This window comes from Rhea pennata, chromosome 6, assembly GCF_028389875.1.
Source record: "Rhea pennata isolate bPtePen1 chromosome 6, bPtePen1.pri, whole genome shotgun sequence".
NCBI classification, from domain to species: Eukaryota; Metazoa; Chordata; class Aves; order Rheiformes; family Rheidae; genus Rhea; species Rhea pennata.
In genome coordinates, this window is record NC_084668.1 from 36,341,687 (window position 1) to 36,572,776 (window position 231,090).

The following is a 231,090-nucleotide window of genomic DNA, read 5'->3' on the forward strand; positions in this document are numbered from 1 at the left end:
TATCCTGCTCCTAGTCCCAGACAGAACATGAAAGCAAGGCAATGCTTGTTCATATCTACTGCATCCTTGAGTAGATAGGAAGCTGCAAAATTTAGCTGTCTACCCGTGCTAAAGTTTGCAGGTGCTCAGGCTTTGTGTGAGACATGTAAGTTATGAGCTGTGGTATGCTTATGTGGTTACATCACATTTTAGGAAATGATGCTGGAAGGATGTAGATTAGCTTGTTGATTTGTTATTTCACTTGTAGTTGTTCCATTGGCACCAGTATTGTTCAAGTAAAGTGAACGCGGGCTGAACGCTAATAGTTTCCAGGGGTATCATCTCCCATGTCAAAGGCTTGAGCAGTTTCTAATCCAGACATTTTAGAACCTGAAAAATGTTTAGGTTTGGCTCTTGAAACCAAAAAGGCCATATGCCTTCTAAGTGGGCTCTCTCGCCAGAGAAGCTTACACACAGGCCTTCTCTAGTTTGTCATGTACATTTTCAAAGACATCTTTGCTATTAGGTGGTAGATGTGTTCAAATGGAATATAATTCAGAAGGATACAGTTGTGCTTACTGCATTGTGGGCAGTTGGCATTTGTGATTCATACCTGGGTAAATGCACTTTAATGGGTGGATGAAAATCCAGAGAGACAGTAGTATGTTTCCCAGCAAGATCAACTACATCATTATCTGTCTCTGTAGCATTTATGAAAACCCTGATTCTCCTGATGGGACTAGAAGCGCAGGAGACTTTAGCAGCTGGAGACGCTGCCAATTTTTGAAAACTTTCAAGAAGCACTCTGTGCACCTTGCATCAGATACCACACACAGATAAGGAAGCCTGAGAGGCATCTGCACTCTAATGCAGTCTGGCAGAAAACGTCTGTACAGTATTGCTCAAGAAAAGGGAGGCCTGGAACTCCCCTTGCTGTGCAGGTAAAATGCTAATCTTGTGATTAAAACCATTTAAAAAAATGCGATTAGGGTCTGATTTTTCAGAGGGGCAACTGCTTCCCAGCTTACGTGGCCTCCCATTGAAAACTGAACACTCAGGAGCTTCAGACGTCACAGTGAATATCACCTGATTTCTTTTTCCTGCTTTCCTCTCATCTTCTGATCAGCAAGTGAAGAAGGGCTGATTTCTATCCTTTCTATGATAAGTTAAAAGCAGGAGCATGAGTTTTGGTTGTAGACCATTTGGACGAAGTAGAAACCTCTGACTGGGGTCTTCATGGCTTTCGAGCATCAGGCACCTCATGATCACTTCAGTCAGCTGTGGGGAGCTATACAACTGGCCTGGGACTGTTTTGGTTTGCTTTCAAGGCAGCAAACCCCTAAAGTTCATGGTCTCAGATTCTGGTGGTGGACTGACAGAGAGCTAGTTTGGTGCTGAATCTGGCTAGTCTTTCTCTAACACGTCAGCTGTAAGAGAAGTCATCCTTTCTCAGGCATTTGTATAAACACCAATGCAATGTATAAACACCAATCGCACATCCCAGCATATGTTGCTTATTGGGGTGCCTGCTCTGATGACAAAGAGTGTATTTCACTGATCAAAACATGACTCACTGTCAGGTGAAGGTATTTTTCTACTGTAGAGCCTTCTATACTCTTACAGTCTGTTTTTCTTCTGTCGTAGTGATCTTCTGTGTACAACAGGTTATAGGCTGATTTTCGGGTTAGAGGTTGGTAGGGAGGAAACAAGAATATAGATAGAAGTTGCCATGCATTGATTGAGTTTACAGTCATTAATGGGAGGAGAGGGGGAACAGACCTCAAGAAGACGTATTTCAAAGCATTCAGAGAATTGGTAGGAAAGATCCCATTCTGCACACATGTAAGGGAAGTGCTGTTATGAAGGAGAAGAAATGTATTAAGAAACTAGAAGATTACTGAGGATGAACATACAACCACGGCACTAGCATGTAGGATTGAAGCACAAAAGCAAGGGCAAAAAAATGAGGTAACGTAAGCAAAGTCCCTAAAGGGTAAGAAGAAGTATTTCTGTGGGTACACTCAGGGTGAAGCAAATCCCAGGGAAAGTGCTAATTACTGAACAAGGAGCGGAAATGTTTCTGAGACAGTGGTACGCCTGTCTTGGCTCGGAGGGGCTTCAGGGGTCAGCTGCAGGCAAGCAGCCAGCCCAAGTGCCAACTGCAGCAAGGCGGTAGGATCTGCACCTAGAACCAGGATAGAACGGGTCAGAAAGGGCATAAAGAAGCCAAGTGTTTTCGGGTCAGCTTGATGAATTGATAGTTAATTGGACTATTAGCTGATGTAATTTCAGAACCAGTTGTAGTTTTATTAAGGAGAAGGCATGAGATACCAAAAAAAGGAGGAGGGCAAATGTGATATGTGTCTTTAAAAGGGGGAGAAAGAGGGCTCAAGGTGTTATAGAGAGATCGGCTTAATTTCAGTTCCCAGAAAAATGTAGAAAAAGTATTCAAAATATTATTAATAAGCACCTAGAAGAAAACAACATGTCTTTGTGAAGAATAGGCCATGTCAAACCATCTAATTTCATAATATGATGAGGCAATACTTATCATGTTGGCAGGGAGAAGCAGTAAATGCCATATATCTTGATTTTCTTAAGGCTTTTGGCAGAGTTTTGTGTAAGCAAGCAAGAGAAATATGGGCCAGGTGAAACTACTAAAAAGTGGGTATCAAACTGATCGGAAGCCGTGCTCAGTAGTTCACTGCCACAACAGAGAGACAAACCGAGTTCCTGAGGGTCTGGCCTGGCCCGGCACTCTGCGTTATTTTCATTAGGCATGGGGATGCTGTGGAGACCCTGCTTTTTAAACCTCCGCACAGCCCGGGGTGGGAGGGACTGCAAGCGTGTTGGAGAATATGGTTAGTATTGTGAAAACTGAACAAACTGTAGAACTGGTCTTATACAAAAATGTGAGGTGCAAGGTTCAGCAGTTATGCAGGAGCAATCTGCAGCACAAGCGTGCAGTGAGGATCGGTGCGTTAGACAGTGGCTCTGTGAGGGGGAAGAAAACTGGTCTGGGACAGTTTCATGGATCATAGGCTAAACATGAGTCACTGATGTCCTGCAAAAGGCAAACGCCACATTGCACAAACTCGGGGGATGGACTGAAAGTTAAATGAAATCGTCCTTCCTCTTGGTTCTGCGCTGGTAGTGCCTGAGCTAGAGCAGCAAGTGGTGGTCGGGGCACTGTGTAGCCAAAGAGCAGCGCCCAGTTGGAAGGAGGTGAGAGGAGAGCAATAAGGACGGCTGGAAGCCTAGAAAAGACAGCTACAGTGTGCTGAGGAAGGTTGATGGTGGCCCTGCACTGAAATCATACACGTCTTTACCACCAAGTCACGCACTGGTTTTGAGTTACTCTGGTATTCAGTGAGTTATTACGTATTTATTATAATGAAATGGCAAGGGGCAGACATCAAAAAGAAAAGCTTACTAGCCAAACATTCCTTGTTCACACACACTCAGGCTCATGCATCTGGAAGTTTCTCCTATGGGAAAAAGCCTTATTTGAAAATTTCCAGTACTCTTGGGTAGCAGTGCCATAAAATCCAGCAAAACAGCTGTTGCCGTGGTATTTTGGCTTGTTTCTGCTTGCAGCCCCAGCTGAGGCTGGGAGATACGCACAACAGCGCAAGATGGGAGCAGGCGGATGAAAGGCGTTCTGGCAGCGCGTTAGCCTCGCTCCGCTGCGGCCAGCCCTGTTACCCGAGAGAGCGGGCTGGCCAGCTGCTCCTCCGCTGCGGCGAGCCCCAGTGCTCCTTCCCACCAGCGCTTTACGCTGAAAAGGGGGCGCTCCCTGAGCTGTTTATGTCTTATTAGATGTAGTGCTTAGTCAGAAAAAAAGTCTGTCTCAACCTATGAGGCTGGTTTAAACTCTCATGTAATGCGTGATAGGAAGCTTTAGGAAGACAGATCAGAGTAGCCTTGGGAAAGCCTGCTAATTCCAGCTATTTATGATTTAATGTTCTAGCGGGGTTCATGCTGCTTCTTTCTACTCTCAGAGGCCTCCTAAATGGACTCCTAAATTTTGCCCAGACTGGAGATTGCTAGTGTATTCAGATTGCTGCCGGGAGGTCCCTGTTCCTGTGGGAGCTGATAATATCTTTTGGGAGAACCTAATCTTCTGCAAGACCGTAGGCACAGAGTTAGCAAGTGCTCTAGAGAGTGGAGATGCCCTCCAAGAGGCCCACTGGGAAGATGCCCAAGATTGCATGATCACACATGATACATAGGGTACTGCAGTTGTCTTCTATGATATATTATACATCCTGATCTCCTTGAAAGAGGAGTTCTCCTTTGTGGTGTAGAGAGCACCTCTCTCTCTCTGATCTCCTCCATTCATCTCTCCCTTTCTTAATTCCTTCTACCTTTCTGTACTGTACAAAATACCCTCCCATGAGACGCTTTCTTCAGCCCTCCCCTCCCCTCTCTCCTGTTCTTGATGTAGATCTCACTCACCTCACATCCTTTCCTCTAGACTTAGCATATGCTACTAGAAGAGGGGTGCGTCTCTCCTAATTTTTGTGTCTTCTTTTGCAAAGGAGTGCTAAAACAAGGACAGCCTGTACACAATTCCATCCAGATCCCTGCAGATGTTTATCCAAACCACCAAACTTCAAGAGATTTATCCACTTAATTTCTAGCTAGTGTTTTGGAGTCATTTCCAGAATGCCATGGTAACAGAGGAAAACACTGCTGTGTCGCTTGGTTGTAAGTGACTGTCAGGCAGCCGCAGCATCGGGTTGGGCTTGTGGCAGCAGACAGGGAATCGGGCCTGGCTCATGGCTCTGGTGCTTTCTCTGTCTTCCAGAAAGGTGAAGCCCAGGCAGGTGCCATCTGCCTCGGCTTCCCCTCCAGCAGCTCTCTAGGCATGGCTGCAGTGGTCTTTTTCACTCTGTTTTCTTGAATTTTTTGAAGCTCTTCAGGGCAAGGATGTTTCTAAATCTAGAGCTGGCCAAGCCAGAGGACCACGATGTGTGCCTCCTCACCTAGGCATCATTACAGTACAAGTAATAGGATGCACCAAGGTAATTGTAGGTAGTAGATGTAGTGTAGCTATTCTGCAGCTTCTGGAAACAATTATTCTGTGGGTCCGATATTCAGGGAGAGCTTTTTCTGGGTGACTAGTGCAATGAAAATGATTGCTGGATGTGTGACACACAATGAAATGTCATTTGCTGGCCTTTACCTTCTAAGTTAATTAATCATATCTCTCTCAAAAGAATGGGATTGTGTTGCTAAAGCAAAAGATAAGGATCCCACATGAAGTGGTCACTCTGCTCTCTGTGTTTTTTGGACGACACCAGGCAGCAGCAATACTTCACAGAGGAATTAATGGCTGACTGAATTCTGTTGTCTTCCACTTACTTGCTCGGCTCTCTTCTGCTGGGTGCAGCGGGGATCTTCAGGGTACTGCTTTCTACCCGTTTTGAATCAGATACGGTGTGACCTTTTCTCGCCATTGGATGCTAGCTCTGAGTATATCGATGTGTCACCCTCTGATACTGTCGTTCACCTGGTGTGAGTGCAGACCTGTGCAGCAAGAGAGTCTCTTTGGGTGTTCGGCACTTCGGGTACGTGGGTCACAGCCCCACAACAGAAAAGTGCACACCCTTCAACGCCGTGGGTGCAGGCCACTGCTTGTAGGCCTTTAGTTTCTCTTACTATCAGTTCAGGTTTGTAAAACCCTGATCCACTATAGTGGAGCCATATAATTTTATCTGTGAGGCAGAGGTAAATACACACTGCTTAGAAAAGCTGCACTGTACTTTATTTCCCCTAATTAAGAACAGATAACGTGACAAAAAGTTTGTCTCGGGTTTGTGTTGAGTTTTGTACAAAGATTCAACTCAACATTTATTTTATCTGGGCAGGTGACATCTCTCTATGAATAACTTTTATCAGTTTCCTGTAAGACCTTAGTAGTAAATCCAGTAATTTGTGTTGCCGTTAAACTGCAAGGGTCCAAGCGTACGTGTTTGTCTGCTTGCTGAACTAAAGCATCAAGCCTGAAGGTATGAACTACGAGTAGCAACAGGCATTACTTTCTGACCCATAGCCCACAGAGTAAGCACAACTTGGGTACGCCCCTCAAATCACACACACTGTGGTCTCAGAACTGGGTTTTGGGAAAAGGCCAAAATTTCAGAAGTCAGTAATGTCTGAGTCTTAAGTCTGTTGGCTGCTATCTGAATATAGCTGGCTGTGCATTTTCCTTTTTATATAAATTACCCTCAGTAGCCTGTCTGCCTAGCATAAATTAGTTCTGATTTGGAAATGAATCTAACCCAGCCCCCAGCAAATCCTTAGCCACCACTGCGTTCCTGTCCAACTGGAAAACCCCAGTGAAGCAAAATAAACGCAGTAGTAATAAGAAGAAATGGCTTAATGAAGGGTGCTAATGCAGCCCTGGGAAGATGGGTCATGGCCGTGGCTGTTCTGGGAGCTGGTCTCGTGCCGATTCTCCTCCCTTCACCTCTGTGGGTCCATCCCTTGTCACCTGGACACACAGGCAAAGGCAGGGACTGCTTCCCTGGCGTCCTGGGGAAGGAGAAGGCTGTCGTCCAGATTGTACGCCCGGCGTGGACCCTCACGCCTGTCCTTGCCCTTGGGGTGAGGCAAAACACGGGTCTGTCCGCACCCCAGCACGGGAAGCAGCTCTCCCCGCTCCAGGGACCTGCCAGACAGGAGCTGCTTTCTGCAGCTCTCCAAGTTCGAGCACCGCTTACGACATGACGTTGTCTCGTGTAATTTGCTGCTTCAGTTAGTGGGTGCGAAAGGCTGCCCACCAAGGGAGCGGGGCAGTTTGAAGGAATCTGTTATGTGTATTTTAAAGTAACACTGTGAGGCTACAAGTCAGGACCCAGAACACATACGCATCCAAACAAACAGAGGCTTTAAATACTAGAACTAAAAACTAACAAAAACAAATGAAAAGCAAAGAGGTCTCTCCTTTTTCTCCTTCTTTTAGTTTACTGTTACTAATCCTCACCCAAGACTGACCACTTAGGAGAGGCAAATGTCTTCTGTCTTTCCCTGTTTCTGAGACTAATGCTTTCAGACCAGACCAGCTGTGCTGGAGATGCATCTGTGTGTAGCAATTCAAAGGTACCTCAGAGCAGAGGACATACCGGTCTCTGCACCGGGACTCATTTCAGACCCAGAGTAAATAGCCAGTGTCACACAAACCTGCACAGGGATTGAACACTGGAAAACGAGTGGATTTTTTTTTCCTTAGTCAAGAAAGAAGGTTAGACCCATCTAAAACTGCCTTCTTTGTATGATTTTCTAAGTTGGTGGGTTCAACCCAGAAGAGAGATTTTAAGCATTAACCAGTGAAAACGGAAACAATTTTTCTTCTGATTTTAGGAATTTGTGTCTCTTTTCAGTAGTCTTTGCTATTCAACACTGCAGAATTATATTTCAAAGATGATCTGTGCTGCCCTGCCTTCCTTCAAACACACTAATCAACAAAAATCTTCCCAGGCTTATTTGTAGTTGCTTTCTGTAATAATTCAGCAGCATTTTCTAAACCCTGGAGAGCCTTTTTCTAGGGATAAAAAAGCTCATCTCTAGTTCCAGTATTCTCCTTGTAGCCTCATCTTCATCCAAGAGCAGAGCACTCGCATATTTATTGTTCCTCCTGTAAATGTCTCACGGACTGAAGCAAGGAAGGTGCAGGTCGAGAAACATGTACTAGCAGTGTCCTCTCCCCACTCCGTTTCCTAAAATCCTTTCACAGTAGAGAACAGAATGAACTCAGGGAGTCCTATTCCAGCAGCACTTCAAGGAGGAAAATTTTGCCATTTATACTACACTTACCGTGTAACGCGTCAGGTAATTGTCTTTTCCTGTCTATGTGTGTACTATTTTAGGTGCATACTTATAAAATCTAGGGTAAGCATCGCTCAGGTCTTTGACTTGTTGATGCTGTGTGGCTTTCAAGTTCTTGAATATTTAAGGGAAGAAGGATGAGCTTGTGGTTAAAACACAAAGCTGGGAGTCAAGAGGTCTGGAGTCTATTTCTGTGCAGTGCCACAGACTTCCTGTACACCCTTGAACCACTCACGTGACCTCTTTGCATTTCTGTCCCCCAGCTACTAAATGGGGAATAATCATTGCTTCATGCATGCTGCTACTGTGAGGCTTAATTCATGCTTCTCTGAGAGTGGCTCAGGTTCCTCAGAAGCGGAGCACTTCAGAAATAAAGCCTCATCTCAGTTTTAATGTTGTCTGAGCTGACTAGCCTAAATGTAACCTCACCCAAAGGGAATGGTATTTGCAAATGTCATCCTTATAATGAAAAATCTGTTCTCTTTTTTCCATCCCCCATGTCTTCTCCAATTCCTCCGCTTCTTTCTCTCCCAACAAACTGCAGCATTGTTAAAATATCTCCTAATCCCCTGGGATACCCAACTGATCGCTGACCTGGGTGGGGGGGTGTTTCACGTGGCGATGTGCATATGCTTATGTTGCAGTGTGCCTTCCCCTGTCTCTGAGCAGGCGCGTGGCTGTGCAGAAAGAATAGAGCATATCTGTATTTGATTTAAACAGGCGTTCAGAACGAGCTGAGCGTTTCCCTGAAATGCTCACTCCTTGGTTTCATTTAAAACAAAGGGATTCCCGGACTCCGACATTGCTCAGGGTTTGGGTTTTTTTAATCATGTCTTCAGAGTTTCTGAAGGTGCAGGGCTGAGATGCTGTGCTGCTGTTAGACATGTTTCAGTTAATGAATGATTACTGAATGATCCATTACTGAAACTACACAGTACAAGAATTATGGTATTTTCATGTATGGAGGAGAAGAGAGTGCTGTGTGGAACCTGCCTGTGTTACCTAGGCCTGATAACTAACCAACAGTTTTTGTTATTCATGTAACTGTTTACTCAGTGCCAGCTTTGTGCTAAGTCCAGTGCAGTCAAAGCGTGACTCTGCCCAAAAGCACCTTCAGTTTTAAGCTGGGCAAGGACTGCAGACTCGTGTGTGCTCTGAGATCTGGCCCCGGACTGCAAGTGCTGTGGCAGGGTGTGCTGCGCGCCCCAAAGACAAGGGTCTCCCAACCTTGCAGAAACAACCCTGGCTGCCCCCAGGCAGGTGGAGGCTGTGGTGAGCAGGAGGATCCTACTTCGTACCCGCTGCACAAGGTACCGTGGTTACTCTGGACTTGCCGAGTGGCCCAAAGGACCTGTAGGAGTCAGGTCCAGGGGCCAGCATGGAGTAGTCGCTCGCTCGTTCCCCTCACGCTCTGCTGTACGCGGCGCGGAAGGTGGCTCCTTGCATTTGGCCTGCATGTATATAACGATCGTTGCTTTAAAGAGCTGATCAGCTTCCTGAGCTATGTGATTTTTTAAATGCTAAGAGCCTTCCACAAAATAACAGAGTGGGGGCAGAGATGTACAGTGTGTATATATATATATGTGTGTGTATATATATATATGCAGAGCAGTAAATGCTTTGCGGCAGAGAGCTGCTCATGCAGAATAAGCATAAAGAAGAGGTACAAGTTTGGTGCGTGAAGAAGAGAGAAGGAGCAAGTGGCTACCTGGAGGTGTAAACAGGGGCGCTGAGAAAGACTGAGCGTGTTGTTTGGAGGACCTGAAGGGGAGCCTTCACCGGTAATGAGAAATGAGAACACGGGAGCAAGGCCTGAAACACTCAGAGCCACGAAAACACGGACGGCAAGTTGGAGCTGCTGTAGAAGAGAGAGGAGGCAGGAAGCCAGGATTAAGAGAGGACACAGACTTACTGGGGGTGGCGTGTGGCACGGTAGGACAGGTTCAGGGTCTCCCGCCTCCCCCCCCCCCTCCCCGCATTGGGTGACAGGTACCAGCTGTCACTGGTTTAAGTGGGGTAGGCCAGTTACCGGGGAGAGGAGCCTTTACATACCGCACGTGTCCCCCTCGCTGTGAACGAGCAGCCGGCGGCGGCAGCGCGCCGCTCCGGTGCCCGCTGCGGGGACTGGCACTCCGCGCTGTCCCCTCGGGTCGTTCAGTGTCTCGGGGAGCACGGGGCTCTTTATCAGTAACTTTAGGAAGTTGCGTTAAGCGGGGGGGATTTATTGCAGGACCAAATGGTACATTCACGGTATTCGGCCTGCCGTAAATTATCTCGCACAGAACCTTTTCGGTTTCCGGCTCGTGTTCTCCTGAGGGTTGAAACACGTAGCTCTCAAAATGACAGACTCGGGCGAGCCTGGGAAAACAGTGATACTGTGAGAACTCTGTGTCCCTCCTACACCTTCAGTGCCTTCTCCTCATTACCACAAGCTGTCCCCAGGAACGCTTGATCTGAGTTCACTGCAAACTCTGCAATATTTTGTAGATCTCTGTAGGCCATTTCCTGCCCTCCCTGCTCCATTACTTGGACAGATATCCCAGGGAAGGTCCATGGGAGTTTTAGTCAAGATATCTGATATAATTTCTGTTTCTGCTTTCTTCTTGTCATCCCATGCTTTGCTCCTTTGCTCTGCCTTCGTGTTATTTTCCCTTTGGTGCTTAGCGCAAAGTGAGGAGAGGAAATGACTATGTAATATGAAAGAGAGGAGAAAAAAAAAGAAACCTGACAGATGAGCAATAAGGGCCAAGAATAACGGGAAAGACTGAAAACCTAGTCATAAATTTTTCACTGATACCTCCCAGCAATGCTGGATGCACACATTTTGGTGGCTACGCTGCGCCATAACTAGTGTTCAACTATTTAACTTTTGTCCTTCAAAACATATCCCTTTCGCTAGTGGATGTAATTACCAGGTCAAAGCTAGCTTATTTAAGTGTGATGGAAAAGGCAATCAAAGATTGCCTTTGGCAGCTGCCCCTCGTATTACTGCAGGTCTGAGAAAGTTTAGGATTAAAGCAACGCTAGCTAGGAGTCAGATTTCTGTAGGTCTGAGCTAGCTTTCAGTGTACGCTCACAAGGTGCCCGTGCCGTTATATGCCCCCGAGTCCCTGCAGCAGCGCAGCGCGTTGGGCTGTCACTCGAAAGGAAACGGAGGACCGAACAAAAACGTGCTTCAGTCTTCGTTCATGGTGGTTTGAAGTGTCTCGAGAAACCTGCTTTCCTCCTCGGAAAAGATGCACAGCAGCACTTTGGCGGGGAGCAGGTGAGAGTCACCGGGGTAGCTGTGCTTGCGGCTCTCCGTGTGATGAGTTGGCACGTCCTTGCCGTGGGCAGGAACGTGGCTGTGCGCCTTCTCCTCTCCTTTCAACGCACCTAGCAGCCACTGGCTTCTGTTTCCTGAGGAACCTCCGGTTTGTTTTCCTGTTAAATTTCAACATGACAAATTCCAATTTAGCTTCCTAGGTTGAATATTCTACTTAATGTTTGTCCTGCAGAGTAACAGTTGATTAAATATTTTAGGGATCCAATCACTCCACTGGAGGGTTTCTGTCTCCATGGCAACCCGTTTTGTGCTTTGTGATACCTCCGCTGAACGCCGTGGAACTGGCTGCTGTTTGTTCCAGACTGGGTAACATTTAGCCATGGAGACCCACAGGGAAATGGAATCAAAAGAAAAATATCAAAAGAACTAATTTGTACCATTTCCTTCAAAAATAATTTTCAAACAACCATAAAATTCCCCGTATGGGAAGCCTGGTCATGTTGAGACTGCCTCACTCACTTCTCCTGGCCTCATTCCTTGCCTCACCACTGTGCCCAGCTGCAGGCAGGCAGCAGATCTGGGCCTTCAACATCATCTCCATGAGCATTACCCTTCTGGGAGAGAAAGGTGACTTCATGTCAAAATACTTCCCCAAGCATTGGGTACTTTTTTCCAGGCATCCAAGCCACCTGCTCCCACACTGCAAAAAAGCAGAAGTCTGTTCTTGCCTGAGCCGATCACCAGATGTCACACAGTTTCTCTGAACCTTAAAAGTAATCCTATATTTCTGTTGTCTGAAAACTTAAATTAGGCAAGTAATATTTTGTATGTAGGATTTCAGTTCTGTGTTCTATAGCTGTGCTGGCTTTCTAAGCAAAAATGCCACTTAAAATAATTTGGTAGCTATTTTCTCCTCCACCCTCAAGCACTCTCCTACGTTTATGCCTTTCTACTTCTTCTGGGCACTGCCCTACATCTGCCTCGGTTTTCTAGTTTGAGTTGTATTTTCTTCATGTAGGGACCGGCTGATCTGCACATCAGTTTGCTGCTGTGGTGCTCTTCCAGGTGTCAGACTTCCGATGGTCGGGCACGGCAGGAGACCTACATGAATAAAGCTCCTGGCAAGGGTCTTTCTCAGTAGTGGCTTGATCTCTAGATGCCTAAGTAGACAGGTCAAAGCAAGGCCTATTTTCTCATAATGTTAAATGCAGAATGTTTAAATCAGATCATGCAGAAGTGTTTCAAGTTGGCCATGCCATATCACCCATCACTTCTGAGGGGTTTCATGTGCTATATAACATATTAGTGCTTCCATACCTCTGAAGAGTAGCAATAGCAAGCAAAGACAGTGTCTTTTCTGTTCCTGTTTCATGCTGGAACTTTCCCAAAGAAATGAGGAGCCAAGAACTAAGTGTGGCCCTGGCAATTTGATAAGGTATCCATTTAGTAGTGTTGTTTGGTATTAAAAGTATCAGGTATCCTGGAAACCTTTCCTTTTTTTCTCTCTCTCTCTCTGTTTTGAAAATGAAAGCACTTTTAGAGCCTAAAACTTTATGCTGAGTCCATCAAACATAAACACCATCTGTGCTGATACTTGTTGTTGCCTAAGCCATCCTCTTCCTATTAATGTCTAATGTTCTTTCGTAAAACCCTTTGAGGTGCAGCTCCAGACCTCTGCTGAATTTGTTTCTAAACCCACTCAGCTTTGCCTCCTCCTATTCATCACAGGCTGTGGTGCTCTTCCATGAGAGACCTCCTATAATTTATAATGTTGATGTCTCCAGGTGCATTACCTTGAATATAAAAGCAAGCTAATTAGGCCACCTTCTGGCTGATTCTGATTTAGTCTTTGACTCAGAAGAGACGGGGAGTGAGTGTGTGTGCATGCAGCAGTGGCTGCCGTAAAGAGCAGATGTGCCAAACACATTTTTTAAAGTTCTGCTGCCTCCTTTCTCTTTTGTTTTTGTTGTTTTCCTTGTGGTGCTTAGAGTGGCTACAGAAAGCATTGATGTAAGATGATATAGTACTCAGGAAGAACCAGATAATTGTAAATGGCCCTTGCCTCACTTCTGGATCCTACAGATGTTGCAACGTGAGGTTGGTTCTTCCTGATACTGTAATTTGATTTTAATGGCATCGGAGTATGCAAGTCCTACAGGCAATTGTCCTTTTACATTCAGAAACATCTTTTGGCTAGCTGCTGCTCTACAGCCTCAACTTTAAATGAGCAGAACTGTGTTTGAACACCAACATTTTATACCAACCTGGTAGATAGCATTATTGGGAGGAGCAAAGTGTATTATACTCTTTCGCATTTGTTAGAGCACTTTTCTTTCTTTCCCCACTATTTCATGTTTCTCTTTATTTCATCTATTGCTTTTAGGGATATGAAATGTCTTTTTGACAGCCTTTTCCAAGAGTTTCATGCAGCCTGGGGACCACATGTGTAATTCCAAATAATGGTGCTTTGCTGTTCCCCCAAAGCATCGGTTAGAATTGGTGCCTCTCAGAGTAGTATTTTGGACTGTCACTATTTGATCAAAGAACTTGCACTGGATCTGCCAGCATTAATGCTTTTAGGATGGATGACTCCGTTGCCTTAGAAGAGGTTTCCGGTAACTGAGGGCAACAAGTAACATCTCTGAAATTTCTGTATTTACATAGTAGTGAACTCTCCATGGTAGTATGCTTCAGACACCCTCCAGTAAAGAAACAGGCTGCAGAGCTTATTGGCACATCCCTCATTTCCCTCCTCTTCTAATTTGTGCTTCTTCCAGTTTGGTCTTGTTTCTGTAGCTTTCTACAGCACTCAGCTTTGGGAACAAGCCTGAACTCAAGCCCAGCTAACACAGACAGTTTACTCATAGCCTTCGGCTGTAAGGACTAAGTTTTAAAGGTGGCTGAGTTCTTCGGGGTTGGAACCATAGCGCTGTTGTGTCAGCTAAGTACCTTAAGCACCGTACAATAAACAGTCTTTATAATACAGCATATCACATGTACTATTAATGCCTGCAGATTAAAACAGCTGCCAGACAGCAAAACCCATGCACACAGAAAAAAAAATCACTTGGACACTCAAATTTGGAGCATTAATTAACTCTGTCAAGGAGCTGCAAATCTTAAGGCTACTTCAAACAAAGAACCTTACAGAGGCTTGGAAATTAAATTCCCAGCAGTTGTTCTCAACCTGTGTTTAGCTTTGAGGAGAGCTGCTTCTACTGCAGACTTGAAGAAAACTTGCCTGTTTTTCAAATATATTACTTTCATAAAAGTCATTACCTCTGCTTAAAAACACTGCCTGGTATGTTGTGTAGTGAGATGGTAGCAAAGCCACCACCTCGTGTGCCTGGAACACGGCCACTTGTGCTCGGAGTATCTCGCTGCAGAACAGCAACAGTTTCAGCTTTTAGAGGAAGTTAGCATGTACCAGCCAAGGTTTCTGAAGAACTCAGCCAGCTGCCCAATTACTTTCCAAGTAAACCACCACTTTCGGTTAGCAGATTTTAAGCCTGTTTAGAATACTTATAAACAGAAGTATTGGAATTATTGACTTTGCTGTTTCTCTTTTTAACCAATTAATTATTGTAAATTGAGCCAACTGAAATTTAAGTTCCAATGAGAAGTATATTACCATTGACACAGAAAATATTCACTGGAGCTAACTCTGAAAGCCATACATGTGAGATGGTGTAAAGGTTCAAAAAACTTAGCTTCCTTGCTAACACACTCAGACTCCTGTCTTAGCATCACCTGCTGCTGTACTGGGGAAAAAAATGCTTGTCACTAGGCAAAAAAAATGAACATTTGGCAACCAAAACACTCTATGAGCTTTCGGCTTTAGGTGGTATAAAACAGAAAGGGAGAGTGGGATTCTCCGAAAGGCAAGTTCTCTTTTTGCAAAACCTCATTTCCATTTATGTCGTGTGAGAATATAAGCAGAGCTCTGTGCATGTCCTCACTATACATTGCTTTGCCTCTGACCTCACTCCATGGACAGTTCACAAAGTATCTATATTCTGTATTTCTTCCTTGCTTCTGAACAGATGAAATCCATCTGTTCCCACCCGCCTTCGTGAGACAGAAGTTATTTCGTCCGTGGCTGCCATACGTGTCCCAGATGACATTCTAATGTAGACCCCAGTCACGACTTTCAGAGACTTGATTTACCGTCTGGTTTATTGACCGCACTTTGCATGGTTTTGCCCCTTTCCTAACAGCTGTGAACATGTTGCCGTAACAAGAGTTTTGTATTCTGTAGACCAGCAATTTGCCCTTTTGTGCTCTGATATCTCCAGGGAAACCCCAGTGGTGTTAGTCTTTAATTCCTGGGGCCTTATGTCATACTCAAGACATTCTGGGCATCTTAATGAAAATGTAACTAAGGAATTAATTTGGAGTAATTGAGCAATGTAAATGAGTAAATGAGCTCTAAACCACCAAGACTACAAAGGATATCTTCCAGGCAAATTGTTTATTGAGAACAATGTCCTTGGCCTCCAAATGAGCAGAGATCTGAAACAGATGTGAGGTCGTACGTGGGGACAGAGAGGGCATGCCCAGTGTCACCTCCGACTAGCTTGCTCATGTCAGTCTAGACTATTTTCCTGTGTCAACAGGTTTCTATTGCACTTCCGTGCAGGAGCAGTGAGAGGCTGAGATCTCTGCAGCTGACTGCAGAGCTGGCTGCGTCAATGTGCATTTTGGTATTCCCTCTCTGTATATGAGGAAAGGGCAGTAGGATCTTACTGCATACGCAGGGTATGGACAGCTGGCAGGTAGGGAAGCAAGGGCAACAGAATTGCAGCGGGCAGGAGGAAATCGCCAAGAGGGGTAGCGGAGGTGAGATCGTGCTCGTACACAGGCTGGACGGTGGGAGCACCAAAGGCAAGTGCCGAGGAGCAGAGCATGTGGGAAGACAAGAAGTTTAAAGGATGTACGGAGGCAGAAGACAGAGAAAATACTTGCAGCTTAAATGGCTTTTTGTTATTGAGAAGCACTTCTGCCTGTTGAAAGTTTTAGGCAAAGAAAGCTGAGGCAAAAATACGAACATACTTAGTCAAGGAAGAAAAATGGACAGGAAGTAGTCACTTGTGCCAACAGACTGTGCCATTAATTACCTGCGGTACAGTTTTAAAAGGAAGATGAAAATTAAGAGATTAGGCATGAATCCTGCCTCCGGAAGTGTCCCTGGCAGACATCACCCTTTCTGGCCATGATTTCATCCCAGACGACCAAAACGAATCAAAACAAGGAAGAAACCAGGCGTTTGTGTTCTGTGGGGTTCGACAGGAAGCGCCTTGCGCACTGCTAGGGGTTAGTGCCGGCGCCGGGGCAGAGGGGTTGGGTGCCGCGGGGAGGGCGAGGGGCAGGCGGCACCGAGGCAGCAGCATCGCTCGCTGCCCGGGCTCGTGCCTCGGGCTCCCTCCGCTCCCCTCTGCTCCGGGAAGCCTCTCAGTGGGTGCTCCCAGCTGGCGTTCTTGTTGCTCCTTTATCAGTGTTTTGATAAGCCGCCTTGCTGGCACTCCTGAACTGAGGGGTGTTGCCATGAAGTGCCTCTTTCTGTGCTGCTAAAAGCTGCGGCCTTCCTCTAACGTAGACTTGGGGGATGAGCTTTCACGGGCCAATTTTAAGAAATATCTCGGAAGAGTATGAGAGCCACTTCTTCTTATCCAAGCTCTCAGCCCTGCCCTGCTGTCCTGTCCCGTGCGTGCAGTGGGAGCACTTGCGCAAAGTGGGATGTCTCCTGATTTGGGTTGCAGAGTAATATGTTCTGGGATGATGGGATTGACCAGGTCGTGGCAAGAGTTCAGTGGCTGAAAAAATAATTCTAAATTATTAATAGTCTCTCAGAAAAAAAGCCATATAGTATTGAATTATGCATATTTTATCATCAGGTCGTGTAAGTGAGCTATTAAACCGCATACAATTCTTTCAAGTCCTTGTTTTATAGATCAGTTTTACAAAGCATTTTGTGTTCCTGCTGTACATAAACAGCCTCTCATATCTCCACCTACTGCACCAAGTATTCTCCTGATTAATTCATGAAGTCTGTAGTATTCAAAAGGGAGAAGAAATACATTTCTAAGCCCTCTTCTAGCCTTGGCAGAGCAGACTACCTCTGTGTTCAAGTCAGCAAAAGCAAATTCCATGACAGTTTTCCTTCAACATAGAGCAGATCATTCTTTCATTAGCACCGTGCATGATCCTCTGTGAGGATGGTGGTGGCTCTCAGCAGGTCTCATCATCAAGGCTCATGCTAGAAATGGAGGAAGCATCAAAATAAAATCTGCTCACTTGAAGCTTCCTCCACACCTAGATCAAATCCTAGGCTATGGCTCTTCCCAGTTGTGGGGACCCTCAGTACACAGATTCCCAAGAGCCCCCCGGGGCACTGCACAGAGGCAAACTCCGCGCTCCTGAACACTACTTCAGTCCTCTGCGGCCACGCTGCAGCTGGGGCTGGGGGCAGACAGATTTAACAGGGACACTGATGGCTTCCCTCGGGCAGGGGGGCAGAGCAACGCTGCAGACTCTCTCTCCGCGTGCTCAGTGCTCTGGCCCCACACTCCCTCCACCTCCGAGCACGGTGAGTGGCTGCAGCCCAGGGCCCCAGGCGTAGAGAAGGGCCAGGAGACTTGGAGGATGGCTAGCAGAAACGGGAACCTTCCCCGAGAGCAAGGCCAGCCGCTTTGTGACCAGGTACGACACCATCTCAAATAGATGCTCACTTGTCCACGGGTGTCTTCCAGGGCCCAGGGAAGGGGATGCTCGGTGTGCAGCACGTTATTCTCACTTTCACAGCACAAACCCTCACGGGCTCAGCCGTGCTGGCCACAGGCACGCGACACAGCCAGAACAGTAATCCCCGTGTTTCTGACTGGCCCACTGAAGGGAAGGACCAGCAGAAACGAAGGGAAAGCCCAGTCTCCCGAGGCTTTGCACACTCCAGATCGCTGGCTAGCTCGCAAAAGACTGAGTCTTGCACTCGCCAAACAAACACTCTTTGGAATTTCATTGCTTAATAGTTGACAGCTCTGGGAAAGCCTCCATCTGAAGAAGAGGAAGAAGGAAAAACAGTGCCCAAAGCGGATTTTTGCCTGTATCCCCCTCTGTGTGTTTGCTTTCCGTACAGGCGGTTCGCATGCTCCAGCAGCAGGGCATTGGAGTGAGCAGTCTTGCTTTGGGAAGCGCCTGGGCACAAGCTGCTTTGGTGCATTCCTGTTATCTGCAGTCTAGCAGGAACGGGGGGGAGACCTGGGCAGGCTGGCTCCGGGTGCTGGCTGCTGTGCGCTTGCCCGCACACCGGCTTCTGTAGGGAACCAGGAGCCTTCCCGCGCTGACGGTGAGCTAGTCTCACTGCGTGTTCTGCGAGCTCAGTTTAAAGCGGATGTCTTTCTTCTAAATTAAGCAGGCGTTTAAAAAGAAATGGCATGATGGTGTTATTATTGGTATTGTTATTCTTTTCCCCCAGAGGCTCCAGGAACACATAGTTCTCACTGGACTGCTAAATGCTCCATTCCTTCGGAAAAATTTAACAAGTAAAGCATAAGAAAGGTTAAGTATGTTCAGCTCATCCTTTTTGGCAGTGTCCCTTTAACTCAGGTGTCAGCTGGAGGGGTTCTTGCCACTGCTGCTTCTGCTGTTCCCTTACAACCCCACTAGATACCATAGCAACAGCTGGACCACGTGGCCGCGGCTGCGCTACCTATGCGCAGATGTGGACAATGCTGGCTAATAACCTAACACCCAGCAAGCGCTGGGCAGGAAAAGCACTGAATGCAGCCGCCGCCTTTCGGGGAATAAGTCCCAGTAAATGCCTTCCGTCATTTCTTGTGACATAGGTAAATCCAGATCTGCAGGCAAAACAGATTCAGGTTACTTCCTGGCTTAATAAAAAGACCAGCAAAGTAGCTGACGTTCTGCAGTCATTTTCTTCGCCTCTTATGTAAGCTTTTATTGGAAGCCTGAGGCTGAAACATATTGCCATATTCAAATATGCACTTGCAGCACTTGAATTAATACCATCTCTGGTTTATTGACAGGTTGGTCCTGCTGTTAAATTGATTATAGTGCTTGGTATTTTTTTGAAACTTAATTCCTAAGAAGGAATTCAGAACCATTCACCTTTACAATGAGTGCTCCGTGTTCATTGTTGTGCTCTAATCATTTTCTGTGCATTTTCCGTGCATGTGGCAAACATTTAAAATAATGCGGGTCTGTTTGGCCTAATAACTGTGGCATTGGTTTTTTAAACTACAGAGCAAAGCTTTTCACGTGTCAGGTGAGTATTTAATAATACTAACACTTAGTGGAAGTGTTCAAAATCTTTTCCCTCAACTAATACAGAAAATTTATGTACAGCCTTATTTATGTTCGTATTTAGGCAAGCAAAAAATAAGAATTCTCTCTCTTGATCTGATTTCTGCTTCTAAGTATCTCTCATAAATTCCTCACGTATGACACTAAACCATATGCAGTTTCAGCTGTGTCATGCCCTAGGTTCAAAATCGACGTGCAATGCACAGAATCTGCAGCTCTGTCAAACATTATGTAATCAATCAGTATTTTAATTATGAGTTCTTACAGGGGCAAATAAATTGCTGCACCATGCAGCATGATGGAAGGACTAAAACACAAAACAAGGAAATAGAATATGCAGTTTATTTCCTTATGCAACTGGATAACTTTAGTAAGAAATCAGCGTTAAAATACTTCCACTAAAAAATCCAGAATAAATTCTATGCTTTTGCAAAACCTGAAGGGAATCTGAAATTGCAGATACCAGTGGAGTTTTCAGATTAATACTTGCTTGTAGTGTCTACATCAATTAGTTGCAAAAAATTCAGGAATCTAATTATTTTCCTTCTGGTTTACAGTCTTTTTTCATTATCTATCATCAAGTTACAAACCCAAGGATGAAATCTGTTTAAGTACTGATGTCTGCTGCTGATTTTAGGTCTCTTTTCTTTCTGAAGACTATAGTGAACATGTATGTGTGTGCTCTTCACAAAGGGTCTGCTTCAGCCACCCTCCCAGTAGTGCTACAAGGAATTTTTGGAGGTTGGAGGATATGCTTACTAGTAAGGCTAGAGTGAGAGAAAATAGAAAGGTAGCCCCTGCCCCGAACAGTGTGGGAAGGCCTCAGATCGCTGCGTAGCAAGCTGCCTGGAGAGACGCTTGCACACGTGGTTTCCGTGGGTCTGGGGCAGCCCCTGCTCTGTGTCCAAAGGCTTCGGTGCTCAACAGCGTGGGCAGGAAGGGCAGAGGGAACACAGGGGCTTAGCAGCATCCTGCGAATTTAGTTGGCGAGGCACGTGAAGGTTTGGATGGGGCAGTATCTGGCCTTTGCTGGGTCTCTGACCACCCTGTCTGAGTGGGGTGGGGGATGCACGTGAGGGAGCATCTTGGATGGTGAAGAGGAGATATGAGAGCAGCCCAGGTCTTCTCCAGGACTGCATATCTCCACCAGGGGCTTTGCATAGCTCCTCGTGAGCAGGCGGAGGCGGAGGCCCAACCTGGCCAAGGCGTTTGTCCCGCACAAGCCTGCGCTCCCCGGCTGGCGGTCCAGCGCTTCTCACTGGAGTGAAGCAGTGATGCTGCTCTGTGCCAAACTAGACCCGCCGGTGCCAGGCGGCCGAGCCGCTCTGTGCCCACGGGAATGGCTGCTCACCCCTGCCCTCGCCCGCTGGGGACGGCTCTTCTCCTGCTGAATCGTCCAGCTCCAGGAACGATGCAGCCACAACCCTGTGGGCCAATGTTGCACCTACGCGAGGAGTCTCTTCGACTTCAGTCTGACTGCAGCTGGACCTGAGAAAAAATAAATCCAGAAATCTAGTTCTTTCTGTCTTAAGGAGTGCTGAAAAGTTGGGCTAATTAAACAAGGCTAAATTAGAAATTACCAGGCACTGTGCAGGGGATGGTTTTGTAAGACACATTAAATACAAATGAAAGAAATAGCCAAATAACAGTGACTTCAGCATCAGCTCCTAAGAGGATGAATTGCATATAGATAGACAGATTTAAAGTCAGAAATAACAACTGTGCTTGAAAGTGGAAACAATTTGCTTTGTTGTTTTATTTGTAGTCATTGTGCACCAGCATTTTTGCTCAGAACTCCCAGGCAGATCATGTACGTTGTGTTTGTGGAAGGACAAAACCACTCCGAAAGCATAGCCGTAATCAACAAGAGCCTGTGTCATCTCAGATCTGTTTACTGACCTTTCACCACCAGAAAATGTTTTTCTTTTGCTGTCTGTGGTAAGAGAAATTCAGAAAATTGCAATGTGTGCAATTAGCACGGGGCCACCATTACAGCTAGCGTAAATCAGAGTAGCTACAACTTGGAGATACACTTATTGACATCAACTGTGTGGCTGGCCCCAGGAATGTAAAATAAGATCTGCTCTGCAGAATGAGGCTACTGTTCTCAAGAATCCCATGACCAGTCTTTGTACGGTGAGAAAACGCTGAGTTAATAGGATTTTGTTATTAGTGAATTCGATCTGGTACTGTACTCTATTTTTATGTCAGAGCCCAGCAGATACTTAGGAGCTACAAAGTAAAAACTGTAAGAGCACTTCTTATTTATTTTTAAAATTTTCCTAAGCACACTGCTGTTCTTGCAGTGCGTGGAGCACGCTACTTGGAGCAGCCTGCCACGGACACACCGGGGCAGTGCCGCAGGGAATTGGGCTGTGGGTACCCAGGCTGAGCCGGCCTCTCCTCCAGAAGGGTGCCCGAGAGTTGAGCCTTCCAGAATAAGACGGAGCTGCATCAGCAGGAAGGTATCACGGAGCTTTTGGAGGTAGCATGCGGCTTGCATCTCTTCAGGCTCAAAGCACGTCAGCTTCCACCCCATCGCTGTGACACCCTTCACAAACATCAAAATGCAAATCAGAGAAAACAAGCAACACCTCTTTATTTCTTAACAAATACCTAAAATAGAAGTATTCTGACCTATTTTTTTTAGCTGCATTTGTCTGGATATTCCTATATAGAAAAAAGCAGTGTGTCACTCTTCACAAGAGCCCTGCTCACAAGACTTAGGGCTGCATTCAGCCCAGCAGCCCTATACCATGGAATACTGCCCAGCCTCACTGAAAGCAGGGGTCATTTAACAGTGGCTCAGAGAGATCTTTTTCAAGCCCTGAACAGCAGAACCGCTCAAATAATAGTCATTGCCTGCTTTGCTCTTTTCATGCTCTCGCCTAGCTTGGCATTGCAATAATAAAAAGCCTCTTTAGCAAGATAATGCGCACTCTGCCGCTCACCCTTCCTGTAATTTACAGGAGCTAAGGACACTGCTGCCGTCCAAGAATAACAGGCATTTCTGCTGCCTTCGAAGATGCCTTGGCAAAGTCTTCTGATAGAGGAGCAGGAAAAGTAAACAGTTTAATGCAGTCCCCAGGCAGCATCGCCCACGTCTGGCCTTGAATGTAGATGAGGCCACTCTACAAGTTGGCTTTGCCTGTGCAGGGGCCAGTGTCCCTGTGCCTCGGGCGGCAGAGCTGACCGGGGAAACCCCGAGTGAGCGAGTGCCCTGGCCGCGTGGCGGGTCAGTGCTCAGCAGGACAAGAGCCCGTCTGCGGAGCATCCCAGCTACTGGGTGTGGGTGGCCACGGCTCCCTCCTGATGGGCCACTGCAGGCTGGGCGCTGCCTCCAGCAGCGCTTCCCCCCTGCTTGCCAGCACCTCCGGGGCTGCTGCCACCGGCTGCCGCAGCCGCGTGCACCCAGTGCTCTCTCCCTGTGTCTCTGGAGCAAGGACAAGCCTTTCCTGCCGCCATCTCCTCTCAGGAACAGTGGCAAATTCACAGGCCCACCTTGCAACACCTTGATGAGAACTTTTCTCCTGACCGAACTTCTTTACTTCTGTCCTTCAGGTCTTCAGAGATTCCCAGGAGGAAAGCTGCCTTTTCCTACTAGCTTGGCTGATGGTGTGACAACCTGAGCTGTCAGCACAGGGCAAATGTTTTCTGCAGCAGCTGGGGGAAAATGGTTAGCACAGCAGAGGTATGAGCAGTCCTGCTCTGTCCGTTCCTCAGTAATGGAGGCCTCAGGCTCTGGCTGCCCCTGCGGCAACATGAGGAAGTGTCAGAGTCCAAGGGAGCTGTTAGACCAACCTGAACTCGGTTGCAGCACAGCCGCGTCGTCCGGCTCGTTCAGAACCCAAAGATGGGTATCTTTGACCTCACTTGCTTCTCAGTTACTGACTTGTGCTCCTCCTTGGTACCAGTGCGTGTAAACCAGAGGCCTTCTGGGGAGGAAAACAGAGGTTATCGATCTGCTGTGAGCGCTCTAGCGTCTGGACCCTGAGGGGCAGCCTGTTGCCAGAGCAGATTTGGCTTTTCTCTTCATGGGTTACAGCTGTTCTTGAGCAAACTTTTCGCTCCTTCTCTTGTTTGTCTAGCTGACGGCAAACTTTTCAGACTGTCTCAAATGGCAGTCTGGTTGGACAAGAAATCCTTCCCACCAAGAGGTCTGTCATTTGGCAGATAAATAACATCATTGCTAAAGTATTAAAAGAAAAAATAAATCTTCCACCCTCCATGTCATACAGCTATCCTTGGTTTGTGGAGCTCACAGCTGTTTTTCAGGAGAGAGACAGATTTATGTAGAGAACTAATATGCCTGTAAATCTCTTCCCCGTGATGCTGCCATCTCCTGGGTTGGGTCTTAGCCCTGGTAAGAGCTGTCGTAACATCCAGAGCTTATTAGCATTAATAGAAGAGACTACCCACTCTCCACTCCTCAGTTAGGTCTCTCTGAATTAGGGAAGTGATCAAAAGTAAAGTGGTGCTAGCATTAGAAACCGCAACATATTCATATTGATCAGATTCAGAAACATGTGTACTGAAGGCCTGCAGTATGTTCCTCTGTCTGTGAAGCTCTTGTTAAATGTATTGACAGAAGAGAAGCATTTCAACATGTGTGGGATTTTCCAAACAGGGTTCATTATAATTCTGCCAGGCTTTCAACTCATTTGAATTTTGCCCTTTGTCCTGAGTAGAAGCATAAATCTGATGCTGTTATAAAGACTTATTTCAACCCCTTGGACAATTTTCATTATATGTAGTACAAATGCAGCTCTAAATTTATGCTGAGAGTTCCAGGTTTCAGAACAGACTGTAAGTGCAAAGAGGAGCACGTTCATGATAGCATACAGCTCTAGCAAGAAATAGAAGTTTACTGAGTCATATGTGAGTATAAATGCAGAGACTAGCTGGCAAGCTGTCTTAATCTGCATTGTAAAGGTTGTAATGGTGTGAGCTTCAGCCTGGATATGGTCCTGGATGGTTTTACCATGACCATCAGCTGTGTCTCAGAGGGTGCATCTGTGAAGGCAGAGAGACTGGGTCCATGTCTCCTACTGTGCACGCAGCACCAAACTTCTCAAACCAAGGGCTGCTGCCACTGCAGCAGAGCTCACGAGCAGAAGCCCAGTATACACAGGCCATGAAAGAGGGTGCATCTTTGCATCCTCTTTGAAGATCATTGAAATCCGGGACCTGCTCCCTGACTCTTGTCGTGGGTGTTCAGGAAGGAAGATAAAAGGTGAGGGATGTAGCGCGTTGTGGCTGCCATTCCTTTAACTCCAGCGAGGCAGGAATTGTCCATTCATAGAAGGCAGCGTTCCTCCCTCAGGCCAATTCAGGGAACAAAGTTTCGTTCAATACAGGCGCCAGGAGCTGTTACCTAATAACTGTTTTGCCAGAAAGGTTCATTCTGTTCTTACCCAAAATGTCAAACCAGCCTAGACTAAGACCTTGAGTGCAAGCTTCCTTCCATTTTCAAGAAATGCACCGAGTTGAATACTCGATCTACTAGCTTGTGAGCCATCACCATGGGCAGCCTCTTTTCCACAACTGACACATCCTAAGAATGGCAAAAGCCTGCAGCTGGCTCAATAGCCTCTAGGACTGCCAAATCAGAAACGATGCCCAGCTTTAAGTGCACCCCGAGTTAGTCTGGATTTGAGTCCAAACAGTGTACCCTGTCTCAAACACCAAAGCAAGAGAGCAGCTCCAGCCTTCAGACGCAAGTCAGCCCAGTATGACCTGCATACTGAAAAGCATCCGCTAGCATTAATGTGCTGATTTGAACACAGCTAGGCAAAGAAGCTGGCAACTAAAAGTAAGATGCAGAGGGCGCAGAAGAGTCCTGTTCAGCTTCCATCTCATATTGCGCCATATAAAGAGAGGGAGAAAAGATGCCTTTTGTCTTTTTTTTCAACACAACATTATGCAGAAAAAACTAATCCCTTTCATTTAGCAAATCCATTATGTTTCTTGGAGGGTTAAATCCTGCTTGCCTCAAACAAGTGAGTAATCCAATTGGCTTCAATGTGACAACTCCCAAAAGGCAAACAGGATTTGACTTTCTCCAGAATGTAGTACACAGATCTTGTGAATGAGCTATTTGAAACGCTGGATACTTTGTGTGCTAGCTATGGTGCTGCTTTATAAACCCATAATGATTGTGTCAGCCAGTTGTTCTGGTGCTGAAGGTTTAAATGGCTTCCTATGGCTCCTGGGTCCTCTCAGTACAAATTGTGAATTTGGCCATGTTGGTTTTGTAAGTTGGAGAGAAAAGCGAGGAGGGGGAAGCACTCTCTGTGAAAGCAGTAGTTAGGGCCAATTTACTTTTATCTAGAGAAGCACGTAATCTCCTAGGACACTTGCAGAACTGCAAGCTCGGTGTCTATAATATGAGAGAGAGAGAGCAACTGAGACACATTTTATAAACTTTCCTGGTTTCCTGGCACCAGGAGCTTTCTCATCTGCTGCCTGACTACATCACTATGTTCTTACTAAGCCCTCTCACAAGAAAGCAGCCATTTGACCCTGCAGTTTGTCTCACATTTGCTACTGACAGTGCAGGCTGCTTTCAAAGCAGCCAGAATTTCTTTTCTTCAACACCTCCACTTACTTAATGGAAGATGCTTAGACACCCCCCAGCACCGCCTCCAACACTTTTTCCAGTACCGGAGGGAGCTCGCTGCACAGAAATGCTCACGCTGGCAGGAAACCAGATCAAGAAGGTAGTCCATTTGGATGAAACCCATCCAAAGAAAATAGTTGAGAACAGAAAAATGTGGAAGATCACCCACTGACTGCTTAAAACCGTCAGATCCACAGAGGCACTGAGTCCAAATAGCAAGAAAGAGCAGGAAAAACTGCAACAAATAATGTGCCAAACACACTGTGTATTCAGCTGTGCCCAAAGTTAGGCCTAGAGCTATCAGACAGAACTTACTTAGACGTCTTTGGGTTCTTCTTTGCTTGCCATCATTGCTAGATTGTAGCCTCCCACTGCCCATATTCCCTAACACGGAGTAAGTCACAGATGACTTGCATTTTTAGAAGAATATTTGCATCCTGCTATTTTTTTTTTTTTTTTTTTTTTTTGCAAACATAAAACCTACAGAAGGAGAGGGGGAGTGGAGAAAGTAGTTACATAAGCAGTGAGGACAGAGGGTTCTGATTAGGGCTCGGACTGCAAAAGAGATAATCAAAGCAAATGAAGATGCAGCTGCTTCCGGGGCACTTCTTCACTAATAAAACAGAAGATGTCATAGGACTGTGCTATCGTAACCAACTATATAACACTGCCACGTAAGGTGCATCCCACCAGGAGGGAGTATGTTGGAAACTGGCCTAGTAATTTTTAACATGTGCTGTTCATTAGTAAGTGCAAGCATCATACTTTAAAAAAAGAAGTCTTTGCGTTCAGAATGGACTCCAAACCCAAATGCTGGATGTGAACACCTCCTGTCTGCGGTACGAGGCTCGGTGTCAGATCGCTGTGGAGCAGGGAGTCTGTAGCCCCGTGCCTCCCCCAGATGGCAACTGACCTTTAGGGCAGGTTTGCAGGATGCCCTGTTCTCTCCATAGAAATTTCACAGGCAGGCCCACATAATCCATGAGTATCTAAGAAAAAAAAAAAAAAAAAAAAAAAAAAGAAAGAAAAAAGTGGCACAGCTTCTTAAATTACTTACAAGGACTTTGATTCCAGCAGTATCAAAGCTTTTGTTCTGGTAAACATGAAAAGGACTCCCAAGCTGTGAGAGAAGCAGCAGCATTGTAAAAGGAGACAGAAGTCACCCATGAGCTAGTCTGCTCTTTTGCCTATGAGATAACATGGGGTAATTGCCTGGAGTCTGTTCTCTTATGTTTTTCTTTTTTCCCCCCTTAGTTTAGTCAAATGCCTTAATTAATAGATCTCAGCAGAAAAAATGCGAAACTAAATCGAGCCATGCCGCCTCTCCAGCGCCCCCAGGCAGCAGGGTTCCCCAGGCATTTCAAGTCACCTCCTGGGAAACCCCCCTAAAAGGTATTCCAAATCCCCCAGCTAGTTCTGCTGATCTTTTTCTTATATTTAAAATCTTCTTTAATTTTAGAAAAACATTTAAAATCTTCATGTTAAAGGTCCTGAAAGATAAAACGCTGCTCAGCCTCCCTATGCTGAAAACCCGTTGATACAAATCTCAGCGAGATGCTGTGCTGGCGAGGCTGTGCCGTGGCAGGAAGTGAGGCAGAATTTTTACAGTAACAACTGTGGATTAAGACTGTTCAAAGGTTAGGTGCTTTTGCTTTCGGGACGTGCAGTCCTATGCAGGAAAAGTGAAACGGAGATGTGACCCTGAAGCGGGCTACTCAGCCAATAGGTTGAGCTTACAGAGGCTTCAATCCAGTACAAAATTGTTCATTTCTTTTCTGGGAAAACAAAGGCATGTATTTCAGGAGAAACTTCCCCCTCTTTGACAAATATGAGTCTAGTAAGCGTCTTCTTATTCCAGTATCAACCATCAGTTTTAGTAAACACCTACATGAATAAATACATCTAGAGGGACAAATAACAAGCTCTTTGCTGGAAGATACCATCAGATGAGCCCCGATGCCTGAGCACATTTGGTGGCCAGGAAAGGATTTGTAATCCCGTCCTGATAACTCTTTAAAGAATGAAAGCTTAACCTCATGCAACCAGCACCTACTCAGGCTGGCTCTTAGTTCTGCTTCAGCAGCTTGAACCACCTACAAAAGGCTTTGCATTTGCAAGTGTTTTGATAGATTTTCGGAGAAATAAATGTGCCTTGTTCTGAGGGAGGGTTGCTGCAGTTGGTGCCTCTGCAAGTAGACTTGCAGTTCATTAACCCGAGCAGCAGCGGTTGATGCCCTTCATGTTGAAGTAATAAAACGCAGCCCTGATTTCCTTTCTCCGGGTCAAGACTTGAGAGGCAGCGACCATGCTCGGCTCTAGGAGCAGCCGGGGTCACGGGCTCTGAGAGAATTAGGCTCTCTGTCTCCTATGGAAAGTCTCTGGGCCCTTGTGGCTGCTGGTTTGATTTTCTAGTGATGTGTATTTTTATACATGTCTATAAAAACAAACACAGTTTACCGTACTGCCACACAGATGAGTTATCCCATGTCAACAATGTAAAGTCAACATTACGCTCAAGCCCAGGAATGACTCATTTTCTTATAACTGTAGTCTTCTGAGAACATTACAATGGCTGCAGCGGAAGTGGTTTAATTCAGCAGTATTTCCTGCATCACCATCAGTGGCTTATTTTTCCTGGGTCTCCGTTTCCTTTCCTTTTCCAGTGGTTTGGGTGTTCTCTATCTGGCTGGCTCCCTGAAGCACGCTCTAAGTGGAGAACTGACCTAAGTGCTTACACGAAAGCTTTCCCCCTGACTTTCCGCCTTCATAGCAGAACCCCCTGTAATTTGACTGTCGTGTTACTCCCACTCATGCCTGCTGAAGCCAACTGCTGTACAAGGCTCTCGCGGCACATATTGCATCTTTAATTTGCTGTGCGCCTCTCCCTTAAACGAGAAGCAGATGACATCTGCTGCCAGCGTGACTCAGCACGCGGAGAACTGCAGTCGCAGCCCAGTGGCCTGTGCTGAGTAACTTGACCCATTTACTTTGAAAGTCAGCCCAATCTAAATACCGGATTTCAGGGTAAGGAATGGGTGGCTGGGGGTTGGAATGAGCCTAGAAGAGGTGAGGGAAGGGATGGCCGGTGCCCCCACATCGTACAGACAAGCAACTGGGCAGCGGGGGACACGGCGCTGGTGCCTGGACCCCGAACCCACAGCCCAGGGCAGGGTCCAGGCCTGTCGGTGGCCCACCCAGAGGAAAATACCAGCCGAAGGTACTATAGCAGTCTAAGGGGGAGAGGGAGATATGCAGGGGCAGACCGGGGGAGCTTGCATCAACCTGCCTTCTGCTGCAGGGTGAGAAAAGGTAAAATGACTGGTTTTACAGGCGGCGCAGACAGAGGATGGCCTGCGGGCAGCAAAAGCTCTCAGAAAGGAGTTCCTGGCTTTATCACCAGCGGTGTTTGGGGAGGGAGAAGAGAGGGCACTATCCTGCACGTACGTCGGCATGTGAGCCAAAGACATGAGGTAGGCGCCAGTCAATCCAGTGAGAAGGTGGATTCACTGCCTTTGTAACAACAGATTTTTATTTCCAAGTGGAAGAGATCTTTGAAAGGATGAGAGGTTAACGAACTAATACTTCGCAGTCTGCCTGATCGAGCGTAATTTTCCAGCAGAGCTTATCAGTGCCCAAACTTGTTTTTCTTAGGAATGTAATCTTTTGCAAGGTCATGTTTGGTGGCTGAGCCTCAAAAGGGCCTTCCTGTATTTGTGAAGATTTTGAATCTTAGTATTTTCACTGAAAGCTACTGATTATTTACAAGGCTGTAGCAGGGAAGCTGGGCTTAGTGCTGCTTTCTGCACGTGCATGACAACACTGTAACGTGCTTGTCATATTTTCCACCAGAGCAGAAAGAGCTTTTCGTCTGTCTTTAAGCTAAGCCTCTCCCTGTGAGAAGTTTTCCTTCTGCAGAGATGAGGCAACTGAAACAAGAAATGATTCAGTGATTTTCCCAAGTTCACACAATGATTTGAACCTATTAATGTCTCTGATGGAGGAAGGCAGGTTTTGTGGCTGAAACTAGCAGTAGGAGTCATTAGGTCTGAGTCCTTACCTTTTCAGTGACCTAGAAGAAGTTAAGCTACAGTTATGTGCTTCTATTTGCCCATCTTTTAGTTTAAAGCAATCTGGGTGTGTTTTGAATTTACAGTGCTGATGTTTGGAAGAGTTAATGGCTGAGGTGACGTGCTTGGGAGTTCCCAGAGGAAAGTAACCAGAATTTACAGGTTCAGATCCTCAGTCAGAAGGCTCTTTCCACTTCTAGTAATGTGACTACCGTTTCAGGGGGTCTCCTTTTTTAGGAGCAAAAGGTCCTAGATTGCTTTCCCCTGAGATCATTTGCGGAGCTCATCTGCGAGTCCCGGTGGCTGTGACTGTTAGAGCGTTGCAGTGTGCTAGCGAGAAGAGGTGGAGGCAGCTGGCGGTCGTTCCAGAAATACATGGGCACTGGCCTCTGCCAGGGCCACGCCTGGGAATGTCTCAGCTCTTCCGCTGCAGGGGTGCAGAAACACAGACTGCTGCTTCTACAGGGCGGGTTAGCTTAGTCTGGCAAAGTCACCGAGCTTTCTTCCTGGGAGGCAGTTTTGCGCATTTCTGGCGCTTGCCCTCCAAAGGTGTCCGAGCTTTTGTGAGGACTCGGTGCGAGTCCTCTGGAGCTCTGGAGAAGGTGGGCTGTTGGCCATGATGTACATGACGGAAAGCCACAAGGAGGGTTTTAATTTCCAAGTGCCACATCACAAGCATTACGAAATGGTATAAAAAGCTACAGCTGCTCTACTAATAATTCTCTACATGCCTTAAAATGAAATGCTTTATGAACTTGCTGTCTTCCTTACAAATCCTTTATCACTGTCCTCTAGCACCCTCAAACTAGCTGCTTAACCGTAACAATAAACCAAGTGTCCTTCTTGCGGTCTCATTCAAACAGATATCCTTTATGAACACTAGCAGCCTCTCCGAAGTCAACTAAGCCACTTGCATGCATAAGAAACCTTTGTCAGCAGCTGAAATTTCAACAGTCAGTCCCAGCTTGCATTTTGTGTGATCATGTTTCACAGATAGGTGCATTCAGCCGTTTTCCCAGTCCGTATCTAGAAAGCATCCACCCCTCTAGTCACACAGGGAGGAGTGGAGAAAAGAGCAAACTGCAACGTGCAGGCACTGTGAAGGCAAGGAACAGTGATATCTGCAGAGAAACACATACACACAGCATGCTGCCCATAAGGAGCTGGAAGAAAAGACTGAACAGCACAGGGGAAAAAAGAACACAGGGAAGGCCGGCTGTGCCTTGACACACAGCTTCAGTTGTGTCCCCTGCAGTACGGAAGAGACACCTTATTTTCATTAGTCATGCTGAGGGTGAAGTGAAGCTGAGCTGCCAGGCAGTGCCTTTAGACCCTGAGTGCGCTCTTCGAACATGACACGTACGAACACATTGAACAGTCCTGCTTGAACGGTGCGGCCCCCCAAAGTGTGCAGTGCGCGTACGCTGTCGGTTCATTGCCTGCTCCGAAGCAGCTCTGATGTCTGAGCCTGTGTCGTTAGGGAGCAGAAGGGATGTTAGCTACCTCTCAGCCTTTCCCCACAGCCTGTAAGGAAAACTGAGGAGGAGAAGTGGGTCCTAGCTCTGAGCTGCTCTTCACTTCGCTGAAACTTGAGGCCTTTAAGGAAGAGTGGAGTAGAAATACAAACTGCATTAATTCACTAGTGCACCACAAAAACATTTTGAATGTGCACTGTGTTGTAAGTAATCAATACTTAATGTTACAGTGAGCACCTCCGTTTCAGAAACACCATCTTAAAGGTATAAAGCACTCAGAGGATTAAAAATAATCTCTGGATGTCCTGCTAAGATATTCGGGGCTTGTTTGCACTGAGTTGATCCTGTGCTGTTGCTCTCAGGCCATGGCACACCAGACAGTCTTGCACCTCAAAAAGCACCTTCTCCCCCAACAGAACAGGAACAATTCTCATTGGGAATGAACAACCCCATCATCAGTTCAACGTGAAAAGCAAGCGGCTCTGCTCGCAGCTTCCTTTTTTCCTCGGTTGCCAAGTTCCTCTATTCACCGCTGCAAGGTAATAAGCTGTACAGCAGCACTAGGGAGCCAGTCATTAGACACGTATGAGCTGATCACATTAACGCATAATTAGTGCCGAATTTTCTGGAGATCCTGTATGGCTGCAGTCGTAGCATTACTAGCAGCAGCATGTCATACCATCCCACAACAGCAGGTCAAGTCCTGACCTTTGCCCGGCGTACGTGGCCTGAGAGTGATAGGTATTACTTTTGGCTAGAAATTGATGTCTAATTTATGACCTAGCTTATTCTTCTTCTCTCTTAAGTGTGAATGCTCTTTTTGATGGTCTTGGTGGTGGTGTCCACTCTGTCGCCGCTGTGGCTGACAGTAGCGTAGCAAAGCCGACTAGAGCACCAGCCCAGTCTTCGAACTGAGTAAGAGCCTGGCATCCGGCCAGCTCCGAGTGGTGCACTGGCTGCAGGGCTCCGGGGAAAAAATGCAAATATTTCAGCTGTGTAGACGGCTATCCAAATAGCAGAGCAGACGAGGCAGCCTCACCTGGGGAGACAAAGATGTGTGCGACGACCTCCTTCCTTCAAGGGAAACAACTAGAAGCTGACACCCGCTGGTTGTCACGAGATCCCCTCCTCCGTAAACGCGCGCTTTAGGCAGCGCGTCGCACCTCGCGCGGGGCAGCGTGCCGAGCGCCCGGCGGCGCGGTCTGCGCCCGAGCCTCGCTGCAGCCCGTCTGGGTGCGTGCTCTCTGTGGTCGAGGGGCCGGAGGCTGACGGAGCACACCAGGCAGCAAGTGCCAGGTCAAGCTGCCACATTTTCTGCCCTCCGGTCTCTGCGCCTACACCGGCATCTTTGGTGTCGTTATTCCGTGGGTTTGCCCTCTCCCCGTGGTCCCCTACTTTTCTTGCGCTCCCATTTTTTGCTGGGGGAGCACAGAAGTTCTCAGGAAAGGTGGCGGTGACCTTATGCTTTGTTGAACATCGAACATCTTGGTCAGTCAGCGTCCATTTTCAGCATGGTAGGCTTGGATGTTGGAGTATAATGCAAGCTTCTTTGCTCTTTTCCATCTATCAAATCTGGCACACTGAGCAATCCCAGCCGAGCTGTTTTCAGCAGACAGTGTCCCAATGTGTCACGTGTTGTGCAATTTACTTGGCTTTGGTTCTGCCCGCAGAAATTAACAGTGTCCATACCATCGCGTACGGCCTGCCAGGAGGCTGCACTCGGCAGCAGCCTCTCCTCTAGGAGACAGGCTATGTGACGGGGATGATTAATCCTAACCACAGATAAAACTTCCTGTCTTTAAATAGCTTCAGAAGATAAATAACTCCTATAATGAAACACTATCCCGCAATGGGTTTTTGGTCTATGCCAGGAACTTTTGAGTTTTAAGTTCTTGAATCTGGCTTTCAGATAGAGGCCCTGTGTGGATATTAGTAAGTAGAAGCCTGATTTTTTCGCAGAAGAGATACACCCTTCGCTTTTCTCACAGTCCACGGGAGTTCCAGTTACTCAGCACCTGCAAATGCAACCCTGCTTCTCTGACCGCTTCTTTAGCTGTAAACTAGGTATAGAATTTTCGCTGCAGATACAGTGAAAGCAAGGATAAACTACTCAAAGTCAGAAAGATTTCTGAAGGTGCAGATCGTGGCTCAAAGCAGAGAATGCAGCATGCCCAGCGCCTGGCTCTAAGGAGCCCACATTCTCATCATGGTTCCCACCAGCCTTCATCTGGAAAATGTACCCAGCAGACCTCATTCTTGAATCTGGGTCACATACACATTTACAGCTGCTCACTTGTAAGATCTGGTTCGAAGCCCATTAAGCCAGACTCTTTCCTAACTTAAGAGGGCGGGAGTCAGGGCTTTGCAGGATGCATGCTCCCCAGCCTTCCCCACTTGTGGCGAGCACAGTGGTGATCTAAAACACAGCTGCCTTCTGAGAGAGTGTTTACACAACTGGGGAAGTCTTGGTCTCTGGAAGATAAAGGACTTTCCACCATGGGCACTGTCCAAGAAGTATTTAAAAAATAACGTTCAGACCCCTGCAAATCTCTGCAGTCCTTGCCGTTTAAATTCTGTTTAAAACCACACAGAAATAAAGAGAGTGTTCATTGTATTGATTTTCTTCGGTTCCTTTCCAGAGGGCAAATTAGGGAGAGGGCACTGTGACCACCAAGTCTTGGGCCTGGGGAGAAATAAATGGAAGTGGAAAGTGCTGCTTGTAGGAATCTTATGCTTGCCAGGGCATTTAGAAATAGAGGGTGGTGGAGAGAAAAATTCTCTGAAAGGAAGAGCTTGAATTTGTTTAAAGGATTTTTCTAACATGCAAAATAAATGGGCTACATGCTAGGAATTCATGCTAAAGATAGCTGTGCAAATGCAGGAGCATCCCTGAGCCTCCAGAAACACTTTGACTACAGCTTTAGCTTTACACTAGCTACTGAGAACAACCTCCACATCCACACAGCTGCACTGCTGCTGCTGCTGCTGCTGCTGCTGCTGCTGCTGCTAGGCCTAAGCCACATAGTGCTGTAGAGACGCACCCTCGGTTTTTCCAGTACTCACAGTACTTTAACACAGACCAAATACTACACAAAAACTGGGATTTTGCATCCGTAAAGCTTGGCATCTGTAAGCAGAGCTGGCTATGATGCTCTCATTAACATTTGAAGTAATAACCCATTATTTCTCCCTAATGATGAGAGGACGGACTCTGACATATGGTGGTGATTGGCAAAGTAGCGCTGTGGCTACGAGCACTCCCTTTTAGTGCACCGTGTGATAGACACAAAGATGAGGACAGATTCCACCCTGTCGCAGAATGGTCTTTCCTGCTACAGCTGCAGGCACAAGTATCTCAAGGCCTGGAGAGAACTGATCCTTGTCCCTTTTCCAGAGTGAAATGGGACTGCAGACCGAGCACCTCTCCCTCTGTTCCCTAAGCAGGAGCCAGTCAGTATTGTAGTGGTTAATTGGAAAAGCAGCTCAGCTCAGCTGTTTGGTGTCCCACGTTGAGGGACCAAGCAGTGAGAAGCAAATAAAGTTTCTATTTATTTTGTGAATTAGAAGCAGGGAAACTGTTTTTACCCTTGTCTACTTTTGACTAGGCATTGACTGGGAAAGGACTTGGGCAGTGAGATCAAATGTCCGTGACAATTCAGCACTGACTATAAGAGGTGTTTTCTCCCGAAACCTCCGCCTTCCCTGGCTTGGAAGTCTAGACAACAGGGCACCAGAGCGCCGAGGCTCCAGGTGCCCAGCTCTTCTCAGAGGGCAATGGTACGTCTGCCCAGGTTGGCCTTGCACAGCTGCTTTTTCTGCTGCAATTTAAAAGCAAATGGACCAGGTAGCAAAGTCCTTATTTTGATAACATTTGCCTTTAAATCTGATTTTGTTTCCCAAAAGGTTGGCTACTTGGGTCTCATACCCATGAAGAACATTGCTGTCAGAAGGTCTCCAAGAAGATTTCTCAAAACAATTTTTTCCTCTAGAAGCTACACCAGGCTACAGACAAGATATCTCAGTGCGTAGGTAATATTTTCTGCTCTTTTTTCAATATGAGAATCATTTATCTCAGTTAACTGTAACATCCACCATTAGATGAGACATCCTACCTCAAAACAGGCTTTAAAATGGGCTTAATATTTCAACTCTAGGAGATGAAATTTAAACTCCAAATGTCATATTTAAACTCCTAAATATAAGTGGCCTGATTTTCCAGGGTGCTAAGCATATGCAGTGCCTGTTGATTTTGAGATATGTGGGTGCCTGCCAACCATTTTGGAAAACCAGGCCGTTTCATTTAGACAATTACACATAGATACCTAACTTCACCCAGCCTGGTTTGAGACCCTTCCTAGCTTTACTCAGTTCTGCTTCAGCTTTATCAAAAAGTCACTTCCATTTAGAAGCACTTGGGGCCTACTCCCTTCCAGCCCTCTTTTATATGCTGCAGTAAGTATTCATTTAAGACTGATTTTGCAGAAACAGTTTAAACCATCCCTCTCTATTTTTCATGCAAAATAAATTATTTCTTAAACGTTTTTTTAAAATGTTCCTTACAGAGAGAGTGACCTCATTTTTATACAGCAATTACTACTTAGACAGAAGGGAATTTGTGCTGCAGAACTGTTCTCCTTGGTACAGAGGACACATTTCACTGGGAAAGACAAAGTTAAATACATAGCAAAGTTAAATACACGGAATGGGTTCCAGCCGTATTTGGACTGTATCACAAACTAAATAATACTAGAAAATTAAAAATGAGCACTGCCTCTCTACTATAAATGTATTGTGCTCATCCCATGTGATGCTTGATCATAAAGGAACAGAAGCCCAAGTAGCATGAAACTATGTGCCTGAAACCAGGTCTACGCTAGATGCATTTGCCAACTTGTTCAGACACTTCCTCCTAATGGTGGGGCAAGTAATACAGAGTAAAACAAATGTGCTTTAATCCACAGAGCTTACTATACTAGCTCAGCATCGGTTACAGTGTCCTAAACACTTTCCTCTTAAAAAACTCTCATATATGTTACAGTTATAAAGGCTGCAAAATCTGTTTTCTGTGATTGATAGTCATATACTGGCACAGGCTTTTAGGGGCCTACCCTCAGTCTTAGACGTTCAGAGAGAGTTAGCAGCATATGTTGCTTGCACAAGTCTCCTTGCCATCCCTGGAGTCTTCAGTTTCAAAAGAGGCAATGCATATGTCAACACTGAGAATGCAATTTTGACATCTTAAAGTGGAAAGCATTTATGGGAGGTTACAGAGAGTCTGGAACCTCACATTAGAGTGCATGTTGCAGATTAAGGGGTCTCAATACAGGATCGTCAGTAACAGAAAATTAATTAGAAATACCTTTCAGAAAAGAAGGGTAGGATGGTGAGGGAACAGGCCGGGGTATGGGAAGATATTGGAGACTTTGGGATGTAGCATAGGGAGAAATCATCTCTTTGAAAACATATGCAAGATTTTGAAAAAGGGAGGACATTTTTCCAGGAGATAGGTCTGAGCTTCAATACATCTTAGTTACAACATCCTGTACACAACATTCTGACCAACTCTTAATTTTGGCTCGAGTAGCATTTTCTTCTGGAGGAGGATTTTTGCTCCTTCCCTCCACATGCTCCCTGGTTCGTGCGAGTCCACTGCAACATGATTAAAGCTGGATCTGCACAGGGGGAGTCAGATGAGCACAAAGCAGTAACGACGGTCCTGCTATCATCTGCTTAACACTAGGCGCTGCCAGGTTACTCAGGAACAGGGAAATCTGGAACAGTAGTGATGTGGTGATCTTGGTGTGTTGGGGATCTGCTTGCAACTTAACAGTTGTATTTAGTGGCAGGATTTCCACTTACTTAGTTGCATTTGTTTACAGTGGTGTAAGAATAGTTCAGAGCAAATCATACTCCGATTTTGTTGACTTTCCAGACGCAATCATGTTTTAAACACAGGTGTCAGGCTCTCACGTCTGCTGTCTTTGTGTACACAACAAAGCCAAGATGTAGTCATGCTTGGGTCCTAAATAAGTGCATATACTACACACAGCCAAGTAAACAAAAGGCTAAGAACGTGAGGGGTGCTGCTGGGTTTCTGGATGAAACAAAAAAAAAAAGTGAGCACCACTCATAAAATACTTAAAGGGGGCACAGCTGTAATGTCCACTACTCTCCCACTGTGGCCCAGCTGCACAGGCTCTACCTACCACCTTATTTCCAGCCGAGGCAGGGGAGAGCTGCTCAGGAAGCAGCTGCTGCACTAGGAGCCCGCCACCTCCGCCTGCATCCGCAAAGGGCCCGGTGCTCCAGGCCTGGTGCCTCCCTCCTGGTGCAGGCAGGGCAGCAGGCAGCGCCGGACACCTGCCTCCTGCGGCACGGTGTCAACCTGCCTGGGGGAGACCCCCAGCTGCAGCCCAGCCCCGTTTCCTGGTGGGACTGGAGCACTGCCAGTCAGTTTGAATGTTCTCCAGCACTTCTGTGCTGCCTGGAAAGACCAAGCTTCTTTTATATCATTTCTTGTTTGTATTGTAACGGAAGGCAGGCTCCTGTGCAGAAATTTTGTCCTAGTGGAAGAAGATGAACAGGCTGAGGCAGCCTGCGGGAACTTCAGCTCTGGCCAAGCAGCCCAATAGCTGGATGTCCCCAGTATAGGGCCACGCTAACCAGACCAGCTGCCCCCTGGGTCTGACTGCATCAGGTTTGGGGGCTGGCCATTGGGACAGCACGTACACAGTGCAGCTGATGCAGCCTGAATACGTGGGATTTGCTGCCTGCTCCATGAGTCAGTATTGCTGTCCCAGGCAGCAGTATGGGTGTAGTAACCCAGATCCTGCCTACTACTGGCACAAACTTCCAGTGCTTCTTTGTGCCAGATATTCATATATACATTACAGGGGACCTATGTCTTACTAAAGAGCTGTCAGTCAGTTGTTCCACTTCCAAGAAGTGGAAGAATATCCAGGGGAGGAAATGGGAAAGGAAGGACACAAATAGCAAAGGTAAAAACAAGTAGTTGCATGCACTGATTTTGCGCAATGTAAGCGTTGCCAGACTGCTATTTTGAGACACCAGTATTCTTACTTGTTACTGTGGTGGTCGTTATCAGCTTTGCAGACAGCAAAATGGAGTGTATATGCAAAAGGCTTCTAAGGGACTGTGCAGTGGCTTCTTATATTTGTTCAGAGAGTTTATTTTAAGACACAGAGAAGAAAACAGATTGTGCTTATGGGAGAAGACAACAAATGGTCAGTTCAACAGGAAGAGATGGTTAGACTTTAAAGAGTTTTATAAGCAAGAATTCAAACTGTATGGGAAGAAGTTTCAAGGGCAAATATGTTAACATGAATGGGTCTTTGGGAGGATCCAGAGGAAGAAGCAAGACTTCAGAATAACCTAATATAAAGCTCTAAGAAAAGAAGCAGCATTAAGATAACTTCCAAATTACAGTCTGGAGGAGCTCACTGAGGTTGCTAAACATGGACTGGCTACACTAGCTAAATGCAAGGTGTACAGCTGATTGTAGTGCACGTGAACAGTGGGTATCTTCTCCAAAGATATTCTCATGCTGTCATCTCCAGTTTGCTATTGGTCTGTTTATAAAATGGATGCTGCAGTGATTTTATGCATCTGCTTTAAGTATGGTTTTCAGGTAAATAATCAGGAAAACAGTTGTGTTAAAATCTAATATCATACATTACTTTTTGAAACAAATTTATAGATTTTTATGGATCAAAAATTGTCAATTTAATATAGGCTTACAAGTTTCCTAGTCATTATTTAATACATGTTTATATAAAGGCATATAATAAGACAGTGTCCAATTATAACTGTAGTCTGACTTACTTACATAAAAGCAAAAAGCTACCTGCCACAATATGATGATGAGTCAAAAGGAACTACTAGGTCCTGTCTTACACCTCTGTTTGACTATATGTACGTATTGATACAGTACACAGGAAATATTAGCTTTAAGATTCTAACAGAAACCAAAGTACCCTTCACCTAGACAATCTCACTTTGCAGGATTTCCCTCAAAACTAGTACCAATCTGTGAACCTTCCTGCCCATCGGCTCCCTTCTCAGAAAGCTTGTCCACACTGACTCAGAAGTAATCCTCTAATAAGGAATGCAAGTGTGACAGAGTTAAGATTGAGGGGGATTTTATTTCCAGTTTTCTTAACACCATATGTTCATTTAATCCCACTCTTCATTTAGTCAGAGGTAATCCCTTAGTACTTCAGTACATATTACATGCATATCTGAATGTGTCTACCTGTATACAACATTACACATATGTATAGTCTTAGACTAGTAGAGAAATCACACTGATATTTAAAGCAGTTGAATTTTCTTGAAACAAATGTTCCCAAATAGTCTACCTCAAAAGTACACATTAAGATTGAAGAAGGAAATTTTCCCTGAAAGAATTATTGATGAAGATTACTTTGATTTTTGCCTATTAAATCTTGAATTAAAATCTTGGAAGTTATTCAGAAGTCCCATTTAATTCTTCCCACCTCATCACTAAAAGTATTCCAAAAATCATGAAGGACCTCTTGTTTAAGTCCAGAAACATCAGACAGGTCATGTTAAATATGCTCAAATATTTATTAAATTTTGAACTTCCAAATAAACTGTAGAAGTTTCAAAATACAACACAAATAAAGCTGAAGTTTACTGTCCAAAAATCTACTTACCATTCATATACAGCTGTTCAAAAGAGAATCTGAAACTTTTTGCAACTATTTTCAGTCATTCTCTAAAGAACAACTGCACCAGTTTAAAGTACTTGTTTAAAAAATGTGACAAGTCCAGCCAATGTCACTTCAAGTGGTCAAGACAAAAATTCCAGTAAATCCTGATATCTGATTTACAAGACATATGTCAAATAATTCACATACGCACAAAAATGACATGAAAAAAATAGTTCTCCTATGTAAGCATTTGATACAGTTAAATAACACAGAACTTTTGGAGAAAGCTGAACTCTCTCTCCTGTCTTGCAACTTGATTAGTGCCAGCTGGCTCCTGAAAGAAAGAAAAAAAAAAAGTCCACTTGAGTGAATCTCGGTCAAGGACAAGATCCAGGGACAAGACATGGCTGAAGATAGCTGGGAAAGCATAGTTACTTGCAACTAGAAAAACAAGTAGTAGTGCCAGCATTGTACCAGAGATGTGTTTTCTCTATCCCCACAGCTCCAGAAACTGTTCTACATTGCTGTACCACATACACACAAAGCTTCTTCCTGCAGTTATAGCCAGTATATAACTGGGTTTGATTGATTTTAAAATACATCATTCTGTAAAGACAGTGAAAAGCTAGCTGTACCATAATGGATATTCACACTGCATCAATAGAAGCTCCAAAATTCTGCTCCATCTCAGACAGTAACCTGACTGAAAATTCTAGTGCCTTATTTTATTCACAAAATCACTTACACTTTAGTTATTATTAAATCAGGTTTAGCAAGTAATTATTCCTTTATGAGGATTAACTACATATAAGGCATTTGGTCTTGAAGGAAAGGTACTTGTTGTTTTTCTCTAACTCAAAAATGACCAATAGACTTCCCTTTTGAAGTGAGATTAATAGAACCATTTCAGCCTAAAATGAAAAAATGACAGCATGGAGGAAGTAGAAACTGAAGGTTAAAACTGATCTGAAAGGCGAATGACCACTTGTTGCTTCTTTTATGCCTTACCCTGTAATGGTAATACTAATAGCCTGATCTGCCAAGCCCTTCTCAGACATGCACTGACACAGAGAAATGCCTAAGCCAGACAGACCCTGGATTAGCCTGGGTCTTCTCATTTCACATCAGCCAGTGCCATGGTGTCTTAAGAATGAGTAAGGCCATAGCAAAAAGGTCATTGCAAGAAGAGAGCAATTTTTCATCAGAACCTCAGGACTAATTCTGAGCTGCAAAATAGAAAAATAAGCAGGGAACAGACATAAAACTAGTTCTTTTTCATGCCCCACTCTGCTGTTCACCTCACTTAGTATTTTAAACACATTGTGGACTAGTTTTGCTATATACAGCAATGACTTTCCACAAAACTTCTGGTATGTCTTTTCACCGTAACACTATGGAACAAACCTCTACCATGACACAACAAGAGATGGGATGATTTAATGCCTTTGAAAGTACATGAAATACTGAAAATTCGACTAATGCGTGGAAAAGAACCACTAAGATCTCGTGCCTTGCGTCTTAAGTGAAACATGGACCCTGATAATTCTTGGGCGTGTGTAACCTCATCATTTTCAGTGGCATCCATCAGAAGAAACCCAAAGATACTCCAGGGCATATTTGCTTGCAGATTTGTTTGCAAAGCCACTGCCATAGCTTTTGCCTTCTTTATAGAAGGCCCACCCTGCCGTAGTGACTTTTCTGAAAGATGACCATGCCAGAGTCAATGTCCTCTGTATTAGCATTTGTTTACATCATCCTCCTTGCTGTTGTTGGCACTATGCTAGTGGACCTTTTCCCATTCATCATCTCCACTGTGATCTTTTTTTCCTGGTTTTATAGGTACTGTAAGATAGAAAAGTACTGGCTCCTCCTCCCATCTCCAAGGAGATGATAAAAATCCATATTATATGAGTGACCAGTGGAACTACTGTAGATGGGACTGACAGCCACATTATTTTCCCTTGTAATCATATTAAGTTGGACAGAGGAAAAAGAAAGGGAGAAGACAGGGAGCTAGAGAATATTAATAGATCTCAAGGGCATGATAGATCTTAAGGCCTGTAAATGAGCTGCAGAAAGCCACATTTTTCTATCTCTCAGTAAGAAATTCTAAAAATAAAGATATTTTTACACTAAATTTTTCCTGAAGATATAAAATATGTACATTTTAATTACACTTTGGAGAAAGAAAGTTAATAATGACAATTGCACCATTCCTTATTAGCACAAATGCCCCACAGTTAACCTGCCTCAAGCACTTTTGATATCACCAAATCCCTTGGGTGGGATTTTCTAAAGTGCCAGCATTAGCTCAGCCCTGCTCCTGTTAAAATCAATCACTAACTTCAACATGGGAGCAGAACCACTGCAGTGCCTTACCTAGCAGAAGATCCCAGCCTTCATGTTTGCTGTGGCTTGCCTGTGTTTATATGCATTCTGCACAGGTGCTGCTCAGATATGTTGATGAGAACCAGGATTTTCCTCAGAGGACTTAAAAGGGAGCCAGACACTCAGCTGTGCAGAATAAAGAGAACGAGAAAAAGAGTAACAGGGAGGGTAATATGCCTTGTGGTGAAAAGGGAATTTTAAGGGGAAATGAAGGAAGATTAAACTATGATGTACCTAACTGAAGTGCTGAGCACCTTCATCTTCCACAGAAAGATCTGACTGACATTGTGAGTAAATGATAGTTGTGATAGGCATATATCATCATATAGACAATATAACATCATGATAGAATGATGTAGCTGAGAATTTGTTGAGGGTAGAGCAAATGCTCAGCTGGCTAGTGCAATTGTAGCTACTATACTCATAGAGTGAAATCTTCTAGAATGCATTTGCAATATTATTTCACGCAGTGTAATTTCTCTTATGGAATCCAATTGCCATAGGCAGTCATCAAGGCAAAGACTTTACTAGAATTAAAAAAGAGATTTAGGGAGCTTTGTGAGCAAAGACGACGTTTGTAGCTGCGTGTGCTAGATTAAAACAAAGCAAGGGACAAACAAGCTTTCTGCTTCAGCAGTATAAGCTGATTGCTCTGGGGGTCAAGAAGATATGGGGGTTTTTTGTTTATTTGGTTGGTTTTTTTGCCTTGTATTAGCCCTGCTGATTTGCTGAGATATATGATAGATGACTTAACTTTTCTCTAAAAGGAGAGGCCTACAGTGCGATAATGAATGATATAGATAGATTATTTGCTATCTTGCATTATGACAACCCTGGTACTTCCATACAAAGAATCTCAGTTAACGAGTCTGTGATGAAGAAAGATCTCCAAGCAAGAGACTGTCATGGGACTGATGAGAGCAGGATTCAGACCTTAACTCTGAAAGAAACTTCCTCTCTGACTTTAGCTTAATCATTCTGTGCTATAAATCATCATAAATCCTTAAAGAGGAGGGTGCTCATATTTTCAATAACAGCACGTTCTGTGCCATGGATTTGGAGTTGTCATCCCACTGAAAATCAGAAGCATTTCAGCTGGATTTAGTCAAGATGTTCCTGATTTGCACTGATGAAATGACGTCAGAAAATGGTGTTTTGATTCCTGTGTGTTTGTGGTGCTCCTCTGTTTGAACTTGTTCCCACAGGCAAATAGTACAGCTGAGAAGAATAATTTCTAAAAATAGTGGCCCTGAGAAAGCTTAGCAACCTTAATCTTCAACATGACCAGTTTCTGAAAGGGATAAACGTGGTGCACGTTCAAGGCAGCAGAAGGATGCCTTGAAGCCGCAGTAGCTCCCATTCAAGTCTGTATTCTTACTAAGGACTATGCTTGTTTTTCATTATGCTTGTTGCTTCAAGATCAGATTCACTTCAAGATATTCTTGTTTACTTGGAACAGTAGATAAAAGTTGAGAAAAGGAAAACTTTAAATTATAGACTGTAAGAGCTGAATTATTTATATTAATGGCTGTAGTGCTGTACCTGTTTTAAAGAATGACTGCAATACTTTGTCATAACTCCCATTTGGAAATTGCATTATAGCTGACTTGAACAGCAAAATATATATATAAATCTCTCTCTATGTGTGTGTGTATATGTGTGTGTGTATATATATATATATATATATATATATATACATGCATGTACACAGTCTGGGCTGAGGAAGTTACTGATGCACAGAAGAGACTTTTTTGATGATTATGTACCTTGAATACTTTAGCCAAAAATTTATTTAATGAAGAAGCAGGTGGAAACAGTCAGACTGCACTTTCTCCCATTAGCACTGGCAGGAGTCATGGGCATTTGAGCTTCTGTCATAGGATAGTGGGATTTCTGCTGTGCATTTCTGAGCTTTCTTGGGTAACAAAGCAATCAAGATGAGTCTTGCATCCTTTGTGGAAATTCCCCTGACTGTCTAATAAACCAAAAGCCTAGATAACCTTTGTTTATTTATATTTTCTTTTTCAGAATGATTCAAATACATAAAAGAGCCTTTTGAAGGTTTCAAAGTTAACCTCAGCTGCCAATATTGTTTAGCAATACTTAAAATTGAGATTGGTAGACAACATTTAGGAAGAAGGAAGGGTCAATAGCCATGGAATTATTGCCCTGATTTAAAAACAATGATTTATTTTGTCCTTTCCCATTTGGAAGCAGATACACATTTAAACTGATCTTTTAACCTATTCACAGAGCTAAACTATTTTTATTATTTTATTAGCTGTTAATTTTGTCAGAAGATATGAAACTAAATCCCCTGTGCTACTTCAAAAACCTTATCTGAAGTCTGCTGCAGGTATGTGCTATTTTCCTGGCCTGGGGGATGATTTTATATTAGTAGCTGATGTATGTAATTGGGTAGTGGTTCTGTAGGATGGACATAGATCCAGTCTAGTCCTCCAGCTTAATGTGATCTGGCTCTGCTTTCTACATTGCATTAGATCTAGCTGTGTTGTCTGGTTAGACTCAAGGCACCTTAACAAGTTTGACTTAAAGGAGTAACATTTCTGCACGTCAAATGCCGACTTTGCATTAGTTAGCCACAGACTATTTTTTTACTATAATTTCATACTTGAGCATATGAAGTTTGACACCCTTTCTGGCTGTGTGGTTACCAAACCTTTACGGCTGGGAGCATGACTGGCTGCTGCTCCAGCGCAGGGTTAGGAGCAGGTGTAGCTGGAACCGTGCTGCGGGGTGAGCCCAATGGCACACACCAGTTGCTGTTTATACTGATAACGCACATGCTGTGCTTAATTTCTTTCTTTTTTTTTTTTTTTTTTTGGGGGGGGGGGTATTCTAATCCATTTGGGGGCACTGCAGATCATTAGGAGAGCATGGTGAGATTAGTATAACCTGGAGGCTCAGGATAAACCTGTTGATAGCATCAGTTTCATCATCACTGCTAGCACTCTCGCTGCTGATACTCAGCAGGTACAGAACGGCTGTGAAAATTAAAGCACTTATCACTTTCAATAAATAATATGTGCCCAACATTTATTAATGGTGGAACACTTCTACAGACCATGAAACAGTGTAGCTGTAGCAGCGTGTTACTTGAAATGGCTAGATGAGATTTTATTATTATTATTATTATTTGCAGTTCTAGAAAGCTACTGTATGAACTCAGTATTGTTATTCCAGACCACTATTTTGTAAGAGAAATTCCGTCTTGCAGCTGAAACACTGACATTTCTGCTTCCGTAACTTTGACCTTAACTTGTCCAGGATTTTTTTAACAGTTAGTATGTCGTTTTATTGTCTCATATTTGTAAGGAAATATGTGCTAAGGCTAATTTATATAGCAAGGCACTTTTGTCTCTTTTTCATTATTTAATATTCTGTGTGTGAACTTTGTCTTTCAAATGACGCGATTGTATGTACGTGTACAAATACTTTCTCCATGTATTCACTTGTATTTTAAAAGCCGCTTCGCTGTGTTGCTTTTGACCCAGCTCACAACCTTGTGGGTAAATTAGTATTTACAGAAGTAAATATTTTGCGTAATCGTCTCCCTTCTGCGAGAGCGGCATGCTCCAGGTGCCTGAAGCCGGCCGAGGCGGCGTGCGAGGCACGCCCGCGCCCCGCCGGGGCCACGCCTGCCCGCCTCGCGCTATTTGCGGTGCCTCGTGCCCCTTCCGAAAAGATTTACAATTTTTTTTTTTTCCCCGCTTAAGGGCGAAGCTGCACGGGAGGAGCGCCCGCGCGGAGGCTGCTGCCCATCCCGATGTGGGGCGCGCGGGAGCGCGCCGGCCGTTAACGGCTGCCGCGTGGAGCCCCTCCCCCTCCCCCCCGCCGCGAGGCAGCGCCCGCGCGCCAACGGCCCACCGGCCGGCGGCAGCCGTTAACGGCCGGCGCGCGGCGGGCCCTGGGCGCCCCCCGGGCGCTGGCCGCGGGCCCGGCGGGGCGGGGCGCGGCGAGGCGCGGCCTGCGCGCCGGAAGTGAGCGGCGGGGGCTGAGGCGGGAGCGGCGGCGGCGGCTCCGCTGCCGGGCAGGGACGTGCCCCGGCTGCCGGGCGGCGGCTTCGCGCTCGGCGGAAACAAGAAGGGGGAAAGGAAGGGAGCGGCAGTGGGAGCCGGCACCGGCGGCCACCGTTAGCGGCGGCGAGGGGAGGAGGAGCCGCCGCCGCGGAGGTCCGCAGGCGGAGCGGGAGCAGCGGAGCGGGAGCGGAGCCCGGGCGCCGGCGCCGCGGCGAGGGAGCGAGCGGGAGCGTGCCCGCCGCCGCGCCCCTCCATTTTGCGGGAGCCGGGGCGAGGTGAGTGGGGAGCCGCCTTGTGTCGGGAGGGGGCGGCGGCGGCGGAGCCAGGCGGGGAGTGGCGCTTCCCGCCGCTTCCCCTCGGGCTGCCGGCCGGGCGGGGGACGCTGCGGGACCGCTGCGGCCGGCGCCGGGCGTGAGGGGCGCGGGTCTGAAGGTCCGCAGTGTGTGTGCCCCCCACCCTCTGCTCCGCCATCGGGGCTGGTGCCGCAAGACGAGCGTTTAAATGTTGGTGGCTGGCGGCGTTTTGAGGGGCTGTGGGGGCGTTTTTTTTTTTTTTCCCTCCCTCCTTTCTTCCTTCCCGCTGCTCTCCGTGGCGTGGCATGCCTCCGAAGAGGCTGGGAAGTAAGCCGGGGATGCGCGAGGGATGTGGTCTGTGGCATCCAGACAATGTCAGCTTGGCCGAGTCTCCACCCTGTGGAGCTGCAGGCACCGGGTCCCCTGCATGGGCATCGCCAAGTCGCTGTGCTGCGACCCGGAGAACAAAACACGCGCAAATCCTCTTTCCCTGGTGCAAAAGGGGAAAGAACGGTTTGAATTGTTCATAACAATCTTCTGTTAACCCCTCCCCCCCCCCCAAAAAAAAGAAAAATCCAAAATCTTTTAAGCTTTTTAGCCATCCATATTGCTGAGCGCAGGCAGGTTTGTGAAGAGCCTCCCAGACAAGGCTGACATCTGCATTGGTTTTCATGAAGATGGAGAGAGTGGTATATTGTCATTTTTTTTTCCATGGGGGAAAATCACTGGTAGTGGGAGGGGAAGAAGGAGTGCCTGTATCCATGAGTATCATATGACCTGTATAAAATTGAGATAGGTATAATCATTTATCTCCTACATTAATGCTACTTGTTTTAAGAAGCAAATAACTTGCCTATTAATTTCAGAAGATTTTGTTCCTGTTGGTTTTGTTGTCTTGTGTGGCAGAAAATACTCACCTGTGTATTTGTGCCCTATATCTGCTTTTTTTTTTTTTTTTTTTAACAGTATTTCAAGGCTTTTTATGTTTTTACCTCATTATAAGTATTCAGAGGTGGATGAACAAGTGAAGTCGTTTCTCTTCTACTGGAAAGGTGCAGGTCCACTCCCTTTGGTACAAGTACAGTATCTCATACAGAAATACTTTTAGGTTGCAATTATGCGATGGAGAAATGAGGAACTACTCTTTGTAGAACTGTAGAATCATACCCACACACAGATCTGTTTTACACGTAGTCTCTGCCTCTTTCCCTCTTACACCCTTCACTGTCTTGTCCTCAAGACATGGACACATCAGCTTTTAAAACACCTTTGCACAGAAACATGAATTTACATGGTTACTGATAGACTTAATATGGCTAAAACAACAAATCTTCCTATTTAGCTTTTTGCTTAGTCAGCTTTTCTCTACTGAACAGTTTCTTATAAAAATAGGGGAACGGCAAAATCACTTGCTGAGTCTTGAAGAACAGAAGTGTAGCTTAAATTTGAATTTTAGAGAGATATTTTAAACTAAGTTATATAAAAGCATAGACAATGTCTATGCTTTAATATGCTGATATCTGTCTTTGATGGGTGTGATGGTTAATGGAATATAGAATTAACTGATTTTTTGCACATAAATTGGCATGTGGCATTTCATATCAGTGGATGACACTCGAAAAACCTTACAGAAATGCACATTCTTGAGTCTCTATTTATAGAACAAAGAGGTAAGGGGCACTATGAATTATTTGTTGCCATCCCGGAAATTTCATTTTCCGATAGGTGGTTCCTTAAAACGACTTGTCTTTTGGAATAGCATGACACGCTATGAAGAATTCTTCTATCAGTGTTTCTCTGTCTTAATAAAGGGTGACTTAGAGAAAAGTATTGCTGAGACAAGCCATCGTCCAGGAAAGGAGTGTGGTTTACCAGCCGTTAATCTCTTAAAAATGATGTAAAAATTAAAATCTGTCAGTGTTCCTTTTTGCATTATGTAATATTAAATCTGCAGTCTTTGCATAATATCTTGAGACCATTACCTTTAATTTTGAATTTAAAATAGTTTTTGTTTGTTTGTTTGTTTGTTTTCTTCCTCCAAAGGAGTAGTGCACTGAGATAAATTCTCTTTAACTTCCTGTATATTGCAGCCTGCTTGTTTTAAAGAAGGTACACCACCGTACTGGTAACACCTGTTGACTGAAAGAGGGAGCTGTAATGGTTCAATCTGACTGATTTTAAGAGGCTTTTTTTTCCCCGCAAGAAGGTGTCTCAAACAGTCTTTTGAATATCTGAATGTGTAGTGTATCTTTTCCCCCTCTTCTCCAAACCACTTTTTTTCAACTATAAAGCTTCTGTGTTGTTTAGTTTGTCTTTCCCTCTGAATTTTGTCAGAGTATGAACATGAGCTCCTTTAATTCTTCCTTCAGCACCAAGATTTTAAATAAAATCAGTTAACTTTTCTTGCTAAGAAAAGCTATTTATTTTTGCTTTTAATTGAACATCTTTATGTGGTATTAATCCATTTTTAGTGATGGTAAACTTTCCGTCATTCGTAAGATACGTTTCAGTCACTGGAGGAGGAAAAAAAAATCTATCAACCTGGGACAGAGTTAAATCTGAGTTACTAATCCATTTTGGTGAATACTGAGAATAATAATGTGGAAAATCCTGGTCATTAGACAACTTAGATGATGTTATTAATAGCAGAAAAATCTAAACATCTTGTGTGATAGGATGTAAAATAATCATACTGTTTTTCTGGTATGTTCAACAGTAGGTTTATTTATGAATTTACAATTTTATGTAGAGGAGATAACTGAAATAATGTGCTTCACAGCTCTCCGTTAATATCTGCTCAATTTGAAGACTTTGATGATTAAATTCAGAGCCAGTTACAGGTAGTTAGCAAAGCAAAAACTTCCTAACTTACATTTCCTCCCTCAGCATGAAATAAAAAGTAGTATGAACTTGTTTCTTGATGTTTCATGTTCTTTCTCTGCAATTACCTGGAGAAAATATACTTTGGTTTTACAGCTGAATCAGGCAATGTCAGATGAACAAATCATATTTAAAAAGGAAAAAGTGAGGGGAATACGCATCTATTTTACTGCTCTCTAAGGTTTAATAATATATAGGAATGTCAGTAGATTGGTGTGTAATCATATTTAATATACATAATGAAAATGTTAATTTTGTTTGATAAAGGAAATTAACTGTTGCAAAAATAATGTTATAGTACTGAGTGAGGCATTCAAAATATAGTTCAATCATAACTGACAGTCTCAGTATTTTGACTGAGTACACACTTTGAATGCTTTTCACCTTTAAGAATGTCCCCAAGGCTAGGGAATACCAGTGGAAAAACTTGCACTGTAATTCCCTCAGTTGTAATTGTTGTTCAGATTAGCAATGGATTTAAATTTCTACTTGTTAATCTGCAAGCATTATAGTTGCTTGAAAACTCTGTCCATTGGAAAGGGCGTATTATTTTTGTAAGGTTAATCCTAGAAACTAGTAATAAATATCCACTTAGGCATATTGGTCCCTATGGGAAAGACATGTAAAATTCCATAATGATTCAAGTTGCTAATCATTCTCATCGTTGAAAATCTTGTAAAGAATGAAAGAAGCATCTGAAGCGTGCTTTATGTGACTTGATGCGTATATGTTGATTGATATTTTTCCACTTTTCAAGGGGTTAAAGTTGCTTCTGTGTTTTGCCTGAAGTAGTAATTATTTGCTGGGGCAGACTGTAGTTAAAATATTCAATGTAAAATGTTACATAGAATGATATTTTTTGTTTAATTTGCTCTTCTTTTCATGGGTCTGGTAATGAAGAACACTTGAAATGTCTCATTCTGTGTGTTACCACTTTGTTAAGAATAGTATGGAGAAAGACCACCTGCACGAGAATTTGAAAGTAGTTGTAAGAGAAATATTAGGAAAAACTCTCCCTTTCTGTCATTATTCAGTAGTGAGTTAGTTGACCCCTGTAGAGAGGACAATGTGAAAAGAAAGCAGGAGCTGCTAAAAAAAATATTTTTAGTCAGGGAACGTTACTCTTACCTGTTATTTATTGTAGTGCTAATCTCACTAGATACGTTTAAATTGATATAGTCAGATCTTTGAATCTTTGTTGCCTCTGGCCTTTCCTGTTAAGAGAGTGAAATATAAGATGAAAGATTTTATATAAGGGTATTACAGTAAATCTGGTGAGGGAATGTTTATACATACCAGCAAAACTGTTAACTTTTCCGAGTAAATATTTTAAAGTTTTGAAGAACTCAAGTTGTTGATGATAAAAATGCATCAATACTGAAGAGAGTAAATTATAAACTGAATAAGAATTGTTCTTGTCTTGCGTGAAATTTGTCTTAATTGTCTTAATTACAATCCTTATAGAAACATCAGTGTTATCTTGTTCAAATTCTTGTCTTTAGCATATGCTGAAATGCAGATGTGTAAGAACCGGTACTCTGCCAATATAAGTGTTTAGAATAGCAGATGTATTCGTATATTAAAACATGGAATGCTATTTTGCTTAAGCTATATTAAGCACAGATCCAAATCACCGTACACGTGTTTTGTTACAACATTGTAGCTGATTTTTAGCAGAAAAGAATTAGAAAGAGAAAGGCAGAGTGACATCATTCTCTAGGTCTGTGGCTCTAATTAGTTTATTACTTGTGTCAGTATTGCACTCTGTTTTTTTAAAATGTCTCTGAGAAGTTAAATAGAGAACTTGACCATTTCTTTCAAATGCACATATGAAGTGGGGGAAAATATGCTAAATCAAACATCTGTTCTGAAGCATGGAAGGGAGCTGGGGGAACTAACTGGCATCTTTCATCCTCTCTGAAAGCTTTCCCCTCCAGAAAGCTTCAGGAGTGGTTGCACAGGACTGGCAGAAACTTCTGTCCATGGGCTAGCAGGAGGTGAAGGCAGTGGCTGACATAAAGCTCTTTTCCTGACAGTGCCGTAGTTCCATCTCATCTTGTCCTTCCCTCTTCCCAAAGACTTACTGATTTCCTGTATTTATAGGACCTGTAATATTCCTGGCATATCTTTTTGTCCCTAATACTCGCTTAAACAAAAGTGTAATTGCTCTGTGTCTAGAGTAACGATAGAACTGCTTTTGGCAGTGTGGGTTTTTTTTTTTTTTTCCTTTAGCTATACCTTTGTGACATTTCCTTTTAGGAAGGACCAGTTTTGTTCTTTTCCTCCCTAAAGAGAAGTTCCAAGTAGAGCATGTCCCTTTTCAGTGATAAGCAGACTTAATCTTGGTGCTAATTCTCTTGGGCAAGAACTGTAGTCTGTTCTTTCAAATATGATATTTCTAAGGCTTTGGAGCTAATTTGTTGCTACCAATCTGCTCTAAGAACAGCCATCTTCAGCACAGAAGAGGTGGTTCATTCTGTGGGATCACAATCTTAATGTCTGAACTGGGTTACAGAGTGCTGGTGAAAGTGCTTCCCCAACCTAGAATCTCTATTGTCAAGCAACTAGTTTCTGCTTCTGATATCCTAACGGCATGTCCCAGTGACTGGTCAAAAACTGCAGATGTTTCTAGAAAATACTGCAAACTCTTTGATGATTACTCTCTCAAAATTATTCTTTTTTTCCTGAAATTTACGTACTAGTCATGAGATCAAAAATGTTTTCAGCAGTGTCCTAAAGACTTAATTACTAGCCTTACTGAAGCTGTAAGTGGTAAATTTGCATTGTCTGCTTGTAAAATTGGATTTTGAAGGCTATTTCATTAAATAGCATTAGAATTGCAATAGTACGTATCAAGTGTTGATGACAGAATAATCCCATTTCAAACAGTTGAATTCTTACACTGATAACACCTTTGCACTTGCATTTCTTCAGTGCATGTTATGAAATTGCCTGCTGAGTTTAAGTGCAACGTTAAAAATTGAGTGGGTTATTGCATACTGTGCAAATGCTACGTTTACAAAGTATAAATCAAAAAGATGTGGTTTTCTTGACTAGAATTTTGTGTTTTTGGAATAAACAGATGATGGTGAGACTGTTTTGCCTCAATGCTGCTGTTCTAATTGTGATTAAAAAGGTGCTTCCATTATTTATTTACTTATTTTTAATAATGGTAGGTTTGTAGTCTTATGTTTAACTCTGGGAAGTTTGCTTGACAAATTGATCCTTACAATATACCATCAGTGAAAAGAGAAATAGTTAGAAGCAAACAATTTGAATACATGCTTGCTGGTTTTCCAGCTCTCCTGTTTACATCTCCTCAAGATGAGGTGTTGCTGATAGGCTTGACCGTAGGAGCTGCAGAAGGTAGCATGAACAAAGTAAATCTACAGCTTCTTTGGATGAAGTTGCTCCCTATGTTGTAAAAACTATTTTCGGTCATTAATCCATACACTGATGCATTTGCTATGCCTGTGTTACTGTGGCTCAGCTATTAAGCTTGCTTCCCTCTCTGATGGTGCTAGCCCAGTCCTGAGAACTGCATGTTCCGATAAGTGTTTTCCTAGCAGATCCCTTAGTGAAATGATATAGCAAGAGCAAAAGAGAAGCCCTTAATTAGAGGTAACTTTTTTACTCTTTCTAGTTGAAATATCTTTAGCTCTTATTTGACTTTAATGATTCCTGAAGTGTTTGGCTTAAGAATACTTTCCCAAAAAAGAGATGAGGAGTTTTAATCTGTATAATTTCTATGATCCAATTTACAGCATGATCCACAACATGCCAAACTGGTAAAACTGAAGGTGTGGTGAGTTGCAGTGAAAGGCAGAAACTAATTGGGCTGTTGAGGGGAAAAGAGAAACTATGCCCTTGTGTATGTCTTCTAGACCCTGATTATATGCCTCAGCAAAATGAAACTGAATGGTTCTTTTATCTCTGTGATGTAAAAGCATTTTTAAAAATCAAGACAAACTCCTTTTCAGGCTGTTGTTTACATTCAGATAGGAGTTATCTATATGTGTTTTATGCAGGCTGGTTTGCGAAACTGAAATGGGTTTTAACTAGTTATAGAAAACTGGTAGTTTTCAAAATGTTTTTAACCATTTCATGAATTATGCTCCCTTTTGCAGTTTACCAAAAGTGGTGTTGACATCTGAAGCATGTTCATTTTACGGAATTACTCTACTTTCAGGTTAATTGCCTTAATTTAAATTCTGTATTTTTTTTCTCTTTTGTGTCTGTGCTCATTGCTTGCTACTCCAAATCTTTATAGTTTAGAATAAGAATTACTGAATTGTCTCATTCTCTAAAATACCTAATATTTGTCCACATTCTTCAAGTTCATAATAAAAATTAGGAATATTTCTCTTCTTATTTAGTAAATGTGCAACCATTTAATTGTGGCTATGACTGTTCCCTCCGGTTTTCTTTTATTACTGGCTTGGAATACACTGAGTTCAGCAATGGTAACTTAAAATCAGAAGTTCTTAAATTTTTATTAGCTTTGGAACATTTACTGTAAAATTGTGAGCTTTGTTATATAGTGTTAGAAAACAGAAAGACAAAATATGCTTTCTAAAGTGATGTTCATCAGGACATCCGTGAAGTCAGTATGTGTGTGTCAATAGCTAGGTTTAAAATAATACCCAGTTTGAGTCCAGATGCTGAAGAGTGACTGCGTGAGTGGTTCTGTGAAATCTCCTTTTGTGAATAGTTCTTAATGGAGAACTGTTACTGATAAAGAATGTAAGCAGAAAGTTAAATGCAGATTCATCTGCATGTAGTTTCTATAATGTAGACTGGGGCTATCCTTCAGTACAGTTTCAGAAATGTGCAGTAAAAATTTACTTGAAGTGGCTTTTATTTCAGTTATTTGAAATAGTGCTAAGGACTGGGTTGTTCTGAACTATGATTGCAAATGCCTCAAAAGTCATTTTTTATATGCAGAGTTGGTATCTGCATAAGTTTATCCACTTGTCATGCATGATTATTATCTTTTATTCTTGAATATGTTTGAGATGAATGCAGGTGGCACTGCGTTAAAAAGTTAGCATTTAGATGTTTCTATTACTATGTTGATAATGGTAATTATACTGTTTTTCTTCATCCAGTGTAATACCTGTGTGCATTCCATTTTTTCCTGAGCCGAAGACTCAAGTCATTTTTTGCAGTGGCACAGCCCTGACAGCAGGAAGAAGAGTCCCTTATTCCAGACCAGCCTGGTAGTCGTTGGAATAGGCTTGAATCACCTCTGTTGAGAGGAGATAACTGACTCAAGTTTCTTACAGCCTGTGTAGAAGGACTAACTAGTTAACTGCATGAAGGGTGCTACTTCTTCTTCTAGCTGTGTCTTAAAGGACAGCACAGCCTATGTGAAATAAATGCCATGTCTACTCTAGTTGCTTTCAGAAGTGAGGACAGGTTTCACAGGCTATGGATGTGCCTCCCAGTTGCTTTAGGTAAGGTAAATTACTGATAGATTGGAGCTGGATTTAGAATAAAGCCTCAGTCTTTTGTATTACACTGTTGGCTATTCCTAGGCAGTTTCTTGTTCATGCGTGGTTGTTTCGGATTTCATTCTGACTTGCCTAGTTCGTGCCTGTATAGTGATGAGGCATCTTACATAGGATTTTTGATTCCATGCCAGAAGCCAAGCATTCCTTTTTTTATTTATCCTTTAGCCATTTTGCTTCCTGCTGTTCTCCTTACTAGTAGGAGGATCACAGTGATCTTGTTGCACCATTTAACGCTGGGTTAATCATTGTTGAAATCTGTTTTTGTTTAATATAGCAATAAAAATGTCTGTCTTGGACTTCCCAGGCATCTGCAGCCATTCTTCTTTGCAGGTGACTAAAGACCTTTTATACAAAAAGGCATGTGATACTGCATTGTTTAGGAACTAAATTTCCATAGTGGAAAAACTCCTTAAGCTATTCTGAGTCTTTAAAGAAAAATGAACTGCAGACCTCTTTTTCTCCAAGTAATTTTTTGCTTATCTGTCACTTTAATGCACAACTTAAGAAAATGACCTTTTAGTTGGATGTGTGGTTCTGAGTGGCTTGTATAGAAACATGAATGACTGCATACTGTTCCCAAAAGAACGCATTTTGTGAGTTTGTGGTCTGTATCAATGAACAACACTCTTAGTTATTTGGATTTTAGTTAATGATAGTTGTGTGTGAGGGCTTAAGAAAAGCACTCCTATCTGTTAAGCAGTGGGGATTTATTTAGGCAACAGCAGAATGAAAGGCCATCAGTTTTCACTCACTAGTAACTTTGTGAAGCAATGATACCAGCTAAAACTTGTCAATTCCTTTGGCCATCTTTGAGCATGTCACATGTCAGGAGAGCAGTTCTCCCTAAAGCAGGGGAACAGAAGGTGGCTTTTTTTCACCTCTGCTCAGGTATGTCCATCAAAAAGTAACTCAGTACTTGGCAGCAATGGTATCTTAAGATCAGTCTTGTGAAAGTTGAAAGGCTATTTGTCAGGTTGATTTGAGTATCAACAATAAATTCCTACCCAGCAAGGAAGGAAAGGAATTACTTTCCTAAAGAAATGTCCGATTGCTCTAGGCTGGGGACTTCACAGACTATTTGTAAAATGCATAGAAGATGTGAGGAGTCTCATTTTCAGCAGTTACATGGAGTGCTCCCTTCAAGGAGAAGGAAGGGCGCACAGAAAAGCATGGATGTTGTCTTCCCTTCTAGCAGCTGGCAGAGTGAAAAATAGAAGCAATAGGAAAACAAGTGAAATTTTTAGGAGGAACCACGTATTCATCACAATTCTGAAAATGAAACATAATGTGTCCTTACAAAGATTTTTCTGTTACCTAATTTCCAGTTGATAAGGCAGCATACTGCTTGAGCTTTTGTGCTTGTTATCCTTCTTAGTGAAAATCAGATACTTTGTTAAGAGTGAAAGGCAAAAGAAAACACTGAGTGCTTCCGATTAGCTTAAATGAAACATTCTACTGTGATATCACTTATTCCTGTTTAGTTACAATCTGCGCATAAACTTCAAAAACACCCCTCAGACTTGGAATAGTTTATTACTACTTTGTATTGACCAATCCTCAATTATCTTTTATGAGCTAGCATAGAATGTTGCTGGAATGACTAGAGTGCATTGTAGGGTTGAAAGTCTACTGTAGAGCAAACAAAGTATTTTCAGACTGTGCACCTTCAACCTCAGTGCTGTTCCACTTCTGAAATGAGATCACTTGGATTTTTCTCTTTTTGAAAAGACAAGTCACTTTCATCCTCCTGTAGTACCAGGTAATTAATATATTTACAGATGTCATATAGGAAGTTAGTTTGGATAGACTGTTACCCCATAAGTTTGGGGATGATTTTACTCAAGTCTTTTTATATGATTTTTTTGGGGCCTCGATCATTCCAAAATATATTAATTGGTGTTTCCTTAAATTTAAAATATACCTGATCTAGGAAAAAAAAAAGCATCATCACTTTATACATCAAAATAATTTACAGGCTGTTTGCTGTAGTTGTCATGGAAGGGGTTTAAATTTAACTTCCACTGCTCACTTCCTGGCCTAAAGCCTGATCTGAGTACAGTGTATATGTATAATTTATGCAGGTTATTGCATTGTATCTTTCTAACTATTCCTCTTATCTACATACCTTCTGATGCTAAGTTTTACAGTCATTCCTGTGGAGTGTATACTTTCTCATTTTGAAGATAGCAATGTGAATTGTCATGTCCCTATAAAGTGTGACTATGGGCCAGTTTCATGTCTTTGTATGTTGTGAAGTAGAATATGCATTTCTGGGCTTTGTCTTCAGTGAGCTACTAGAATGGCGGCATATTTTTGTGCTGGATGATTCTACAATCTCAGATATGCAATATGAACTCTGGCTTAGAGTGCTATACCATCTGCTTCTAGAAATGCTGCAGCTTACATAATAATCACTGAAATGTGGATTTCCTGGTAACAGATCATTTTCCTACAATTATTTACCTTAAGACAGGCTGTATACCATTAGTAAGCTTCAATATTTAAAAGGTAAGTTGGACTGCAAAGTTCTGCCTACAAGCTTTTTAGAGTATTTCTTTTATAGTTGTAGTACAAATCACAGCTGAACCTTAAGTTAGTGTTTCTTTGAATAGAGCCAACAAAGTATTTATGAGACTAGTATATATACAGATGTGCTGTACACTGTTTCAGAGTCTCATAATGTGGATGTTCGATAGTTAATTTCAGTTGAACAAAACTTGCAGTTTCAATGAATGATCTTTGGTTTTACTAGGTCTTTTAATGTAGATGGATCTTCTTGGCTGAGTATAATCCAGAATTGTTTAAAGGTAACTGAACTGCAGACATGAAAGAGACCCATATTGCAGTACAAGTAAGGTCTAAACCTTCTTCAGAATGGAAGGGGTAGCTAGAGAGAATTTGTGGAAACTTTGTCTTTAATTCTATTTATAGAGCTGCATAGGTGGTACATGAAATGAAATTACATGCTTGAAATTTCTCACAGTGAAATGAAAAGTAAGGTACTTTGTCTTTGCATTATCAATTGAGAAGTAAGAAGTGAACCCCAAAACAATAATCTAAAGTGTTTGTAAAATTCTTTAGAACAGCATCTTTCCCAGATTTTCTTTAGTCTTTAGATTTTGCAGAGCATAATAAACCGCTTACCTTCTAAGCCTCGACTTCATCTGATAGCTTTTTATTTATTTATTTGTTTAATCCTTGAAGGTGTAATGAACAATCTTCTTATTGTATAAAACCTATCTTGCCTGAACAAGAAAGCCAAAACCTTTATTTTTCTCCTCCTAAACAAATTTGCTATATCTGTGCTCATTATTAACTGTCTGAGATGGGCTTAGTCTGTTATCCTCTTCAGTGCAGGCATTGACACGCTGGGAACACTTGAGGACAGCATTTGTATATGTGTGATTTGGTTAAACATGATAAAGATGATGTAAGATCTTGGTGTTTGTCTTCTGTAGTTCATCATTCCGGTTAAAGCTGCCTAATTCTTTATTTCTGTTATTTCAGAGTGAATTGAAAAGAAGGATCAAAGACCAGTTGTGTTCTTATGAAAATATTAAACATTTCAGCTGACCTTATGTTGTCTGCATTCTTTTTGCCTTCCAGTATGGATTTAAATATTTGGTTTTACAACTGAGCATGCTTTCACTGTGTTATGACATGCCACAGGAGTTGAGAAGGCCTGGGCTACTGACAACTTCAGCAGCTGCTTATTCATTCCTCAAATGACTTCTGCTGTGTATGTGTGGGGTTTTTTTTCCCTTTTTTTTTCTTTTCCCTCTCCTTAAAATGTCGATATTTTAGCAGGGTTCAAGCAGTATTTTTGACAGGAATACAGAACGAGCATGCATTTAAAAATAGTTTCCCCCCCCCCCTTTTTTTTTTTTACAGTTGGATGTATTGTTTTGTATGTGGATGCTTTGTGATGCACATATCTTAAAACATTGCTCTTTGTCATACCTATTTATGTCAAGACAGTCAAACTAAAACATTAAACTTCTAGTGACAGCCATTATTCCAAACATTGGTATGTGGGATATGAAGGCTTTTTGTTGTAGAACTTGAGTTTAAGAGTTATATTTCATTACTAATAAATGATGATGATCTTCCTATTGTGAGGTGTGCGTGTAGTCGCCTGATATTTAGAGTAGTTTGAGAAATAGTTAGTTGTTATATTTTTTTTTGCTGTTGTGCTTAATATTTTGTACAGAGTGTTTAGAAAATCTGCCTGTAGCTGACTCTCTGATCTTTTTCTTTCCAAAGATGAGCAGATTTACACTCAAATGATACTCATGACTCTGCATTCTGTAATAATTGATTTATGTCCTCTGTGTATTGTTAATGCTTCTATAGTGTCTTGAGGAATAGGGCATTATTTAAAAAGAGGAAGTTAGGTCTGCCACAGAGGAAGCAGTGTATTATGAATTAAATGCTGTCCTTGTCATCTTTGGACCACATTTTTCTGCTCTCTCTCCCTCCCTCCCCCCCCCACCCCATTACATGCATATGTCGTTCTTTATATGGTTTCCCAGTTCTATTTGAGCTGCAGACAACACGTACTTTTGAATGTTGTGTGTATAGATCTTTTGTCCTTTTTTGAGTATTTGCCTTGGAATGTTTGCTCCTGAAACGCTGTTTGATTTGAAACTGGAAAAGTGAGAAAATGATTTTCTCTGCACACAGTTTCTTCCTATACTCAGGCTTACCTTTGAGTGCCCTAAAATTCTGTTGGCTAAAACCATGCCACAGGTGATACTACATCCACTGGGAACTGGACAAAATATTAGCCTTGGTGTTGCCCATCTCAAAGTGAACAGAGAGGAGGTTGGATAGTATGATTAGCTGTGTTAGTTCTATGTTGCATGCATATTCCCCTCAAGTGAGAGAAATTCTTTTGATGATGCACAAGGCTTGGAAGTGGGGCTAAGAATTTGCTTTCTGTGACTTGCCTGCGTTTTTCTAAAATATCAGCTTGTCAGGAATAATGGAGCTTGAAAGAGGCACTATCAGACTTGACCTTATTACTTTGCATGGAAGGCTCTGAATTCCACAAATTTATTGTTCTTTTAATTAATATTGTCTGAAAGGAAAGGTGAAAGATGAAAAGTAGAGACTAGGAATAAATAAACTCTTAAGAAACATTCTGTTTCATCACGGGTATTTTTTTAGAAATGGTAAAACTTCTGATAACTTTTTTAAGATGTTTTACATTAAGATTCTTATGAAGCATTCTAGCTCTGAAAGGTTAAGGTTGTACTTTGCTATTTAGGTTGAAAACCTTCCTTCTGTGGAAGGCTGAAAACATTCCTATCCTTATTTGATCAGACTATTGCCTGAAATACATTTATTTTCCTTGTTGTGACATATGTAAAGCTTATTGCTTGGCTGACTATCCTTTGCTGTTTTACCTAGTGTTATCCTTCTAAGGAGTTGCTGACATGAAGTTCGATGATGAGTTTGATTGGTAGCATCCCAGGGAATATGGGAATATGAAACTAGACTTTGAAATGATCTGTTGTCTTGCTTAGTGGAAACTTCACCTGTGAAAGGGGAAAGTTATCTCCTGTATTAAGTTTTGGATTGTGTGATGAGCATTCGCTACTAGCAGCATAAAGCTGGAAATGTGCTGATAAATGTTTTGTCTAATCCTCTTCCTTGGAGATGCAGCAGGTGATGGCATTCCAAAGAATTCTGGTTAAGACCTGTTAGCTACTCAATAAAAGCATTTTCTTAGAGTTTGAATCTTGCAGACTTGAGCTGCAGAATGGTGGAGCTAGTTGATGTTCTGTTATAGACTTGAGCTAAAGATCTTAATTTTACAAACATTTCAAATATCTGTGGTTCCCAACTGCAGCTGCTATGTCCTGCATGCTGGCTTTCCCCTTGCTCCCTGCTCCCCCTCCAATTACAGCTGGTACAACTCTGTAGAGCGCTCTCTGCCTTGTGATTGAGTTGTTTCATGTCGACATCCCATAAATTGTTGTAGTGAAGGTGCTGAGACTGTAACATAGGAACAGTACTAATAGCTGGAGTTGTGGATTCCTGGTCACTTGTCTCAGCAGTATTGCCATGAGATCACAGCCTGAAACTTGCCAGTTGGTTCCCTTAGTTCATGAGGATGTTTGCTGGCAGCTTTGATCAAACGACTGTAACTAATATTATAGCATATATTATAGTAGCACTCACATGTTAAGTCATTCACTGCTGATAGTTCTAGCTATTGTCCAGTAAGTCATGATTTTTATCCAGCCTCTTGACTATGATTTCATGTACACTTTGACCATTCATTCAAACGGCGCTTATTACACTGACTTTGCCCTGATTATAATTTTGTAAAACTTTTGCAAGCTTTCAGTGTACTGCTGTATGTTCAAGCAATAGCAGGGTGTGAGGTTAGGATTTTACAATCCTATTGAACAATGAAAAGAGAGCAAAGTAACATAACCCATAGCCTCAGCTTTCTGTAATTTGAGTAAAACTGAATTTATTGTAAGGCTACTTTAATGTGATGGGGAAAAATGTCTAGGTAATTGCTTCCTTATTTATTTTATTTGTATGTGTCAGCCATTTGGCAGAAATGCTGAAACATACTTTAAAAGGAAGAGAATGCTTTCAACAGAATGCTAAATTCAGCTGTATGAGAACAGAAGTAGCTTCTTTTTTTCACCACCGGCACAATTAAAACCTGTCTTGTGTATGACAAATCAGTTTAATAAAAAAGGTTAAAAAAAGAAGTTTTAAAACTTACTTATCAAGACTAAAGTATTGGAGGTCTCCTAGAAATGGTGTATGTTGATAATACCAGCTACTTCTTGTCTAATGCTTTTTACGAGCAGATGTGCAAAAAGTATACTGCTTTAAATACAGCCCTCTATGATTTGTAGGGAAGCAGTAGTTTTCTCCTCTTCTAACTTCTAATGAACTTCTAACCTCTCTAACACAGATATAGCTAAAAAGTAGTAGTACTGAATACTAGGAATCTATCCTTGGTCCATGTGATTGGCTTTGTCCAGTGTTGCAACAGGAGCAATGTGTGGAAATCTTTCTGAACTTACTTCCACTGACTTCTGGGCTTGTTTTTCCTTTTTCATACAGAGATGGGGTTTTCTTGTTCTTTGTTTATTTTTACTTGAAGGAGGAGGCAGTCTCATGTAGAACAAACTGAGTTTTCCATCTAATCTTTGACATGTAAAATTAAATCTTTAAATAACACACTGTCCTTTATGTGTGTAACATTGTCAAGCCTAGAATGTGCTATTGTAAGTCTAATATTTCCTGACTTTTGAGTGCACTGGTGTTTGCTTGTGTGTTTCCCCCCCCCCTTCTGCTTTCTCCTCTTCTTGACAGAAGACAACCTAATCTGCATTAGCTGAATCAGGAGAGTTTTATACAGAGAGACTTGGATTTCTGACTTTGCATGCACAAATGGCTTGGTTCATCTGCTGCAGACAGTGTAGTCCTAACCTTTTCCTTATGATGGGAAGGAGAGGTATTTTGGCTCCTTTCAGTATGTGATTAGGAGAGGAAGTTGATGATGCATTTATACTTACGCGGGAGCTTTGCATTAGAAGTCTCCGGTGCCATAATGAGGTGGTTATAATTAGTCGCTTCAATTTTTAAAGGCTTTTGCAGAACTGAAAGTGGGAAAATCCTAGTTTATGAAAAGAAATCTTTCACAACTAATAAAAGCTAGTAGAAATTGTCAGCTAAGTTTTTTGTGTGTTTATCTTTCATCTAATTCTTACACAGCATGACCTTGCCAATAGCTGAACTTGCCAATAGCTTCTGTGTTTAGGCATGACATTGTTAACAAGAATATTTTTATTTATATCATAGAAGTTATTTTGGATTTGGCATCTGAAACATTTTATATGGTGGTATCACTAGGCATAGGGGATTTTTTTTGGGGGGGGGGGAGGCCTCTTCATTTGTACTTTATTAAAATTTTGGATTGTTGACCTGATTGTAAGAGCCTGATATTTTTTGTGCTACCCTTACCTGCAAAATTAATTTGGTGATCAACTTCTTGATGTTCTACTTCATACAAAACTATAGGGAGATGAGAAACCATGGAAATATTTAAGATCATTAAGCCTAGATATGTAGCTCAAAGGTAGTTTGGATATTTAAAGCTTTTTTTATAATGGTAGGTTATCACTTGACTTGTTTAAAACCTATGGCCTTAAATGATATTCAAATCCTTTCAGCCATTGGGTGACAAATAGTTTAAATTAATCTCTCATTCCTCTCCTGATACAGCTAATGTTCTATGAAAATTCGAATGCTTTGTCTGTCTTACAACGGACTCCATTATTGCCTCTATTACTTTAAAATAAAATCCCAGAGTTGCTTGCTTGCTTACGCTTAGAACCAACCAGTCAGTCTGCAATGTGAAAACCCATTTTCCTTACAGAACATTTTCTTAAAAGGTTAACCCTAGAACAGTGGAAAAAAAATTCAAATATTTTTCAAGTACTTGAAAAAATTAATGAAAATGTTCTTAGATATTAGATGTTAGGCTAAAGAAAGCATTGATCATGTTTTGAAAACATCTTTTTGAAATTACGGTATTCTATTTTAAAATTAGAATTCATCGTGTTCGTTAGTTTCACTGATGTGCTGTACTAGTTGGAAAGCAGGAGTTTTACGTTGTCCTAATTTTCCTGCTTTTAGGAAGTTCTTTGTTTGAAGATCAGGAACCAAATGGTCTCTTGACAGTTTTTAGTACGATTTTTCTATTGAGTAGGGCAAGAGAGGAGACTGATTAATGCAAAGGGATACCTGAAGAAGAGAGCTGCTTTTCTAGATGCAGAACTACACGTTCTAGCCATCCCTCTGCACACTTTGGAGTTAGTCAAGTGAACTACCTGCTGTGATGTAAATGAGTGAGATAAAGTGCCCAGACCTTGACAACAATACTTTAACTTGCTTTTTGGGAATGAAAAACGACTAAGGTGATAATTGATAGCAAGAGCTGTAGCACCTTTTCGCTGAGTTGAAATGACATGTTAATACAGAAGAGTGAAGCTTAAATGCATCACCTGTATAAGTTTCAGAACTTTGAAAAAACACCCTTGCTCTGCTTTACCTTCGTGTCCAGTGTTCTCCTTCTACAGGTAGGAAAAGATACATAGCACAAACAATTGCATTCTTTTACAGTCTGAACATGGACCCTGACAACAAGTTATCCATAAATAAGTATACAAAAGGAGTTGATTTGCGTATTTTAGTAATTTTTTGTTGGCTTTACTGCAGAGATGTGTTGAGATGCATGGAAAATGCACAGAAAACTGCCTGCAGAATGGAATTTAGCTCTACAAAAATTATTTCCTTCTCTGGCTTGTAAATCTCTTCTGATTTACCAGGGAGGAGTCACAAAATGGCCCTTAAAGGTATGCTAGGCTGTAACTCCTATCAGCAAAGCTTCATAAATTCTTTGGAAAGATGATAAGGAGAACTTGCCAGCAACTTCTTGAATGGGAGTTTAGAGATGCAGAGGCAAACAGAAAAACAGTAGAACCAAAGAAAATACTTCTTTGATTTCTGTTTAAGCATCATTATCTGTCCTTTGCTGGTGTTGCTTTTTTGTTAGTTCTGCTTGAGGCAGACAGCTAAAATTCAAGAGTACTAACTTACTTTACAAAGAATGCTGAAAATTAGAACTATTTTGGCCAATTCCTATCTTGCTGTTAGTAATCCAAGGAAATAAGACTATAGGTGTTGGAAAGGTCCACAAATCTGTGTCTGCATAAGCTTTTTCACTAACACAGAATGCAGGGTGAGGGGTAAACACAGTTTGGAAATTGTTTTGCTTTTAGATATTAAGGTGCTGATGAATAAAAATGCATATTTTAATGTTGCTTTTCAACTAGCCCGCCATTTACGTTTTAAATAGCTACTTTTGTTGCTTTGTGTCTCTCCAGCGATAGCAAATTATTGCAGATCAGTTTGCTCTTGCCAACCCTTGTCCTTAACGAGATGTGAATGTGCGCCAAGTAATTACCATTTCTGGTGTCACAAATGACATTCTTACACAGTGTGGTCAACTTACTACAGCTGCTTTCAGCAGTAGAAAAAATCAACTGTGGTACACATTCTGCATCTACTGTGTTATTCTGTAGTTTATTCATCTGGCTCAGTCCTTAGAGAGGTCTTTATTCCAAAGAAGATATTTTTGAGGAAACAAAAATAATTGTTCTTTTGGGATGTTCAGAAAAAAAACCTCTACAGTCTGAGGCCTGCCAAATTGTTACACAGCTGTTAAGATGATATAATGGTTTTTTGTTTGACTAAGGACATAAATACAAACTTCCTTCCTCCTGCATTTATATTTATTCTAGAATGTAGAGTTTGTGATAAATCTCTTCCGATTTTCTGTTGAGGGAGAGTCCCTATAAAGTGCATATAAACTTACACACATAGTTGATATTTGCTTATGAAATGGGTGACCTAATTCCTATGAACTGGATATAACTTCTTCCCTCACTTCTGGAAAAACAAACAAAAACCCCAGCATGTCCAGAATAAGAGTTTGTCCTGATTTTATATTGCATAAAAATATTCAACTTAGAATTACTGACTGGAATACCCTTAATCTTGGGAGGCGTTCACGATGGTTAAGTTAAAATAGAGCTCTTTTAGCCCCACTTCTAAAATGAACTCATAGTGGCTAGTAGATTCTGTCTTGTTTATGTGTGTAAGGTATTCCTGCATTTGTTGAGAGCAATGTTTCCTGCTGCTCTCCAAACTATACTGAAGGAAATGACTGCACTGGTGATCAGCTCCATGGGCACAGGCTCAAGTATTTTAAAAAGGAACTGAGACTGGCCGTAGCAATTCTCTAAACAGAGACAGTATTTTACCTTAGGAAGGGCATGGTTCTTTGAGCAAGATGTGAATTCAGTAACTGTTACGGTATAATCCCATTCTAAGCCTTGCTTTTTCTAATAAACTTTTAAATGCTTAGAAATTGCATATAGTTCTCCTTGTAGGAAGGACAGCAATTTTTATGTTCTGTGGGAAAAACAGGTAGCTTATGTTAATATAGACATACATATATTTTCTAATAATATTCTTGTAATACCATTTCTCTTGCAGCCAGGAAAGGAAACATAAAGGAATTATTTTAAAAAAATCTGACTAGTTGATAGTAGTCATATGTGGAGTTAATCTGTTTGCACTATTTTCCACTTTCAATTGAATTCAGGTGAGGATGAAGCTGGGTGGTTTCTGATATTACCGTGCAATGGCAAAAAGATAGGAAGATTTGTTTCTTGACGAACTGTTGCTTGCTTGAAATTTTCTAAAGGTTGTAGTTTTAATAGTTATGTAAAAAATTCATTATATATACTTGTCATGGTAGATTCTTTTTGTGAGATGATCTTTAGAGCCAGATGTGGAAATATTCCATTTCTAAAAGCTGTTGAAAACGTTCCTACCACTGGTAAGATACTGAAAAAGTTAATGTCTTGGACTCCTTTTTTTCTGGTCTTCTCAGTATCCTGATATGTCAAATCTTGCTTTGAGACTGAGACTTCTTTCAAGAAGGATTTCGTTGTAAAAGCAGAAAATATCAGTGATACTGGATGATGATTAGAGAAGCCTTCAGAACACAAGGACTAAAAAAAATTACGTATTTTATCAGCAATATAAATGTATTTTCACAAAAATGAGATTAGTTTTTTTTCTTTAGCAAATATCTTGAAATTTAAGACAGCAATTAAGGATACCAGGCAAATTGAGATGTTACGAAAACATACTAAGAGGAAGTTTGCTGCAGCAGTGTGCCGCCTTGCGAATGGTTTTGTATTTTAATTCAAGGATTGACTTAGGGTTTCATACTTGAGATTACACTTATTACGGGGTTACTGATATTTCCTGGAGTAGTAGTGCAATAGAAGGAAAGTTGCTGCTGATTTCTAGCTAGCTAAGAAATTATGCAGGTTGTTTCACTTTTATTAGGCATTTGGATGAGATCTCCAGCTTCCAAAGGGAAGGCTGTAGTTAGGGCTACTTTGAGGTACAAGGAGCCACTACTGGGCAGCCCACAAAGTGAAATGGGAGGTCTCATGATTGAGTGGAGAAAAGACAAGGCACTGCTATGGAATTGCTGCTTAAGGGACAGGAAAACAGCCTGTACGTTGTTTTCAAAATACCCATGATTTAATACTTTGTTCAAATGTGCTGCCTGAAGGTTTTTCTGCTATATTGGTGCATAGCTACAAATACGCTGGATTAAGTATAAGATTAGAATTAATTTAGAATTAAATTTAAGATAAGAAGTGGTAGCTAGGGGAGACCAAACCCATGCCTTGAATGGAAATAAGCCTTTCTCAGTGTATCTTGTGAAATGACATGCACAGTTGAGAGCATAGTTGGCTGATACCCTTGCAGTGCTAAGCTCTGTACACCTGCTTTCAGCATGTTAGAACCTGAAACTTCAGTGCTGTTTTTTGAGTCAAGGAAGCCTCAAAAGTGGTAGTAAGACCTTCTGTATTACCTGGGCTTTCATGGTGCCTGCCAAGGAGAAGAGAAGTGGCGGTCCTTCCTTCTCAGGAAGTGGAACTCAGGACACCTCTTTATGTTTCCATGGGGGACCTTTTGCAGAAAGTAAGGAAAAGATCATGGCAAACACTGGAAAAAATAGTCAGTCTTTAGTTCTGATTAAGGTTCTATTTAAAATCTTAGAGTTAGGTCAGGGGTCTATAACACAGTATTTCTTTTAAGCCCTCTTGACACTAAGTAAAGGTCTAGCAGAAGATAATTTTGAAAGCCTCGTGCCAAAGGAATTTTACAGTCTTGACTGGCTTTCTGGAGAAAAAGTTAAAAGTTCTTTCTTGCCTGACTTAGCTTGGCACTGTTTATATCTGCTCATTCTATGTAATGAATGCTTTAGATAATGAAAAATTGTGATGACTTCTAACTTTATAGAATTGGTTGTAAACTGCTCCAAGAATGTCTCATTTGGGAACAGCTGTAAATGGTATGAAGGAGCAGCTACGTATGAGGACAGAATGTCCTGTCTCTTTCTAGTAATTTGGGTAAACTGTGCTACAAACACAGGCCAAAAAGTTTTCCTGTTAATCTTAAGTGTGAACTGTTTTCAAACTGCCTTTTCTACTGGAATTTGTGTTGCAGCAAGTATTCGTTTGTAGCTTCTGTGTCATCAGTTCTGTGAGGCATTGTAACAGAGCTATGCCTTTGCTCATGCACAGAATGTTTCCGTGTTATAAATTCTGCAAACTAATCTAGTGAATAAATAACTTATATTGGCAGGAAAGTTTGCTGGTTGCACTTGCTTCATTCAGGAAACTGATTTAAACTTTCAGTAGTCAGAAGGCTTGCTGCCGCTGTTTTGACTGTGCAAGGGGTCTTTGATCATATAAGGTCTTATTTGATCCTTTCCCTCCCTTCCCTCCTCTCCCCATCTTAATCAAATCTTCTTAGCACAGTTGTACTGGCAGGAGAGTTGGATGAAGTAGGTTCCCTTGTCAGATGATCTGCTGTGCTTTACTCTTTTGTGTGTGCTTTCTTTATCTCTTCCATGTTTGTATGCCATTTGCTTATTTCTGCTGAGTGTTCTGAGGCAAGAAGAATGAACAAAGAACGATGTTTGCATGTGTTGAGTTTGGGCTGGTTCTGATGCAACTGATTCCACAGATTTCTGTAAGGTGCTAGGCTTGTGAAATAAATTTCCAGTTCCAAGAAATGTCCAACCAATGCTTGTAAGCATTAAATAAAACAGTGCAATAGGGAAACCACTTTTTTTTTGTGTTTAACCTATAATTTGAAAGCTCTGTGTGATTATTGGCATGGGGCATGCTATGTATGGTATGTCCTCATATTTTGTGCCTCTATGCTAAAGAGTTCACACTGGAAGTTTTCTGAATTGAGACTAATTGTTTAAGGATTGGACCAACATCATGCTCTAGACTTACTGCAAGATGTTCCAGCCTCTATTTAAAAGTAGCCCTTTCCAGGGGTTAGCTTGATATCTGGAAAGTACTAAAGCCTTAAATGTTTATAATGAAAAGTCTAAGCATTAAGTGTGCTTTCACCTAGTCAGGTACTTCTTCCTATTCTTAATATAAATAAATGTAAATGCAATAAACTGTGGGAAGCAGGTGTTTCATGGTCATGTACACATGACTACATATTCTCTATAGGAGGTAGCATTTGAAGTTTTCTCTGTGCTAATTGATGCTGTGTGCTAAAAGATGTTCTTTTCCTACTTATGAACTTAATTTAAGCCTAGTGTTTGATTTTTTTTTTTAAGTAAGTTTTGGGAGCTAGCAGTGATTTCAAGTTGCAGGTAAGCCAGTCTAAGAGGTTGGTGCTGCCAAAAGTGAGAAGTCCAACTTGTTTCCTTCTCCCAGCTGAGAGTGAATCAACCCAAAAAGAGTATGTTGGCTCTAATATTTATCCAGTCATGGGGTAATCCATTTTTACTTACTGATGCAATAGAAAGCTCTTGTGGGTGTTGGAGTATCGAATGAGTATTCTGGTGGTTTAAAAGACTGAGCAGGCTCAGTGTTGTCTCTGAGCAAAGTTGCTGGTGGGATGGGGAGAAAGGTGATCCTTCCTTTTCCAGACAGCAATGAGGCATAATAGGTTGGCTCAGCCTATAATGTGTAAGTTGTTGCTTTTAGCTGTAGGAGTTGATTGGAGAGTTTTCTGTGTACTGTTTTTTGTTAAAGGCTGTGAGGAGACTGTGTGGAAATATTTTTCCAAAAACTAACTGGAAAGGACTGTAGACAGTTCTCCTCTGGAAGATAGAGAAGAATAATTTTACAACATTATTGCCTCTGAGCCAGCTGTTGTTATAATTTTTTTTAATACAAAGAACACATCTATCTGAGTTATGTTGGGTTTTTTTTTGAAATATCCTACAACTCTTAAATGCTGAGAACAGTAATAAACTGCCTGGATTTCTCAAATACTTTGCTAAAAATAAACATTTGTAGATTTCCCCAGCTGATACAGCTGAAGATTCATGTGATGAATGAATTGATCTTGCAGAGTAATTCAGGCTAGCAGTAGGCTGTCACTTTTACAGTGGCACATGCTCCTGTGGATAGGTTAAATGAAGGATTTGATATTAGAAATATCTTAACATCTTGATGCTCAGCCTGCACATCTGTTTATCCTAGAAGCAGGAGAAGGAAGCAAATGCTGCTACTCTGCCCATCCAACATGAGTGGCGCTGTTGGGTAGGCACTGCTCAGTGTATGCTTGTAAGTGAATTCACCTCTGAAGGGGCAAGTACAAATGGTCTACCACCTCCAGCCTATTCTGTAGCCTTCTCCAGCTTTGTTTTTCCTGGGCAACTTTACTGGAATTGTTTTGAAAGTAGTCTATCTTGAGAAATAGAGAGCTTGGACTCACCGGTGGCTTTTTCCTAGTTAATGTGTTCCCAGTAAATGCAGCATGACAGAGGAGAGGCTCTGTGTCTGCCAGAAAGGGTGGCAGTCAAAAAGTTGTTACTATTAAAAGAATTAATCCAGGCTGCAGTTCACTGCTGAGAGCTTTTTAGGTAAGTGCTGCTTAGTGAAGCCCCTGGGCCATTCTGTGGAGTACAACTCTTTTTAACTACTTGAAAGCTGCAAGGATGCTTAGTGATCTAATTTTGTTGTGATAGGAGGGTGTGTGTCCCAAAAATTGGTGAATGCCATGAAGTATCTTTTTCTTGTTCCTGTGAACTTGTGTCTCTTGGCATGGAAATGAGACTGCTGCACACATTTTTCCATCAGAGTGACCCTTGCTAGGAAGCTACGATATTTGAAAAGACTCATTCACTTTTTATATTAAATAAAGGATTCTGCATGGAAAACACCTCGTTACCTTGTTGTTTTCAGATGACTTCAGAAATAGCCATAAATTACATCAGTCTGTGATTAAAAATGAGTTGTTCTTGTTTTATTTCGGGGTGTTTTTTAGTAAACCTTTTATTTATTTTAGTTAAACTTTGGCATTAGTTTTCTCATTGACATCTAAATCTGTCCGACCTTGGTTTATCACTTTAATACTGCATAAAACTTGGATGAGAGATGAGAATAACTGAATATTGAGTGATAAAATTTATAAGTATGCTTATATGTAAAATATGAAATGGCATATATTTAAGTTTGTATGTATATAGTTGCAGTTAGCCACCTGCTTAGGGTTTGCTCTGTGTTCCTTCACCAAGAAAAAAAAATTTTTTTTTTACTAGTTAAGATACTTTTTGCAAACGATCTTCAACTTTCTTGTAGTCAGGGGTGGTAGTACTGAGTCTATCAGCTCACTGTTTTTCCCGGTTGCAGTAGCAAGGCACTCTATGGTCTTTGTTTTTATATGCTAGAAGAGTTTCATTCACAAAACTGATTGTGGTGGCAGCAGACTTTACAGCCAGTAGTTGTTAATGTGGCTCAGATGCTGAGCTGTGTGGACAAGGTCTCTGCAGCTTAGAGTCTGAACAGTGTTTCTTAGGAGTGCTGACCTAATCCTGCAAATTTGAATCCTATTGTTTAAATTCCTTCTTTAATAAGACCTAGCTGCCAGTCCCTGCTTCGATGGATGGGAAAAGGTAGGCTGTGCTACTGCATAGAAATTTCTTGGTCATTTTCATAGTGGCATGACTTCTACTTTTTTTTTTCCTCCTTTTTGTGAGGGAAGCTGATTTTCTTACCTTGTCAGGAGTGTGTGCTCTGAAACACTGATTCTGTGTTAAATATTTACATAATCTCTCAGTTAAATTCTAGATAAAGTCCTGTTGACATGGATCAGTTGGTGCTTAACTGGCTTTTAAACTTCTCTAGCCTTTGACATAACAAAAACCTGCTTATGCTGAGGCTACTTTCTTGGTTTAAGTGCTTTTTTTTTCAGGGAATAGCATCCCAGAAGTCGTGGGTATTTTTCCCCTTTCCATCCCTCACTCCATGCTGCCAAGATTTATTTAGAAACAGAAGTCATGCAGCTTTTCAATACAAACATATATCTTTAGAGCCTGTCTTAAGTATACTAAGATAAATTTCCTTAAATATTTCAGATGATTTTTGAGTGTCACAAGGCTTATTTAATTGGAGATTAAGGGCAGTGTTCAGTAGGTGGCACTTCTAGCTTCCTGTTAGCTATCTGTGAGAGATTTCATAGCTTTAAACCTCAAAATGCTAATACTGGTTTGAGTTATGTGGACTTTTTAGGTTAAGATAATTAATCCATTCTCCAGAGGAAGGATGTGTAATTGACAATAGGAACAAAATCCCATGTGGAATATGTCAAAACGGGAGTGGCGTTTGCAAACGGAAATATTCTGTCAGCTTTGTCCATTTTGAGAAAGTTAGGAGAGAGCCTATCAGTGACATTCTGCCAAAATGGTAAACAAGAATTAAATTATATTTTCAGTCTTTATCAGTGGTAAACATGGCATTCTCTGAATGTGCTCACAGACTTCCTCCTCTTTGGCAATTTGTACAGGCTTTGATAGATAATAGTGGTGGTGGAATTGTTACAGGCTCTGGCACCCTGCTCGACCAGATGTCTCTCAGAAATTGCTTTGTGGATTGAGATCACTTCTGGAATAGCTTCCTTTATGCTTCCTGAGAAGAAAAAGAGCAAATGTTAGAGGAGGAGCTGTGCCAGTATAGGACTCTCTTCAAGAGAAAATTTTTTCATGGCTGGTGGGGTTGTTAGAAAACAATGTAGATTCTTCCAGTATTAGCAAGTAGAAAGGTGAGTTGCAGCTAATGTGTAAGGAAGTTGGCCTTCACTCCTATGCTGTGTGAGAGGTAATTGTGCCTGATCCCCTGCAAGACTAAAGAGACGATGCTAATAAAGTACTCCCTTGGAGCAGTGGATCTTCTGCTGTTGTGAGATTGAGGAATGTATTCCACCCTGCTCACAGATCCTGCAGATTTCTTTGTTATCCCTCCTTTTCGTACCACATAGTTGCTCCCAAATTTTACTGATTTGCAAAGGCTCCTGCAATCCATGTGCCTTTCATCACCCAAAGACCAGTGCCGGCTTACTGCCAAATGATTCGCTGACTTTTCAGGTCATATGGCACTGCCTTGTTTTGACTAACTTTCAGCCTTTCTTCCTAGTCTCCTAGGACTCATCACTGTCCAGTGCCCCACATCAGTGTTTTCCCCTAGATTCACAGGGCTCCATCTGTGCAGACCTTTGAAGCCTCCCATCGGACGTAGTTTTTCCACAGAAAACCTCTTCCTACCTCTAGTATTTCTTCCATATATTGTCATGATGCAATACTTTACATCCAGTTTTTCCTCCACCAGAGTGGTGTCCCTTATCTGTCTTGCCCCTACATAGATACAGCTTCTGCATAGACATATGCAATGGGGGGGGGGGGGGAGCGGAGAATGTGCTGGAGATAGAGCAGCTTTATGTCCCTGCTGGCATTTTGGAATGAAGTTGAAGGGTGAAGGCTGACTGCCAATTTAAACTTATTTCAGGTCTTACTAGTGGTTTAAAATGCAAAATTAATTGAACTGCTGCAACTTGCTTATTGTTTTGATCTGTTTTTTTGTTTTGAGAATTTTTTTTGTTGTTCTTTTGCTCAGGTTGTTGGGAGCAGGTTTAAACTAAATCAAGTGTCTTCTAAATTAAGTTTATTTCTTTCTCTTTTAAATGGTTTTATCCAAAAAAAATTCTCTTTAAATAAAACATTTTATTCAAATGATACTTCAGTAATGTTTGTAATAGCTAGTGATTAACTATCATCAAGATGTGATGACTCAAGAATGCTAAGAATGAAGCGTAAATGTAATTAGGTATATCAAGCTTTTTTTTTTTAATATGCTATTTTCTTTTCTGGAGGTGTGTTAAACACAGCTGTGTTAAAGGGCACCTGTTCCTCATGTAATCTTAATTCTTACCAGAAATCCTAAATCAACTTCTAGTACATTGCAGTTGAGGGTAGTATAAAGAATACGTACCCTGATACAAAACTCTAAAAAAAGTGACCTGTTAAGCATGTTGATTATTCATCATAGCCAAAATTCCCCTATTTCATTTCTGAGCTGTGGCTCATGAGCTGTCACTATTTCTTTGTTGAATGGAATTTGGCAACTTCTTCTGAGTCTTGCTAGATAGTATCTGCATTGTACAAATTGACAGTGTCTGGCATGGTATCTTAAGTGGGCATTGGCAAAATGATTATTTTTAACCTTTGAGAGGATCTCTTGGGGAAAAAAAAGTATTAGTTTTTAACGTTACAGAGTCCAAGTATTGTCTTATTCTCCAAATAGTCCATTAGCTCAAAGTCTTATGAGGAAATATGCTCACCTGCTTTATGATATGACCTATGACATAAGTGTTTTTCTCACACCTTCCTCTTCCTAGTTAGTTAAATTTTTCATGTATGCCATCTTCTATAAGCACTGTAAGATATCTAGCTTTGAACAAGTAGTTTGCAGTTAATAGCTTAATTTGGGTTTGTTATAATTGAAAGACAGCTAGCGTATGTTTGAAAATGACCTCCTTTGTGCATTTATTCCTGGTGGTAGAAGACCCTGTGCTGGTGTAGTAGACTGGCCTGTGGAGAAGTTCACATTTTATAGTGACTGGGTAAGTGCTTCTTCTTAAGTGCAGGGTGAACTGAAAAGTGCTGCCATTAGCGTGATGATTGTTAGCGGGCACAGCTACAAGAATATGTAGGTGCCCGAACCTTCCTGGGATCTGCAAGTAAAGTCAAATATTATAACAAAATTCATTGCTATTTTTAATTTTCTGATGTAGGGGTGGAGGGTCTTGGGTTTTTTGGTTTTGTTTTATTTTTCCTCTGGGAATAGGTGCAGCTGCAGGTGGCAGCTGAACTATGATTTGAACTATGCCTCACAGTGTGAGTTGCTGACTATGCTTCAGTGGATCAAAGAGAAGATGAGCAATGCAGTGCAGGAGACCGCATAACTGGGGCTGTCATTCGGGGGTGGGCAGAATGCCCTGAAGGTACAGCACTTGTGCACAGGCTAATCACTCCTGCTTCTGCTGCATCATTAAACTAGTGCTTAGTTCAGTGTTGGTAGTGAAGTGATTTCCTTTAAATGCAGCTGACAAGTGTTTTTCAGTGCCCATTAAGTTTGTCTGTAGATGCATACAAAGCTATTTTTACATGCTGTATGTCTTTAAAATGTATTCTTTGAGAAGTCTCCTACAGAGCATATGTCCCTTCATGCAGTTTCATGCAGCTTCTATGGTTGTACAGTGCTCTTGAATTAAGAGGTTTCTCTTCCTCTTTCACTAGGTTTCCTCACTAAACACACCACATAGCAGTAGCTCTTTTTGCACTGCCTGAAAATAGAATAGACAGTACAACATGCATTTTGAACAGCATGGACAAAGGTGAGCCTCTTGCATCATGTCTGTGAATGAGAAAGAGAAAAGTAGGTCTGCACCACAGAAAAAGTGTGTTACTCGCATCTCAGTTGAATTTTTCTTTTGAAGGCTGTTGTGTCCCACATAGAGAAGAAGTTAGCCTTAGTTTTGTTGCATTTTATTGCTTGCTCTTTTTGCTTCCATTGTAATTCCCTCCAAACATCGGTAGCAATGGGGGAAGAGAAGGCCAAATGAGGCAGAGCAGAATTAGCTGCAGTTTGCTTTGAAAAATTTGTCGGGTGCTTCAGATCATCATTTGGACTGGTGTGAGCAGTATAAACATTATTCTTACTGCAGAATGAGAACAAGTTGATTGTGTAAAATACAATACTTACTCCTGTGTGTTCTGTTGAATGCAAAATGCTGCTAAAGATAACAGTTACAATGGTAGGCAGCTTTCCTTGTTCTGTCTTAGCAAACCTTGAGCAATTTGTTTTGTTTTCCTTGCCTTGGCCCTCATCTAAAAAAAATGGAAGTGGTAGTTCTCATATGTTCCTCTTTTTTTCATTTTTCCTTTAGAAATCCAAACGAACAAGTTTTCAAAGGAAAGGCTGTGTATTCCTATGTATTACAATATTTTTTTTAAAGGAGGTTTCTTAAAAAAAAAAAATGAAGCTAGAGCAGTAGTAGTTGGTCTCTCAAAAATGCAAAGGGTTTAAAGAGCATAAAGAGAAATTGATATGTAACTTAATTCGTTGAGCAAAACCAAACTACCTGTGCTGTAGGTTGGCAAAGTAAGCAGCCTTGTGAAGAAATGGAGGAGGTGCTGATATTCACTATAGCTGGAAATTATAAAGCTTTGTTCAAATGCATTGTGGAAGTCTTCCTTCCTCCTCTCAACATCTGATGTACATCTGCAGATAAATGTACCCAGTGATGTTTTTTTTTAAAAAAAAAAAGAAAAAAAAAAAGGCTGGGATTTTTAACTGAAACATTAAGTCTTTGGGAATCCTTCAATAGATATTCTTTTTTTTCCTGAATGTTTAATACAAGCTTTAGTGGAGCTTCAGGCTGGTTGTTCGTAGTGAGGCTTTTCTCCCCCCTCCTCCTCTCTCCCTCCCTCCCCCCCCCCCCCACCACCACCACTCTTTTCTCCAGGCCTTAGGATATGTACACTTCTGGATCTCTCTGTTTATCCTCTTCCTTTGGGTACCCTGGGGACAACAGGATTGCTTGCATTGCCCTTAGAGTTCTCATATCATTGCAGCTGTGTATTAGGATAATAACTAGAACTGAACATTATGCTTCAGGACTTCAGTGAACTGCGTGCTGAGATCAGGAATAGTTGTCTTCTCCCTGTGCTGCTGCCTGTCTTTCCCTTGCCTCTCTTGTTTCTCAATTAATGACAGACTGGGGGAGGTATATGTTTTTCTGAAATGTTTGGCCACAACTAGAGTTACCAGTGGTCTGAGGCAGAGTAGGGAAATCTCTTTTTTAGAAGCCTGCGCAGGATACCTTACTGTATATTCAAATTAGTGGCAAGAGCAGGCTGAAGTCTGTTCAACCTCTCTCTGCCAAGGCAGACTGGCAAGAAATGTCTGAGGCCTTTTTCCTTCCTTTCCAATATGGACCATGGCACACTTCTTAGGGGCATCTGGAATTTATTTTGTTAAACAATTTTTCATCTATTGTAGAAGCTCCGTCAGCCTTCAGCATCTCTGCTGTTCTCACTGTGCTTGTCACTGTATCTGAGCAAAGTTAATAGTCTGCAACATACAGGCAGTGTGATCTTAAGGATTTTTAGGAAGCTTCTGGAAGAAAAACTCAGAGCTGGAATAGAAGGGCTTGTGAGTCGCTCATGTTTTTTTCATTGTATAAGAAGGATCCTTTTCAATGATTACTTAGTCAAGGAAAACTTGCCATCTATCTAGAAACCTTTAAGATTGACCGAGTTGTATATTTATGCTTTCAAACACTGTTGTGAGCATGTTCAAAGTATGTTGACTGGAGTCAAGTATAACTAATCCACTTTTATAAGCCTCGAGTTTGTTGATTCTCAAATTGTATAATAAAGCTTAACTTGACTAGGAAACCTCTTCTGCATTTCTGTCTTTTCCCAAGGTTGCCACCGCTCTAAGGTGCTTTTGTTTCAGTTATAATACAATATGCATCCTGTGCCTGCTTCTCACTAATTTTTTTTTTAAGATTTGAGTTATTTAAAAATCTTAACTCACAGATTGCGGCCACATACCATCATTCTGGAAGTCATTGCTAAGTAAGATTGTATTTTCTTTTTGAATTAAACTTTTTACCTCTTTTTCTGCATCTGCTTGTTACTGTTTGTTAATCTTTTTGAACATGATGTTCCAAAGCTAAAACTGACCAGAAAAAGAGGCTACAATAGTGTGTGGCTTTTTTTACAATTATATAATGAAGATTCTGGAAAATCTGAGCTAATATATTTTGTAAATACATATGTTTGCCTACTGAAGGTAGGCTATACTTTAATATATATACTAAAATATATATTTTCACAACCTCATTCTCTTTTCATACTGAAAATTCTGACAAATTGGTGACACTAAGATGTTGGCTTTTGCAGTTACGAGGGATGTTCTTTTAGAAAACACCTGTATTTCTGCCCTGCTCTTAACTAAGTTTATTCAAAAATATTTTTAAAGGCAACTTCTGTTTTTATGATCTCTGTCTTAGCAGTATTTCAAAAGTGTATTCAGGTTGTCTTCATAAAGGGTCTACTGTGAGATCTAATGCAATCTAAGATGCTCTTCTTATGGGAATTAAATTAATATCCACTAGGGTTCTCTGGCTGGAATCTCGGTTCAGGAAATTGAAGGCAGTGATTGATAAAGCTCTTTCTTTTCAAGGGAGCATCTGTTTGGCTAGATGAGAGACAGGCGCTGAAAAATACTGGGTGGAATAAGGGTTTTACTGTGTGCCTTTTCTGTAGAGCAAATTTCAGATGCAATTAGACAGTTAGATCCTTCAGTAAAACTCTCAGTATTTTGGTGTCCTCTCTCTTTTACAAAGAAAGATCCTTTAAATACGTTTTGGTGTACAAGGGGTCACCTTATGGAAGCTAACTTAAAGTTTCAAGCTGCAGGAAGCAGCCCTGTGGAACAGCCTTAGGATAGGCTTTGGCTTGATTCACCTTGCATTTTACCTTTCTTTTCAAGCTTTTGAACAAAGAAGGAGGGGGATATTTTGGGGGTTTTTTGCTGTGGCGTATGCATGGCATTTCCTCCTGTTGGTTGGAAATCAAGAGGATGAAGTAAACATTCTAGCATCTTTTGGTTTGTTTATTTCAGGAAATTGGTGGGTGCTTGTGTAAACTGAAGTTAAAGGGAAAGCACAAGTTCTGATCAAATACAAAAGGAGTCAGTAGTTGTGATGGAGGTGAATCTGGGGATATTTTTGTGTGTCTGTGTGTGTATATATACATATATATATATATATGTATATGTTTTTTTGGTCACTAACCAAAAAGAAAACTTTGTTCTTTCGTATTTGTATCCTTTGTGGGAAGGCTGTGTTGTCTTGCTCCTGCAAACATGTTGTCTGCTTCAGCTTAAAGCTTTGGTGGCGGATCTGTGAAAGCTATGTGATGTTTTCCTGGGTAGAATCTCTGGGGTAGTTGTTGAACAGCCTTTTTTTAATCTGAAAGGCATAATAGCTTTCTCATAAACACCACTGCATTTTAGAAAACTTGTATTTACAGTACACAGCACTGACATATTTTGGGGGGTTCCACTAATAGTGAGACAGTTTGTTTTGATGTCTCAGTTTGGTTTCTGAATGAGACATTTTTCTTCAATTGCTTTTTCAACCCCTTATTTCACTAATAGTTGCTGAAATTCAGATAAGCTATGTGTTGCTACAAAATTTTATTCTAAGCTGATAGATAATCTAAATAAAAAGATTTCTTAAAGGGTTAGTGAAGGTGGTGTTTTTTGACTGGGCTTAAACACAAACAGCTAGAGGCAATGGCAAGTTCTTCTGTTTTTAAACTCTTGTGCAGGCATGTGTTTAATTTCAGGAGTGGTGCTAAAAATCATGCTGTATATATTTCATTGAATAATTGTCACTTTCAACAGCTTTTAATTGATCTCTTATTGAAACTGTAACCTCCGTTTCCACACAAAAAGGATTTCTTTCTATGATTTCGAAGATACATTCTTGCTTATTGCACAGATTGAGTAAAGGAGGAAAGAATACGGGGTGTCCATTTTTGCATCTCCAAGTAAACCTGAAAATAAGGCCTTGCAGCAAAGATGACTGATTTTCATACTTGCTGGATTTCTGCAGTCCAGAGCAGCTGCTTGATGAAGTGAAAGACGTGAAAATGAAGTAGGTTCCAAATGCACATTGCTTTTTAAACTTAAAGCTTTTTGTAATGTATTTGTCTTTCCTCTCCCAGCTGCCTTGAATAATTGTCTCGTACATTTTATGTTCTACTCATGACTTCCTGCCTGTCAAGAACAGGATTTATTACTAAAGCCCAATGCTGTATTTTAATTTTGAACAAAATCTCAAATCATCCTCGTGAACTTATTGAGAACTCAGTGTAAACTTTTCCATTCTTTCCTTTTTGCCAATTCTATTTCCAGATAGCTACTAATTATTGAAGAAGTAAGTAAGGAATGAAATAAAATCGGCTTTCCAAAGTAATGCTTTCTTTCTTGCTTCCTTGGTAGTTAGGATGCAATTGAGTTTGACAGGGCAGATCAACTGAACTGTGGCAGATAGTGTTGGCTGAAAACAAAGCATCTTTAATGAGATGAGGGGAAAAAAAGAGGAGGAAACATACAGTAGACTTGGGTCAGAGGTTTATAAACAAGTCATGTTACTAAAAAAAAAAAAAAAAAAAAAAAAAAAAAAAGGTGACCAAGTACTGAAATATATTAATAGCTACAAATGCTTTACAAATCCTAATTAAACCTTATTTGATCCTACACTGGGGAAAGTAGAGATGGCTCTGAAGGACCTCATGAGGGCACACACAGTACTTCTGAGTATGTGATTCTTTTCATATGTGCAAAACGTAGATTCAGTATTTTTCCATTTTAAAGCAGCCCTGCATAAATAGGCTTGTGTGTTTAATTGGCATAAATAAATTCATGGACATTTAGGTTTTTTTCTTTTTTTAAAAAAAAAAAAAAAAAGTGACAACAGATACTGTCTTTGTATAATACATGAAAGCAGAATTTAACTATTAAAATTGATGCCTGAATAATTGCAGAAACATATGAGGTTTTTGGTTGTAAGAGGTCTTCTAGCTTTTATCGAAGTGGCCAGAACTTTTTTCCTTGTCAGACTTCCCATGTGTTTTCACCGTGTTGTGTGAGGACAAGCCTGGAAAACTGTTGCCTGAAGCATGATTAAAAAAAGAAAAGCAAAACTTAAAGTTGGCTCAAAATAGTAGATTGAAAGAACTTTGCTTGGTATAAGATATTTATTGGGATGTTTTGAATTTGAATTCTCTGGCTGACAGATTTTGTGGATCAGTGTTTGAATTGGTGAGAGGCGTTGGAATGTCTGTGCGCTATAGGATCTTCGGGTTGTATTCAGCAGCACCTATGCTAGTTGAAGCTAAAAAAAAAAAAAATGCTCTTTTGTTCAGGTTTTCCTCTAGATTACACTTAATGCGAATTGGGTCATAGGAGTCTGGATGACACACAAAGAATTTCCCACAACTTTCTAATCCTAATCCACATCTGTTTTCAAGAGAAGTTAATTTCATAATGTTTTATATTTATTAAGAAGAAACTTGGAACTACTAAAACAAATGATCCACAATGTATTGCTGGCATTATTGTGTGTTGCAGTATTAAGTTCGAGGGAGAGATATTAGTATCAGTTACAGAATGAGAACTGTTTCAACTAAAAGGCATGATGGATTCATTTTGGTCTCTTTTACATGGGCAGGATATTAATATAAAAAGTAAACTATCCATGTGCTCAAACTAGCTTTCATTGTTTACCAGAATGTCAAGCAAATATGTAGAAAGCTGGATGTGAATTTTGAATTTATTTTATGAAAGCATTTCAGTTATTTTTCTCTCTTTAAAAGTACCCTGTCAGTCCCAATTTCATTAACTGCACAACTTGTGTTTAAGCAATCAGGTGAATGAGTATTGCAGGTGAATATTGCACTAGAATTTTACTTGTGTGTGTGCGTGTGCACCATGCCTGTGTGCTGATACTCTACATTACAATATTCTGTGGTGTACAGAAATGGACAGAGGCATGGTTACAGATGAATGATCCCAAATAAACAGAAATAGAGCTCTGATTTCCAGAAATGGTATGCAGTCTGTTTAAGTACACAAGACCTGATTCTTCTTTTTTTTTTTTTCTTTTCTTTTTTTCTTTTTAAAGTAGAAATGCAGTTACTTGTTCAGATGTTTTGATTCGTGTATGGTCTGCTGCCTCCCCATAACAATGTATAGTTGCTTAGGAGCAAAATCCATGGTTCTGTGACAAGCATGAACTTGTACAAGGCTATGTTTAAATAAGAAAAGGTAGGAGTGGAAAAAAGTTAGTTACCTGAAAGAGAGATGGTCTATTTTAATCCTTGTTTTTTATGCTATCAGTCTTTGAACATACTTAAGCATCTCTAGCTTAAAATGGTTAATACAGCATCTCTAATGTATTCTGTTGCCCTTTGAACCTGAGTTTAATTGAGCTCTTCTAATTTTGTTTCTTTAATCTTCCCGTCATTTGATAAGTGCAGCATAGACAAATACCATAGTCTGATTCTTTTACAACTATTTCACTATTACCTATTTTTGATTATAAAGGAATATTTTATTATAATGAATTTTCCTGTTGCCTTCAATAGGACCATTTTAGGGTACAATTACTATCTGAAAGTGCAAGTCTACTGAATGGGATCTAAGTGAAAGATGCTTTTATGTTTGCTTTTGATTAAAACTCACCTCTGTCGAAAGATCAGTCATTGTTTTTCCTTGATTGCAGTTTGTTAGCGTCAGAATTCTTAAATGAGAGCTCTTTAAAAATGTCAAAATGCTTAATTTGTTCTTGGGCTTTCATCTTTTTTATTTTTTTTATTTTTTTTTTTTTTTGAAATCATATCATCTCAGGCTCACCTTGATGTACTAAAAACTGCAATGGTTTGGTTAAGAACCGACGTGAAAGAATAAATGTTTCTTCTCTTTTACTAAATGATAAAGAGTTTCTTTTTCTTTTTTTTTCTCTTTACCATGTATTTAAAATGGTAGATCATGATGAAATGTGCAACTGTCAACTTCTAATGAAAGCCTCAGTTTTTACATAAAATCATAGTAGAATACTGCATTTCTTGCTTTTAAATGTGAACAAACCTAGTGAGAACTGTTCTGGAAACTAGACAGCTTACATATGGCAAATTATGTGTCTGCCTCTTTAAATAACATTTCAGACAGGTAAAGGTGGCTAATATAGCCCATAGTGAGTAATGCTGGAAGGTTTACTTAGGTAAAAGACTGCACCATGTTGGGACCTTGTTAGGTATTTCATTTTATCTAGGTATCCCATAATGACAACTCTAAGTCTTTATGAGAAAGCAGAAGGGTGAAATTTAGATGTTTTTTATAGACTATAACTTCCTCATATGTTACCCTTGCTTTTCTGGGAAAATAAGTGCACCAGTGTCGCTACTCAAAATGCTCATTGAAAGGGAGCTTGATATTTGCAGCTTACTATCATCTCAGTATCTCATCTGTTCTCATTTGGGTCCCTATTTGATGTGAGGGCGAAAAAAGATGAACGGAAAATTAAAATTGGAAAGAAACAAGATCCAATCATGTTTATTGTGACTGATTTTGATGAGTCTTACTGAGATACAAATATATGAATGCTTAAGATTAGAATTACTGTAGTTTAAGAATACTATCTTTAATCATTGTGTTCCTTGGGCAAGGGTTCTTGGAGGAGCAATATTCATGCCTTTAAAGAGGCTCATCTGATAAGTTGTCAGTGGTGTTTTACTCTGAAATTGGATATGAATTGGAATCAACATTGCTACTTAGAGCCTGAATTAAAGGATTGAAATTTTTGAAAATTTCTTGTGACCATAGTTATGCAGATGTCTTGAGTGCAAGACCAGAGTCACTATCCATGTTTAGAAGAGCGAATGGCCAGCAGTTTTGGCCAGCAAGACCACATTAGAGTGCCTTGCTATGCCCTATATGGGATACAACCAGAACAGTCACGTTCTTGGAAGACAGGTGCTTGCTGTATAGGGGAGGACAGGTTAGGGTTTTTCCTACTCAGTATGACCATCTGATGGTGAGTCTGCATTGTGCTTTTTCCGATCTGATTGCTTTATCTTTACTGAGTCCATTCAGTTTGTTTTTCCTCCGAGCTTCGTTGGACAAGACAAGGCCCAAGTGAGCATCTTTAACTGGAATTTCAGTGGGTCATTTAAAACATAATTCCAAGTTGTAGGTGGCTCAAAATCTGAATGCTGCTTGTTTTCATTAAGTTCTGTTGTGACGTTTGCTTGAACTAAGTAGGAGGGGAAGTGTTGAAAAATGACATGCTGGAATCTTAAAACTGGTTTGGCAGCTCACCTCGTATGAGCTAAATAGAAGCAGCAGCTACTGAAATTCTGATAACTCGCAAATGCTTGCAGTATGTAAGTTGTTTTATAGTGTGAGGCTAAAGCAGTTATTTCGTTCTCCTTTTCTCATATTGAACTTGGTTCTTAATGACTTTCCTTTGAAAAAAGGAGAAGGCTTTTAAACACTACCATTCTTTCTCTATTTTGTAAATAAAAATGCAATATTCTTAGAAAGGTGTGATAACTCCCGGTTAGGTCATAATTTTGCTGAAGTATTGTGCCTGTCTGCTGCATTCAACAACAATGAAGAAAAATGGTTATAAAAATGGAAGTTTAACTTTTTAATTGGAAGGTACAGTCCTTTTGAGCTGCTGCTGTTTTGAGCTCGGCGGGCAAAAGGATTGATACTGTTATCTGAACAATTTGTCTCTGCAGTAATTTGTTGAAATTGTCATTTCTGAGTGCTGGGACATCTCCTTCCAGTAGTGGAGCTTGTGCTAAGAGATCCTTTTTACAGCAGTAGCAAGTTAATATTAGCTGTTTCTTAAGCGAGACACTATGCTCTCAGTGTGCCTTTTGCAAGCAAACGTTGACAGGCTTATAGGAAATGCAGCTGACGTTAGGAAGCTTGGGTGGGGACTACAAGGAGCTGGCAAGTACTTCAGGGTTTACTGCCAGGCTTGCTGACACAACAGTACTTTACTTGTAAAAGTTTTCTTTAGGCTACTAATTCTGTCTTCAAAGTAACTGGAACTAATGTAGTGCCTCTGAAGCCAAGTTAAAATAGCTAAAGCAACAGTTTACGGGGAATTTAGAATGCTAATTTCTTTCCACAGTTCAGATTTTCAGAAATGTTTAGTAATAAGAATGAGGTTCTCCCTTCCTGAAAGGGTACATTATGGACAGAGCTGAAGAATGAATGCACTGTAAAAATCAAGTCCCATCTAAATGTGGAGGTGGTGGCAAAACTTGCTCAAGGAGGGAAAAGCTAGCTGCATAAAACCTCTGTAAATATCAGTTACGGACTATATTATATCATAATTTCCCTTTACTTGATTCACCAACTTACAGTCGTATTTCCTAAGGTAGATTGTTAATAGCTTCCCTTAACCTTCAAATAAAAATTCTTAGCTTGGAGTTTAGACATTGAGAAATGCTAGACATTTAGACTCTAGACATTGAGCAATGCTATTGTCAAATGGGAACAGATAAAAAAGATATACAAGTTGTAAAGCTTATTCAGTTACTGTAGTTCAGGTTGAATATGTCACTTTAAGTATAATGTGCTTGTCTTGAGTTTACAGTATTTCTCCATAAAAGCCTATGGAGTAGTAAAGCAAAGCTTTTGAAGGAGCTTGGAAGTGGAATCCAGCTTCTATTTGTATTGGAGCAGTTTAGGTAGAGTATGAGTTGCTGTTACCCTGCTGTTTCCACTTCTGTATGTGGGAGGGCTTTCAGGTGACATCACAGGGAGATGAATATAGGAAAAAATAGGTATATTTAACTTTCAAAATACAAAAATATCAATGCCCCATTTTTTGGATTTCAACATCACCCTTAGATTTTTTGGGAAGAGGGCTTCCTTCCCAGTCTTGGAGTGCTGGAATTATTTGAAGGAACTCCAAATAAGTGTTGGAAGGAATGAGATTCAGGAGGTAAACTTAGTCTGTTTAGTATCTGCTCAAGTGCAGTATGACATATTTTGTTAGTTTTGATATTGTCGCCCCATTAAGGTAAGCAGGTGTGTTCTACACTGGCACAAAAAGAAAATCTCCATAGGAGGTGGGTGCTGCTTTGCCTACAGCAACTGGATGGCGACATTGGCTCTAGGCTTGTGCTGAATGCAAAATCATAGATTAGCTTTTGAGTTTCCAATTCCTTGATTATTGCATCAAGGTAAAGTAAAATGCAAACAAAATGTCAATAGAAGTAGAGTATTTTTAAGTTGTGTGTGGGAGGGTTGGGTAAACTGTTCTTATGAATAGTTTAAAACTGATTGAACAATTTTTCTATTTGAGATCACCATTATCTTTGGCAGCATCTCTCATCAGTTCAAGTCTACAGCTCTGTGAATTATGCTTTCTCCTTGTTTATCTTGCAGGCCAAGATTTCTGTTTTCCTAAGGACTGGCATTAGGAAGTTTGCTGTAAAAATAAAAAAAAAAAAAATAAATAAAATGGTGCTTTTCAAACAGTAGGTAGCAAATTACTATATATTCTATGACTTGGCCAAACTGTGTGGCACATTGTGGCACATCTGTGTAGCTCCTGGTTGAGATCTAGTCTCACTTCTCCCTGGACAGTCCATAAGAGATCTCTTGGGTTTATTCTTCTGTAGTATCTTATCACTCTTATATCATTACCTAGGTAGGTTTCCCCATCATATGTTTAAACTCTTCTGGAAATTTTCATTCCAAATAGATCCTGGATATAACACTGTGAACGTACCCAGAAAGGCTTGTGTGTTGTAGCCCATAGAAGGAACTTGAACATGTTTCAGGGGAAAGAGAAGCAGAAAAATAGCAAGTGGATTTAAATTCTAAAGAAGCTCATTACATTGTCTCTGACTGACTATCATGTGTTAGGGAGATTTCCGAAGTTTTCTGAGCCTTACCCCATCCTCCTTTTTTAAAATAAACTGATCTTGATAGCTATAGTGTCTGAATGCGAAAGGAATACTACCCAAATTTCTGTTGTCCAAATTAATATAATATTTACATTGAGAGACTATGAACTATACTTACATATTGAACAGAAGTAACCAAAGAATAAGTGTTTTGAAGTTTGAAGTGCTAATTTAACAAAAGATTAATTCTGTTAAAACTTTGGACATGATAACTAGCAACCTTTGGAGAATGTTAAATCTTTATCAATCAGATTCTTTTAAATGAAGAATGAAGGAAGGCCCAATAGCTGTGGTGGTTTCTCTTTGCTTCCAAGGAAGGATTCCTTTTTTCGGGGGAAAAATATTGCAGTATCACTGAAATGACCTGGAGAGCATCCAAGATTTAAACTGTCTAACAGGATGTACTGCTGGCATTCTCTGGCCTGTTTAAGCATTTCTGTTTACAAATGCGTAGAGTCAGCTATTTGCAGTGCAGTGAGACTGCACTTCCTGTGGGTTAAATGGTGTTGCTTAACTGTGGTCAGCTGAATTCCTTGGACAACTTTTTTCTTTTTTTTTTTTTTTTTTTTTTTTTTCTTTTTTGGTAATGGAAAGCCTGTTGTTGATGGTGAATGCATGTGCACAGATTGGCATGAATTGATTTCAGATGAAATATTAAATATTGTACACTCTATTCTTTAGCCGCTTCTGTGCAGTTCTGACAAAAGCAGCTGCAGGAATGGCTGCTTAATTATTCATTACAGCTTTCACACTTGCTCTTTACACATAAGCATTCCAACAAATTTCCTATGCATTTTTTCTCAAGTCCTTTGCCTCACTCACTTTGCAGACCAGTTCCAATGCTTCCTAACTTAAAACTGCTTAACTTTTTTGTGTATTAAGGTTACAGATGTACTTGCTCTCTATTGGCAATTTTGCGTGTGTAACAATGTATCTGCTCTTTATTTTCTCTACAGGTTGATTCTCATAAATTGAAGTTTTATTACTGCATGGCGTGTCATTACCAGCAGTAATTTTCAACTTATGTATGGTGTGAAGCACCTACTGCCTTTTGCCCGTTCACTTCTTCACTGTAGGCTTTCTGCTTTGCTTCTCAAGGGAGCAGCTTCCCCTTCTACTTCCTCCCCACCCCACACCCCCAGTTATTCCTGAATACTGATTTTTTTTTTCAGTCAGTTCACTGTTCTTATTATTATTTTAGAATGAAGGCTGTTCTGTGTGAATTCTTACTGCTTCTGCCAAATTCTAGACTTGAGTATGTGTATTTCAATGTCAGTCACTTCAGTTAATAAATAGGACTTACTGTAATGCAGGGCTGATAAGAGTTGCAGGGCTGATGAGAACTGTAGTGTTTTTATCACACCTGAAACAGCTTTTCCTGTATGAGAAGACAAAGCTGGCTAGTAAGTGCCTGAAGAAGATAGAATAGATTGTACACTCATTTTCAGCAATTTAGAATGTGAACATGTTTTCAGTTGATTTCTACTACTAAACAAATGTAATAAAATACTTTTTAAGATGTAATACTGCATAGATTTCAGTGACTTTCTAGTCATAATATTTCAGATCTAAGCTGCTTTGCAGTAAGCTCTTCCTATGCCCAACAGTACTAGCATTTTCCTCTGAAGAATGTCAACTTATAGACAGAGATACGGTTTCTTTGGAACTTTTTTCAGGAATGTAGTAGCTGGCACCAGTTTTCTTACACACTTGTGTAATTTAACTTGACTATTGCTTTTTTTTTTTTTTTTTTTTTTTTCCAGATGGAGCAATTATCAGATGAAGAACTTGACCATGGTGCAGAAGAAGATAGTGATAAGGAAGATCAAGATCTGGACAAGATGTTTGGGGCCTGGCTGGGAGAACTGGACAAACTCACACAGGTTAGAAAGGCTTTGAATAGCTCACTGAATAATTCTGTATAAATATTAGATATTTTAGTTTTAGTTGGATGTTAACTGTGCTAGTCTCAGTGAGGATTCCATTAGAAGATAAAACACTTCAGATGTGTAGAAATTAAAGCTTTTAACTATGGTGCTTGTCAGGACCAAGCATGCACCCCCAGGTGTCCTGCAGTGTTGTGCAAAGGCAAAAGCAGCTTTCCTCCCTCAGTTGCTTACCACTGCCACTTGCAGTAAGGCAGACTCTAGCATATAACCAGCAAAGTACTCTTTAAAGGCTTCTAAATGAGTTGCTTTTTCCCATGTCAAAGTGGTTAAATTTGTTTTTCAGCAACTTGCTAAACTGAACTTTCTGAAAGGATATGATCCCTTCTGACAGCTACAGATCTGGTACTTTGCCCTTGTGTATATAAAGTAACACTGACTTTAGCAGGATAGAGGTAGGCTGCATATCCAAACAAACAGTTGGAGATTGTCCAAGTACAAAAGCATTGAGTTTCTTTGTTTCACCTGAACAACAATAAGGAGCAAGAAATCATGCATGTTGCCACTGATGATATTGTTAAGGCCTGCAGTACCTTCTGGAGGATTCACCGTTATTCCAGAGTACTTTTCCTGCATCAGAAAAGCAGCTGATAAAACATCTTTTCTTGGCATTTCCTTCTTCCTGGTGCTTTTCCTTTTCTTCGCAAGTAGATCCTGCATTTTGTATTATATGCCAGATGCCTGGGGCTATAGGCCATTTCACTGTGACTGCCTGCTGTGGTTTTATCAGCTATGGGAGCTAGCCCCCCTGAATAGTTTACTTCATCTTAATCTTCTTTGTCTTACACGCTTTAGAGAAGGTATGGTGTCTCAAGTTTCAATAAAGCTAGAGAGGAAGAGGCTTTTGTCATCATTTCTGTATCCTGTAAGTTTGGGGAAAAAGAAGGAATCTTTATCTTATCCAAAGGAAAATTTGGGGAGGGGAAATTGAGCTAATCATATGACAGCATTTCAAATTTGATTTTATCTCTGTTATTTGTATCTTCTGGTTAAAGTCTCTGCCTGCAAGATCTACACTTCAGTAGCGTATCAAAATAAGGGAAAAGAATTTTTGTTCAACTTGTGTGTGCAGTACGGTGAAAACTACTGCCTTTTCAGATGAATGGAAGACAACATGAAAAAAAATCCACATATTGTAATTGTAATTTTTTTTAAACTCACTACAGAAGATTTTTTTAAGGCCCAGTGGGACCTTTTGAAGGCATAGGCAGTGTTAAGTATCTTTAATGAGGACCTTCACAGGAGAGCAAAATGAGGAATTGATTTTGGACCCTTTGTTCTGTGTTCCATTTTAGACAGATCTGAGCAGCCTAGAAATGTGAGCATACTTTACTGGGGCCTATAGCTATATTGTAATAGATAGACTTTTTGATGTCTGACTCTGTTTTGATCCATGCAAAGCGTATAAAGCATACTGGCAGAGTTGGTGCATCCACGTTTGTTCTTTCTCACTTTCGTGCTGCTGTGCAACAGTCTGCAACACAGCTCCGCATTTGCATTTCTGTCTTCTGCAACTACTGGAAGTGACATTTACCCCAAAACTTTGAATGACCTCGTGTAGTCGAATATGAACCACTTAACCCAGTTATATCTCAGCGGTTTGTTTGTTTTTGTGTTTGGAAGGTGACCTTGCCTTGGTGCAGCTGAAGTCCCAGTAAAGGGGTGTGATTAGAGCTAAAGAGATCCAAAGTGCATTCTCATGTGTAGTCACAGAGTTTGTTGCTATTTATCGGATAGAATCTTAAAAGCAGTGAGGGGAAGAGTTTTTTTGTCTTTGAATTCTGTGGACTTTAACTTCCTTTTTAGATTTCCTGTATGTTTATTTGGGGGGAATTGAAAGAACTAGATTCCTTTTTATATGAAAAAGATTTTTAAGAGACCTAAATTTTGATTATTCCTATTAAACATGGCTTTTATGAGAATCTGAGCTGAAGCATAGGAGGTCATTTTTTCTGATTTCGCTGATATGATTTATTGCTAATAAAGCAACTGGATGGTTTCATATACTGGAGTAAGAGCTGGATTGTTTTTTCCTAGCTTATTTAAAACACTTTCAAAGCCAGATGAGATAACAATTTTGTACTCAGACAAACGTATCTTCAGGGGAGTTTTATCAGTACAGACACAGCGTAAATTCCACATCCTCTATAGGCCTACTGAGCCTCAGCAACTGCAAGAGTACTCCTCTCATAAGTGCTTGTCACTGCAGGGACAGTGGCACAGGACAGTCGTGTGCAGCTTTGATAGCTCCTTTTCCTCTTGTGCCCAGGATGCAGTAGCACTGGACTGTGAGCTAGCTCTGTTATGGGGAAGCTTTTGGCTGTTCACGCTACTTCTACTGCTCAAGAAGTTACAATAGGCTGAGGTTTGCTTTCATAATTTGATGTTTTTCATGAAGTATATATGTGTATATATAAGTATATATAAACTTCAATTACAAATTTCTTTTAAGAAAACAGAGTTCTCCACTGAATATTTTTCTACACTGGTGCTGTGAATGTGCCCATAAGCTAAAGTTTTCTTGGAAAGGTTGCCACAGTTCAAATGTGTATATACTTGGGCAGCTTACTTCAGAGAAATTGTATGTAAGGTAGTATGTAACACTACTGAAAAATATATTTAGAATATACTTCTTTCCTTTCAATTCTATGACAATAGAATGTCTTTAATATCTTTTCCTCTTTCACAGCTGAAGTTAAATCATTTTGATATGGTGGCATATGCTTTCAAGCTAAAGGCTGAAAAAGAAAACTTGATATGCCAAGAGGTTTTTGAAAAATTTGTCTAAGAAAATTAATTTTGCATCTGTGGTGAAGGTTTGTTTGTCAAATTCCTTGTAAAACTTCATTCTAACCTTTTTCTTGTCTTTTTCAGAGTTTGGACACAGACAAGCCTGTGGCACCAGTGAAGAGATCACCTCTCCGCCAAGAAACTAATCTTGCCAACTTCTCATATCGCTTCTCCATGTACAATTTGAATGGTTTGTTGAATTATTTAGTCCCTCAAATATTAATGTAGGAAGAAAAGTTGTTTCAGCAGTGAATGAGAATATTAAGATAGTTTAATAGAACATTAAAACACACTTCTAACTGAAGTGAGAATGTGATTGCTAAAGGCATTGCTTTCTGATGGCTGAGTTGTATTAATATGTTTGACACTGAATTCTGAATTTCCCCAAACAGTATCTTTTGGAACCTGATGTCTGAGAATTGTAGTCTAGTGTTTGTGAAGAAGTAATTGTTGTGGGACCCAGTCTTACGAAAGAATGAATTGATATGTATCTGCTAAACAGGAGGAAGAGCATCTTGCTTGTGGGAAAGGATGCAGGAATATAGCTCCAGAAACCTTTCATGTTAAACAGAAATCATGCTTTTTCCTTGTTTTAAAATAACTTCCTCTGGTTATAATACAGGAAGCCTTAATTTAAAGATTTGTGTGTGTATAGGATTTTTGTGGCTTTTTTTAAAGCAATGTCACATAGTTTGTGTTGCTTCAATTAAAAAATGCTTAGCCAAACACCTACGCTTCTTTGAAAAATTGAAGGGTGATACATACAAATACATTTTTAGATACTTTTCACAGGACAGTGGCTTAAACTTTTCAAATGTAGTCTGAATTTTTGTAAGGTTTCTCCATCAGCAAGGGTATTAACTTGATTTTTTTTTTTTAATTACTCTTAGGTGGAAGTAGTAGTGCAAATATAGTTGTTTAGCAGTAAGCAAGGATTTGCAGTATAGATGAAAAAAGAAAATACAGCTTCTTTTCTTCCTCCTATCCCAACTATTGATTTTTTTTTAACCACCAATTGAAGAGTTGTGCAGAGAAATTAAGTAACCCAGAGCATACTGATAACTCTTGTTCATTGCAGAAGCCCTGAATCAGGGGGAGACTGTGGATCTAGATGCCCTCATGGCTGATCTCTGTTCCATAGAGCAGGAGCTCAGCAACATTGGGTCTCATTCAGCAAACAGTGCTGCAGTGAAGCGCCTACCCACAGAAACCAAAGCTCAGAAACCACCTGCTAGTCGACCTTCTGCTAAGCACAGCAGCATGAAAGGATTATCCTCTTCATCTGGTAAGGTGACTAAACCATCACATGCCAATGTTTCTTTGGATGACATCACTGCACAGTTAGAGAAGGCCTCCTTGAGCATGGATGAGGCAGCCCAACAGTCTGTCTCAGAAGACACTAAACCTGCTCAGCACAGGAGGACAGCATCGGCTGGCACAGTGAGTGATGCTGAAGTGCATTCCATCAGCAACTCCTCCCGTTCCAGTGTAACCTCTGCAGCTTCCAGCATGGACTCCTTGGATATCGATAAGGTGACGAGACCTCAGGAGCTGGACTTGACGTCGCAAGGGCAACCAGTCACTGAGGTAGAGTGTCCCTAGTTCAAGAAAGTTTTTTTTGTTTGTTTGTTTATTTTCTTCAAACTTCATTGTTGCATCTCTCAAATGCTTGCACTCCTAGCTAAACATGTTTAATATGACAGGTTGATTAAAGATCAGAATTACAGTGACATGAACTACATGGGCTGTGGCTACTTTTTTATGTTTTATCTTCCTTACACTTTAAAAAGATTCCTTACCAGTATGTACCTATTTTAAAAGGCTTTCCTCATCTTTTCTTCCTCTTGAACCATTCATGGATATTAGTGCTTTATCTTCAATGTCTTTATTCTAAGTAAGTCTTGTATATTGCATCTAATTTAAATCCAAGGAGAGTATAACTGGACAGGGGAGAAAGTGCAGTTGAATGACAAGACTACATTGCTGTTTGTACGCTTAAATGGCTGTGTGTTTCAGGTATTATGCGTGCCTGTCTGGAGCTGTACCAGCAATTGGCTTCTACTTAATATCCTGGTTTTATGTTTGCTAGGGAGAACTCTTCAAAACAATCCACAACACAGAAAAACAATTGATCCGTGATATGGCAATGGCAAATATTCATTTGGGATTTTGGTGTCTTTATAGGTGTGATCACCTGAATATTGATTAATTATCAGAGGTGAAGTGTATCAATAAAACCATAACCCCTTTGAAGAATTTTGAAAGAGCTGGAAACTTATGGGGGGAAATGGTACAGTGAATTTGAAGGATGTACACTAGAAGCTATGTTGGAGAAATGCTCCCTGAAACAGAAACCTGGCTTATTGGTCAAAAGTCAACTATACTGTTAGGCATGCTCTTTCTCAGTTTTTTCCTCTCCAAAGAGAAAACAGGAACAAGTTGAGCTTACTCTCTTTGAATTAGCTGTGCTAAAAGTATGGCTTCATCCATGCACTGCAAAAGTAGATGTATCTGATGTAAAGACTGAATCATGTAGGCCTGTCAGTCTAATGATCAACTTAGCAAGCTCACACTTAGATTTAAATCCTTTATTTGAAATGGCAAGAATGAATGAGTGACAGTTCAGTTTCTTCTGTAGAAAGTTAAAATGCAAACCTTTGCATTATTGCTGTAAGCTTAAGAGTTAGAGCTGGTCTATTACGGTCTTACTGATTATATTGTTTATTTATCGTTCATATTCTCTTTTCTGTGGTATGATGAAGCTTATTTTAGTCTTCTTGATCTTTGACTGTTGTGCATGCAGATGTCCTCAGACTAAGAAGAAGACTTATTTGAATTAATCTCTTCTAAAATTGAAATTTGCTATTCATTTTTAAAAATTACCAGGTATTTTCTGCAGTTGGTTTTGCAGGTCTTGGTCTCAGGTCTCAGCTTCTCTGACTTCCAGAATGGTATACATCAGTAAGATTGCCCTTCTTGTCTCCAAACTTTTCAATTCTTTGTATGGCATGAGTAATAAGCAAACTGTCTGCTCCTCTTCAGTGACTTGATGTTGGTGAATCAGGCAGAGGTCTAGAAGTTGCTTTGTCTTTGTGGGAAGCTGATCCATATTGCTGCAAGTACATCTCAGTTGCACTGAGCCATTCATTGGCTGTGAGGCTGAGAACCCCTAAAGCTTGCAAAGAAATGCCAGAGCTAGCCCAGTAAACCAAGTGATTGCTTCGCATGAGAATGTGGCTATTGTTTCTCTGCCCAGATAAGTTGATAAGAATGATTCCTTTGAAGGAGGAAACAAGAATGTGATGGTAATTTGAGAGTTGAAATTCTGCTCTCCTCCTGAGAGCAGAATCCTCTGCAGTTATTTACAGCGCTGCTTTGTTTTACTGTGCTTTGCTTGGCCTTTCTAATTTCAGTAGCCTTGAGGAAAGTGCCCAACACAGAAAACGTCCCCAAATTTACAGAATTGATATTTAACTATTCAGACTTGCATCTTTTACCTCATGGGACTTCTTACTGTGAAGCAAAAACCTCTTGTTGCTCCCTGCCCGCCACCCCCAATCACTGATGAAAAGTAAAGGGGAAAATGACGGTTGTTTGGAGTTGGTGACAGATTCTGTGGCTGTGTTTGTTCAATCAAATTCACCTTGCAAATGAGCAAAAACAATGGCTTCTTTGGAAGAATCGTTGGACACAAACAAAAGATCTTTTTTTCCCCTTTTTATTCATTTAGTGCCTGAACCTTATTGTTTAGGTTTCTATTAATCTTCATGACTAGGGTGTGAATCAAAACACATTTCCCCATTAGGGCTGAATTCTGTTCTCAGACCCACACAGTTAATTCATTGATGTTGTTCCTGGTGGAGGAAGTAGTAGGAAAAGTAGAAGTAGTCTTTGAAAACCTAGTGTCCATGTAGAGGAGAGAAAAAAAAAAAACACACAGGTGCAATTGCATTATGCAGATACTGAGAGAGAAGCTGCTACTAGGTGGCAACAGTTCTGTGTTGAGAGGTGTTCTTTCTGTATAGCGCTTTAAGATAGTGCTTTTCTCTTTGCCTATCTTTCTTGTGACTGTACTCGAGGCTGCTGACCTTTAAAATCTTTCCTTGCCACTACGGCTCTTACCAAAGGATTCAGTGACTTGGCAGCTCTGCCCTTTTCACCCATCCTCTTTCTCCTCTCCAGCAGAACAATGATTTTAAAAGATATCCTTTCTTACTCAACTTTGTTTTATTGGAATCACAAGAGGAAGAGAATAATGTTGACTAAAACTGATTGCTATTTTGATAGGAAATGATGGTCTGGAAAAGGAATTTAAGCTTTGCTTAATTAACTTGAGTACTCTATCTGATGTAGGGAAATGCTGTAAAGGAACAGCTATGTACCAGCACACTGAAAGTATGTGTAGTGTAATATTATTTGACAGATGTTAATGACAGATGTTGAGAAGAAGCTGCAATTCCACAGGCACCAAGAAGGAGAAGATGTGCTTTCTCTTTCCTCTCTATTCTTTCTCTAAAGCTCTTAGCTGTGGTTTTATTGACTCCTTTGTGCTGGCTTTGATACTCACTTAACACACCAAAACATTCCAGTTTTATTTTGGGGCTTGTTCTTCATCAGTTGGGTGAGTTGCACAGGTTCAGCAGAGGGATTTGCACATTGGAACCAGGTTATGATAAGTAGTGGGAATACATGGTTGAGAGCTGAAGTCTGGAAGGAGGGACCTAACAGGGTTATGTCCATATCAAATCTTTTTGCTTAAGCAGTTGCACAGGTAGGTACCTTAGAGTCTTTTCCCTCTTACTCATCTTAACAGTCTGTACTGCCAGAGCTTTCTAGAGTGAAGGATGCGTTCACATCATGCTATATAGCACTTGTTTGAACAGTGTTCATCCTTAAAACGATAGGTAGCTTGTCAGCATTTACACATTTAGTTGTATAAAGTGGCATACACTTTAAATCTTCGGTTCTGCATGTCAGATACTTTATCTGAATGTAAAACTGAATGAGTAAAGATGTAGCACGAGTAACGGAAGGAGAAGTGATGACTGTATGACTAACTTGTCCCACCCTCTCTCCTTTATCCTTTTCCTCTTTCCTTCTGTTCTTCCACCACCATGAAATTGTTTCTATATTTTCAGTGAGCTGAGTATAGGGCAATAGGAGAAGAAAATAGTGGGAACAGATTAGAGAACTGCCAGTCATACTCACGTAGCTAGTTGTGTCTGATCAATGAAAAGGTCTATTCATGGACAGTCATTGTTACCATCCTACATGTACTCAGTGAAGAGGTTGCAGATAAAATTGAAGTATGCCATCTGGTCTGGCACAATAAGAGCAATCCCCCCAGCATGATAGAGTTCTTTATGTATGTAACCCAGTTTACACAGCTGAGAGATTCTGACTTGTATGTGAAGATGGCACATAATTTAGCTACTACATGTAATACTACGTTCTTTTGTTTTGTTTTCTGTTTGCTTGTTCTTACTCATTGTAGTTTTATACATGAGGTATGAGGTGAAAATCATGACATAAGGACTTGCCAGTACATGAAAAACTACAAGTTCTTTGCTTCACTTGACAGAGAAAATGGCAGTGTGAAGTAAACTTTAACATTTCTTAGGCAGCCCTGGGGACATGACAGTTACTCATGGTTTTGATGTAAGCTAAGTTTCATAGACAAATGTATGTTGGCTTATAACTGCTGTGGGATAAAGTGGAAATTTTGAAATGGGCCTAAGGGAAGACCAAGTTTGTGTCCCACATCAGCCCTTGATTGATTCTCTTAGAGGTGTTTTGTCATTGAAATAATTTTGCTACATAAAGGTATGAGATAATTGCTTTTCTAGCCATAACAGATGATTTCAGGTTGTGTTTTATGTGTGATTACATATGTGGTAATGTATGTTATATTGTATAAAAATGCAGTCAACTGTTTCTGTTTGTAGAGAAATCAGCCCTTAATGTACACTGTCTTTAGTAGACAAGAGCATCTTAAAATAGAGTTGGATCACTGAACTTCACTTATTATTTGTAGATGATTTAAAGAACAGTTGTGGTCTGTTTTAGTTCTTGGAGGAACAGGGCGTTATTGGCTCTTGTATTTGGGAGCTTAAGGTTTGAGTTGTTTTCCTTATGTTCCATGTTTTATGTAATCAAAAGTAGATGCTAAGGAAGTTAGTTTAATTTGTGAGAGTGGTCAGATATGCAGCAAACAAGGCATGAAAGTTGGACTCTGAAATTTTAAATAAATCTGCTTTTCTATCTGTTCTATAATGTCACTAGCTTTTTACACTTTTTTTAAAAAAAAAAGTATATTCTGGAGTACTTTTAGTTATCCTTTTCCTAAGCTGAAAATAGTCAATGGAAAGACTTGATTTGAAACACAATTAGACCATCTCTTCCTCTTTCCATTTATTAGTCACACAGTGTTTTTTAGTAAGTCAAGTAAGTCAGTAAAGGAAAATTGTGCACATCTATCACCTTGAAACATTACTTTGGCTTCCAGTTTTGTTGGCATAAGAAGTGTGAGCCGACCAGTTTTCAAATGCTCTTGAAATAAATGTAAAATGGCTCTCTGCTTGCCGGGTTTTTGGAGACTTTCAAGATATGCTCTGAGATAAACATACCAGTTTACAAAACTTAAACAGTGTTTACGTATTCTGGTGTCCAGGTGTGCTTAGCTATTCATCATGAAATTTATGCATGACAGTTAAGCAGTTTTTTTCATATGAGGCACTAGAATCTAAAGCTCACTAATACGTTCTTCCCTGTGTCCCTAAATTTAGTGTCTAAACTTTTTAAAAATTATACTCATTGAATGTGCAAAGATGATGATGGAAAAGGTTTATGTTTTTTTTGTTTGTTTTGTTTTTTTTTTTTGTTTTTTTGTTTTTTTTTTCCCTTAATAGAGCTGTGGAATCTGTGTGAAGGCTGGATATAGAAAGAAGGCATTCTCTGAGTTTAAATTGCTTTATGTGCATGGAAGGAGTAGGTTATGAAAACTGTGATATCATAAGTTAAAATAAATGAAATTGAATAGAGAACCTAAGTATTAACTGTGTACTGCTAGATTGTGATTTTCCTATCGATATCTCCAACTTGTATAATAGTCGTGAATTTAAAGTTTGTCCTGCAACCTTTTCATGTGTGAAGTCTCTAAGCGTAGTGAGCAACTGAGTTTAAACAACTGAGTTGTTTAAAACATATCAGATGTACTTATCTTTTGAGATTGCTCGTCAAATTTGCCTGATACTGATGAATAAGTTTGAAAGTTACTGGAAGGAACAGAAAAAGGGACAGTATTATGCGTGTCTGATTTGTCACAATTGGCTGGCAAAGCTGGCTATCCACACAAAAATTACAGTTATGGTGTATTTTATTGCCATGAAGTATGAATACAACAAGCATTATTTATGCCTAACTGTTGTTCTCAGATTGTTCTGTGATGTTAGTGTCTTTTGAGGAATACCCACTGAATGACTCAAATCTCAGCTACCTGAGACTCATTGATCTTCATTTAAAACTGCTTCTTCAGAAACTTTGCCAGTAGTCCCTTGCACATGGCAGTAGTGAGATGGTTATGTCCACATATGTGGTATCTTAGCTGTTAGAATTTGCCTGCATGTGCTTGCCCTTTCTTCCTTCGTGTTCTTCCAGAGCTGTCAAACACTTGATGGTTTCTAGTGCTCAGCTCCTCTGACTTTTGAGCATACAGCTCAGTCTTCGTCAGCTTTCATTTCCCAGTCATGATAGCTTCTCACCTGGTACAGGAAGAGAAGGCAAGCTCATAGCAGTGGTAGTTGGCTGAGCTGGTACCCACTTAAAATGGCTTTGCCTGTGTTTGTGTGGATAGGTATGTGTGCTGTGTTGATCAGTAATGCTAACAGCAGAACAGCTGATGATGATGATAGAAGCTGTCTGCAATCCAGAGACTGTTTCTGATCCTTTCAGCTTTCTCTCCTCCTCCTTGACATCCATTGAGTAGAAAATGGTTCCATCAGTGGTGGAAGACAGTTCAAATTGGATGCTGAACAACCATTTTTTTTAAATAAATGCCAGTGTTTTCATGCAGGTTCCACAGCACTGTAGAAAGAGGCTTATGTTTATGAATAGGATTTTACTTCATACTACATTTATGGAGGAAAAAAATACCATTGATGTAGACAGGCTAAGGAAATAGTTGATCAGAGGTTGGGATTCTTACTAGGCTCATCTGCAAGACACACAATATCACAGATTAATGATCAAAGAAATCTAGGCAATGTACATTTCAGAAGAAGCCAAGGTACTAGACTCAAGAAATGAGAATACTTGCACTATGATGTTACCAAACTCAGAAACATCTACAGAGAATTAGGCTCTTTGACTGCAGTTTCCAACAAAGATACCACTTTAAAAGTTGTGATTAATTAGTAATAGAGCCTTTAAAACAGTGATGTTCTTTGCAGATACAGCAGTCTACTTGAAACAGAGGTAAATTCCTTCACTTTTTGCAATATCTAATTTGATTAAGGAAGAGAAATAGTACATCTGTACAAAATTAGCAACAGATTACTTGTTTGTCCTTAGTTCAGATTGCCAAAAATCAAATTTGGAACAGATGGCAAAAATTAAGAACACAGCAGCAGTCAAAGCATTAAACTCTAACAGGAGAAAGGAATTTATGCAGTTTTATCAGTTGTGAACTTATAGGATAAAAGCTAGAGTTTGCCAGATTTCTGAAAGAGTTTATAAAGGATTCCAAAGAAAAGAGACTATGTTCCATAGAAACAACAGAAAACTTGATCTGTTGATTTTTGCCTTCTAGCTCTGTCAGTTTTGCACATGCTGGTTAGTATTTAGCCTGTAATAGTGTACTAAGGTTAGTCTTTTTAGTTAACCAAGTTTACAGTCTTGGTTACAGCTTCCTGCGTTGGACATCTGCTAGCGTTATGTTTATGAAAGTTCTTCTAGGTTTTAGACCAGCCACATCAGTGATTTGCTTTATGGATGCAAGTGGGGTTTGGTTTTTTTGTTTTGTTTTGTTTTTGTCACACACACCCCACACGACACCCCCATCTGTTCTTGTCGTAAAGAGTTGAATTTGGACTCCATTAACTCTCCAGTTGTGTATACTTGTTTTCTTCTAATAACTGAACTTTGAATGTTTTGGTGTCTACAGTAATTCTTCAGGGCTGCTTCATATTTTAGAAGTCAACAGACTATATATAAATGCCTATATATAAAGATTTGTAAATAGTATTAATACAATTACTACCTAGTGTAAAATACAGTAGATTCAGACAAAAGCAATTAAAGTTGCATATATTTTATTCCCTAAGTTTCTTAACTGCTTTGGTGTCTTTGGGCTGTAGGTAGAACCATCCATGGTGTGAAGTATCTGGGATTCTTTGTGTAACTAATGCAATTCCTGATCAAGCAATCTTTACTAAAATTTGAGGGGGGTTCTCCTTCCTTCCTTTCTGTCCCTTAATTAATGCACTTTTGGATGGGTCAGATGACCTTTTGCCATAAAATTATATTCCACCTTATTTATTTCTTTTCCTGCTAGGTCAGTTCTTTTGGGAAAATGCCACTGTTCAAAACCTGCCAGCAAACAAACTTCAGTTGGGATTTCATGTTTGATTTAAGCTACCTTAGAGCCACGCTGCTACTGAATAGACAGTCTTGCCCTATCTTTTGTTGGCACTAGTGTTTGTGCAGCTGCCTAGTGATACAGATCTGCCTGAAAAGTAGTCCTTCTGAATTAGTTGTTCACTGATCCGATGGCCTGTACAGTCACAATTACTGCTGTCCACGGAAGAGAGATTTGAGAGAGCACATGGTTGAGGGGGGAGGTCAGGACTGCCTCTTTCTTATGGGCAGCTCAGTCTTAAGTTTCTTTAAGCCAGAAGTGAAACTAAGATTTAGCTGAAATGTTTTCTAGTTTTGCAAGATTTTTCTCACCTGTTGTGTCCCCAGGAGCTTGTATTTGGCAGGGAACCATCGAAACGTAACTGGCGGCTTTTTCTCTTGACCTGGGAAGTGCTTGGACTAGTAAATAGTACATCTCACGCACACAGTACAGCAATTTCATAATTCAGAATGTCCATAGACATATTTCTTAAATTGCAGTGAATTCCAATAGGTTTAGACTGTAATTTTTAGAACAGGCATGAAGTTACAGGAATCCCTAGTAGTTAAGGAATACTTGCTGTAAAGTAAAACTTTTTAAAAAAAAATCTCGTCCATTTAAAAAACAAGTTACAGAACTAACTCAGAGTTAGGAAATTCCAGAAGTGAAGTTGCTTGCAGTGAAATGGAGTTGTATGGCTTCCAGGAGGAGGGCTGGCCGCTTGGGAGCCCAGAGTAATAGCTCTGGATTTTTGCTTCCAGTGTCTGGCTCCAATATGCTCTGCAACAGCCAGGCGTTGCAATTGCAAGGAGGCCACTGTACTCTCCCACCACAGGCCCAAACTTTCGCAAACTTGGCAATGTTTTGTCCAAGGATGGTTAGCCGAAGGGCTGGGCAGTGCCCTGTAAAAGGGTGTAGCCTGTACATTTTTAATTGTGGTGCTTCAGACTTCAGTGAGACTACATGCACTACAATTTTAATTCTAAAGACTCAGACAAATTTGGGTTACTTCTCGTGGGACCAACGCAAAGCAAGTCTTTGAGGCTGCCCCTGCCAATAATCCCTTTTGTGCTCAAATATGCAGAAGTATTAAAGCTTTTTAAAAATATGTATATATTAGATGAGATGCACCTTCTTTTCCCCTCTTGAAAATGCTTAGTCTAACCTAAATGATTAGTCGTCATCCTGTAACAAGGAGTTGTCATGAAAAACTTGTGTTTCAGAGCTTATAGCTTGGCAAAAAATTTATAAGCAACTGAAAACACATTTTATATGTGAAAGTATCAGGCAACTCTAACATCTAAAGCTGCCGCTTCGGTTTCTAAGTATCTCTATTCCTTTTCTAAGGCTTTCATAAGCATAAGCTCTAACCCTGCTGCATCTCTTCATTTGTCAAATCAAAAATGAATAACTTAGTTAACAAAATGAACATGCCTAGAATAAATATTTTGCAAGCATTGTATGACACATTGGAAATATTGGACATTCACTTTTTAATAGCGTAATGTTCTATTTTTGATCCCTGAATGACCTTGCACTAAGAAACTTGTCCCTTTCATGATTTAACATTTTCTTCTGAGCTACAGTTGTCAGTCATTTTTGTTTGCTGCTTTGCTCATTTCTTAGTGAAAATTGGGGTAACACAGAAATGCTTTCTCTTTGGTTCTTTTTCAAATAAATGACAGTGTGAAGGAGCTCAGAGTTGTAAAATAGTATGACCATGTGAAAGTGAAATCTATTAGGTGCACACTTTTTGTACTTGTGAATTGTCATGAGAGTGTATTATGTTATTTACCAGTATGGAGAAACTGAGATGGGAAGTGTGTGAGATTTCATAAAGTGACGATATGTTCCTTTGCAGAGTTTCTTCTACTGCAGCGTTCAGAGCAATTAACTTCCAGTTCTTGGCTTAGTGAGCAGGTGGTTGCACAAGGGGAATGCTCCCTGGGCTTGTTTTCTTACTGATTTGTTTCAAATCCGGTAGAAGGTACCTTGTGTGAGATGACAGGTGTTTTTCTCCAGTACTTTCAGATGAAGTTGTGGTCTTTCCCCTTCCATTGTGGTCTGGCATATATTTGCATCCTATATTCTTCTCCATTCCAATAGAAGAAGAAAACTGAATCTCTTCTTGTCTTTAAGTCATTGATCACTTTTCCATATGAAATTAGGATCAGGGACCCTGCAACTTCTTAGTATAGCTGTATCCTTCATTATGGTTATTGTCATCACCGTTTCTCTCTTCCTCCTGTTGAGTGATAATAAAACCTTTTCTCCAGCCTCCACCCTTTTCTCCTCTTCTCTTTTAGCAACCCTATTTCCTACATCTTTACTGCATGTTCCTGTAGAATGGTGCCTCAGTGGTCCAAGCATTCCTTTAACTTTCCAGAAAAGGAAGCTGAACCAACTCCTGTCAGTTGCTATGACGTGTGTATGGCTTCTACTTATGGCAATAGTTGTATCAGTTTCCCTGCAAAACAGGAGTCACATTAGTAATTTGAGTTTAGTCTATTGGTATCCCAACAATGCAGTCTGGTAACTATGTGTATCATTTCAGGTAAGCTTTTCAATCTTCTAATCAGTAATTGGGAAAGGCTACCTAAACTGCAATTAGTTTTTTTTCTTAAACATAATTGCTTTTGATAGCCCATTTCAAAGGAGGGCAGGAAGTGGAGTTTCTTAATTAGATATTCATCATTTTACATCATGTGTTCTTATACATTACAAATGTAATCTCAAAGGATTTGCCAAGAAGAATTTCAGTTCTGCTTTCCTCTCCCCTTTACAAGTAAAGATACTGAGAGCAGAAAAAGCTATAGTTTGCAACAAAGTGGCAAAAATATTTTTAAAACTGTTTCTTTTGAAAATACTACATTCTAAATCTTTAAGCCAGAGTCAACAAATTTAAAATACTGATGTAATCCAAACCTATAATAGTGAACCTTTAAACAGAACTTTGGAAGCATATAGCTATCAGCCACCACTGACTGTTTCTGTCTTACTTTATTTTCTTTCTTAGGGACAGAGAGAGACTTTTAAAACAGTTTTGTAGTGTTTCTTAACTGTCACATTAAACTGGAAATATGTGGCACAATAGTGCCACCAGCTGGTTTAATTAGATGTGTTTGTTAATGTTAAATTGTTAAGAGTTTTGTAAGAAATGTGGCAAGGTACTTATTTACACAAGTCCTTAGTGTCTTATTGTCTTTTTGTACATAGTGAAATTATTTTATTATGCACAGTTTGAACAAATAATGTCTTTCAAATTACAGACAATAGCTAATTGGGAAAGTTTTTTCTGTTTGATGTACTTAAGGCATTAGAACAGTAGGATAAGATACCTTGGAAGATTGCCAGGTAGTCTTTCACTTGTACTTCCCAAAGTTTTGTTCATTATTTGCGAAGTGACAATATAAAGAACATATATAACACTTTCCATACTGTACCATACTGCCTTTAAACCTTGTATACACATATTTTGAGCCTCTACTTTCAAATTAGGGCAGTTGGATACCATTCTGACTTTTAGGCATGAGAGTGAATCTTCTGGATTTGTTCTACCTGCTTCTGGACTGACTGATAATCAGAAGTGTAACAAGTGTTTGATGTGACCATGCTTAATGGGTTTTGGCAAAACTCTGCAGGAACTCAGAAATGAAGCAGTGAGACAATGCATGACCTGCTGCCTGTGAACTGGTGACCTGATACAGTTGCAAGACAGATTATACAGCCTGTATCCTTCAGAAGCTAACTGAACAGTTCAATTTATTGTCTATTTTAGAAGGATCTTCACTTTTTGAAATCCATATATCAATTACTTTATTAAAAAAATCTAATATACTAGATAATTTAATATTGCAATATACTAAATAATTTCTAGGTTGATTTGTTTTGAAACTGGCTTTCATCCTGGGCCTCAGAACCTCAAGCGTTAAAAGAACCCACTGAACCTGTTATAAAAAAAATGACAAACTTGAGAAAATATCTTGAGCTTTTGGCTGTGTGGAGGATTACTTGTTGTTCACTGTAGTGCAAGCATTTATATTCTGAAAATCTGAAATGAATATATATTTTCCTGTGAATCTATCTCTTTTATTGTGTATAGCAAACATTCTTTGTAGTTTTGTTTCTGCTTTTGGAAGAAATCACAGTGGCAATGGCTTCTCTAGTGTGAAAAGTAAAACTACATATATAAAGAAAAACGTGGTTTGTATTTAAATCATATGTTCTCATGGAGGAGGAAACACTTGCTAAATTGAGTAAAATGGTGCATATTCTCCCTTCTTTAACTCTCAAATACTTCTGAATAGAGGAGAAGTTTCATTTGAAATTATTTATTTATGCTTATAGTGATAAGGATGAATATGTTTCAGCATTCAAAACATTCTGGCATAAGCACCAGTTTTGTATTTCTGAAATTTTGTGTGGCGATCTCTGAAAACACGGTGAAATACAATATTCAACAGCTGGTCTGTGAATTTCTCCTGGTATGTAGGCCTGAAGATAATGGATCTTGCATTCCTGGCTTCAAAGAAAGAATACAGGAAATCTTTGAAGTCCAAAACACAATTTGCAACACAACTTCCATATTTTTATGAACATCCAGGCTAGCTAGATGTATTTACTGAATGAGCTGCATGTGAAAAGTATTTAAAATGTCTCTCCTAACATTATCAAGGACTTTAAAATGTTAATATTAATTTTATTCAGACCTATTTTTCTATGTTGTGATTATCCATACTAGCTTAAGCTTGTTATGGAGACACTGGTGTGTGTATTTATATGCTTTTTTTATTGCTTGTTCTGATATTTTCATTATTACATCTCATTTTTATTATAAGTATTTTCAGTTATCTTGACTTTTCTTGCACGGCTGTCTTGTCATCTCTTGACAAAGAAGCGAATTTTATTTAGTGGAATTTCAGTGTTGTGATCAGCAAGTATTTTCATCATTGTACTTCATCTTTTTTTTTAATAGACAAACTTTTTTTCTACTAAGAAGAGGCTTTATTGCAGTTCTGCTCCCCCCTCCATTTCTTTTTGCTACTTGAGCAGTGTTGTTATAAAATTGTATATTTCTTCTATTAACAGAGAATTGTTTCCTATAGTGTAACTTGTATGGGAAGCTTTTTCATTTGGATTACTTGTAGGATTTAAAAGTCATATTTTGTACAAGAACTTAAAAAAGGTATTGATGCAACTGACAGCCAGATTATATTCTGAAGGCTCTCCTGTTCACCAAAAATACAGCTTTGAAACCTTCTCCTGGAAAATAAATACTTACGGCTAGCTTTGGGCCATGCACACATGCAGACTTTTGCTCTGCACTCTTAATGAAGTGCTGGCCTAGAAATACATGATTTTTCAAAGCACTTGGTAAATAAATTAGATGAAGTTTTTGATTCTGATTTGTTCACACTATTTGAGTAAGCCTCACTTTTGAGTAGTTCAGTGAAAGAGGCAACTAAATAGAGTTTTCTAGCACTGTTACAGCATAGCTGTTGCATAGCTTCATGCCTAGCATAAAGAAGCTATATAGTTTCCACTGAAATTTCTGTCAAATTCGTTTGATAATTTCATGCTACTTCAAAGTATTTTGACCTGCTAACAGTGTGTTATCTGATTCTGTGATATTCTTAAAGGGAAAAAGTATTTAGACTGAAATGAAAATATGAATTGTGAGAAATGATGGCCTACTATGGAAGCAGTCAGCAACTGCAACGAGGTTAAGAAAATATGAATGTAGTAGATAGGGTGTACGCTTTTATGCCCCATTGGCAAGCTGTGGTCCAGAGTACTCTAATGGGGGATGGATACTATTTTGTGTAATTATAATTGCTTTTATATGCTGACATTGTCTGGTAGATTTAGCTATCACTGATTTTTACATATTTCCTTTCAAAACTGAATATTTGTCTTACTAGAGCTTGGTTGAGCAGGAAGACGTGAAGGTGTTGCAGTAAAATGTTCTCTAGCAAATCTTTGGAGCTGCTGTTTTTAATGCAGATTTTTACTAAACCTCTCCCTCTTCTAGAGTCCTAGTGTGTGATTGCCTATCGTGGTAGCACGATAGGCAGCAGGTGCCAGCATGTCAGAGCAAAGCCTGCAGTGTGGGGACTGGGAATCTCATCTGGGGGGACTTCAAGGGTTTGTAGTGTCAGAGCTTTGGATTACACTTGAGCTCCAGAAGCAGAGAAGTAGTGTGGGCCATGTAGATCCTCTCTCTGGTCCAGTGTGGTTTTATCTTAAGGGGGAAGATATGCCCTTATGAGGCATCATTCTTTAGAAACAAAAACAAACAAGCAACAACAACAGCAAAAAAAAAAAAAAAAAAAAATCTTTCCCTGAACAACAGATTATTCCTGGAAGACTGTATTACAGTGAAATATCTGTTCCTCTCAAAGTTTGGTATTTGACCTGAAGTCTTCTTCTGAAATAGACTGAATGCTTTAGAATTTTGGTTCAGGGAAGAGCAGCACATTGTTGTTCCAAAATAAAACATTTAAATGAAGAAAAAAGAAAATCTGTAGTCTATTGGATGCACTGTGGGGTTTTTGTTTTTCTTCCTTCAATATTTTATTCAGGTCAAATATTTGAAAAATGTAGCATGCATGTAGTTGCTTATTGAAGCTATAATTCTGCAGAACTTGGGCTTTCCAGTTGCTTTACTACTTCTGTGCATTCTAACTTTTGGGTACCTGCACTACTGTAAACCTTGATACACAGTAGTAAGGAGCAGTGCTCAAAAGGTGATAGGCAAAGAACCATTACCTTTCTGTTTCGAGACATGTCTTTCCAGCTCAGACTAATAAGGGTAGTTTGTCATCATTCTGTTGTATCAGATTTTACTGGCCAATGCCTGTTCTAACGAAATACCGTTACTCTTGATTTCCAAAATAACTTTCCTTTGGATATCTGTTTTAATATTTTGCTTTGCTAATACTGGAGAACAGTGTTAGCAAAGTCTCTAGGGGTTATTGTTTTGTAAAATATATGGTATCCCCTTTCTGGATAGAATAGAAATTCGTTACTGGAAAACAGTTCACTATTTGTGTACTATGCAAGACAGCCAAAATGACTAATGACGGGAAGAAGGTTAAATGATCTGCCTTGAGCTGCTCGGTCAGAAGTGCTTTCCAAGCTACAGTATTTTCTTTCAGGAGATACCTGGTAGGCATCTTCATCCTGACACTATTATTAACTGAAAGGCAAAGGAGAAGAGATTAAACCATAAGGAAAAGGTTAGACATGCACCTTATAATAATCTTTTTAGCCCTGATGCTCCATCCCCCAAGAAAGAGTGATTCATCTTAATTGGAGTCTATGATGTCTGATGAGCTCTATCAAGGGGCTTTTTAAAACTAATTCCTTGAACTGATCCATAGACTTTTATCTATGGTTTTTGAATGTTGCATTGAGCCAACCAATTTATTCCACACATTCTGTAGTAATGTGTTGTAATGAGACAATCTGAGACTTCATTTGTGTGAAGTTAGAGTTTCTGCATAGGAAAGGATGCTCTCCAGATCTAAAGATGCACCTTGTAGAAATCTTAAAAAGAGGATCAGTCTGACTCTTGTCCACAAGTTAGGCAAAACTATTATTCACCAGCAGTGTTAGCGTCACTTCAGACTTTAATTATGGAAGCAGCACCCAGTGTAGATAGCATGAAAGCAATTCTCTGCTTTGATGACCAGTTTCTAGTAGCTTTATGTTTGCACAGCAGAATCAGAATGTTCAGTTTTAAAAGACTGTCAGACATGGCAGGATTTTGAGAAGTGGCTTAAGTGCATGTTTTCTTACTTTTATAAATCTGTTTGAAAATTCATTATCTCTTGCAGAAAAGACACCCGTAGCAGGTAAGCAAGACTCTTCTTAATTCTATTGTGTGACCTTTTTACAGGTGAAGAATAAACTCAACTCCTCTATTAACGCAACTACTTCTATAGTAGTGCGATAGGCTTGCAGTGTGTCTGAGATGACTATTTGGGAATGTTCGCCTTTGTAGGGGCGGGCAAGAGTGAGGGTTTTTTCCCTTAAACTCTGCTTATCTTCTGTAATCGATGCACTATACAATTGCTACACTGACTTCTTTTGACTTATGTTCTTTCTCTTTCTTTCTGCACAAGCACTCCTATTTGGACAGGGAAACCTCCCTCCTTCTGAGAAACATTGCAGGAAAGCCTTCTCATTTGCTGACCAAGGTGATACTTCTTCTTTCCACCTGCATGTCACTGTTTCCATGTAGAAAGAATGCTTTTAGTCTGTGTGCTAGATTCCTCCCACCTGTTTCTGGGAACTTCTGCATTTACTTACATGATTTTTCTTGTCCAACAAACCAAGGTGCTTTTAAAGGCTATATTTCATTGTTTCTGCAAATCCATTAAAGTTTTCAAGGTCTTGGCAAATACTTAATAGAGATGTCAGCAGGTAAAATGCCTTGGCTAAAAAAGAAATTTACTGACCTAGAAGTTCTTCTGTTACTATTCCCATTCACTAATTAAAAAAAAAAATCTGGAACACATGTGGATGCATTCAATACTGTTAGAAGGCAGAAGTATCCTTAAAATAAGTTCACTTGATATATGAAGATAAACTTTAAGTAATGGGAATTTTTGTTTTTTTCTGTTTTGAGTTCTGTCGTGATGTTATGTGAGGAGAATAACCTAGGAATACAGTGGTTTAATGAGCCAGATATGGACAAATCCTCGTTATAAATCCATTTTCCTTATAGAGAAGAGGTCAATAGTGTCCTAAGAGACCATCAACTGACATTTACTTTCTCTGGTTCAGTTTGTTGAGCATTACAATTTCTGTATGTATTCCCCTTTGAAATGAGATTAGGAAACATGGAGTAATGTATAAAATTTTGGGGGCAAGGACATGCTGGGGTGAAGAAGAGTGTGCAGCTTCATGTTATTGAGAAAACTTTGAGTGTTCAGTAGCTGAAGTGCCAGATATGTCTGATGCTACCTACCAACTGCAAACCATTCCTTGGACTATTTTTCTAAAAGGCTCTGTAAAGGAGAAACTTCAGGCAAGCCCAAGGTTGCATATGTCACTGTCTTAAAAACAATGCAGAGAATATTTGCTGGACATAAGTAGTCTGTATTTTCTAATTAAAGGTTAAAACTACTATTTTTTCTTAACATTCTTTTCAAAGCACTCAGCAGGCATCTTCTTGAAAAAAATTATTTCAGACCCTCTTCTAGGAGGGAATTAACAAAAGCCGCCAAAACAAATCATTTTCTGCTCCTGTGACTATTTTATTTTAAATTTAAGTCCATGCCCCTTCTCGCCCCCCCACCCCCCCAAAAAAGAAACATAACAAAGCAAATAGGCACCAAACCAGCAAACCTTACTTGGATGCACATGGATTAACAACTGTTGTATGTAAACATAAACCATGACTTTTCATCTCTGTGTGTCTTCATATCCTTCCTTCTGGTTATTTATGTACTGAGTAATCTCATTATTTATATACTGGATGAGTGTTTATTACCATAGAAACTTCAATAAAAATACATGAAATGTTAAGTCCATTGAATCAGATGATCGTAAACTACTTAAGATCTTCAAATCAGTGGTTCTAATAGATTCCTGTAGTTACATTTTTGAATTTATACTTTGTCTTGAAACTCTACTGAGTGTTAAAGTTAGAGAATATCTTTATTTAGGGGGGCAGGCATCGACTCAACCTTGTTTTCATTCCAAATTAGCATTTTAAAAATCCCAGTAGAGGACCTGTTCGTGGCTTAATGTTCAAGAACACAGATTTCAGGATCAGAAAAACTAATTTGACTTGTTAGACTTTGAAGTGCTTTACCTTTGAGTCAGGTGCTCATTATAAGCTTGCTGATGTCCAGAGGCAGATGTTTGACATTAGCTCAATTTAGGACTACATCAGTACAGCTGTGCCCTTTCCTGACTCCCAAGCACACTGTCCTGGTGTGGATACTGGTTCTCATCTCATCTCCAGCGGAGAGAAATTTCTTTAGTAAAAGCATAAATGTGGAGTCCAGTTTGTTTCTGGCTTAGATTCTTTCAGCTTGCTATAGCATTAGGTGAGCCCTAGTATGAGAGAGTCAGAAGGGTTCATGTACCTGGGGGAAAGAAATGGAACTTTCCTTTGCAATGGTAGGTAAGCGCAAAATCAGCTTAATTGTATGATCCGTGTTGCAGCTTCATGCTGGTGTCTCTGGTGTGTCAGCTAGCTACTTTCTTATTTCTTACTGTTTCTTGTATTCTTCCCCTTCCTTTGTCTGTGTTCCTCTTATGTTCAGACTGTAGACAGTTTGGAGGAATGATAATATCAGTTCTTTGTCTGCTGGTAACATAGCTTCTTGTATGCATCCCAGCTACAGACCAGAGTCCTTTAGTATTACAGCCATACACACAGTTCCTGCCAAAGCATAGGGCAGATCTCATCAAAGAAAACAGTCTATTTATTGTGGTGGTCTCCATTTTTAAATATAATTCTGTGTTTTACTGTTCACGCAACCCTTTTTGAAAAGACAATTGAAAGCACAACAGTAAAACTAAATTACTGAATATTGAGAATAATGCAATATAAATTTAAGGTCAAATCTGCAAGATTTGTTTTCCCTACAGGGTTAGAATTAAGTTGTAAGATGAATACTAAAAACCAAGCTTTTGCTTTGACATTTTGTAGTCTTAGTCTTTTATGGCAGTGAAGTACAGAACATGATAAATTTTGAGGCAATATTCATTGCTAGGATATTTCCCAGTTTAAGACATGAGAGAAGGAAATAGAAGCTCAAAGTGCTGGATTTTGAAGTCATCAGTTCCACTGTTTTGATGTGTGTAGAGCTGAACTATATTCAGGAAGCCAGATGATGGTGATTTAATGATGTAATGCTGCAGATATGAATGTCAGCATCTGGAGAAAAGATAAGGATTAATGTTATGACTTTTCTTCCCAAATATCTGGTACTTCATTTTTTTTTATTCTTGTTGGCCTGAAAGGCAAATATGTTTCATATAAGTGTTGATTCTCCTGGTTTGAAGATCTTGGTTGTTACACAATACAGTCCCTCCAGACCTTCGAATAAGTCAGCTGTGAGATTGGCTTTATGCATCTTGGATAAATCTGACTCAGATATGCTCATTTGTGAATGACTATCTATTTGAATTTTGTGTGTGTGTTTTTTTTTTTTTTAAAGAAAGTATAAAAACATAGCAATTGATGGCTAACCTGCAAAAGCAGTAAACAAAGTCTGAAAACTCAGCCTCCTAGATCCACTTTTGAAGAAGTTGAAGTAGCCACAATTACAAAAAAAAAAAGAAAAAAGAAAAGAAAAATTTTTTAATCAACAACCTACTTTGTACTAATCCGCTCTGACTGTTGTCATGTTCCATGCAGTTTTAATATTATTTTTGTCCTGGCATAATTTGTAGGAAACTACTGTGGAAATGTTGTTAGATGAACAGCCTATAGGCTCAAACCTGTGTTTGTCGTACCCCACCTCTGCCCTGTTCCCTGCGTCTAGCCAATTCAGCTTTTTGTCCATAGTTAAAACTCCTTGCCTCATCATGATGTTGTCGTCTTTCCTTCCATTTCAACACCCTTGCTGTGGCTTCTATGTCCTGTTCTTCCCTTCTGGGTTCTTTTTCCGCTTTCCTCTTTTTTTTTCCTGGCTGCAGGTCTAGCACGTTCTCCCCTCTAGCTACTTGAATTAGGTAACCGAACGGAGAAGCCTAGCCTAGAGCTGTTAGTGCAAGGAAGGTCCTGTTTGGAGGCAAGGAAGATGTCCAGTGCAGGTAGATCCTTCAAGGAATGAATTGCCATATGTGTGTATATATATACATATATACATACATATATAAAATATGGCTGTATTTTTTTCCTGTGTCATGACTAGCTTTATCAAATCTAGTATGGGTAGACTTTCAAGGGGGCATTGGAATGCATGTTCCTGCTGTTTAAGGTTCTACTCTGCTGTACGTTAAAGCATGGCTTCAAAGTTGGTAATAACAGGCTTTGCAGAGTAGAGACATCTGGATTTTTTGACATAGACAAAATTACCTTTGTCTTGCCACACCCTTGGAGGTATTATCTTATCGTGCTCAAGTTCAGTTTGAGATAGACAACTGGCATGGCAGTTTTCTGCCCAAATAGTTGTTTTAATAAGATTACAAGTAAATAAAGCTCTGGCCTTGTTCAAGTTGCATAGTAGTTCTCTTTAATAAGAGATAACACTAACAAGTTTCTGTGGAAAATCTCTGTGCACCTTTTCTAGAAGTAACGCTTTGCTAAATAATACACATTTCTTCTAGTTTGATTTGAGATACATGGGGACAGCATAAAAGTTTAAGTACTGAATAATTTTAATCAAGCACAAAGGAAGCTCTAGGAGAGATTCATAGATGCCATTCTTTATCTGGAGTTCATAAGCAACTACCATCCATCTCCTGGCTTTCCTGAGGAGTAACACCTACTTTGCCCTAATAGACTGCAGACAAAAAGATCCCTCTGCAGCAGCTCTTGGCAATAGATACCATGACTTTGAGATTTATTTAAAATATGACTGCTGCTTTGTAGTTTCCCTTCAGAAGCCGTCTTCTGTGTTGGAGTTAGGCTTCTAATTGTAAAAAGCTTGTGAGTGTGGAACAGATGTTGAACAAAAGAGGAAAAAAAAGAGGCCAAGATAGGTTCATGGGAACTACTAGGAAAAACTGAGAAATCAGTTCTACGTGCTTGAGGAATGATCGGGTACATGAGTAGGCCATCTTTCATTTCCAAAAAAAAATAAATATTGAATATCAACTTCCTATCCATGCATCCTTGTTTGCTTGTATGTTATATCTCTGTCCTCAATGCACAGCATTATATGTCTCTGATACAACCCTCAAAACCAGCACTATCTGTTTCTTCACATCTCCGTGTTTAGTATGAAGCTTGGGAAATGCCGCAATACAAGTATGGTGGCAATAAGTCAAGAGATAGGAGGGAGGTGCAGAAAACACTCTAATGAGAATGGATGGCCCACCAGGGAATGGTTGCTGGAGCCTTTCATTTTGGGAGAGCTTTAGAAGACAGGAGTATTTTGTTTCCTACTTCCCTCAGATATAAGCAACTCTTCGTTATTTTGAGAAGAAATGCAATAAAATAGATTTTTGAGAATGGTCATGAACTACTTACGCAAACACAAGCTCACTGTTTATAAATGGACTGTGCCACCACTGCCAGCTACTGACTCCATGACAATACAAATACATTTTTCAGGATAGAGGCTACATAGCCTAGTTAGTTTATCGAGATATACAGAACAAGTGTTAATAAAACTCACTTAGAGTGGAGGAAAAAACAACTCGGACCACTTCTGCACTCATACAGCTTTTTCTTTCCAGTGCTGATCACATACACAGTTGTTCCAATGTTCTTTTTAGCTTAAAAAAAAAAAAAAAAAGAAAGAAAGAAAGAAAAAGAAAGAAAAAGAAACAAAAGACACACATGCATCTGATTTATGACTGTAGATTGAACCAGTTGCCATGCACCAGACAACTGTTCTGAATGACAAAAATTAAAAATTGGGCTAATACAAATGTCTTGAAGTTTTGGGGAATATGCAGAAACTGAGGTGTTTATAGCATTATTTCAGGAAAAAGGAGCCTCTGTTTTAATAAAAATTCTGGGAGAGGGGAATCCTTGCAAAACAGATGATTGCATTTCTATCTGAGGTTAGACTGTAACTAGCAAAATTAAATACTGCATACCTGCTTCTAGTCCTTCACAGGTCAGCAGTATCAGCATTCAGAGAAAGACTTGAGAAAATTTTACAAATATTAAAGCATCTCTTTCTTCCTGTATTCTGTCCTGATAACTTCAGTGAAATGTGACTTCTGTTACTTGCATCTTAATGTTTAATTGCTGCATTTCCTAAATCCTGAACCCTTCTTCAGTGATGTTTTCCTTTTTTCCATTTTGCCTATGTTCCTCCTGGCAAGTAAAAGGGATCAATTAATAACACTTTAAACAGTAGACAATGAAATGTTTAAGAAGAAAGGAAAATCCAAACTAGGAATTGAAGGCAAAAAGTCCTTTGGGCAAGATCAGCTCCATCATAGTGCACATCTTGCATGTTTAATGTTAAAACACAACCAAGCTGCCTATTTAACAGGAAATTGAGATAGGAGGCTGTGATAGTCATTGTACGCTTTTTTCAAATATTACAAGATAGTGTAAATCTACTGAAAACTAAGTTCTGATTTAAAAATACCAAAAGAAGTCATTAATTGAAGACAATTGCATTGCAGGGCTGTACTTTTTTAAATTTTAGTTAATATATTGGGATATCTTGGATGAATGAGATCTCACGGTAGTTATGTCACCAAGCATTCTTTCAGACATAAGTCATGTTTTCCATAACAAAGCACAACCTCAACAAGAGTCAAAAGCCTGTGAAGGCTCAAATCAGTTTTGTGCCGGGTCAGCTCCCTGGTTCGTCCGCATGGCCACGGCAGTACCGTGACTGGCACAACCAAAATGCAGGAACGCTGCGCAGGGAGGCAGGTGCCGCAGCCGCGCAAGGGCCTTACCTTGCTTTATGCCGCTTGTGAAACTAGGGCCTCAGCAGGCAGCCCGCCGTTTGTACGTACGTTTAAAACTCATTGGGAACTCAGCTCACGTCGCTTAAATTTAAAAAAGGATTTACTAGTCCAGAGGAAATAAATAGCTGGCTAAACGTGGTTGGACTGGAAATGTTTGCATCCTGCTGGTGTTAGTTTGTGATGCTGAGTGGTTTAGAGCTGCAGGCAGGTGCTTGTGTCACCGGTCTCCTTTCTCCCCGTGCAGGGAAGAGGGCTGTTGGCTGAGTCCAAAGTGGTGAAGGGTCCGTGCTTCCTTGTGCGGAGTTAGTGCCCTTCCGCAGGCAGGGGCGGGAAGCTCTGCTTGTGTCCGAGTGCCCCTCTTGGGGGGATGTGGGCTATCGGGAGAGAAATAGAAAAAGCTATGGAAGTTATCAGGACTTCTGTAGTTACTCTAGTTACCTTATTAAGTAGTGAAGATGCTTTTTTTTTTTTTCCCCCTACCCTAGTAAAATGACATTTGTCACATAAGCAATGGTGCAGCAATGGTCTGGGAACTAACTGTAAAGCAAAACTTAAAATCTCTATTTGCTTTCAGAAAGTCTAATTTTTTACTTCCTTTTCCTCTCTGTGTGTCCAGTAAATAGACTAAGATCTCTTTCTGTCATTTGTTGGTTGTTAAAACTGGTTCTTATTTTTAGAATATTGTTATTCTGTTTTCTGTTTAAATTTAGACCAAATTTGTTAAAATGCGGTAAAGTGTAAAATACAGAAAATTCTGATCTCCAGACCTATGTTAAAATTAAGTGGCAAATGAAAAGTAATTGCTGGGTAGTAGAGCAGTAAATCCTTTAAAAAGAGAGAGAGAGAGAAAGAAAGAAAGAAAGAAAAAGCGCTTTTTAGGGAATGATAATCTATTACGGACTTTGAGAGCAACAAAGATACGTTAGCTGTGTCGCAAAAGTGTATAAAAACGCTCCAGCTGATTCCCTGTTGCTTGTCCTCTGTAATTGCTGTGTGCTGTGGCCGTGAAGTGCTGCTGCTGGGGTTTGCTGGAGTCCGTCGCTTTGCACGGATGCACAGTGAAATGGGGTGGAAAATTGGGCCACTTGACTTTAGAGGCGAGCAAAACCAAACACGATCTCAACCTCTGTGCGATAAAGGTTTATGACTGAGTTCATGCACAACTTCTTAAACCACAAATTACAGTTTCTGAAAATGATTGTTAATACAACAAAGATCTTTTGCTCCTGCTGATTTCAGAAGATGCAGGCACATAGCTTTCTAGAACCTTGCAGCTATTTAAAATCTTAGATTTGGATAATAATATATTTTGGAGGATGGAAATGGTTAATACTGAGAGAGAAGGAGGCTATTAGAGAATTCAACGTGTATTTTACATTTAAATGATTGTAGATATCATGGTGCTATTTATTTTTTTAACAGAATGCTAATCTGATTTAACCTTTCTAAGTTACTTGACACCATCTTTATGATGAATGAAAAGATTCTTAGTTCCCCTTAGACTAATAAAAAAAACCCCTATGTTCCTAGGTAATTGAGTTCCCAGATAATGTTTCAAGCCCCCATTATTTCTGCTCCCGTCAGTTTACTGGGTCCCTTTACTGTGAAGGATTATGTTTCTCACAAGGCAGGCTATTGTCCGGTTTAGCTCCTGTTGTTTCCAGTGCACAGTATGGTCATGAGCGTGAGGGGGCAAAAGCTGTTAAGTAATAAGGTAAATGGCAGAGGAAATATTCTTTTACAGCTCATGGGAATAGTAGCCACTGCACTCAGAAATGAAAAACTTAAACTCTGTGGATCTGAAAATAGCTGAATCTTTATTTTTGTATGTAAAGCCACCATCTAAATACATGATAAAGAAACCATGGATTACATTCATATAAGAAAGCAATGCACAACTAAACGTTACGGGATGCTGACTGTTATGGAGAAGGACAGTACTACTTTTGATCTATGAAAATCTTCATTTTTCTTCGTAAGGTGATTGAATATTGTCAGCAGTTTTTTTTTTTCCTTTTTATATTCTTGTTTGTTCTAGAAATTTTTAAATGATTATGGTGTCTTAGATATTTGCCATCACAAACATCCATATTTTAAGAACTGTAAAATTTGAAACCTGCCTATGGAGATCTTGAAAATAGGAATTCCTTGTTTATCTTCTCATTTCAAGTTTAATTGCAATAGAAATAGCAATTGACTTCCAGAAATTAAAAGCAAATATTGATAGAGGTTTCTTTAGGACTTCCAGATAGATTTAAATTATCTGTATTTTAATGCATTTCTTGTTGTGAGAAAAAATGGATTGTGTAACATACAAACATCAAATATAAGAATGCCTATTTGCTTTAAATGTCTTCAAGTACTTTTAAAGTGAAGAGAAACACAGCCTGAGCTTAGTAAAGATGATGGAAGTGTTCAATCTCCTTAGCTATTACAAACTAATTTAATAGATTAAAAGCTTCCAAACCAGCTAGGAGAGTGTGAAATCCTATTTATAGGGCTTTTTTTTCAATTCTTTTGGTATGCTGTTAAATTCTTGTATTTGTCCGAGTGCTATTTACATTGATCAACCAGAAATCTACTGTGTGCTCTTAATTGCAAGTTTTCATTGAATAGGGTATTAGCCAAGACTATGACTGTAAATATGTGGTGTGTTAAAAAATTTGGTAAAAATGCACTAGACTACTAGAATATGGAATAACAGAGCAATATTGAGTGTTCTGATGCAAAATGTATGCCTTCAGTATGTTCTTTTGGTTATAATGACAATTGCATGTTTAAATGACAGACATGTAAAGTAACACTTTGTCTTGAAAACAATAGTTCTCATTGTCACTAACAAACTGTTGTGCATTTTATTGGCAAGTAAATCAGTATTTCTATTCACGTTTTGGAGCATGGCAGCTTCAAAATTAAATACTCTAAAACTGGCATGAAGTTTATATAACTGGAATTCTGTGTGTTATCTCTCCCTCAGGAGGAACAGGCTGCTAAACTCAAAGCTGAGAAGATTAGGGTTGCGTTAGAGAAGATTAAAGAGGCACAAGTGAAAAAGGTAAGCTATTTATATTGTTTTATGAGATCTTAGATACTTATTGACATGAAAAATGCCCTCAGAGTTCTGCTCATTTTTTTCTGTTACTCTAAAGTTATCCTAATAATAGAAAAGGAGCTTCTTTCTACACTTCATTTTTCTGTAGAGTAGCACTGTTTCTATAGGGTTCTGACTTTCAGTGATAATATACTTTCTTACCTAGACTGAACCTAATCAAGAAATCCTAGTATATGGAATAACTTTACATTTATGGTTTATTTTGCAACCAGCTGCACATTTAGAAGACTTCCACCCACAGCTGACTTAAAAATCCAGCCTCCTGAGACTTTGTCTATTAAACAGTCTCAAATTTAAAATTTAGATCTGTTTTCTTTACAGATCCTTTCTCAGTATGCATAGCTGGATTTTCCTATGGTAGACTAAAAGCAAGAATTCCAGATTACAGGCAGAGGTTACCAAGTGCAGAAAGTCTAATGACATTACTTCATGCAATATCAAACATTACTTACAAATTTAGACTTTCTATGTTAATTGTAAAGCTTTTCAGTAGCTTAGAGTATGTTATACATTTAGCATTTATAAATCAAAAGCGGCAGAACTAGAGTGTTACAACCACTGCATTTTAACTTTGCCAGCTGAGTGATATGTAAAAAAGAAGCAAATGGCATAATGAGTTGCAAGAATAATACAGTCTTTTCAGTTTTGTGATTAGTTGAGAAAATGTTTGCATTTTTTGTTTCTGGACAGTGACCTTATTAGTGGCTGTGAAAAGTTACTGAGTTTTACGAGCAGGGTTTTTTTGCAGTAATTCTCTATACTACCAAATAAAAGGGGATTTAAAATAGGCATAGCCTTTATATAATCAGTATTTTTAGAGAATACAAAGGAAGCAGGCAGAAAGCTTGACTTACACATTTGAAAAAAATCTGATTATATCTGAGTTTATGCAGAACTCTTGCACTGCCACCTAGATGTATGAGAAAAATTGGCACAGAGATACTCTATTCATCGTAACAGGACAGTTAGGCAGGAATGATTTTTTCGTCTTTAATGTACAGTTAGAGAACATAGCCATTGCATTATGATGGCTTTTTTTTACTCTCTTGCGCTGAAAGAAAACTGTCTTTGATAACTGTCCAGCAGGCAACCATCATTTACGGCTGTTTGCATTTGGAGGGAGAATTTTGATTGATCTTAATATTTCATGTTATTTTAACAGAATCTGAAGGAAAAAATCTGCTTTTACTTAAAATGTATGTTGCATGTAGAAAATTAATCTCTCGTTTCTCTCCTACTCCTCTGCTCATTAGTTGGTTATCAGAGTCCACATGTCTGATGACAGCTCAAAAACAATGATGGTGGATGAGAGGCAGACAGTGAGACAAGTACTAGACAATTTGATGGACAAATCACATTGTGGTTACAGTTTGGACTGGTCATTGGTAGAAACCATCTCTGAATTGCAAATGGGTAAGTAATAATTACAAACATTTATCATATTATCTATTGATACAATACTTGTCCATATTTGTGTCTATGGAATGATTTAAATCTTAAACTTTATAATCTTCATCATCCCATGCTAGGAGTGATGTTTCACCATTGTGACTTTTCGAGTCAGTGTTCAGACTTCAGTTCTTCAACCACAGCTTGTTTAACTTCACTACACACAGTTTCAAAATTACCTGAGAATATATTCTTCTTTCATATCAAAAACATGCCCAAATTATAAGATGTTGCATAGGGATTTTAGTATCCGATCACTAAGCCTATTGGTCTTGATACGTTCCTCATGATGCACGAGAAAGAGATAAGGAATAAAAAAGCTACTATGCATCTCCCTGTTTCTAAATAATATTTTGTACTGTTCCTAAAAGCTCTTATTACCAGAAACTATCTGTATTTTTTTCTATTAAATATTTTTATGCAGTTGGTATTACGTGGCTCTAAGAGCAGTTAAAGTTCCTTTTTGTTGTATTTCAGCTACCCCAATGTAAGTTGTTCCTGTTGCCAGAGAACCTAGCATCTTAATGGAATAGAAGAAAACAAGTGAAAGAAAAATATTATTATTAATCTCCATTACTGATGAATAATTGCTTCATAGAGCTGTTAAGTGCCTCGCCTTTTGACTACAAAGAAGCCCGGAACTGCCCAAATGCCTTGATTTAAAATTAAAGTGCAAATTAATGTTTTCTCTCCATTTTGGTCAAGTCTTTCCTGGTTCAGGCAATGTAGCATGTTAACCTTGGTATTGTTAGGTAAAGAAGACCATTATAAGGAACAAAATATCATTTGGATCTTCCTAGCTTTCATGTGAAAAATAACATCTTAGCTGGCTTAAATATTTAAAATTTTAATAAACGAAATCTTAAATTTGCCCAGTTTCAAAACCAGAAAGAATTTGCACGTACTCTACATAAACCCAATTGAGATTTATAAAAATCAAACATGTAATTCTGTAATATTTTGCCGATCAGAATAGTAGAAATAAATAATCTAATTAGTTCTGTGATAATTTAATGTATCTGTCAGTGTAAATGTATAAGTCTACATGTAGCAGAGTCCTGGACCCAAGGCTCACTCGGACCTGTCCCATCATAGGTTTGTTTCCATAAGACGCTCACGTTCACTGTGTAGGCCAGAGATTATGAAGGAAAAAAGAAATGATGGGAAAATAGTTTCAGTTTCTGTTAAAACAGAAACAAAGAGCTAGGCTGCATACAGAAACTGATATTTATCAAAATTAATGCTGTCACTGAATTAAGTCTATTGTGAAATGAAAACCAGGGTTAAAAAATCTCTTATGTTGGTGGTATTTAGTCAGTATATGCATGCTCCCCTGTATGTGCTCAGGTGACGTACTGGGATGAACAGAACTTGACCCTTCTATTAGAAGAGCTTCCAGCTAAAGAATGAAGTGTATTGTAATTGCTAGATTTTTAATTCAGAATACAGCATAATAACTAAGAGACAGAAAAATCAAAGAGAGTTGTGAGAGCGCAGAATTAAGTGTCCTTATGTTTTTCGCTTTGGTCTTCCCTGATCCTTGGTAGCGCAACTGATGGTCTTTCATGGATTTAACATGCATATTTTTTAAGAAGACAATCCAAAATACAACCTATTTGCTTAGATATTTTATACTGGAAATTGAGAAAAGAAAAAATAATTACAACAAAACTTTCACTTTTTATGCTGTTGAGTATTATATTGCATTATCTTGCAGTGATCCATCTTGCCAAACAATTTTTCTGGCAATACCTATGTAAAAGAAGAAGGAACTCCTTTGTTCTGCTTGGTCTTGTTCTTCTGTTAAATACCCTTTTTACTTTCTTGGAAGACAGTAGTGCTGGGTTGCTGATGGAGCTTGATGGCAAGTCATGAGTTGTAACTTGAAAGCTTCTTAGAAAGATCTTTTTGAGACCTCATGTGCAGTAATGTCCTGTGCTATGCCTTTGTCATATCAAACCCTAATTCATTTCCAACAGATGATATACTCTGCTTAGTATTCTTAATTACTGAAGATATTAAGGTGTCATCTGTCATATCGGTCTTCATTAGTGATAGCTCGTAGGTCTGAATATGATCAGTGCTGTATGCCCTCTATAATAATGCAGTGTAATTGATTTTTTTGAAATAAAATGTAGCTTATGCCCTGCTTTCAGATGCTAATGAAAGATCAGGCACGTCCCAAAGGATTCTGAAAGAAATAATTTGCTGAAGTGCTACTGTGTGGCACGTATGAAGAGGGAACAAACCAGAGAAAGCTAGATTCTACTTCAGTGTTTTTTAAATGAGAAAGTCAGTCCAGCGATCTCCCAAAGATACCTTATTTTTTATTTATATTAGAATAAGGATTTTTAGATATTTCTTTACCATTTCAGTAAATTTTGCTCCCTTTTTTCCTCTCTCCTCCTTCGCCTATTTTCAGTAGCCTGTACTGGTGATAACCATTTCAACAGAGTCAAAGCTCAGTGTTCTCTGAAGCCCTTATTTTGATGCAGCATTTATCCTACAAGATAAAACTATAAGAAATGGGCAGTGTCAGTTTTGATGAGATAGTGATGGTGCATATAGATTTAGAAACGGATTTTGTACTGAAAAATCCATCTAATAAATTCCTCTAAGAGTTGTGTGGACCAGAATAGTTACGAATGTGGTAGCCTTTTTATTTGCACTAGTAGCAGTTCAAACACTGTCATTTCAGTGTGTTGCATTAATGTGCAACTGTAGGCTTTGTCAGGTGCATGTTTACACTTTATTTATTGATGGAACTGTAAGCCTGAAGAGAGGGGAGTGGGAGTGGGAGCGAGTATGTATCAAATAATTAAACCTGGCACATTTGAAAGTTGACCATGTTCTTTTAATTTCTGAGTGCTTTGTAAGCTTTTTCCCCCCATTATATTAGACCTTGCACTGTACTTTCTTTCTCTAAATACCGTCTCCCAGATATCGCTATAGAGTAAAACATGACTATTGCAAAATAGGACAGAACCAAATGTATTTTCTCTTTCGTTATTACTGCAGAAAGAATCTTTGAAGATCATGAAAATTTAGTTGAAAATCTTCTGAACTGGACAAGAGACAGTCAGAACAAACTAATGTTTGTGGAACGTATAGAGAAATATGCACTTTTCAAGAATCCCCAGGTAAGCCTGAAGTTCACATTGCGGGGCAGGCAGTACACACTCCTGATTGCAGTTTCTGACTTCTTTTGTTAGCACTCTCTTCAATACTTTTTTTTTTTTTTTTTGGCAATTAGCATACTAGCATATATACAAAAACACAAAGCGATTTTACTTTTGAGCACCGTATACATTGACAGTGCACTTTGTGGTTGCTGCAGAGGCAAGTCCCTAACAGAAAAGCATGAGTTGAAGCAATCTGTTTTCTGATGTGTTTGTGAGTAGTTCTAACTGAAATGAAGGCAAACAGTTTTGTGGCATCTGCACCAATGCTTAGTGTTGTTCACATACACAAATCTGCAGGAAAGTTGTTGATACATACTGTACCTCGCCACCGTGCATTCTTACTTTGCTGGCAAGAAGGGAAACTAAGCATCATATGGGATAGCCACTCAGTGGCCAAATGGCAAGTCTGGAAGGGAATATGCACCCCTCCCAGGGAAAGCTGGGACCTGCCTTTATTCCTTTCCCCTCCCTAGAAAACAAAAGGTCCCTCTTCTCTTTCAGGAACAGAGTATTGAGCAGTGCCAATAGACATTTTCTCTAGATTTTCCTCTGGCAGCAGTCCAGTACCATAAAGGGGGTGAAGGAAGGTAGAAATGAAGACAGAAGTAAAAAGCAGAAAACGACTCTCTGAAGAATTTTGAATTGGAAAGAACTGTATATAGTATCCCTAGATCTTCCTCTTAGCTACTGTATTGCCTTTGGGAGTTGTTATGTTCGTGTGGTATCTATGTGGTTATTTCTTGTATCTGATCTCCCTATTTCACTAGCAAACTGAGTATCAGTTTTGCCTGCGCATCCATTGTGACACTATCTATGTGATTAATTTTTTTCAGCAAGAATTGAAAACTAGATCTTATTCAACTGTTTTATGATCAGGTAGCAAAACACTAATTTCTTTTTAAATCCACATAGTTGGTGTAAATGCTTACTACCAGTGCATACTGTAGACACTATCACTAACAATGAGTGACCAGCATGAAACCCACACTTTAAGGTGTTTTAAACCTTGGTCTGGCTAAACTTCATGAATATTGGATTTTTTTTTTCCAGAAAGAGGTCGAGAATAGGAAGAGAAAGATTTCATTTTCATGGCCTAGTCCTTTCCAAACTGAGGAAGAGTACAAGAAACTTTTATTAAATAAAAAGTTGATATACTGTTGATACAGTACCTATGCACAGTTAGGTTCCCTTTAAGGAGATGAATATTTGGTAATTCTTCATGAAAAATAAGTATTTTTGTTCAGAGAAACCGCCAGGGCAAGGAGGAAAGAAGTATGTTACTTCTGTGTGTGATTCTTTCAAAATACATAAATAATGGCTGGATATAACAGGTTTAAAAGCCTGTGAGGTTTTGTTTATATTCTTTTTTTTTTGGGGGGGGGGATTTTCAGGTTCATAGTATTTTTTTTTTATTTGTGGATACCATGTACCAATTAGTTGTTTGTTCTGTGGAAAGCCAGAACAGTGTTGTTACAAGGCTGTTACTTAGGATGGAAGCATGGACTGATTGATATTCTGGAAAAGGTGGTTATAACTTAGTTCTATGTGTTTTTCAGCAGTTTGACAGATCGTTTCAGTTGGACTATAAATTTTTGTTGCATTAATATATCCTTCTTAGACAGCAGCTGTTTTTTCTTACTGATATAAAAAGGCAAAAAAGAAATGTTGTTTGGCTTCATTTCAGAAAGCCAATAGAAATGTTGAGCTTTCTCTTTCACTTGTTACAGAACTATCTTCTGGGGAAAAAAGAAACCTCTGAGATGGCAGACAGAAATAAAGAGGTGCTGCTAGAGGTAAGATAGCAAAGCAAAAAGGCCAAATGGATCATTTTTAAGTTTGAAGCTAAATTCTAGAAGGTTCTGGGAAAATTGAGAATGGAACGTGTTATTTCTGAGTAAATGGCTATTTTACTGCTAACTTGCTTCAAATAAGATCATTTCAGAGAAATGTGTATATTTTTTAAATACTTAAGATATCTGCACAGTGATACCAGAATTAGGGTATCTGTAACTGTGCATAAACACAGTTGAAACTGGCAGAACTGTCACCTGTCTTTTGATCTGTAGTGGATCTTTTTTTAAAATCTTTATGCTCTACAAAATTCTGTAGCATCATATTAGTGATTTGTCTATGATAAGATTATAATTGTATTAGTAAGTAAAGAATAAAAAAAGTTTCAACTACATTTTTTAAATAAATCACTAAAAATCAAATATAAACTGTGAGAGAAAAGGAAGTCGGCTAAAATTGAACATATTAAATAGTTTACAGAACTAAGGGTAACACTAAAAGTAGATGTGAAACCAATGAAACAATAAATATAACCTCCAAGAGCTGAAAACCACATAGGTGAGTTTGTGCCATTTTCATAGAGACATGCCCATGATGAAGTGTCATAGCCTCCACTTGTTTTCTAGAATAATGACTATGATTTCAATAGCATTACACAAAAAATAAGTTTTTTGAATGTTTAATTTTGGATTATACTTAATAATACTCTTTCGTTTGTAAGTAGCATATACATGATTTTACTAAATTATTAATGCAGGTTTTAGTAAGTGGTTATCTGGATGCTGTGGATTGAAAAGTTGCTTGGAGCCAAGACACACAGAGAGTTGTAATGGCTACCTAATTCCTCTTATCTTCTTGGATTACTGATAAATCTCAATGCTGCATATTAGTCTGGAATGTGCTTAGAGCATTTGTTTTGCCTCTGTTAGCTTTTTATAAATAGAACTTTAAGAGAAGTTGTAGTGTTGGCAGTGAGTAGCAGCAAAGTACACATGTAATGGATTATAGCTACATCTGATGGGTATGTGATTAGATTTTGTGTGTACTCAGATTTATGAGCCTGTATCTCTAAGGTGACCTTGTGTCTTTAAGGCTAGTAAAGCCGTTGGGAATTTTATTGTGATGAGCCATGGTTAAAAAGTCTTTTCAGTAGATAATGTTTTGGTTGTCATTCTTTCTCTGGGAAAATGCTAAGATCCCCTATGGTGTTATGTCTGAATTATTTTCTAGCTTCTACAGTTAATCTCTAAGTTGGACTGACTACTGCATGAGAAAAGAGCTGTCCTTGTTACATTTACATTCCTTAGATAAAGAATGTCGAACTATAGCATTCTCAATTCAGTTGATTCAGTCATTAAAAAAAACATACTGCATGTTGTATGTTCTGTCTCTTTCTGTCTTTCCCAAACCGCTGTGATTGTCTGCAGGAATGTTTCTGTGGAAGTTCTGTAACAGTGCCAGAAATTGAGGGAGTTTTGTGGCTGAAAGAAGATGGTAAGAAGTCTTGGAAGAAACGTTATTTTCTTCTTCGAGCTTCTGGAATCTACTATGTCCCTAAAGGGAAAGCAAAGGTATACTATTTTAAAGCAGCTTCCCTGAAAAATTGTCATCTAATCTCAGCTTGCTGTCAGGCAACAGTCAACTTCCATAGGGGAAAAATGCATACTGCTGGTAAATCATATGTACAAGAGAGAGCCTTGAATTTTGACTTAGCTGTGCCCTTGCTCGGAAACATATCCTATAATTAAAAGTACAGCTTTATTGTACAGGTGTATTCTATAAAACTACAGTAACACTTAATACAAACAGTCTAATCTCAAATTTAAAAATGCAGAAGAACCATTGGGTGAGCTTGGGTTAGGTGTTCAGAAATACCTAGGAAAAAAAGATTAGTGGAGTTAGGTGGCTCTCTTTTCTCAAGTAGAATTCAGATGAAGGAGCTAGATGCACTGCAAATGCCAATCGGAAAATATCAGAAGAATTACACAATCAGTCTGCCAAATTTTGCTGATTTTAAATAGATCGTATAAATGGGATTCTTTCCAGACCAATTTGTGCTACCATACCATTTCTTCAGTATTATTTGTTACTGTTCTGTATGTTTCTGTAATAAAAAGTAAATAGAAAGATGCTAAAAATGCCTTACGGCTTCATGACTGAAAGATGGTTGTGAATGAGTCTTCAAGGCTTCAACTAGTCTGTAACATAGGAGTCCACTTCCCACCCAGCTGACGATCAAGAGGAAATTATCCCCATGCTCTACTTGCAAGTATCAGCTTGCTTTACAGCTGAATACCTCTCACGCCATTCTCTTTACAGTCTTTCGTGTCATTAGAACAATCTACATGCAAGATACCCCATCAAAATGCTGTTGCCTCTGCAATCACTGCCAAGTGTTTGTAGAGTTATACTTATGGTCACACTTTGATTATTACCAAAATGACACACAGTCAGGAGCTGTTTTAAAAAAAAAAAAGGGTTCCTAGTCAGTAGTCCTATTTACTTTTCCTATTTACTTTCTCTGGACAGCTATGAATAAACATAGCGGGCTGGTTAAAGTGTTGTCAAATGGTAAAATGCAAACAAAGCACAAAAAGCCAAATTGAATTCAGAAAAAGATATCCTGGTTCAAAATGAACATCCGACGTAAGGATTTTATGCATGTCTGTATCCTTTTGTTGTATTGGTAGTCTTAGTGTCAGACTGATGCTAATACTCAACCTTAATTAGACCTTATGTTAACATTAGATATTAGAGTAATTTTGGCAGAAATACAATGTTCTTATACAGATATTTTATAACCAAATATTTTTGTATTTGATAGGTATCGCGGGATCTTGTGTGCTTTCTACAGCTTGATCATGTCAATGTTTACTATGGGCAAGACTATCGGAACAAGTATAAAGCACCTACAGACTACTGTTTAGCACTAAAGGTAATTTGTTAATTGTTTTAAAAATTCTCGTACTAAAAAGAGCATTTAAAGAGAATCAAACATTTCTGCAGTAGGCTTAATCCCTTCAAATAACTACACTCACTAATTGTGAGCAGGTAAGAAATAATTTCTAGAACTAGTTAACACAGTATTAATGTAGGGAAAGATTGTAATGTATAGGAAACATTTCCTGTGGTAATGTAACTGTTGGAAAGCTATGCCTGTCAGCTTTCAGGGTGAGTCTCTAAATTATTTTAGTTAGGTACATGAGAAATCTAAATTACCATAAATTACAATGATAAGGAAAAAGGTATGTTTAACTGTACTTTTTGTGGAGCTGGTGTAATAACCCTGCTTGACAGAAAAATCCATGAAAAATTATGAAAATGCCATGAGGATTAGTGCAGAGGAAAGAGATGGCTCTACAATTTCTTTCTTCCTTATCTAGATTGCTTCCTGCCAGTTGATCCATGTGCAGTTCGTGTAGTGAGGCAAGAAAAAAGAGAGAGCAACAGAGGAATGGCTTTACTGGATTCACCCAGCACTAGATTCCTTTTGCAGTGGTCTTGATCAGCTGTTTAAAGAAAAATAACAGGACAGTCTTGCAGAGATACTTCTGCAGAACACTCATCCTTTAGAAATTTAGGGAGACGGGAAGTAGATCTCGACTACTCAACATTCCTGGGTGCATTCTTACTCTTTGAGTATGCCCCATCTCCTTTGGGACCCCAGGATTCTCCCTTTATTTTCCTCTGGCAGCTGGGTGCAGGTTAAATGCATAAGTATACACTTTTACTTTTCTAACCCATCAGTCGCTTTCTGTTTCATTTTCACTAGTTCTTGAATAGAAAGAACCAGGGAACAGTTTTAACCTGTTCTCATGACTTTGTAAACATTTACTACCTTGATCTGAATTATCTTCCCGCCAGGCTGACAAGTTTCAGTCTATTTAATTGTTCCTCACATACTAAAGCATAATGCTAAAATCTTTCTGTCTTTCTGGTAACTGTGCGCCTTGTAACAAATCAGATTTAGCAAAATAATACTCCTTGAAACACTATTTTCAGGTAGGTGCTTTCTTCTACTGTGCAAGACTTTGCTGTACTGTTAAATATGACTTGCATGCTAGTTTATGATATTAACTCCTTGGTTCTAAATATTAGATTTCTGAGAGGTTCTTTTACTTATATAAAATGAAATTTGAGACTAAATCCAAGAAAAAGGTGGCTGATTGGCAATGTAATTGTCTACACTTCTGTAGACTCTTCTTTTGTCATATAACACATAAAATAGACTTGTAGTAAAAAATAAAAGCAATGATCTAAAATCATAACGTAAGTCAATTTTATATATTCTAATTATGGAGATGAGCATCTTCATGTTCGTTGTAAAATAATTGCTTGAAAGACATAGCAAGAGAAAATATTTTGAAGAGAGATTGTTTTTTAATATATGTATGTTTGAGACAGTCTTCAGGAAGACTTAAAATACCTATAATTGTCTAGCAGAACTCTGTATCATTGAACTCTAAACAGATAGAGAATATAGTAAGAGATTGAACATTCACAGTTGCCCTGACAGCTGTGACATACTAAACTTTAACAAGATGGACAGAAAGCAGCTGACTAATCTCCAGAATGGTTTCTGGTGTTTGTTTTTGAAAAATATGTTTCTTATTTGACTCCTGAAATGATAAATATCATGTTTTATCTTTCTAGTATACTCATGTGGGAGTAGCAAGTATTCTAGATGTTATCCCTGTTTCAGTTGAGCAGAGACCATGAAGGCTTTAGAAGCTGAAAATAAAAGGAATTGTGCTTGACAGTGTATCATCTGTTGAGCATCTCACTCAAGCCACACAAAAGCACAGAAGACCAGTGTGTTTGTTTTTCCCCAGTGTGTTTTAGTGTGAAAGGAAGGTGAAATATTAGCTTTGTGGCTGGTGGTTTAGTCCATAGAGCGGTAACAGGAGATAGCCCTTTGGCAGACTCTTCTTTGCATTCAGGAATGGTTTTTAGAAGCTGAGAATGTTCACTGAAAACATTTCTCAAGACCCTTAGGGGTTCAGAGCACCCACAACAGTAAAATACTAGAAGATTCACCAATTCCTAATATTTCAAATCTGAAATGAATGGTCACTGGAGAGACTACCAACTGTAAAGCAGTTCCCCCCACCTTCTGAAGTACTCTCATACATTTTTGAAGTTGGCTCAAAATACAGACTACCATTGCTTGCAATGGTAAGCTTGCAGCAGTAAGTTTTTCTTTCTAGACCTAATCAGATAAATGGTTTTCCTTGCCTTCCTAGCTGTAAAACTGATGAGGACTATCAATTTTTCTGCAGCATCCTCAGATCCAAAAGAAATCCCAGTATATCAAGTATCTTTGCTGTGATGATGTAAGAACTCTACACCAGTGGATCAATGGCATCCGCATTGCTAAGGTAACTTTCTGTAGCCAGTCGTCTTGCACTGTTGTCATTGTGCTTGGATGTTATTGCTTGGCTATATTTGCCTTACTGAGACAAATGTTCATCAATAAGGAGAGGGAAGAAGGGAGCATACTCTGTAACTGCATAATTAGTTAGTAGCAGTGGTGTGTCAATATTATCTCTTTAAAACCATTTACAGTTATTTAGCAAAACATATAATGCTAAACCTAACTTTTCCTATCTTTAACTACTCTGAACTTAACTGTACAATCTTCTTGCATATTTTGTTTGCTAGCAAAATTATGGGGTTTAGTTGTTACGATAATTCAGTACTTGGGCCCTTTCCTCCTATTTCTGCTGCCCTTCTGCTTTGTCACATGACAAAGTCTTTATTGGTATCATAGCTAAACTTCAGCCAGTTCCCTTACAAATTTTAAAATGAAGGTTTATGAAAAAAATGATGCTTCAAGGTACACAGAATTGTTTTCTGAAATCAGCAGTTTGACTGACTTCATTCAGTGGCCCGTTTCTTGCATTTTTCTAGGTGGTTTGACACTCTCCTAGCACAGATGCATTTTTTTTTCCTTCCAACAGTTCAGTAATAAAAAGGCAAAGGGTTGGGAAAAGGGAGTTGTTACTTCTGTTGAGTAAAACAGAATGAAATTTATACTGAATTAATGTTGCCTGAGCTCCTTTGCAGATATCCTGCTCTTTATCTGCGGGGAAAAAGACATGGAACAGAGAAGCCTGAGGTGTAGATCAACAATCTGAAAAGGGTACACGGCCTAGACAGCTGTTAAATTTCTTTGTCGTTTTGCTTAGTATGGAAAGCAACTGTACATGAACTATCAGGAAGCACTGAAGAGGACAGAATCGGCATATGACTGGACTTCCTTGTCTAGCTCCAGTATCAAGTCAGGCTCCAGCTCATCTAGTTTGCCAGGTAATAATGTGATCTGTCTCATAGTAGACTTAATTACCTTTTTTATCCTCGGCTCTCTGGAGACCCAAGGAGAGGCTGTTGAAGGAAGTGGACTACTTCTCCATAGTTTTTTAGGCAGCGTTCACTCTAAAAAATCATTATTTTTTTATTACTTGCAGTGGTGTGTATTGAGAATGTACTGTAATTTCTCATTCATCTTCAAAAGACAGTATTTTTTTTTGATATCGAGGAAAGGAAACTGCTTTCAATTGCTGGATGCTTCTATCTCTGCCTATTTTAAAAAAAGAAATCAAGCTCTATTATTCAGTGATGCATGGAGAATTCTGTTTGTAGCTCTTAAACTGCTTTTGTGAGCTGAAATGTTTAAAATTAGTAAGTGGAAAATAGTCCCTGCCCAAAGGCAAAGACTCTTCAGAGAAAAACTTCAAAAATACTGTCTCTGCTCCTTTTTTTCAAGCTTAGTGTGCCTACAAGAATCTGCTCCTGTTTACCTCTCAGCAGGAGGAGGGCTATTCTCTTGCAGCAAATAGCGTTTAAAACTGATGAATGGTTTATAGTCTTACTTCCCTGTTTGGAGCTAACTGACACTGTGCCAGGCTATTTTGAGCACATAGGGGAGTTTCATTGCTGAAAACGGGTTATTGAGAAAGTGTTTTGTCCATCACGAATAGTACCGCAGGTCAAGAATAATGTTACTAAGTTGAAAAAGTTTGAAAAACAGCCTGAGAATAAACTAAACAGATTCAGTTAACTAGGAGTGCACCATACTTTCTCTATTTTATGGAACAGCTTTCCAAGGGCAGTAGAAAATTCTCTTACTGTTTGTCTCCATCCAAGCTGGGTGTTTTTGTGAGCAAGCATCTCTTGTTCTGGAGTGCTGAGCCACAGCCCACCAGTCAGGTGCATTTTGCCAGAGCTACAGTCCAGTGTGTGCCTAGATGCTGCCTTTCCCCAGGGCAGCTTCAAACTACGTGAGAAGCAGGTACTGGGCTGGATAAATCAGTCTGGCAGAGGCAGCCTTCTCAAGGTACCCTGTGGCCCCAAGGCATCCTCCACATTCACTAACTGTAGGTTGCACAGCATTCCTTCTCTTCCTCTGGAGAAAGGAGCAGTCAGTGAGAAGCAGGCTGCTGTCTCGGCCAGCATGGTTTGTCTGTCTTCGGCTGATGTCTAGTGCCCCTTCCCAAGGTCAGGCTGGGGAGGAATACTGTAGAGAGCAAGTTGCATGCATTACATGAACAGCACTTTCCCAAAGTGGCAGGGTGGGAAGCTGTTGGGATTTTCAGAACCTGCAGGACTGCAGTGTAGGTATTTTCACTTTGCAGCATATCTGACACACTGTCATCTTCACAGAGCTTCAGATTTGATCAGTAGCAGGGATCTGTTGCTCTGTCTTGTTTTCTGGGCAGCAGCAGTCAATTGCCTACCTGTGAGCTAAGGCTGATGAAGCAGATGGTGGGAGCAATGTCCTTTAGTGGGATTATGTGTTTAATGAGTGTGGTATTAATCTGTCACCTGGTGATCAATACACTCAGAGTTGCATTATAAGCACACTCCGTTCAACATTCAGAAATATATGCTAACCTTATTTTTACGTTTTTTCTTTTGAACAGAGTCTCAATCAAATCATTCCAATCAGTCTGACAGTGGAGTTTCTGACACCCAGCCAACTGGACATGTCCGTTCCCAAAGTATCGTCAGCTCCATGTTCTCTGAGGCCTGGAAGCGAGGCACTCAGCTGGAAGAATCCAGCAAGGTAACAAGAAGACTTTAGTTTGAGAACCAACACCCAACAAAATGTACAAGACAGTGACACCTCTTCCATCTCTGTCTTTAGTGGGATTTCTTCTTTTTTTACTCTATATTATTGACATATACTGCAGTTTTTTCAGCAATCACTTTTTCAGGGAAATACAGTCCTGCAACCTTCTGCACAGAAGCTCCTTGTTCTTTGAAGGTGTAAGACTGTCTTCCCCACAGAATCCTAGCTAGTGTTGAATAAGACCAAATTAAATCATTTGTTAACAAGTTAAATGAAATTATTTCAGTAAGATTTTTCTTCAGTTAACTAGCCACATCTTTCCATTGCAAAGATGTGAATAACTGAGGCCTGGAGTCAGGTACACCTTTTTAAACTATGATCCAATTTTACTCAAATGCTTTTCATATTCTTTGTAAATGGAAAGAGTAAACTTTGATATATTCAAAGCAGAAGTGCCATAGTTGACAGTAATTGTGGATTGAAACAGATCCAATATACTGTTGCTGATAGAGCGATACAAAAGATTTTAACCTATTCATTCCTCATTTGGTTAGTTTTATGTCCATTCTGAGGTAGTCGATTGATGTAGTTCCTGCGGAATACCTGTACATGCAGTAGGAATGCCACTTAAGCTGGTTTGTTGTCAGGCTTGAAGGAATTTCCAGGTTCCTAAACAGCCATGACATCAGTAACTGCAGCAGTTCCATATAGAAGTACATTTGAGGATACTGTGAGAAGCTATCTTCACTCCTGTCAGTCTTGAATCTTTCCCAGACCCAAGTTCAGGCTAGAGAAGCATTTTTTTATTATTATTATTTTAAAACAGAAACTATGGGTTGCTACACCAGACATTTGTGCATCAGATGAATAACTAAAAATAAGACACAACATTACAGTTTAAATACAGGTGACACAACATAAAAGCTGACTTGACTGCATTCCTTGGCATTTGTAACTCTTCTGCAGTGCCTGTTGACTTGGATATTGTCTGTGATTCTAATTGCCATGTAGTACTTAGCCCAGGAATGCAACTTGCTAAATTGTGATACGGATTTTTCAGCTACGTAAGTGCAATACCTGATGTGTGTTCATCAGCGGATGGTTTGTGTATGTATACTGTGTGCATCATTTCTGCAAGGACTGGGTGCGTGCAAAAGATAAGGCATTCGAATCTGTCTAATGTGTATCTAAAAGAGGTGAAAGTGCATTGCTATTAAAACTGAAATGTTATTGTTCCCTAAAGTTTTGTTTTTAGTCTGAAGATCTTGCTGCTACACCAAAGCTTAGACTCTCTCTGAACTTCCAGGGAGAAGTTGGAAGTTTAGCACTATGGATTTTGTTCTTAACAGCTCCATAGTGCCACTGGCAATTGCTCATTAAAATAAACCCCCAAAATGTCTGTTATCTGATGAAAGCATTTTTAAATAAAATATTCAGACTGTTCCCTGTTGAGGGCCATCCATGTTTCAAGATTTCATCAGTCTGACTTTCTTTCTGTGCACAAATCCAAGAAAAGGTACATTTCTCTTGCTCATACCTTACACAGGTGAATGGATTGCCCTAAAACTTCCAAGGAAGCCAACTGAAATGAACCACATAAAATTTTAATTCAAAACTCCATTAAAAAAACTAAGCAAATTGGCAACAAATTTAACGTGAACAATATTATAGTACATGCTTTTTTATCTGGTACAGGGCTAGCCTAAGGACCTTAAGGCTCAGTAAATCAAACTGATGGTGGAAAACGATAAACGCTATGACAAGCAAGAAAACAATGCTGTTGCTAAAATTGTAATTTATAAGAAAAGGTTGTAGTTGCAGTGATACTGAGATGTGCTATGATCAGCAGGTTAGTCTCCAAACTATCTTCAGATGTAGTTATTTCCACAATGTTCCCACTTTGTGAACAAAGCTGCGCTAAGAAGTTCATAAAGGCAGGTTGCTGCAAGTGGCAGAATTAATGGCGTTTTTCCAGCATGCGTATCTCTTCCCCTTCTGCAGTGATACCTTCTCCCGTGTGTCACCCTTGTCACATCCCCCTCAGCCAGCAGAGCAGAACAGCATGCTTTGGCTCACCAGGGAGATTATGTTGAGGCTGGCCAGCTGGCCAGCATTTTATACTGGTTGGCTAGGGGCTAACTGCTGGACAAATTCAAAATGGGTGAGTTCTGCCTGCTTTTCCAACATTTACCAGGTGCCGCTTTTCACAAAAATTTATGGGAGTTGGTATATTGAGATGTGTTGAGAGTTGATCGAGTTGGTACATTGAGGATTCTGCCTGTCCGTTGTGTTTGACTAAAATGGACTGACCAATCCAAAAGTGATTTGCGCAGAGAGAGATAGCAAACCGTGCAATTGGAAAAGCTTGTTGTCTTAGGAAGAGCAGCTGAAAATGTAGCACAGTTATTATTTTAAAGAATACTTGCTATTCTCTTTATAGCATTTCTGGGATTTGCAGATAGTCCTGCAGATGCATGTTGCAAATATGAATTGATTGTATGCAGTAAGTCAGTTTTCAATTTACACCAAGACACATCATTTAATTAGAGTAACAGTGATCTTTCAGGAGTCTTCTATAAGCGAAGTGTTGCTGAATGTATGCCTGGTTATGGAAATTCAATTTGTTTGCTTTGTGGGGGTCCCCCCTCTGGAGATAGTCAATATTCTTTCCCCTGCCCTGTATGTTTAATACGCTTTCTGTGAAAATGGCCTCTCTTCAGTGGGTGTAAGGCAAATGCCTCTGTGTTTCACATATACCTAGAATTTTAAAAACCTATCATTTAAAAACACGGAATCTGTCCATGTTTTGAAAGAATACCAAATTTCCCAAAGAATACGTTATCTTCTGGTTCACGTTCTTGATGTTTGGGCAGTGAAGTTCTCATTCTGCCTTGCTTTGGCTCTTAGATTTGGAACAAATGTTGTTTCAAATAGGATGCTACAACAGACACCAAAATGAGCGCTCACCATGTGTGCTTTCGGTGACAAGGAATGAGGGACAGTTCCTTGTCCATGATTCTCTCTGGTCTCACTGCTCCGGGATAGCTGCTGTGTTACGCGTTGGTGTCCCTCTGTTTGTTTTATGCCACTTTTATTTTTCCCGTTGCCTTTTGCTGTCCCAGGTGTCAAAAGTGAAGCTCAGCACAGCTAAGGTCAGCATACCCAAGATGCCTTATTCAGGGCAGAATTAAGGTCAGGGGCTACTATTTGAAAATTAATTAACTTGAGTGATTGGGACAGTGGTAATTTACAGACTAACACTTGCAAGAGATCAAGATCTCTCTCCTGTTTTGTTTTGTGAACATGTTGATGTACCTCCAGAGCTCTGTTTTACTCCTCACCATATATACCTGTCTGACAGGTGGAGGCCCACCCCGCGTTTGTTGTTTCTCACTCTTAATATTTTTGGTTTTCTTCTGTGCATGTAAAAACTCAGTGCACCTGTGTCTAGAACAAAGTGATGTGCAAACAAGCCCATGAAGTGCAAATGAGCATAAATGAGCTAACTTGCGGCAAAATACATACCAATAAAGTATAGGTACCCAGGCTGGCTAGTTACCATGTTAGGATTGCATTTCTAATGCATTTTTCTATTCTGTGTGCTCTGAAGTTCACAACTTGGCTTGTAGCAAAGACACTTTGTATTGGGGAGGATCTTGATAAACCTGAGTAATGTAATTATCTTTTTAATTTTTAACAGAAATGTAAGCTTACAATTTTAGAGAAATAATTTAACCTGAACAAAACCCAATGAGTAGACTAAAATGTTGCCTGCTGCTTTCCCATTGCTCCCTCCCTTAGGTAGTTTTCCCTTTCTTTCCTCTTCCTTTTTCTGCGTAAAATAATATTCAGCTGCATGCCTAGCTTTTCTTTCCCAGCCTAACTTTGTTTTGCAGATCTCTAAAATGCTTTCTTCTGGGGAAATTTGCCTAGGAAATCTCTATTCTGCCTCTTTTTCCTCATTTTTTTTCCTTGGCAGTGTTGGATGCCAGAGCATGTGGAGTGGAAAGGTCTCAGAAGTATTCCTGCATGGAGTTTGCTCTTCCTGTGTTTCAGAGCACTTTGGGATTTCCGCGGTTTGTAATGCTGAGCAGTGCGAAGCCTGAGCTACCCTAAAGGCTCGACAGATGCCGTAGGCAGCCTCGTGTGGTTTAACACCGCGCGTCCCAAGCTGAGGAGGGGTCTGCGGAGCCCCTTGCCCTGCCCAGCGTCCCGAGGGCGGCCGAGGCCGGGGGCTTCGCCCCGACATCGGGCGCAGCCGGCAGCAGGCCACGCTGCCTGCCCGCGCGGCTCAGGCTGGTCCGCACGCACGGCTGTCCCTTGCTGCACCGCTCTGCTAATCCTTCTGCACGCTCTAGTCTGCCACTTTCTTTTTAATGACAGGCACATCCAGACCTTGACTTCATAATCTCTTTGTCTCCCTCCCTCCCTCTCTTTTTCTCTCCTCTTTCTCCCTCTCTCCATCTCTTCTCTTTATCCCTCTCTCCGCTCTCACTAAAACCCCCTTCCCGACAGGCCCGATCCGAGCCTGCAGGTCGGCCCTTCGCGTCTCTTGCACCTCCTGTGTCCCCGCAGACAAAAGTGGCGGCCCCCTACGCCGCATCGCAGCCGTCCCCCCCGCTGCCCCCACCACCCCCACCCCCGCCGCCCCCACCCCCACCCCCGCCTCCACCCCCACCCCCACCGCTCCCCAGCCAGGCGGCCCCCTCCGCCGGCTCCCCCGCCACCATGTTCGTCAAGTACAGCACCATCACCAGGCTGCAGAATGCGGCCCAGCACGGCGGCCCCTTCGCCAAGGCGCCTGGCCCCCCGCAGGCCCCCACACCCCCCCTGCCCACCGGCAAGCCCCATGTCCTGGTGCCCCCCAATGGCATCATGCCGCCTCCCCCCCCTCCACCGCCTCCCCCCACGCCGGGCTCAGCCATGGCGCAGCTGAAGCCGGCGCCTTGTGCCCCCTCGGTGCCGCAGTTCACCCCTCCACCCCCCCCCCCCAAAATCCATCAAGTGCAACCAAATCTAAGCCAGGTGGCTGCTGCTGCTGCCTCCCCACTGCCCCCGCCTCCTCCCCCCGTGCCTGCCCCGCCGCCACCCCAGGCACCCCCAAAGCCCCTCATGACAGCTCTCCCCACCCAGCCTTGCGGGAAGGCAACATCGCCAGGGGTCACGCATGTCGCACCCTCTGGGCCCGCTCCCTTGCCCCCAGCTATAAAGAAACAGCCAAGTGTCACCTCTCCCCAGGTGCCCCCCCCAGCCCCAGCCCCTCCCAGCCTCACTCCCCCCCCTACTTTCCCAAAGCAGCAGAGCTTTTCCATGAAGCCCCCTCCATCCCCTCAGTCCCCAGTGCCATCGGTGGTGAAGCAGATAGCCAGCCAGTTCCCACCTCCTCCCACCCCACCTGCCATCGAGCCCCAGCCTCTAAAGCCCCTTCCGCTGAGTGTGGCTCCGCAGTCACCTCCAGCAGTGAAGGCAAAGCCCAAGTGGCAACCTGTTGCTGTTCCCTCACCTGATTTCCCCCCTCCTCCACCAGAAAGCAGTTTAGTGTTTCCTCCTCCACCTCCTTCCCCAGCTACCTCTGCAGGTTCTCCCCCTCCTGACAAATCAGGGTCTCCAGTCAAAAAGACCAGCAAGACATCAAGCCCAGGAGGGAAGAAACCACCTCCAACACCTCAGCGAAACTCCAGCATCAAGTCCACCAGCTCCACTGAGTACCACGACTCCAAGAGACCTTCAGTGGACCGCCTTGTTAGCAAATTTGCACACCCACCAGAGCCGTCGGGGTCTCCTTCCAAGGAGTCGTCACCTCCTGCAGCCCCTCCAAAGCCGGGAAAGCTCAACCTTTCTGGGGTGAGCCTGCCGATCGTCCTTCCGCAAGGAGGGATCCCGACCAAGGCTCCTGCCCTGGGTATGGCCGGGAAGGAACCAGTGGTTGAATTCCCTTCGCCACCATCGGATTCAGACTTTCCACCACCACCACCTGAAATAGATCTTCCTCCCCCACCGGTTGAGATCCCATCCGTGTTTTCAGGCAGCACCTCCCAAAAAGTCGCTGTCGTCAATCCTCAGCCTCAGGCGTGGTCAAAACCATCTGTGAAGAAAGCCCTGCCGCCCACGCGTCCCAAGCGGAATGACAGCACTCGGCTGACGCAGGCGGATGCAGCAGAGCCGCCGGGGTCGGCCGGCCCCCAAGTGCCCACTTCGCCCAAGTCCAGCCTTAGCGTTCAGCCGGGATTCCTGGCAGACCTCAACCGGACGCTGCAGCGGAAATCCATCACCCGGCACGGCTCCCTCTCGTCTGCGCGCGTGTCCCGAGCCGAGCCCACGGCCACCATGGATGACATGGCCTTGCCCCCGCCCCCACCCGAGCTGCTGGCCGACCAGCAGAAGACGACAAGCAGCTTTGGGGGCAGCCACATATCCGGCTATGCAACGTTACGGAGGGGGCCGCCCCCTGCGCCCCCCAAAAGGGATCAAAACACCAAGCTGTCGCGGGACTGGTAGTCGGTCCCCAGGGCCGGTGCTTCAGTGACCTGTGAGCAGCCAGCCCGCGACGGTGTGTGCCTGGAGAGAGCGCGGGGACCTGGACGGTAGCTCCATCACGAGAGGTGATCTCATGCTGTAGCTAAGGCTAAATGTAGAGACGTTCCCCTTTCCTGGCTAGGCCAAAAAGTTTGGGGCTCGGGGAGGGGGGGTGTTATTTTATTGGGGGTGGAGGTAGAGAAGCATCGATTTATCCTTTCAGTTTCTTTTACTCTTCATATGGATTGGACCAAAAATCCTTTTTTCTTACTTTTTCTGCATTTGGGGGGAAGATAATTTTTTTGTAGTGTCTGTCCACGTGAGACATGTTTGTGCATGTATTATAAATGTAGGTATATAATATATTGTGATATATTTCGTCGCAATTATAGAAGAGAACCAGAATGTTTTTGTAGAGCCGTATTTATTGTTTCAGTCACTACATTATCAGGAATTGGACTCTGTAACCAGTGAAATCTTAACGTTAAGATGAAGATGTAGGGGGCACTTTAAAGAAAAGAAGAAGAAAAACCACAAACCTCTTTTGGCCATTTGTGACGGGTAAATGGTGCAGAGCTGAGGCGTTCTGCTGGTAACTTACATTGCTCACTGATTGATTGAAAAATACAGGTGCAACATACCAAAACATTCTGGTCGCAATACTACTGAAAATGACTGAGGAAGAAAATAGATTATATATAATGGGCTGGAGTGAAATATATTTATACTATAAAGAGCCTCCCCATCTCTCCCAGGTAGTTTAAAAATACACGCTATGGCAGAATTAATTCTAAGTTCTTTGTCCACGCGGTAAATAGGATAAATATATGTTATTCCAATCCATTATGCATTCTAACTTTATACTAGGCTTGATCATTTGTTTTTACGACTCGAGTATTTGTGTTAACCCCTTCAAAAAGCTGCCAGAACTCCTGCAGTCGATGCCGACTCACAAGGCCGACCCACCGAAACATCACTTGTTACGTGTGCTTCTTTTCCCCAGTGAACAGGTAGGTGTCTGTAGAGAGTGTTGTTTCTCACACAGACATATATAACGTACAATCTCATCTTGTTTGTGCCTGATAGGATGTATTATCTTTACAAAAGAAAATGTTGGGAAAACATTTACGGAAAGCGTTGTTTGTAATTCATTAGAAATCGGCAGGAGATTTCCCTTCCGCAAAGAGAGAAGGGAATAATTTCAGTCTGAGCATAGCTGGAATTCTGTTTTCTTTGACCTGCCAGAGACCGTGACCAATGCATAAACCTATTAATTATGAAGTTGCACTTCTAGCAATCAGGGCAGATGACTGGGGGGAAAAAATTGAGGCAATAACATTTGCTAATAATTTAATTTAACAGGCTCTTATTAGCAGGAAATAGACTATCATATTTGGTTTATTTATTTGCCACTGATTTACAATCAATCACCAGATCAAAATGCTAGAGACCCTTTCTTGTACTTCAGTAGCTTGTACAGTCTCACCCACGTATTGGGCGTCGTGTAATGGTAGTGTAGTTAGCATAAGTGGTCTTGCGTATCGTGCATGTTCAGTGCAGGGTAGTGGTACACAATCTTTGTAAAGTAACTAAAATCCTTGGGCTGTACCTACCCCATCCTCAGTTGTTACAACATCCCTGATGGTCGCTAAAGGATGGTCACTGTCCAGGTTCGGATGGCAAATGGTTTTACTCTTTGTTTCCCTTTTCTTCAAAAACAAATTTTAAATGCTTTCCTTTCCCCAAAGAAAGAAAGGAAGGAATAGCTTGACTTGACAATATCTTCTTATGTGTAAAATAGATGGAAACTAATCTCTCATTAGAGCAAAATAGTTGTAATTCAAGCTGATAGATTTAAGAAATATTATGACAGTGTCCCCCGTTCCTTTTTTTATAGTGTTTTTAAAAATCCAAATAATAAAGTAAATATCTTTGTGAATAATTTATGAATAGAAAAAAAGTTTTGCCAATTAGAGAGAAAAAATGACACATCTATAATTATATAGTTTTAAATAAGTGCATCATGAAAAGAGAAAAAAAGAATGGTGCTGTCTCTGCTGACCTGTTTCATATGATTTTTTTTTAATCTATTTCAGCACCTCTGCAAATGGTTCTAATATATCAGACTAGTTTTTTTGAGCAATAAGAATATACCATTGTGTGCATTTTTAAAGCACTGCTGTGGAAAGGCACTTTTTTGTATCTTTCAAATTGTTCACAAAGTTTTCTTTCTACTATTTTTGTGCTTATAAAGTGTCCTTAAAAGCATTTGCATTGTTGATTTTAAGTATGCTCAGTGTAGCTGGCCAATAACTTCACAGGAAGGTTGTTAAGCTACACTGCAGTTCATGGGTGCTGTAATTTTCTACGTTGGTCCTCCTGCTGCTTTGTACCGTACGGAGCCCCTGGGGCTTACGCCCGCCAGTGGAGCGCGAGGAGCGCAGCAACGGCCGTAACTCCCGGCCCGTAGCGGCGAGAGGTAAGTGGACAGTCTGCGACTCCTTGGCGAGGTGTGCCTGGGCTGACGAGCACGCGCTCCGACGGGCGCGCTGGGCAGCTGCGCTTGCCCCGTCCTGGTTTACTTCCCCCCAGAAGAGCTCCACTGGCACGTGTTGGTCCCAGCCCTCTTCTGTTCATTCTGTGCGGGTACCTCTGGGATCTGCTCTTGGCAGAGGAATGTTTTGAGTGCAATTTCTTCAGAGGCATTTGAGCTTTGTTCTTGTTCTCCTGTGCCCAGATTTGTTTACCCCCATATCTCCCACTGGGCAATGAATCCATGCTTACTACCACGGCACAGCTTGCTGGGAGACAGAGGCGTAACTCTGGGCTTGCAGCAGAGGGAATGACTGTGAGCAAAGGTGGCAGCCCGTATTCCTCTGTTAACGCTCCCTAAGTCAGTAGCAATGCAAAAACGTAATGCGTGGCTGCAGCTTGCTGTCTCAGCTGAGCACTGACATTTGGCTACAGAGTGGTTCAGACAACCTGGTGGCCTTTCCAGCTTATGAGACCCCTCATTGTAACTTGCTTTTCCAGTGTATTTACTGTTTTTATGATGGTAAATATTTATGCCTTACTTGCAAGTTAGTTGTTTTTTCCCCTTGAACGCTGGTCTCGTAATTGGATGACTGCGTGTGTTAAAATCTTAACACAAGGGAGCCAGATCTCAGACAGACTGTGAGAAGTTTGCTGCTAAAAACACGTTGTCTGAAATCCTTTAGGCACTTATTGAAGGAGCAGGTGAGAGTGAGCTTTCATACTCCGGACACAGAGAGCAGCTGCTTTGAGCCTGAGGTAGGGGTAGCGTACAGGAGCCTTTGAGGCAGGGAAGCTCTGCTGCTGCGGGAGCGGCTGAGAGCGGCCGGCTGCGCTCCACGCTCCTGTCCGGGGCAGCAGCAGCAGCAGGGCCCTGCTCAGCCTGCACGGAGGGGGTTTCCCGGTACAGGCAGTGCAGGGTAAGGGCAGGGGGCTAGTGCACGCTAATACTTCTGCGGTAATTTGGCTCCTGCAGAATTGTGCTGGAAAGGAAATGAGGCTTCTCGTAGCAACACTCATTTTAGAACATTTTTAACAACCCACAACTTCTGAGCAAGTGGTTCTAAACAAATCACAGGTACTGGGGTTGGGGCGGGGGAGAGAGCCTGTTTTGTTTTTCAGACCTGACATTTGAGGGAGGAGGTGTAGGCACAGGTGTGTTCCCCCCCCTCCCCCCAAAAAAAAAAAAAAAAAAAAAAAAAATCTCAGCTATTTTCTGTGGAAGAGGAGAGCTCCTGCTCCCACCTGTGCAGCTCCTCTCCCCAGCTCGGCGTGCAGGTTCCTGCAGGGCAACAGCGAGTGAGTGAGGAGGCATCAAGGAAACAAAGTGAAGGTACCTGAGTCGCTTTGGTTTCAGGACTGATGGGAGAGGGAGCAGTTTCTTTAAACAAACAAACAAGTGCATTTGGAGATTTACTGTTCTGGACTTGCACATTAAGAGTTTCTTATTTCTTCTTTCTGTGCCCTTAGGCAACCAGATAGATAGCACAAATCAGCTCAGAGATAAAGTATGCCAGTTTTGCTCTGGGTTAAAATTACTTTTTCCACAGTCAAAGGAACGAAAAGTGCTGTTTCAGCAGCAGAAGAGGAAAAAGAAAACTTCTCTGCTTGTTACAGAAACTGCACAGAACTAGATTGTTTTACTTCAGTGGTGCTATTGCAGGTAAAATTGTTTCTTATTCAAAATACAATTGTAAGCGGGTCTGTGTGACTACTTCAAATGCCAAGTCAGGTTACAATCAATCAGTCACAGTGCCTTGATTAATAGGGGCATTGTATGGAGTGTTGGCTTTAATGATGGCTGGGGAACATTTATTGTGCGAGAAAATCAGATTTACCTATTGAAAATGTTTTTAACTTAAACAGAGTCAAACTCTTCTCGGCTCAGAGCTGTACTGGTATTATTTTCATTTTTCTCTCACTCACAGAATTTCCAAGATTCGACTCGCTTCGTGTTCATTAGCGTTTAGTTTTAAGTAGTGGCAGAGGTCTGTAAAGGCATTTGCTGTTTGTTTGGTGTGTATGTGTGCGTGTGACTCCCACCTGGTGAGCATACGTGCTTTCCTGGAGTTTCATCTCTGACCAAACACAAAAGCGGCATAAACTGCTGACATAAGGTAGTGAAGATAAAGCCAGAATACATGTTTTTCCCTCTGCGAAGCTAAGAGTATAGGTTACGTACTTCTTCCAACAGTGCTCCTACTCTGTCCAGGGGAGAGGGAGGCCATGCTTCCCCACAGCCCAGGACAGCCTCAGCTGTGGGTCCTGTTTAGCTTTGCACTGCCTTGCTCGCTTTAGAGAGGAGACTCAGACGAGAGAGGATTTAACACTAGGGGGGACAGTTGGTCTTAGATGGTTCTGTAATGTGTGTGTGAGGGGCAAACTGTTAAGTTTTTATTTGGAAACTGTAAGTTAGTTTGTCATAAATAGAATCATTTTCATTTCTAATTTTTTCCTTCAATGAAAAAAGAATCCCATGAAGAATAACAAACCCAGCATTGTATCACAGGGGTAAGCACTAATATTGTGACCTAATGAGTCACAGGCTTTATCTACAGTTTTGAAAAGTTTAAGACACTAAGTTGCAAATAAGGTGACAACACACGCTTATCCTTCATGGTGTAAGTTAAAGTACTTGCACTCCACTAATACAGAGAAAAATAGTGGTTTGTGTTGATTGCTATTTGGTGCTCGGAGGCACTAGGCAGGGCAAGGGTTCAGTGAACTGTGTTCATCAGAGTTGGGCATCTGTGAGGGAAGATGGGAAGCTGGACAGGAGGAACGGGAACCGGTGCTATGCGCAGTCCCCCGCGGTGCGGGGGAGGCAGGGGAGAGGGAGAAGGAACTTCAGTAACTGCGTTTGAGAAACCGTCGCACTGAAGGCAACGTCCTGTAGGAGATTTAGGGATTGAATCAGCTGTTCCCAACTGGGGAAAGTAACTTTCTCCCATCTTTCTAGCTGTGGGAATTTCACTGCTGGCTGTCAAAGATGCGGGCAGAGCTAAATTCCAGGTACACAGATGTGCTTACGGGGGGGGGGCTGAAGTGCGTGCTGCTGATCTGCAGCAGCTGTTTGGTCTGGACCTTGCGCATCTCTGCCCTTGACTAACCACCCCGGTACCTCTGGGGCACATACTGGGACGGGGTGGGCAAAGGATAGTCTAGCAAAAAAAAAATATCTAGAAATGGCCCACCTTTGGCATTTCTTACCTGTGCAAGAGGCTCCCTTCTGCGGATTTGGTGCAGCACTGTAAAGCTTGTACTTTAAGAAGGAAAACTAAATGCTTTGTCACAGGCTGTAATTGCGAATCTTAGGTCTCCTCCTAGCAGTCTGCTATGGATCAGAAATTAAACTGGAGCAAGCAGTTTGTTTTATGGCTTACACTAATTGTTAGCAGCCACTGGTGATGTCCTGTATAATACTGGGGATGCAAATGTAAGAAAAAAATGTCATTGCAATGATGATTTGTTTGTGCAGCAAACTTGTGCTGAGTGCTGTAAATACATTCATGTTTACTGCTTTAAAAAGAAAATTGCACATTTTATCTTTCAATGGGATTGCCTCCCCTCTTCTTCCCTTTCCAAAAAGAAAATCAAAGCTCTTTTAGACTGACAGCTTCAGGTTGGGGGGAGCTTTGCCATATTATAAATATATATAAATATATGTATAAATATACTTTTTTAAGCATGGGAGAGGACAAAAGAATACTACATTATAAAGTACCCAATATAGATCATTATACAATGGAATATGCACAATTCAATAAAGATGTAGTTGAATTTAATAATTTGTTTTAATCCTCTGTCTTGCCATTTTCCTTTTTCATGAATTCAGAACATACAGTGTGTTCTCGAGCCATCACTGGTCTCCTCTTTAGGGATTAAAGATCTGACGGCCTGAAGTACAGGTTGCCATTTATCTGCTTACTCTCAATAAAATTGCTTTTTATTGTTCCTTTATACAGTTTTTTTCCAGTGGGTCAGACAGAGCTGGCCCTACCAGTAACATGGGGTACACCGATTGCAGGTCTAAAGAGGACCCAGAGGACCTCTTCCCCAGGCACGCAGAGCCCTGCATGTTTTGTACAGCTCTGCCCATGTGACCGCAGCAGATGCATGGTAAGTGCTTGTGCAGCCCCTCTCTGGGGCGCGCTGTAAGGAACGGGGCACTGTTCCCCCCTCCCTGGGGGTGCCCCCGGACTGGTAGTGCGTCTGAAACTATCAGCCAGAACTCAGCTTTTACAGGCAGTTTGAAAGTTAGGATTGCAGGGACTCAGAGTGGAAGCGCTGCTTAGGTATGGCAGAGCTTGCCCCGACCCTCTGTCAGTCTCTGCCTCCAGCCAAGGGGCCGGACGCTACCCTAGGGAAGCCCCGCGGCTGTAGCACAGCTGCTCGCACCGGGAGGTGAGGGGGGATGTAGAGCGTGCAGTGAGTGTCCAGGCCCGGGGCAGGCAAGTCACCGCTGAAGGAAGCGGCTCTTTCCCTCCTGCAGGCACAGAGCAGTGAGCGGTGCCTGAACGGGAGCTGTGCAGAACCCTGCTCAGGAAGGAGAGGGAGAGCAGCACTCCAGCGGGCCCGGATGAACCCGAGCCAGAAGCTGGCGCCACCGGAGAGCAGCTCAGAGCTGCCACTGCAGCATAGGTGGCCTGCGCTACACCCCCCCAGCGGAGAGTACAGGAACGGCGCGGTAGTGCAGAGCAAAGAGGAGCTGCCAGAACAGCAGGCTGGATGCTGACGGTCATACCTGTGCTGCGGGAAGTGCCGAGCTCACCGCACCGCTGTCCCAGGGCTCCTGCACACACAGGCGACTGCCCCGGTCTTCACTGTGCTGGAAGGGCTGTAGTAGGAGAGGAGGTGAGTGACGCAGTGGTGGCACACTCACAGAACACACAGTGTGTGCTTTGTTCTTTTTATTTAGGGCTCGTAACAAGAGGGTTTAGTACACAGCAACAGTTAATTCCAAGTACAATTAAAAAAATTTAAAAATTGGGTTTTGCACTCACTGGAAGGTGGTTCAAATGGCACACACAATAAAACGCTACTGGCGGCACACAGCTCCCCAGAGTCCTGCAGGCTTGGTCATCAGCGTTACAGTGGGCTCTGCACATATCCACTGCATCAGCAGTGCCAGAATCAAAAGCACCAGAGTGCTTCTCCTCTGACTGTAAACCAAAGGGGGAGAGGGGGTTCTGCTTTCAGAAAAAAAGTGCATGGACAAAATCCATGTTAGACACTGACATTTCCAGAGAATTCATAGAAACTACTTGTCCATGCAAGTTGCAAAAGACACTTTTTCAAATGTGAAAAGAAGCACTTGTTCTTTACAAAAAAATCTCAGACATCTCAGCACTTTAGCAAGGCGCTGTAATGGAAATGAATTTGTACACAGTTCTTCCTTATTAGTCAATAGTAGTAGGATTTTCTGAGGTTTTAAGAGAAACAGGAACAAATGCACTGCACACATTTCAGCAGAGTCACCATGTAGGTGTTCAGCAGGTGGCTGGGTGTAGGCTTACCTCTGGACAACAGGCTGCTGCTGACTTTACCCTTTCGTAACATGCCTAGGAATAAGAAAGGTGCTCATAAAATCAGAATACTAAAGAAAAAGTTGCACAAAACACATGCTGGGTCTTTCTGAACGAAAGCAGCAGAACACCAAGGTCAGTGAATTGTATCTTTGCACCAGCAGTTGGCAAACCTTGGCCACGTCAAGCTCTCACAACCTTCCCAAGGACACGGTGATGGTCCCTCTGTTCTTGTGCTTTCAAAATCAAAAGTAGACCAATAGGACTGTAACTACACACTGACTTCAGCTACAGCAAAGAAAGACTTGCACTATTTTTACCTCCTTTTGCCCACAAAATGTAGCTGTGCCTAATAATGAGTGATGCCAAACAGTAGGGAAGGTGGAGACTATACCTGCAAGCACAGTAAATTCTAGGAAAAGGTGGTTCCCCATAACCTATATGCCATTGGCTACCTGTGAGTTTGTGAGTCTTTTCTAAGACCAAATAACAGAGATTAAGTAAGTAAGTAAACTGTTCGCCTTCGTGAATGTAACAGCTCTGCACATTTCTCACTGCCACTGCTGTCAACACAGGAACTAAAGCCTCCCTGTATGAGTTTTGCACAGTGTTTTCTAAAACTCTGCAGTGCTCGAATAGTCTAAAGGCTAAAAGTGAGTAACCACTGTCCACAGTCTTACCAACAGCATCCTCTAGCAACTCCCAAGTTGCTCTGCAGAGAATACAAACACCTACCTATTGCCCAAGATGTCTCATCCCGCTTGGAGGAGGAGGAAAAAGAAAAAAGAAAAAAAAAAAAAAAAAAAAACCTACCTGGGAAGAGAAGCCCTGTAACGGCTTCCAGCTTGCTTACATGCCTAGCATGAAGCTTTGTCCTTTCTGTACAGGAAAAAGTCAGCGTTTTCCTTTTGTTTTAAGCCCGAAGCCTAGAGACTTAGCTTAAAAAAAAAAGAAATCTCATTGCCAGAGAAAAGGCACAGCCACAGCGCTCACTAGGAAATGGAGGAAGAGCACAGAGCTAACTCAGCACTCAGTGTGCAAGGGGGAGACACCACAGAAGTGCAACCTGCAGCAGTCCACAAACCTACAGCTCCAGCCCGGACTGGCAGAGATCAGCCAGGCAACAGCCCCCTGCCACAAAGGGAGAGTCACGCCTGACTGCAAAAGCCCTACAAAAAAAAAAAAAAAAAAAAAAAAAAAAAAAGAGCCGTCTGCCCCTTTGCTGGTACTGGGCTGCAGCCACCATGGCAAGCCTGCTGCACTTCTTCATGAGCAAGAAAGCAAGAAGTGAAGCCCACTTGCTGCATGCATCAGCAAAGAAAATGCATGTGAGCTTAAAAGGCCTGGAGGAATGAGTGCCTTGGGCTGCTCATCACTTACCAGCAGTGCCAATTGTGTTCCGGGGCTGCGGCTGGGCTCCTGGTTACAAGCGCCAAGCGCTGCCAGCCCCGGGCAGTGCTGCACCTCTGCTCTCTCTGGTGAGAGGGCACCGTGCTGTGTCACGGCCAGGACACCCTCCAGATACTGCTGCTGTGCCCTGGTGCCTGACCGAGGTGCCTGCGCCAGCCAGTGGGCATGGCCAGCTGCTCCAGTGCTGCTCCTGCCCCTGCTGCAACAGCCAGAGAGGGGGGGGAACCCCCTTCAGAAAAAAAAGAGGCATCATAAAAAGAAAGGAATCCAAGATGGGAGGAAAGGAAAAAAAAAGAAAAAAAAAAAAAAAAGTAAGTGCAAGAGGGAAGAGGGCAAGACACAGAGCCTCAGCCTCCTGGAACAGACACCAAAACAACCTCTCCCTGCACTAGCTGGGCCAAGGCAGCGCTCAGGAAGGACAAAAGATCCCCTCTTTGGCCGTACAGCTCTTTCTTTTTGGCCTACTCTGGCGCATCCCCAGCACGCACACACGCACCTCCTGCACATGCACACCACCCACTGCGCTACGCAACAGCCTCCAATGCTGAACACCTCCAGCTGCCACAGCAGGGCTCAGTGAGGAGAAGTTTTGCAGCTAGTATTTGAAATACTGAGGGCTCCCCCACCCGACCCCACCCCCAACTTCACCACCCCTTTTTTAGAGTAAAAATGTAAGTAAAAAGGGGAAAAATAGTGGGGTTTGGGCTCAGGGGGAGAATTGCAAGGAGAATTGCAAGCGACAAAAACAGAAACACAACCCTCACTATCGTGCAGTTTATGTAACAATAATGCACAAAGCCTGATATTGATCACTTTGGGCTGGTCTATGATGATCCTTAACAGCAAGTTGTCCCCAACCTCCCAAATGAAAACTGTATGAAACAGAAAGTATGCATTAACAAAAAAAAAAAAAAACTCACAAAAAATAATTTCTTTACATTAATACGGCATAATAAAGCAGAAAACCAACCAGCATGAGGTGACCCAAAAAAAGTCCATTCACAGTAGCTCTTGCAGGATTTAGGAAAAGCAAGAGGGCCATGTGTGCCAGCAGCAAGGCCCAACCACTGGCCCATCAACCAAAGAACAGTCAGTTATTCAAGGAGCGTCACACATGCCACGTGCAAGGAGCCGCAGCCTGGCCCACTATGCCGAGCCCTGGTACGCATTCAGCACGTCCCAGGCTTACACTGCTCTGCACTGGCAGAAAACTTTGCAAGATTGGGGGGGGGGGGGGGGGAGAAAGAAATCAGTTGGTTAATGACAATTAAGGATGTGTAGCACACACATGGCTGTGCACCCTGTCACCACCCACCAGTCAGGAGTCAAGCACATGCACTTACAGCACCCGTGAGTGAGGTAACTGTGCATTTCCCTAACGCAATACCACCACCACCAACCCCCCCCTCCCCCCGAGGCTTGGCTGAGCATGGGCGCAGAGCAGGATCACTTCATGAACTGTAGCATGACACATGTGCGTGCTGTCTTTTTGTCTCAGGGCAGGAGAAGCAGGGGAAAAAAAAAAAACTCACTCACTCTGATAGTCCTGGCCAACAACTACCTCACGAGCACTAAAAAAAAGTTGTGCAACGCTGCTACGTTTCGGTCACCCTGGTCCAGCCTGGCTGCAAGCGTCACCTAGCTGCACGAATTGTGGCAAGCTGTCCTATGCTATTAGAAACAGTTATTCAAGCTCCCGTCAACCAGTTTTCCCAGGTAACACTCCCAGAGACCCAACAGCCTAAGGGACCTGACGATGGCTGCTTCTGCTAGTCTTGCTGCTGGACAAAAGCCTTCTCAGAGGCAGGCAGGAAGCTCCTGTTCTGGCTAACACTCATCCCAGATAATGCTGCTACCGTCCAGAAAGGTGAGCGTCTTGGCTACATGGCTGTGTACCCAGCAGGGGTAGGGCGCTGCCCACCTTGCACCACTTTTTTTACTTCCTTCCTTCCTTCAGCATCATAGCTACTGCAGCCTTTACCCAAACCGGTTCCTTACGCAGTCACAGGAGCAGCACGTGCTCTTCCTGCAGGCTCACCGCAGCTGATGAAACTCATCGATAGCCCACAGCCACACACCTGGGACTGTTTCTTTCTTCCTTCTTCCCTCTTGAGCAGCTGTGACTCCTTCCTGCTCAAACCTGCACCTCTGGCTTTGGAGTGCACCGATTATCAAGCCAGGAGATGACTGATAGGTCAGTTCCCTGTGTTTTTTGCCAATACCACCACAAAAACTCCACCTCCAGGTAGTCCTCTGCACAGGCCTCAGAAGATGGCTGCAGCATTAGTCAGACTTCTTTTTGACAAGCTACTGTTGGTACCAGCTGCGTTGGGCCAGGCAACAGTCAAAAGTTGCCCAGGAAGATGCCACAGCCCAGAAGCCTCTCACAATGGAAGAGCCAGCTACATCTGCAGGCCGCCAGGTTTGAGGTATTCATTCTGTTAATGCATGACATATTAACCCAAACATACATAGCATTATGTCCTTCCTAAAGGCAGACTAGCGCTGCCACCACTTACTTAACATCGATCTGCTAGCTAGAACCACAGCAGAGCATTTTTGAGACTAGATGATTAAAAAAAGCAAACGATCAACAGAAAGGGCTACAGGGCCTTCAGCTGGTTTTACTCCACCCCACATCCATCAGTACAGTTCAAAGTATCTATTTCTTCATAACAACGGAGAGGGCTGGGGGAAGAGCTAAGACTGCTAGTTACCACTTGGATTTCCATGGGAATCCAGTACACACAACAGCCCTTTTAACTTCTGCTGAAGAGATTTTGGCAACAGACCTGAAGGCGACAATTGCCGTTTGTCCTGCCTCTGCACAGCGCTCTCACAGTACATATGCAAATCCAGTCATCAAGTACAAAATAGCCAATTTACAATACCTGATTGTTTTTTCTTTTTTTTCTTAAGATAATATTGTGCATAAGACTAAAGTTGGGGGTAAGTTGCTCTAGTGCAAGCAGGTGTGAGTAGATTTGAACCTCAGATCACAGCCCCTAGAGTTTATCCTCAGACCCCAGGAGAACCTGTAAACTTCATTTCCCCTTCACCGTCAGCAGCATCCGTGAGTCCTGTTTAACCCATCAGCACCCACAGCTGGGAGCCTGCAGCGGAGAGGAACACATTTACATCAGTGCATAACGAAAAACAAACCTGTGGCATTCAAAAGATGAGGAAATGGGGATGAGGGTCCTCTGGGCTGCAGCATCTTAATTGTCTGAACTGAAAGGTGAATGAATCCAAGCCAGCTCTGTGTGCCCCTGTGTCAGCCTGCGTGTGCAGAGCAGCTGCGGACGTGTTTATGCTAGAGATGTAAGGAACTATCTGGAAGCTGGATACACGAACAGCCTTGTGTACAAATCCGTGTTTGCTAGCACATGAGTGTTCTTCCAGCTGCACAAGAGTGTAGTGTAGAATCAGGGAGGGATGTCCACCAGCCAGTAACCCCTCATCACGAGCATCCAGGACATCCCCATGCGCCAGGCACTGCTGCCAAAGGTGGTACCACAAGGGCATACAGTATTCCTGAGACAGATCCCAGAGCCTGCCAGAAAAAGTCAGAATTTGGGTGAAGTATCAGCTACTCAACAAGTTTGTTACATCTGAATGGGTCAGCTTAATTCGCTGTCAGATGGCTCATGATAGCCACTGCTGGCAGCCAGAAGAGCCATTTGTTCCGACAACTCAAATCACTATCGTTTTATAATGGAAGGAAAAAAAAAAAGAAACAAAGAGTGGTTGTTACAACTATCCTTCATTCAGTTATTTTGGATGGGGCCCCAGAGGCTGGTGGAGATCTGGGAAGCCCCGAGAGCTCCTGCAGCAGCAGATGCAGTGCTCGGTCCTCTAGTGTTCACTCTGAGTAATGCATGATGGACTCCACATAGTTCCCTGGGAAGAGGCCTGTCACTCCATTCATGACCCCTTCATACCAGCCATCATCATTCTTCTTGATGACATAAATGATGGCACCTTCCTGGAATGAGAGCTCATCTTCCTTGTCCTTCGTGTAGTCATAAATTGCCACCACTAGGAAAGAACAGACAGAGAATAACTATTAGGAGAGGTACAGAGAGCAGGAGGAAAAACAACCAGCCAGACGCAAACTGCTCCATATTCGAGGCAGAGAACTGCACTGCTTCACTTGTATGTGTGCAGAACGACCAGCTCGAAGGGCCATTTTTTTTCTAACCCCTTTTATAAGAGCTCATACTTTGAAACACATTATCCAGGACTACAAGACTCTCTACTACTAAATCCGCTGTTCTTATTATCTACATGCACACAGGACCACACCAAACGCCCCCCCTCCAGACCCATGGGAAGGAGGAGTTTACAAATAAACATCTGGTGCAGAATGATGCAAGGAGGTTGGGTAACGCCCTGTGACTGCGACTACTGAGGCCCTTTCCAAGATTCATGCATTCGATACGTGCAAAACCAGATCTCTGCCCAAGTAACAGGTCAGCAGGAAAACATGGAAGAGGGAAAGTTATAAAAGCCTTGTTCAGATCACAGTAGGAATGAGCCAAGGCTCCACACTTGCATTAGCCGAGCTACCTCCTTTAAGATCTGTAAAATGCACACGTGCAGTCCTAGCAGCTAGTAGTGACTCCTTGGGTTTATAGTACCAAGATAAAAAATTTCCAGTTGAGAACTGGGAGCAAGGAAAGTAGCTCTCTCAAACAAAATGTAGGTCTAACAGATCAGGAAATTTTTCTTACAGCTGCAGAATAATTTATGTTACTGAAGGCATGGAAGCTGCTTTGGGAAGTCAAAGAAATTGGACAAAGCACTGGCAAATATTAAGGAAAGTATTGTCCTGAAATGGCAGAAAACAGACATCAAATTGACAGAAGAGTTTTTCCATCCGTAGTTCTACAATTATGTGCACCATACAGAAGATTAGCTATGCCAGACTGAATACTGCTTTGAGCGCTTGGCAATGAAACACACAGCATTGCCCTTGAAACACAATGCATGTTGGACAAGGATCCTAAATCCTTGTACTGGTGACAGGAAGGAAGACATCCTAGACCAAACCAACGGGCAAAAATTAACAGCAGGTGTTGAGGAGTGCAGCATCCAAGAGTCCTACTAAATTAATAATTCTTTTCAAAGGAAAAGATGATGTTTCCTGTTGAGGAAGCAAAGGAATCAATACAAACATTTACTATGGAAACCCAGTTCCCGAGGGGACAGTAGAGTGACATACACAGATCAAGACTAGTAGAGAATCAAACTATGTAGAAGAAGATTTTTTAAATAAGGTGCCCAGAGCTGAAATTTGTATCATTTGTCCAGCACATATTTAGAAAACCCATGTTGCTGGCTTTGCACTCAGAACAGTGTAGTTTTAAACTAATTCATTCTAAGTTTTAGACATGCCATTCTAAGGAAACAAAACATTCTAAGGAAATGCATAAATTCTTAGCATCATTTTTAGCATGGAAAACAGAAATGATTATCAGCCCTACATGAACATATGTGCAATTAAAGTCTTTCAAAATTCCTCTTTAACTGTTTTCTGCACCTATTAATTTTAAAACATTTCTTTCTGGATTCATTGTGCTGCTGTTCTTCATTCTTTTGATTTACATGAAAATACCTTACACATACGCTAACAATCCGAGGATCAAGCTAACTTCCAATTCCTTTCTTTTTCATTTGCCAGAGCACTCTAGTTCCTTCCGATAAATGCTGAATGTGTTCCACGTTCACAAGCAGGAAACTTTTCTCTCAATTCGTGATGAAAATTTGCTGCTTTTTAAGCCTCTTATAAAATTACCTGAAGCCTGGTTTTGTTTTTCCATCACTATTGCTTCTTCCTGTGCATCACTTTTGTACTGGCAACTTTCCTCTCTCTAAATGACTGTTTAATCCTTCTGTCTATAGTCTCACCACTTCAAGCTGTGAGCCTGTCACATACCACGATTCACAGGGAGCCCAGGCCAGTGCTGCAAGAAAAGCGCCAGATGAGGCAGGAAGCAGCAATACTGACTCAGGAGGTGGCATCCTTCCCTGCAAGACTGAGCCAGGATCTGCTGAAGTTTGTATCTGAACACATTTCAACACAGAGATGAAAAACAGAATTACTCACTTAGGTTGATATTCTTCCAATCAATGATCTTTCTCTGGTTCTCCAACAATTACACTGAATTTGGCTGAACTCTTTTTACATAAAGCTGACCACAGCTGTAGGCCAAACTCATTCCCCAACTGACATTTGACAGCTGTGACCATACTCATCTTCTATATGCAACGAGGGAACTTGTTCCTTCTGCCAACCCAATTCTGATCATCTAATTTTTACAGACACAGGCTCAACAGAAAACTGCAGTGGTGCAGTGTGCTTTCTCAGACATTTCCAGTCAGCCATCGCTATTACAGTCCCGTGGTAACATCCTCAGTAACTGTTTTATACTTTAAACCTTCTCCGCTGCTTAAAATTGACTTATTATTCACTTCCCTCCTCAGCTCTAGGCTAGGACATGGCTTAATGTTAAATATACCTCCCCCAGTGTATGACCACTTTACAGAACGGGAACGTATTGAACTCCATCTCTATATATGGCAACTTTCCGTACGTGGTACCTCCCTGGCGTCCCAGCGCCTACATGCACATGTCCGCAAGGGTTACATACGCTTATCCTGTTAGAAATACTTTCATATAAACTGAAATGAAGCCATGCTTTTCGTTAACTTCAAAGCTTGCTTGTCATCTAGTTTTGGAAATGCAGACCAGAACTAAGTTTTTGGATGGGACTCTAAATCAACACGAGAGAATGTTTTGTTTCCTGTACTTTTGTTTTTCTGCAGGGAAAGGGTTTAAACTAAAAGCTTTCTCCAGCTTATCTTTAAAGACTTACATTATGGTTTCTTTATCCCATGTGATATTCCCCATGAATCTCATACCGAAAGTACCTGGGCTTGAGACAGATTTCTGCACATATGCACTGAAATAAATTATTTTAGCTCACAGGTTCATGGAAATCAGTGATAGAAAAGTAGATCAGAAAAATGTGCTATGTTTGAAATGTCATTCTTCTTCAAATATAAAGCTGTTTCCCAAGCCACATGCCACTACAAGTTGGTGGTTACACTCCCCTACAAACACCCAAGGGGAAAAAAAAAAAAGAAAAAGCCCACAGCCAGGAGCATTATGAATGCAGTCGTCGCATTCTTTCTGAATTTACAGATCTACTGTCACCTGCTCTGTTGGACGCTTCCACCTCTCTGTAAACCCCTTAGTAGTTGCACACGTAGCAACACAGACCTGTTCAGACACTGCTGAAATCAATGATCTTGTAAGCGCAAAAGCCAGAGAGCCTGGGAAGCACCAGCTACAGAGCTTCTTCCCTCTCCTTCCCGCTCAGTTAAGGAGCAAACTTAGGACAAGAAGACGCAAGCTGACGTTGGAGGGTGTCAGAACAGGCAAGACTCCTGTGCTGCTATGTGCCACGTGAAGACAGTTTTTGGACGCATCCCTGCTTCCTGTGGGCTTCAAAACTGAACCCACTTGATTGTTAAATGCTGAAGAGGCAGTGACTGAGCCAGGAAGTTAAGAGTTTCTGGGCAAACTAAGGCCCAGTGAGAAGTTTTCGTATCAGAAGAATGACACTGCATCCATTGGGGAGCATGTAAATAGGGGGGGGGACATGAAACAAGAAGAACTGGCTGTGCAGACTAGGCACAGGCAACTGCAGGACAGATTTGTATATCAAATCTGTCTTCTTCCATACGGCTTGTATTTTCACCTGAATATATGATATGAGCTCATACTTCTTTGCCCTTTCAATGCCCCCTACTCCTGCATATCATACTTTTATATCCTAGCTATACTTTAATTCCCTATGGTTGCTATTCACATTCAGTGTATACCTTTGATTTCCTGCAGGTCCCCTTCAAAAGCACTGTATTTGGTGTACTAGTCTGTTCATGGGGAGTCTAAGACTGATCACTGACAGTGAAGTATACAGAAACACCAATCCTCCTACTCCAGGCCGTGACAGAATTTACTGTTTAAAAAATACTACTGTAGACCTGAACTTGCTTTTCAACAAAACAAACAGTTGGGACAACAGCCTAACAACAGTTTAGAGGAATCTTCAGACATACCCGCAGTCATTAAACACGAAGCTCAATCCAGACTATATTTAGGAGCAAATGCCCAAAGCACCTTCCTGGCAGTGACAGGTAAGACAAGTTCAAGCCGCTGTCACTGTGAAAAGGTAACTGCTAGGAAGAGGAATATATCCAGAGTTTCTCTGACAGCAGAAACAAATGATTTCCTCATCCTACTTTGCACTGGACTAAATGTTTATTTGCTTCGACTTCCCAAAAGAAGTTTACAAGGGTCACACTGCAGGATGTGCAATCCTCTTGCTGCCCTCCTCTCTTTGCCCACGTGATTTCTCTAGCTTTTGTACAATTTTGCCTAGGATGGACTCTTTCATTTACCTCTTCAGTACCTCAGTAGTCTAAAAGCAGCTGCTGCCACGCCAGCCTAGGGACCCCCTCACTGCAGCTATACCTGCCACAGCGGAGTTGGTCTGGTCCCAGCTAAAGCTAGGCAAGAGGGGAAGGTTCAGTGAACAACCCCACATACCAACAAAAGCCACTGCAGAGCAAAAGGGAGAGAATGGGAATGCAATTCTGCCCTCTCGGGACTAGAAAAGCATCCTGTTGTCTGCTCCATTGTGCTGAAAGTCGAAGGAACTAAAACTGAAGGAGAAAAAAAACCTGAGCCTTAGAGAGAAATGCAAGCAATAACAAGGGACTTCCACCACAACAGCACGCAATTATCAACTGATTCAACTGGCATTTGGTTCTATGCTTAACTGCAGTTCTAACTGACAAGTGTCACATTAAAAAATATATATACTTTTGCATTACTAAGAGACGCTATAAAGATGCAAGGTGTTGTGGGCTCCCTTTTTTCTTGCTAGGTGAAATGGTACTGAAGATTTACTGAGAGCCAGGTGGCAGGAATAACAAACAGAACAAAGATAGTTTTATAAATGTTGAATTTGGATAAAAGTGACATCAACAGAATCAACCACAGAGAAGCTGGGTGGACGCTGTGCGTTCTCTGTACTGCCTGGTGAAGAAGAGTTAATTAAGCAACAGAGCACATCAAGTATTTGCTGAAGTGACCTGCACTGATCCTAACCTGCGGAAATTTGCCATCCACTCCCACAGACAGAAATGCCAAGTGATGAACCCCTGCCCCTCTCCTCCCCACCTCCAGCCTAACTTTGCAAAGTCGGGTAACTAGTATCAGCAATGAGCAACCCCCTCCAAACTGTGCAGCACGAGGCGTGCTTTGTACATGAGCCCCCTTTTTCCTGCCCTCCCTTCCTGGAAATAAGCTTCCCTGACATGAATAAGCTGAAGCAATGTTTAATCAAACAAAGGGTCTGTGTGCATCAACAGAATAATAGTGACATCTGCTGTCAATCAGGGCTGTGGAAAGGTCAATAGATAAAGCGAGTCATGTAAATACCCTGCAAGTCAGCCATTTTGTCTGACAAACAGTCTCAGCGAGTCAGCAAAGCCTGAAAACTCCTTGCACTAAACAGTTATACCAGCTAGGTGGGAAAAGAAAATAGATTTTCCCACCATCTCTCCTGGGATAGCGGTATTTTCTTTGAGCTGGCAGAAACTGCTCCCTCAGTTGTCTGTCTTTCCCCTGAGCACCTACAGTGGGTTTTTCTTTGTAGCATTCCTGTATTTTCCCTCTCTGGTACAGACTGAATGTGTCTAACAGTCACCTAGCTGGGATGCCTGGCTGCTTTACAGCACTACATTTTATCTCACCTTTATTTAGTGAGAGGAACAACGCGCTGTTCCGCAGAACACCGGGCAGTAGAGGTTTTCATATCCAAGTGCTGCTGAGCTATTTATCTACTTTGTTGTTTTACTTGTAGCTTTATTCCAATACATCTGCACACCTGCTCCAGCACCGGAACACATGTAGATACAGCCACGTGGCAATGCCCGAGTTAATCAATCCTAGAGCAGCCCATGGCTTTTTAGCTGAGCACAGCTTCTCGCTGATGAAGTGTCACAGCCTCCAGGGCCTCAAACCTACACTTCTCCGTGTTCAAATTTCAAATGAGGTAGCAGCACTGACTCATTCATTTCTACCCTCTTATGAGTTTGATAATTAGGATCAAGCAGTCTATCAAGAGGTGAGTCTTAAGGAGATTATAGAGGATTTAAAAAATCTGCAATTAGCCAGCTAATCATTATCTCCTCCCTTTATAGAAGAAGGAGTGAGAGAGACCGTCTCAGTAGAGCAGCTTAATTTTGGTTCTTTTAAGTTGCTGTTTGGTCGAGCACCTCTGCCACACCACCAAATATGGGCCAAAGGAGGAGTCTATGCAGACCTCATGCCCCAAGCTGGATGGTAGGACCATGCACAAAACATTGTTACAAAAGCGACCCTAGCATCTCTACTAGCATTAAACATACCCTTTTCTAGGTAGGTCCTTGGCGCCCAAGGAGGGTCCTCTTCAGCATAGGGATCGCTGTACTCCACTACAGCTGCTTCTTCCTCCTCATAATCCTCTGGAGGTGGGGGTGGAGGTGGGGATTCATCAAATACTGGCTCGTCCACAGGCGGCGGCGGAGGAGGAGTATCTGAAACTGAACAGGAGTAGCAATGTAATCGTCAAAATGTCTCTAGAACCATGGCAGCAGTTTGAAGTAATACTCCCAATCCCAGTTAGTGGCACTGGGACCAACAGCGAGAACTTGTGGAAATACACTCGAGGCAACAAAACGCAGAGAATGAAGGATCAGGTTCTTCCAGTAAAATTCTTTCCTTTTCCCCCCGTTTAGCAATTTCACACAAACTCGCAGAGGCAGTAAAGACGACAGAATTCTGGCTATATACAGGCCATATACCACAAAAACAAAAGCCACATCCAGTAATAAATCATAGCACAAGGAAGCAGCAAACTTACTGTTTTCTTGAACTCTGGCCACAAATCCCATTAATGGTAACTGTGGAGTTACCTGTAGGATGGAGGGGGGAGGAGGAGCAAGGGATGCTGCCACAGAAATTAAAAAGAAAGAAGCATTCAGTTAGAAACACAACAAAGCAGCAAACAGGAGAGTAGACATCATCACCACTCAGACAACGTAGCAGTCTGCCAAGAAGCTGAGATAAAAAGGATGACATCCAAAGAAAAATAGCTCAGGTGGTCTCAGGCATACACCTAATCCTTACTTCAAGATTGCTCTGTTTTTAAAATTACTAACCCAACTCTTTTTCATAAGATCAAGAACCCATACTGAAGTACTTGTGTGATCTAACTATGAGACTCCCTTAAGTTGAATTTTATTACTGCAGCAATACAGAACTTTATAAACAGACCAAACAAATATATCAAGAAGATTCTTACCATCATATCCCACCTGTTAGATCAAAAAAACATTTCTGGAGAATAAGAGAGAATGCATCTTTTCTGTAATAGCATCCATAAATCCTTAGTACCAAAAATGGATAGAACTAGTTTTCTCCAAAACACAAGCCAAAAATCAAATGGGTCAATTATTTCAGGTGAAACAGAGAAAGAGGCCTTTGAGAAACTGAGCACACGTGGACAACAACAGAGCTTACGACCAAGGGCCTTGTCTGTAGAACAAAACACCGCGTGCTGCTGCCAAACAGCAAAGTCTATTCCAGATGTGCTGGATCGTTTCCTTTCCACCTGATTTGCAGACTACAACCTTGAAGACTACAGAGCTGTTTAACTGGCACCAGAAGTGCAGTCTTTGTACAATACATGTGAATTCACATTTAAAGAATATAACATGATCCAGTTTAAATTTCAACACAAAACTGGTCTGAGCCAGGAATGAAAGCTATGAGAAGATTTGACTGTGTAAGATTTCATTATCATTTTGCAAGGGTAATGCAATATTTGAAGCAAGTTACAAGATTATTTTTCAGAAAATACACCTCAGGACAAGCACAATTAAGTAACTTTCTTATTAGTGATGCCATACAAAAACATTTAATCAGGTCCAAGAAAAGAGGGGAAAAAGCCTACACTTACACGTACCACTGTATTTGTTTAGCTTGCAGAACAGAACTAATTAAATCTCAGCTAATTCCAGAGTTGGTAAAGAAAACTGCCATGTAACAATTTAGTGTTTTTCAGAATTAATTCACATCACCGTGCAAGTGAAGAGAACTCCAAGGCATTTAACATTCATGTCTCAAAAATTCCCTTCATTTGTTTTATTTCTGTAACTATTCTCAGAATCTCTCTGAATTTCTTCTGCTGCTCTTTCGCATTCCTAACACTACCATGCACCCCAAACAAAAAAAAAAACGCATGAAGGAGCCACCATCCTTTTTGTAGTAAAAACCTACTTGCAACCCTGTACAAAGCAAGCTCCATTATCTCACCATTTAATTGGTATTTCTTGAGAAAACTGAAATGCTTTTCTAATTACATCTTTGAATTAAATGAAGTGACCCCAGAGAGTATTTGTTCCTTCAAGAGTAACCATAGTGGAGGGAGAAGGTTTTGTGTTGGATTTTTCAAAGCAGGAAAAGGGAATTTGAATCTCAAGCCCTATGGAAATGTAGTAATATTCAGGAATTTGGCGTTCCTGTGCAGCTATGAAATCTCAGCATTTTAAATTACATACGCTATAAAAAAATGCTCTGTTTCAAAATGTTTTCTATATTCAAAGGCATGTGAATTGCTAAGATTTGTACCCATCGTATGAGACTAGCTTTAGTTTCCCAGGTCTCTTCATTGTGCTTTGTTCATGTACCATATGCAACTCATTGAAGGAGGTAACTAGGTTTTCCAGGTAGAAAAATAAATTACTCTAGACAAGCACTCTAGGCAACTGCAGGAAATCCTTTTCTTTAGCTCGGATTGCACAGTTTAATCAAAATGGTGATGCTAACACTAGCTGACATCACTCCTTGTGTATCTCACCCCCTTGTTGAGTTCTGTGCTTTGGTCTGCATGTACTGCAGGGACTAGCATATTATTTGCCTCTACGATATATAATGACTCTAAGCTAATTTTGGCCTTTAGGAGATGATACAAAAAATGTTTTATTAATGATGACTGCATTTATAAAATGTATCAGAAGAACTCTACTGTACTCCTTCTATCTCAAAAGGCAAGAAAAACATCAGCTTAAGCCCTCCCACCCAGCTTCCTTCCACATACACCCGTGGTGGATTATAGGTTTACCTATGCGATTGCTTCAAATTAGTTCAGAAATGCACAAGAGCACCTTACATTGGCTCGCTCGGGCCTGGTGAGAACCCTGCTGTATAAAGTGTGTGCAGCGCAGACCATTGTCCCAACGCTCACCAAGTTTCTCTCTCAGTTTTTTTAGCCTGTACAATGCACCACGCTCCTGGCACCTATATTGCTACTGGTATTTAAGGTAGCTAAATTTACCCCACTGTTAGGTAACATGACTGGCAACATGGCTTTGGGACAGACATATGCTAAGATCAGTTAAAATCTGCATTTAAGATTTTCTTTTCAAATGTTAAAAAAAAAGTCTCAACATGAAGTAGAGAAATTAGATCAGGTAAAACAGGTATCTTTCATTGTCCTACAGACTCAATAAGCCAGAATGACTATCCCAACATAATAAAGAAAAATGCAAGTGGAAAACAGTATGCTTTATTGCCAAGCAACCTGCAAAAATAAGGGAGAGCAAACTTTTCACACCTACAAGCCTTAAATTTGTGTTTTCTCTCCCTCCCTTCAGGAATGCTGAGAACCAACTGAGGCTTCTGCCCTGCCACTGCTCCCTCCTGCTCCTTACAGACACAAGAGACCCTCTGTTCACAGGGTCAGTCGTGCTTGCCTGTGCATCCTCCTGCTCCAAGGCACGAGCCAAAAACCCTGTTTTACTCTTAACTACAAAGCTGAATTCTGTATTCTGCTAAGTACACCAACCTTAAAAGGAAAATCTTTTACTACAGCTGCTTATTTATGTTGTATCAAGAATGGTACTATCATTTAAGTATTTTCTTTGTGATACACAGTTCAAGTGACTAATTACTGTAATCATTTCTTTCTGGGTACAAAGACTGAATTGTGGTTACATAACTTATTCAGAGTCTATTTGGCATCTTCTATAATTACATTTGGACAATGTATCTGTAACTTCCAGGGAGTTACCCCTTTCCTAAAGCAGAAATGTACAGCAGACGTCAAAAATTCTGGATATACTGAAAATCCTCTTTACTGCAAAGGCAATCTTGAAGGGTTTCCTTTATAGCTATGTCCCTTTCCTTCTAGTCCATCCCCTCTAACCTCCAGCATGCACATCATGTGCTTAACAAATACCGTGTATTCCAGGCAATGAGGCTGCAGTTTAGTCATACGTCTTCCTCCTTTCCCATGCCCACAGCAGAACCATCCATTTCCTACTTAAGTTAAGCATGCATATCTCTTTGCAGGCTAGTTCACAAGCAGTAATATTTGAATTTAATCCAATCCCTTAAAAGCAGGTTGCAGCATCTGACCTGATTCCAAGTTCAATGCACAATTTAAAAACAGCAAAATGGCACCGCAGTGCTTGCAAATTAACATTCAGCGTTGCTTGTAATCAGGTATTTCTAGTGAGGAACCTTTAGTATGCCCTTTGTACCTCTCTGCAGGTTTGTCAAAAAAGCCTCCCCTACTCTGGTACAAATACCTTCATCTCTCACCAGAAGCACTGGCAAAAAGACTCCTTAGATGAGCAGGCACTGCATTTTCCCCTGACATACAGGACAGAACCACTCCTGACAGGTCATCCATTAGAACAACATCACATATTAAACTTAACAGATGCCACAGCTCCTGTGCATCCCATACTATGCAACACCACCGATGTCTCTCAGACGTCTAATGAGTTCCAAAACAAGGGCACCTTCCTGGGCTGTCCGTTAATCAGAAGGAAAAACCATACAAGCATACAGGCTGATGAACAAAGAATACCATTCTGGTACGAAATCCTACGCTCATCCCTAATGCTTGTCTAATGAGGACTGCACAAATTGTGACATCAAGAGTAATTTATCTGGCAACAGATCTTGCCTTGTGCTAGGCTGCTGGCCACAAAGGAAGCCGAACGCTGTACACTTGGACCACAGCTTCGGCACGGCTACCAGGAACACACTGCCACTCACCTGACGCTAGCTGTAACGTCTGCCACGGAGACAGACCAGAAGATGCCGGAGATCTGAAGCCCTGTGGCCAGTTCACCACGGTGCTGAATTCCACGGAGCAGACCCACTCTCTTACCTGGGTTCTGGTTATAGAACGGCCCTCCGTTCATCTGGCTCTGAAGGCTCGCCTGTGACGTGATTGACGGAGGACGCCGATACGGCAGAGAGCCCCCTATTGTCGGGGGCGTGTGTCGAGACGCCGGCCTGTTCATGCTGTAGAACTGAACTGGGTGGCCTAGGTTAGGGAGAGAGATGTGTCAGCAAGGAGGAGAATGAAGCCTCGCTTTTTTATATCTGCATTCAGGATTCAAGGGCTTGGAAAGGTTTTTGTATTTTTTTTTTCCTTTTTTAAAAAAGAAAGTCTGCATCCCAGGGAGCATTCAGCCACTTCAGCTGCCAGACTGGCAGAACACTGAGTGTCCCAACAGCAACACAAAAAACAAAAAAATAACTCTCACAACTGCCTATGCTCAGTATTGCTAACAGAAGTCAGTAAGAAAATGCAAAGGGGTCAATAAGAAAATGCAAAGGAATGTAAGCTACAAAGTTTCAAAATTACAGAAAATCATTTCTAGTTAATTCATTTTATATAATGTGTTATAAAAACTTTTTGCAGATTTACAAACCTGCAAAAAATGAAACACTTCATAGTCCAGCAATTAAGCAACCAAAGCATGCACAAACTAACCGCATGTCATCCCTAAGGCTCAAAGAAGTTACCTTCTACAATGCAATGACACAACAGTACTAACTATCTCAGCGCTGTCCAAGAAACATGCAGGGGATCATCTGGGGAAACGAGAAGGTTAGAAACTGCCTGAAGGAAAAGAATAAATGAAATCACACTCAAGAGATCCTCCTTCATGGAGCTTTCAATTGAAACTTCTTCTTGAAAAGCTTGTTCTCCATTCTAATGAACTTGTATATCAAAATAATTGATTCTGAATCTAAGCAATACATCTTTTTCACAGACATTAACAAAAAACTAGCAATCAACTTTGCATCTCACTCACGAGAACCCAACACTAATCACGAAACAAGACATGAAGCTATCATCTGTGCTCACATAAAGTTCTGCAGCTCATATACTGTACCTAGCAGTAAACTGGATTTCATACATCAGTATGGATTACACCCCTCCCTAACAACTGTGCTTCCATTATATGGACTACAGCAAAATTTCATGGTTTCCAGAAAATGAGGGGAGAAGGGGTGGTTATTGTGGTTGAGGACAGATGCATGCAGAGAAGTAAACAGGGAAACATAACATATGGATGAGATATTTTTTAAGTATCTGCACTGTTCTCTTCTCCTTCACTGTGGTAGGAGGTTCTCTACTATGTTTTGATTGCTTTGCAAAAATTCATCCTCGCTTGCTGTGCTACTTGCTTCTAAGAGCAAATGCATGAACTAGAGATCCACATTCCTCCTGTTTTGTACGGGTATATAAGTTTTGAATGATGCATCCTCTATTGGAAAAGTTTCCAAACAATCCGCCTACTACATATGCTTTTTTATATTTTTCCTCCTGAGCTTTTCCAGTGCGTCTCCCTGTTAATTCACAGTGCTGCAGAAATTGATGGTAATTCCAGAAAAAGGAGGAGAGAAGGAAAATGGTAAGAGATCCATGAGGAGCAAAAACTGTAACCCCATGAAAGGTAAACCAGTTAGTCTCTTCATGTATTTTATTTCAGAGAAGCCATGCAAGCACTACACTAATAAAACAATGAAAGAAAAGATCCTCAATACAGCAAATAACCTGAAATTTCTCTTATTGAATTGTAAATACAAATTTATAGCCATTATAATGTTTATTCTGCTTGATTTTGATTTGTAAGTTTCTTTGATTTGAAATGTAGAAGCAAAATGGCTCAAGAACTGGGATACTCATAGTACATCAAAAACTGAAAACTGTTTGAGGTCCTGTCTGACACTCCTCATCTTCTAAACGCCAAAGAAATTCAGACATCAGGATGATTTCCTGGAACCAAAATTCATCACAGTTCAGAAGCTTCCAGTCATAGTCACAGATTCTAGTACAAATATTTTCCTAATTTTATATATGTCAATGCACCTTAAAATAGATACTACTTCAGGAATGCTTCTGGCACCTGATGAAATTCTTACTATGAGAGGCTAACATTATTAAACACACAAACCAATTCATAACCCTGGAATAAGATTCCACTATCATCAAAAGGAAGGAAGTACATATCTATACATGAATTTGACTGTCTTTAAAGCAGATCTTTACAATGCAATGTAACATCTAATAAAAAGCTAATACAGAACTATGTTAGTCAGTAAGTGCCAATGCTGCAATGTTAGCAAATGAAACGCAAAACATAAGGCGATTTTATAAGCATTAATAAAGCAAGCTGTAATACACACTACAAACACCATCTATTAAACAAAATAGTTTACTACTGTTCTGCAAAATAAATACTTGTATTGCCTTGACAATAAACACACAAAACCTGCCCTTTTTAACAGTTTGTTGAAAGGAGACTTATCATTCCAAGGCATCAAAGAGGCAAGTTACGTATATTACACTTTGCTGGATGCTCCTTTTTTAATTTCATTACTAGAAGAGAATAGCGAGACCCAGCACCACCACTGCCTTCTTTCCCCAAACGTAATTTTTCTATGAGACTCTCAGTATCCAAACTGCAACAGATAAAATGATTGTTTTATCATACCTTTTATCACATCAGCATACCTTGAATTGTCTGCTATAACCAATAGTTATAATTGGATATGAACAGATATTTTCTAGCTGTATTTAAAAAGATCACTGCTCCTGAAGGAACTCTGAAAAGCCTCGGACTGTGATCACATCTCGGTTCATCTGCCCACTACCTGGAGCAGACACTCACCTGTAGAGGGTGTGGAAGAAACAGCAGGGGGAGTTGGAGAGGTGAAGCCATCAGCAAGGGGCTGGGCTCCTGCAGCAGCAGCAGCAGCATCTGGGGCAGCGGAGGAAGGGGCAGGAGCAGGAGGAGCAGGGGCAGGAGCAGAGGTAGCAGGAAGGGGAGAGGTGCCAGCCGAGCCAGCAGGGGCTAAGTGAAGAGAGGAGGAAGAGGTGGAGTTAATAAGGAGATCATGTTAGCAAGGATTAGAGAAAGCCTGTGGCTATTCAGTGTTAGCTGCTTATTAGATGCACAATATTTTAGAGTATGCAAGGAGAGGAGAGAAAAATGAAGCTATTAAAGAAAGGCTCAATCCTATGAAGATAGTAAATGAGGGTCAAGCAAATCTGCTGCTTATTTCCAAGTCTGAAGGTAATAAATCAGAGCTTTTCACTGAAAGCTATTACTTCTGAAAGATGTCTTTACTCCCTGTTATTCACGCTCTGGTATGTAGCACAGCAGCCTTTAGCTTTTGTACAAAATTAGAAAGCATATAGAAGAGGAAAGCCAAAAACTTCCAGTGCCAGTTCTCTGTTCAGAAGCATCATGTATATCAGATCCCAGTGCATGCCAACTACACCCTTTTCCTCACTGAAAGGGCTGACTGCCTGAGCAAAGGAAAAAGGAGTGCTAATATCGCTTCCTATTCCTGTAAAGCCTGAGGTTGTTACATCTGAACAAATGCCTTTTCATAATATTCAGCTAGGCTTGCATTAATGTACTAATGTACTAACTCTGCGCCTGCCTCTCTCTTAGCCCAGTTGTCTAAAAGCAAGCTTTTAACCATCTGCACGGGCAGCCAATGAAAGACCACCTACTTCGCTAAAAGAACAAGGAGAAACTTTCCCCTCGCACGGAAACGGGTACTGTGTCTTATGTAGTCAAATGTAGGCAACTAGGCAAAAAAATCTGATAAATCAATTAACATATATTAGAAACACTAGAGCACACCAGATACTCCCACAAAAGATACTACTTTATTCAAACTCATACTATAAATAGCACGTAAATCTCAAGGCTTGCCTGCTTCTGGAAACTGAACTTTGGAACAGCTCTTTGGGGTTTACTCACCACTGTGTTTAGGAGACTTGCAAACACAGAAGTTAATGCTTAGGCAGACAGAGGAACAGCAAGTTTCCATTTACCTGGATAGACACTGGGAGGAGACGGGGTGGGAACAGCAATAGGAACACCCACACTTCCACTTCCACTGTTCTCTCGACTGCTGCTCCGGCTACTTGGGTGGCTTCCTCCACTGCTCCCGCTGCTGCTAAAGAAACCAAAATAACCCACGACATGAATACGCTGTTCTGCATGCAGAACACAATTTCCCAACACAGAATCTCAGAGCAGCAACAGGGAGCTCTCTGAGAAGAAAGAGGGATGATACAAACCAAAAGCTTAGTTTTCTTCCAAAATTCCTCTTCATTTGGGTTACAGCACAACAGGTTTTTCACCTACTGAACTTGCCCAAGTATGAAACACTTCAGGAACCTGCTTCCAAAGCACATCGTTCCAATATTGTTAAACCCAGGCTGAGCAAATACAGATCTTTTTTCTGTAACTTACAAAATGCTTTCATATGCTTTCACATAAGACTACTGAACTCTGGAAACTAAGAAGTAAAGCGAAAAATCAGCTCTTCTTTTGTTTTAAGTCCATTTATTCAGCCAGTCTCAAGTATTTACGATGTTTAAAAAGTAAAGATTTCAAGGGAAGTTTCAGTCATGCGACATCATGAAACTCCTCTCAGTGGAGGAAAGGCTGGCCTTTTGAGATACTGCAGTGATACAGCTTAGCTCTATTCTGTATTGGAAGTTATTAATAACTTCAAAATGCAATGCTCTTTTTGAATGACTCAATATTAAGACATCAAAGACTTTTTAAACAAAACTGTGAACTATAAGCATACCACGCAGTCATTCAGCAAGCATAATTCAAGTTGTGTGTAGTCTTTTCCTGATTTTGTAAACATTTCATAGAATAATATCACAGTCTACATAGTTGAAAGATTTCACTATATGAGTAACATGCTAACTGCTGTAATTAAGTGATAGTACTAAAATAAAGGTGATTGTGGGATTAAGTGAACAATGTTAACATTATGATCTACTATTCTGGTTTTACTAGAACACATTTTCCTCATGCCAAATGGCATTCCCATATCAGGAACTAGTAACCCCCTCTGTAGAGGTTCAGATGGACTTTTTATTTATCAAGAGCACTTTGAGTCCCTGCAAGATACTAAGCACACTTGACGCAGGACTACGCTGAGTACCTGTACGTGCGATTCCTCTGATTCACAGACGCTGTTCTAACAGGGCTCTGCTGCGAGGGAGCCATATTGCGCGTTGGGCTAGGCACGTAGTCGTTCGGTACCACCGGAGGACGCACTGGCTCCAACGTGCGATAGGGAGAGTGACGCCTGCGCAGGGAAAAGCCTATTTCAGAAGCAAATTCGGACAACGCGTGTAACCAAAGTTTCCTCAATCTTTTAAAGTTAGCTACCTACTAATCAGTATCAGGAGCTGAAAAAAGGTTTTACTGCAAAGTCTGCAATATCTTTCAGGGGATGTCAAAAAAACTGCAGACATTCTTCCTGTACTTCAGTCTCCACCTGCTTTTCCTGTTCAGAGACTTTGTGCTGCACAACTCATTCATCCAAAGATTTCATCTTATCTTCACTGGATCAGAACAGCATATATGAACATGAACATTTATAACTTGTTTTAAAAGTAAAATGACAAGGTCGGTAGGCATATACACGATCACATACTAACAAAGAGCATTCCTGCCATTTACAATACATTTCCTTCTATCACCCAGAAGTTGGGTCAAAGTCAAGTTTATACACTTTGTGGGAAAATACTTTTATCACACACAGCAAAAATAATTAATCAACAGTACCATATACCAATTCAGGTATCAATTTTTCGGGTTGTTTAGCACCACCTATCAAAGTTACACAGTTAATGACCCTACACCTTGCAATGTTTACAAAAAGGTTCCGGTTCAGAAATGGTTGACGACGCTCACCACTTTCTGTCAGAAACACTTCATTTAAGACATACCAGTGTAAAGGATGCTGATGTAACATTTCTTGGTCTCCAGGATCAGACCGTTTGTGAACAGTTAAAGAAACAAAACAAAACCACACACACACAGAAAGAATTTTTTTTTTTTTTTTCCTGTTCACCAAAGCCCCTTTACAAGTTCAGTAACTGTTCCTACCCTATAGTTCCTTTTCCTGACATTGGTGGACTTGGTGGCTTCTGGGTGGGTGGTGTCGTACGAGGCAGCCCACCCATCTTCATATTCTGTGTGCTGACCTGTAGGAAAGAACAGGGAGAAAAATGGCCTTCACTAAGCTCGGTTTCTGGGGGCAGAGACAACAAGATTCCTTTAGAAATTAACTCTAAGTAGGGGCAGGTTTAAACAAAAAAAATTGAGAGGCCATGCATACTATATGCAATTTCCACTCTGCTATAAGTCAAGAGTTGTGCTCAAAGGACTCTTTATTTTATAGTTTTTCAAAATTGTATATACATGAAGAGAGAGAGAGAATTTGCCTTTAGACTACCACGTAGACATTAGATCACTGAAAATGCAGGTACTGTATCTAACTCCACTAAACCTCCCATTTCACAAGGCAGTCACCTTTTAAGATAAAGGCAGATTTTTCTGGTTGCACTACTGAATGGTAAAATTGAAAAATTGCTTTTGAGTACTCTTTAAAAATAGTAGAGTTTTTATGTAACAGGCTACAATTTATTGTAATCAATATAAATAGGGAGAAGCCAATATAGCCTCCAGCCATGATCCATTAATGCTTTAATGCTTTCACAATACTGTATCAAGACTATTTAACATATTGGCTATTTTTTAGATACATTTTTTATATACATAAATATAGAGAGCGAGCTATATAGAGACATAATTTTTCCCCACAATTTGTGGCAATACCTAAGAACTTTCAAAAGTAAATGGATGGTAAGAAAAATTATGAACCACAATGTAATATGACTGTCGTCATCCCTCTCTTTTTTTTAGGTTACAATACTAATGAATTAATTTTTATATAAAGAAATTGACTATAATTTCTAAATAAATAAATATTTTTTAGAGAGTCATCTGCATTCCTGATTGATTTATCAATCTAGGAACCATAGGCCATTATTACTGATGTAGGCATTTTGTTCACATGCATAGTGCCAGTCAGTGCTTGCACCATTAGAGGAATTGGTACATAGTCTTCACACAAGTCTCTGTTAAATGGCATTTTAATTATGAATGTCCAAACTATCACTTAGACAGAGATGTCCAACATACCAAAATAAGTATGCTTACATCCCCTTTTCTGTTGTTCATGTCATACTCTACTTCACAGCATTTCTTATTTCCAGAACAAAAAACTTGTCTACTGCTTCTACCTTACATATAAAAAAAGGCAGTGAACAGGACATCAAGAATATTTGCAAACAAATTAAAGGCAAATTACTCCTTTATAGTTTGAATGTAAAACCCAAGCAATGTTTGGGGGTTTTTTTGTTTGTTAATTTATAAATAACAAGAAGAGTGTAAAGATAAATATATTTACTATACTAACACACTGAAACTTGATTCCCTTGCTCTAATACAAGAACAACTTGCTATCACATTCTTAATTTCCTGGGAAGAAAAGAAAATCAAGCTTTGCAAGTTTTTATTTTTTTGTCAGTTTGAAAACAAATGTTTGGATTTCATTTTGCTAAAGTGTTTTGAAATGGCAAGTTAAGAAAACAAATCTTTTGAAAAGTATTATAAAGTCCTTTAAGCCAACTCTAAGCAACGAGAAATCTAAACTCAAGTGAGGGACTAGGTAAGCACTGAACTACAACTACTTGAAGGGAAGAAGGAAAGTGTAAAATGAAAGTACATTTTATTCTATACACGGAACATTAAGAAATAGCCCAAAAGCTGAAACAATTTTTTTTAAAGTTGCAGCACCCCCTCTATCTCCTCTTTCATTAAAGACATCTGTATCTCTCACCCACTTGAGCTGTCCAAAGGAAAAACCCGTACAGGCCCCTTACCCTTAATTAAACAGTTGCCGCTATGTCCCTTCCTACACTCATACATTTCCATCAGCCCATTAACTGTAGTGGACAGCGGGCTCAGGTATCTTTACATGACAGTAAATTGAGAGCAACCTGTGCACCCCTGAATATCCCATCTAAGTGTTTTAACTAGCTACATGACTGTGTCTTATCAGATGATGTAACCATTATCTAGCACTTTACAGCAAATACAATATCTCATGTATTTGATCCTGCCTTTAAAAGCTTTATTCGTATATGACCACTACAGGAACATATTCCTGTTGACAGAGGAAGGGAAGAAATTTTTTGAAAATGTGGCCAAAGAAAAAACGATCCTTTGCTGGCCAAGAAGTTCCAGTCACAAAGAAGTCGTTCTTAAAGAAAACTAAACTGAAGGATGGGGAAACATACTAACAATAAGCTTAACTCCAGGCTCTTTGAAATGACTTTACAACTTTGAAAATGAAATGTTAAAAGAGCAAGTAATCAAAGCTTACAGGACTGTCTTCAAATCTGACAAGACTGATGGCTTTAAGATAAGTTACTGCAAGCTTAACAACTCTGTCCCAATAAATTCCCCTTTGACTTATGGCCAAATAATCACAGAAAAGAAATAGGGAATATAAAGTTCTTCCAACAGTTCTGATCAACATGGACGTATCTGCTGGAATAATATCATGCAAGACACTAAAAACGGTTACAGACTGTGCTGAGACAAAATGAGAATAGAATTGAAAACTACACTAGTTACAACTTCAGTTGAGATACAAACATATGATTTCTGCTTGTCCTCCTCTACAATGACTTCTGCTAGGAAAAAAAAAAAAACACTATTAATGTTAACGCAAACCTTAATCTATTGCTTTTTCCATTTTGCACCCATTGTTCTTTTTCTATGAAGAGAGCTTCCACATACAAATTCTCATCCTAGGACATCCCTCTCACAGACTTTTAAATTCAGAAACAGCCCTCAGAATTCAAGGTTGCATTTGCCTTTGCTGTTAATTTTCAAAACCGTGTTTTCTTGAGTAAGCCAGAATTTGCCAGGAGTTGCAGTGTGTCACGATGACATTTCTCCTAGCTCTAAAGAGCTAGAAGCATCCAGCTCCTAACATAGGAAGTGTCTCCAAAGACGCAGCTGGTTCAGTTAGAGGGTGACAGCAAAGGAAGGCGTCTGTCTGTTGGGGTTTGCTTCCCTGCAGTCTGCAGGACTCCACAAATCTGTGGTTGGCTTGTAGTTTAGAGCTTGCAAATCATTTTGGGAAACTCTGAGGCAAGACAGAGCCTGCAACCAAAAACACGATGGAGTTTCTCCATTTGTGGTCATAGCTGACAAAAAAGAGCTAAAGACTGTGCCAAAAAAAAATTGAGAGAGGCAATAAGGATATAGGCACAAAGCTCAAAAAAAGACAAGCTGACAGCATCCTAAAAGAGGGGAGACAACCCTGTGAGCAGACAGCAGATCACAGGACCCACACAAAATGCTTGGAGGGATTTTTCAAACTCTTAAATGTTGAGGCAAAGAAAAGTAGAGTATGTTAGCAACTGAAATTACATGGAGGAATCCCTAACTAACTGTAGGGAAAACACACAGACATTCCAGGATAAGCAACTTTTTTGACTGGAAGCTATTTATACACAAAGTAGCACCCTGCAGAACCTACACAATGAGTTAGACAATATCTAAGGACCAAAGCTGCAACTCTGGCAGCACCAGAGGCCAGATGTGAGGTTCTGCTGAGGAAAACTACTGCATAAACAACTTAAAACTAGCAGATCTCTGACAAATAACACATCATGGAGGAAAGACTTCCAGTACGCTTTGAGACCCAGCTCCACGGAAACGTCAACAGGATAATCGTAGAGAAACACGAGGCTGGAAGCGATCACAGTGCCACGCCAGTAGAGAAAAGGCACTGTAAGCATCCAGCACCTTCTACACTGAGCTAGAGTGCAAGTTTTAGAAGGGCATTACCAGATGATTTAAGATAGGATATAGGACTGACCAGATCCCTTAGCAAGTAATCATTTAGAATTTTATTTTTTATATAATTAAACCTTATTTGCCCAATTTCTACTTCTAGATACTTCTGCTTTTTCATTGATCCCTGTGATTAAATCATCTTCTTGTGGCCCTACACATGACTGAGCCTCCTTCATATTCACATTTTTATATAAATTGAACAGATGGATTTTCTTCAGCACTTCACTGTGTAACAAAATTGTAATGAAAGAAAGTGGTTAAAACTGAGAAATCCTGCAGTTCATTCAATTCAATTCCTGAGAATGTTTTAATGTGCAAAAAAATTCCCTGAACAACCGCTGAAATGCACAGTTGGTCACCAGGTATGCTGCAAGTATTTGCACTAACGCACTGTGTATTTACCCAGCAGCGAGACAGTTAATTGCACACAGACCCAAACCCACAATACTTTTACTCTTCAACAGAACATCACATTGGCAGTTTAACTTACCAAGACAATGTAATTTTTTCCAAAATGCCTGAATGCAATATATTCCACACAATCATATCTCAAGAGGAACTATTTTCTAAAGACAAAATCAAACTCAGCCCAGAAATACTTAAAAGGTTTTACAGTCAAATCAGATTTTCTAAAATCTTCAGCATATCAAAACAAGTGGGTTTTGCCCATAAACCATACAAAAAAAATGTGTCCTATCAGTGATGTTCCATGGATTATATTCAGATACTTTAGGCAGCTATCCAAGCTTCCTGAGCAATTTCATACCTGATTCCCAGCAAAAACAACCCAAGGCTGAGCGAAAACTAACTTCCCACGCCTTGCTTCATCTTGTTAACACTAGAGACTGGGTGAATTTTTGCCCATTATCTGCTATCTCGAAGTAAATTCCTTCTCAGGCTCTGCTCAGCCACTCAAATAGTTATTCTGCGTATCTAATTAAACCATATGTTCATCAGCTGATTAACATGTTGATATGGAAGTGAAATGCCTAAATTTCAACCCGTGTTGGTCAATGACCACAAGGAAGAGTTTGCATGTTTTTACCACATCCACCTATGTAAAGTGACAGCAGAGCAGTGTCTGGTAGCAATAAAAAGGCTAAAACAACTCCTTGCTAACAGCAGATGCTATACAGACACTCCTCTGACTTGGAGTTGGGAGTTTTCTTCAAAACTGAAGATTTTTTTTAACTTTAAACTACCCTGATACAACACCAGAGTTAGCCCCGCTACAGTCAGTAAGTTTAACATTGTAACTGTTGGCCAAGACTTAGGCTTCTTTGCAGCTATGAATAATAAATGTAGGCTAAGTAGCTCATATGCAATGTGTCCTAAGTGAGTAAAGTTATTATCCGCACGGCACTAGGGTTGGCAGCCTTTCAGTTTTTTCCTTTCAGGCTCATGCATAGTGACTACGCTGAGAATAGATGAAGAAATTATCTCCAGCGAGAGCTGCTGCATCTCCTGCATGAGCTTCTGCGTTCAGGTGTGGGTTTTTAACACTTATATTTGGCAATGAGAAGTTGATTGGCCTATTTAGATTCCCTAAATCAAAGCTGTGATCGGGTTCACTCTGGTAAAAATGGAGAAATATTTTTAACTGGGGTCATAACAAAAAATATTAGTTTCAGTACAAATCTAGATATAGAAAAATAATTTTCTCTGAAGATAGAAAATCATCATGCCAGAGGATGCAAAATTGTCAGTCTGCATACAATCTTGAATTACACAGTTGTTTGTCATTTGTTCATAACTGCAGCAATGGAGACCAACAAAGAAAACCATCAGTTTGCCAGTTACCTTTTAAAATCACTGAGAAAACCACTGTCCAATATGGACTGCACCAAGAGTATGGCATATTCAGCATTAAAACTATCAGTCTTTTGTGGATAGTCAGAAAGAAACAGGTAGAAGATACATTTTGTAATTCTAAAATAAAACAAAACTAAACCTCTATGTGTATACTGTACCTTACACACTCATGTAAATATAAATTTAAAATGACATGTGAGAAATCTCCTTTCATTTACCAAACATTTACCATTGTGACCAGATGTACTACATACATTTAAACACCTTATTAAAAATACCAGCTGGCCAATTCCACAGGGATATCATTAGGTTCTCTACAGTAGTAGCTATTTAACAGACAATCTTTTCAGGAATTTGCAGGATTTTCTTCTAGCTTTTTCCAGACACGGAAAATACTTAATAATGTAAAAGATTCACATCAACTTGGACCTTTACGCAATAAATATTGCCATTCTGCATATTAATAGTCTATATTGTAAAAGATGGTTTTGTCCTTAAAACTGTTGTTGTCACTAACTTTCATTCCTCCTTCCCAAAATCCCTTCAGGAATATGACAATCTCAAGACTCAGCACAGGCTATACTCCATCTGTTAACGGACATGTTACATGTTACGAAGCATCATGCAGCTTTCCTTAAGTGTCTAATTGATCTCATGCTTTTTGTTATTTCTACAGGCACTAATGCTACTCGCATCTAAACCTCTTTGAGATCCCTTAGAGCTTGCCAGACTTTGGCCTGACCCCTCTAATGCACTATTCATTTAACATTTGATTTAATAAATCACTTGGCTTTTTAAGGGTGACTAAATATTTTGCACAATCAACTATCAAGTTTGAGAAAATTTCCATGTATGAGTGCCTCTCAGTACTTAAACAGTGCTAGACAGTTACTGAAAACCTTAAGGATACTGCAACTTTAAAAAATTATGTGCACATTTGAATTTGTTATGTACCTTTGGAGCACTTTATCTGAGCAATCTTACACTGAAATCTTAATCCGAATCAGACCATAATTCACACCGTATATAGGATAAAGAGAATATTACACAGGGGGAGGCTTATGCTCAGCTAAGCCTGCTACATATTCAATGTATCGTTTTTTCTGCATCAGGTTAGCACAACATTCCTCCCTTGTCAGTGATCTAGTAGATATGCTTAAATCAGTCAGTATTTTCCTACAAAGCTTTTAAAATTAACTGTGTTAGCTTCCTTATATAAATGCTTTAATTGATACCACAAAATATCTATCTGCAGTGAAATCATTCGAATAGAAGGTCTGATACAGGAGGGAAGAGGAGGCATTGTTTTATATGATCAGTAACATTCATCTTAACCATCTCCCCGTGTGTAATAGTCTCTGAAGAATAAGAATGGAAATCCAGCCCTGAGGTTTCTTACCTTAAATCTAAGCAACCACTTAATGCATAAATGGAGCAAATAAAAGAGGTAAGGAAAAAAAGCATTGAAAGGTTAGTTGGAACTTCAGGATATGAAGAGAAAGGAAAAAGGAAAGAAAAAAGTTAAGCATTCAGCATTAACAAAATAATGTATCAGTAGATCATAGAAAGAGTGGTTAAAGCAGAATGTGTCATGAACGAAAGATTTTCAGGCTGAAACTTTTAATATACATTGATCAAAAAGCTTTTAGATTAATACCTTAAAATTAAAGCTTAAATATTTGTACACTATTTATTCAAGTTCTTACAGTGCTAACAAAAGCACTGAAAGCTTCTCTCCTTTCAAAATGGAACATGAGTTCTAGGTAGACTAACTTCAGAAATTAATTACAGCTTTCAAAGAATAGCCTTATCAATATCCTTGACTAATATAAACTGTTATATGTATTAGCATAATTACAAGTAGCTGAAACAGAATCCTCTAGAGTATTAACCAAATATATATTCTTTCATAGATAATGCTGGCTGTTAACTCTTAATCTGATGCCATGAGAAACCCTTGTGCAAAGAGCAGGAGCAAATCATCATGTCTTGCAAGATGTACAGCAGTCTAAAAATCAGTATTTTCTAAACTATATATTAAGACATTAACCAACAGCAAAATACCATTTTAAAGTTTAGGCACTAGCATTTTGGCATTAAGTCATACAATGTCTTGCTAGCACAATACTCTACATTATCTTTCCCCACAACAAAATTGTTTAAAAGATTTCTTCTTCCATTTGAGTATCTTTTAATTTATTTTTAGTCCAATTACTTTATCATATTTCTTACACTGTTTGTAACGAACATAAAATATGGCAGAATCTCAACAGTGGAACATCCTGAACGACTATTTTCATTCATCCATTCAGTTCACAAAGAGACCATAATGTATCAAAGAAAATGTAATCTCATTTCCTGAAATAATCTGTTTTTAAGTTTAAAGTTCCACAGATGTATCTTCCACAAGGGTCTCTGCTTCACCCAGCTACCCTGGCAGAACCAAGTCCACTCTTTCTGGCCAGAGAGATCAACAGATTACATGGAAGGGTCCATCAGCTGAGATCCTTTCCTCAGCGGTATTGCTTATTAATTACGATGCCTTAATACAACCACACTCCCCTCTGAATGGGTCAAACCTCTCACCTATTAAGAAACCAAACTGCAGAGCACCTTCTCCTACAGACAGTACCCACATACGCTTTGAGCTTCTGAATGGTACGAATAGGTGCTCAAGTTGCTATACTACTTCTCTCAATGAGGCACACGGGATTTCTTGGCCTAGGACGCTCCCCGTTTCTCCTGTATTACTCCTTCTCCAGCGTGCCATCATTTTCAGGAGCTGCAACGAATGCTTGCTGCAATAGCTCTTTTATTAATAGATCGTCCTGACAGTGCATAATTCTGGGTCAAAGTGCTATTGGGGAAGCTCTGTAGCAGAAAAGGCAGATGGAGGACAATGAATGCATACTGAGGCACTGCTAGGGTAACTAAAATTTTAAAGCTGTTTACCCAATAATTCTTTCTGAACCCTCAATTTAAGGGAAAATGCCACAGCTAAAGCAATACACAGCTATAAATACACAAATTTATAGCTCCAACCCCTTTTCTTTTAACAAGTGGTTTTACTAGATCTCCTGCTGGAGAGTGAACTATTCTGTAGTTACTGAAGCAGAACAAAAACAGCATGTTGATCAGCACAACTGGCCACTTTCTCCCCGTCAGCAAGGGAACTGTTCTTTCTTCCTCACTGCAAGCAGGATGAACACCACTGGAACAGATCTATGAAACTTACATTAAAGATGGCATGACTTTAGGTTTGTTGGTTATCGCTTGGTTAAATATACAATACTTCTTCATTTTTTAAATATAGTGCATTGTAAATATCATTTGGAAGATGTTTCAAGCATATCACAAGCATAACAAATGGATGCAAACATCCATTTGAGTCATTATTAATTTGATGAATTATGTTCTTTTGAAAGAAAATAATTCATTGCATCACACTGGGTGCAATTCCACTACACTGAGGCAAGTGGGATACCAAGAACAATGGTTTAGAGCCAGTGCTAAATAAATTTGTGCTGCAGAGCAACTAAAAACTACTCTTTAATGAGTTCTAAAATAATCTTATTAAAACAAAAGTGATCATTAAAATATTAGCAATAGTAATCCTACAGGTTAATATGCTCCATCCATATCCAGAAGGAGTTCTGCTGACCTGCATAAAGTCAGAATTTGTAAGAACTGGCAGTAGATTTTGACGCAAGAATGACCATTTCCTGGGGAAAACAGTAGTTAATAACGATGGTTGTTTTAATTATTATTTCAAGTCAAGATAAAAAGAGTCATTTGCCTTTTTTTAACCTGATCAGAGTTATAAATTGAGGTTGACTCTTTCGCTAAGAAATGGGTGGGGGGGAAGACTTTCTGTTAACTAACAGGATGTTGAGAAGATCTTGAGTAAAATCACTCTGAAAAGACATTTAAACAGGACTGTTCAGGATTTGAACCTTAAGATTCTGGTTAAATGATCCGTAGTCATTTGAACAATTATCCAAAGCAGATAGCTCAAATTGAACAACGTAAGTAATCCAATGCAGTTTGGTGTCAAGCAAAAGGAATTCTGGTGTATTTTGATTGGAAGAAGCATCTTACCCTACAGCTACTTACAAGGTTTACAGGTTTGTTAGTCTGTCATGTAAAAATGACACTGCTTTGTGTTATTTACCTTTCTTCTCCTGGAACTTTAATACTGTCAGTGTTCTCATTTCCGTATTTGTTTTCCTGGCAGCACAAGTTAACAATAAGCTCACATCTGCTGAGACTGTGTTCACATTCAGGACATGCTTTTAAGAAAGGCATATCTAATTTTGCACGTGACATTCCTACTGTTCTGTACACACAGCTAATACTTGCATACAACAGCATCAGTTGCATCTCAGTCTGCTCTTTCCCCTGAAATTCCTCCTTTTTCTTAGTGTTAAAAGGCAAAACCAGCTGGCTTAGAACTCAGCAGGAAAATTCCCATTCTGAAACTCCATATGGCACATAAGTTGTATAGAGCTCACTTTAACAAAGCACATCACAGGATATGGTATAATATGCTCTGCCAAAAAGAAGAGAAAGGAGCAAATGATACTTCTTATGCAAACCCTTTCTTCAGGTGAGCTCCAAAGTAAGCCAGTGGCAATTACAGCTGGATCATACTTTGTTTTAGAAAAGCAATAGTTCGTCCTTAGCCTTTCATTACTCATGTATATCCTGGCAACTGATTCAAACCAGAATAGCAGAATCAAGCAAACAGATATTTAGAAGCACTTTACTGGCTGAAATCCATAGTCCCAAACATCCTCAAAAATCAGACTGAGTGGATTTGCAAGGTTCAGAAACATAGAGGCAAGGGAAGGAGAAAGAGCAATTGGAAATTAGGCAGAATTCCTCTTACGTGTATAGACACACTGGGAAGACAAACCATGCCAGGTAAGGAGAAACTGGTATATTACCATGAAAAACATCAAGTATTTTGAAAATACACAAAGACAATGTATTTGCAGTTTGTCTGTTTTAACAGTATCACCTACCTTCACTCCATGTCCAATATCATCTAGAATTGTATAATCAATAGGTTTCCTGATGTAGCGAACTGGTCGCTCCAGGTTAGCTGGTGCAATGATTTTGTGAGTTCTTGAGGTGTTTTTGTTTGTAGTCAAGATACCAATTTCTCTTCTAGCAACTTTCTCTTTGTGAATGTCCACCGTCTACAAAAGACGTAGTGTATTTACTAACAGCGGTAGGCATTTGAACACAGTTAGTATAAAAAAACTGAATCAGTTCTAACGTTTTGCAGATCTTGGTATACTGTGATAAACATATCACTACATGTATTTTCTTACAGCATCTTTGTTCAGGTTACTGTTGAACTCATCACTTCTAGACCCACATGTATAGCTAAGGGTTCTTTGGGGTTTCTATCACTCTTGCTGTTTATAATTCAGAAAAATTCTTTCTCCTGTCCACTCTTAGTAGTTTCCACTGAATTACTAACACTGATCTATACTATTTCTTTAATTACCCTTTCTAATTTTAAAATTGCTCTTGAAGCTCCTCTTTGAAACAGTGTCCAACTAGATGAAGTACAAGGGTATCTTCCTAAATCCTAACTTTTAAGACCTGCAAAGCAAACTATAAATAAGTTTTCTTAGGTTGCAGAACAGTTTGATAAACTACGACTAGTAGTCTTACAAGAGAATAAAATTTCAGTCAGACAAATCAGATAAGATATTTAAGTCTTTATAAAAGGCTCATTACAAAGCAATGACTGGACTTGAGAAAATGCTCAGTACTAACTTAACTCTATGCACAGTGAAGCCAATAGTTGAACACAGTGCCTTCACTAAAAATAGATAAAGCCAACATTGAAAATCCTTCCCTTCATATATTACAACGACTACTACAGGAGAATACCTAGTGCAAGAAAAAAACCTAACGAAAATATGTTGTCTAAACACATGTACTTGAATGTTGTTTGGGAAGAGGACTAGGAAAAAGGAAAATTTACCTAAAAACGTTATACATCTTTGCCAGGACAGAAATTTTTAAATCCTAGGGTTATTCATGTCATTTAAAAAAAAGAAAAAAGAAAAAAGAAAAAAAAAAGACTCTTTTTATCACAACTTTCCTTAGAGGAAATTTGCCAAAGTTATGAACAAAGGTGTAAGTTACAGGCTCAAAAAGTAAGAATCACCATCATTAGGATTTCTCTTCATTCAGCTATTTGTAAGATTTCTTATTATCATTTCAGTGACCATGAATGGCACCAGGTAGACTTTACACAGTTAAGCAAGAGAGAGGCTCTGTAGTAACTAAAGACCAGGTACAAATGAGAATTCATTTTCATAAGACAAGTTTTATGAGTTTTAATTTTCTGCAAGCAGATACTGGGGAGGTGAGGTTGGTTGTCAACTCTGTTTCATCCTTCTGTTTGTGCCACACATAGTAGAACAAGTAAACGAGATCCTGTGTTATCTTCTGCAATCACCAGGACTTAAAAAACAAACAAACAAACAAGAAGAAAAAAAATCCAAGGAATTGTTTCTTCAAATTCTTTCCAAAAAAGGAGATTTTCACAAATATCAGGGGCATTATAGGCAGGTTTAAATCACTATCTATCAAGATTTCCCACTAACATATTTTCAATTGTTTGCAATTTTCCTAAATTTTAAAACACTGAACAGAACTTTCTCATGTGTATTTCTACCATCTCCAGTATGATCTAACTAGATCTGGAAATTTTCTGATGAAGCAGCACAGCTACAGAATGTAAGCTACAGAAAAATACATTATTCAAGGTCAAAAAAATGTTGGCAAATCTCTCTTTGAAAAACTCCAGTTTGTTGAGTAATGATCTGAAATTTAATAGGGGTGATTAAACTGTCTGGGACCTATCTTCCACCACCCTCACAAAAACCCACTCAAATGTGTCCAAAATACAAGCCTTTGCAGAAATTCAGAGTTCATACAAGCTTAATAGAAACCTGCACATTATAACAGCTAATACTTTAGCAAGTAAACCGCTCTCCAATCAATTTGGCCCTTCCTGAAGTTCCCAGTGATGACCAGGTCTACGCACTGTCCCTCAGCGCAATGGAGCAGGTCGGCCTCTTCACAGCTCCTACAGTATTACTGCTTGTACAAGCATCAGCGCAAACACAGCACGTAAACATGCTCCACTGCACAGTACCCAAAATGTGCCACTCTGAATCAGGGCGGGATTCTTTTTTTTTCTTTCGTCACATGTTTTTATCCCTTCCCTGTGCCCGACCTTTGCCTCTACGGCACAGCGGAAGGAGGCATCCCGGGAACAAGCAGCAGCCGTACCAAAGACACTGTCTACAGAATCCTCACCTCACCTGCTGGGTGATCAGAAATCAGGCCCTCTTTTGATAACCTAAAAGTATGTGCCTGCAGCAACTCAGTAGACAAGCTCATGTTTACTATAGCTGAAAAATTCAAGCTCTGCTGTTATCACAGACTTCATCTGTGATCTGGACATGTCGCTAGAGAAGTGCAGAAATATTACACTGACAATTGTATGTACTTTATCTTACAGGCCTCTGATCCAGTTTTCTAAAATGCTGAACATCCCCAGCTACAACATCAATGCTATGAATCTGAAATGCTTTAAGATATTTCAAACAGCCTGAAACATCAAAATCTCATGGGTCTTAATGTGGTCACTCAAAACTGGTTTATGCCTTGAACATTAAACTCTCAATGCCTCAATTCTTATCTTCCATCTACAAATTAAAAAGAAAGTAATTAGTGCAGTGTTGGCAAGATTATTTCTTCCTTTCCCTGAAGCTCAAGAGCTTGACCTCTGCAACCTTAAGTCATGTTCTTTCAGCATTTTACTATACAATTATCTAAAGATACAATGTGACTGCATGCACATGTTATTGTAGCGATGGTATCTTGGCACTGTGCAAACTTGTTTCCATGAATGAAAAAGGGCGTTTTAATTATTAATAAGAGCTATGGGTACATCTGGTTTCCTTAAGGAATAGCGTGATCAGTGAGGCATGCCTACAGTAATAAACAATGAAATGCATAAAAACTAATTAAAAGCTGAAGCTCAAGTAATGGGAATTTTGTTGCCTGACAATTCAGAACAGCTTCTTTATCTTTAACTGCTGAGGAATGACTGATGGTTTTAAAATGGCACCCACAAATACCTTCAGAATTCTATTGAAAAGCATTCCGCTAGCAGGTTTTTCAAAAATTTAATTCTCTAGCCTCGTAGACTATTGGAACCCTAAGATCTTAAGACATCTATAAAACAGCAAAGAGGAACATTGAGGTATTTGGTTCCTAGAGAAAGGAGCAAAGATTAACCTACTACTACAGAAAATGAAAATATTAATCCTTAACAGACAGCAATTATTGCCTCTAGCACTGACATTAATGCCTTAAGCAAGACAGGAGACTGCTAACAGAACATTTGTTCAGGAATTTAGAAATCTTTGTTGACATAACATCATTTTTAAAACACTCAATTCAAAAAAAATCCAAGGAGAGAAGGAAAAAATTAGTATGTTTTAGGGGCTATAACTCGACTAACAAAACATCTGGCTTTGGAAGGTCTGCCAGGAAAAGCAGATGGGATGTGTTCTGCTCTTCTATAACTTAAATCACTATTCTCTAACAAGAAATTTTGGGTTTCTGCCAATATTATTACATAATTTTTCCCATAGCGCCATTAACCATTGGCAACAGCTTTTAATTGACAGATAGCACACAGTTTGTTAGAGATTAAGCTCATTACTACCAGCTTTTGATATGCTTTCCAAAATGCCTACAATAAGGCAAGGGCTACCTTGGCAGAGAGGGGGGAAAACCACTTTGTTTTTTTCTATTAGGAATTTTCTGAGCCATTTTGAACTGTCAATCTTCCATACCAAGTTCAATAAAAATAGCCTCAAGTTTTGTAAAGATTAAAAATAGTGAATATTTTAAGTAATTTCTGGGATTCCCAAATTAAGGGTATTTACCACTTCATTTAGTAGTCCCTGAACTCGTAGTTTTTAGAAATACTCTCTTTTAGATGTGAAACTTTCCAGAGTATTAAGTTAGCATTTTGAAAGTCCAATCTGCAGTGAAAATGCAGAAATAAAGCATTCCAATTTCAATTCACAACTTACTGTCGCTGTGTTAGTCTAGGCTTTTAAAATACAGTCAAAATTTCTTAAGAGAAAAGGCTGCTTAAATACAATGTTGCCAGTTGGATTTTTTTTTAAATCTAGTTTGCTAGATCTTAAAAAAATGAATTCAAAAATTACCTTGACAATCAGATTACTGCTTTAAAATAAGCAACTGTCCAAACTTAACACCTTAGGTAGGAATGTGACATTGTAGTTGCTTCAACTGTTGAGAAAGAGGTTATAATGATACCAAAATGCTGAAAAGCTACCTGCTCTGTACACTGCTAAAATCTACTCTGAAAAATAGATTTGCATTATCACTTGCGAAGGAGTGTGGCTATACTCAACAGCTTGTAAAAAAAAAAATAAAAACATCTCCAAGCCTTTCCTGATATATCAAGAGGAAGTCCAGCTGAACTTCCCTGCAGAGAGGAGCCCGCTCACACATGCTGTTACAGTTAAACCGAGCATCGCGTGCTGACTACAGAGCAGTTCAAATCCACAGGCTTCCCAGCACCTACGAACTGCTCTGACAGACAGCGTCGTGGGGGTCGATTTCTGTAGAAACTGCATGAAGCAGACTTCTCCATCACGCAACGCCGTTGAAGATAATTCATCACTATTACTGTATTCGAACACTGCAACAGTTGCTTATAAATTAGACTGTTTTCAGGCTACCTTGTTCACTAAAAATACTTTGTAACCAAACCTGACAAAAATAATTGCTCATCATACAAAATTGAAACCTGAAAATCTGCCAGATTAATTTAAAGAATTTGGACATTATCAACATTCCAGAGCATTTGCTGACTTGAAAAAATTAATGCAAATGCTTTAGCAAGTATAAATACTTATACAGATGATCTGTATTTAGTATTTAAATTTTCAGCCAAATACGAAACAGTGCACACCATCTAGTTCTGGACAAAGTTCAAGAAGGCAAGTAAGAATAGATTCATCAGCTTTCAGACCAAACTGAAGCAGTCTTCAATTTTAAACCAATAGAATTTAATCACTTGCATAAAAATAGTTTCAATAGTAGTAATTTTCTTATTCAGGACCTACGTATAATCTGAAAAAACACAAATGATTATCAACTTCCTTTTCAGTTCTTTGTTTAAGTTGGCATATGGAAAGAAACATAGAAAGTGATATAATTTGGCATTCTGTCAACGAACAGAAAACTAGAATATTTCATCTTCTAAAGTTAATCAAGTCTCTTCAAGTCAGAGCTACATTGAACAAAAAAGGCACTTTTGAAAAAGTTTTTTTTACTAAGAGCTAAATGATTTTTCTCCTTTCTTTGGAGAATATGTGGAAACCTAGAACTTCAACTCAAAATTAAAAGCAGGTCTACACAGCCAGATGTCATAATCTGCACTAGTGTGTTCTACATTTAAATATCAATACCTACTGAACAAAGTATTAATGCAATAATGCATAGTCAAATATGAGTGGATAGTAGTTACGAGTCTCTTATCTGTTCCAAAACACTGACATCATTTCAAGTAAGATTGTTTGAACTGTTAATTTGGCTTTTTACCCATGAAGCTTTTGAAGTGGTGCTAGAAACAGTACACTAAACTTGACCCCCAGTGTGAAAAAGCCTACAGAAATTTTCTGCAGGTTAGGCCTGTTCCAGGATAAGAAGTATAATCAAAGTTCCTGAACAGAAATGGTTTTTTACATACAAGCTATGATAAAAGAAATAAAAAATGTTGAAAGGAAAATAACCATTGAAATTAAGAGAGAAAATATAGCCAACTACAACACAAGTATCATGGGATGAACCCATTTCCACGTGTATTAAATTCAACTTTAAAAAGTTCCTTGGACCACAACACGCGTGCATGTGTGCCTGTGAAATACTTTAAGCTCTGTTTTGTTGTACAATTGCAGCGTACGAATTCTGGTAGATGTATCTCCATTGGGTATTGGGCACTGGAAATTTAATGGTCCATTTTAAATAACTACCCAGTTTGCATATGTACCAATCCTGCCTATGCAGCAAAGACGATCAGACTTCATATCTCAATCTGCATAAAACTTATTCTCAGAATGAAAAAATTTAAAATTTCATGATACGTCTCCCAAAAGCTGATTTACTCAAACTGTGTGACAAATTTTTTGCATCAATAAAATGCAGAATCTAGTGAAGTCTGAATGAAAATATTTTTCCTTAATATATTGTCTTCTGCATCAGGCTCTCAAATAATTGAAATACTTATCAACTGGCCCTAGCTTGCCTGCCAAGAAGCATATATCCAAGACTGTGTGCATACAGGTATATTTGTATGTGGGTGTATACAGGTGTATTTGTGTGTTTACACACACAGAGCATATATATAGCATGTAAGTATACACATGCACACACAAATACATGCAAGATGTACGTAATAATATAAAATTTGTGGCTGGGGGAGGGGGGGAGAATGACTTGCCCATAGATTAAAAAGTAGCATGCAGTGGAAGAAAGCTTCTCAGCTTATTTCTGAGAAACCAGTTGCATGAGATAATTGAGCCAGCCTAATAGTACAGTGCCTTCAGAAAGGCAAACCCCCAACACCCCCTCCATTTCTTCGCATCTGCTCCAGAATTCATCTGATCCCTCAGTGAGCCAATTCAGCTCATTAACCTAGAATGAAGTTATTCACTTCTTTTGCTGGGCCAGATCACTGCCAGCTTAGCAAGCTTTTCAGCACCAGCAAGGCAAGTTAACAGATGAGCTTAACTCACTTTACAGAAAAAATTTCAACTTTCAGAGAATTTATAAGTGTGATCATTCACAAGATACATAAATAATAATCTCTCAACCAGAGACAAAGTAACTGTAAAAAATATGGCAGCCACTCTGAATACTAAGATATCTATCAGTTCTCTTTGATTCATTTATAAAAATACACCACACTATTCTGATCTTTGTTCCCTTCTATCCTGCTCTGGTGTTGTTTTCTTCTTTCATAATGCTGCATCATCCTCTGAATCCACTCACTCTTCTTCCCTCTTCCAGATCTACATACTGATTAACTACTTGCTTATTTCCTAACTTACACAGCTCCCACTTCCAAATCTCTTTCTAAATACCACATTCCTCTTTTCTTAATTGTAACACTATCATATGGAGACCAAGAAATTTCATCAAACTTGTAGTAGCTAAAATATATTGGTCAAAACAGGACACAAAAGTGCCTGCCTACCTTTGTCTTCTAGAAATGCTCAGTAACGGAGCCAATCAACTCTCCAGTAAATGAAAAAACAGAATGTGCTGTTTCATTGCTCTTACTTTCTCCTCTTAATCCATCATTTGCATGCAAGCCTCCAATATATCTATTCTTTATCTTCAACCCACTCCAGTAGGCAGAGTCAGAACTCTCATCAATGTAATAGCAGGACACAGGTTCCCGATATTAGTAGTTTAGTTTACTGCTGCCCGGAAAAACTGCAAACCATGGCAGGAGTTGTAAAGCTATATACAAACATGAGACAGCATCATTTCACCTTCCGTTCGTGTCATTGCAAACAACACCTTCAGAAAAGCCAGAAGAGAAGTATTTTTACCACCTACGCTTTTGTCATCAATATTAAAGCAACAGGAAAAGTAAAAAGATGACAAGCATAATTTTCCACTGTTTATTTCATACTTCCTTCTAATTCTAAGTGCATGTAGCCATTTAATAGCAGGCACAGTAAGCCACCAGATAAGAGTTGGATTAGTTAATCTGCCCTTCAATGTAATATTTGGAATTTCTCATTAACAGTTTTCCTGTGCTTTTCACTTCACAGGCAAAACAAAACCCTCTAAACAATAAACAGATCAAGATTATATTTAATTTCTTATCCTATATAACATGCTCACACTAACAAAAATATCATAAAATCACGAGAAGAGATGCTTCCCAGGTTTAACATGAGAATCAATATATCCCTCTGTTTTAAGGGAAAGTATGTTTTCTCATTCCTAAAATATCAGGTAAGCCTAACTCACAAATAATTTTATCCCTGCTGTACAATTTCAAGAACAAATTGCAAATAAATAAATAAATAAATAAATAAAAGTAGGGGAAAAAGGGAAAAAGGAAAAAATTCTCACTTGTGAAATATGGTTGATTGAAGATTCCATGCGTCGAAGCTGGGATGCCTGGATATCCAGCATTTGGAGAACATTGTTGGCCAAAGTGTTGATCAGATAGGCTACGCTTGCTAATGACTGGGTTGTGTAGGCTTTGGTTTCTTCTAGGGCTCGCTGCTTATCTGCTGACTAAAAGAAGAAATAAAAGTTTATTTAGTAAAGTCTCTCAGGTAAATATTTTCCAGATTAACTCCTCTTGTCTCTCTTTAAAGGATGAGTATTTCTAGATGTCTAACTAATTCTGCATTAAAATTATCATTTTTCTTCCTTTACATTTCTTCATCATACAGAAGATACTAACTTTGTACATTAGCAGTTTCTATACTTTACAAAAGGAACTAAGCTATTATACATGCTAATCATTTCCAGAAATATCTAAAAGTGCAACATCTTACTTTGCATTTTAGCAATAAACTTCAAAAGCGCTCTCAAATGCTTAACACTTTTTATGATTTTATACTCATAATGTGGTTTGTTTATCCAATGAGACACAAAATGTTCTTATTACAGAATTAAGGCTTCTTTCTAAATTTGTATTTCAATTAGACCTCCTAAGTGCTTCCAAGGATCTGTCAAACACCATATTCTTCAACTCTCCAAATTATTGAAACCTCATTACTGCCATGAATGGCCATTAGAAATGGAAGTACTTTGTCACAATGAATGAACTATAATTACTCTCCTAAGAATTAAAGTTGAGAGGAAACATTTTTAAAAAGAACAAGTCCACACTCTAGATTCAAACCTGCTTTGTGCTTTCCTACCCTGTCAATATTGTCTTCCATGAAGAATTAGTATGATCCATTTTTCTAGTATCAGAGGACTTAAAAATATGCAGGCTATCAAGCCTAACAGAAGTTAGCACACACTTTTAAAAACATTAGAATTATTAAGCTACGAGTTTAGACCACAGGGTTCTGTTTCTCATAGAATAGTAGTTAACATCACTAAAACCTAATTTGTATACAGTATAAAGAATACAGCTTAAAGCACTGGTAAAACATACAACTGAGATAATCCCTGGTTTCCAGTTTTTAGGTTTTGAATACACTGAATTGCAATCAGGTGATGTTCAGCCTCCTCACAGTCTGATCGCACTGTTTTGGGGGCAGGTTCAGCTCAGTTGGTTAGAGCGTGGTGCTGCTAATGCCACGGTCGTAGGTTCAGCCCCCGTATGGGCTATGCTGAGGGCTGGACTAGATGACCTCCAGAGGTCCCTTCCAACCTTACCAGTCTATGATTCTATGATTCTCAAGCAACAGCTGACAAGCGGCCTCTACTCCCACCTCCCATCATGATACTAAATTTCCTAATTTCCTTTTTCTCTGCATGTGATTCACACAAGCTGAGTGTCAGATACAAGAAACATGCTCTTACATTAGGGAGGAAAAATTAAGTAATTCCACATCTTTCAGCAAAAGTTGAGTCTATGATCCATTTGGCTCTATGTATTTTAGGGAAATGCTGAAAGCAAGGATATCTTTACTTCAGAAAAAACATCCGTACAGCTCAATATACTTCCTGAGGCTCTGCACTAAGAACCTTAAGAGCAAAATTGGTAGCTTTCAAGAAAAATATCCATGTCAGTACAGATTCAGGACTTCAGTTAAATCCCCATATCAAAGATGCTGAATAGTTTTTCTTTACAAGTAGCCTCCTGTGCATCAATTCAGAGCAATGGTTTCCTCGCTGAACTGCTAGCTTCCATCTTCTTGCAGGTATCAAGAAGATACTGGTAAGAAGATTGCCAGACTGGTATCACTTCCTATTCTGCTTCCTAGAACGGAGGATAGCAGCAGTAGCTGCTAACAAGAGCTCCCAAGATGGTCCAGGAAGGGAGGAATGCTGTGGAAGGCAAGCAATCTTCCCTGGCTGTTTCCTTCCCATACAACAGATGGGAAGACAACTTCTCGAGGCACAGCAAGTGGATGTTTCCCAACAGTATACTCTTGTAAATATTGCCTGACGTCCAGCTATAAAGGAGGAGGGAAAATGCTATCCCCAGACCCGACCTTCAGGCAACTGGGTAGCATGTATTTTTTATAAAAGAGCTCCAAACTTATTGTAAGGACTTCCCATATGTAGGGAAACAGAGCTCTCTGCCTCCACTTCCATACTCCTGGTTTCTAAACGCAGTGAAAACTTTTCCCCTATTCCTACACATAACTTCAGCCGGCTGTGCAAACATCACCACAGCAGGCATACACAAAGGACACTTTTACAGCTATGCAATTTCTAAATAGCAACAATAAAAATGACCAGAAGCTCGTGAGTTTTGCTCTGCAGCTGCTGACCAAGTCTATTTATAGAAGCAGAAACTGCTGATTTACATTAGCACAGTGTACATCCAGAATAGCTGAGCAGAAGCCAGGAAACGCAATTTTGTCATTAATAGCCAAAGTGTTTGAGAACAAAAGGAAGATGCTATCGTTCTAGAAATTATGAACTTCTGCTGTGAACTTATTGCTTAAAGAAGCACCAGATATGAATCCACATTGAGAGCTAGTCCTTCCACTGATGGAACCTAATAGCCAAACTGAAGTCACACCTCTTTATACTAATTCAAATCAACAAGGAGCTAACTTCTCTGTGTTCAAACACTAAAAACACTAACTTTTTTTTTTTTCACAAACAACTGTCCTATAAACACATTCGGAACTAGTATTAGCACAAAAACCCTTTTGATTGAATGCTCCAGTTCATGCATTTCGCTGATGGCCCAAAAAAGTATGGTTCGCTCTGTATGGCTTTATATAAAACCTGGAAACAAACTTGACTCATGCTTGGCACAGCAAAATTAAATTTGAAACGTTTTCCTATATACTGTAAGATGCAAAATGTGTTTAATTTTCAAACCAAAATCAGTATTTATACCTACTGTCAAGCCACCTCATGATAAAAGGTTTTTATTTGATGACAGGATTTTAAAATAATCAAGTTTACCTTAAAAATTTTCAAGAGAGTTGAAAACTTGGGCCTTACACAACTAACCAGAAAAACAATCCGAAATACTTACAGCATGTTAGAAGTTCCCCTATGGAGCTATAATAATGCGCATCAACTCAATTTTAGCTTGGAACGATAAGCAGTATTTATATAATTTATATAACGATAAGCAGTATCTTTTTAAAAGCAGATTTCCAGAGACGATATGTTATCATACATTCCTACGTAACCACTTCCCCACTTACGCTCCCGAAGGATGCAAATTTATATTGTTAGCAACTGCTGCCATGCTCAACGAGATCAAATGATTTAGAGAATTAAATGGTACACTGATTACTACACCTGGGTATTCTGTGTAACTAATGGAGTACCTTTAGTATCTGCAAATAAACTCACAATTTCAAGTCATCAGAAAGTCAAACTGAAGTATAACCCTCATCAGAGTAAGATTTGATACCCTGATTTTAACTCACAACAGATAAAGGATTTAAATACAATCTGTTATCTCGTCAGCTTCCAGCTTGGACATATCAAACAGTGGTACAAAGGTACTTGAACATCACAGCTGGATCATTTGCACAGCCTTAAGGAGATAAAAAAAATGTATCACTGATGTCTTCTATGCCTACATTAGCTAATTCACATGCAGCAACTTAGCTTCTATCATTATTTTTCTACACAATGCACACACACCCTGGTCCATGCTGAGCTGCAAAGGCAGCATCCTTTTCTCATGCTCTCAGTAGTGAGGGAGAGCACTATTTCAAACTGAGCACAGAGAGCTCAGCTGACGCTACTGTCAGCCACATATGGGGAGAGGAGGGTGGCAGCTACCATTAAGAGAGGCTACATCAGCCACAGCAGGATATGATACCCCATACACTTAGATGGGGCAGCGGCCAGTGCCCTGCCCAGCTCTCTCCTGGAGAAGACTTTCAGCTTTTTAGAAAGCACTCACTACTTCAGGGAAGAAAACTAACTAAATAAATAAACTGCAGACTAAATGGAAATATTTCACTGGATGGATCCTGCCTGTAAGCCACAGACTAGATCACAGAGGCTACTCTGTATGGAGCTGGGGCTTTTAGATAACAGGAGAAAGTCAAAGTATTCACTGAAGTCAGCTACCAATGCACTGACTTCAAATTTAGCCAGCAAACGCATATATTACATATACAGTGCAATGGTATATGCTTACTTTCAGAAACTGTAGAGAAAGTATATTAATAGTTTCCATTCCTAAATGCAAGTCCAAACAAAGACGGACACTAAATCTGAAAGAGCTCAGGAACGATAATACAAATACTCGGTTGAAAATATTTCTCCTTTTTCTATCAGATCGTAGAACCCAAATTTAAGTGCAAAGTTGAGTATTTTTCAGGCAGAGCATAGTGCCTGCACATCACTTTTTCTAGCCACATTGAAAACTCCATTTAAACAGCACAATTACAATACCAGATTTGAATAAGAAATGGCCTAGACTGCTGACTACATAAGATACCCTTTAACTTCAGAAATTAAATCTTTCAATTTTTTTCTATGTAGGGAAATATAAACTTTTGTTCTTATACAAGCAATATGAAAATAGATGAAAAAAGGAAGAAAAAAGGACATTAAATGGAAAATGTGGGGCAGATGAGAGAAGAAACTATGCAGCAATGCACTAAGGTATGCAAAATGCCAAAATAATTTGGCTATATGAACAGCAAAAAGAAATCTTACATGTACATGTATCACAGAAAACAGGGCTAGAAAAGACCCAAGAGAATTTAATGGATCTGCAAACCCCCAAGTGGTATCAGCCAGAACACAGTGATGAAGCCTGTTAGGCCACTTTAAGAACTTTAAATTCCTACAAAAAGACAGCTAGCAATGTAGAAAAAAAAATACTGGAAGGAAACAAATGATGGAGGCAACTTGAGCACTGCAGCAACATTTATGACTACAGTGAGAATATCAGCTCAACTAGATGAAACAAGCAGTGCTATCAGGAGAAAAATTAGAAGAACAAACATTTCAGACAGCAACGTGTTTTTAAAAAACAAACAAACAAAAAACACTCTTTTGGAAGAAGTCAGTTAAGAGACATCTGAAAGTTCATCAGAGGAAGCACTAAAAAGTTGCTGGCAGTTTAGCTAGATGCAGTAGTTATCTTTCTTGCTTTGGTTCCAAAAATTTACGATTGTTTAACCATTAGTCATTAACTTGGAAGTCCAAAGTTTTTATTTGGGCTAACAGAACTTATACTACAACAAATTCTATTAGCCAAGCCAGGTGCTCGGGACCTCTGGGCACGTAAAGAAACTGTGATGTCTAAGTCGGATCCTGATAACAAAAGATAACAGAATCTGTTGCTTTTAATCTCAATATGATGAACAGCGTTTTCTTCCAAGATTAATGCTTAATGTAGAACTGTGGGGGGCGAGGGGAGGTAGTTTTTCTTTCTTGAGGCTACCACCATTCACAACTATCCCTAAACCTAAAAATCTCTTAACAAAAATTTCTGAATGGAAAATCCCAATTCATATTCAAATCAACTCCTCACTGTTCAATGTGTTTACTCAGTAACACTTAGCTGTCAAACTGGAAATTGAAGTTCAAAAGTGTAATATGGGACTAACTACACTGATAGATGTGTCCAGAATCTAATAATCACTTCTCAACATATGTAATATATCTCAATATTTTTCAAAGCAGGACTGTTTAGTGAAACAAAATTCATACTTAACATAACGTATATGATAAAAATTTAACAGTAAAATCTTAAGAATCAGCCCGAAGACATTTTGTTTAATCAATACAGTAGTTGTTCCTTTAGATTACTGCTTATAGATACCTAAAGGGGCATTTGTCTAAGATCAGCAAGCAAAACTCCTCAGGTTTCTGTCTAGGTTTCATGAGCTCCAAGAAGCCTGAAGAACAAAAGTTACAAGTCACAGAGTTCAACAAACTTTCATTATTCAATACAAAACATATGCAACTGTGATAGTGACACAGAACGCTACTTCAGTTTTTCTGGGAAAAACAGAAAATTGAGCTTTTATATCACTTTTCCATTTTATCTGTTGCTGAATTCCTTGAAATTAATGGAAGCCTTATACATAATTAAATATTTTATACACATTTATTTAACTGCACAGATGGTATTTGCTTAGCCCACCCAAGTGTTTTCCAAGGACCTTTGGAAAGCTAGAAAAAACGACTGAGAAGAAAACTAAGCATCATTAGTTCCATAATTATGCCAGAATGATGCCAAAAAGTTAGATAACTGTCAGTGCAAAATACAATAGCTTTCTGTTTTAACAAGCTACCTCATTAAATACTTGCTCAAGAACATCTCATATTACTACTTCACTACTTCATTCCCAGTATACAAAACGTGTGATATACAATTCACAAGTAACTGGTCTTATCCATATCATATAAGAAGTAGATGAAACAAGTATGAAAAACCAGAAGCAATCAGTGACATGTTAGAACAGAAAGAAATAAGATCTGTCATAACTCTTGAAAAAGTTAGTGCTGCAGGACGATTAGAAAGCTTCAGAATCAATTCATCAATTGCAAATCTCTAAGTGTAAACCTTCTTCTCCACTTATTTGCTCATTTGTCTAATTACTACTGTGATCCTTATTTTAGCAAGGGAAAGTGCCAGCTTGATCTATTCATGACCCTATTCAAAAGTATACGAATTTCTTTATAAAAATAAGGGAGTTGACAGTCATCTTCCCCACATGCACTCTACTCCATAAACATTATGAATTACTCAAATGTTAAGAAACATAACTAAAATTTCAGCTATAGATGGGGAACACTTCTTCATATGTACCCTTCTACACACCCACGGACAATTTCTCTGACAACTTTCTATCATTTTATATACAACAGAACATCATAAGCAGTAAAATACAATACAAAATACACAAGCAGCAAATACAAGTAAAATACACAAGCAGCAAAATGCACTGAGATCACGAAACACAAAAGACAAGATTAATGAGACAGGTAATTTGTAATAGAATGTGGTAGAAATGGTAGCCCTGGACTTTGGAGATAAAATATTTTTACTTTGTAATTAATTCTAAGGTGGCCTTATTTGGATAAATAACTAAAAGTTACATGCTTGACAACTCTCTCTACCATCTGTGAAGAGTGGAGCATGCTAAGCATAGTAGCGGTGGTTGCTCCTTTTTTTATTAGTGAAGTACTCTCAGCAGTGACAGCACACAGAGCAAGAATCAGCCCTATAATAACCTTGAGCTGTCATCGGTGTATACAAAGAGGTAACAGTCAGCCATCTAAAACATCTCCCTTACAAACATCTTCAGTCAAACTGCAAACTATGTTTCTTTCTTTGCGATCAATTGTACCAGACAACATCTAAATGAAAGGCCCAACACAACACCTTTTGAGCTGAGATCACGCAGCAATCCAAGCACAGCCATCAGTGAAGCTGTACAAGGAGCTATGGCATTCAGGCAAAACTTAATCATTACAGAAAATACCAGTGTTAAAATTAAGAATATATAAAAACTATCATTAGATTTTATAATTCAAACATCATTCAAAGAGCAAACCGTAAATGTGGTATTAAAAAAAAAAAGCCATTTCCAAATGCAAGGTTAAGTACATTCTTCATATTCCACTGAAACAAATATAAATAAGGTTCTTTCTATGTTCTTTATAATAATTTAACTTAAATTGTCTAAATATTAATAAAAACCATACTGAGGTATATACTTCCCATTTATACTTCTGCAAAGTCTTTGACATCATTTTGTTCTGTTTTTCACATTCTACATCAGATTACTAGAAACTCTATATTGATACACTAATTAGATGTCATTAGAATTTCTTGATTGTAAATGTGACTTCCTAAATTTTTAAGCCAGCAGAAGCTCAGTATCAATAAGCAGTTGCAGCTAACATCAAGTCATTCTCCTTATTAAAGTCTTGTTTTTAGTGCAGTTGATTCATTTCATATTTTCATTTCTGTGCTAAATCTCAGAATGTAGGTTTGATTAACAGCTAGAAAAGCTACCTTTCAAAGAAACATATGCAGAGCCTAACCTCCTCTATAGGAACTGGAAAAGCAGCTTTCTAAAATACATTTGGCATACTTCAAGGCTGCCAGTGAGGGAAACATTAATCCACTGGTTTGAAATCTATGACAACAACATCATCACACTGCATCCCAAGTTAAAACAAAAAATGACAGCTGTGAACCAGCACAGTTTCTCTGACATCTAATGACTTGCAGCACTGTTTTCACACTGGTAGCACCACTGCAATAAATCTGCCATCCACTTCCCTCAAGTGTCACCTGGATCAAACTTAGTATTTATTTCCATACATTCACTAACACTGAAGATCACTTCCACGTGCAAATGTCTTATAAAACCGGCAAGTTTCTGCTTTTTGAAAGTAGGCCCAAAGCACTGTTTACATTCAGAAGCAGGGTATGTTTCATTCATATAAATGAACTAAACAAGGTTTCAATGAAGTTTGTTCACCACATAGTGTAGTTTATAACGACACATCATAGAAAACTGAACAGCATTCTAGCATCCAGATGCGTTCGCACCTGAAACGTAGTTAACATGTAGCTATACTAACAGAATTCATCACCGCTTTGCAGTGTATGTAAATCTTGCTTGAGAAGCAATGAACAATGACATAATCCTCTTTCCCGTGTGTATATAGAGCTGACACTGCTTATTCTGACAATTAATAGAGGCTTTTAACTTCACCTTACTCTATTAGCTCTTCTGCAACAACACAGCTGAGAGAACAGGATCATTTTCTAGTTAACACCACAATATAATCATTATTAGAATTCCAAATACAAGGCCAGATTTTCCTTTAATACGAGCACAAATTCACCATGTTTGTCAAGCCATCAGAGACTATTTCAATACAAATGTGCTGAATGAAGACCTGGAGAAAGAAACAGATCTGCAGGCTACACTTTGCTATTTACGGTATCTACTGTTCTATGATGCTTCACTGAGGAAATTATAGTGTGCAACAGACTTTTCACTGAGTGTACAAGTAAAACTCACTGGTGCTTTCAATTCCCCTCAAAAAACAACTTTACAGATACTTGATAAAAATAAAACAAGTTATAATACCATCTAAAAAGTTGCTTTTCAGAAGCAAAATGGGCTTCAGAAGTTAAAACAAACTACAGTCTTTGAGTAATTACATTCCACTATATAAAAACTGTTATTCACATCAAGTGTTTTCTCCTTAACAAAATCAAAAGGGAAGATTTTTAATCCCTTTCAAACAATCTGACCAAATCTATCAGTTAGATATAGATAGATAGATAGATAGGTACAGATATAGATAGCTAGATATAGAAAGATTATCTCAATTTCCTAAAACATTCTCCAGTTCACAGAGGAGCACGTAACATCTTAGTTTTTCCCAATTTTGCAATTTCTTCTTTCTCCTACAAATTCTCTAGTCAATTCATTACACAGCAACGACTGAGGCCAACTAACCGCTTGAATTCACCATCGCAGGCAGTTAGCTGTAGCAGCAGAAGCAGCCCACTGCCAGAGATTACAATCTTATAGCAAGAAAAGCTAAGCGGGATGCATTGCCATGTCATCAACCATCACAGTTTACAGCCTAAAGTACTATATAATTAGTCAGATAGCAGGACAGGTTAGCAAGTCAGGCTGTAATTGCAGCATATAAGGGGAAGATATACACCCTATTCAGCCAACAGCCCTCAAAAGACAGGCAGGCAAGGAGGTAGAGATGACACCCACGTCAGCTACCACAGCTACATCAGGCTGCTACTGGGCCATGCTGCATCAGGCACAGCCAAAAGGAGTATGTTAGCCCAAATACCAAAGCTTTGGGTATCTGACCACAACACATGCCATCACGTTATCCTCAGAACTCTTCCCACGTTGTCAAGCCAGTTAACAAAAGTCTTTCGATTGCCATCCAACGTCCCTATTTCTCACATTAGCTCCCCCCTAAAATCTATCGTTACTACATTTTAAATTTAGCTGTGGCAAAAAAAAAAAGGTTGTGAAAGAAATAAAATAGCCTAGTTAACAGTAATAGGAGTATGTTGTTTCGAAGACAGTAGACAGAGCATAGGGTTTAAACTACACAGGGGACAGGAATTTGCATAATTACTCTTCTATTTCTGGAAAATAACCATATTGGGATTACACAATTCCTTTCACATTGATTAGTTAACTCTAAATTTGCAATGGTTCTTCCTTGATAATTTACAAAGCTGCTGCCAATTCTGATAGTCAACTAGCAGAATACACTCAAATACAAAAACACACTCAAAGGAATAACAGTCTTCAGAAACATGCCCATTACCTGGCAGAAAAAGAAATATTCCAAGACTTTCATAAGAAAGAGTAGAGAACAAAATCAAAAACCTTCACACAACAGGAGCAACATACAATACTCCTCTGAGGCAGTAGAGCCACTGGCAGCATACTAGAACTCCAATACTTCAAAAATTATGCTCAAATTAGTAGAACCAGGGTATGCTGCAGTGGCCATTGCTCAAATCTAAAGCAGAAGATTAAGAGATTAGAGAAGGCTTCCCTACATCTCTCCATGGAAGTTCCCCAATCTTTTTACCACTATAGCCCTTACTGCCTATTATAGAACCACCTAAAGTCCAAATTCTCCGTCTCCTCCAATAATTCATGGTCACATATGCCACAGAGTCACAGCACCCAAAATGCTCGTTTACATTTCATTACACAAGCAGACACAGACGCTCTCTTACCTGACTCTAAAAAATCAGAGCAGCCACACAACTCATTGGCCTTTTTTTTTTTAGCCCTCATTGGAGAAACTTGCCAGAAAGACAGCAGCAGCAAACTACATGTCAGGAAGCTTGATCCTGATGTCCATAGTCAGCCTTCATGCTGAAAGCTGCCCTCTGTTATATTACCACTCTGCAGAAGGTGGGGTAACACCCAAGAATGGATGCAGAGCCATAAAGGCATCAAGATAAAGCCTAGATTAAACAGATTAAAAAAAAAAAAAAAAAAAAAATTTTAAAAAAGGCTAGATTAAAGTCAGTATCACTGTAACAAAAAGAAATGAAAGGAAGTTAGTAAAAGTTCTCTCTGAAAAGTGCTACACAAAACCCATGCCTTCTTGTCCAACAGATCAGTTCCCTGGGTACCCTGAGAGTTGTACCTGCTTACTTTCCTGACAGATAATGTTTTTACAATCTTTTTCTCACATTACCGTTACAAAACACAACGGCAGAGGGAAAGTGGGAGACTTCCTTCAGACTGCAGAAACAATTAATTGATAGCCAAAGTCCCGATCTCTGTTCAGCAGTCCCTGAATAAATATCAAACATTTTATAAAAGTAAAAGCCTTTTCTTCCAGATAGAAATGTCAGCATAAGTCTCAGGCATCAATTGCTAGAAATAGTTTTCTTTTCAACAGCTTATCAACTTTGCTCATGTTTCTAATAGAGTGGTCAGCCCAAAAAAATAGAAAGCTGCAGAAGACATTTTAGTTCAGCTATACTCCAACTTTGGTATGCTTCTAAAAATTTAAGAATCTCAGATAATTAGCAGAAAAATCATTCTTGCAGGCACTGTAGGTAACTGGAAGCTATTTCTCTCTTTCCCAGTTTAACCAGTAGTTTTGGTCCATCTACTTCAAAATTAGAAGTAAACCTTTTGTCAGTTGCTGTGTAGTTCAACAGCAAAGTTGCTATATACAATCTGCAGCATATAACTTAACACTGCAGCATCAAGTTTTCTGTAATTATTTCCAGCAATATCTGTATTTTACAAACACATTTTCCTAAGTATGACCTACTTTCACACTAATTACAGTGCATCTTACCCAGAAAGAGACTGCTCTATGCCAGTGGTAACTCTGTTTTTTAAAGTAGCATAAGAACATTTTACATACATCAAAAAACATGCATTTAGTTAACTATATTAACTATACTATACTTGTACACAATCACCTCCACATAATTTTAAAATCATTCCTTCTGTAAATGGTGGAATTAATAAGTACCAAATTAACAAGGTACAAAACAAGGATAAACCCAATTTGGATAGAGTTTACAGTTTGTTTCTTACAACCCTCAGACAGAAAAACACTGATATTCTTAAGAGATCATAGAGCCATCACAGAATTTCTCTCTAGCAATATGATTTCTGTCTGCTGAAGAAAAACCATAACTTGAAACACACGTAAATCTAAATGCTCTATGGGTCTTCTTGTTCAGCCACAAAAGATCACAGTTCAAAGCATCAGCTGGGATGCGCCTGAAGAGACTGTTTTACTGAAAACTCATTCAAGACATTATCAAGCATTTTGTACAGCAAATGTTAAAGACTGTCAATTTACTAATGGTTATTCAATATTAACAAACTTAACAAATCAGTGATCCACATACACTTATACTTAAATTCTTCAGTGTAGAAAATACATCAGATTAGTTAGTGGTAGGCATTACCAGATTAAATACAGTAACCAAAGTTATTTTCATCAAAATTTCATCACTCCTATAAAAGAAACTAAAGTCCAAGTTAATACATGATCACTCTTCAGTCAAAAAAATCTCTCCAAACAAACATCTTTCTCCCCTTGTACGCGAGGCTACAGAAATTAGTATGGAAACTCTCAAACCACCCTCTACATTGAAGCCAGAGATAGCTGTCAGATCATGCTAGGGACTGGCTCAGCTGGAACTGTGCTGCCCATCTCAGATAAAAGTACTGCACCAATCTGTTGCAAATATTAAGATGCAGAAACCTTACCAGCAATTAGTTTATTTTCAAGAAGCCTACTAAAAGTCAAGAAGCATATAAACGCTTTAACTTAGTTTGCTATTCTGTTAATTCTATTAAGCCGATTTTGAAAAATTAAACAAAAGCTAAAATATGGTCACGAAGTAATACGCACTCTGAGTTTAACAGTGAATGATAGAACAGAGAATTGACAAAGCATAGCAGAAAAGCCGTAATCTATATCTTTCAAATCTTTCGTGCATCTCGACGCTTTAACAAAACCTACAAGTTCAAAAGAAAACATTCAGTCACTGTCCTGTCTATCTGCTCTGCAGTTGTTCACTTTTTTTGACCAAAACTGCTTATTTTGGCCAAACTCAAGAACTACTATCTGAACAACTTGGTTAAGCGATTCATTGGCCATGTTAATTCTGCACATCCGAAGCATTTTCAATAATTACTTAAACTACAGAAAAGAATCTGGTGTGTTTTCCAATGAAACATAATTGTATAACATCACATATACCACACAGGTGTAACTGATCGTTGTGGAAAGACAAAACAGAAACTTAGACCAGCAAAGGAATAACTGATCTTGATCTAGTGTGTTTGATTAGAATATGCTATTGGAAATGCATGCTTTAATTGTCACAGGTTTGACAGCTGCTCTGCTTACCTACAAAAGAACACCTTTCTGAAGCATATTTCTAGAGGCTGTTATCCGCACCTAAATGAGATGGTAATTCTATGTAGCAAGATGCATACGCTACATTCAAAGTATAAATTCAACATTGTATTCAAGGCAAAAAAAAGGCTGTGTTTAAGGAAAGCAAAGCATTGACATTAACTGACAGCCAATACTGTAGAACCGGACACCATAGTCAAAGTTCTATGAAATCTATGTGGTTGTTCTTTCGGTTTACCCACAGACAGTAGATTACATATAAAATAACTTCTTTGAATCAAGCATATAGAAGGTTAATACAAAGAAACTGAAAAGAACATGTCTAACTCCTTGGGAATGCTGTTGTGTTCTCAAAATACAAAGCAAGAGTTTCTATTTCAAAAAAGTTTACATTCCTTCCTTCTGTTTTCAAAGCCAACTGAAGATAGTACTGAACTATAACCTATGTGAACTCCACACAAAATTATACTATCAGTCTCCAAAAAAAACAACTTAACAGTATCTCAGACAACATCCACAAGAAAATCTTTGCTCAGGACCTTGTAGAGGAAACTGCCAGGGAACACAGTTCCATCAATATATCTTACAAAGAATCAGGCACAGCACCAGGTAGATCACTTTATAAATCTGACAGCAATTATAAAATGGAAGACGAGCACAGCATACAATGGAACAACTGGTTCTAACAAGAATGTCTCAAAAAAATTGAGTATCACAAAAGCTAAAAGGTTATTTCAGAAAAGGACAGACTCATGAATGAGATAAGGACTCTGAAGGTAGTCCACAGCACCAGCACTGCCCAAAAATTAGCAGTTGTCCATCTCTACACATGTATTAATCATGTTACAGATTTTAGCTTCCACTAAAGAACAAATTTCAGTGCAAAGACACCTGCAGGGACCATTTTAACATTATTTCCCCCAAACATACAAATTTTATTTTTTTTTCTCTGTTCATCTATTAAGAAGCCAGATTTCCAACAGGCCATTTTGGATTTATTCAGATACTGATTTCTGCACAAACTGATGCCCTACTGCCCAAGACTTGTGTAATTATTCCTTAGTCACTCCTCTATCAACAAAGATACATTTTTTAAGCTATGGAACACTATTTTCCCCCCAGTCAATGTCTATACAGCAGGAAAAATTCATACTAGACAGGCAAGGCACCATCTGTCATAGGCTTTTTGGCAGAAGATAAAAATGTACTGTTATTTTTCCCCTAAGACAGTCGCAGCCAAAGCAGTCCAATAAAACTTAAAATCAGAACTTCCATGAAAGGAATTACTCAGGTTGCAAACAATCCAGTATTATCCTCCTCTAACAAAATTCCTATTAATTCTTTCAGATGTAATAGTCTTAAAAATCATTTTTCTACGTAATTCTAAAAAAAAAATTAAATAAATAGAAAATGGTGAGAAAGCAACTCCTTCCTGATGTACAATCTGAATCAGGTCATGAATATTTCAACAAAGGAATAACCTTAATCCCACAGATAAGAATTATTATGCTATTTCCCATACAGGCCAAATTTCAGCATATCCAACTACAACTGCTATATCAGATATTTTTATGCATTCTGGTAAATCTCACAATGGCAAGAGTTCTTACCCATAAATTAATCACTGAGTCTACAAGCACTGTGTGCAGTCTTGAAGCCAGCCTACTTGAACTGCACTAAAAATATGCCTAAAGCTTAAAAGTAAATATATCTACATCTTTGTTCACTAATGGAAGTTCAGAAGAAAAGTGTCTCAGATTGATAAACTAGCTGAAAAAGCGTAGGCATGGTAAACCAAGTTGAGGACCACATTCAGAAGCGCTACCACTTATATCTGGACCTTTCCCATAACTCCATGCAAGAGTTTCCTCAGCATTAGCAGAGCTAAGGAAAGAACAGCCACTAGCCTAAAGGAGACAAACAGCGAAAATTTGACTGTACAAGGCCTTAACACCTCCGTAGATATACAGATGCAAGTTGTATAAAGACTAATACAAAAGCACAGAATGCAAAACAGACATATATGCAGTTAGCAGAATCTTTTTTCTGCAGGATTGAGAGTCTTGTACACTTAGAAAAATTTGGGCTTACGGACAATCCATTCTCTTCATCCTATAATTCACTGAAATGCAAATGTAGAACACAGTAGAAAGCTCCACACAATGAGCTACCACTCCTGAAATGGCCAAAAAAATCTCCTTCAGGCTGAAATTCTAACACTTAGCAACCAGGTACACAGCCCATCTCTACAGTATACCAAGCCAATCCTACAGAAGTAAAAAACCAAGCTTGATATCAAACTTGGGTTATTTTCAGTCCACTGTATCACCATTAATTTACCCATCATTGATACTTATTTTTGTCCAATGTCAGAGTTTAGAAGAAAACACAAAATGGGAAACTTCTCTTCACTATACCTTAATATAATGACTAGTCACATATTTAATTAGTATAGTAGTGTTACAATGAACTTACAGTAATACAAGATTATGGGATAAAAACAAAAAATGACATTGCAAACTGGTGAAAGGACATGATTCCTCACAAAGCAGTTTTGTGCTGGATTACAGGATATGAAGAATCCCCATCTTAGCATTTCCTTCACTATAATTATGACACCTTCCCAATATTCAGGTAAACAGAATGAGAATCTCAAACTCAGTTTATTCACCTAATTCCAGCAACATTGTCTTTCTGACAATGCAGAAAGATAGTGGATTAAAAGAAAAAAAAAAATGAAAATTAGCACATGGCTACTGTTTAACAGAAATGTATTTTTCTTCTGTGTCATTGGAACATTATGACTTTTCGTTGATTATGGTGAGCCACGGCTAACTGGACAATGCAAACAAGATCCGAGAGCAACGTGTCTCAGTACAGACTATGGATCAACAAGAGACAGGAGAACAAACTGTTGGATTTCAGTATGGAAACTGCTGCAAAGGTACACAGATGTCCAGCACAGCATGAAGACATTTTACTGTTTTAGAATCACAAACATTAAACAGACACTGATAGTTTATCGCATCCTCACAAAGGAGCGGGTACAACCACTGCCATGATTTAGATATTTTGTTTTACACAAAGTTTGCCCAATTTGCATGTCATAGATGAGATCTGACCAACTCCTTACACAAGACATGCAAAAGAAGAAAAACCACACAAGTTACCCGTGCCATTTATTAGGACTCTTGTGTTGAGTACATGAAACCATGGGAAGAAGAGACACAGCTGTTTCGTAAGTTACACAGCAAGCAGACAGACTTCAGCACTGAAGGTGCCATTGGAATGAGGCCACACTGAACTCAGAGATCTGAAGTGCACCTTAATAAAATGTTATTAGGTTCATTACTTCATTTATAGGTCACAATTACTGTATTCTGTACTCCCCAGCCCCAAAAACAATTCTGAACTCCACCATTCTGTGCCATGCTGATGCATCAGAAACTGATTATTCCCAGCCCAAGATCTGATCAAGAATATCTGGCAGCAGAGTGATCACACATTACATTAGAGTCCCCTCTACACAGCAACAGGGGGAATAAAAGCAGCCTCCAGCAATCAGATAAACAAGAAAATGGATCCTAAAGATGATGAAGAAAACTGCGGTTCTGAAGAACTACCAGGTAATGCAGCACCAATGCAGTTCTCCTGGCTAAGCTCAAGGATACTGAAGGACATAATAGTTAAATCTACTTTCCCAATAAACTTAAAGTCATTTCTAGATTAGGACTTTTCACAAGTTTCCAACCTACAGCAAACAGACTGTGGATTGCTTCATAAACTTTCAGAGAAATCTGAATGATTTCTGATAGCTCCTGGTTACCACAGGAATAAAAACATTAGAGAGATACAACAACAAAAATATTTCAAATATATTAAATGTCATCTTATCTGATAAAAAGTTCACTCACGTTGTATTCTTTCATATTTAGAAGTGAATTCATTTGTTTTCCAGTCATCCTAACAGGTCGCTATAATTGGATATTCCACAACTACTACAGACAATGCACATGAGAGAGACACTGCGTGTGCGAGGGCACAGAATGTCTTGCACGCATGAGAGAACATGGGACATTGTGAGAAACATGGTGCAAGAGAGAGTGACAGAGGGAGCTCTGAGAGAGGGCAAAGAGAAGGGGGTGCCAGGGAGAGACTGCCAAGTTGCTTTTTATTCTTCAAGCAATTCCCTTTGCCAACTACATAACCCCTGATCTCCACCTCCTCAGGCAACAGGCTTTTCTGTAACCCACACCATCCTCCAAACATCTTACTCATCAGTTTGTCCCAAAAACGCAGGAAATATCATCCTTCCTCCCCCGCCTCCTTTAGCAGAAGAAACATATGACAACATTTCTAAAAGAACTGTGCTTAAACAGAACCCTTATAAGAGTTCATGAAACCTAGTCAAAAAGGTACTTGAAGGTAGCTTCTTCCCCTCTGTTTGTAAACAAAAGCAGTATTTACCCTGATTTGTGAAGCCTGAGCTGTGGATATGAAAAGCATCATGTAAGAGCAGTATTACTTAAAACTGAAAGGCCTAGGTAGAAGACTGCTCAAGCTGAGTTTCGGTTTGTACAGAGGTGTGAAATGAAGTGAATGGCATCCTAGAGGACTCTATTTGTTTTATTAAAAAAGACAAAATAACATAATATATACAAAACCAATTTTTTTGAACAATTCTTGCATTTCAGTCTCCCTAACATTCTTAATCTATCTTTCATATCCACCTCCAAAAAAATCCAAGCCACAAGCACTTTGAGAATTCAGGCCTTTCAGAGCTGCCCCAGGAGTTTTATTCAATGTACCATTTAGTATAGTCTTATGCCACAGGAGGCCCAAAAGCTAATGGCAAAGTCAACTCTGTAGAACCATGGAGCTGACAGCTCCCACCCCAAAGACTACGCAGTAAGACTACCCAATCCCTCCCTCAAACAAATGTGGTTATGGTCTCCTTTAACAGAAGGGGAACCGAGATTTTGTCTATATGGGAAGTCTGCAGTAGCTTAACCCACGCTGATCCCAGAATTTCAGATCTAAAACCAATGTTTAATCTCCAGAGTACCTTTCTTCCTCAAATCCTAAAACACATCAGCACACTCTTTATGGAAAAAAAGAGGGGTCCAAGAAAACTCCTACTGTTGACAATACCATTGTGCAGCCACCCTAGGGTGGTCAGAAAATGGAAGAAAGTTTTGTTGTTTTTTCTTTTTTAAAAAATAATTAATTTAAAAGCAAAAGGAAGAATTCTCTTAAGTACCTTTATCATCTATAACTTAAGTCATTTAGATTTTAAATTACTTTAGATTTTTGCTCCTGCTCCCAGCAAGATGTACATTAAACAGAAAATCAGCCTGAGAATATGCACTCAACAGAAAAAAGTTGAGAATGTTGCTTATAAAAGAAGTTAAATTTATTACAATTGGATTTAAAACAAACACAGAGTGTACAGACTACTTTTTATCTTCCATTTTCCAAACTGGTCAACTTACAAAGATGCGCATACAGTCAGAAATAATTTTTCGTTCAGGAAAGGACTTCCCTTATGACAATCCACTCTGAACCTGACAGAAAGGACTGCAAAAACATCCTCATCAGCTCAGACTGGCTATGCACTGCTTCTCCATCCAATGCTACATTTGCTTTAGAAAAGCTTTATGCTTTTCCACAATTCCATTTGCCTCCAGTTCTCTAGTTACCAGCCACTGAGGGAAAACCCACCGAATTTCACAAGCATCATCTTAGCACTCACATATATACTCCATCATATAAAAATCTGTAGTTCTCTTTCCCACAAACGAAATTTATCTGGCCTGACTTCTTAACTGACATCAAAAAACTTAACACTCTCACTGCCTGTCCTTGGAAAGCCAATCCAACACGGATACATGCAGTTAGCACTTCAAAAGCTGGTAACTGATGAAAGGTGTAGAACTACACCTCAGCATACAGGAGATACAGTATTAAATAGAAGCAACATCCACAATAATCCAGTGAAACGGATTACAGTGAATGGTACAAAGTGCTACATACAATGGAAATAAAACTCTGTCACAGAGAGATTCAGAACAAATGCAAGGTGAAAGCATACACAAGAAAACAATACAACTGTTCTCACTATTTTTTTAAAATGTCTAACCTTTTTAAGGATCCTATTAAATCTTGTACCTTAACAGGTACAGGAATAATAACAAGTACAGCAGTAACTCCACAGATTATGTTAAGCAGCATTATCTATCAAGCTAAATCAAGTATTTTTTGCATTTTATTCAATAAAAGTGGAAAGATGTGTATATAGATCATATTTTTATTTGCATATTCTTTTATTTTTATACTTTCTGTCTGAGATAACAGCCGCCTTTTTCAGGCCGTGCTTATATGGACATTGTTCAGTATCTCTGATGTCTGTCATGCCCCTCAGCCTCTGATTTTGCTTTTAGTGGCGTCGGGGGCAGGGATTCTTTTTCACTTTTACTACTTCTTCTTTCAGATATATTTACATACAGAGAAAACAATTGTAAACTTTCCATTTATTTATTCATGGCATGGTATCTTTAGTATTCCATTATATAATTGGGGAGGGGGGTAGTCCTTTTATGGACAAATACTTCATGCTTGTCTCCCCCAAGACAGATAGATGTATGTTAACTAACTAAAGATAGCCATTAACTTGGGATATTTAACACATTTACACTCCCCACCAGTTTCCACAGATGTTTATCCAATAAACAAACTTATGGAGAGCATAAACATTTGCGCTCTGCAGCAAATATTCTGCCTCTCTCACAAGAACAAGCTCCACTTTTCATGCTAACTTACAGACTTGCTACCTACTCAAAAAAAGAGAGAACTGAAAACTTAGCAACATTCAAGACCCCCCAAGCTAACAGTATTAAGACACACTTCAATATCGTTACAAGAATACGTACTACATATTCAGTAAACATACTCTTTCAGAATTATGAGTAAAACTAATCAAGACATTTTAATGTACCTTGAATTCATACTAGACTACTCACTCTGCAATGGCTTTATATTTTTTGTGAAACAGACTAAACTTTTCTCTTAAAAAATATCATGCTCAAAAATATTATTTTAGTTATGTTTATATATCCCTGTCTGCTAAGAAGAGCAGCAGTAACTACAGATTTCAATTTGATTGTTCTATGACACAAACTACATAGAAAGATAAACACTAATCCTGCTTTCAAAAGTCACATCTTTCCTTAAAGCTATTTTTCATGATCCTTCCATGCTTAACGAGTGTTTGCACCTACTGCTCAGTTTTCACTAGAACCAAAGACAAAAAGAAATCTTCATGTTCTCACTACTAACCTTCAGGCTCAAACAGCAGCACTGGTACTCAGCAGCAGATTGAAATAACTGAGTCTGATGCTTGCTGTCTTGTAGGAACTTCACTCCTAGCTTACCAGAGTCAGTCTAACAGCTCAGTTCTCAGCAGGCATGGTCTCACTTCTTCCCTACTTCATCCCCCCTCCTCTTTGGCTCCACGCTCCCACCCTCACTGAGCAAACTCAATGATTTTTTTCTTGTCCCTGTTAGTTTTCTGATGGTTTAGCTACTGGACCAGCTCACCAATGACTAGTAAGGCACAGACCTGGCATAACGATTCAGAGATATGAGATGGGCTCAGGGACCATCCCCCTATACAGCAGCAAAGCCTAACATTTGCAGCTTTTGGGAGGCACTGCTTTAACTTCTTACCATACTACATTCCAAAGCTTTCTAAGTGGATAAGAGTAAGAATTTATTTACTCAGCTATTTAAAATGTGAGTTATTAAATTTACAAATGTGAGTATTTAAATCTTTTTCATGAGGGTCCAGCAGGCAGCTTATCGCATCTCAACCCTTCAGCATGGAACAAGTCTATTAGGCAACCTTGTGAATCTCAAACCTTCATGAATCTCAAAATCTGAATGCCTTAATATTCCCATGCACAGCATATAGTTTAGAGCCACTGCCATAGCCACCTAGCCAACAATGCACCGGACAGAGAGAAACTTGGTACCTGGCCTCTGTCGCTGGAGAGACTGGGCCACTCTGTCTGAAACTCTCGATCTCATCAGTGAAACTTTATATTTAAAGCTGACAAGCAAGTCCTATCATAAGCCACTCAAAAGCAAAGTTTACTTAATCTTTATTATAGGTAGGTATGATGGAAAAATTTCCTTCAGCTCTTAAAATGTAAGTGTAAACTACCTTCCCTATCCCTGAACACAGTCAATCTATTTATACTAACACTAAAAAACAAAAACTCATAGAAATGCTTGTAAGATTTATCTTAACACTTTACCAGAAATACTGATCAAAAAGAATGAAAGAATATCTGCATTCTAGTGAGGAGCATCAACCTCCCAGTAATTTTCCTACCCATTTCCTTTTTCCTATAACAAGTTAAAAATCAGGATCACCAGCTTGCTTTATCATTTATGGCAGATGGGTATATAAACAAAAAATGACAGTAGTTCACAATATAAGAAACAGGTTTTTTGAAGCTTACTCATTTCTGTTTGCATAAACATCTGTTTGAAAACTGAAAGGAATAAACTTAAAGCATTTTGATAATCATGGCATGCAGATTGAAATATGCACCTTCAGACAAAAGCAGCTCAGGCTTCTCTCCAGTCTGTTAATAATATCAGCTGAAGAGGCAACTTAATAGTCATGATCTGATCTTCTCAGAGGATAGTTTTAAAAACCTGATAGAATCTACAACATAAACCAACTTAAACAAAACAGTATCCAGTTCAAAAATTGACAAAAAGCCCCAAGATTATTCAAGAGGTTTGTGACAAAGTTCATGTATATTTGAGCAGTAAATTCACAATAAAGTTACAATTAGCCCTAATAAAAACATTCATATTTAGCTAAAACAGTTTTTAACTTCAAGAAAAGATACTACACTTAAATTTATGAGTTTAGCACAAAACTAGCACTGGCTATATGCATAACCAACTAAGATGACTAACAAAACCCCAAACCAAGTAACATGAGTCCATTACCCTGCAATTCACTGAGCATAAACCAACTACTTCACTACAGTAACAGTAAGCTAATAATAATAATACAGCAAGCACTTATATTTCAAACTGAATGACTACCAATATTACAATGACACCTGCTGGGAAATAAGCTAGAGGACAAGCAGATAGAAGCTTATATAGAATCCATAATTCAGAGTATATCACCATAAATTTGACAGATCCAGCTGCCAGTCGTATCTGGGAACCTGAAAATTAAAATTTCTCACTGAAATAGGCACAACACGTTCACAAGGGCATATTATTTAATCCACTTCAAAAAAATGGCCTATCTAACCAGCAAGAATCCTGAAAAGAGGAAATACCCACATTTAGTTACCTATCATTATGAGCTTCATCCACTGATGGACAGTTTTGCTTTATAAAGTCTGAGCAGCACAATAACTAAAAATTCAGGTAAAAGAATCCAGTAAAATTCACAGAATGTAGATTGCTAAGCAAGAAGTTGGTTTCAGTTGCACAGTTAAATGTCAAAACATAATATCTGAAAACAAAATCCACTAAAAATGGGCCACCAGTTTGGCATTTAGACTCCACTGAAAATATGCTGCAAAACATGCTACTTAACATAGACCTGTTTTCTTCTCCAATAAATATTCTGCTGACCATAAACAAGTGAAAAATCTTACTCTGTTAAGTATTTAGTGGAGAAGGTCTTGTCTTAGATGGTGTACCACCACGGTCCACCACTTCCTGCTTTAAAAACTACAGCAGTAAGCCACAAAGACTAATGACTGCAAATTCAAATAAAATACCAGGAACAGGCTATAAATTTTAGACAGCTTATTAAGTGCAGGATGCAGAAGCATGCTACTCTGCATTATAATTTTTGATCAATATTATTCATTAATTACAATCAGGAAATAATCTATAGAACGCAGCTACTAGATATACCACTTTTAACTACCATTTAATATTATGAGACTTGCTTTCTTTCTAATAACAAATTACATATTTATAAATTCTATTTTCACATCTGTATAGTATTACTACCAGCAACTTCCATTACCACTGATAAAACAACTCATGTTATTTCCACATGCACTTAACAGAGAATCAATCTTACTCTTCCTGAACCCCAATTTGAACTCATGACACTATTAAACACATTACATCAGCTCTCCTGGCAAAACACAGCACAGTTAATGCAAGGGGAAGTAGAGTGTTTGAGTGATAAATACTTCACCAACTTTACCAGCTGCACTTTTTGAGTTAAAACAGACAAGATGTCCCTATACTTAGATTATCAACACAAAACTTACAAACCAATAAGCTCCCTGTAAACCCTGAGCATAAAGCAGATATGCAGTAACAATTTATGCAAGCCTTTAATATAGCTACAATTCAGGGAGGCATATCTTGCCTAGGAAATACCAGTCTGAAATTTTATTTTAGTGAATTCAAATACCTTTATTTCTAATTATGTCAAATACGGAAAATATTTGGTGTCATATCAGAAGAAGGGTTTTTCTGCATATCCTGGTAACATAATATGGAAGCTAGATAATGCTCCCCTTTAAGCAACAGCACTTGGCAACCTTCCTTTAAATTATCACGTTGTCATGGGTTAGACACTGGATGATTCAGTAAGCATAGGGGAAGGAAGAACAAACAAGTAAAAGAACCCAGAAAAAAGCATAACTACTATTGCTAGATCGTTTATAGCAGCACCACAGTCCATCATTCAGTTACTTCCTTCATAAAAAAAAAAAAAAAAAAAAAAAAAATCCACCTTAAGGGAACACAGAGAAATGGGAACAGATTGGGAAATCACTCTTAAGTAATCTGCAGACCGAACAGAAGAGAGCATCAGAGGGAAGACAGTAAAAAAAGCAATGAGACCTTCCCTTACTTAGCCAGCTACTGTAAATCTGCAGAAAGTATCACTCCTTTATATTAGACAAACATTGACCACATAGATTAGTAATTATTAAGCTTAGTTTGCACAGCTTAAGTGTTGGGTTTCAGTGATAAAAACAAACATAAGTAAATGTTAATGCAAACAGAGCGTACTGGAGTAATATTCGCTCAGGTATATTACTTCAGTTTTACAAAATCCTAATGTAACCTAGTGTGTGAGATATGTCTATGCACTATAAAACAGGCTGAAAGCCTCACTCATTGCATCTGTGAGCAAGCTATTATAAGCATGTATGCCCATATATCCATTATCACTGTTTTACCAGTTTCCTAGTATTTTTTTAAAAAGAGTTTTAATTTGTCAGTATCATCCTGAACTTCTGGACCAATATTCCCTGAAGTTCATCAGTACCCAATTTCATGTCTGCAGAACAAGCCTTTCATCAGCACTAAGCTTAACCACCTCTTCAATATAGCTGGATTATAAAATAAACAAATTTGGGGAATAGAAAAGTTGAAAATAATGACAACAGCTTTCCTGTTACCCAGATTTCTGATTATTAAGTAAATTTTAAAAATCCAGTTAAGCTGTCTTTCTGTTAAGGTGATCCACATTTCATCCTCATTAGAGAGGACAAAGATCTTTCTCAAACATGTTTATAAACCAATTCACCAGCAGATCCACATACATCTAATGACCACTATTTCTGTAATTTAAAAAAATCCACAGGTAGAAGCTTTCTTCTACAGTCATCTGGGCTATTTAATTCTTTTTTTTTTTAAAGCTATATTTCTACTCTTTACAGTTGCAAAAAGCCTTCCATATGTTAATAAACGCTTTATTCTCTTGCCCAACCTATGGGAAGATGTTTCCAAAGCTACAGCTACTTGATCTGCTAAAAAAATCAAAGTAAAATTAACAGGTATGTGGGTAGCAACTATGAAACAGATCAGTCTATAGACTGTAGTAAAATTTCTGAGAATCAAATAGTTTTCACCTTTATGCCTATTTCAAGTTATCTGCAAGGGCTGAAAGCTGCTACTTCTAATGCTCAGGAGGACAGAATATTCGATAACAGGAATAAAGATCTACTTCCTATCCTTTCCCTCACAAATACCAGAAGGCTGGTTCTGAAAACAAAACTCAGCACAGCCATGGCAACCTGAAGACTATGAAGTCAGGAAAACTGGAAGCTCACTCTTCTTTTCCAGTCACTGGAGTTGACAAGTAAACCATCATATCATTGAAAGACTAAGATACACAGCGCCTGCTAGAAGAATCTAGAGAGCACAGCACACAGAAATCCCAGTGCTGCTTTTGAAAGCTGGACAGGACACGGAGGTTTGGCTTTTTACTCAATTCTGCATGCAAACTTTGCTGGCAGGACTTTTTTATTTTTTCTCTTCTCCTTTTTTTAATCTGTTCCTGCTAGATACCTACTGTCTGAAAATTCTCCATCTAGTAATTTTTTTCTGACTTTTTTTCAAAAATGAGTTAATAGATGCAAGCATTCAGTTACTCTAGAAAGCTACATGCACTACATGAAATTAAAAGCAGGTGATGATCATTAGAAAGAAACAAAAGATTATTCCAGAAGAGGCTTATACAAGCACTAAGAAACGCAAAGATAATGCCAGAATTTACTTTAGTGTAACAGTAACAAGATGTGCAAATAACCTAATTATTTAGAGTATTTTTATTTTTTGGACCATCAAAATTCAGACTTTTTCTTTAGGATATGCCTGATCAAAAACAGTGGAGGAATATGAAAACTATGTAAACATGGCACACTAACCAGTATAACTATTCTCTGGGCTTTATGAGAGACTCAGATAAGTCAATAATATATAATTGCAATTTTTTTATATCAAGTACATCAGATAATCAAATTTTATAAAAATACTCTGTTGCACAGTTTAGACTGGGACTCAACTTGGTGAAAGCCGACAGTATTAGAACGCAATGCTTTGAGCAAGCAGTATAAAATTTAACCTCTGATTGACATTGTGTCAGCTCTAACAAAAACATCCTCCAAGATAAAAACAATCTTCTAAACACGAACATGCGTTTTCCTCTTTTCTTAAGGAAAAAAAAAAGTATGACATAAAAGTAACTATGATTTCTCCAAGTTATTAGAAGAATAAAACAACCTTTCTGGAAAGTTACTTACTTTTGCAGCAATATAAGCAGATTAAAGTGAACAATGTATGCATTTATGTTTAAAACCTGAATTATTACTACTCTTATTTAAAATCAAGTCAGTCATAGAAAAGTTATAAGAATAATTGCTGTACTATGCAAGCGGAGATCATACTTTAAGTTTTTGTTCTACCAATCTATTTTCCTATTTAAGAGAGTAGTGCCTCTTTAAAAACACATCATCTTAGCATGTAATTTTTTTTTTTTTTTTTTTTTTTTTTTTTTTTTTTTGCTGGAGTGCTGAGAGCCTGACTTATCTGGAGAGAAAAATTTAAAAAGAGTAAGTCTTGAACAAGAGCAACAAATGAGAAAAGCTTTTCTTGCCAGAACAGTAGCCCTCCTTACATAATAAATGGAACTGCAGACATGAAGTATCTGCTGCATTTCCTACCCATTTATCATAAGATTTTAAGTTGATGTGCTCTGATATACTACTGTATCACAGATTCAAGGGAAGAATAGCAACTTATTTAATATCCCCTTCTTGCTGTAGTAATCAAGCTCAGTAAGTATCAATCACAATTTGGCTAATCAAACAATGCCAAGATTTCAAAGAAGAGATTTTTCATCTCATACAAATGGGTGAAGTGAGCTACAATCACAGCTCTACTGCTATGAACTAGCAATTCCCACATGTTAGGAGATTACAATCTTGACTATTTTGAAGGTGCTATGATGCTGCCAAAGGGGAAAAATGACATCCACCTTTGCACTATAGTTCAAATTCTCCATTAGACTGACCTGTGCCAGTGCTGACACTGTAGCAACTTCTGAACTTGAAATTAAACCCACAAAAACCTCAAAGCACCAACCGGTAAAGAAAAATGGAGCAGCCTTTCTACTGACAAATACAGGTCAATGTAACGTTCGCCCCAATCACTATACTGCCTAGCATTCAACAGATAAGTTCAGATCTCAATCATGTTCTGAACCTCCTCTAAGAAATCTCAAAAACATCCATGACAAAACCTTCTGTCAACAGTGAAATACTAAAAGATTACAGCAGAATTCGTCCCACTTCACAACATGACTTTTGGGGAGATCACTCTCCACGTAATCACAAGTCCATCCTCCTTCAGCATAAAATGCAAGGCTACTTTTTTGGACGTATTTTAGACATAATTTTGGAATAATAATTATTCTTAGAAGCAAAACCAGCAATGTTATTAATTATATTGATTTACTTTTTTCCACTTTTTAAGAGGGAAAAAAAAAAGTCAGCCTTGGGTATGGAGCATATGAAGGAGTTTACGTAGTTTTGGTAAGAGACACTGTGAGTGTGGGGTGGGTTTCCCGACAGATTCGTTACAAGGACACTCACATCTACCAAACCCAGAAGGCCTTCAAGTTGGAACTCTTCTCTAGAATAATCCTACACTACGGTTTCTCAGTCGGTATCAAAGGGTTCATACGCTATCTCCAGCTGACTGGGGACCTTCACTCCTCACTTGTTTAAACACTTTCATACTGTGACGCATCCCGCACTTCACAGTCAACACTCACCATGCAATTTTGTTCTTTCATTCTAGCCTTCCCCTGAAAGCTCTCCATCATCATGACGTTTGGATGAACTGACAACAGTCCTGCTATGTGGTGGCCAGAATCCATCAGGCTTACCAATAGTGTCTCATTCATCTTCACTCACCATCTGTTTGTATCCATCTCCTATTATTCTAGATCATCCTTAGATTGCATGCTGTCTGGGGCAAGAACCATTTTTTTTGTTCTGTATTTGCACAAAACAGCACAGCATTTTCCTCCTCTGTGGTTTCTACTAAAACAATACAAGTGGAGCTGTTGGATATGGATTTTATAATCCTTTGCTTATAGGAAGAACACTCAAGAAGGTCAAAGAAACAACAAAAAAAAAAAAAAAAACAAGGAGAGAGAGAGCTCGAACTACATTCCTCTTTTCCTATCAGTTCCACCCTTCCAAGACTCCTAGCTCTTTTTCAAAAAAAAATCAGTTTCCTAGTTTTATAAAAAGCATAACTTTTAAAACATGTGTCAGGTGACAGCAGTAATAAAATATTTTAACATATTTTTCCTTTAAAAAGTGACATTAATTCAACATACGGAATTTTACTAATTACATAATAAAGTATACATATACAATTTCACTGTAACTGACACGTTTGCCAAGTGACCTAACAAATCTTCTCTCTAAAAGAAGGTTGGTCATTCACCAACTCAAAAGAAACAGTCTGAGCCTCTCTACAGTGACATTTTAACTATTCCCTCGTCACTGCTCAAATAGTCTCTTCCACCTTCATTGATAAAATAATCTAACCACAGCTCTTATCCCTACTTGCCCTCTGGAAACACACAAGCACTTTCCACTTAGGGGACAGAAAGCAAAAATAAAACTGAAAACCTGTGCACTTCTTTCAGCACTGACACCACAAAATCACGCCCCTCTCTTTCTTTTCTACACATCCAGGTCATTTTTAGGAGCTGCCCATTGCTAATTTTATTACTGTTGTTGGTTTTTGTTTGAGGTTTTTTTGAGGGGAGAAAGTCTCTCAATTTGGTCCCAATATCAACAACTATCCAAGTAAAGAGATCGCATCTTGCTTCTCTTCCTAGCAAAGAGTCTCAGCACCAACCCCACTTCTCGGTGGTCACTGCAAAATGATACACTGCAGCAACAACTTCTGCTCAGAATCTTCACCCCTAATTCAGTATCATCTCTTCCCCTGTTTCCCCTGTACCATTCTTTCTTCATCGTGCACCCATCACTTGGCAGCTGCCCACCCGTTTGAATACTGCAGCCTTGCTTGTGAAGAGACATGTATAAACTGACAGGCAGATCCCAATTAAAAATTATGTCAGAGTGCTGTAGCTTAACAAGTACAAATACTAAATTTAAAGGAGTCAAGTATCTCCTCGGTTTATCACGTCATGCCACTGCTGTCACCCAAGGAGAGGGAAAGGTAGGAAGGGAACGAGAGAAAACCTGAGATAAACATTCAGCACACTCACGAAGTGGAAGGAATTTAATTTAGAAACCGATTAAATATTTAAACGCCGTGTCACGCCAGGGTAGCTCGTTCTGGAGGTGAACCCGCTTTCCTCCTCCCCAGGCGGCGGCAGCAGCCGGTGCCACCCGCCCTCCCCGCGCCACCGTGGCCACGGGGGACTACAGTGGGGAGAGAGAGAGGGGATGGCGCGACCCCGCTGCCTCCCCCGGCGCTGGGAGCGGGGCCCCGACCAACGGCGGCGGCGGCGGCGGCGGGGCCGCCGCGACCCCGCCGAGCGGGGGCTGCCCCCCCGGCCCCGCCAGCGCCTCAGCGCCTCAGCGCCCCGCCGCTCGCGCGCGAGCGCGGCGACCGTTAGGCGCGCGGCGACCGTTAGGCGCGCGCGGCGACCGTTACGCTGCGGCCGCCCCGCCCCGCCGCACCTGGATGTAGTTGGTCTCGCAGTACTCGGCCACCCGCTCGAGGTTCGTGTAGCTGTCGAACAGGGCCCGGCGCCCCCCCGGGATCTCCTCCTCCAGCAGCATCTGCAGCTCCGCCATCTTCACATCCTCTCACCCCCGCCCGTCCCGCCGCCGCCGCCGCCGCCCCCCGGCACGCTCCCGCCGCCGCCCGCCCCGCTACCCGCCGCCCGCGCCCGGCCTCGCGCCGCGGGCAGGCTGCGCGCGAGACCCCCACCGCGGCGGGGGCGGGGCGCGGTCGGGCCGGCACCTCCTGCGCATGCGCCCGCCCCCTCTTGCTCCCCCCCCCTCCCCCCGCGCGTGCACACACACACACGCTCCCTCCCCGTGCCCGCCGCTCAGGCGCGCGCGCCCACTTCCGGCGCTGCGGCTCACATCCGGGACGCGCGGAGGGGCAGGGTGCGCCGGGAAACCCCTTCCCCCGCCGCGCCGCGCCGCGCCGCGGCGGGAGGGGGAGCTAGCAGCGAGGGCGCCTGAGGGCCGGCGACCGTTGGGCCGGCCCGCGCGTCCGGGCGGCCGTTGGGCCGGTGGGCGCGCGGCGCGCTGGCGGCCGTTGGGCCGCTCCTCGCGGCCTCGCCTCGCTGGGAGCGAAGCGAAGCGCTGAAGCCTGGCTTTGGCCTCTCCACCTCCTGCACCCCACACGCACACTGTAGGCGCTGGTGGGCGGAGGCGGCGCCCGGCAGCACCGAGAGTGCGGTGCCCGTACCGCGTCCCCGTACTAGTTTGTCACGTTTGTGGGCAGGGTGGGGTTAATGAGGCAACTTAACGTGCTTGAGGTCAGGAATATGCTGAAATATGCGGGACTGGAGCTTTTTCCCTTCAAGTTTGTGACTTCTGTTTCTTGGGGAACCTTGAAAGTAGCGTTTGCTTATGAACCACTTCTAATGTGTATTTTCATTTTATGATGCCTTAGCTTTTTTTATATATATATCATTTTGCATTAACTTACTTAACAGCATCTTGCTAGCAGTGCTCTTCCAGAGCATAGGTCTAATTCCACATCCATTGATATCAATAGAAGCTTTGTTTTTGAATACAATGTGTGCTAGGGTCAGGCCCTTATGCTTTTAATGTAACTGCTGCTCGGCTCTTCTGATCAGCAGAGGAAGAACAAAATGTTTCTTTTGTGCAGATTCCATGTGAAAAGCAGCTATTGTACAGGGGCAAGAGGAAGGGTAAATTCTCAGCCGCCAAGTAGTCAGCTTTTCAACTTTAACAGAGAAAAGTGTATAATCAAAGGTCGGTTGAAACAGAGGAAAGACAGCCATGGCTAAAGCGCGGTGCTGAAGTCATGAGATCTGTTTGGTCAGCTCCTGGCTTTAACATGGACTTTGTTTTTGTCCTAGGTAAGTCACTCTGTCTCTAAAATTGCGGTGAAAATGCTCACCCTTAGAACAGTATTGAATAGTTGAATTCCCTACTGCATTCTTTCATCAGCACCTAACAGCAACCTTTCTCCCTTGTAAGAAATAATGAGCCTGCTCAGCTGAAGCCTTACAGCTTTCTCAAGGGGAGCTCGTTTCCCCTCTCAGAAATGAATTACAGCTGTGGTTACTCAGGTCATGCTCCCAGGAGGCTCCACAGAGCTCCTGCTTTTACTGTAGGGCAGCCCTGGGTTTATATTCTTCACATATTCTGACATGGTAACATGACGCTTTCCCAGCCTTCACACTTCAGAGGCACCAGGTAGAGATGATCGAGTGCTTAAGTGCTAGTGCACAAAACTGGTGCTCTGGGAAGGGTTATTCTCATGCACTGAAAGCTGGCCCAAAGGCATCCAGCTAGGCACCAGGTGGTTTCTACAATTACACATAGATCCCAAACACTTGGTGGGGTCAGTCAGCAAACCCGCAGTCTTTGGGACAGCCCTTTTAAGTTTCTTCCCTTCAAAGAGAAATAAAATAGAAATCCCTGGCCTGAGGGATGTCTGCCTGGAGACATCTTCCTCTTAGCTTGCAAAGGTTCTTGCGTGTGAAAGATGAGTGAGGCTCAGTGTTCATTAACACAGCTTTAAAAATCCTCATGTGCAAAGCATTTTTCTCCCATTTTTTTTCCTGTGGGTTAAAATGCACAACTTCAGCTACTTGATAGTGTGTTTTAATTTTTCTATAGGCAGTTGAGGTGCCAACAGACATTCATATTTTGCAGCCATAGTAGTCTTAATATCACAGAGATTTGGGGATCACAAAATACCCTGCTAGAGATCCCTCCTGCCACGACATGCACCTGAGGAAGGAAGGTCATTGCTCAACAGCACACATGCTCCATGCAGCTGTACTGGTGTGGTGTCAGGCCTCCCGCTGCTCTCTGCAGGGCGTTCTGGTGCTCGCTGCCCTAAAACTACATGGACTGACAAACTGAGTGTTGTGCAGCCTCATTCTTGGTACCCTCTACCCAGCAGGTTTAAAAAACATGAGTTACACCTCAAAAAATGTTGATTTTGTTGTAATTAAGGAGTAAATCCTGGTTGTCAGTGCCTCTAGCAATTGTTAAGCGCCTTTTGAGAGAGCTGAGCAGAGCCTTTGCTGCAGAGGCACTGGGGAGAAAAGTCAACCAAGATCAGCCAGCAAGGTGCTGCTGTACTGTGTGGCGCTCCAAGCCTTGTCCCACTGCTCCGAGAGTCCTCTACTGCCAGGCCTCAGCCTCCTGCAGATGAGTTACACTTCCACACCGAGGCACTGGGCCTCCTGCGCCCTCCCCACACTCGCTTCAGCTTGGACTCCCCCTGAGCCGCACCTGGCCCTGCTGCGGCTCCGGTGGTTACTCGCGCCGCCTTCCCGGGGTGCTGCCTTTGTGCCAGGCTGGAAGCAAGCTGAGGCTTTCCTTCCCTCGTCTTCGTTTGCTTCTCAGGTGTCAAGTCAAGCTGTCATTTGGCAACCCCCCACGGTTGTAACCCTGTGTGATCCTTCTCTTGGCAAAAGGAGAAAGCTGTGAAGATGTTAAGGGGAAGATTTTCCGACAATGCTGTTATGAGTTTTAACTCAAATTAGTAGCACCAGGTTGCAGGGAGGGGGAACTGTTAATTGTGTCATCCTCTCTCTGCACTTTTGGGTGCCATCAGGGCCTGCGTTCGGTGGAAACCTGCGAGGGGCCATCTGCTCTCAGCTCCGCGCCAGCAGATGTTTTCGCAGAGAGCTCCCATCCGTGGGTCAGGTGCTTCTTGACCTCTCAGCAGCCCTGCCAGTGAATTTTAGGGTATAATGGAAAGGATTATCTGAGATATACGCACACTCCCCTGTTCCCCAGAGTAGCTGGTCTAACCTGCCTGCATAATTAGGTGCTTGCTATCACAGCATGTTCACTTTTTTTTTTTTTTACCAGAGTAGTCTTTTATTGATTTAAATTTATACATGAAGAACCCTGCTGTCAAAACAATGGCTATCCTATAATCCTCTCTACACATACAAAAAATAATTAGAAATGGTGTTTAAATTAGACTAATGAATCCAACTACCACTTCCCTAAATTTACATAAATTAGTTCCCATCTGTCAAGTGAAGTGATGTGCTAAAGTAATTTTAAGCTTTTTAACTCCCCCAGCCTTAGTTGCAAAATTACACACTTTAACTTTTTCAAGTTTTTTTCCCCCCTTTTAATGCTTTTGTGCAACATTAGCGTAATAGCTTTAAGGCTGGGAAGCAAATGTATTTTGCTCCTAAACACACTGTGCAAACAATCACCATATAATAGTAAGGTAAGCACCTAGCGGGAGACTCCCAGCTGGGGGCAGAGATTGAAAGCAGAGGGAGACCAATATTATGCTGAGTTCCCTCGCACACCTGATGTTTTACCTCTGCCAGTCACCCAGGGGAGTCCCCTGCTCACAGAAATGTGCAGAGACAAGCAAACTACTTGGTCATGTGCAGTGTCACAGCTGGGCACCTTGTGTGTGTCCCACAGTTTGAATAACCAATTTTTAATTGGAGAAAAGTGGTAATGGCATAGCTCAAAGGCCATCGTCCATTTTTGGCACCACAGGGAGACATCACAATGAACTCATTCATTTACAAGCTTCTTCCATTTTCTTTCCTGTATGGAAACCTGAACAGCATGGTCATGACATCTAGGTATGTTAGTTAACATCCCGTTTAGACAGACGCCCAAGTCAGATATCTGACAGATACTGCTGCAGGTTCTGTACTCTTGTGTAAACAGCTCTGCTCTAGTGTTCATAGGTTCACGTTTCCAAGACTTTTCCCCTTAATAAAGAGCTTTTTTGTAAAAGGTAGAAAGAAAAGCTGAAAATCCCCGTGTTTGCTGCATTACATGGAACCTAGCACATTTTCAGCTGGACAAGGACGAGGAACAGCTGGACTCTGACACTGAGCATATGGTCATGCCACTGACCATATGCATAGGCCCAGGTCTTCTTACCCAGTCAGCAGGAAACGTTTACAGGGAGCATGGGGGAGGAAGGAGAAATCAAGAGATTGAAGAAAACAGGCTGTAGCTTATATATCTCCATTCCCCTAACAAAAACATTTTTGTGCTATCCTGCCTGCTTCAGTTAACGCGTGGATCTGCCTCTAGCTGGATGGCAGGTCTTTACCAGTCCAATAATCCAAAGCACTGGAAGCTAATAGCAGAGTGAGATATCTTTAACTGCCAAGGTTATTCCCGAATGTCAGGGGACATACCCTCAAGGCACAGCCCAAATGCACTCATATGCATCCAATGCTTGCAACTCCCCACACCCTGCAGCCACTGAGTCTCCTGCTTCCTTGGGCATTCAGCAGTTTGCTGGGCACTCAAGACTGCAACCACTGATAACCTTCCTGCTCATAAGAAACTGCTGCTGGGTAAATTGCGTCCCGCACAAACAGTAGGAGAAGTAGGACTAGTTTGCATCTCAACGAAGTATTTGCCGTAACTATTCAGGGGCTATTTCAGAAACTCTGCAGATGGAGGCAGCACGCGACTGACATCTCATACCCAACAGCCCCTCCACAGAGGGCAGGATGTGTTGCAGAGATTCGGCCCTTCTGTGCTAGGACATGTCTCATTCGAAATATCAAGCTCTTTTCTAGGAGTTCGAGTTTTCTCTTGAACCTGATTTCAATGTAGCACTGTGTGAGGACACAGCCAGTACAAGGGGAGAATCTCTCCAAGAGAGGAAGAGGTCAAGTTAAAGAGGAAAAATAATGATCTCTTCCTAACGTTTTGGACTTTAAAAGAAAACAGACAACAAATGGTCTCAAAGAGGAGAAGCCAGCACAAAGCACAGTTGCTCATCAGTTTCCCTTCAAAGGAAACAAAACACTCCAGGGGACAGAGGGGAGAAGAAAAAAGAAAGCAAAAAGAACAGCTCAAATTTGTTGTCTTTTCCTGCCAGTATTCCCTTTCCAAGATGCCAACCTCAACCAGCTGCCAGTCCTTTCCCACCCTGTCCTGACCCTTGTGGCATCACTCAGATAAGGTCTGATTTGGCTGCTGAAGAGACAGATCCTAAAGCGAGGATTGTGGAGTTAGTGCTTCACTATGCTGCAGAAGAAAATTCATCCTCTCTCAACTCTTGATTGAGGCTCACTGCAGACTCTAGCAGGTATAACTGGCCTAGTTATATCTTGTTCACATTTGCAAGTTTTCTTTGCAGCTACAAGGGTTAAAACCATTCTCTAGGGCTTCTGTTTCTTCCTGGTTTTAATGATAGTTCAGATTTTTAGGTACTCACATGACTCCAGGAACTTGGTCCCTGGAACATTTTTAATCCTGTCCTGTTTCTAATCATGCTTTAATCACATGATGTACTTCAAAAAGTAAGTTTTAGGCCTTTGCACATTCTAAGGAGCCACCAAACAAATGAGTTGTTCCTGGAATTAGCATAGAAAGCATATGGATTTATTACCCTTTCCTAACATGGAAAGGGTAATAAATCAATAAATGTATGAAGTCGTCATTTCTGCTTCCATTGCATGTCTGGTCAAGTAGTCCCCTTTCACAGTGCTACAGAGGCAGCTCCTCTTTGCACAGCTTCTGTTCACTACCACAGTTGGCAGCTCGCTCGCTCTCCTTCCCCTGACTGCCCTGTCCTCCAGCTTGGCTAACACTTAGGAGCATGTCACTCCTTTCCCTCACCCACAGCTACTTTTGACTGTAATGGTAACAGCACAAATCTCAATGATGCAGTACTGACTAACAGGAGATGGAGACTGATGTCTCCCCATCAGTCGCAGCAGCTTCACCCACCTCAGTATGAAACTGGTTTGGCAGAATATTTATGTGCAAAAGGCAGGCAGGCTTCCCTGAGAGGCAGCTTAAAGGACGCATTTATTTCAGAGCAGAGACATCTCTGAATTATTTGAGCATTTAGCAGGGAAGAGTTACAGTCTCAGCTCTGATACCCATCCTGCTACTAACTACTCAAAGTTACAGCCTCTGCACCTTGATTTTCTCCCTCTGAAGAAAAGCAAGAACAATACTTGCCCAGGCTGCTGAAGAATGGTGATGTGATATGCGGTCGTAGCCAGGGTGAGGCAAGAGACCAAGATCTGTAAGTGATTCCTGTTGTGCAAGTAGAAGGTCTATCAGTCTACGCTGAAGGCCCATGAGAGACTGTTAGGACCGGGGCAAGGTTGATCCTAATCCGGTATGAGCCATGCACCAACGCGAAGGTGTTTCTGTGTAATTACACCAGTATAGCCGATCAAATCATTTTAACCAGCTTCTAGATTGTGTGTCACACACACACTCACGCTCAAAGGGTGAGGTTGATGATGATGCTTATTTCAAGTAACATTTCTAAACAACTGTGTTTATAGCAGAGGACTTGAATGGTTGCAGTGACCTGTGATAATAACTGAGGGGAGTTCATCAAAATAGTCCACTAATGGCTTGAACACACATCCTGCTGTCTTGAAAATCTGAAAGTGGCAAGCTACAAAGGGTGAGGGCTACTGTCAAACCCTGCTCTGCGACACCAGAAAATGCTCAGTCACCTTCTGGATTCTCTGAAATGCAGAGCTACATGGAAAAGACTTGCAAGTAGAATTTGTTAGTGTCACTGAATTTTGATTTTAACATCTAATCTGCCAGCTTCCCTCCTTCATGAAGACTGTTTATAAATATATCAGCAAGAGATGCAACTCATTATGCTCTTAGGAAAAATCTATGTTTTAGATTTCTGTTTTTCTATAACCTAGATTTTGTACTTTTAAATGATGTGTCATGCAGGGTGCATGAATTCCCACAGGACAGAGCTGTAGCAGAAAAGCCAGCATTTCAAATCTGAGTCGTTTTGAACACAAAGGGCCAAATTCCTCCCCCGTGAAAGCTGGCAGAGCCAAAGGCAGAGGGTGACCCAGTTCTGCATTCTGCACTTGAATTCCCCACTAAATACTACGGGCATGAAATCCTGGCCTCACTGATATCTTCCTTTCACCAATTTGGTGGGGCCTGGGCTGTTAATTAGAAACTTAGGATAGGTTAAAAAATGCAGGAGCGGGAGATACTTCCTCTCTCCCACAAACCTGCTCTGGTGGGTAGACACAGTGCAAACAGCAATCACACGTTAAGTTCTCAGCTTATTCCAACACTGGCCTTAATACCTGCACTCAGATAAACCTCAGTTACAAACTACTTCTTCCCACCTAACCGTTTCTTCTCAGTACAAGCGATCTTAACATTGTTCACATAGTTTTTGTAGTTCTATTTAGTTTAGGGGTGGTGGTTGTTGTTTTGTTTTTTAATATCATACTTGATATTAAAAAAGGAGCATTTTTACATATATGTGTTGGCTTAAAACATTTTACTTGAGTCCCTCTGAAGACAGCTTCTCTTTCCACCATCTCATCTTGATACAGGAGGTCAGATTTGATTTTTTTTTTCTTTTTCCCTCCTTGAAGAGAAGAGTTAAAACAGAAATGTCCCTGTTGGCCTATAGTGTTACCAATAGGTACCTGGTCACTCCACAAAACTAGTGCAGCAGTCTAGCTACGCGAGATTGTTTCCTCGTCTCTCCCCTTAGAGTACTTAGTGTTGGTCCTGCCTTGGTGTGCTTTGCAATCTCCTTGCAGATCAGCAGAAACCTGGCCTTAACAGTTAAAGCATTGACCCGATTCTCAGGTAATCTAGGGGCTCTCCATAGCTCTGGCACAGATTTCTGGTATGAGATAAGTTGCTTCTCTCTTTCCCTATATATCAGCAGACCTCTCAATTCATGCGTGTGAAATCCTGTATCATGGGACCTGTGATGAAAGCAGGAATATGATCACGAGACAGATCTACCACCTCAGATAAGATGTAAGAGCCTACTGTATGCGGCATATTCAAGAAAATAGTGCATGCCACATCTTCCTTTCCTTTGGTAGCTTAAACTCAGATCAAGCTATCCTACTGTACCCGGGACACGGGCTCCTAGGCAGGCAGAGATGCAGGACAGAGTGGAGCCCTGGTATATGTGACAGGACCCAGAATACTGACTATCACACATCGACAGCTAGGGCTTGATCTGTCTCACATAGGGCTAAGGCATTTTTCCCGTTTTTGTCTTTTTAGGACCAGGCTTTCCAAATAACTCAATAGAGTGAGGTGTTCACACCCCTAAATTTAAATGGGACAGGGCATCTGACACACTTTGGAGATGCCAGTCTTTGCTAACAAGTTTCTAGTGGTTTGGGGTCTCATCTGAATGTGCAGTCAGGGGGTACAGCGGCTTGTGACATTGGCTTTAGGAGCCCCTATTGCTCCTGCTTTCTCAGCTAGGGAATGGGATTGCTGTGGGAGACAACCCCAGCATGGGGCCAGATGTGAACAGCTCAAGGGCTGTAGGTTGGTGGGCCTTCACCTAACCCAGTCTGGGGTTGTGCCATTATTGAAGGATAAATTAAGCTGAGCTCTGCTGTTCGAAGTAATCATGCAGGTCTGTACAGCTCCCTGGCCTCACAGAGATTTATTTGAATCAGAAACACTGAGGTAATTCATCCTCTCTAAACAGCCTCATTCCTTGCTCTGTATGTGCAATACCGCGGAGCCCAGCTATGCATTAGTTCCCTCCTTCCCTCTCTGCAGTGTATATCTGCTAAATATAATCCGACAGCTTGCTTACTTAGGTCCACAGCCTCAACACTCAAGCACTGCTTCTCTGTGCTAGAAGCTCTATTTTATAAGTCAAGCCTTGGTCTCCCTCGCAGCTTACCCTCACAAGGAGCGAGCACCCAGCCATGTCCCCTCCCTCCTCACCGTCAGTCACCGGTGTCAGAAGGGGCTGCACGGTTTGCCGTAGCACATCCCTCAAACATCTGGCAGCTTCGGAGCCATGAAGTTAACTGTTTCGGTCGCTTCGCTAATGCCTACCAGCCCTCAGCTCTGGCGAGTTTGTCCGCTTCTGCTAATTCTAGTGTTGTCTTAATTGTCATTCCCTCTGAAGCCATCATACACATCCAATTTCATTACCTGAGCTGCCTCTCACATCAAATTGGTGGTTTACTACTCTTCAATTGCTTCCTGGCTCACCAGCTTTGAAAAGTCCCGTATTTCTCCAGTGTGCACTGCCTAAAATGTCCGCTTGAAATCTGCCTCATAGCTGTATTACCTGACCTACAGCACACCGAATCTCAACGGCTTATTATTTATTCCAGAAAAATCTGCTTCTTGTCAGTACATGTAACATCTCAAACAAAAGTGCTCATTTAGGCCAGTTGCTAGCTGTACTCCTTGATTCAGGAATCCAGAGCTCATTAGAGTATTGAGTTTTGTTTAAGTGTATATGTAACTAGGATAAAGAGATTATTTTGGGGCACAGGCAGGCTATCATCTCTAATATGTAGGAAGGGGAGGAGAGGAACAAATGCATACAACTGCTGTACTTTTGTTCCTCTACTGCCAACCTGATTTTTCAAGCTGTTTTTATACAAAGAAAATAACAGAATGGAGAAATCTTTATCTTAAAAAATGGCTGGAAGCTCTAAGAATTTAGCAGCACTTAGGATAAAATACCCGCAGTAGCCTTCCCCCTCCCCTGCCTCCTCGGGAACCAGCAGTATTTCTCACTGCTTTCCATTAACTACTTTTATTATCTGAAAGTCTGCCCACATGAGTAATTGAGTGAGTCACATCAGCAAAAGACTTAGTGGAGCTTTATGAGGAGGCTGCAGAGTACATTTTTTTCTTAAATCACAGTTTAATTTACAGAATGAGGATTTTTAGCTGTGATGACAATTTCAAGACCTGTGCAGTAGCGGGAGAAAGAAACGCAGAGGTGATAAGGAATCCCAGTTCTTAAAGGTAATTGAGAAAATGTGATTACCACACTGGCACAGTACAGCTATTATAAAGACTACTGCAGGATGTAGGTTTGCAGAATTTTTATCTCTACTATGTAAAAGTCACCATCAAGGTGCTTCAAGCACAAAGAGGTTCTCTGTAAGCGATGATATAAATAGCAACAGGCCCTACGTACTTATCTCTGATGGGATATGAAACTGGAGGCCTGATCCAGCAACCCCCTACATCATTTCCTGTTTTCTCTGAATTATAGTAATACTAGATCTGCAAAGACATCTAGGCACTTAAACGGTCAAGTATGTAGTTAATGGGATATTCAAAATCTAAATACCTAAATAGCTTCAAAAATTTGGTTTTAAATGCCTACAAGCCACAACTAAGATTTAAGTGCCACTGTGCTAGGCTATTATATAAATAGCCAGTGTCATTCACTGCAATCACACAGTGTAAATAATAATCAAAGTCATACAAAGGTTTTCAGGCTCAGGCCCACACCTGAAGTTAATTTGGAGCAGTCCGTTAACAAGCAGTGAATTTGCTCCTTTCTTTTACAAGAGCAACAACATCAAGCGAAAGGTGCAGACTCCTGCAAATTTAATGTGAACTCTGCATAGTGGAAGGACTAAGTGCTTGAATCATCCTCCGTGCTCCCAAGTACTTTACTCACCAATGAATGTGGTGGGGCAGCTGCCTGCACTGGTCACGCTCTGGCTGATTTTCCGTGATACGCAATGGTGTATTCTTGCAGGCATCTCTGTCGGCTCCCATTAACTCACACAGCTTGTTCTCCTCCTCCCAGGGCCACTTTTCCCCATTCAGGCTCCTAGGAGAGCCTGCAGAGGCAGGATGGCCACCTCACACAGCCAGGAGATGCTCCTCAGCAAACCTGGCACACAGGGGGCAGCCTCCCTTCCCCACAGGTGAAGTGGTGGCAGGTGGGAGCCAGGCTGCTGGAAGACAAGGATTTAGGCCTGGAAATGCTGTTTGTGGAAGCTTAGAGCTACGTGGGAATGCCAGTGCATGTTGCAATGCAGGAGCAGGTCTTTTCTCCCTGTGGTGCAGCAACCCAGTTCCTGCAGGGCACTGCCCACGGCATCACGAACCCCATCACTGTGCCAGGCTGACTGACAAGCACCCAAGGATGGAGGTACAGTGAGCTCGTGACATGCTGGGTGCTAAAGCCAGCAGAGCAGGGATTGAAATTGTTGCATTTCTGTTATTAGACATGCCAGAGTGCCTGCATCTCCCACGGTTCAGCTGC

At 40.4% G+C, this 231,090-nt stretch overlaps 2 protein-coding genes and 1 long non-coding RNA gene across 10 annotated transcripts; 1 reads left to right on the top strand and 2 right to left on the bottom strand.

Annotated features, from left to right (window-relative positions):
* The first annotated feature begins 46,663 nt into the window (after positions 1-46,663).
* Positions 46,664-146,524, top strand: RAPH1 (Ras association (RalGDS/AF-6) and pleckstrin homology domains 1). 3 transcript variants are annotated; one of them, XR_009958843.1, is made up of 16 exons: positions 46,664-46,953; positions 88,644-88,763; positions 91,701-91,806; positions 92,695-93,203; positions 109,356-109,430; positions 118,775-118,852; positions 120,163-120,322; positions 123,377-123,498; positions 125,268-125,333; positions 126,759-126,902; positions 128,156-128,266; positions 130,611-130,709; positions 131,520-131,640; positions 133,254-133,396; positions 137,918-140,004; positions 140,786-146,524. XR_009958843.1 is itself a non-coding variant. In XM_062579322.1 (15 exons), exons 2-15 carry the CDS (start codon positions 88,644-88,646, stop codon positions 139,898-139,900), a joined length of 3,837 nt encoding a protein of 1,278 aa, XP_062435306.1. In that variant the 5' UTR covers positions 46,664-46,953; the 3' UTR covers positions 139,901-140,058. The 3 variants fall into 3 exon arrangements, 2 of the variants coding, with proteins under 2 accessions (XP_062435306.1, XP_062435308.1); XM_062579322.1 differs by lacking the exon at positions 140,786-146,524 and having other exon boundaries at positions 137,918-140,058; XM_062579324.1 differs by lacking the exons at positions 109,356-109,430; positions 140,786-146,524 and having other exon boundaries at positions 137,918-140,058.
* Positions 110,543-139,405, bottom strand: LOC134142351 (uncharacterized). Of its 2 annotated transcripts, XR_009958845.1 has the most exons (5): positions 139,167-139,405; positions 115,786-116,171; positions 114,964-115,186; positions 114,537-114,636; positions 110,543-112,126 (listed from the first exon to the last, which is right to left on the bottom strand). It is a non-coding gene; the product is annotated as an uncharacterized LOC134142351 (long non-coding RNA). The 2 variants fall into 2 exon arrangements; XR_009958844.1 differs by having other exon boundaries at positions 114,537-115,186.
* Positions 146,525-147,345: 821 nt separating the features above from the next.
* On the bottom strand, positions 147,346-219,706 carry ABI2 (abl interactor 2). Of its 5 annotated transcripts, XM_062579174.1 has the most exons (12): positions 219,573-219,706; positions 189,622-189,789; positions 181,416-181,592; positions 170,749-170,846; positions 169,796-169,942; positions 168,663-168,787; positions 167,485-167,667; positions 164,685-164,843; positions 160,365-160,451; positions 159,871-160,044; positions 152,548-153,423; positions 147,346-148,011 (listed from the first exon to the last, which is right to left on the bottom strand). In XM_062579174.1, the coding sequence occupies exons 1-11, from the start codon at positions 219,687-219,689 to the stop codon at positions 153,248-153,250; spliced, it is 1,611 nt and encodes a 536-aa protein (XP_062435158.1). In that variant the 5' UTR covers positions 219,690-219,706; the 3' UTR covers positions 147,346-148,011; positions 152,548-153,247. The 5 variants fall into 5 exon arrangements, with proteins under 5 accessions (XP_062435158.1, XP_062435154.1, XP_062435153.1 ...); XM_062579170.1 differs by lacking the exon at positions 167,485-167,667 and having other exon boundaries at positions 168,663-168,784; XM_062579169.1 differs by lacking the exon at positions 167,485-167,667.
* Between the last annotated feature and the right edge of the window lie 11,384 nt (positions 219,707-231,090).

Bases quoted from the DNA above. Each gene is read 5' to 3' on its own strand.
- RAPH1 (XM_062579322.1), top strand. From the start codon at position 88,644: ATGGAGCAATTATCAGATGAAGAACTTGACCATGGTGCAGAAGAAGAT. The intron at 109,431-118,774 runs GTGATACTTCTT...TCTCTCCCTCAG, and splicing joins CTTCTCATTTGCTGACCAAG to GAGGAACAGGCTGCTAAACT. The intron at 126,903-128,155 runs GTATACTATTTT...TGTATTTGATAG, and splicing joins TCCCTAAAGGGAAAGCAAAG to GTATCGCGGGATCTTGTGTG.
- ABI2 (XM_062579174.1), bottom strand. From the start codon at position 219,689: ATGGCGGAGCTGCAGATGCTGCTGGAGGAGGAGATCCCGGGGGGGCGC. The intron at 160,045-160,364 runs GTAAGTTTGCTG...ACTCCTGTTCAG, and splicing joins GGCCAGAGTTCAAGAAAACA to TTTCAGATACTCCTCCTCCG. The intron at 153,424-159,870 runs GTATGTTTAATG...GTTCTTTCCTAG, and splicing joins AAGGACCTACCTAGAAAAGG to TGGTGGCAATTTATGACTAC.